This window comes from Hemitrygon akajei, chromosome 22, assembly GCF_048418815.1.
Source record: "Hemitrygon akajei chromosome 22, sHemAka1.3, whole genome shotgun sequence".
Classification (NCBI taxonomy): Eukaryota; Metazoa; Chordata; class Chondrichthyes; order Myliobatiformes; family Dasyatidae; genus Hemitrygon; species Hemitrygon akajei.
Genome location: NC_133145.1, coordinates 6,024,419 through 6,312,776, shown reverse-complemented (window position 1 = coordinate 6,312,776; position 288,358 = coordinate 6,024,419). Strand labels below are relative to the sequence as shown.

Below are 288,358 nucleotides of genomic sequence, written 5' to 3'. Positions count from 1 at the left end.
GATAAAGGCTGTTCTAATGTAAATGCAACGCAGTAGGTTCTTGAATTCAACTTTTCTTTATGTATTTCATGGCTGTGAGTAGTATTTATTGTGTTTCTATTCACTTACACTTCACCCTGTATATTTATGCACATGTACATAACACAAAATACACAGAATAGTAATGCATTCTGCTGAAATGAGAGTAGAATATAATTTCTCTCAATCATCCTATATGCTAACTTGATGCAACCCTTTTTAATATACTTTCCATATCATTTAGAGTAGACTGCAACCATTTTTATGTGTGTGCTACTAATGTTGGTGAAGTTACTCTAAGCAATATCACCAGTTTCAGATAATAGAACTACATTGTTTCAAAGCAATAGAAGGATAAAGGCAGTTCTAATGTAAATGCAATGTAGTAGGTTCTTGAATTCAACTTTTCTTTATGTATTCCGTGGCTGTGAGTAGTATTCATTGTGTTTCTATTCACTTACACTTCATCCTTTATATTTATGCACATGTACATAACACAAAATACACGGAATAGTACGTAATGCATTCACCTGAGAGTACAATATAATTTTACTCAATAGTATGTGCTAAGTTGATGCAACCTTCTTTAATATTCTTTGCATATCATTTAGAGTAGTCCACAACCATTTTTATGTGTGTGCTACTGATGTTGGTAAATTTACATGAAGCAATATAACCAGTTTCACATAATAGTACTTCAGTGTTTCAAAGTAATACAAAGATCGAGGCAGTTCCAATATAAATGCAATGCAGTACGTTCTTGAATTCAACTTTATGTATTCCGTGGCTTTGAGTAGTATTCATTGTGTTTCTATTCACTTACACTTCACCCTGTATAGTTATGCACATGTACAAAACACAAAATACACAGAATAGTAAGTAATGCATTCTGCTGAAATGAGAGTAGAATATAATTTCTCTCAATCGTCCTATGTGCTAACTTGATGCAACCCTTTTTAATATACTTTCCATATCATTTAGAGTAGTCTGCAAACATTTTTATGTGTCTGCTACTGATGTTGCTGAAGTTACTCTAAGCAATATCACCAGTTTCAGATAATAGAACTACATTGTTTCAAAGCAATAGATTGATAAAGGCTGTTCTAATGTAATTGCAACGCAGTAGGTTCTTGAATTCAACTTTTCTTTATGTATTTCATGGCTGTGAGTAGTATTCACTGTGTTTCTATTCACTTACACTTCACCCTGTATAGTTATGCACATGTACATAACACAAAATACACAGAATAGTAAGTAATGCATTCTGTCGAAATGAGAGTAGAATATAATTTCTCTCAAACGTACTAGGTGCTAAGTTGATGCAACCCTTTTTAATATACTTTCCATATCATTTAGAGTAGTCTGCTACCATTTTTATGTGTGTGCTACTGATGTTGGTGAAGTTACTCTAAGCAATATTACCAGTTTCAGATAATAGAACTACATTGTTTCCAAGCAATAGAAGGATAAAGGCAGTTCTAATGTAAATGCAATGTAGTAGGTTCTTGAATTCAACTTTACTTTAAGTATTCTATGGCTGTGAGTAGTAGTCATTGTGTTTCTATTCACTTACCCTTCATCCTGTATAGTTATGCACATGTACATAACACAAAATACACTGAATAGCACGTAATGCATTCACCTGAGAGTACAATATAATTTTACTCAATAGTATGTGCTATGTTAATGCAACCTTTTTAATATACTTTCCATATCATTTAGAGTAGTCCACAACCATTTTTATGTGTGTGCTACTGATGTTGGTGAAGTTACATGAAGCAATATAACCAGTTTCACATAATAGTACTTCAGTGTTTCAATGCAATACAAAGATCAAGGCAGTTCCAATGTAAATGCAATGTAGTTGGTTCTTGAATTCAACTTTATGTATTCCGTGGCTTTGAGTAGTATTCATTGTGTTTCTATTCACTTACACTTCACCCTGTATAGTTATGCACATGTACAAAACACAAAATACACAGAATAGTAAGTAATGCATTCTGCTGAAATGAGAGTAGAATATAATTTCTCTCAATCGTCCTATGTGCTAACCTGATGCAACCCTTTTTAATATACTTTCCATATCATTTAGAGTAGTCTGCAAACATTGTTATGTGTCTGCTACTGATGTTGCTGAAGTTACTCTAAGCAATATCACCAGTTTCATATAATAGAACTACATTGTTTCAAAGCAATAGAAGGATAAAGGCAGTTCTAATGTAAATGCAACGTAGTTGGTTCTTGAATTCAACTTTACTTTATGTATTCCGTGGCTGTGAGTAGTATTCATTGTGTTTCTATTCACTTACACTTCACCCTGTATAGTTATTCACATGTACATAAGACAAAATACACAGAATAGTAAGTAATGCATTCACCTGAAATGAGAGTAGAAAATAATTTCTCTCAAACGTCCTAGGTGCTAACTTGATGCAACCCTTTTTAATATACTTTCCATATCATTTAGAGTAGTCTGCAACCATTTTTATGTGTGTGCTACTGATGTTGGTGAAGTTACTCTAAGCAATATCACCAGTTTCAGATAATAGAACTACATTGTTTCAAAGCAATAGAAGGGTAAAGGCAGTTCTAATGTAAATGCAATGTAGTAGGTTCTTGAATTCAACTTTTCTGTATGTATTCCGTGGCTCTGAGTAGTATTCATTGTGTTTCTATTCACTTACACTTCATCCTTTATATTTATGCACATGTACATAACACAAAATACACGGAATAGTATGTAATGCATTCACCTGAGAAGAGAGCACAATATAATTTTACTCAATAGTATGTGCTAATTAGATGCAACCTTTTTAAATATACTTTCCATATCATTTAGATTAGTCCACAACCATTTTTATGTGTGTGCTACTGATGTTGGTGAAGTTACTCTAAGCAAAATAAACATTTTCACCTAATACTACTTCAGTGTTTCAAAGCAATACAAGGAACAAGGCAGTTCCAATGTAAATGCAATGCAGTAAGTTCTTGAATTCAACTTTATGTATTTCGTGGCTTTGAGTAGTATTCATTGTGTTTCTATTCACTTACACGTCACCCTGTATAGTTATTCACATGTACATAACACAAAATACACTGAATAGTAAGTAATGCATTCACCTGAAATGAGAGTAGAATATAATTTCTCTCAAACGTACTAGGTGCTAAGTTGATGCAACCCTTTTTAATATACTTTCCATATCATTTAGAGTAGTCTGCAACCATTTCTATGTGTGTGCTACTGATGTTGACGAAGTTACTCTAAGCAATATAACCAGTTTCACATAATAGTACTTCAGAGTTTCAAAGCAATACAAAGATCAAGGCAGTTGAAATGTAAATGCAATGTAGTAGGTTCTTGAATTCAACTTTACTTTATGTATTCCGTGGCTGTGAGTAGTATTCATTGTGTATCTATTCACTTACACTTCACCCTGTATAGTTATGCACATGTACATAACACAAAATACACAGAATAGTAACTAATGCATTCACCTGACAAGAGAGTACAATATAATTTTACTCAATAGTATGTGCTATGTTAATGCAACCTTTTTTAATATACTTTCCATATCATTTAGAGTAGTCCACAACCATTTTTATGTGTGTGCTACTGATGTTGGTGAAGTTACATGAAGCAATATAACCAGTTTCACATAATAGTACTTCAGTGTTTCAAAGTAATACAAAGATCAAGGCAGTTCCAATATAAATGCAATGCAGTAGGTTCTTGAATTCAACTTTATGTATTCCGTGGCTTGGAGTAGTGTTCATTGTGTTTCTATTCACTTACACTTCACACTGTATAGTTATGCACATGTACATAACACAAAATACCCAGAATAGTAAGTAATGCATTCACCTGAAATGAGAGTAGAATATAATTTCTCTCAAACGTCCTAGGTGCTAAGTTGAAGCAACACTTTTTAATCTACTTTCCATATCATTTAGAGTAGTCTGCAAACATTTTTATGTGTCTGCTACTGATGTTGCTGAAGTTACTCTAAGCAATATCACCAGTTTCAGATAATAGAACTACATTGTTTCAAAGCAATAGATGGATAAAGGCTGTTCTAATGTAAATGCAACACAGGAGGTTCTTGAATTCAACTTTTCTTTATGTATTTCATGGCTGTGAGTAGTATTCATTGTGTTTCTATTCACTTATACTTCATCCTTTATATTTATGCACATGTACATAACACAAAATACACAGAATAGTAAGTAATGCATTCACCTGAGAAGAGAGTACAATATAATTTTACTCAATAGTATGTGCTAAGTTGATGCAACCTTTTTAAATTTTATTTCCATATCATTTAGAGTAGTCCACAATCATTTTTATGTGTGTGCTACTGATGTTGGTGAAGTTATTCTAAGCAACACAAACAGTTTCACATAATACTACTTCAGTGTTTCAAAGCAATACAAAGATCAAAGCAGTTCCAATGTAAATGCAATGTAGTAGGTTGTTGAATTCAACTTTATGTATTCCGTGGCTTTGAGTGTTACTCATTGTGTTTCTATTCACTTACACTTCACCCTGTATAGTTATGCACATGTACATAACACAAAATACACAGTATAGTAAGTAATGCGTTCTGATGAAATGAGAGTAGAATATAATTTCTCTCAATCATCCTATGTGCTAACTTGATGCAACCCTTTTTAATATACTTTCCATATCATTTAGAGTAGTCTGCAACCATTTTTATGTGTGTGCTACTGATGTTGGTGAAGTTACTCTAAGCAACATAAACAGTTTCACCTAATACCACTTCAGTGTTTCAAAGCAATACAAGGATCAAGGCAGTTCCAATGTAAATGCAATGCAGTAAGTTCTTGAATTCAACTTTATGTATTCCGTGGCTTTGAGTAGTATTCATTGTGTTTCTATTCACTTACACTTCACCCTGTATAGTTATTCACATGTACATAACACAAAATACTCTGAATAGTAAGTAATGCATTCACCTGAAATGAGGGTAGAATATAATTTCTCTCAAACGTACTAGGTGCTAAGTTGATGCAACCCTTTTTAATATACTTTCCATATCATTTAGAGTAGTCTGCTACCATTTTTATCTGTGTGCTACTTATGTTGGTGAAGTTACTCTAAGCAATATCACCAGTTTTATATAATAGAACTACATTGTTTCAAAGCAATAGAAGGATAAAGGCAGTTCTAATGTAAATGCAACGTAGTTGGTTCTTGAATTCAACTTTACTTTATGTATTCCGTGGCTGTGAGTAGTATTCATTGTGTTTCTATTCACTTACACTTCACCCTGTATAGTTATTCACATGTACATAAGACAAAATACACAGAATAGTAAGTAATGCATTCACCTGAAATGAGAGTAGAAAATAATTTCTCTCAAACGTCCTAGGTGCTAACTTGATGCAACCCTTTTTAATATACTTTCCATATCATTTAGAGTAGTCTGCAACCATTTTTATGTGTGTGCTACTGATGTTGGTGAAGTTACTCTAAGCAATATCACCAGTTTCAGATAATAGAACTACATTGTTTCAAAGCAATAGAAGGGTAAAGGCAGTTCTAATGTAAATGCAATGTAGTAGGTTCTTGAATTCAACTTTTCTGTATGTATTCCGTGGCTCTGAGTAGTATTCATTGTGTTTCTATTCACTTACACTTCATCCTTTATATTTATGCACATGTACATAACACAAAATACACGGAATAGTATGTAATGCATTCACCTGAGAAGAGAGCACAATATAATTTTACTCAATAGTATGTGCTAATTAGATGCAACCTTTTTAAATATACTTTCCATATCATTTAGATTAGTCCACAACCATTTTTATGTGTGTGCTACTGATGTTGGTGAAGTTACTCTAAGCAAAATAAACATTTTCACCTAATACTACTTCAGTGTTTCAAAGCAATACAAGGAACAAGGCAGTTCCAATGTAAATGCAATGCAGTAAGTTCTTGAATTCAACTTTATGTATTTCGTGGCTTTGAGTAGTATTCATTGTGTTTCTATTCACTTACACGTCACCCTGTATAGTTATTCACATGTACATAACACAAAATACACTGAATAGTAAGTAATGCATTCACCTGAAATGAGAGTAGAATATAATTTCTCTCAAACGTACTAGGTGCTAAGTTGATGCAACCCTTTTTAATATACTTTCCATATCATTTAGAGTAGTCTGCAACCATTTCTATGTGTGTGCTACTGATGTTGACGAAGTTACTCTAAGCAATATAACCAGTTTCACATAATAGTACTTCAGAGTTTCAAAGCAATACAAAGATCAAGGCAGTTGAAATGTAAATGCAATGTAGTAGGTTCTTGAATTCAACTTTACTTTATGTATTCCGTGGCTGTGAGTAGTATTCATTGTGTATCTATTCACTTACACTTCACCCTGTATAGTTATGCACATGTACATAACACAAAATACACAGAATAGTAACTAATGCATTCACCTGACAAGAGAGTACAATATAATTTTACTCAATAGTATGTGCTATGTTAATGCAACCTTTTTTAATATACTTTCCATATCATTTAGAGTAGTCCACAACCATTTTTATGTGTGTGCTACTGATGTTGGTGAAGTTACATGAAGCAATATAACCAGTTTCACATAATAGTACTTCAGTGTTTCAAAGTAATACAAAGATCAAGGCAGTTCCAATATAAATGCAATGCAGTAGGTTCTTGAATTCAACTTTATGTATTCCGTGGCTTGGAGTAGTATTCATTGTGTTTCTATTCACTTACACTTCACACTGTATAGTTATGCACATGTACATAACACAAAATACCCAGAATAGTAAGTAATGCATTCACCTGAAATGAGAGTAGAATATAATTTCTCTCAAACGTCCTAGGTGCTAAGTTGAAGCAACACTTTTTAATCTACTTTCCATATCATTTAGAGTAGTCTGCAAACATTTTTATGTGTCTGCTACTGATGTTGCTGAAGTTACTCTAAGCAATATCACCAGTTTCAGATAATAGAACTACATTGTTTCAAAGCAATAGATGGATAAAGGCTGTTCTAATGTAAATGCAACACAGGAAGTTCTTGAATTCAACTTTTCTTTATGTATTTCATGGCTGTGAGTAGTATTCATTGTGTTTCTATTCACTTATACTTCATCCTTTATATTTATGCACATGTACATAACACAAAATACACAGAATAGTAAGTAATGCATTCACCTGAGAAGAGAGTACAATATAATTTTACTCAATAGTATGTGCTAAGTTGATGCAACCTTTTTAAATTTTATTTCCATATCATTTAGAGTAGTCCACAATCATTTTTATGTGTGTGCTACTGATGTTGGTGAAGTTATTCTAAGCAACACAAACAGTTTCACATAATACTACTTCAGTGTTTCAAAGCAATACAAAGATCAAAGCAGTTCCAATGTAAATGCAATGTAGTAGGTTGTTGAATTCAACTTTATGTATTCCGTGGCTTTGAGTGTTACTCATTGTGTTTCTATTCACTTACACTTCACCCTGTATAGTTATGCACATGTACATAACACAAAATACACAGTATAGTAAGTAATGCGTTCTGATGAAATGAGAGTAGAATATAATTTCTCTCAATCATCCTATGTGCTAACTTGATGCAACCCTTTTTAATATACTTTCCATATCATTTAGAGTAGTCTGCAACCATTTTTATGTGTGTGCTACTGATGTTGGTGAAGTTACTCTAAGCAACATAAACAGTTTCACCTAATACCACTTCAGTGTTTCAAAGCAATACAAGGATCAAGGCAGTTCCAATGTAAATGCAATGCAGTAAGTTCTTGAATTCAACTTTATGTATTCCGTGGCTTTGAGTAGTATTCATTGTGTTTCTATTCACTTACACTTCACCCTGTATAGTTATTCACATGTACATAACACAAAATACTCTGAATAGTAAGTAATGCATTCACCTGAAATGAGAGTAGAATATAATTTCTCTCAAACGTACTAGGTGCTAAGTTGATGCAACCCTTTTTAATATACTTTCCATATCATTTAGAGTAGTCTGCTACCATTTTTATGTGTGTGCTACTTATGTTGGTGAAGTTACTCTAAGCAATATCACCAGTTTCATATAATAGAACTACATTGTTTCAAAGCAATAGAAGGATAAAGGCAGTTCTAATGTAAATGCAATGTAGTTGGTTCTTGAATTCAACTTTACTTTATGTATTCCGTGGCTGTGAGTAGTATTCATTGTGTTTCTATTCACTTACACTTCACCCTGTATAGTTATTCACATGTACATAAGACAAAATACACAGAATAGTAAGTAATGCATTCACCTGAAATGAGAGTAGAAAATAATTTCTCTCAAACGTCCTAGGTGCTAACTTGATGCAACCCTTTTTAATATACTTTCCATATCATTTAGAGTAGTCTGCAACCATTTTTATGTGTGTGCTACTGATGTTGGTGAAGTTACTCTAAGCAACATAAACAGTTTCACATAATACTACTTCAGTGTTACTAAGCAATACAAAGATCAAAGCAGTTCCAATGTAAATGCAATGCCGTAAGTTCTTGAATTCAACTTTATGTATTCCGTGGCTTTGAGTAGTATTCATTGTGTTTGTATTCACTTACACTTCATCCTGTATAGTTATGCACATGTACATAACACAAAATACACAGAATAGTACGTAATGCATTCACCTGAGAGTACAATATAATTTTACTCAATAGTATGTGCAAAGTTAATGCAACCTTTTTTAATATACTTTCCATATCATTTAGAGTAGTCCACAACCATTTTTATGTGTGTGCTACTGATGTTGGTGAAGTTATAAGCAATATTTCAAAAATCACTTAATAGAACATCAGAGTTTCAAAGCAATAGAAGGATAAAGGCAGTTCTAATGTAAATGCAATGTAGTTGGTTCTTGAATTCATCTTTACTTTATGTATTCCGTGGCTGTGAGTAGTATTCATTGTGTTTCTATTCACTTACACTTCACCCTGTATAGTTATTCACATGTACATAACACAAAATACACAGTATAGTACGTAATGCATTCACCTGAGAGTACAATATAATTTTACTCAATAGTATGTGCTAAGTTAATGCAACCTTTTTAAATATACTTTCCATATCATTTAGAGTAGTCTGCAACCATTTTTATGTGTGTGCTACTGATGTTGGTGAAGTTACTCTAAGCAATATCCCCAGTTTCATATAATAGAACTACATTGTTTTAAAGCAATAGAAGGATAAAGGCAGTTCTAATGTAAATGCAATGTAGTAGGTTCTTGAATTCAACTTTACTTTATGTATTCCCTGGCTGTGAGTAGTAGTCATTGTGTTTCTATTCACTTACACTTCATCCTGTATAGTTATGCACATGTACATAACACAAAATACACAGAATAGTACGTAATGCATTCACCTGAGAGTACAATATAATTTTACTCAATAGTATGTGCTAAGTTAATGCAACCTTTTTTAATATACTTTTCATATCATTTTGAGTAGTCCACAACCATTTTTATGTGTGTGCTACTGATGTTGGTGAAGTTATATGCAATATTTCAAAAATCACTTAATAGAACATCAGAGTTTTAAAGCAATAGAAGGATAAAGGCAGTTCTAATGTAAATGCAATGTAGTAGGTTCTTGAATTCAACTTTTCTTTATGTATTCCGTGGCTGTGAGTAGTATTCATTGTATTCACTGAGCACCTCTGTAAGTAAATGCAAACAGATACTGACACTGGTTGGCTAGAGGAATGGTGAAGAAAGCCGAAGACAAATCAATCACTGAAAAGTAACTTGCTTCTGGTGGAACATTAGTTAAAAGCGTGTGTTGGTTGTGGACTACCGCTGGCCAGTCCTCTACCACATCATTTACCGCTCGCAAATCATGCACCAATGTCCACTTAGATATATCTGCTTTTAAGACCGGCAGCAACGGGGTATTGCATGGAGTGTTTGTTCTTTTAAGCACTCCTATTTCAAGCAACCCCTGCACTGTCAATGCTATTCCCTCTTCTGCTTCTGGTCTTAGAGGGTATTGTGGTCTCCTGGGTGGAATTGCTCCCCTTTTCAGCTTTATTTCCACTGGACTAGCTTTTTTTATTTTCCCTACGTCCATGTCATGCTGTGACCACAGAATAGATGGCAACTCATCTAACCTTCTATCTTTCTGCTGTCCTCTTTCCTTTCCCAGCAATGGCATGTGCGGTTGGGGAGTTATTTCGACCTCTCTCACTGTTCCTACCATATCTACACTTACCATTATTTTAATGCAATTGTTGTCTTCTGATATCCACACTTCTGGCGTGATTTTCCTCCACACTGTTACGGTTTCAGTACAGTTAACTAAGGGTCCTAAGTCTTTAGACTGATATCCCTTGTTTACCAATAACGTTACGTGGGGCGCAGCCTCCGGTATCCTGTACCATTTTTCTAAAAAGGTGTTCCACTTAACTTGTAAAGCTGCCCCTTGCTTTCCAATTATCACAGCCTCCCCTTCCAGGTGCTGTTGGGTACATGCCTGCAGGTGCCATCTCTCCTCTAACTCCCTGTTCTGAGTCTCGTCAAAAATCACTGTACAATGTAGCTCAGATTTGGGCGTGACAGCCCTGGGTAATATAGCCTGCACGCCCTTTTTCCATTTTTCCCAGGTTTCCTGAATCTGATCTGCGATGTCTCCTATCCAAAAGACATTAGCCTTCTTGTCTTCTCGCACTATCAATTGAGCCCCTGCTCTTTCCACACTCAGCCCATTTCTGGTGCATTCTAATTTTAATTCCAGTTTCAATAAGGCATCTCTGCCTAACAAATTAATCGGAGTTCCTTTAAATACTAGCACCGTCAAAACAATTCCTTTATTTCCCATTCTCAACTGCACTGGAGCCGTGCACTGTGTCAACTGCGTTTTCCCCGAGAACCCTACCGTCTTAATAAACTTTCCTGACATGGGAAGGTGAAGGGCATACTGTGGCTGTACACAAGTGTACGTGGCTCCAGTATCTATCATCATTGGTGTCAGTTGCCCTTCTAACATAACCTGAACAATGGGTTCCTCGTCTGCCTCCCTTGTTATCATTGGGTAATGTCCCTTCCCACTCGAGTTCTCGGGGCATCCCTAATACCTCGCATTGGGGTTCACAGGTCCGCTTGGGCCTGTGGGGGCTGGTCCTTGGCTAAACTTTAGTTCCCTTCTTATCGGTTCCTGCTGGTGTGTGACAGGCCATGGTGTAAATGGACAATCTCTTCTCATGTGACCAGGCTGATTACATCCCCAGCACAATCTCTCTACCTCTCTTTCTCCCTGTTTCCTCACTGGTCCCCTCTGCCCATAGCTCCTCTGTCCCCCTCCTTGGGACTTCCAGTCCTGTCTGGGCTGTTTGAATTTAGTCTGTTCCTGATAGGGCATTTGTGGGAATGCTCCTCCAAAGACGTGGGGTCTCCAAATTTTCCACCTCTTGCTCAGTCTCCAGTCTCCACCTTTTCAACTGGTTTTCTACATAGGCTGCTGGGTTTTCAGTGTCTCCCAGTGGATCCCCTTTTAAGGCTTTGGGCTCCACTTTGGGTGGATAAAGCTTTCTGAGGGCCTGCCATACCCTCTGCCTCACTCTGTCAAACCCGTCTCCATCAGTTCTCGGGTTGTTCGAGTTTACTATGCCAGCCATTTCCATTAGTTCATTAAATTTGGAGGTTCCCATCAACCTTATCAATAGTGCCTTCAAATCTCCCATAGCCAATAATCATCCCGCTGTTTCTTCTTCAAAGGCTCTAATCCATTTCCCTGCTCCTTCATGTAGATTGGGCAGAGTGTTTTTCAGCCCTTCTAGGTCCTGGGATCCCCAAGGGATATACTGCACGTCCTGATCCTTTAACTAACAACGGCATCATTCTTCCTCCTTCTTCCCACCTGCCCTGGCTCTCCTCCTCGCCTGACTCCCCATCTGTCTCAGGGTATGTCTTTACTGCCTCCCACACAAATTTCTCCGAGGTCTTCTTCTTCCCTCGGTCTCCCTGTGGAGTCCTTCCTTTCTGTCTTGATTCAATACTTGGTTGGCCCCTGGAGTATTTTTCACATCTCCTCTGGCAATCCCCTCTCAGTAACTTATCTGGTTCTCTCTCTACTTCCGCAAGTCGCTCCCCTACCGCCTCCTTCTGCTCTTCTAGGCTTCTGCCTCCTAATTCTTCCCCACAAATTCTCACATCCTCTCTCTCTCCACTTAACTCTTGATCCTCCAATGAGTCACCTTCTCTTTCTTCCTGTCCGTGTCTGTACACCTGTGGCAGGGACTCCTCATGATCCTTACTCGTGCTTGTTTCCCTACTCTCTTGTGTTTCTCCAAGACTCTCATCTCCTATCTTTTTTTCCACTTCCTCTTGAATGCCTCATCTCTTCCTGCCCTGATGAGCCACTTTCTTTTCTAGTCTGTGTATTTCTATGGTTATTTCTATGGTATAACCATACTCCTTTTCCTCTCTCAAGTATTTCATCCATTCAATCTCTTCTTTCATTTCTCTCTTTGCCTGTTCCACCTTTATCCTTTCTGCCTGTAACTCCTTCCATATCGCCGCTTTTTCCTTCTCGTATTGTCTTTTTTCCTCCTCATTATCCCAGACTTGTACTTCTTCTCGCATGTTTACTGTTCCCGTCAGCAGGGGGCACTGCTTAGGGGTTCCTTCCTCATTATAGGGAGGGGGCTTTTCTGTTTCTTTCGCATCTGGGTACGGAGCTGAAGCCAGCTTCTCACTGTACCTTCCTCTCTCTCTAACAGGCTGTTTCTCCAGCACCTTAGTGTCTTCCTCTCTTGTAATCAATATTCTACCTGTCCTCCTCAGCCTTTCTCCCTCCGTTCTGAAGAGTTTTAGCACTTCCATTTCTCATTCTCTTTTTTGCCCTCTTTTCTTAGATTTATCTTTTGGCTTGTAATTTTTAATTAGTGTCTCCATTTCTTCACACAAGCTTACATCAAACGTTCCTTCTCTTGGCCATTTTGTGACCAGGTTTTGGTTCTCTTTTCCCATTTTTCTGAAGTTTTTGTGATCTCATATTTATTTACCGGGAGTTTTTTGCTCAGAATCTCTACTGCCGTTCCTTTACCTGTCATGTTATTTTCTCTTTTTAAGGTATTTCAGAGATTCACAGTTCGTTTACTGGATATTATTATTTACTCTAATTCTATGCCTAGTCTATCGTCTATCTACCAGCCCTTTCAACTATATATTGGACTGTCTTTGTTTCCTATTCTGTTCTGCCAGTACAGACCTCTATTCAGAGCGGTATCCACAGAACTTTCTCTTTGCACCTCATCTATTCAGACCCTTATCTCTTAAGGCGGTATCCACGAGGATTTTCTCTATTTTCCTTTCCCTGCCCGTTCAGACCTTCGTTTCATATGAAGCGGTATCCACAGGGACTTACCAACACCACGTGGAATTTTTCTTCACTTAACTTCTTATTAGCTTATTTGCACTTACCCTCACTGCAGTGTTCTTGATCAATCCTCTGAGCCTCCTGTTAACCCCCAATTCTGCCAGATTCTTTGGACCGGAGAGACCCTTCGGCAGTGGTTCCACACTTCTGAGACTCCAAGACCTCCCCAAAACCAACAGAATTCTTAGTCCAAATTGTCGCAAAAAGCGCTTACCTTTAGTTTGGGTGCACCCTTAATTCTGTTAGCTTTGTGGGGGTCCCTAGAGGACTGGGAAGCGTCCCCAATCTGCCGTTTCCTTTCCGCGGGTCTCTTTCCGGTCCTGCCGCAGTCGCCAATTTTGTCGTGGTTTCTTGTGCCCCACAAACGACCAGGAGACGCAAAGATTCTTCAAGAAGATGAAATAATTGGTTACTTGGGGACAGAAATAAATATATATACTAAAGTTATTACGAACTCCATGGAGCATGTGGGGATCTTCCAATATCCAGGCATTCCTTTTTTTTCTTTCTTTCTTATTTTTTTAATAGGGATGTTAGGGGGGAGGGGTTAAGGGGAGGGGGGCTGGGTAACACATTTTTTTATACACATTTATTCTGTAACTATTTGAAAACAATAAAAAAAGTTTAAAAAATATATAAAAAAAGAAGGGTTAAACTTTAATTTGCAAATCAAAGCTGAGACAGTCATTGAGCTCGGTGCTGATTGCCCACTGATCTTTGTACATAGCATTTTTTATAGCAATCTCCTGGTTTAGTTGTATTAGCATATCCAATCGGTCTAGAGTTGTGTATCACAAGTACATCCGCCACTATTGTTTCTACCCATTGACTTAATCATGTTCTAATCTACATCTCTTAGCAACCTCTCATTAACACACCATTATCTTCTATATTCTTAAGATTTCATTCTCCTACTAAATTGGATACACACATAGCAAAATAGCAAGCTCAAAGCTGACTACGTGGTTTTGGTTAAACAGCAAACAATACAACTTTTATACTCCAATCGGACCGGCAGCCCATTCCACGCACTCACCACTCTCTGAGTATTAAAACCTACCCCTGACATCTATCTTCTCTGCACCTATTCCCCAGCACCTTAAACCTGTGTCCTCTTGTGGCAACCATTTCAGCCCTGGAAAAGAGCCTCTGACTATCCACACGATCAATGCCTTTCATCTGGCCCATTGAATCTATGCTAGTTCTAATGATAATCTTGTGAAGTTATATATGTACTTCAGCTTTAATCAGTGATCAAGAACAGGGTGATGTGACTGGGCTCTGGCAGATAGGGGAATGAAGACAGTAATGTTGAAGAATCCTCAGCACTTGCAAATCCAAAACAAAAGAAGGCTTTAACAGGAGGAACAGCAACTAATCAAAGTACCATACTACACCTGATGAAAGTGAAAAGATTGTAGTAGTGTCAGGGACGGTGTAATCATGGGAGTGGATACCATCTCCAGTAGCCATGACCTTAATCCCAAAGATTGGATCACCTACCAGGGGATCGAGATTAAGAACATCCATTAAAAACTCAAGATTTGGTGTGTGTGTGTGGGGGGGGGGGGGATGTCCCAGTTGTTATAAGTACCATTTCAGATGAGATCTTTAATAAAAGCTCTATATATTTTTCCTGATGGATATTTTGAGATACTTTCCAAAGGTAATAGAATTTTCAGTGGGAACCTGGCCTAGAGACTGAGAATTAAAATTTCATGGATTATGAAGAATTCCAGCTATTCTGATATCCAAACCCTCACCTCTGCTAAGGCTCCAGTCTCTTCCAGAATCTAACTTTCCATCTTCTGACTTATATTTATCACCAAAATAAGTGGTTTGAAAGTGGCACCTTCCTCTGTACAAGATCCAGCTACGCACTGTACATTACATCAGTGTAATGTAACCTAGGGAACCTAATGTAATTACACCTAGGGAAATCTTTGGTTGTAAACTATCCATGGCTTCCAAGGATGGGAAGAAGCTCTATATAACTTCAATGTCTGAGCATTACAAGTAAATTCTGAACATTTCTCTGCACCCCATCACCATTTTAATTTCCAGAAGCCAATGAAAATATATGTTGAACAAGATGTGACTGGGAGACACTGGTTAGTCACAGAGTACATACTTACATACTCACTCAATTAGAATTAACTCCAGGTAAGCAGATATTGCTCCCAAAATTACCTTCAACCACCTTGATGCTTAAGAACATGAGGTTATTAAAGGGATCAGGGATACACAGATTTTGAAAAGCTTTTGGATGAATGGCCTTTCCTTTTCCACCAAAAACTGCTAGAGGAATTTAGCAGCTCAGGCATCATCTGGTAGGATTGGAGAGGGATAGGGAGTTGACATTCTGGTTTGAGACCCTTCATCTGGTTTGAGACTGACTGGAGATCGGCAAGATAAAGAAGTGAGAGGAAGAGGCAGAGCAAGAGCTGATGGTTGATCAGTGGATGGAAGTAGGAGGGGTGACTGGCAGATGGATCAGTGGAAATAATGGCAGAGGCTGGGAGGTAATAGGTGGAGGTGACAAAGGGCTGCAGATGATGTAATCTCATATAGAAGAGGAACATGGAGAATGGAATCGCATTTAGGAGGGCAACGTGGAGCATGGAATCTGATAGGGGAGGTGGGGAGATCAGGTGGAAATAGGGGTGTGGGATATGACCCAGTGAGAGGAGTGTGTGGTATTGGACAGATGGAGGAAGAGAAATAAACTGAATGATGGGGAGCTGGGGGTGGTTGGCTGTGAACGAGATGAATTTGATAAAGCAGGACGAAGAGAGAAAGGAAGCAGGGAGGTGGGGAGTGGGGCGGGGGAGGGAGGAAGCAGATTCCGGAGATTGCCGGAGGAACTTAATGGGTCCGGCAGCATTGGAACCCCGTTCAGCTTTCTATTTCCCTCTACCAATGCTCCCGGATTCTCTATTATCCCCCCAGTAGATTTTTGCTCTTGGTTTGCTCCAGATTCCAGTCTCTACAGTCCTTATGTCTTACATTTGCATTTTCCCGTGAAAGAGTTAAAACAAAGACTTGCAGAGTTTGGCAGCTCCTCCCCCAGAGGTGTGACAATTCACTGATGTTCTATTGCTTCTGTCAGGGCCTCAGCTCAGAGGGTGGTGGAGGAAGGAGATCACAGGAGGAAGATGGTGGGCTTGCTATGGGACGGCTGGAGGCTGGCGATGGCGAATTGGCTGCGGAAGCTGGACTCAGAGATGGGTCCGCAGCTCTACCAGATGCTCGCGGTGCAGCAGAAGAGGTGAGCGCAGGGCAGCGGGATGTCCCCTGTCAACCTATACCCCACCGAGAAACAGGCACCGATTGGGCTGTCCTCGGCAACCGCACCATCGTGAGGGTGTTGGCTGAGGAAGATGAGGAACCGCAGTGGGACTACGTGGCAGCGCCCCCGACCCTGGCTTCTCGAGACCCGTCTGAGAATGCCAACTTTAAGACTTTTTTTTAGGAGTTTTGGTTTCTCTTCTGATACCCCAATGACCCGGGAGGATCTTCCTTTGCCTTGCTATCCTTACTTGTATTAATATCTATCTTTTATTTAACTTTAAGGCTAATTGATTAAGTTATTAATTAATAGATTGAGTTGATTATAGTTTAACGTAATCAATAACCTGTACGCTGTTAGTCAGCTTGCTTTGGATCCCATCCCAAAGAATAATACAAGCCGTCCATGAGTGACATACAGCTTCCGTTTTTAGAGATGACCTAATTTCGCTTTTGTCCATAAGTCGGAAAATACACAAAAATCATTTGATGTGGTAACCACAGCTCCACGGTATTGCAATGAATAGTATCGAAAACACATGATAATAATAAGAAAGAATAATTACTAAAAGTGGGAAGAGCAACAGAAATAAATTAAGCCGTTCCTAGAAACCAAGGTCTGTAAGTACCCCTGACTTGGGTGTAATAATAATATGTGGGCTGTTCCAATGTAGAAGTGTCTATAAGTTCAGCGTTGGTATCCCAGAGCTGCCTTACCTAGCCAGGTGCACCATTCACATCCATCACTGCAGGTGACTCATTTGCTCTCATCATTTCCTTCAGTGTTTACAAGTGCAATAGAAAATGCTGAAGGAACTCAGCAAGTCAGGCAGCTTCTGCGGATGGAAAAGACAGACAACCAAATGTTGACTGCCCATTTCCCCCCACAGATATTGCCTGACTCACTGAATTCTTCCAACGTCTTGTGGGTTGTTCCAGATTCCAGCATCTGTAATCCCTTGTGCCTGCTTGTCACAGATGAACTTAATCTTGTCATGCTCTATACTGGTTATGTCCTGCCCCAGACTCTAGGGGTGTCGCATTCCCTTTTCTGTCAGTTTAATCCAGCTATCATCCTTTTTTTGATCATTACTATACAAATGAAGCCATTGCTTGCAAAAAAAAGTCAGTAACAATCTGTGGATTGTTTGCCTCTATCGTCCCTTATGCTTCCTCCAAAGAAGGGTTAGGTTATCTCCCCCATTTTTCAAAATGAGAATGCTTCTGTTTACAAAGGCGATGGCTAAACAGAAGTAGTTGATGGAATACTTTGGATTTTATTCTCAAAGGATGAGATCATCCTGGCTGGCTGTGGGTAGTGGGCATCTAAAAAGTGTCAGTGTTTGATCAGTGGTGTCAGAATTGGGGAAGGTTGCCGAATGACTTTCTTCTACCAAACTCTTCCCTCCTCCACTCAGGTTTGGTGATCAACAGGTGTGACTTGGCCAATATGGAATGTGGGGCACTGAACCTGGCCCAGATTGAGGAAGATCTGTTTTACCAGTAGGAAATGATAGAGATGCTCAGCATCTGCAGAGAGAGAAACAGAGGAAATGTTTAAGGTCAGCGGTCTATGGACCCTTGCTTAATGATATTGGTCCATGGCATAAAAAAGGTTGGAAATTCCAAGGTCAAGGTCACTTTTATCGGAACAAAGGAAGAAAAAAGTGTGTGGGTTAAAGAAGGGATGAACTGGAAATGGTTTATTGTTGACACGGGTACCAAAATAGAAGAGTGAAAAACTTGTTTTGCACACCATTCATACTGATCAGATAATTACACAGTGCATTGAAGTAGAACAATAACAATGCAAAATAAAGTATAAACACTGCAGTGCAGGTAAAAAGTGCAAAATCATAATGGGCTAGATCAGGCATGGGCAAACTACGGCCCAGGGGCCATATGCGGCCCCTTAAGCTTTTTAATCCGGCCCGCAGAACTTGATGAAATTATATTAATAAACCTTGTTAACATTTTTTTCCCCGCAATTCTGGCGTTTTCGCCACAACAAAACTAAATCCAGACTTTGATGCGCTGGCTAAAAAGGGAGACCAACAACACTGTTCCCACTGAAATTAAAAATAAGATTCTTCGTTGTGTTATGTAAAAAATGCATTTGAAAATATTTTTTTCAATAAGCCTTACATGTTACACGTCATTTCTGTTAAGTGATGGACATGAGTAGTGCGCAGGTGCACGTACGTTCTCAAAATAAAAAATGTGTTCCAGATCAAATAACGCGCTCCGCATACTGGCGCTGTTCTGTCCTTGTGCTGGTCGTTGTTGAGTTTTGGCACAGGGGACAATTGAATAAGAAGGAGCAGGACAAGTAGACCTGTATCTCCTACCGTTTTTGAAATAAAGACAGTCAGGAGGAGAGTGATGATGATAATATCTTGAAGGATAACAGAATTTTCAGTGCTTTAAAATAATAACTGTTACTATTAAAAAAAGCTGTATTTTATTCATTTAATTTTCAGTGTTTTAAAAGTCATTTCAATAAATAGCTAACTACCATGGGACTTCAAAGACAGATATTTTGTTGTAATGCATTTGTTCATTTTCAATTGAAATTAAAGCACATGTTTTCTACATATCCCATGATATTTTATTTTCTCTTATGAGGTGTATTACCAAAACACTCCATCCATCTGCTCCTGGTCCGGTCCCCCTGACAAATTTTAGAACCCTTTGTGGCCCACAAGTCAAAAAGTTTGCCCACCCCTGGGCTAGATTGTGAGATCAAGCATCCATTTGATCATACTAGTGAATTATTATGCTAGGGGATAGAAGCTGTCCTTGAGCCTGGTGGTACATGCTTTATATCTTTTATATCTTCTGTCTGATTGAAGAAGGGAGAAGAGAAAATGACTGGGTTGGGTAGGGTATTTGATTATGCTGGCTTCTTTAATGAGGCAGCAAGAAGTGTAGACAGAGTCCACAGAGGAGAGGCTGTTGTCTGTGATGTGCAGAGCTGTGGATGAGGGAGATGTGTATATTAGAAACAAAACCTACAGATGCCTCAAATATAAAATAACTACAGGCGATTTAAGCCTAAAACGTTAACAGTGCCATACATCTGGCCTGGGCAGCATTTTCTGTTTTTATCAGAATCAGATTTATTATCATTCACTCATATGGCATGAAATTTGTGGTTTTACTACAGCAGCACAGTGCTAAGATGCAAGATTATTATAAGCTACAAAAATAAATAATGCAAAAAGGAAATAACAAAATACTATTCTTGGCTTCATGGACTATTCAGAAATCTGATGCTGAGGGAAAGACTTTCTAAATTTTTGAGTTGAGTGTGTGTATTTTTGTTATTGTGTGTGGGACCTTTGCCTCTTGTCTATCTGGCATCTCCAGTTGTCAACTGCACTGGATTGTTTGTCTCCAGGTGTCAGCACTGAGCAGTGTATCCTAAGCAATCTCCAACAGTGCAGTAACAGCAAATATGTTTGAAAAGAATTTCAGGAATTACTTGCACTTCAGGGATCATCCATCTGGCTAGTGAAATGCAAGATTGCTCTGATTCCTTATGCGGTATAGGTTTCACATGCTAAATATTTTCAGTCACCTATAATTTTTGGACTTCTGGTTAACTTTTTTTATAAACCGTAAAGGAGATGCCAGAGACTGCAGATGCTGGAATCTGGGGAGCAACAAACAAATCGGCTGGAGGTTGAGCAGCAAATGTCAGTGCTTTTGGTCAAAATCCTGCTGTCGGCCTGATGCAGGGTTTCAACCTGAAACATGAGACCCTAAGCCATAGGAGCAGAATTAGGCCATTCAGCCCATCAAATCTGATCCGCCATTCCATCATGGCTGATTCCAGATCCCACTCAACCCCATACAGCCGCCTTCTCACCATATCTTTTGACACCCTGATCAATATTTCTTTTCTACCCAGACTTTGCCTGGCCCATTGGAGAATGTAATTAGTCTATATAGGTGATCATTGGTCAGAATGGAAAAGGTGGTCAGAAAGATGTGTTTCAGTGATGTATATTCCCAAGAGATAAAATATGGTTTACACACAGATTAAAACTTCTATAGACAAATGCTTCAAACTCTTCCAGTCTGTGAGCTCAGATGGACAGACCATTGTAATGCTCCCAGTATCCCATCAAATACCCAACACATGGGCAGAACTTGTTAAACACGGTAAATTTATTTTCATAAAAACCCATCAAGCAGTGAACAGCAGGAGTGGTATGGGTCAGAAATAAAGTAAAACTAGCTCACCAATAGCCTATTAAATGCTCACTGGCCTGTTTTTCCATTCATCAAGTCCACTGTGATCTGAACAACTCCACTTTCTGATGAATTCTATAAGTTTTTGAATCCTTTTTTTAAAAAAACCTTGACTATACAAGATGGCTTGTGATCTGTAACTCTCTCCGGCAGTGAATGCCAGAATTTGGAGCCCTCTGAGAGAAGGAATTCCTCATCTTCATCTTAGTTCAGGGCTTTTCACCAGAGTAAACAACTTTTCAGCAGTTACCCTACCAAGTCTCCTGAGTATCTTGAACATTTTCTACTTATAAACTCCAGTGAGCCTAGGACCAATCAGCTTGGTCTTCACTGTCTGTAGCCTCATTGTGGGATTCATGTCTGGGAGTGGTCCCTAAAGCAAACATTTCCTTTCTTAATTGATGAACCCAAAACTATACTCAAGATTGCAAATTCTTGCAGTTACAAGACTTCCCAACTTCATTATCTATCCCTCTTGATACAATAAAAAAAATTTCCATTGACCCTCATTGTGTCACAGCCATGAACTCTGCTGCAGGGTCTATGCACTTCCGCAGACAGGCTGTGCTATAGGTTCAGCAATTGTGCTCTTGAGTATGCACTTTCCAGCTAATACCACTATGGTGGTATTTAACTGCCTTCTTTTTGGTGTAGTCTTATCAAGACATGACCAAAAGAACAAGAATATTTATGCTTCCTGCATATCCTTGTCCTTGTGTGGGAGAGATGCAGTATTCAGTTTGTGTTTAGTTATTGCTTCCAGCCATGGTGTTGGCATTTAATTTTCAGTTTGAGAGTTCTTAATGACCCTGTTGGCCTAGTGTTTATTGTTTTTCTTACCTTTAAATTCTGCAACAGTTCTCATTAAACTCAGTGAACTGTTGACCTCCTCTCTTTCCCCTCTCTCCCCTCCCCTCTCCCCTCTCTCTCTCTCTTCCCCCTCCCCTCTCCCCTCCCCTCTCCCCCTCCCCTCTTCCCCCCTCTCCCCCTCTCTCTCCCCCCAACCCCATATCTGAATGTTTTGACACCTTGTGAATATGCCAGAAATATTGTGCTTGTCATTCTCCAGACATCTTCACACCAATACTCTGTATTGTTATTCTCCTATGGAAATTGATAACCTCCAATTTCTCCACATTATACTCTATTGGCTACATTTTTGCCTCACTTGCTTGTCCAGTCCAGGCAGATTTGATGAATTCACTCTTACTTTCCCATCTGTCCTTGCATTGTCAGTAAACAGGGATGCACTACAATCAATCATTTTGTGTTATGAACAGAACATTGCAATCACTGAGATGCAAGTATTGGTCCCTAAGGCACATTAGTTAGTTAAAGCAAGACAACTTGAAAATATCTTTAATCTCAATTTGCTGTCTTTTAACCAAATCTCTAAGACTTTAAAACATCATCTTTAGCCTCCATGTCCTCTTCCTCCAGGGAGCAACCTTGCACATGTACGTTATCAAAGGCTTCGTCAAAACACACAACATCGACTGATTTTCCATTACCTGGCCGGTAAAATATCCTCTTTATACACTCTACTAAACTGATCAAATTCAAATCCCCTAACTGAATATTTACTTTTCTAAGTATTTGATTATTACAGTACATTCAATGAAAATCCTACTTTTTTTCAGGCTGATTGGCCTATTCTTCCCTATTTATTCTCTTTATAGTTTCTAGGAAACTCCTTCATATATTGCTTTCTAGTCTATTGGGACCTACATTTTCTCTGCACTTCCCTCCCCCTTATTTAGATCTCTTTGATATAAGCTATCTGATTCAGGAGCAAAATAACTAACTGATAAATAGAGAATGTAAAGGGGAGATAGCCAGTATGAGGAGGCCAAGGGGAGGAGTGAGGCAGGAGCTGGTAAGCAATAGGTTAGGAGGAGGAGTTGATTGACAGATGGACCTAGGTGGAATTAGATTTGGAAACTGGTTTATTGTCACATGTACTGAGGTATGGGGAAAAGCATGTCTTGCATACTGTTCATACACATCAAATCATTACAGAGTGTGTTGAGGTCGTAGAAGGTAAAACAGGAACAGAATCTAGAATAGGGTGGGACATTTGCAGAGAAAGGCCAGTAGAGTTAGGCAGTAAGGTACAAGATCATAAGGTAGATTGTGAGGACAAGAGTCCATCTTATCATACTGGGGAATTATTCAATAGTCTTTTAACAGCAAGGTAGAAGGCATCCTTGAGCCTAGTGGTATGTACTTACAGATGTTTGTATCTTCTTCCCGATGGGAGAGAAGAGGAGATAATATGGAGATGGAGGGACAAAGATAGCAACAGAGGCTGGATGGTAGTTGATTGCATAAGTATTTACTTCCAAATATGACACACAAAATCATCACTCGTGCAGCCAATTGGTTTCAGAAGTCACATAATTAAATGGAGATCACCTGAATGCAATCAAGGTGTTTCATTTGATTTTATTAAAAATACACCTGCATCTGGAAGATCTAACTGATGGCGAGTCAGTATTCTGGCAAAAACTACACCATGAGGACAAAGAACACTCCAAGCAACTCTGCAAAAAGGTTATTGAAAAGCACAAGTTGGGAGATGGATACAAGAAAATTTCCAAGTCACTGAATATTCCTTGGAGTACAGTTAAGTCAATCGTTGAGAAACGGAAAGAATATGGCACAGCTGTAAATCTGCCTAGAGCAGGCCATCCTCAAAGACTAAGTGTGGAAGGCCACCAAAAAATAAATGACAACTCTGGATGAGTTACAGGCTTCAGTTGCTGAGATGGGAGAGACTGCACATACAACAACTGTTGCCCGGGTGCTTCACCAAATGCAGCTTTATGGGAGAGTGGCAAAGGACCACTGTTTGGAAAAAAATCTTGGCTAGAGTTTTCCATAAGGCATGTGGGAGACACTGAAGTCAACTGGAAGAAGGTTCTTGTCATGGTCCTGACCGTTAATTCCCCATTTTCTCCTAATTTCCTTTGATGGCGGCACACCTGGCTCTCATCAAGACTTGCAGCATTAGAACCCCGGCTTTCAACCCACTAGTTGCCAGATCGTTCGTTTAGCCAGTGTGGTAATTAGCGTTTCCCGGCCGCTTAGGATTGTGTGTTCTAAGTTTTGCTTCAGTACTGAGATTTACCTGTGAAACTCAGTCTCTCCGTGTCAAAATAAGTTTTCTAAGTTCTACTTCAGTTCTGAGGTTTACTTGTGTAACTCCGTCTCTCCGTGTTAAGAAAAGTTTTGTCTGCCGCTTGCCTTTCTATGCTCTGTGTCAAGATAAGCTCTGCCTGCCTTCTGCTTTCCTGTTTACAACACTCACACCATCGTCTGCATCCTAGCTTAATCTCCATGGCAGTGTCCTGCATTTGGGTTCGCCTCATTACTGTATCAGAGTGATCTGGCCACGATGGACCCAGCGGACACCAATACCCTTCAACAAGCCATTGCCAGCCAAAGTTCCCTACTGGGACAGCACGACCAACTCCTCTGGGAGATCATGTAGAACTCCGTTCCCTGTCGGCTCATGTCACGCAGATCGGTGACCAGGTGGACCATGCATCCACTTATTTTACTCAACCCATTCCTGTCTAACCAGCCCAGCCAATCCATAGCGGCAAACCCCCTATGTGTCAGCAACACCCCCGCCAAGAGAGCCTCACGTACCTGAGCCAGAGCACTACGCTGGGGATTTGGGGAAGTGCCCGGCCTTCCTTCTTCAGTGCTACTTGGTGTTCGAACAGCAGTCGTCCACGTACTCCACGGATAACTCAAAGATTGTTTATATCATGGGGTTGTTGCGGGGTAAGATCTTTGACCACCCCGTCCGGGTAAAGATGCCGCCAAGTGTCTACTCACTTTCTGTCAGGGCTCACGCAGTGTTGCCGAATATTCCGTGGAGTTCCGGACATTAGCAGCTGACTCGGTGGAATGATGAGTCACTTCAAGGGGTTTTTCAGAATGGTTTCAGCGACGTAGTGAGAGACGAGTTGGCGGCAAGAGATGACACTGACAGCCTGGATTCCCTGATCTCCTTAGCCACCAGGTTGGACAATCGCCTCCGAGAACACCATAGAGAAAGAACTGGTCGTCCACCACCTCCTTCCAGAACAAGCCTCTCTCCTCCATCTACTCCCAGAGTAGCTCCCAGCCCTGCCATTTCCACCGCCCTGGGAGAGGAACCCATGCAGCTGGGACGGAACCGCCTTTCCCCCACAGAACGACTCCGGAGATTGAGAGCGGGTGAGTGTCCAAATTGCAGCCAGTCTGGTCACTTTGTTGCTACCTGTCCCCTTCAGCCAAAAAGGGAAGGCTCACCAGGAGAAAGGGGGACCCTGGTGAGCCAGACAACATGCCCTTCTGTTGCCCGACCTTGGATGCAGCTTCAAGGTACTTTGTGTTACAACCAACAATCCTTGCCTTTGTTAGCACTAGTGGACTCCGGCGCTGAGGGAAACTTTTTGGATGAAAACTTAGCCTTCCAAACTGGAATTTCTCGTGAGCCAATGTGCACCCCCCTGGAAGCCTGGGCACTGGACGGTAAACTTCTGGCCCGAGTAACACACTGCACAGAACCTCTGCCTCTCCTTCTCTGCGGAAACCATCGGGAACAGGTACAATTCAATTTAATTTCCTCTCCTCAAGCCCCTATGGTTCTTGGTTACCCCTGGTTAAACCATCATAACCCCCACATTGACTGGCCCACCAGGAAGATAGTCAGCTGGAGTTCATTCTGCCATTCCACTTGTCTGCAATCAGCCCTTTACCCAGTGGAGATCACCGCGACCACGTCCGCCTCTGAGACCCCTGACGTCCAAGGTTCCAGTAGAGTATCATGATCTGGGAGAAGTGTTTAGCAAGCAACGGGCTCTTTCCCTGCTTCCACATCGCCCTTATGATTGTGCAATTGACCTTATCCCCGGAGCCTCATTACCCACCAGTCGGCTGTATAACCTATCCCGTCCAGAAAGGGAAGCAATGGAGACTTACATAAGTGACTTCTTCATGGCTGGCATTATCCAATCCTCATGTTCCCCTGTAGGCGTAGGTTTCTTTGTGGGGAAGAAAGATGGCTCACTACATCCCTGCATTGACTACCGTGGTCTGAACAACATCACCATAAAGAATAAGTATCCCCTGCCCCTTATCAACTCTGCATTCGAGCCCCTTCACAGAGCCACAATTTTCTCTAAGTTGGACTTGTGGAATGCCTATCATCTGGTCAGGATAAGGGAGGGAGATGAATGGAAAACAGCTTTTAATACCCCCTTGGACATTTTGAATATCTGGTCATGCCATTCGGACTCACCAATGCCCCCGCTGACTTCCAAGCCCTGGTAAACGACGTCCTTAGGGACTTTATTAACTGTTCAGTTTTTGTTTATTTGGATGACATCCTAATCTTCTCCCATAGTCTTCAGGAACACACCCACCATGTTCATCAGATCCTTCAGAGGCTTTTGGAGAATAAGCTATTTGTTAAGGCAGAGAAGTGGGAGTTCCATGCCCATTCTGTCAGATTCCTGGGGTACAGCATTGATTTCCGGGCAGTGGCAGAGTGGCCAAAACCCACGACGCTCAAACAACTCCAGCAATTTCTGGGGTTCGCAAACTTCTACAGTCACTTCATCAGGGACTACAGCCAGGTGGCAGTGCCCCTTACTCAACTTACCTCTCCTGCAACCCCTTTTCACCAGACCCCTAAAGCGGACTCGGCCTTCTCAGAGTTGAAGCGATGTTCCACCTCCACTCCCATCCTGGTCCAACTTGATCCCCCTCACCAATTCATTATGGAAGTCGACTCCTCTGACTCTGGGGTGGGAGCGGTCCTCTTCCAACGCTCTGGCTCAAACCAAAAGCTCCATCCCTGCGCCACCTTCTCTCACTGTCTATCCCCCGCCGAACAGAGCTACGATGTTGGGAACTGAGAGTTGCTGGCTGTGAAACTCGCCATGGAGGAGCGGAGGCACTGGCTGGAGGGAGCAGAACACCCATTCATCATCTGGATGGACCATAAGAACCTGGCATACATCCAAACCGCTAAACACTTTAATTCATGCCAAACCCGTTGGGCATTTTTTTTTTGACCATTTCAAGTTCACCCTCACCTATCATCCTTGTTCCAAGAACGGGAAGCCAGATGCTCTCTCTTGTCAATATCCACAAATCGAATCCACAGTCAAAGAAGCCCAATGGACTCAACTGGACCCAGGCAATGGACCACCCCCCCCCCCCCATCACCTCTTCGTGCCTGACGCTGTTTGGTCTCAGGTTCTGCAGTGGGGGCATACTTCCCACTTCGCCTGTCATCCTGGAATCGATTGAACTCTGTCCCTTCTGAAGTGACAGTTCTGGTGGCCCTCCATGGATGCTGACACTCGCTCCTTCGTCTCTGCCTGTACTGTGTGTGCCTGCGGAAAAGCCTCCCATCAGCCACCTGCTGGACTGCTTCGTCCCGTACCCGTCCCTAACCGCCCTTGGTCCCACGTTGCTCTGGATTTTGTCACTGGACTACCTCCTTCACATGGTAACACTGCTGTACTCATCGTGGTGGATCGTTTCTCCAAAGCTGTGCACTTCATAGCCCTTCCCAAACCCCCTACAGCCCGTAAAACAGCCAACCTCCTTGTCCATCATGTCTTCCACCTTCTGATATTGTTTCTGACCTCAATTCACCTCTCAAATCTGGAAATCCTTCTGTCAAGCCCTTGGAGCCTCAGTAAGTCTGTCTTCTGGTTTCCATCCACAGACTAACAATCAAACGGATCAAGCAAACCAGAACTGCGCTGCATATCCACCAACAACCCATCATCCTGGAGCACCCTTTTCACTTGGGTAAGTATGCCCACAACCCCCTGGTCAGCACTGCCACCGGAATGTCCCCTTTCGAATGCTCCCTTGGTTACCAACCCCCTCTGTTTCCTGCACATGAAGACGACATTGCTGAGCCTTCAGTTCAGGCCCATCTCCACTGATGCTGTAAGGTCTGGAAGAATGCACGCTCGGCGCACTCCACTCAGCTAACCACAACCGGAGGATTGCCGATAGCCATCGAATTCCTGCATCTAATTATCGGAAGATTTGGCTTTCTTCAAAAGATATTCCCCTCAAGAATGAATCCAACAAACTCGCACCTCGTTACCTCAGACCATTTGAAATTGAGAGCATCAGCAACCCCTCGGTGGTCAAACTCAAACTGCACAGATCCATGCACATTCATCCCACGTTCCACATCTCTGAACTGAAAACTGTATCTGTCAGCCCTTTTTTGTGGCCTCCTGCTGAACCTCCTCCACCCGCCTGGATCATTGACATCTACCCAGCTTACACCATCCGGCAAACACTGGATATGCGCCCCGCCGAGGCAGGGGTCTCCAGTACCTGGTTGATTGGGAGGGTTATGGTCCTGATGACCACTCCTTCATCTTGGATCCTTCCCTTATCCGAGATTTCCATCATGACAATCTAGACAAGCCTGGTGGTTCGCCTGGAGGCTCCTGTTGAAGGGGGAGTCATGTCACGGACCCGACTGTTAATTCCCCATTTTCTCCTAATTTCCTTTGATGGTGGCACACCTGATTCTCATCAAGACCTGCAGCATTAGAACCCTGGCTTTCAACCCACTTGTTGCTAGATCGTTCGTTTAGCCAGTGTGGTAATTAACATTTCCCGGCCGCTTAGGATTGTGCTTCAGTTTTGCTTCAGTACCGAGATTTACCTGTGAAACTGTCTCTCCATGTCAAGGTAAGTACTCTAAGTTTTACTTCTGCACCAAGGTTTATCTGTGTAACTCCGTCTCTCCATGTTAAGAAAGGTTCTGCCTGCCTTCTGCTTTCCTGCACTCCCTTCTGTTTGCTGTTCACCTTTGTCTGCATCCTAGCTTAATCTCCATGCCAGTGTCCTGCATTTGGGTTTACCTCTTACCTTGTAACAGTACTATGTTCTGATGAAAATAAAATTGAACTTTTTATCACATCAGACTAAACGCTATGTTTGGCATAAACACCACACATTTATCAGAAACACACCGACCCTAACATGAAGCATGGTGTGGGATGTTTCATTGCAGCAGACTCTGGAAGGCTTGTGAAGGTAGTAGGCAAAATGAATGCAGCAAAATACAGGAAAATCCTGGAGGAAAATCTGATGCAGACTATAAGAGAACTGCATCTTGGGATATTTGATTTCTAGCAAAACAATGACCCCAAGCATAAAGCCAAAGCTACACAGGCATGCCTTAAAAACAACAAAGTTAATGTCCTGGAGTGGCCAGGTCAGACTCCAGACCTAAATGCAATTGAGAATTTGTGGCTGGACTTGAAAAGGTCTGTTCATTCACGATCATCTTGCACTCTGGCAGAGGTTGAGCAGTTTTGTAAAGAAGAAGTGTACAAGATAATAAGAGGCATTGATCATGTGGATAGTCAGAGGCTATTCCCCAGGGCTGAAATGGCTAGCATGAGAGGGCATAATTTTAAGGTGCTTTGAAGTAGGTACAGAGGAGATGTCGGGGCAAGCTTTTTACACAGTGAGTGGTGAGTGCACTGAATGGGCTGCTGGCGGCTGCAGTGGAATCGGAAACGATAGGGTCTTTTAAGAGACTCCTGGATAGCTACATGGAGCTTAGAAAAATAGAGGGCTATGGGTAAAGCCTAGGTAGTGAAATAAGCCAAATTAATGTTCAAAGTTGTAAAACAATATATTAAAAAAACTTCCAGGGGGAGGAGCTAAATACTTTATATAGGTACTGTAGATAACAAAGATGCCCATAATTATTGTATTACTAACCCTCATAAATTCTTGGATCATACTCCAAGATGGTCTACAATTGCCACAATTAAGGAAACTATATCGCACCAATACCGAAGGTTCATTTATTATCAAAATATACAACTCCGAAATTCTTCAGTATCAATGTTTCTTTCAGCTTTGTGTTTCTTATCACTGCCTAGACTAATGTCGCATCTTGGCCACCTTAACCAAAATCTTGACACAATCCCAAACTCACAGTTTACAGCAGTCGGTGTACAGCAGAGATTTTTGCCTCCTTAATCAGCTTGGTTTGGACCACACTCAGAGATACAAATATGATAATTAGACTAACACATGAATCAAATCCACCACGCATTGGTATCCTTCAGAGTTTCAATCCTGATTCATTTCCTTGCACAGTCCCTGTCAGTCAGTGAGTTATTGTATTCTGTCTGCCTTCTCTGCTGGAGCCTCCAAATCACTCTAACAGAGCAGGGACCAGCATTCCCCTCTGTCATCAAAACTATCTCAGAATCAGGTTTATTATCACTGTTAGAAGTCATGACATTTGTTGTTTTGAGGCAGCAGGACAGTGCAAGCGAGCAAATTGTCATAAGTTAGAATCAAAAGTACATACATAATGCAAAAGAGGCATGGGAAAGAAGCTGTTACTAAAATGTTGAGTATGTGTCTTCAGGTTCCTGTACTTCTTCCCTGACAATAGTAATGAGAAGAGAACATGTCCTGGATGGTGAGAATCCTTCAAAATGGAAGCTGCTATCTTAAGGCACCACCTTTGTAAGATGTCTTCAATGACTCAGAGGTTTGTGGCCATGATGGAGCTTGCTGAGTCTACAACCCTCTGAAGCTTCTTACAATCCTGTGTATTGGCCCCTCCATACCAAATAATGATGCAACCTGTCAGAATGCTTTCCATGGTACATCTGTAGAAGTTTGCTAGTCTTTGGTGAAATATCAGATCTCATCAAACTCCTAACGAAGTATAATTGCTGGACTGCCTTCATCATGATTACATCAATATGGTGGGGTCCAGGATAGATCCTCTGAAATGTTGATGCTCAGGGACTTGAAACTAATCCTCCTTTCCAACACTGACCCCTCAATAAAGATTGGTGTTTCCTCTCCCTAACTTCCCTTCCTGAAGTCCAAAATCAATTTCTTGGTCTTGTTGATATTGAGTGTGGTGTTGTGACACCATTCGACCAGCTCCTGTATGCCTCCTCTTGTTATCTATTTCCATCTATGGTGCTTTATTGGGTGTAAATTGACTGCTGTTATTTTTGCCATGCTACAAGGTTAGCCACTTTACAAAAGTATGCCATGTTCATTAGTTCATTGTCAGCTTGCTGGAAATGCTGGCTTTCCGTGAGGTGGGTCTTCATGAACTACTGCAGTACCCCTGACAAAAATACTCCCTTGGTTTAATTTGAGGGAGAGTTGAGGATTTGTGATCCAACAGCATTGAATAGGTTCTAATATAAATTTATGCTCTCAGCTAGCTGGTGTGTGAGGAGTGCTCAGGGGCATCATTAGATCTGGATGTACTTTATATTAGAATAAGCTTGTTCACATTATTTCTTTCCCACAGAATCAGCAAGTCCCCTTTGCTTTCTGCTGCCAAGGACAATAAAGAGAAGGATATTTATAAACTGGCTCAGTGTCCCTCTGTTGATCTGTTTGAAACAGGTGAGAAGGGCTTATTTCATAATAACTGTACTCTAGATGGATATCCTGACAATATATTTGATGTCACAATTTTGGATCAGGATTTTATTTAACACTGGAACCTGCTGCTGTTGAAGCAATGTGCCCTGGGCACTGTCCAGTATATGGTGCCATGGCGGTATCCCATTCAAATCCAAGTCCAGTTTGTGAACATTTACTTCCCTCATTGGGTCTGAGAGCACTTACTAAAAATTCATCCTGGCTTGCTTCAGTGAAAGTTTATTTTCAGGATCTGAAATGATGCTGGAATTAAACTGTGTGTGATATTGATAGTAGATGTCAACGTGTAAACCCACTGCCTGTCACTCTCCAACAGCTCCCTGGAAATTTTTTTTTAATTCTGGCATTAATGTAAAAAGGCTTCTTGTGTTCTGATGTTTACACCTCCTTATCTCAGGAGATAAGGGAATACCTACACTTCATAGATTGTAGTTGTGTGGTGAACTACATATACCTGTCTGGACACGCCCCCCCCCCCCCCCCCCGGCTGACTGCTCCTGTGGCTCCTCCTACATACCCCGGTATAAAGGCGATTGGAGCCTGGACCCTGTCCTCAGTCTCCAGGATGTAGTATGGTGGTCAATTGCTGCTTGTTCTTTCTTCCAGCCAATAAAAGCCTATATCTCGCCTCACATCTCAGAGAGTTATTGATGGTGCATCAAGTTGTAAACATACAAATTGGTGTGAGGGAGCAGATGTGATGAGAGATGAACAATCTGAGGAAGGGAGGTTGCCAGCTGGCCTCACTGACTTAGTAAGTCTGCTCAGCACTTCCAGCTCTGCCTGGCTCCACCCAGCCTCCAGGTGTTGTGGCTCAGGGCAAGGGAGAGAAGGCATGTAGAAGTGCTCCACTCCTATCTACAGAAGATACCTGTGGCTGCATAGCAGCCAGAAAATCCATCCCCATTCACTCTGCTGGTCTCCCAAACATCCATTCACATGTTTTGGGTTACCTATATTGGGAATTTGTAAATGGTGCTGGACCTGAGGTGGGGAAATCAAATGCAATGCAGGTGACTGCTTTATAGATTTCCTCCATTCAAAGCTTGTCCTTACTACTTCCCTCCTTAATTCTTCATCCCAATCACATCATGACCAGCCCACCACACAGTTCTTCGTGATTTTGTAGAACATCTTATTTTCCTACTGAGCGTGTCACAGTAATGAATTCAACAGTTTCAGGTTGTCAGAGCTCCTGCGTCTCCCTGCTTCGGTGAACAGTTTTCTTACTTCTGCCTAGTTAAATGTTTCCTTTAGTAACACTTCCTACAGATCTTGATCATTAATCCCTTTCATCTGCACTCTCACTCTCTTCAATGCCTGATCTCCACAGCTTTCTCCTGACACAATTTTGATTTTAAGTTTACTGCTCCCTACATCCTACCTCTTCATCTTGGTTCTGACTTTTCCCAGTTCAAGTGAAAGGTCATCAACCTGAAATGTGAAGGGTATTTCTGCCCAAAGATGCTTCCTGACCTGCCCATCATTGTTCTGCTTTTGTATTGTAAATATGCCTACATCTTTCTGTCAGAGGGGAAGTAACAATGACAGGTTAAAGCTAGGAACTACCTTCTACCTTCATAAACCATCCTTGATATGGAATCATCTGAAACATTGGCATTGGAATTGAAGAGGCTGCTCCCACTATGCAGTCCCAGTGTGAAAAACCATGGTCACAAATGATGCCACAGTAATTTTCCTTCAGAACAGTCATTGCGTTAGTTATAGTAGAGCCACCTTTAACCATCAACCTTTCCCAGTGGGGTCAGCAAAGCCCTTGGTTTTTCTCCAAACTCCATCGTTCCTGTTTTCAGATGTCTATTTGTTGCCCAATAAGTTAATGAATCCCTTGGGCTTTTCTTTCATACAGGTGCAATGGGGGAGACAGCACTTCACGTGGCAGCCATGCACGATAGCAACAAGGTGGTGATGGCACTCCTTCAGGTGGCTCCTGAGCTCGTGAACATTTCAGTCACGGGAAAGTTATACAAAGGTACCGGCTTCAGATCCAGGCTCTCAGCATTCTATCGTCTGAGGGACAGTCAGCATAGAGATCTGGGGCTCAAGGTGGAGGATGGGACCCAAGCAGAGTACACACCGATCGAGGGCAGTGCTCTGGGTCCATTGTGAGTGAAGAATATAAGTGTGTATGGAGTGAGATATGGGGAATGAGGGATGGAGTTATGGAGTGAGGTGTGGGGAGGTGGAATGAGGTGTGGGGGGTGAAGTGCAGGGAAATGGTGTGAGTGGTTTTGGAGTGGAGGAGTGAAGTGTGAGGTGTGATTCGAGAGTACCAGGGATAGTATTGAGAGTGTGCGTGGCAGGCAGTGAGTGAGACTAGGCAGTAAAGTCAATGAAAAGGGAATGAGAATTTTGCAACATCATTCTTGTCTGTGTTTGGGTACATAGATAATTAACCAAAGCCCAGTGTGGAAGTGTTGAGATTTTTCCCTTTGCAAACAGGAGTAACAGCCCTTCATATCGCTGTGGCAAATGAGAATGTGAGTCTGGTGAAAGAACTGATCAGGCGAGGAGCAGATGTGGCCACATCTCGGACAACTGGCACCTTCTTCAGCCGCAGCAGAGGAAGTGTCATGTATTATGGTGAGTGCACACTCCATCCAGCCTAGAATCAGTGTCAGAACCCATGGTTACAACCTCCTGGAGCAGGACGGTCAGTAGTTGTCAAAGTGCACCAACACAGAAAAAGTGGAAGTTGTAGATCTTCGATTCAATAGAGCAACTTTCATTTATGTAGCACTTTAAATGTTGGAAAATGTCCCAAGCCACTTTATAGGACATTTTCAGAAGGTTGACACTGTGCCTCTTCAGGTGATATTTGAATCGGTGCCTGAAACTTCAACTGTGGAAGAGAACTGCAAGAAGTGCATTAAAGGAGGTCATCAAACAACCTATGATAATTTTAAAGTAAATGCTTAATCAAAGAGAAAGGAACATCTTAACACCAATGTGTGGAAATGAGCTTGAACACACTGCACAAATTCCTAAATTCCACAAATACAGGCTCCATGTGCTCTGGGTGGCCCAGTAGATACCATGACAACTGACATCTCCCACTAGCACGACTACTGTTCTTATGACTAGGTTGAAATTTTTTAACTCATCTGCTGCTAAAGTTCTCACTGACTATTGTTGGGGGTCTATTAGGGTGATCATCCCTTCTTATTTCTAACTTCTACCCTATTGGCTTTATTAGATGATCTCCAAGAATATATTCTCAAAGCATTGCTGTTATGACCTCTCTTATCAAAAAAGGTTACACCTCATCCACTTCTGATAAGAGGAACAAATTTATTTTTACTTTGTCCATGCCGCTTATAATTTTCATTTCCCATTCCCTTTTCCCTCTTTCACCTCATCTCCTTGTCCACCCATTACCTCCCTCTGGTGCTTCTCCCCTCTTCTCTTTCTTCCATGGCCTTTGTCTCTTCTACCAATTTTCTTCTCGGCTCTCTACTTCATCCCCTCCCCCTCCCATTTTCACCTATCACCTTGTGTTTCTCTCTCCTTTTAAAACTACTGCTCAGCTTTTTCCTCCAGTCCTGCCGAAGGGTTTTGGCTCAAAACATTGACTGTACTCTTTTCCATAGACGCTGCTGAATTCTTCCAGCATTTTGTGTGTGTTGCTCAGATTTCCAGCATTTGCAGATTATCTTTTGTTGGTGAGAAACCTTCTACAAGTGTTTGAAGCAGATTGATTATTAAGGAGAACAGAGAATTGCTCAACAGATCTTTCCATGGTAAATGTTCCCATTAAGAGCCAGTAGTATAAGGAGCTTGGGTTTTAAATTCGATGGATAAAAGAACCAATTGTGGAATGAAGAGAAAATTGCCACACTCATCTCCTTCTACCGTAGGCCACAAATTTACCAATCACCCCTGATGATTTATTAACTAAGGAGTTATTAATTTCAAACTTTCTGCATAATCACTCAGAGTTAAACTGCATGTGCATGTAAAGAGAGCTGTATAACTCATCTCCTTCTACCGTAGGCCACAAACTTATCAATCACTTTTTGGAAGTCCAAGATCCATATGCTCCACGACCGCTGGACTAAGTGTGTAAACATAAGAAGGGACTATGTTGAAAAATAAATGTGCTAGGTTTTCTGAAATTGACTTCTACCTTAGGACACGAACTTATCAATCACCCCTTGTAACATCGCCACCTTGTTGATAATCAACACTGGCGCACCTTAGTGTACTTAGCCCACTGCTCTACTCTCTCTACACCCATGACTGTGTGGCTAGGCACAGCTCAAATGCCATCTATAAATTTGGTGATGACACAACTATTATTGGCAAAACTTCAGGTGGTGACAAGAGCACGTATAGGATCTGTTGGTTGAGTGGGGTCACAGCAACAGTCTTACACTCAACATCAGTAAGACCAAAGAATTGATTGTGGATGAGAAAGGATAAGGAAAAAGCACACACACCAGTTCTCATCAAGGGATCAGAAATGGAAAGTGAACAATTTCAAGTTCTTGGGTGTCAACATTTCTGGGAATCTATCAATGCTGTTACAAAGAAGGCATGGCAGCAGCAATATTCTATCAGGAGTTTGAGAAGATTTGCTATGTCACCAAAGACACTGCAGAGGTATGTGGAGAGCATTCCAACTGTGTACCACTATCTGGTATGGAGGGAGGCACTGCACAGGATCAAAAGTATCTGCAGGAAGTTGTGAATTTCAGCTTCATCATTGGCACTAGCCTTCCAACATCCAGGATATCTGCAAGGAGCGATGCCTTAAAAGGCAGCATCCATCATTAAGGACCCCCATCACCCAGAACGTGCCCTCTTTTCATTGTTTCCATCAGAGAGGAGGTACAGGCCTGAAGGCTCACAATCAATGATTCAGAAACAGCTTGTTCTCATCTGCCGTAAAATTTCTGAGTGGATATGGAACCCATGAATACTACCTCACTACTTTTTTTTGCTGTATTTAATTTAACTTTGTACTAATTTACTGTCTTTGTTATTATGTATTGCAATATATAGCTGTCGCATAACAACAAATTTCACGACATACTCCAGTTATATTCAACCTGATTCTGATTCTGATGGCTTATGAGGAAATGTTGAATAAGCTAGGTGTGCTAACTTCTACTTTACAAAAAGACCACTCGACAACTTGATGGCCAAAAGAGCATCTTTATCTGGGACGGCAAATGATATTTACAATACAGAGGCTTCCCGGTACCTCTTGCGGCATGGGTGGAGGAACTATCTACAATGCATACTGGGAGTAGAAAGAGCGAAAGTAAAGACCCTGCCAACCCCGGATCCCACCACTTGCTACCAACAGCTCCCCGATTAGTACTAACTTACTTTTAATAATACTCACATTACAACTCTTCTCCCCCTTTAAAATCCAACATTCCCCAAATATATAACTGGAAAATAAAAACAGTGGTATTATTAGCAACAGGTTACCAATACAAAAACACCTAAAAAAAAAATGGCAAATTCAACATTCAATCTAACAACAAAAGAAACTATCCAATCAAAGATTCAGTCTGTCAGGAGGTTTATGAGGGCGCTGCGATCTACGCACTACCCCTGGTGACCCAGCAGGCACTGCTGGTGAGGATGTTTTGGGTGGATCTAGCGTTGGGGACACAAGAGGGGTCTGTGTGTCTACGTGAGAATTTCTAGCCTCTTCAGGGGACTCTGCCCCCCTCTGCCAGTGTGTCTCCCTCTAGCAAAGTCACTGGTGGACATGCTTCCCCAGTAGTCTGTCTCACCATTGGAAACTCCATAGAACTGTCTACCTCTGAGCCGGAACCATGATGCAGGCGCACATGGTCCTGATGTCTGCGGAAAACATGCCCATCAGTCAGCTTAACGACATAGGAGACTGGACCACTCTGCTTAAGAATAACACCAGGTAGCCATTGCTGATTGTTTCTCACATAGACATTGTCATCCAGTTCTAACTGTCTGTCTCACGCATATTGATCATGTCCCTCCTTCTGCTTTTCCTACTTTCTCTCCACTTTTGCCTTCATGTCCGGGCACAGCAGGTCCAATCTTGACTTAGGCCTACGCCCCATCATCATCTCTGCTGGAGTGCGTGCAGTCGTAGTCTGTGGAGTGAGGTGGTATTTAAACAGGAAACGTGAAACCCGGGTACTAAGAGAGTCCCCTGTCATCCGCTTCAGGCCTTCCTTCACTGTCTGAACAGCCCGCTCAGCCAAACCATTTGAAGCTGGGTGGAAAGGGGCCGTCCGAATGTGACGAATGCCATTCTGCCGCATGAACTCACTGAACAGCTCACTGGTGAACGTCGGGCCATTATCAGTGACCAGAGTGTCAGGCAACCCATGGACTGCAAACACTTGCCTGAGTTTGTCTATGGTTGAGGGGGCTGTGATGTTGCTCATGATGTGAGCTTCAATCCATTTGGAATGCACATCTACCGTTACAAGAAACATCTGTCCCATAAAGGGGCCAGCAAAGTCCAAATGTAGCCTAGACCAGGGGCAGACTGACCACTCCATGGGTGCAAAGGAGCTGGTGGTGGCGTGTTCTGATTGGTCTGACATTGCGTGCATGACTTTACCTTGTTCTCCAGATCCTGATCCATTCTTGGCCACCAGACGTAGGATCTTGCAAGGCTTTTCATTCGAGACACCCCTGGGTGAGTCTCATGAATTTCCTCCACAATCTGTGAACGGCCAGGGGGAGGCATGATGACCCTCGCCCCCCAGAAAATGCAACCATCCTGAAGACTCAGTTCTGTCTTGCGTTTGGCATAAGGCCTCAGTTCCTCTCCTTCCACAACTCTGGGCCAACTTTGTAAAAGAAAAGTCTTGACTTGAGACAGGACTGGGTCCCTCTCTGTCCATTGCTTGATCTGGGTCGCCTTTACAGGTGTCGTGGACAGCCTGTCCAATGAAAACATAGTCTCTGGAGGCACATATGTAGTAACAGGTGTCTCAGGTAAAGGGAGTCGACTCAGCGCATCGGCGTTTGCATTATCCCCACTTGCTCTGTACACGATAGTATACTGGTAGGCTGACAATGTGAGAGCCCAACGCTGTAGCCTGGCTGAGGCTAGCGGTGGGATGCATCTGGTCTCCCTAAAAAGGCTCATCAGTGGTTTATGGTCTGTATAAATCGTGAATGCACGTCCATAGAGGTACTGATGAAAATGTTTGACTGCAAAAACAATGGCCAGACCTTCTTTGTCTAGCTGTGAATATCCCTTCTCAGCAGCCGTCAGGGTACGTGAAGCAAAACCAATAGGCTTCTCTGAACGGTCCTCCATTACGTGTGAGAGAACTGCCCCGACTCCATAGGGCGAAGTATCGCATGAAAGGGTGATCTCCTTGTTTGGGTCATAGTGAATGAGCAGCTTTGCTGAGTGCAGGAGCTCTTTCACTTTCTTGAAAGCTTCCTCCTGCTCTTCACCCCACTGCCACTTAATGTCATTGTGAAGCAGCTTATACAATGGGGCCAAAACCTTTGAGAGGTCCAGAAGAAACTTGCCATAATAATTCACCATGCCCAAAAATGATCTGAGTTCAGTGACGCTGTTGGGGCTTGGGGCCTCCTTAATAGCTCTCACTTTTTCCTCCACTGGGCAAAGCCCCTCAGCTGTAATCTTGTGTCCCAGGTAGGTCACACTCGGAGCCAGGAACATATATTTTCCATGATTCAACCGCAGCCCTGCATCTGAGAGTCTGTTCAGCACCTGTTCTAAATTAGCAAGATGCTCCCCCTCCGTGGTTCCTGTGATCAAAATACCATCAAGATACACTTCTACATGCAGAATCCCCTGCAGCAAAGAGTCCATTGTCCTTTGGAAAATGGCGGGGCTAGACGCCACTCCAAACACCAGGCGATTTTATTTCAATAATCCCTTGTGCGTATTGATGGTGACATACTCCTTTGAATCCTCGTCGAGCAGGCGCTGTTGGTAGGCGTGGCTCATGTCCAGCTTTGTGAACAGCTTACCCCCTGACAGGGTCGCAAACTGATCATCCACCCGTGGCAATGGGTACTCCTCCAGCTTAGAGACCTGATTCACCGTAAGCTTGTAGTCCCCACATATCCTCACCGTTTTACCTGCCTTCAAAACTGGAACAATAGGAGCCGCCCACCTTGAAAACTGGACGGGCTCAATGATGCCCAGCCCCCGTAAATGTACCAGCTCTGCCTTGACTTTGCCTTTCATGGCATAAAGCACTGACCTGGGCTTGAAAAAATGTGGTGTGGCCTCAGGGTCGACATAGAGTTTCAAGGTCACGCCCTTCAGTGTGCCCAGCTCGTCCCTGAAAATGTCACTATACCGCTGCAGAATGTCCTCCGTTGTGTGTGCATACTTAATTTCATGCCAGTTGAGCCAAATTTCGTGAAGCCAATTGCGGCCCAAAAGACTGGGCCTTAGCTATCACCAGCCTGGCTTCAGCTTTCTGGCCCCCGGCCAAAATATCCACATATAAATGAGGTATGGGCTGCCCCACATAGGTCTGAGTTGGAGCTTAGATGGTCTGATGGGAGGCAGGTTGGATCCCCATGTCCTCCTGTAGGTCTCTTCACTAATGACCGATGCAGTAGGCCCTGAATCAATCTCGAACTTAATGTCCTTTCCCTTGACAGTGACTGTGACATAATATGGTTCAGGTGGTCCCTGATCCATTTCCACCCCAAACATGCTGTAGGCACACGCTGCCTCTTCGTCTGCTTCTCCTAGGTGGTGTGTGGCTGCCTGAGTCTGTTGAGTTTTCCCCTGCCCAGGCTTAATTTTACCCTTCATGCTCTTGCACTTTTTAACTAAATGTCCCTTCTTGCTATATGCATGGCAGACAGTATCTTTGAATTTACAAACATTTGCCAGTCTCCCTCCTGACTTGGAGCACTGCCGCCAACTGTGACCCCCCCATATCCAAGTCAATGGTGGGATCTCCCCCAACAAGCGGCATTGTACGTCAGCATTAATAATGCCACATACTAATCTGTCACGGAGCATGTCATCCAACACGGCTCCAAAATCGCAATGCTCCGACAGCTGCCGAAGCTCGGCCACAAAAGTGCCCACAGACTGACCTGGCTTCCGGACATGGCTGTGAAACTTGAACCGTTGAACTATCACCGAAGGCTTCGGATTGTGGTAGATCCCCACGAGCTTGACCAGTTCGTCATATGGAATTTCTCCCAGTTTCCGCAGTGTAGCTAAGTTCCGTATCAACTAGTATGTCCTGCCCCACACACACTCAGGTGAATAGAGCGCTTCTTAGCCTCCTCAGTAATTCCATTAGCACAGAAAAAGTGGCCCAACCTTTCCTCGTACTCCAGCTACTCCTCGATTTGTTCATTCAACACACCGACCATTCCGAATGTAGCCATCCGAACACAAGGCTCCTCGCCTGCTCACAGTTCCTGATCAAAAACGTCCACAAAACCAGTTTACCTCGTTGCCAAAAATATGTGGTGACTTCTACTTTACAAAAAGACCACTCGACAACTTGATGGCCAAAAGAGCATCTTTATCTGGGACAGCAAATGATATTTACAATACAGAGGCTTCCAGGTACCTCGTGTGGCATGGGTGGAGGAACTATATACAATGCATACTGGGAGTAAAAGAGCGGAAGTAAAGACCCCGCCAACCCCGGATCCCACCTCTTGCTACCAACAGCTCCCTGATTAGTATTAACTTACTTTTAATAATACTCACATTACAACACTAGGGATTTTCACTTTAGAGAAAAGGATGATGAGAGGTAACTTGATAGAAGTGGGTAAGATAATAAGAGGCATTGATAGAGTGGACAGCCAGAGATTTTTTCTGGGGTAGAAATGGTTTAATGCAAGGCAGATACAGTAATTACAAAACACAAACAACACGTACAAAAGCTGGATGAACTGAGCAGGTCGGGCAGCATCCGTTGAAACGAGCAGTCAGCATTTCATTTTTAATTTTTAAAAAAAGGTCTCCGGAGTTGATAAGGGCAGAGATGGTACAGGAGACAATGGTTTGATGTTTTTTGGTGGGGTCCTGTTCCAGGGGTAAGTAAGAGGAGGTGTCAGAGAGCATGTTTGGCCTCAGTGAGGTAGAGGTCCGTCTGCCAGACTACTACAATTAATAATTACAAGGTGCTTGAAGGAAAGTACAAGGGGGATGTCAGAGGTATGCTAGAGAATGGGGTGGTTGGAATGTGTTTGCAGTGGTGGTGGTAAAGGTGGATGCACTAGGAACATTAAGGGATCTCTTAGATTAGCACATGACTAAAGAAAAATGGAGGGCTATGTTGGGAGAAAGGTTTAGATTCATCCTGGAATAAGTTTAAAAAGTTGTTGCAACATAAGACCGTTAGACCTAGGAGCAGAATTAGGCCATTTAGCCCATATACACCACTCTGTCATTCAATCACGGCTGAATCTTTTTTCTCCTCCTCAACCTCATTTCCCAGCCTTCTTTCCATAACCATGTCCAATCAAGAACCTATTAATCTCTGTTTTAAATACACCCAATGACCTGGCCTCCATAGCTGCACATGGCAAAAAATTCACTCTGGCTAAGGAAACCATGCTGACTTTGTCCTATCTTGTCCTGTGTCACCAAGTACTCCATCACCCTGCCTTTAACAATCTTCCCAACCACTGAGATCAGGCTAACTGGTCTACAATTTCCTTTCTGTTGCTTTCCTCCTATCTAAAAGAATGGAGTGGCATTTGCAATTTTTCAATCCTCTGGCACCATGCCAAAGTCCAATGATTTTTGAAAGATCATTGCTAATGCCGCCACAATTTCTAATGCTACCTCTTCAGAACCCTAAGATGCAATTCATCTGGTCTAGGTAAATTATGTACTTTAGGTCTTTCAGCTTTTTGAGCTCCTTCTCCTTTGTAATAGTAACTGTACCCACTTCTCTTCCTTCACACACTACAACATCTGGCACACTGCTGGTGTCTTCCACAGTGAAGACTGATGCAAAATATTTAGTTCATCTGCCATTTTCTTGACCACCATTATTATCTCTTGTCTCATTTTCTAGCGGTCCTATATCCATTCTCATCTCGCTTTTATTTTTTACATACTTGAAAAAGCTTTTACTATCCCCTTTGATATTATTTGCTAGCTTACTTTCATATTTCATCTTTTCCATTCTAATGATTATTTTTTAGTTGCTCTCTGTAGGTTTTTAAAAGCTTCTCAATCCTCTATCTTCCCACTAATTTTTGCTTTGCTGTGTGCCCTCTTCTGTTTTTACATTATCTTTGTCTTCCCTTGTCAGCCATAGTTGTACTATTTTACCATTTGAGTATTTCTTCAGTTTTGGAATACATACATCCTGAACATTCCCCATTTTCCCCAGAAACATACACCATTGCTGCTCTGCTGACATCCCTGACAGCAGCTCCTTCCAACTTACTTTGACCAACTCCTCTCTCATACCATGGTAATTTCCCTTACTCCACTGAAATACTGCTATGCAGACATTAGTTTCTCCCTATCAACTTTCAAGTTGAACTCAATCAACTTGAAGGTTGTGGATGAAGGGCTTGTACTGTGCTGTAATGTTCTATGCTTAATATTCTGAGACCTCAGGACCACAGGGTGTGAACCAGAGCAAACTAAATCTGTTCCAGAAGCAGTCAATCCTAGGTTCCATTGACCAACCAGTCCTCTGTGTGTACCGCTTTATGCTGCAGTAGGTTAGTACAATCTGGATGTAAGTAGGACTTCAAAGATGGGACCTTTATCTACTGACAGGCCACAGGGGTTGTAGAGGTCCCCTCATGGTGAGCAATAGTTTTCACTCTATAGACCATTACCAAGGCTTTAAAATATTTCCAACGTGTTTCAGAGATAAAAAAAACTTAACTGCCCCTCAACAGCTGCATCATTTTACCACACAACAGAAATTCCCTCTGTTCCATCCACTGCCCTTCTCAACTTCTTGGCTTTTAGACTAACTTGTGTTGACTCTTTCTCAGTCCTGATGAAGGGTTATCCACCTGAAACATTTACTCTTCTTCACTCTCCAGAGATGCTGCCAACCTGCTGAGTTTTTCATTTATCTCATCTCGGCTGTCATTCTCCATTTGTCAGAAACACACTCACTAATGGTCTCTATCCAGGAAGGAAGCTAATAACCCTATGCGTCTTTTTCACTATCTGACATACAGTATTCATTTTCACTGTAAGGAAACAGGCCATTCAGCCCATTGAGCAAATGCTGACCGTTGAACACCCATGTCAATTTTATTTCCAGCTTTCTAAAGGTAAGATTTCAGCAAATGGTCTACAGGCATTAGTCCAGTGTCAATTTATAGGTAACCTAAATAGTTTCAAAATAAATATGCAGAAAGTTAGGTCTGGTCCATGGGTTGAGATTCTAAATTAGAGAAAGGCCAATTTTGATGGTATCAGAAATGATCTGGCAAGTGTGAATTGGACCAGACTGTTGTCTGGCAAAGGTATACTTGTTAAGTGGGAGGCCTTTGAAAATGAAATTTTCAGAATACAAAGCTTATATCTGTCTGTCAGAGTAAAAGGTAAAGATAGGGAACCTTGGTTTTCAAAAGATATTGAGGCCCTGGCTTAAGAAAAAGGAGGTGCAAAGTGGATATAGCTGGACAGGAACAAATGAGGTGAGAAAGGCTATAATGGATTTTAGAGTGATCTGCATCAGCTGGAAAAATATGTTGAAAATGGCAGGTGGAATTTAATGCAGGCAAGTGTGAAGTTTTGTACTTTGGTAGGACCAACCAGGATAGGTTTTACACAGTGAACAGTGGGACACTGGGGAGTGTGGCAAAACAAAAGGATCTGGGAAAACAGGTCTATGATTTGTTGAAAGTGGCGTCACAGGTAGATATGTTCATAAAGAAAGCTTTTGAAAGATGGGCCTTCATAAATCAAAGTACTGAGTAGAGGAGATGGGTGAAGTTGTGCAAGATGTTGGTGAGGCCTAATTTGGAGTATTGTGGGCACTTTTGATCATCTGCATACAGGAAAGATGTAAACAAGGTTGAAAGTACAGAGGAAATTTACAAGGATGTTGCTGGACCTTGAGGACTTAAATTATAAGGAAAGATTGAATAGGTTAGGACTGTATTCTTTTGAATATAGTGTAATGGTGAACTCATGAAGGATTGGACATAGGTGTGGAGGAACAGCAGGATCCCCAGGAAGACACAGAAACAAGAGGTTAAATATTGGAATCAGAGCCTCAGAGGAGCAGCACCATGAGAATTCATCCTCTCTGACACAATGACCGTGACCTCCACCCCCTCAACCCACGCACTCTTCCCCCACCCACACCCCATCCCACCACCTCCCCCTCCCCCTACCCCACCTCCCCATCATACCCCTACCCATCTCGCATTCACTCTCTACCCCACCTCTCCCCTAACTCACCTTCCCCCTATTACCTACCCCCTCAACCCCACTACCCCACCTCCCCCTCACCCCCTACTCCACCTCCCATCTCCCCGTCACCCCCTACTCCACCTCCCATCTCCCCCCTCATCCCCTACTCCACCTCCCATCTCCCCCTCACCCCTCCTACCCCACCTCCCCCTCCTCACCCCCTACCCCATCTCCCCCTCACCCCTCCTACCCCACCTCCCCCTCCTCAACCCACCCCATCTTCCCCTCACCCCTCCTACCCCACTTCCCCCTCCTCACCCCCTACCCCACCTCCCCCTCCTCACCCCCTACCTCACCTCCACCCACAAGGCTTAATGACTCTAGTTAAGATATTGGTTAGTAAATACAGGTGCTCAAAAACTTTATAAGCTCAACACTCTATGGTAAGCCACAGGGGTCATGACATGAAGAAGATAGAGAGATTTGATATTCGAATACAAAAGTATGAGGGGTATAGATAGTGCTACGTACCCCGTAACTGGGTGTCTTACCAGCAAAAATAGTATCCGTTGGAGTCTGGTACTATTTTCAAAACAGTGTTTATTAGTAAAATATACAAATCAATATCAACAATGCAAATATACAGATAATACACGTTAGCAATACTAAACCTAAAAGTGTGGGTATAATAATAATCAATAATAAACAAGCTCTATCATTGTCTAGGGGATAATGAATTATCATGGGAAAGTCTAAAGTTCAGTTCAGTTCATGTAGGCTGAGGTAGTTGTTGATTCTTTTGTTGTAACCATTGGAGGGAGGGAGAGAGAGAGAGAGAGAGAGAGCGAGCAAACAGTGACAGCTACAGTCATTCAAACCTTCCTTTATTTTCCTGATCCGTCGATATGTTGTTGTGGCCATTCAGGTATGACCCCTTTGTCCTTTAGCTAGACCGTTCTTCTATGGTGGACTTGTCACCCAGGCAAGGGTGGACACACACACAAGCCCCCACTGGCCTCGCTATAAACACTGTGAGTTAAAATTGACCAATCCTTCGTTCGGTCTCCGATCCCCACACATTTCTCGTGGGTTCCAACACTTAAGCAGTGCTCACTAGTGTGTCTCTTGGTGCGTCTCCTGGTGTGTCTGAGGGGTGTCTCCCCAGACCTCACTTTTATCTCTACTCATGGGGTCTCAGGTGTCAATCAGTTTTGAATGGCTTAGTCCATCAAACCAGCCCACTCCGGCTGTCCACTGAGGAATTTTAATGAACAGAACGGTACCAAGTAAACAGCCCTCTCCGGAGCCGTGAGCCTTACAGGAGTCATAATATGGTCTCTCTCCCCCGGTGTTATCTCGCCCTTGTCTGAAGCAAATGTTACAGTCCCAGTTTGTTTTGTTCCACCTCTTTCTCTCTCATTAGCAGCCTGGCAACAGTAACGGTTTGTAATTCTCCCAGAGGAGGAGGAAACATGGGCAACTCTGTACCCTTCTGCCCATCAGAGTTGTTCATCCTTCATAACAATAGAGTAAGTGCAAACTGGCTTTTTCCACTGATATTGGGTAGGACTACAACCAGAGGTCATGGGCTAAGGGTGAAAGGTGAAAAGTTTAAAGGAAACATGAGGAGAAACTTCTTCACACAGAGGGTTGTGAGAGTGTGGAATGAGCTGCCAGCAATAGTGGTGCATGTGAGCTCAATTTCAACGTTTGAGAAGTTTGGATAGCTACATGGATAGTAGGGCTTTAGAGGGTTATGGTTCCAGTACAGGTTGATGGGAGTAGTCAGTTTAAATAGTTTTGACATGGACTTGATGGGTCAAAGGGCTTGTTTCTATTCTGTACTTCTCTATGTTTTCAGCATTTTGTATGTGTTGACTACTCCCCTCCTGTGGTTGCTACCTGACCTGCTAAGAATTTTCAGCATTCTCAGGGTTTCGATCCGAAACATTGACAATTTCTTTCCCACAACAGATGCTGCTTGACTTTTTGAGTTCCTCCAGCAGATAGTGTGTTTCTCCAGATTCCGGCATCTGTAGACCCCTGTGTCTCCAGCCCCAGATTTTGATTCAGATTACACTCCTTCAAATATCACTTCTGGCTGTGTTTGCTTTCCAGGGGAACATGTGTTGTCCTTCGCTGCCTGTGTTGGGAATGAAGAGCTAGTCCAAATCTTGATTGACAATGGAGCAGACATTACAGCACAAGATTCCTTGGGTAAGAACAAGAAGCAGTCCTTGGGATCAATTCACAGTTCTTACCAGGAATAATCACCAATTAGGAAAGCCACAGATGCCATATTTTTATTGAGATCATTCTAGACTCTCAAACCACTTCACTATAATTTTTTTGGGACATTAATTGGTAACTAGTAGTACCTAGAAAAATTCTTCTGTTGGTGTTGTGTGACATGAGTGTTGATCAGGAAGTATTGGGCTCCTTCACGTACCCCTGGGGTAGCAAATATACCTAGTGCTCAAGAATCAAATGTGAAGTTAAAGAGTGTTCCAGCATGGACATGGTTCATTCAGATCAACTGGTCAAGATACCCATATATGTAAGTTAGTTCCATTTACCAGGCTTGGCTACTTCCCTCTAAATTTTTTCCTATCTATATACCTGCCTAAATGTCTTTTAATATTCTTGTACCTGCCTTAACTACTTCCTCCAGCAGCTTGTTGCAAATACCCGCCACCAAAGAAATTGCCCCCTTTAAAATCTTTCCCCTCTCACCTTAAACCAATGCCTTCCAGTTTTTCATTCCCTTTCCCTGGGGGCTGGGGAAAAGGTCTGTGTGCATTGGTAAACTGAGATCTTTATATCTTTCAACACAAGACATGTGAATGTGTCTGCTGAGTTACTGCTGGCACCTTCCGATTGTTCTGTCAGTAGAAAATAGACAAGGGTAGGACTAGTGTAAAAATGGCTATTTGATGGTTGCTGTGGATTCAGTAGCCTCACAGGCCTATTTCCATACTGTATTTATGTGACAGCTGATGTAGAGATGGTTCTATAGAAGCCTAGCAACCAGTATTTGGTAGGAGTGATGACTAGAGGAGAGATACTGAGTTTAATTGGTAAGAATGAAAGGGTAATCTGTTCCCATTCATTTGAAATCCCTTAATCCTGATGCATTCTTTCGCCAGGTAACACTGTTCTACACAATCTGGTGCTGCAGCCAAGGAGCACCTTTGTCCCACAGATGTATGATTTAATTCTATCCTATGATGAGCCAGAGAGTGAGACTGCAGTTGATACCATTGTCAACAAAGATGGTCTCTCTCCCTTCAAACTCACTGCAGTTGAAGGAAATATTCAGGTCAGAAGCATTGGTTTCTATTTTAACTTCCACTATTATCTTACCAAGTTTTGACTGTATTGTTCCACTAATATCACCATCTCAGATTGCTCTCCCCGTGGCTAATATTCACAGATGAATAGTTTATCATCTGTGTGGGCAATACTTTCCTTACCCAAAATATCTTTATAGACATCTTCCAGGAAGGGGAAATCAGAAGGTAATGGACAGGACTCAGAAATCTACTGAGTTTTTTTGTATGTAACCATTGGATTTTATTGTGGTACATTGCTAAATCATAATGGAACAGAAAATGCTGAAAGCATTTCAGTTGGACAGAGAAGAGAAAGGTAACATTCTGTTCAAACACCCTATGCTGAACAAGGAAGGAGATGAAGCTTGTTAAGATGTAGGAGAGAGGCAGATGTATCTCTTAGGGTAACCAAAGGGATAAGTTGTAGTCAAAGACATCGGTTACAGATAGATGTGGCTTTGGAAGTGGGTTTTGGTTAAATCCTCATCAAAGGCAGGATGGGAAATAGGCATCAATAATTGTAAACAAGGGTGATAGAAAGCGATTGAAATCTCATCAGACAGCAGAATGCTATCAGATTAGACAAGAAAATATGCAGATGCTGGAAATCCAAGCAACGCACACAAGATGCCAATGGAATCCAGGCCAGGACCCTTCGTCAGGACTTTTCAGGTTAGACTCTTCTAAATTAGTAAATTGCTTCATTATTGTCACATGTACCAGGATACAGTTTTAAAAAAAAAATGTTTTGCATGCCATCCATACAGATCATTTCATCACATCAGTGCATTGAGGTAGTACAATGGAAAAGCAATAACAGAATGCAGAATGAAGTGCTCTGTAGGCAGATATTAAGGTGCACAGTTATGACAATGTAGATTGTGAGGTCAGAGGTTCATCTTATTGTTCTAGGAAACATTCAGTAGTTTTATATAAGTGGGACAGAAGCTGTCTTTAAGCCTAGTGGTCTTTGCCTTCTTGCTTTTGCTGCTTGTCAATCTTAGTTTCTTGTGAAATGGACATTTAGTGAACTCTATATTCCTGATTCCATCAAAGTCATCCCGTTCCTGTTCCATATCACCCTTGTTTTTCTTTGCTAGATGTTCCAGCACCTATTGAAGAGGAAGGAGAAAGATGCCCCAATGACCTATAGTCCCATCTGCAGCACGTACTATAACCTCTCTGAGATCGACTCCTGGGGCGATGATCACTCAGTGCTGCAGCTGGTGATCTCCAGTGAAAACAAGGAGGTAACTGTGGGAGTAGAACTGTTTGGGAAAAGGGAGACTGTATAGAACAAGTATAGAGCATTGATATCTTCTGATTTAAAAAAATCCATTATTCAATTCTTAATTCAGATAGAAAGTTTCATAAGGTCTGAGGACTTTCTATTGAGTATTTTCACAATTTTCCTCTTAATTAAGTTGCTTTTTCAGTCCATTGCTTTCAGCTCTTTTTTTTGGTAGTAGGCATTATTATCTTCTGTTTTCAACTGTATTTACAGTTTTGGGGGTTTGAATGTTCTGATTTATATTTTCTACATTTTGTTTTGGTTGGTCTGGAGTTTTTTTCTGTTGTGGGGCTTGGGGAGGACACTAACTTTACATGACTTCAATTTGGGTGCTTTCTCAATTATCTTATTTTGTATTATATTACTATTGTATGTTTATCTTGCACTGTACTAATTTTCTACTTTGTTTTGGGTTTTTTTTATTTGTAGTGTTGTAGAAAATGCATTAAAAATCAATATAAAAAGAGACTCAGGAGGTCAATCAGCACCTATACAGAAAATTTTGGGACTGAGATCTTAGTCAAAACTGGGAAAGTAGGATCAAAAAGGTACAAACATTTGTAAGTTACACAAAATATAATGGGAGGGATGGAGTGGAGAAAGAGTGGTAGGGTAAGACTGGGGAAATGGGGTAATGTTTTTATTTCCCCATGTTGTGAGCTGCTAATCACAAAGTGTTGGAACACAACCCTTTCTCCTTCCCTGTGCTGATGAAGGAACATTGACCTGAAATGTTAACTCTCCACAGATGCTGCCTGACCTGCTGAGTGTTTCTTCCACCCTCTGACTTTATTTCAGATCTCCAGCATTTGCAGATGTTTTAATGTTCATTGTTCCCTTGTGTCTCACTGCACAGGCACTGAAAATTTTACGCCTTTCCCCAATGAAAGAACTCATCCACCTGAAGTGGAATGACTATGCAATATATTATATACGGATCCTGGCTTTCCTCTATCTTATTTACATCGCCATCTTCACATTCTGCTGTGCTTATCGGCCACTGAAACCCAGGCCCAGCAATGCAACTAGTGAGAAAGACTCTGCATTATATGTCGAGAGAACCCTACAGGTGTGTATAATCTGTGTCCTCATCCAGGCACCAACCGGCTGTATTTCAGCACTGTCATTTTCTCTGACTATTTGCAGTCAGTGGCCATGAGTTGATGTTAGGATCAATAGCAGGGAATAATGTTGCAAAGATGGGGGGCACTTGGGTAAAGAGTGGTCAAGAAAAAACAATTGCGGCTGCTGGTGAAGCTCACAGATTTGTTATGCGTGTATGACATGTCCTCCAATCACTCCAATAAAGATTGTTCCAAAAATTGAATTCATTCAATCCTTTATTAGCAATTATCAAACACAGTCTAGATTAAACTTAAGTGTAACTAAGTGGTCAACGAAAGATATGACATCCATCGGTCCCCATCTCCAAACTGACGTGAACAAAGCACGACTACGTAACTTATTCACCTTGCTTTTACCACACCCTCACTCTTGTAACTAGCTAACATGATAAACATGCATTACAGAATACAATGCAGATAGAGAACAGATGCATGGCTCCTACAAGCTCCACAGTGGTAATATCAAGGGAGTTATTGTACTTTAGTTTACAGCATTTTATCTTACCACTAATTGTTATTGACAATCTCTATACTGCCAGACTCTCACAGCTACCTGGACTATTCCCCTTCCCACCCTGTCTCTTGCAAAAACGCTATCCCCTTCTCACAATTCCTTCGTCTCCAGCACATCTGCTCTCAGGATGAAGCTTTTCATTCCAGTACGAAGGAGATGTCTTCCTTTTTTAAACAAAGGGGCTTTCCTTCTTCCACCATCAACTCTGCTCTCAAACTCATCTCTCCCATTTCCCGCACATCTGCCCTCAACCCATCCGCCCACCACCCCACTCGGGATAGGGTTCCCCTTGTCCTCACCTACCATCCCACCAACCTCCAGGTCCAACGTATAATTCTCCGTAACTTCTGCCACTTTCAACGGGATCCCACTACCAAGCACATCTTTCCCTCCCCTACTCTTTCTGTTTTCCGCAGGGATCGCTCCCTACTCGACTCCCTTGTCCACTCGTCCCCCCCATCCCTTCCCACCAATCTCCCTCCTGGCAATTATCCTTGTAAGCAGAGCAAGTGCTACACCTGCCCTTACACTTCCTCCCTCACCACCATTCAGGGCCCCAGACAGTCCTTCCAGGTGAGGCGACACTTCACCTGTGAGTCGGCTGGTGTGGTATACTGCGTCCGGTGCTCCCGGTGTGGCCTTTTATATATTGGTGAGACCCGACGCAGACTGGGAGACCGTTTCGCTGAACACCAATGCTCGGTCCACCAGAGAAAGCAGGATCTCCCAGTGGCCACACATTTTAATTCCATGTCCCATTCCCATTCTGATATGTCTATCCATGGCCTCCTCTACTATCAAGATGAGGCCACACTCAGGTTGGAGGAACAACACCTTATATACCAGCTGGGTAGCCTCCAACCTGATGACATGAACATTGACTTCCCTAACTTCTGTTAATGCCCCTCCTCCACTTCTTACCCCATCCCTGACATATTTAGTTGTTTGTTTTTTTCCTCTCTCTCTGCCCATCACTCTGCCTGTTCTCCATCTCCCTCTGTGCTCCCCCTCCCCCTTTTTTTCTCCCAAGGCCTCCCGTCCCATGATCCTTTCCCTTCTCCAGCTCTGTATCACTTCCGCCAATCACCTTTCCAGCTCTTAGCTTCATCCCACCCCCTCCGGTCTTCTCCTATCATTTTGCATTTAGCCCTCCCCCCACTACTTTCAAATCTCTCAGTATCTCTCCTTTCAGTTAGTACTGACGAAGGGTCTCGGCCCGAAACGTCAACAGTGCTTCTCCTTATAGATGCTGCCTGGCCTGCTGCATTCCACCAGCATTTTGTGTGTGTTGTTTGAATTTCCAGCATCTGCAGATTTCCACGTGACTGCCAAATCTTTATGGCTATGAAGCATCACTGCACCTGTATTACCTTGAGACTGCAGAGTTTGACTCTATTGCTTCTGTTGTTTGGTTGCTATGAGTCTTGAATTGATTTCATTAGGATGGAGACTGTTGATGCAAAAAATAAAAACTGCTGAAGGAAGAGCAGCATCTGTCAGTTTGACATCAGTGGTGGGTAAATTAATGGAAAGTATTCTTAGAGATAGTATTTATAATTATCTGGATAGACAGGATCTGATTAGGAGTAGCCAGCATGGATTTGTGCGTGGAAGGTCAAGGTCATGTTTGACAAACCTTATTGAATTTTTTGAAGTAGTTACGAGGAATGTTGACGAGGGTAAGGCAGTGGATGTAGTCTATATGGACTTCAGCAAGGCCTTTGACAAAGTTCCACATGGAAGGTTAGTTAAGAAGGTTCAGTCATTAGGTATTAATGCTGGAGTAATAAAATGGATTCAACAGTGGCTAGATGGGAGATGCCAGAGAGTAGTGGTGGATAATTGTTTATCGGGATGGAGGCCGGTGACTAGCGGGGTGCCTCAGGGATCTGTTTTGGGCCCAATGTTGTTTGTAATATACATAAATGATCTGGATGATGGGGTGGTAAATTGGATTAGTAAGTATGCTGATGATACTAAGGTAGGAGGTGTTGTGGATAATGAGGTGGGTTTTCAAAGCTTGCAGGGAGATTTATGCCGGTTAGAAGAATGGGCTGAACGTTGGCAGATGGAGTTTAATGCTGAGAAGTGTGAGATTCTACATTTTGGCAGGAATAATCCAAATAGAACATACAGGGTAAATGGTAGGGCATTGAGGAATGCAGTGGAACAGAGAAATCTAGGAATAACAGTGCATAGTTCCCTGAAGGTGGAGTCTCATGTAGATAGGGTGGTGAAGAAGGCTTTTGGAACGCTGGCCTTTATAAATCAGAGCATTGAGTACAGAAGTTGGGATGTAATGTTAAAATTGTACAAGGCATTGGTAAGGCCAAATTTGGAATATTGTGTACAGTTCTGGTCACCGAATTATAGGAAAGATATCAATAAATTAGAGAGAGTGCAGAGACGATTTACTAGGATGTTACCTGGGTTTCAGCACTTAAGTTACAGAGAAAGGTTGAACAAGTTAGGTCTCTATTCATTGGAGCGTAGAAGGTTGAGGGGGGATTTGATCGAGGTATTTAAAATGTTGAGAGGGATAGATAGAGTTGACGTGAATAGGCTGTTTCCATTGAGAGTAGGGGAGATTCAAACGAGAGGACATGATTTGAGAGTTAGGGGGCAAAAGTTTAAGGGAAACACGAGGGGGTATTTCTTTACTCAGAGAGTGATAGCTGTGTGGATTGAGCTTCCTGTAGAAGTAGTAGAGGCCAGTTCAGTTGAGTCATTTAAGGTAAAATTGGATAGGTATATGGACAGGAAAGGAGTAGAGGGTTATGGGCTGAGTGCGGGTAGGTGGGACTAGGTGAGATTAAGAGTTCGGCACGGACTAGGAGGGCCGGAATGGCCTGTTTCCGTGCTGTGATTGTTATATGGTTATATGTAGATGCAAAGAGATAGTTAACATTTTGGGTCAAGACTCCCAGGTCTCCATGCTTGTGAGGGTCAGCAATAATGTCTTCAACTTTGCCTATGAAATTGGTTATGTAATGCAACCCATTTCATTCCAGATGTTGGGATGAAGTTATAGGTGGGGATTTAGATTTCTGGATCATTAGGACCTCTTTTGGGGCAGGTGTGACCTGTACAAAAAGGATGGGAGTCAATTGAATCCCAGAGGGACCAATATCCTGGCAGAGAAGTTTGCTAAGGCTATTGGGGATGGTTTAAACTAGGAGTGCTGGGGGTGGGGGGGGGGTGGGAACCAAACTGAAAAAACAGAGGAAGGGGCTGTCAGCTCACAAATAGAGAAAGCTTGGAGACAGCGCGAGTGGGAGAATAAACAGGTGATAGACAAGGGATGTGCTCAGACTGATGGTTTGAGATGAGTCTATATTAATGCAAGAAAGATCATAAACAAGGCGGATGAGCTTAGTGCGTGGATTAGTACTTGGAGCTATGATGTTATGGACATTACAGAGACTTGGATGACTCAAGGGTAGGAATGGTTACTTCAAGTGCCAGGCTTTAGATGTTTCAAAAAGGACAGGGAGGGAGGCAAAAAAGGTGGGGGCGTGGCACTGTTGATCAGACATAGTGTCATGTCTGCAGAAAAGGAGGAAGTCATGAAGGGATTGTCCACTGAGTCTCTGTGGGTGGAAGTTAGGAACAGGAAGGGGTCAATAACTCTACTGGGTATTTTTTTATAGTCTTCCTAATAGTAACAGGGACATCAAGGAGCAGATAGGGAGACAGATTCTGGAAAGGAGTAATAATAACAGGGTTGTCGTGGTGGGAGATTTTAATTTTCCAATTATTGATTGGCATCTTCCTAGAGCAAGGGGTTTAGATGGGGTGGAGTTTGTCAGGACTGTTCAAGAAGGTTTCTTGACACAATATATAGATAAGCCTTCTTTACCATAGCATTGGAGAGGGAAAGGCAAACTACGGAAGTGTTTAATTAGAGTAAGGGGAAATATGAAGCTATCAGGCAGGAACTTGGATGCAGAAATTGGGAACAGATGTTCTCAGGAAAATGTCTGCAGAAATGTGGCAAATGTTCAGGGGATATTTGCATGACGTTCTGCATAGGTACATTCCAATAAGCTGGGAAAGGGTAAAGGGTGGTAGGGTACTGGAACCATGGTGTATAAAGACTGTTGAACATTTAGTCAAGAAGAAAAGCAAAGCTTACAAAAGGTTCAAAATACTAGGTAATTTTAGAGATCTAGAAAATTATAAGGATAGCAGGAGCTTAAAAATGAAATTAGGAGAGCTGGAAGGGCCCATGAGAAGTTCTTAGCGAGCAAGATTAAAGATAAGCCCAATGAAGAGCAAAAGGATAAGACGTGAGACAATAGGATCAATTAAATGTGACAGAGGAAAAGAGTGCATGGAATCGGAGGAGATAGCGGAGATACTTAATGACTACTTTATTTCAGTGTTCACTATGGAAAAGGACCTTGGCAATTGTAGGGATGACTGACAGCAGACTGAAAAGCTTGAGCATGTAGATATTAACAAAGAGGAAGTGCTGGAGCTTTTGGAAAGCATCAAGTTGGATAAGTCACCAGAACCGGATGAGATGTACCCCAGGCTACTGTGGGAGGCGAGGGAGCAGATTGCTGAACCCCTGACAATGATCTTTGCATCATCAATGGGAATGGGAGAGGTTACAGAGGATTGGAGGGTTCCAAATGTTGTTCCTTTATTCAAGAAAGGGAGCGGAGCTAGCCCAGGAAATTATAGACTAGTGAGTCTTACTTCAGTGCCTGGTAAGTTGATGGAGAAGATCCTGAGAGGCAGAATTTATGAACATTTGGAGAGGTATAATATGATTAGGAATAGTCAGCATGGCTTTGTCAAAGGCAGGTCATGCCTTACGAGCCTGATTGAGGATGTGATTAAACACATTGATGAAGGTAGAGCAGTAGATGTAGTGTATATGGATTTCAGCAATGCATTTGATAAGGTACCCCATGCAAGGCCTATTGAGAAAGTAAGGAGGCATGGGATCTAAGGAGTCATTGCTTTGTGGATCCAGAACTGGCCTGCCCACAGAAAGCAAAGAGTGGTTGTAGATGGGTCATATTCTGCATAGAGGTCCGTGACCAGTGGTGTGCCTCAGGGATCTGTTCTGGAACCTCTTCTCTTCGTGATTTTTATAAATGACCTGGATGAGGAAGTGGAGGTTAGTAAATTTGAAGACAACGCAAAGGTTGGGGGTGTTGTGGATAGTTTGGAAGACTGTCAGAGGTCACAGCGGGACATTGATAGGACACACACTGGGCTGAGAAGTGGCAGATAGAGTTCAACTCAGATAAGTGTGAGGTGGTTCATTTTGGTCGGTCAGATATGACGACAGAATATAATATTAATGGTAAGACTCTTGGCAATGTGGAGGATCAGAAGAATCTTGGGGTCTGAGTCAAGAAGACACTCAAAGCTGCAGTTTGTCTCTATGGTTAAGAAGGCATACGGTGCATTGGCCTTTATCAACCATCGGATTGAGTTTAAGAGTGGTAATGTTACAGATTTATATGACCCTGGTCAGGCCCCACTTGGAGTACTGTGCTCAGTTCTGGTCGCCTCACTACAAGAAGGATGTGGAAGCCATAGAAAAGGTGCAGAGGAGATTTACAAGGATATTGCCTGGATTGGGGAGCATGCCTTATGAGAAGAGGTTGAGTGAACTTGGCTTTTTCTCCTTGGAGCGACGGAGGATGAGAGGTGACCTGATAGATGTGTACAAGATAATGAGAGGCATTGATCATGTGGATAGTCAGGCTTTTTCCCAGGGCTGAAATGGCTAGTACAAGAGGGCACATTTTTAAAGTGATTGGGAGTAGGTACAGAGGAGATGTCAGGGGAAATCTTTTTACTTAGAGAGTGGCGCGTGCGTGGAATGATCTGCTGGCGACGGTGGTGGAGGCGGATATGATAGGGTCTTTTAAGAGACTCCTGGGGAGGTACATGGAGCTTAGAAAAATAGAGGGCTATGGCCCTGATTAATTTCAAAAATAACTACATGTTTGGCATGGCATCATGGGCAAAAGGCCTGTATTGTGCTTTAGGTTTTCTATGTTTCCATGTTTCTATCATCGAGAGACAGTGGCTTTCAACAGCTGTAGGTAAAGGATTGCAAATAGTGCCTGTAAGTGCTTAATGTTCATAGTCTTTGTTCTTCTTCATCTCAGCTCATGAATTTACCATTAATATTTCAATAAAAAGAATTAGTATTTCAACAAAATAAATTCACAGTAAAGTAAAACGCTGATTAGTAAAGCAATTTTTAATACTTTTGACTATTTTGGCAGGAAAGTTACCAGACTAATGAGGACTACTTGCGACTGCTGGGCGAGATTATCAGTGTGTTTGGAGCAATTGTCATCCTGCTGCTGGAAGTAAGGGATGCCTCATATTCACCATCTCCAGCTCACTGAGACAACATCATTGCTGCTTGTGAGCTAGTTTCTCGGAAGCAATCAGCCAGAGCTTCATTGCAAAGTAGCAGTACCACTCCCCATTATTTACATGTTGATGGCTCTCCAACCCCAGCCAGGCAAAACTGAAGATAGATGTCCAAAGTTATGTAGCAGTCGTGGCTCTTAGCTATTTCACAGAATTTCACAGAAGTAGAGCCTCGTTGTTGTGTCCACTTCAGCACAGCAGTAGTGTGGTCACTGTTCGTGTACAGAGATGTTAAACCATAATGACCCGAAGAAAAGTTTCTTCTCCATCCTATTACATATCTCTTTATTAAATTATAATTCTTAAATACAACCAATCAATATATACAAAAAAATCATTTGCATTGATTCCTTCAAATTTAATTGAGATTTTAAAATCATTAGTCTGGATTGATACAAAGGCAAATGCCATGTATCACTTCACATTACAAAAATCTGACCTCCTCCCAATCCTATCTCATATTTGGTATTCAGTGATATCACCTCCTGGGCAATCTTTGTGGCAAATTGAATTTTATTGTTCTGGGAGGGGCCATTGATCTGGGGTAGATAGTTATTTTAGATCAGCTGTGTGCAGGAAGGGACTCTTGTATGAAGACACCTCTTTATCAAAGTCAAAGTTCAAAGTACATTTATTATCTCAGGTATCCAACCCTGAGATTCGTCTTCCCACTGACAGCCATGAAACAAAGAAAGGCTATGGATGCATTCAAAGAAAACATCCAACACCCAAAGCACAAATCGTGCAAACAACAAAAAATGAGAAAATAACACACAAAATATTAAACATCAAAGCACAGAGTCTAAAACAGTCCAGAAATGTTCAGTTTAGTTCAATTCAATTTTGCACTGTCATTTGTAGGCGGCAGAGCCAGTCCATCCTGATCAAAATCACACAAAGTAGTAATAAAAAAGGAGTAACCAGAAATCTGAAACACTTAAAACACAAACTGCAGTTTCTAAACTTGAAACTTGCACGAATATCAACCTCTATCACTTTTCACCACCACCAAATGTTTTTGTTCCCAGATTCTGATCCCCTTTTTTAAGGTGTAACCATTCCCCCAATTCCCAATCACAGCTCAATTCAACCATCATTAACTGCTAAACCTCTCTGCTAGGTCTGCCCATTCTTTCCACAACCTCAAACCCTCACTGCACCAAAAGAAACAACATCACTCATGGCTTGCCAGTAGCTAACTCTGCTTTCTGAGTCAGAGGTTAAGGCTTAGGGACCCAATGCATCATCTGTCATGGAGTCAGAGGTTATGAGAAAGCAATTGAATGAGGAATTGAATGTGCTGCTGGTATGTTGAACTTGCCTCCAGAATTTGGTTCCACTGAATGGATAGAATTAAATCCCAGCAGCAGCACATACAATACACAACTTTAACAGTGCAAGCAACAAGGGTTAAATTTCATTTTTCTGGGCTTCCAGGTGGATGTGACAGAACCCCTGGTATTGGGTCAGTTGTTGGGCATGTTCAAGGCAGAGATTAATGGTTGTTTCTGTGGAAATCAGAGCCTAAATAAATCAGACAAGAAAGAGAGTTTGAGTTAGTTGTATTGATGTGCTATCATTCAATGGTGGAAGACAATGCCCACTCCATTCCTATGGCCCACTATGCTGTTTTTAAAGTTCATATGATTCTTGCATGAACTGGTGATAAATTGTTCATTTTTGATATAAAGTGTTTGTTTGCTATGATTTCTGGGTTTTAGCTTCTCAGATTTGATTCTATTAAGAGGGGTTTCTCCCTCCATCTTGCTTGCTGCTCCCAAGGGAAGGTCCCTCCGTTCACATGGTCTCTCTGTCCCTCAATGCTGTTTGAGGATGGTAGCAAAGTTCTGGGTGGGTCTGCAGTTTGTGGATTGGACTGTAGGTCGATTGGACTTTTAGATTTTGTGTCTTTATATTCTGTGTTGTCGCTTGTTCTTTCTTATTGCCATTTGTGTGATTTGGTTTTCTTTTGTGCATGGTAGAGTGCTGATGTTTTTCTTTGAATGGGTTCCATGGTTTTCTTTGTTCCATGGCTGAATCTCAGAGTTGTATACTGCATACGTACTCTGTTAATAAATGGACTTCAAACTTCGAACTTTCCTTTGGCTCCATCTGTCAAGGTTAGTGCCACTCCTGACACTTCAGTTTCTTGGCTGACACTCTAGTGCACCATTCAATCTTCTGAATTTAGTTCAGACTCCTGAGGCTGCAGACCACAGCTACAACAACAACCATTGATGTAGTGTCTTCATGATGAGGGAAAAGCCAGAGGGTTCCCAGATGTTCAGTGAAGGCTGGCACTTCACCATTCAGTGTGTTGCTGACATTGGAACATGCACACCACTCCCTACAAAAGTTCAGCTCTCTTCAATCCTTTGGGCTATAATCAACCGTATGTAGTAAAATTTACATCTGAGGGTTAATGAAAGAGATATTCTCTTTTATTAAGTATGAGTATATCAGACAAGACTTACCTTTGCATCGAGGTTCCATTAAAGATTATCCATTTTCCAATATTAATACCTTCGTGTAAGACTTCAGCCTGCAATTAAAGTAAGGAAAGATAAAATTTAAGTTTTAAGCAGTAGCTTTATTCTTAAGAAATGCAGATGAGCAACAGGCCCTGCTCTTCCCCTGCCCCACTATGTTGGGCATACGCAGTAGTAGTGCCAGACATACAGTCATCTGAAAGATGATGAAGCACTGTGCATCAGGCCCTTCTTTCCTTGCCCCCTCTCCGAGTCCCATTCCTGCCCCACTGGGATTTGATTTGTGTTGCTATTCGAAATATGTATTTTTTTCATTTTAGTATTTCTTGCTTCATTTGATAAATTGATTGTCCATTCTTAATAGGTTCATGATGTATTGAGATACGGACCAAAGAAATACTTTGGTAGAACTGCGCTGGGTGGGCCATTTCATGTCATCAAGTAAGTTTGAAAGGTTCTACCTACTTGCAGATTCCTCTTGCATTGCTGGAACTCCCAGTGAATGGCAGGGACTTGGAGAACTGTCTGTGTGTTTGTTTGTCTCTTGTACTACATGCAAGATGGCACTGGAGATGGTGACTTGTTGTAAGAGGCTCCCTGCAGATTCACTCATTCCTGCTATTATAATCATTTAATTGTTTTAAATATAAATTCTGTATCTCATTATTATTATTATTTTACCTTTGTTGTACCTCGTTGCAATGTGTAACGATTTGATCTGCAGGACAAGATTTTCACTGTATCTTGGTACATGTAACAACAATAAATAAATTCTAATACAGTGTGGTTGGATAGGACATGTCTTTGTATATGTGGGTGACACTTGAATATTAACATTTACCCACAGAGGGCAAGATCAAGTTAATGAATATATAGAACAGTACAGCACAGGAACAGGCCCTTCAGCCCACAATGTTGTGCCAAATCAAATAAATTAGTAATCAAATGACCAACTAAAGTAATCTCTTCTGCCTACACCATGTCCATAACATTCCAATTTTCTCATATTCATGTGCCTACATGAACATATCTTAAAACTCTTGAATGTTTCTGCCTCTATCACCACCCCAGGCAGTGTATTCCAGGTACCCATAACTCTCTGTCTTAAAAAAAATCGTCCCAGCACCTCCTTTGAAATTACCCCCCCCCCCTCACCTTAAATGCATGCCATCTGGTATTAGATATTTCAACCAAGGGAAAAGTATACTATCTGTCTAGTCTATCTAATGTGAAGTGTGTCATTGAGCAATGTTTCAAACATTTTACCACAGTAGTAATTGTAACTGACAACGTTTGCAGTGTCAAGCCAGTGAATAGCACTGCATTTTGTGTTTCCTGAAGCTGTAGAGCTTGGCTATAAAAGGTCTTGAGTTGGTTTAAATAGGATGGAGACACAAGAAACTGCAGGTGCTGGAATGTGGAGTGAGAAAGAAGCTGCTGGAGGAATTCAACAGGTCTGGCAGCATATGTGGAGGCAGAGGAATGGTCAATATTTTGGATTTCAGGCTCTACATCAGGACCTCAGGACCCACCACACAAATACTGCCTGACCTACAGAGTTACCCTGTTATCCAGCAGCTCACCTCATTATTGAGAGTCTGAAAATTTACACAGCCAGCGCCTGCCACAGGTGGAGAAGAGCCAGGTAATGACATCACTTGGGGTGTCATGCTGATTTGACTGTAAGACCATATGGAGACATAGGAGCAGAATTAGGCCACCTGATTCATCGAGTCTGCTCCGCCATCCAATCATAGCTAATCCTTTATTTTCCTCCTCCTCAACCCCAGACCCTGGCCTTCTCCCCATAACCTTTGATGCCATGTCCAATCAAGAATCTATCAATCTCTGCCTTAAATACACCCAATGACCTGGCTTCCACAGCTGCCAGTGGCAACAAATTCACACCCTTTGGCTAAAGAAATTTCTCCACATCTGTTTTGAAAGTGCGCCTTTCTATCCTGAGGCTTTACACTCTTATCCTAGACTCTCCCACCATGGGAAACATCATTTATTCTGTCTAGGCCTTTCAACATTTGAGATCCCCCCTCATCTTTCTGAGTTCCAGCGAGTACAGACCCAGAGCCATCGAACGTTCCTTATATTCCTGTAATCATCCTTGTGAACCTTGTCTGGACCCTCTCCGCTGCCAGCATATCTTTTCTAAAAAGAGGGGCCCAAAATTGTTCACAATACTCAAGGTGAGGTCTCACCAGTGCCCTATAAAGCTTCAGCATCACATTCTTGCTCTTGTATTCTAGACCTCTTGAAATAAATGCTAACATGGCCTTCCTCACCACTGACTCAATCTGCAAGTTAGCCTTCAGGTTGTTCTGCACAAGAACTCCCAAGTCCCTCTACCTCTCAGATTCCTGGATTTTCTCCCCATTTAGAAAATAGATCGCATATTTATTTCTACTACCGAAGTGCATGACCATGTATTTTCCAACATTGTATTTCATCTGCCTCTTTCTTGCCCATCCTTCTAGTCTGTATAAGCCCTTCTGCATCCTCAATGCTACCCATCCCTCCACCAATCTTCGTATCATCTCCAAACTTGGCATCAAAGTCATCTATTCCATCATCTAAATAATTTATATACAGCATATAAAGAAGTGGTCCCACAACAACCCCTGCAGAACACCACTAGTCATTGGCAGCCGACCAGAAAAGGATGCTTTTATTCCCACTCACTGCCTCCTACCAATCAGCCAATGCTCTAACCAATCCACTAACTTTCCTGTAATACCATGGGCTCTTAACTTGGTAAGCAGCCTCATATGTGGCACCTTGTCAAAGGCCTTCTGAAAGTCCGGGTGACTAATGTACCTTTTGGTCTTTCTGCTTTTTGAGCACCTTCTCTCTTGTCACAGCAACTGCATCCACTTCTCTTCACACATGACAACATCAGATATACTGCTAGTGTCTTCCACAGTGAAGTCTGATGCAGAATACTTATTTAGTTCATCGGCCATCTCCTTTTTCCCCATTATTTCATGCCTCATTTTCTAATGTTCCTATATCCACTCTCATTTCTCTTTTATTTTTGACAAAACTTGAAAAAACTTTTACTATCCACTTTGATATTATTTGCTAGCTTACTTTCATATTTCATCTTTTCCCTTCTAATAATTTTTTAGTTACTCTCTGTAGGTTTTTAAAAACTTCACAATCCTCTAACTTCCCACTAGTTTTTACTTTGCTGTTTGCCCTTTCTTTTGCTTTTGTAATACCTTTGACTTCCTTTGTCAGCCATGGTTGTACTATTTTACCATTTGTGTGTTTCCTCATTTTTGGAATACATGTGTCCAGTACCTTCCTCGTTTTTCCCAGAAATGCATGCCATTTGAAGCTGTCTTTGCCATTTTGGAGCTGGATGACCCTAGTAACTGAATCAAAATCAGGTTTATTATCATTGAGAGTGGTGAACCTGTGGAATTCGTGCCACAGGTGGCTGTGGTGGCCAAGTCAGTTGGTGTATTTAAGGCAGAGATTGATAGATTCTTGATTAGTCAGGGCATGAAGGGATATGGGGAGAAGGCAGGAGATTGGAGTTGATAGGGAAATGGTCCAGCCATAACGACATGCCAGAGCAGAGTCATGGGCTAAATTGCCTAATTCTGCTCCTATAACCTTATGATCTTATATGTAGTGAAGTTTGTTTTGTAGCAACAGTACAGCGCAGGACATAAAAATTACTTTCAGTTACTAAATAAGTAAGTACTGCTAAGGAGGAATAGTGAGATAGTGTTCATGGCCCTGTGGTGAACTACATATACCTGTCTGGACTGCTCCTGTGGCTCCTACCACAGACCCCTGCTGACTGCTCCGGTGGCTCCTCCCACAGACCCCCTGCTGACTGCTCCTGTGGCTCCTCCCACAGACCCCTGTATAAAGGCGATTGAGGCCTGTGCCCGGCCTCATTCTCCAGGATGTAGTGTTGTTCATTCTTCCAGTCAATAAAAGCCGATATCTCGCTTCTTACGTCTCAGAGTGAGTTACTGATGGTGCATCAGGCCCATTCAGAAATCTGATGGCAGAGGTGAAGAAGCTGTTCCTAAGATGTTGAGTGTGCATCTTCAGGCTCCTGTATCTGCATCGTAATGGCTGTAATGAGAAGAGGGTATGTCCCAGATGGCAAGGGTGCATAATGCCACCTTCTTCAGAAACCAATTTTTGAAGAGGTCCTTGATGATTGTGGATTTTGCCCACAATGGAGATAAAATACCTCCCCACCACCAGTTAAGGACTTGACTCAACTAATCTGTTCAAGTGTCAGGTTTCTTCCAGAGGGGCATTGGTCACTTCAGAGGGGGCTCATACAGAGGATATCAAGGGTAGGAGAAGCAACATGGAGAAGAAGAGGAGACAGGAAACTATTCTCAGCAAGACATTATTTTCACCCAGCCTGTTGAGGAGACAGCCCTCCTATTTGAACCTCAGTGTGTGACCTTAGTGAACATGTGTAACCTCAGCAATACCATGACCTTACAAACAACTTCTCACTGCCCCATCAGAACCTCAGAGCAGGATACAGACTTCATTGCCAGTAGCTGTCAAGGCAGTTCTAGTTTGCTTGGAGGTCCCTCTTGGCTCAAGCATGCTCTTGCCTGTATGCTGTACTTCATAATGTCTTTAATATTTTAAATAAATGGTCACAATGAGTTCCAGCTGTGACTTGGTGTTCCTCCTCTTTAACTGGCACTGATTTGAAGCAGAGCAGGCAAGCTTTAACTGGTGTCAGTCATTCTCTATGCAGGCTGTCTTCTCAAGAGTTATTTCTGAGACCATTGGTGGTGGCACTCACTTCCTACAACAATTATGTAGGCAAATAGTCAGCATGACATTGGTGTTTTGAATTGCATAGTAGAAAAGGGCTTTTTTCATGCACCACAATTCTTAACGTTTTAAGGGACCAATCACTCTCTTTATCCACCTTTGTTATTGGGGTGTTGACTTGCTCACCCTTTATTCTTGATTCCCCTTTTCTCTTATGTTTGAACATTCTTATTTCTCACTTTACTTTATTAGTGTTCACTTGTTGTCCCATTTTTCTTTCCATCACTTGTTTACCCCTCTTTGGTTTGTGTTGCCCACATTCACCTTCTGTTCATTTATTGGGATACAGCATAAAATAGCCCCTTCTGACCCTTCAAGTCGCGGTGCTCAGCAACCTCTGATTTAACCCTAACCTAATCATGGGGCATTTTATATTGGCCTATTAACCTACCAACCAGGATGCTTTTGGATTGTGGGAGGAAACCCATGCAGTCACAGAGAGAACATACAAACTCCTTACAGGAATTGAATCCAGGTTGCTGGTACTATAAAGTGTTGTGCTAACCACTACGCTAACAATGCCCCCACTTTTCTCTGCCTCTCACTGGCCAAAGAAGGGCTTTGTATTTTTCTACAGTTGTGTGTCCCCTAACTGTGTAAATCCTAGAAATCTCAAGGACAAAATTTTTGAAGTTATCTAAGCAACATAGTGGGTTTGACTGTGTAATGGTGCACAGTGTGGCATTTTGAATGATTTGTTTCCAGGTTTTGTACTACTCTAAATTGTGCTACCATCTTTGTACCATTCTGTATTATTTCAGTCAACACTGTATTTACAGTTGTGTTTAATATGGCCACATATACTGTTTACTTTGCAAGTTTCACATGAGGGATGTGTATATGACAGAAACTAATCTGAATTCGACAAACAAATGTTTTCAGGGGAAACATGGTGAGTGAAACTTATCTTTTCTGTATGTAAGAAAGAACTTGTGCTTTTAGAGCACTGAGGTTGGAAATGGCATGAGAGATTATGTTTGTTTATTGCATTAATACCGGCTTCATTTTAGAGTGTTTTACATTGGTGAGGGGAGGGTTCAGGGACAAATGAAATACTTAGGAGTTAAATTTCTAAAAAGGTGCTAAGACACCCACAAACAATACATTTTCTGCAGTATAGCTTGGTGTTGTTTTACGTCCTGCAAGGAACTTCTGAGCCACCATCTCACAGTTTCACTCTGCACCCAGTTTCATTGTGCTTCTGATCTCTCTATTTTGCATTGCTGCCACAACTCTCCCTTGTTTCTGTGCACCGCAGTATCTGCTATGGTGTCATGGTCCTGGCTGTGCTAGTGCTGCGGCTGACATCAATGCCTGGTGAGTCTGTTCCTATGTCCTTCGCCCTCATCCTTGCCTGGTGTAACATGATGTACTTTGCTCGAGGCTTCCGTTTGATGGGACATTTCACCATTATGATCCAGAAGGTAACTGCTTCCAGTTAAATAAATTTTATAGCTGTACATTTCAGATCATTTATGCTCCCTGGAAGCTGATTCTAATGAAAAAAAAAGTACAATCAGTACATAATTCAATAATGATATAATTTAATCCAAATTTGCCTTTAGTTAATGAACAAATCAAACAAGCCTGTTACTATCTACATAACTCAATGACTCAAAGATAATTGTGTTTCAGATGCCTGAAGAATATAGTGATAAAATCATAGACATCCAAAACAGAAACAAACCCTTTAAACCAATAAGTCACTGCTGATTATTAAACCATTTTTACACTAGTTCCCTCCTAACCCATTCTCTTCTCCATAAATTCCCATTCTCCACCACCTTCTTAATGTCCATTAGTGATGGTCTTTCTAATTTTAATCAGGCTTTTTATCGTTGCATGGAAGTTCAATGCAAAGACATGAAATTATTGTAAATGACTGTACTGTGCAAATGGCTTATGCACATATATAGCTAGCACCCCAAAGACTCTTGCACAGTACAGTATTTGTCAACTTGGAGCGGAAAGCGAGTTTGTAAAATTGGCAGGAGCAAAGGATGTTAGGAATGGTGAGGGTGTGGGACAGGTGACAGAGACCCCAGGGGCACGGGTTGACGTAGATGCAGATACCCCCAGCCCTGAGTCACCAGGCAAGGTTATTTGATTCCAAACAAATGAAATATTGATCATTACAGAATGTCTCTCTAGTGCTTCCCACTCCCTGCCCTCTCCCTTCCCCTTTTCCCAATCTTGAGTCTCCTCTCCCTGCGCCATTCCCACTCTCAATCCACAATAGAGATCCATCTCAGAATCAGGTTTATCAATCCTCAGGAATGTTATGAAGTTTATTTTTGAGGGAGCAACGCAGTGCAATACATAACATTACTACAATACTATGAAAAATTCTTAGACCCCTTGCTATATATATATGTGCTTAACACTTTTACATGGTACCATGCAAAAATAAATAGAACACAAAAATGGATTACAAGGTAGTGTTTGTGAGTTTGTGGATTGTTCTGAAATCGAATGATGGAGGGGAAGAAGCTTGTCCTGAATCATTAAGTATGGGTTTTCCACACTAATATCCAGATTGTGAAAAATAAATAATGAAAAAAAACTAATTAAATCAAGATCTGAACCAATGCAATCCTATCTTTCTGCCTGTTTAACCTGTACAACTATCATTTGTCAGTTTGTTTATCATAACTCCATCTTTACTGATGAAACAAAGAAAGTAATCAGGCTATGGTAATAGGGTGGCTGACCTCCCAGCCTTTGCTGTTCAGTACCCATTAATAACTCTCCAGCATATCAGCTAAACACAGGCCCACAATTAGTCTAAGAAGATGGGTGTCTAGTCCCAATCGATAAATAGTGCTGTGGGAAACCAATGTTTTTTATAATGCTCTTTTTTCCCTCCAGATAATATTTGAGATTATACTGCCATTCCTTGTATTGATGCTCATTGTGCTCCTGGCTTTCACATTCAGTGAGTACTCACAGATATTTTCTATGTAACAGCAGCTTTGTACTCGCAGAATAATTTACTAAAGGTTAAGAAGTCTGAAGATATTATAAGCATGACGAATCTCTGGATAAGCAATTAGTATGGTTTGTTTTCTGTCCTTTCTTTCATTTTCTTTCTCATCTTTCCTTTGTCTTTTTCTCCTTATTGTTCCAAGTCAAGTAGTAGTACAAGATCTACTCTCAGATTCAGATAATAGGAATGAATTTGTGAAAACATTCTCCCTGGCTGGCAGCAGTAATAAGTGTGTGGAGTCACAGTAATGCATTCTATTCTGCTGAGCCGAATGGGTTTTAGAGACAGAATAATATGATTCATTTAATGAACTTAGTTTTCCACTAGACCAAATGTAGGGATTGGGCAATCCTTGTGGAAATTAATGACATGTCTGGTGCTCTTCACTCCTTTTCATTATGCCCCCCAATTTCTCTTTATCTCATCTTGTTATCTCCCATACTCCATCATTTTTATCTCTTTCTACATCAGACTTTTCTACTGATTTTTACTTTATATTTTCTTTCTGCTGGAATCCCTGAAGTTGTCAGCTTGGATGCAAAGGCCCAATAATGGGAAATCTTCACAAATGTATCCTAACTACATTTCCATTGCATATATCTTTCTTTGCCCAATATTCAGCTTGGGAGTAAATTGGGGTTGTGCATTAGAGCCAGTGTAAAAATCTAAATGTTTTTTAAAAAAAGAAGGTGCATTTCCTCTCCTTTCCTTGATACTTCCTACTGCTTGGTTTTACCCATCCTTTCCAATTTCCTTTGTTTCAGTTCATCCCACTTGCCTTGTTTGGTGCAGTTTCAGTACTACAGTGTCTTTGAGTGTATCCTTTGCCTTTCTCCAGGTACCCATCTGTCATTCCAAGTCTTGGATCCTGCAAAGTGGGAATATTATGTGGATTTTAGCACTGTTCTTTTCACCATGTACCTCCTCTTTTTTGGGCTTGTCAACATGCCACTCAACTGGGAAGTGATTTTGCCTGACATGGCAATGTTCCAATATGCAATGTACACCCTCCTTGCTTTTGCCATCATGGTCTTCCTTGTTACCCACATGATGAATGAACTGATTCGACAGATTGCAAGGGAACGTGAAGACATTTGGAGAGCACAGGTACTTTCTTAAAATGTTTCTGGTATAGCACCTTTGTTTAAGTCAATGTCCTCCTTACTTCAGTGTGGGGACCCCAAGCTGAAGGGGACTGCTGGTTATGCAGAGGTTAAAACTCAGGAACAATGTATTCCCATAACGGCACAAAGTAAACCCAAATCTCTGAAGGACCTGTAAATCAAGGGTTAAACAGAGAAATATACTGTAAATTATAACAGGTTCAGAAAATAAGTGAGTAATATACACAAAATGCTGGAGGAACTCAGCAAGTCAGGCAGCCTCTATGGAGGTGTATAAACAGCTCAAACTTCTTGCTGAGACCTCTTAAGGCCTGAGTCCTGAGTCCTGGTATTGGCCCAAAATGTCAAATATTTATTCTCCTCTGCTGCCTGACTTGTGGAGTTCCTCCAACATTGTGTGTGCATTGCTCAAGATTTCCAGCATCTGCAAGAATCTCTTATGTTTAAAACAAATGGGACAGATGGAGAAGAGAGGCTGTGGGGGAGAGAGGGAAAGTTAATACCTTTAGTGAAATATCAGTAAGATTACACAGCAACAGGCAGGGTTGGTAGCTTTGCTGCGAGGCAGTTCTTCATAGCCAAGCACACACCAGATTATCTTTGTTCTTCTTCGGGCCTGCCAGACCAGAAGAATGTGTACCCTCCTTTCTCTTCACAATGCATGCCCTCTCCAGCGAGTCGGGACTCCTGGAGAGATGCAATGTCCACGTTGTAGTACTTGAGCACACGAGCAACAAGTGTAGTGTGTCTCTCTGGGCAATCAGAGTTAGCATTGTCCAACAGAGGTCATATGTTCCATGAGATAACAATCAGATTCTGCTTGTGATTCTTACTGCTAGAGTTGGACAAACTGCCAGAGTTAAGCGTGGAGCTGAGTGCTCAACTGATCATCAAATGGTGTGGTTGGATCTAATGTCTATCGATCAAACCTCCACACAGACTGAATACTGGCAAACCACTCAAAAAGCTGAACACCACCAAGTTGAAACACCGTGAGATGCTGATGCCCTGAAATCCTCTATGGAAACTGCTCTAAGCAGACTGGTTGAGAATCCACCAGACAATATTACTGAGCACTGGAATGCCTTCAAAGAAACGGTCTACAGCACTGCCCAGGACACCCTGGGGAAAGTTAAGCACAAGCATCAGGACTGGTTTGATAAGAGCAACCAATCTGTACAAGACCTTCTCAGAGCTAAGGCAGCTGCACACCAGGCTCTTCATTGACACCCAAATTCAAGTTCCAATAAACGTGCCTTTTTGAGTGCAAAATCAACTTTGTGGAGGCAGTGAAAGACCAGTGGTGTGCAAAGAAGACCAAGGAGTTACAAGCCTTTGCTGACTGTAATGACTCAAGAAGCTTTTATGAAGCAATCAAGGTTGTGTATGGTCCATCAAAACAAAGCACCTCACAACTCCTGAGCAAGGACAGTACATCCATCTTCACTGAGCAACACCTACACCTCACACCTCCTCACACCTCACAGCTCCTGAGCAAGGACAGTACATCCATCTTCACTGAGCAACACCTACACCTCACACCTCCTCACACCTCACAGCTCCTGAGCAAGGACAGTACATCCATCTTCACTGAGCAACACCTACACCTCACACCTCCTCACACCTGACAACTCCTGAGCAAAGACAGTACATCCATCTTCACTGAGAAGTCAGAGCACATGAAAAGATGGCAAGAACACTTCCACGAGCTATTGAACAGACCAGGAACCATCACAGACCAGGAACCATCACCGATGAAGCACTGGGCAGAGTACACCCTCGACCCATACTGTTCGAGCCAGATGCTCCACCTACTCTTCACGAGGTCATCAAAGCCATCAAACAGCTAAAACCCAAAAAAACACCAGGGCCTGATTGTCTTGCAGCCGAGAGCTACCAGTATGGTGGTAACACACTGACATCATGCCTGCAGCAGCTGTTCACAAAGTTGTGGGGAGCTACAGAACTACCACAGGACTTCAAAGACACATCAATTGTGACCATCTACAAGAACAAGGGAGTCAAGGGAGACTGCAACAATTACCATGGCATCTCTCTTCTGTTAGTTTCAGGAAAATACCTCGCGAAGATCATCCTTAGACGCTTGGTGTCCAACATCAGTGACAACATCCTTCCAGAAAGCCAGTGTGGTTTTTGATCAGGCCGTAGTACAGTGGGCATGATCTTGTCACTGAGGCAACTCCAAGAGAAATGTGTTGAGCAGCCGAGAAGTCTCTATGTCACATTTGTTGATCTAACCAAAGCATTTGACACTGTTGGTAGAGACGGCCTGTGGAAGCTCCTACCAAAATTCAGTTGCCCCCCCATGCCTAACCAACATCATCCGTCAGTCAGTTCCACAAAGGCATTGAAGGCCAATCAGCATGTGTGGTGAGTTGTCAGACTCATTTCCCATGAGCAACAGAGTAAAACAGGGTTGTGTTTTGGCTCCTACTCTGTTTGGACTATTCTTCGCTGCTGTTCTTCAGGATGCCACCTCAGACCTGAAGTCAGGGGTCTTCCTACAAATGAGGGTTGATGGTGGCTCCTCAACCTCGCAAGACTGAGAGGAAAAACAAAAGTCAGGGACATTGTGGCGCTGGAGCTACAGTTTGCTGACTGTGCACTGGTTGCCCATTCTCTCGAAGACTTACAGGAGATCACCAGTCACTTTGCCAGTGCAGCCAAAAGCTTCAGACTGACAATGAACCTGAAAAGACAGAAGTTTTGTTCCAATCAGTTCCTGGCTCAAGCTACAAAGAACCAGCTGTCCTCATTGATGACACTTGTCTCAATGCTGCCAACAAGCTTTGCTATCTGGGCAGCATAGTAACATCCTCAGCTTCTCTGGATGTAGAGATTGAGGCAAGAACCAGAAAGGGTCAGCTGAAAGATCAAGTTTGGTCACAGAGCGTGAGGTGGGCCACCAAGTGTGAGGTATACAGGGCCGTTGTCATATCAGCCTTGCTATACGGATGTGAGACGTGTTGCCCATATCAGGGTCATTTACGCCAGCTTGACCAACTGCAGCAGCATCACCTATGTTCCCTGATGAAGATCACCTGGCGAGACAAGGTCTCCAATACCAAGATCCTCTCTCAAGCTGGAATGCCAGCAGTTTCAACCTTGGTGATGTCAGCCCAACTGCACTGGGCAGGACATGTTGTCAGAATGCCTGACTGAAGACTGCCCAAGGACATCTTGTACGGCTAACGGTCCAGTGATATCCAAAAACAAGGTGGCCAGTGACTACGGTACAAGGATGTTCTGCACAGGAGCCTCAAGAAAGCTGACATTGCCCCATCAGCATGGGAGGATCTGGCTCAAGATCGCTCACAGTGGAGGGACGCCATCAGAAAAGGTGTGGACGCTGCTGAGAACAAACTCATAGAGGCAACAGAGGAAAGGCACAGGAAGTGCCACAACAGAGCTTTTACCCCTGCTGCCCCTCCAGGCCTCACTTGACAAATATGAGGCAAAACTCCGCTGCGAAATCTCTTCGAGGTATGCCTACTCTGTTCAAATCTTCTCTTCGATGGGAGTTCAGTGAGACCCTCGCTCACTGCCCACCCTCCGTTATCTCCGCCTCTTCGACCACATCCTGACCCAGACACGGTACCATAGCCGTGTCTCGTTTTTGGGAACGTGTCTCCGCCGCCATCTCATACCGAAGGGATTCCAGCTTCGGTTCCAGGCTTCCCAGTTCGGGCCCAGCGAGGATCCTAGGTACCGCCATTTTGTTAACCGATGCTCCCTCCGCTTCTCCCGTCGGATTCTCCGAGCCACGCTTACTGCCATGTGGAGATACCTGCGGTTCCTATCACTGTCTCTGCCCCACTCTGAGCCACGCTTTCCACCGTCTGCCATGGTCCACTACTCCACTTCATTCTCCGTCGGATTCACGCCTCCAACCACCGTTTCTTCTCCTTCCTCACGTCCAAGAAGGACTACAAGCTTGCTCGCTTGCATCCCACGAGGACGACTGCCTCCAGCCCAGACTCCTATTTCTCATACCTTCAGCACGTCGAAGAATCATCCGCCTCGGACTCCGACCCCAGCTGGCACCCTAGACATAGGTACCAGCCCCCGGCGGACCATGAACTCTCCCGCTCCGGACTGACCACAGATTTGATGCCCTGCAGGCTATAAGCTCCAGAGGTCCCAGCTCCGGGTCTGGCTCAGACCGGGATCCTATGGCCGGGACCGTCGGTGCTGCCGTGGGGTCCTGCCGCCGGTCCTATTCCCCTGCTACCTCCTATTCTCGTTGTGACTCCCAGCCTTCCCTTCATCCCTTATCCCCTCTCCATCTCCCCGATCCCTTATCCTCCCCTCTGCCCGCTCTCCCTGAACATCCCAACACCCCTCCTCCTCCTGAGACTTCCCACTCCTCACCCCCACTTAACCCCAGTCCCAACTCTTGCCATGTCTTCGCCATCCCCCCTGACCTTCCCCTATCTGAGGCAGAATGCTCTGTCCTCAGTAAGGGCCTCACTTTTATCCCCCTCCGCCCCCACCTCAGTGAGTTCCATGCCCGCCATGATGCTGAGCTCTTCTTCCGCTGCCTACGTTTCCGAGCCTACTACTTCAACAAGGATTCCCCCCCTCCCCCCAGTGATGATCCATTCTCCCGGCTTCTATGATCCTCCTCCTCCTGGACACCCCCATCGGGCCTTCTACTTGTTCTCGACCTTTTCATCTCTAACTGTCGCCGAGACATCAACCGTCTCAACTTCACCACCCCTCTCTCCTATTCTAACCTCACTCCCTCTGAACGCACTGCCCTTTACTCTCTCCGCACTAACCCCAACCTCACCATCAAACCTGCAGACAAAGGTGATGCTGTAGTAGTCTGGCAGACGGACCTCTACCTCACTGAGGCCAAACAGCAGCTCGCTGACACCTCCTCGTACTTACCCCTGCCACAGGACCCCACCAAAAAACATCAATCCACTGTCTCCCGCACCATCTCCACACTCATCAACTCCGGACACCCTCCCTCAGCCAAAAAACTCATAATTCCCACACCCCGCACAGCTCGGTTTTACGTCCTCCCCAAGATCCACAAGCCTGACTCTCCAGACAGACCCATAGTTTCAGCCTGCTCCTGCCCCACCGAACTTGTGTCTGCCTACTTGGACTCCATTTTAACCCCATAGTTCAGACTCTCCCCACCTACATCCAGGATACATCCCATGACCTTCACCTCTTCAATAACTTCCAATTCCCCGGCCCCGACCGCTTCATTTTTACCATGGATGTTCAATCCTTATACACCTCCATCCCACATCAAGAAGGCCTCAAAGCCCTCCGCTACTTTTTTGGATAACAGACCCCACCAGTTCCCCAGCACCACCACACTTCTCCGGTTGGCGGAGCTTGTTCTAACTCTCAATAACTTCTCCTTTGTTTCTTCCCACTTTCTCCAGATCAAGGGTGTAGCCATGGGCACTCGCATGGGCCCCAGCTATGCCTGCCTCTTTGTGGGTTATGTGGAACAGTCTATGCTCCAAATCTATACTGGCACCACTCCCCAACTTTTCCTCCGTTACATCAACGACTACATTGGTGCTGCTTCCTGCACCCATGCTGAGCTCGTCAATTTCATCAACTTTGCCTCTAACTTTCACCCAGCCCTTAAATTCACTTAATTTACCCGATTCCCTTAAATACCCGATTCAGATTGGGGGATCGCTTCATTGAGCACTTCCGCTCTGTCCGTCACAATAGACAGGACCTCCCGGTTGCCACCCACTTCAACTCTGCCTCTCATTCCCATCTAGATATGTCCATACATGGCCTCCTCTACTGCCATGTTGAGGCCAAACTCAGGTTGGAGGAGCAACACCTCATCTACCGTCTGGGTAGCCTCCAGTCTGGCGGTATGAACATTGAATTCTCTAATTTCCAGTAATTCCCTCCCCCTTCCCCCCATCCTAGGTCCCTCTCTGCCCCTCTCCCCTTTCAACTTCCTGCTCCTTTATTTCTACAGTTCTTTCATGCTTATCCCCTCCCCCCTTTATTCTTCCTCTGATTGGTTCTCCACCTGGTGCCTCTAGCCCTTCCCCCTCCCCTATCTCTATTACTGGGCTTCGGCCCTCTCTTCCCCACCCCCCCCATTCCTGATGAAGGGTCTTGGCCCAAAACGTTGGCTACTCTTTTCTCACAGATGCTGCCTGACCTGCTGAGTTCTTCCAGCGTCGTGTACGTAAATATGAGGCAAGCAGTGCCTATCAAGGATTGGCCTGTACAGCCACTCCAGGATGCACATATCAAACCCACTAACTGACTGAAAGGAACCATCATCATCCTATTGGATGGATAGCTAGAGAGAGTAAGATAGACTTTCTGAGACCTCCTGTGTGCAGAGAAGGTAGAGTACTTGCTTGGAGAAGACAGTGATGCATCATCTGGTGCATCCATCCAAGCAACGCAAGAAATCAATTTCATGACATGCCAAGTTCACAACTCGGGATTTGTGTAACTAGAGGTTTTCAGGCTTGATTCCATTCTAGAATTTTCTTACCTATGTGGTTACATTGATCATTTAATTTCAATATTAACTCATCAATTCCCCATTGTTAATTAGTGGTAAAAAAGCTACTTGCAAGTGGTGGCTACAGTTTATGAGTTGATTGGCAAGAACTGATTGCTAGTTAAATATTCTCAGTGGAGGCTGAGTCAGTTTTTTGGAATTTTAGTTGGAAATCTTTGCTAAGGAACATAGTAGATACTATCTCAGCCCAAAATGTTGACTATCCATTTCTCTGAGTAGATGCTGCCAGACCTGCTGAATTCCTCTGGTGTTTTGTGTGTAGTTATAGAGTACCAAGTGGTCACTCTTAGTGTTTTCTGTGTTCCTTTACTTTCTCTCTCTCATCTTTCCTTTGTGTTTTTTTTTCCTCCTTGTTGTTCCAAGTCACGAAGAAGTTTAAGATCTACCCTCAGATTCAGATAACAAGAATGGATTTCAGCAGATATGATATTTGGGATAGTTGTTAGAGGGATTTGCCAGTGAGGGTAGAAACAGGATAACTTGGGAGATAAATACGTGGCTGAGAAGCAAGTGCAGGGTTTCAGGTTCTTGAATCATTGGAATCTTTTCTGGTCAATACGACCTGCTCAAAACTGACAAGTTGCATCTGAATCCGAGGGGGACCAACATTTTTGCGGGCAGGTTTGTTAGAGCTGTTGGGGAGGGTTTAAAAACATTAAGGATGTAGAATCAGAAAGGATAGCAAGTACGGTACTCAAGGTGTTTCATCTAAATGCACATAGTATAAGAAATAAGGTGGATGATCTTGTTGCATTATTACAGATTGCCAGGTATGATGTTGTAGTCATCACTGAATCGTTGCTTTGTAGGAAACCTGTATCATATTATAGAGGTCTGTATAGGACCTGGTTTGAATTATTTTTTCTATCTTTTCGCTTGTCTCAATATTAATATAGCTTTAGGTTTGATATATATATATATATATATATATATATCACATTTTTTTGTACAAATTGTAAATTGTTTTTGAAAGAATGAACTTCAGTTGTAATATTATTTGCTTGGATTTATTCTTTTCTGAATACATGATTAATATACTTTAGATGAATTTAAGCTGGCCGACGACAGTTACGTTTTTATTATTGTTAGACATAACATTGCAGTTTTTGAAATTTGTTTATCTCTTTTATTATGGCTAGATTCGGTGGGATGAATATCTCATTTTTTTTAATATAGCTGCAAAATGGAGGACAGGGTTAAGGGTCATTAACTTAGCATGCGATCATCCTATTGGTCACTTTTTTTTGGGCTTTGTGGGAGGGGGGCTATTAGAATAGGTTTTTTTTCTCAATTGGGCGGTTCTGTTGATGGACATTTTCTCTCAAATATGTCGTCACTTCTGGTCAAATCTGTTCCTTTTGGATTAATGTGCGCTTGCGCAATAGTTTTCTTTATTAAAACTTTAAATTAAATCTTAAACAAGGATGTTAATAAAATTAATATAATCTTTTGGAATCTGAATGACATGAATCATCCTATTAAGTGTAAAAAGATTTTTAAGAAATTAGAAACACTTAATGCAGTTATTATTTTTGTGCAAGAAACATGTACGGAGACAGGATGAAGATCTTTTTTTCAAATTATGGAAAGATCCTTTATATCATTCTTTATCGACTAATAAAGTGTGAGGGGTATCTACTTTTGTTCACTCTAAAATCCCTTTTGTACATTTTAATACTATTACTGATTCGACTGGAAGATATTTAATTGTTACTGGTTTATTATGTGGTCAAAAGGTAGCTTTGGGTCTGCACCTAATTCAGACAGTTCTGAATTTTTTAAGAAGTTTTTTTCTGAGCTACTGAAACTAAATGAATATGATCATAGGTGGTGACTTCAATTGCTGTCTGAATCTGGCGATTGACAGATCATCAACCAATCCGGCACCTCCTAATAAAGTGGCAACCTGTATTAATTCTTTTCTACTAGAATATGACCTGGTCGATATCTGGAGATATAAACACCCTAATGACAAAGATTTTTTCTTTTTTTTCACACGTTCATCATAAATACTCAAGAATTGATTACTTTCTTCAAGACACACGCTTGCTACACTCAGTTGTTGAGTATGCATATGATGTCATTGTGTTGTCAGATCACGCGCCTCTGAAATTAACCCTGAAGCTCTCTGATAGTTATTTTGAAAATGCCACAGTGGAGATTGAATTCCGTATTGTTACAGGATCCAGCCTTTGTTAGTTTTATTAAGGAGCAAATTTCTATATTTTTTGAACTTAATACAATTGAAGGAATGTCAAATTTGATTATATGGGACACAATGAAATCTTTTCTTAGGGGACAGATAATTTCACATTCAGCAGCTTTAAGAAAGAAAACTAAAGTGGAACTGTTAGTGCTTAAAATTAGAGAGATAAAGTGTATTCAGTAAAATCTACTGAAGATCTATATAAGGAACGGGTTGACTTCAAACACAATATGATTTGCTTCTGACCTTTCCCATCGAACAGCAAATTTTTAAATCTAAAAGTTTATTTTATATACATGGAGATATACTTTTGGCTGGTCAGTTAAAGGCAAACATAGTCAGAAGACAGATTTTGAAAATATGTAGACCAGATAGAACATAGAACAAAGAATAGTACAGCACGTTACAGGCCCTTCGGCCCACAATGTTGTGCTGACCTTCAAACCCTGCCTCACATATAACCCCCATCTTAAATTCCTCCATATACCTGTCTAGTAGTCTCTTAAACTTCACTAGTGTGTGTGCCTCCACCACTGACTCAGGCAGTGCATTCCACGCACCAACCACTCTCTGAGTAAAAAACCTTCCTCTATTATCCCCCTTGAACTTCCCTCCCCCTAACTTAAAGCCATGTCCTTTTGTACTGAGCAGCGGTGCCCTGGGGAAGAGGCGCTGGCTGTCCACTCTGTCTATTCCTCTTAATATCTTGTACACCTCTATCATGTCTCCTCTCATCCTCCTTCTCTCCAAAGAGTAAAGCCTTAGCTCCCTTAATCTCTGATCATAATCCATACTCTCTAAACCAGACAGCATCCTGGTAAATCTCCTCTGTACCCTTTCCAATGCTTCCACATCCTTCCTATAGTGAGGCGACCAGAACTGGACACAGTACTCCAGGTGTGGCCTAACTAGAGTTTTATAGAGCTGCATCATTACATCACGTCTCTTAAACTCTATCCCTCAACTTATGAAAGCTAACTTATAAGCTTTCTTAACTACCCTATCTACCTGTGAGGCAACTTTCAGGGATCTGTGGACATGTACCCCCAGATCCCTCTGCTCCTCCACACTACCAAGTATCCTACCATTTACTTTGTACTCTGCCTTGGAGTTTGTCCTTCCAAAGTGTACCACCTCACACTTCTCCAGGTTGAACTCCATCTGCCACTTCTCAGCCCACTTCTGCATCCTATCAATGTCTCTCTGCAATCTTCGACAATCCTCTACACTATCTACAACACCACTAACCTTTGTGTCGTCTGCAAACTTGCCAACCCACCCTTCTACCCCCACATCCAGGTCGTTAATAAAAATCACAAAAAGTAGAGGTCCCACAACAGATCCTTGTGGGACACCACTAGTCACAACCCTCCAATCTGAATGTACTCCCTCCACCACAACCCTCTGCCTTCTGCAGGCAAGCCAATTCTGAATCCACCTGGCCAAACTTCCCTGGATCCCATGCCTTCTGACTTTCTGAATAAGCCTACCATGTGGAACTGAATTGAAACGTTAGACCCTTATGAAATTAATAAGATATTTATGGATTTCTATTCCAATCTTTATAAATCTCAATTCTCTGGCAATACTTTTATTATGAACAGATTCTTGTAAAAATGAAATATACCTCAAAATTTTGACTCAAGATATTAATATACTAGATGCACCTATTAAATAAGAGGAAATAGCTAAAGCTGTATCCTCTATGCAATTAGGGAAAGCTCCGACACCAGATGGATATACAGTGGAATTTTATAAGACCTTCAATGAAATGCTTACACTACATCTTTGTCAAACTTTCACTGATTCTATATCCTCTGGGAATCTTCTAAAAACTTTTTATGAGGCATTAATTTCATTAATTCCTAAAAAAGGAAAAGATTTATCGGAATGTGCATCCTATAGACCTATCTCCTTACTGAATGTGGATTTTAAAATTCTCTCTAAGATTTTAGCCTACTTGAGAATATTTTGCCTACTGTTATCTCAAATGATCAAACTAGATTTATTAAAAATAGGTATTCACATTTTAATATTTGAAGATTGTTAAATATCATCTATTCCCCCTCAGTTAAAGAATCTGAATGTATTGTGTCTCTGGATGCAGAGAAAGCTTTTGACAGGGTGGAATGGCCTTATTTGCTTCAGGTTTTGAAGAGGTTTATTTTCAGTCCGGGATTTATTTCCTGGATCAAACTGATTTATCAAGCCCCAGTGGCAGCAGTTAGAACTAATAATCAAAAGTCTCCTTATTTTAGATTATATAGAGGAACCTGTCAAGGTTGTCCTCTCAGTCCTTTATTATTTAATTTGGTTTTAGAACCACTTGCTCTTAGGGATTCTAATTCTATACAGGGTATTAAGAGAGGAGGATAAACTACATAAGGTTTCATTATATGCAGATGATTTATTAGTTTACATTCCAGACCCTAGGGAATCTATTCCCTTTATGTTATTTATATTTACTGAATTTAGTATTTTTTCTGGATATAAACTAAACTTACATAAACGTGAATTATTTCCTATTAATAATTACTCTGATTATTATGATCAAATACCTTTTAATATTGCTAAAATTATTTTATTTATCTTGGTATTAAAATTACTAAAAATTTTAATGACCTATATAAATATAATTTCTTTCCTCTAATTGAATATGCACAACAAACATTTTCCAAATGGTCGCCTACTTCGATGTCATTAATTGGTCGAATAAATGCTATAAAATGGTAATTTTACTGATATTTTTACATACATTTCAAACAGTTCCATCCTTTGTCCCGAAAATGTTTTTTGATAGAATAGATTCCATGATCCTGTCATACATTTGGAATAATAAAAGCTCCAGAGTGAATAAATCTTTACTGCAAAAATCAAAAAAAGATGGAGGACTGGTGCTACCAAACTTTAGATTTTATTATTGGGCAATTAATATTCGTTATATCACCTTTTGGATTCATGGTATAGATAACCAGGACTGTCCTTCATGGTTACATTTGGAGGAGAATTCGGTAAGGGGGTTTTCTTTGGCTTCTTTACTGGGAGCTCCTCTTCCTTTTTTGTTCTCCAGGATAAGTAGACAAGATTTTAGTTCTATTGTTAAACATACTTTAAAAATTTGGTTTCAGTTTTGCAGATTTTTTGATTTAATTAACTTTGTACTCTCTAGTAATATCCATTTTAAATTTTTCTTTAAACCATCAACTCCAGATAAGGCTTTTTTAATATGGAAAACTAAGAGAATAAAAACTTTTTTAGATTTGTTTTTAGAGGACTGTTTAATGTCTCTTTCGCAGCTAGTGGATAAATATATATCTAATGCACATTTTTTTAGATACTTACAAGTTAGGAATTTTTTATGTGATTTTTTTACCGAATTATCCATTTGTTCATTTACCAAATATGATAGATGCTATTTTTCAGCTTAAACCATCTCAAAAACGATTGATAGCCATTATATATAAACAGTTAATGAATGCATGTATGATGCTTAATGATAAGGTTAAAAGTGCTTGGGAAATAAGTGCTTAATAAAAAAACGTGCTTAAGATAGTGCACAGTGCGCATATGTCAAAAGATAAACCAGCGCATATTTTTTCTAATATAAGCCCCACCAGTGATAAATGTAACGCTGAGGTGGCTACTCTAACTCATATGTTTTGGTCCTGTACAAAGTTAAATAATTTTTGGAGAGATGTTTTTAGAACGTTATCAAAAGTCATAGGTGTGGACTTACAACCTAATTCACTTACAACAATCTTTGGGATTATTCCAAAGGAAGCAGGAAATGTTCCTGCTTCCGATCAACATGCGATAGCCTTTTCAACTTTATTGGCAAGGAGAGCTATTTTGTTATACTGGGAAGATTCTAATCCACCTACTGTTTTTCTTTGGCTCTCTTCCATTATGTCCTGTTCAAGTTTGGAGAAAATTAGAAGTTGGATGTTTGATACATCTTTTAAATTTGAGCAAACCTGGTGACCTTTTATTCAATATTTTCATATGATCTGATTTTTTTCTCTTTCTCTATTTTTTTAGGTAAATTTTTTTTCTTTTTTTTCTCTCTTGTTTTTTTCCCCTTTTTCTCTGTGAAAGTTCAGAGCTGATCAGAAGGATGTTTTCTTTTTTCTTTTGTAATTTTATCCTCAAAGCCCAGTCTCTTTTTTTTGTTTTAGGTTAGTTTAGTGGGGTTTTTTTCTCATTATAAAAAATTTCCAGTCTTTTTTTTGTATGAATTGCCAAGAGGAGGAGTTGTTCTTTGTTTATACACAATAGCCTAATAGTCTATTTACATGACTTTGACAGTATACATCCCTTTCGTTGTTTGTACATTTATTGCATTATGCATTTGATATAACTTCTCCTCTGATTTATATCTATTCTTTTTTTTAAAAAAATCATTAAAAAAAAGATTGAAAATGACTGAATCGTTGCTGAAGGATGGTTGTAGTGGGAGCTGAATGTGCAAGGTTACACGTTATATCAGAGGGAAAGGAAGGTGGGCAGAGGGGGTGGTGTGGCTCTACTGGTGAAGAATGGCATCAAATCAGAAGAAAGATGTGACATAGGATCGGAGGATGTTGAATCCTTATGGGTTGAGTTAAGAAACTGCAAGGGTAAAAGGACGTTGATGGCAGTTATATGCAAGCCTCCCAAAAGTGGCTAGGAGGTGGACCACAGATTACAACAGGAAATAGAAAAGGCATGTGGAAAGGGCAATGTTATGGTAGTCATGGAAGATTTTAACATGCAGATCGATTGGAAAAATCAGGCTGGTAATGGATCTTAAAGTGTAAGTTTGTTGAATGCCTAAGAGATGGCTTTTTAGAACAGTTTATCATTGAGCCTACTAGGGGATCAGCTATACTGGATTGGGTGTTAAGTAGTGAACCAGAGGCAATTAGGGAGCTTGAGGTAAAAGAACCCTTAGGAACCAGTGATCACAATATGACTGAGATCAACTTGAAATATGACAGGGAGAAAGTAAAGTCTGATGTAGCAGTATTTCAGTGGAGTAAGGGAAATTACAATGGTATGAGAGAGGAGTTGGTCAAAGTAAATTGGAAGGAGCTGCTGGCAGGGATGTCAGCAGAGCAGCAATGGTGTGCATTTCTGGGGACAATGAAGAAGGTGCAGGACTAATGTATTCCAAAAATGAAGAAATACTCAAATGGTAAAATAGTACAAAGATGGCTGACAAGGGAAGTCAAAGCTATTGTAAAAGCAAAAGAAAGGGCATACAACAAAGCTAAAATTAGTGGGAAGATAGAGGATTGCAAAGTTTTTTTAAAAAACTACAGAAAGCAACTTAAAAAATCAACTATTTCATTGCATTTCCCTTTTCAATGAGATGGATGGGCTTGGTGCAGTGATATCAGCTTCTCAGCATCAGGCTGAACATTGTGGCCTTTTCCTAAGGTGCAGGAAAGCATTCAGAATTATCCTTCTGCAACCAAAAATCTCAAGATGATTTCTATGAACTTCAGCTTCAGCTCAAAGTCATTTAGTAGCGAGATCAGTTCTTCCTCCTGATCAGTGTTCAGGAATGGATTTATTGCCCAATCTGGAATTTGAATTGAAAGAAGTCCTGAAATCTCTCTGACATTTCTTTATGCATCTCATCCAGTTGGACACAGTATACTTGAGATCATCATCTGGTATTCCTTCTTTCTCTTCCAACTCAGAGCGGCTTGGAAATTGGAAAAGGTCACGATGGCCAATCTTCACTTAAATAGAGTTAACTTGGGCAGAAATGTAGAAATGGCTGATTTGAGTTTGATAAGATTCACAAAAATTCCTTGCAGTTGAAGATTGATTTCATTAAACTTTGTGAATAATTCTAACAAATAAGCAATGGCATTCCTAATATTCTTGATTTGATTACTGAATGAACCATTGGAGTCTTCAGAGAATTTTAACGCGGTTTCAAAAATCACATAAAAGCATCTCAGGCAATTTCCTTTTAAGAGCCATCTGACTTCTGTGTGTAACAGCAAGCAATGAAACTGTTATCATTCTCAATGCAAAGCTCTCAAAATAGTTGAAAACTGAGGCTATGCAACTTGACTTTATTTACTGCTGTTATAACAGTATTTAATTATTTGTGCATAGGTAGGTTTTTATCTGAGAAGATGTTGTATGGCATTACACAGAGAATGATAAATGAGTTAGGTACAGTTTTTTTAAAGAAAGTAAAAACCCTATGGAGGCAATCTGTCATTGATGGTGTCTCATTTTGCACAAGCAAGAATAGAAACATAGAAAACCTACAGCACAATACCTGTGGCCATCAAACTTTACAACTCCTCCCTCAGAGTGTCAGACACCCTGAGCCAATAGGCTGGTCCTGGACTTATTTCCACTTGGCATGATTAACTTATTATTATTTAATTACTTATGGTTTTATATTGCTATATTTCTCCACTATTCTTAGTTGGTGGTGCTGTAATGAAACCAAACTGCCCCTCAGGATCAATAAAGTATGTCTGTCTGTCTTCAGCCCACAAAGTTGTGCCGAACATGTCCCTACCTTAGAAATTACTAGGCTTACCCATAGCCTTCTAATTTTCTAAGCTCCATGTACCTATTCAAAAGTCTCTTAAAAGACTCTATCATATCCGCCTCCACCACCATTGCAGGTAGCCCATTCCATGCACTCGCCACTCTCTGAGTAAAAAGACATACCCCTGACATCTCCTCTGTACCTATTCCCCAGCATCTTAAACCTGTGTCCTCTTGTGGCAATCATTCCAGCCCTCGGAAAAAGCCTCTGACTATCCACACAATCAATGCCTCTCATCATCTTATACATCTCTATTAGGTCACCTCTCACCCTCCATCACTCCAAGGAGAAAAGGCCGAGTTCACTCAACCTATTCTCATAAAGCATGCTCCCCAATCCAGGCGACATCCTTGTAAATCTCCTGTGAACCCTTTCTATGGCTTCCACATCCTTTCTGTAGTGAGGCAACCAGATATGAGCACAGTACTCCAAGTGAGTTCTGAGCAGGGTCCTATATAGCTGCAACATTACTTCTCGGCTCCTAAATTTAATTCCACGATTGATGTAGACCAACACACTGTAGGCCTTCTTAGCCACAGAGTCAATCTGCGCAGCTTCTTTGAGCATCCTATGGACTCGGACCCCAAGATCCCTCTGATCCTTCACACTGCCAAGAGACTTACAATTTATAGTATATTCTGCCATCATATTTGACCTTAAAAAAATGAACCACTTCCCACTTGAACGCCATCTGCCACTTCTCAGCCCAGTTTTGCATCCTATCAATGTCCCGCTGTAACCTCAGACAGCCCTCCACACTATCCACAACACCTCGAACCTTAGTGTCATCAACAAACTTACTAACCTATCCCTCCACTTCCTCATCCAGGTCAATTATAAAAATCACGAAGAGTAAGGGTCCCAGAACAGATCCCTGAGGCCAACCTCCATGCAGAATATGACCCATCTACAACCACTCTTTGCCTTCTGTGGGCAAGCCAGTTAAGGATCCACAAAGCAATGTCCCCTTGAATCCCATGCCTCTTTACCTTCTCAATAAGCCTGGCATGGGGTACCTTATCAAATGCCTTGCTGAAATCCATATACACTACTTCTACTACTCTTCCTTCATCAATGTGTTTAGATGCATCTTTTAAAAATTCAATCAGGCTCGGAAGGCACAACCGGCCCTTGACAAAGCCATGCCATGCCATGCTGACAAAGCCATGCTGACTTTCTAACAATGACAATCTAACTTGTCTGTTCCTATCTCTTCCAATGCTATTGTAAAGGAGGCAGAATTATATCAATATCTCCAAAATGCTCTCCCACTGAGAGATCAAACACCTGACCAGGTTCATTTCCAAGTACCAAATCAAGTACAGCCTCTCCTCTTGTAGGCTTATCTACATATTGTGTCAAGAAACCTTCCTGAACATACCTAACAAACTCTACCCCACCTAAACCCCTTGCTGTAGGGAGATGCCAATTGATATTTGGGAAATTAAAATCTCCCATCACAACAACTCATTATTACACCTTTCCAGGATCTGTTTCCCTATCTACTCCTTGATATCTCTGCTACTGTTCGGTGACCTATAATAAACACCCAGTAAAGTTATTGACCCCTTCCTATTCCTAATCTCCACCCACAGAGACTTTGTACAGACAATCCCTCCATGGCGTCCACCTTTTCTGCACCCGTCACACTATTTCTGATCACGCCCCCACCTCTTTTGCCTCCTTCCTGTCCTTTCTGAAACATCTAAAACCCAGCACTTGAAGTAACCATTTCTGTCCCTGAGCCATCCCAGTCTCTGTAATGGCCACCACATCATACCTTCAAGTGCTGATCCACACTCTAAGCTCATCCACTTTGTTCACAACACTCCTTGCGTTAAAACAGACACATCTCAAACCTTCGGTCTGAGCGCGTCCCTTCTCTATCACCTGCCTATTCTCCCTCACACACTGTCTCCTAGCTTTCTCTATTTGTGAACCAGCTGCCTCTTCCTCAGTCTCTTCAGTTTGGTTCCCACCCCCCAACAATTCTAGTTTAAACTCTCCCCAGTAGCCTTAGAAAATCTCCCCACTGGGATATTGCTCCCCCTGGGATTCAAGTGCAACCCGTCCTTTTTGTACAGGTCACACCTGCCCCAAAGAAGGTCACAATGATCCAGAAATCTGAATCCCTGCCCCCTGCTCCAATCCCTCAGCCACACAATTATCCTCCACCTCATTCTATTCTTATTCTCACTGTCACGTGGCAGAGGCAGTAATTCCGAGATTTACTACCTTTGCGGTCCTGCTTACCAATATGTACCACGGCCTCTGGCTGTTCTCCCTCCCACTGCAGGATATCTTGGACACAATCTAAAACATCCCGGACCCTGGCACCTGGGAGGCAAACTACCATTGGAGTTTCTTTCCTGCATCCAGAGAATCACCTGTCTGACTATAGAGTCCCCTATCACTACTGCCTTCCTCTTCCTTTCCCTACCCTTCTGAGCCACAGAGCCGGACTCTGTGCTAGAGGCACGGCCACTGTCGCTTCCCCCAGATAGGCTGTGCTCCCCCACCAACTGTACTCAAACAGGAATTATATTGTCAAGGGGTAAAGCCACTGGGGTACTCTCTAGTACCTGACTCTTCCCCTTCCCCCTCCTGACTGTGACTCACTTGTTTGTCCCCCATGGCCTCGGTGTGACCACCTGCCCATAATTCCTCTCTATCACCTCCTTACTCTCCCTGAACAGGAGAAGGTCATCAAGCTGCATCTCTAGTTCTTAGTAGTAACTTGGTAGTAACTAGTAACTTGTAGTAACTTGGTCCCTTTGGAGCTGCAGCTCGACACACTGGGTGCACATATGGCTGTCCGGGAGGCTGGGAGACTCCAGGGCATCCCTCATCTGACACTGAGCACAGAACACTGGCCTCACACACATACTTGCTCCTTTCTGCAATTAACACAGGTAAAACCTATCTCGCCTCATCCCGTTACTGCCTAAGCCTGTTGAGCCAAAGCCCTATCACTCTGCTGCCTCTCATTTCGCTGCCTGTTCCAAACGCTGACCACTGGATATGGCGGTCTTCTTTTTAAACATTTCGTGCTCTACTGGCTGATGTTATGCACCTGCGCAGTCTTGCCTCTCTTTTACCCTGTGTAGTAAAAACTGCCTTCTCTCCCGAAATCAGCCATTCACTTGCAGCCTTCTTGCTCCAAATCAAAAACTGTTGAAGATTCCTTATCTTTTTAAACCTTTCACACTCTACTGGCTGATGACACGTGCCTGCGCAATCTTGCGTCTCTTTTAACCCGTGTAGTAAAAACTGCCTTCGCTCCTGAAATCAGCCATTCACTCGCAGCCTTCTTGCTCCAAATCAAAAACCATTGAAGATCCCTTGCCTTTTTAAACTTTTTGTGCTGTACTGGCTGATGACACGCACCTGCGCAGTCTTGCCTCTCTTTTACCCCGTGTAGTAAAAACTGCCTTCGCTCCCAAAATCAGCCATTCACTCGCAGCCTCCTTGCTCCGAAGAATGTACTGATAAGAATGCTGGTGACAGAAATGTCCTCTTTGAAAAAATTGCTCAACAACCCCAAATATTGACTTCACCTTCGTATCTGCTCTAGTCACCTTGCAAATAATAACTCTTGAACCATGCTTTCATCTTTTATAAAATGAAGAAGCAAAGATTTGTTACCCTACAAAGTTGATTGATAAAACTGCAGAGCAAATTCTGTTGTTGCACAATGTGTCTCAGACATTTCATCTATTCATCTTTGAACAGAGCTGTCACTGAACAGAATTGTTTAAATTATTTGGTTTGGTGATTTATGCAAAACCGTACTCAGAATATCCCCTTTTGTTGGAAGAATCTGTTCTTATTCCATTGTATGGAGCTTTCCAGATTTAGCAATGGACAATGAAATGTTGTATTAAGCACGGAAACCATCACTGTTTTGTGTGAAGTGCTGGCAAACACAGTTTGAAATGTTTTCCATTTCTGAAAGTTTTCACGGAGTGACTGAAAATAAGCCAAGTTCTTGTTTGCTTTATCAAAATGTATTCTCAAAATGTTCATGGAATGGATAGTTTCATTGCCTCATTTGAAAAAAGCTTTTTCACGCGATATTGGCTGCTGTTGGTTGCTTGGTGCTGGATTAAATCCATTTTCCAGATACTCCACTCTATACCATTAACACTTATATTTCATTTGGTCTGCTTCTGCCATTTTCATTATGGATTCATGTCCACGGTCAATCTCCTGTTGTTTAAGTTCAACCTCCTGTGCTGCGATCAAAAAAGGGGAAAGTTATGATGTCATCATAGTTCAGGAATAAAATGACTCTCTACCTGAAAGTACATAAAGTGGAGGTAGCAATATCTCAGTTAGGCTGTGGCCTAGAGAAATGCTATCAAGATCATTCAAAAGGACAGATTCTGAACTTAACCCCATTGAATGGCATTCCCTAATTCACATGAATTGCGTCACTGCATGATTAGAGTATAGGAATTGTCCTATCTAAAACTGTACTACAGTAGTGAACGGCAATAATGTGTGGCATGATTTCTTTGGTCCAAATTTCTCACGATATGCCAAATATAGAAGAGTCACATTCCTTTCCAACAGCTGTCACGCTGTTCAAGCAAAGTCAAAGACAACAGTGGGTTAGCAAGAGATCGGGTGATTACGTGATCATTATAATTGATTATGAGTATCAAATACTTATAATAAGTATTTAATTTCTTAAATTAAGTCTGTAATCCCTCAGCTGCTCTCCTAGCTTACCGAGTGCCACTCCACCATCCCCGGAGATGGGGTGGGGCAATATCGCCCACTTTGAGGTGTAGACCACCTTAGAGGCTGCATTTTGTGAATAGCATGTTGTAAAAGATGCACATCCTAGAGTCATAGAAAAGTATAGTACAGAAGCAAGCCATTTGACCCATCTCATCCGTGCCAAACCATTTAAACTGCCTACTCATATTAACTTGCACCAGGCCCACAGCCCTCCATACCCTGACCACCCATGTACCTATCGAAACTTCTCTTAAGCTTTGAAATTGAGCTCACATGCACCACTTGTGCTGGCAGCTTGTTCTACACTCTTACAACCCTCATAGTGAAGAAGTTTCCCCTTGTGTTCCCCTTAAACGTTTAACTTTTCACCTTTCACCCTTAACCCATGACCTCTGGTTGTAGTCCCACCCAACCTTAGTGAAAACAGCCAGCTTGTAATTTACCTTATCTAAACTCCTCATAATTTTGTATACCTTGATCAAATCCCCTCTCAATCTTCTACATTCCAAGGAATAAAGACCTAACCTATTCAATCTTTCTTTATAACTCAGGTCCTACAGACCCAGCAACATCCTTGTAATTTTTCTCTGTACTCTTTCAACCTTATTTACATCTTTCCTGTAGGTAGGTGATCAAAACTGCACACCATGCTTTAAATTAGGCCTTATTGATAATCTTATACAACTTCAACATAACATGCCCTGTATTTTGATTATGAAAGCCAATGTGTCAAAAGCTTTCTTTATAATCATGTCTCCCTGTGATGCCACTTTCAATGGATTATGGACCTTTATTCCCATATCTCCTGTTCAACCGCACTCCACAGAGCTTGAGAATCAGTATCCAGTCTATTATCACAGACAGCCAGACAGACATACTTTATTGATCCCGAGGGAAATTGGGTTTCGTTACAGTCGCACCAACCAAGAATAGTGTAAAAATATAGCAATATAAAACCATAAATAATTAAATAATAATGTAAATAATGTCAAGTGGAAATTAGTCCAGGACCAGCCTATTGGCTCAGGGTGTCTGACACTCCAAGAGAGGAGTTGTAAAGTTTGATGGTCACAGGCAGGAATGACTTCCTATGACGCTCAGTGTTGCATCTCGGTGGAATCTCACTGCATCTCACTGATCTGTATAGTGGTGGTACAGTGCAAGGCGTAAAATTGCCATAAATTACAAATATATGTAAATGGTGCAAAAAAAAAGAATTAATGAGGCAGTGTTCAGAAATATGATGGCAGAGGAGAAGAAGCTGTTCCTGAACTATGGAGTGTTGGTTTTCAGGCTCCTGTACCTCCTCCTTGATGGTAGTAATGAGAAGTGGGCATGTCCTGGGTGGTGAGGGTCCTGATTGATAGATGCCATCCTTCTAAATCTCCATTTCTTAAAGAAGTCCTTGGTGGGGAGAATTGTGCCTGCGATGGAGCTGGTTGAATCTACAACCATCTGCAGTCTCTATGCTTTGGAACCTTCATACCAGGCTGTGATGCAGCCAATCAGGATTCTCTCCTTTATACATCTCTAGAAGTTTGTTTGAGAGGGAGGGAGAGGTGGGGAGGGTGGAACAGGGGACAGAAGGAAAACAAGAGACAAAGATAGAGAAGTTATTTGGATCGAAAGCAGTTTGGTTCTGAATACTGACCAAGAAGGAGTTCCCTGGCATGCGGAGACTGGCCAAAGTTTGTGACATCAGCTGTGTCTCAGCCATACAAAGAGGGAGGAGGAAAGTCAAGATAGGGAACTATAGTTAGGAGGATGGGCAGGGGATTTTGTTGATGCAGAAGTGATAGCAGATGATATATTGCCTCTCTGCTCCTGTGGTCAAGGATGTCACTTCATAGATGTAGAACATCCTGGAAGGTGAGAAATGAACAAGCAGAAGTTATGGTCCACATCAGTACTGATGATACAAATAGAAGAGAGGATAAGGTTCAGCAGAAGAGTTGCAAGAGTTCAGGAAAGTGACAAGACCTCAGTGCTGGTAATCTTGGATTACTGCTGGTGACATATGCCATTGAGTGGTGAGGTCGCACGAGAGTACATAGGTGGATAATTGGCATTGAAAGGGGGTCTTTAGAGTCCTGAGGCATTGTGATTAATTGTGGGGAAGGTGAGACCCATCAGGTCAGACAGGGAGCACTTCAACAGGGAAAATACACCTTATCTTTATAGGCAAGCATGCTGATGCTGATAGAAAAGGTTTAAGCAAGAACTAGGAAGTAGGAAACATAACAAAGATTCAGAATTAGAAAAACAGAATTGGAAATATAAGGAAGAAAATTAATTAGAGAATTTGGACACCATAAAAGAGTCAGACAGATCTTGGGTACTATTAGATGTTAGTTAGAATTAATTAGTACATATCAGCACTACAGATTTAATATAACCATATAACAATTACAGCATGGAAACAGGCCATCTCGGCCCTTCTAGTCCATGCCGAATGCTTACTCTCACCTAGTCCCACCGACCTGCACTCACCCCATAACCCTCCATTCCTTTCCTGTCCATATACCTATCCAATTTTACTTTAATTGACCTGGAGATTTATCTACTTTTATAATTTATATTATGTGCCTAACCATGTGAATTGCCAGGCAAGTTTCAACTTGTACTTTATCCTGGTACTGTGTTTTAATACCTGACCTTTGTTGAATTCCAAGGTTGTTGCCACAGTTCTCCTCCTTGAGCGGCGACTCCCAACCTGGTTGTTTCCTCGCCAGGGAATTTGTGGAACACAGTATGGACTTGGAGATAGTTGGTATATGCGGTGAGTTCAAAGGTCACTATTAGTCTTGAAGGATGTGCTTATAGAATCGAGCAGATTAAGACATATAACAAACATCAAAAGAACTGCATATGTTGGAAAAGTGAAGTGAAAACCTGAGGTTGATGGATGCTTGAAACGCTCAGTAAGTCGGGCAACTTTTGTGGACAGAGTGAAATGGTGTTAATATTTCAGGCCCTGAACGCTCTATCAGTTCTGATAAAGGATCCCAGGCATGAGGTGTTAACTGTTTCTCTTTCCAAGGATTTAGTTCAAGAAATATATTAACCAAACTGATTATACCTTCCATTTAAAGCCATTTACAGGCCCTTCCCAGGTTTACAATAGCTACCGTAGATGTCGGATTATAAGCCGCTACTTTTTTCCCACATTTTGAACAGCTTTGAACTCTGCGGCCTTTACTACAGTGCGGCTAATGCATGGTTTTTTTTACATGCCGCCAAAAACATTTTGCCTCGTAACAGTAGACCAATAAAATTGATGAGTAGTTCACAGAGGTCCAATGAAATTGTACGATAAATCAAGCGCACTTTCACAATTAAATTATTGTAAATCAGTCATTTGTACTCACCCTCATCAACATGGAAAACACTCGAAGAAAAGCATTGTGCTGCCTTTATGGCAGTTATTTAGTTTATAATATTTTCGCTTAGTAATTCATTTGTTAGTATTTTCTAGTTAAAGTTAGAAGTACTACATCCCGGGATACTATGACGTCACATCCGGTTTCGCCGCGTCTTGTGAGAAATACCGGTTTGCGATAAACGGGAAGGTGGGGGGGAGCGGCATTAGACCCGATCGAAAACGCTGCTTTTAAGTTAAAGGCAATCAATAACTTTTCCTGGTAGGCTGCAGTATATATTTTTTTTACCAGTCCTAAGGAGATATTGGAATGTTGTTCGTGCACTGTTCAGTAAAAAAGTATACGCAACGTAATTTGTGTTTTACCGATACGTATGTATATTTAAAAGTAGCCGTGTTAGAGGCACGGTTCGAAAAAAAGCATTTGCAATATGTATTTGTTTATGTTACCATATGGATTTAATTAAAAGTTAAAAAATCCTCACGTGTAGTATCTTTCTGTGTAAATATCTCATATTACAACGTGGGACACCTGCGGCCTAAAATCCGGTGCGGCTTGTACAAGTACAAAATTGATTTTCTTTCTAAAATTAGAGCCAGCGGCTTTTAATCAGGTGCGCTCTGTAGTGCGAAATCTACGGTAATTTTAGTATAACCATACATATGAGCAAGCTCCTGTAAAAAATATTATTAAACTCAAATGAGAACTAGACTTGTAAGAAAAAATGTAACCTCCCCACAGTATTCAAATACTATTGATCTTTAGGACAGGTTGCCAGTTTCACGGTGAGAGGCCACTTAGGATATCAGGGTTCAGAGTTCAATTCTGACATAATCTGTAAAGAGTCTGTACATCCTCCCTGTGAGTTTTCTCCATGTGCTTCCTCCTATGGTCCAAAGACATACTGGTTGGTAAGTTAACTGGTGATTGTAAATTTTCCCGTGATTAGGCCAGCATTGAATTGGGGTTCCTGTGGTTACTGTATCTCTAAATAAATAAAATAAAACTACATTTAAAAATAGCTTCTACTGATACTTCAAACACACTGAAACTAGCCAATTGATGTGGGATAGTTTGTTTCTGTACCATTGCAGCCATGCAGGGAAAGACAATAAATAAACATTGATGTTAATTGGCCTTCATTAATACCATTCATTACAGCACCATTGACATATAATTACCATATCAAGTGATATTATGTATTTTCCAACTTGTGGACACCAGTAAAGATAGAACCCATTTTTAACCCAGTGAAAGACTGTGCAAATCTGAGACTTACTGATTTTAGGGCTTAGACACCAATATCATTGAAGAGGGATCATAAAGTCAAAGACACCACGTTGACCTCAGTGCCCACCCAGCTAGTCCCAATTTCCTGCATTTAGTAGTCCCCTCTCAGCTCCACCCACCATGTACCCACCCAAGTGCTGCTTAAAGAATAATATTGTACCTGGCTTAATCACTCTCTCTAGCATCTCATTCCATATGCACACCACCCTCCATGTGAAAAAGTTGCCATTCAGGTCCCTTTTAAATCTTATCCCTCTCACCCTAAATCTATGCCCCTCTAGTTCTGATCTCCCCTAACCTGGGGAAAAGACTATTACTATCCACCTTATCTATGCCTCTCTTCATTGTAAACATTTCTATAAAGTCACCCCTCATTCTCCTATGTTTAAAGGAATAAATTCCCAGCCTGGCTCATCTCTCCCTATAATTCAGTTCCTCTAGACCTGGCAACATCTCGTAATTTTTTTCTGTACTATTTATAGTTTAGCTACATCTTTCCTACTACTGGGTAACCAAAACAGTACACAATACTCCAAGTGCGGCCTCACCAATGACTTATATAAATGCAACATCATGTCCCAGCTCCTACACTCAGTGCCTGATGGATGAATGCCAATGTAGTAAGTACCTTTTTCATGACCCTGTCTAACTGTGATGCACTTTCAATAAAATATCCACTTGTACTCATAGGTCCCTGTGTTCCATTACACACCCCAGTACCCTACCATTCATAGCATGTCTTCAGGCATTTGACTTTCCAAAGTACCTCTCACATGTGTGTATTAGAATTCACTTGCTACCCCTCCAACCACTTCCCTAACTGATCAGGATCCATTTATAATCTACAATAACCTTCTTCGCTATCATTAGCACCTTTGTCATCTATAAACTTATTGATCCAGCCTTATGCATTTGCATCAAAATCATCTCTATAAATAACAAATAACAAAAGTCCCAACACCATTTTCTACACCACATCACGAGTCACCAGCCTTCATTCCGAGAAACAGCCATCAACGAATATCATCTCCTTCTCAACTCAGAGCCAACTTTGAATCCACCTAACTAGCCCTTTCCATGGACCTTCCAGAACAGCCTACCATGTGAGAACTTTGTTACCCTTCTTAAACAACTGAACAGGACCAGAATATCAAAATAAAGATGTAATGGTGAGACTTCATAAGGCACTGGTGAGGCCTCAATTGGAGTATTGTGAGCAGTTTTGGGCCTCTTATGTAAGAAAGGATGTGCTGACAGTGGAGAAATTCCAAAAGAAAATCACAAAAAATGATTCTGGGAATAAAAGGGTTAACGTATGAAGAGCTTTTGATGTCTCTGGGCCTGTACTCACTGGAATTTAGAAGAATGAGGGGGAATATCATTGAAACCTATCGAATGTTGAAAAAAGGCCTCGGTAGAGTGAATGTAGAGTGAATGTCTGGGCCTCTGTACATCCTTCTGCAAATGGATCCTCAACTTCCTAACCGAAGACCACAATTTGTGTGGATTGGTGATATCTCCTTCTCACTGACAATCAACACTGGTGCACCTCAGGGGTATTGGCTTAGCTCACTGCTCTACTCTCTCCCATACCCATGACTGTGTAACTAGGCATAACTCAAATACCATCTATAAATTTGCTGATGATTCAACTATTGTTGGGAGAACCTCAGATAGAATGAGATATACCAACTAGTGGAGTGGAGTTGCAGCAACAGCCTTGCACTCAATGTCAGTAAGATGAAAGAGCTGATTGTGGAATTCAGGAAGGGTAAGACAAAGCGACACATACCAGTTTTCCTAGAGGCATCAGAAGTGGAGAGAGTGAGCAGTTTCAAGTTCCTGGGTGTCAAGATCTCTGAGGACCTAGGGTCCTTGATGCAGCTATAAAGAAGGCAAGACAGCAACTATACCTTCAATAGGAGTTTGTAGAAATTTTGAATGTCAATGAAAACACTCAAATACTTCTATAGATGTATCGTGGAGAGCATTCTGACAGGCTGCATCACCGTCTGGTATGGGAAGGGGTGGGGGGGGGGCTACTGCACAGGAACGAAAGAATCTGCAGAGGGTCATATATTTAGTCGGTTCCATCTTAGGTACTAGCCTGCATAATACCCAGGACATCTTCAAGGAGTAGTATCTCAGAAAGGCAGCGTCCGTTATTAAGGACCTCCAGCACCCAGGACATCCCCTTATCTCATTGTTACCATCAGGTAGGAGGTACAGAAGCCTGAAGGCACACAGTCAGCGATTCAGGAACAGTTTCTTCCTCCCTGCCATTCGATTCCTAAATGGACATTAAACCCATGAACACTACTTCACTTTTTAATATATATTATTTCTGTTTTGCATGATTTTTAATCTATTTAATATATACAGTATATATTGTAATTGATTTACCAAATTTATTTTTACTTTTTTTCTTCTATATTATGTATTGCATTGAACTGCTGGTGCTAAGTTAACAAATTTCATGACACATGCCGGTGATAATAAACCTGATTATGATTCTGAACGTTTCCTATCGTGGGGGAGCCTAGGACCAGAGGGCACAACCTCAGAATAGAAGGACGTCCATTTAAAATGATGAGGAAGAATTTCTTTAGCCAGAGGGTGGTGAATCTGTGGAATTCATTGGCACAGGTGTCAGTGGAGGCCATGTCATTGGGTGTATTTAAGGTGGAGGTTGATAGGTTCTTGATTAGTCAAAGCATCAGAGGTTACTGGAAGAAGGCAGGAGAATGGGGTTCAGAGGAAGATGGATCAGCCATGATCAAATGGAAGAGCAGACTCAATGTGCCAAATGGCCTAGGTTTTAAGATCTCAATATTAACCACCTTCCAGTCTTTGGGAATTTCACCAGTGGCTAACAATGAAGCAAGGGTCTCTGCAATACTCTCTCTCACTTTCCAAAAAGTCTCACGATACATTCAGTCAGGCCCTGGACCCTGAAATCCCTTTACATCATGTATACAATACACCCCCTCCCAAATGGGAAACATCTGATTGCACTTCCCTAACATTGAAGCTTAAAGACAAAGTTGGTCGTTTATTCCACTCTGACAAGGATAAGGTACACTTACGTATTGAAGATATAAAGCAGTTGGATAAAGCATAAAACTCTTTTTTAGGGCCAGGGCATATTTTACTGTTCCTCACTTCCCTGTGCCTCAGAATAAAAACTGTGGTTGCTGGAAATCGGAACCAAAAACAAAAAATGCTGGAAACACTTATCGGGTCAGGCAGGATCTGTAGAAGCAGAAGCAGTTAATGTTTCAGATGGGACAAATAGCCAGAAGCATTGATTCAATTTTTCATTCTATGGATGAAATAGCCTATAGAGCCATTGCCTCACAGAGCCAGAGACTCAGATTTAATTGTACGTTATCTGTGCTAAGTTTTCACGTACTGCCCATTCCTGGATAGGCTTCCTCCCACTTTCCAAATACATGGTATTGGTATGTTGCTGCTAGTCAGTAAGAGAGGGGTAGAAGAATCTGGTGGGAGTTGATGGGGGTGTGAGGAGAATACAAAATGCCATTAGTGCAGGACTCCTATAAATGTGTGTTTGATGTCAGTATTTTACTCATCTCCGTGTGTCTCAAGAAAGAACCTCATCTTTGATGAATATTATCACCTGGTTGTCCAAGCACCAGCCCCAGCTGTCAGTTGCCCCAATGCTCTCAGATGTTAAGGTCCCTCACAGGGAAACTGCTGCAAATTCCAACCCCCTCCTTCCCTTTTGCATGGCTACTGACAGCCATGTCAGTTAATTATTGTCTGATTTACGCTGCATTTGATCATTTTATAGTTCCACAGAACTTTCATTGATGAACCAAGTTATGAAAGAGTACAATGGATCAGAGGTCAAGGATATTGGCAAGTTTTTAGCCTTGTGGAGAAGTAGCAGAATCTTGGGGTCCACATCTACAGATCACTCAAAGTTGCTGAGCAAATTGATAGGGTGGTTAAGAATGCTTATGGTGTGTTGACCTTCATTAGTTGGGGGACTGAGTTCAAGAGCTGCAAGGTACTGTTGTAGCTCTATCAAATTCCATTGAGACCACTCTTGAAGTATTGTGTTCAGATTCGGTCACTTCAATTTAGAAAGGACGTGGAACCTTTAGAGAGGATGTAGAGAAGATTTACTGGGATTAGACAGCATGTCTTATGAGGAGAGGTTGATTGAGATAGGGCTTTATTCTTTGGAGTGAAGGAGGGTGAGAGGTGACTTGATAGAGATGTTTAAGATAACAGAAAGCATAGACAGAGTGGACAGCCAGCACCTTTTTTCCCTGAGCTGAAATGACTAATACAAGAGGGCATCATTTTAAAGTGATTGGAGAAAAGTATTGGCAGACTGTCAAAGGTAGGATTTTTACACAAGGAGTTGTAAGTGCATGGAACCCACTGTCAGGAATGTGGTAGGGGCAGATATGATAAGAAGATTTAAGAGACCCTTAGATACACACGTATGGATGAAAAATATGGAGGGCTATTTAGGAGGAAAGCATTAGATTGATCTTGCAGTAAGTTAAAATGTCAGCACAACATCATGGGCCAAAGGGCCGGAGTATGCTGTACTGTTCCTTGTTAGACCATAAGAGATAGGAGCAGAATTAGCCATTCTGGCCATCGAGTCTGCTCTGCCATTCAGTCAGGGCTGATCCACTTTCCATCTCAACCCCAATCTCCCGGCTTCTTCCTGTAACCTTTCATGCCCTGACTAATCAATAACCTATCAATATTTACCTTAAATACACCCAATGGCCTAGCCTCCACAGCCACCTGTGGCAACACATTCCATCAGATTCACCACTCTCTGGCTAAAGAAATTCTTCCTCATCTCTATTAGAAAAATAGACACCCCTCTTTTCTGAGGCTGCACCCTCTGATCCTAGACTTCCTCACCATAGGAAACATCCACTCTATCTAGGCCTTTCAAAATTCAGTAGGTTTTAATGAGATTCCCCCCACATTTCTTCTTATCTCCAGTGAGTACTCCTTGTATATTAACCTTTTCATTCCAGTTATCATTTTCATGAACCTCCTCTGAACCCTCTCCAATGTCAATACATCCTTTCTTAAATAAGAGGCAAAAACTGCTCCCAATACTCCAAGTGAAGACTCAGCAGTGTGTCAGCTTACATCCTTGATTTTATATTCTAGTCCGTCAAAATGAATGCTAACATTGCATTTACTTTCCTCACCACTGATTTTTCCTGCATGTTAACTTTTAGAAAATGCTACACAGTGACTCTTAAGTCCCTTTGCACCTCAGATTTTTGAATTTTCTTCCGATTTAGAAAACTTTCATTTCTTCTATCAAAGTGCTAGACCATACTCTTCACAACCCTGTATTCCATCTGTCACTTCTTTGCCCATTCTTCTAACCTGATAAGTCCTTCCGCAGCCTCTCATTGCTTCCTCAACATTTCCTGCCACTCCACTTATTTTCATATCATTCGCAAAATTGGCCTCAAATCCATTAATTCCATCATCTAAGTCATTGACATATAAAATTAAAAAGAAGCACTCCGAACACTAACCCTTCTGGAACACCACTAGTCACTGGCAGCCAATCAGAAAAAGCTCCTTTTATTCCCAAACTATGCCTCCTGCCATTCAGCCAATCCCCTGTCCATGCTAGTCATGTAATACCATTGGTTCTTATCTTGTTAATAAGCCTCATGTAAGGCATCTTATCAAAGGCCTTCTGAAAATCCAAGTACACAGCATCCATTGACTCTCTTTTATCTATCTGGCTTATTATTTCCTCAAAGAATTCCAACAGGCAATTGTAAGGCAATAATTTCCCTTAAAGAAACCATGCCATCTTTGGCCTATTTTATTATATGCCTCCAAGTACTCTGAGACCTCATCCTTAACAACTGACTCCAATATTTTCCTAACCACTGAGTTCAGGCTAACTGGCCTATAATTTCCTTTCCTCTGCTTCCCTCCCTTCTCAAAGAGTGGAGTGACATTTGCAATTTTCCAGTCCTCCAGATCCATACCAGAATCTAGTGATTCTTGAGAAATAAATACTAATACCTCCACGATCACTTCAGCTACCTCTTTCAGAAACCTGGTATCAACACCATCTGGTATAACTTACTTATCTACTTCTGACCTTTCAGTTTCCCAAGCACCTTCTTCTTAATGATAGCAATTGCAGTTACTTCAAGCTCCCTGGTACTCTTGAACTTCTGGCATACTGCCTGTGTCTTCCACAGTGAAGGTGGATGTAAAATACTCATTCAGATTGTCTGCCATTTCTTTGTCCCCATTACTACCTCCCCAGTGTCATTTTCCAGCAGTCTAATATCTACTCTCACCTCTCTTTTTCTCTTTATATATCTGGAAAAAAAAACTTTTGTTATGTTCTATGTTCTAAATCTGTGTTTAAGCTGCATGAAATGAACTAGATTTAGTGTTGTGGAAAGCCAGGCTAACATTGTGGTTGACTTTTGCAGGGTGGATAGCAGGAATGACAACGCTGTCTTGGAGATCCCATCTAATAGCAAGGCTGCGGAAACAAAGAGGCAGGATGAAAGGACAGAGAAAGAAGAAGCATTAGTCAAAAACAAAAACAAACAGAAGACTCGCCAGGGGTGGCACATGGTGAGGCAGAGAAGGATGGGCCAGAACACCAGCGATCTGTACAACGAGAGCTACAATGAGGCCAATCACATTTAACATTCCTGGGATGTTTCATTGGCTTTTCTTTTAGTTGGTGGATTCATTGACAACTAAACATTGGTGGTTGTGTGTCTGCAGAATATTTGGGTCAATCTTACCTCACTGGCTGAAGATAATTCTCATTTGGTTTAATTATAAGTTACTCAACAATTATGCTGTGGCTATGCATATTCCAACACTACCCACACAGTATAATTCATTAAGAGCGTCTGTCTCAATTGTATTATATATCCACCTATATGTTGTCCAATATGATCCTATGATTCTCATGTCCACAACAGTGCACAGGAACATTACTTCATTATGTCGACTGAAAAGGCTGGCAGCATTTTAGAAGTGCAAGCAACAAATGTAGATTTTTCTTCCATCTTCCTGTTAATAAAACTCTAACAATGGAAAAGATTTCTGTGTCCTAAGGTTGTGTTTTTGGAGGGCTGAGCAGGCAGCACATTCTGTCCAAATGTCAAACTGGAGGGACGAGGGAAAAATTGTGTAATTGGCGCATCAGAGGACTCAGGCCAAGGGATCAGAGACGTTGTGCTCTACTGGGGGTGGCATAGCACAGTTGTAATGACTGAAGATTTAAAATGGGCTGAGGGGTTTGGACGATATACACATATATTGATCTGGTTGTGTTTTCACTAATCTAGATGTGCTTGTATATGTGAGGACTGGGCCTCAAAGCTAGAATATGCATAGTTTGCATTGTTGTATTTTTACTGATATTCTATATGGGTTTGTCAACATGTATATGCGAGGACTAGGCATCAAGCCAAGGTGTCGCAGGGAAGGTGGGTGTTGGGACTCCTATTATTTGATTCTGGTCTTGTCTGTGCTTACTGTGTGACTGTTGGTAATGTGTCTTTGCACCTTGACCCCTGTAATAATGCTATGTTGTTTGGCTGTATTCATGCACGGTTAAATGACAATTAAACCTGAATTGAATTGAATCCTTGATTTAAGGAGTTATCATTGTGGTTTACTTTATATAAGAAGCACTAAAAGCCAACTGGAATGGCCATGTATGTAGCATTTGCCTGAAATGAATGCTAACATCTCTTTAAGAGCTGTGTGCTGTAAAGTTGATTATGGTAGCCAAACCGAGTAAGGAACCAAAAGAGAATGGGGAGGGCATGTAACAGAGCAAGAGCAGAGAAGCAGGGTGTTTCAACGTGTATTGATAATGGACCCTCCACTTCATGGAGCAGGTTATAGGTCTAGTGCCACTTCTAATGGGATCCTTCACGATCATCATCAAAGCTGTGGCGCTGAAGATGGCTCAGAGGAGGAGGTGGAGACACGCCAAAACTCACTGCAGTCCATTGCAGATAGCTCTAAGCCCCAGTGGGCAGCAGCAACATCAAGGTCAGAGAGTGAGATCTCTGTAATCAGAAGATATCCTTCCATCATGGCTTCGATTTGTTCTCTGCTATGAGATTTTTGATACATTGGTGGGATTTATAAATCATAAAAAGCATGTCTGTGGGGAAAGATTAGTCCAATAAGATACACAACTTTCAGTCTGATGCAGTCCTCATGGAAACAGGAGATAACAGCGAAAGCTGTGATTATGATCTGGTCTTTGTTGGGAATTAATCAGTAGGTGACAGGCATGTTGATGCCATTTTTTGGAAACATGATGGATGATTCACAATTTACATATAAAAATGAGTACAAAGGTGTCCAGTTTCTAAAGAACTGAATCTTTTTATTTCCATTGCAATACTTTATGGTGTGGCAACTATGCATGTTCCAAGTGTAAGGAGCACTGTGACATTGACTAGAGTCCTATGGAATTCTGGGAACTCATTTCCCCAAGATATAATTTGGACCATTCAGGACTGAGACTGATAGATCAGCATTGGGAACAAGCAATAAGAGACAAGCATCCTTTGTAGGTAGAATGAGCTAAGTCATGATCTAACAAAATGGTGCCAATGAGTCAAAATTATAAATGTCTTGGGAGAGCTTCATATAGTATAGAAACCATAGGCCTTCTGGCCAGTAAAGCAAGTGACAAAGTATTCCCAGAGTGGTCTAACCAGAATTTTATAGAGCTGCAAAGAGCCTCAATGCTCTTGAACACAGTCCCCCAAAAATAACGGCCAATAGACCATGCACCTTGTTAACAACCCTATCCTCTGACCCGCAACTTTGAGGGATCTATGGAACCAGGATCTTTCTGTTCTGCCAAGATTCCCGCCATTAACCCTGTATTCAGCTTTCAAATTCAACCTTCCAAAGGGAATCACTTCACACTTCTCTGGGCTGAACTCCATCTGCCACTTTTCAGTCCATCTCCGCATCCTGTCAATGTTCCATTGCAACCTCATGGTAGGCTAATACAGAAGATTAAGACTGATGGGATCCATGGAGATCCTTGGATTCAAAATTGGCTTGGCCGAAACAGTGTAGGTGGAAATCAGAAACAGGAAGGGAGCAATGACTCTATTGTGAGTATTCTACAACCCACTGCCCCCCACCCCCTCCTCATAGCAAAAGAGGCACTAAGGAACAGAGCAGGAGGCAGACTTTAGAGAAGTACAAAAATAACAGTATTATTGATGGGTGACTTCAACTTCCCTAATATTGATGGGCACCTCCTTAGTGCAAAAGGTTTATGTGGGGCAAATGTGTTGGATGTGTCCAGGAAGGATATGTAGACAAGCCAACTAGTGGAGAGGCCATACTGGATCTGGTACTGGACAATGAACCAGGTCAGGTATCAGATTACTCTGTGAGAGAGCATTTTGGAGATAGTGACCACAATTCCCTGACGCTTTCCATAGCCTTGGAGAGGGATAGGACCATACAATGTGGGAATGTATTTAATTTAGGGGGGGGGTGGAATTATGATTCTCTTAAGTTGAAACTTGGGAGCATAAATTGGGAATGGATGTAATCAAGGAAATGCACAACAATGTGGACATTGTTTAGGGGGCACTTGCTTGGAGTTCTGGATTTGTCCTATTCAGAAAGGGAAAGGATGGTAGGGTGAAGGAAACATGGCTGACTAGAAGAAGAAAGAAGCTTACTTAAGGTTTAGGACACATCTCTAGAGAGTTACAATGTAGTCAGGAAGGAACAGAAGTATGGATTTAGGAGAGCCAGAAGGGAGCATGAATAGACATTGGTGAATAGGATTAAGAAAAACCCCAAGATAATCTACACAATTGTGAAGTACAGGAGGATGACTAGAGTGGAGGGGGGTAGGACTGATCAGGGATAGGAGAAGAAACATGTTCCTGGAGATGGAGGAAGTAGGGGAGGTCCTTAATGAATAATTTGCTTCAGTTTTCACCAGTGAGGGGGACCTTGACATCTGTAAGGAAAGAGTAAAACTGGTTGATATCCCAGAACATGTTGACATTAAAAATGTGCTGGACATTTTATAAAATATTAGTATAGGTAAGTCTCTGAGGCCAGACAGGAAATCTCCCACATTGCTACGGGAAGCAAAGAAAAGAAATTGCTGCTCCTTTGGTGATGATATTTCCATCCATGGCAATGATATTAGGCCACTGGAGTAGTACCAGATGATTAGAGGGTAGAAAATGTTATTCCTTTGTTCAAGAAAGGGAGTAGAGATAATCCTGGGAAATATAGACCAGGGAGTCTTAATTCAGTGGTGGGAAAATTATTGGAGATGATTCTTAGGGACAGGATTTACAAGAATTTGCAGAGCATAATCTGATTAGAGGAGGTCAACATGGCAGTGTGGCAGAAAGGTCATGCCGTGTGAGCCTGAATGAATACTTTGAGGATTTACCAAAGCATATTGATCAAAAGCAGAGCAGTGGGTGTGGTGTATATGGATTGTAGTAAGGCATTCAACAAGGTTCCAGAAAGTCTGGAGGCATGGGACCCAGGGACACTTGGCTGTGTCGATTCAGAACTGGCTTGCCCTTAGGAAGCAGAGGGTGGAGATTATTTGGCTTGTAGGTCGGTGACCAGTGGTGTCCACAGGGATCTGTTCTGGTATCCCTGCTCTTTGTGATTTTTATAAATGACTTGCATAAGAAAGTGGAAGAATGGGTTAGTAAGTTTGCAGATGACACAAAGGTTGAGAGAGTTGTTGAGAGTGCAGAAGGTTGTCGTAGGTTACAACAGAACATTGATAGCTGGAAAAAGGCAGACAAAATTTAACACAGATAAATATAACCATATAACCATATAACAATCACAGCACGGAAACAGGCCATTCCGGCCCTCCTAGTCCGTGCCGAACTCTTAATCTCACCTAGTCCCACCTACCCGCACTCAGCCCATAACCCTCCACTCCTTTCATGTCCATATACCTATCCAATTTTACCTTAAATGACACAACTGAACTGGCCTCTACTACTTCTACAGGAAGCTCATTCCACATAGCTATCACTCTCTGAGTAAAGAAATACCCCCTCGTGTTTCCCTTAAACTTTTGCCCCTTAACTCTCAAATCATGTCCTCTCGTTTGTATCTCCCCTACTCTCAATGGAAACAGCCTATTCACGTCAACTCTATCTATCCCTCTCAAAATTTTAAATACCTCGATCAAATCCCCCCTCAACCTTCTACGCTCCAATGAATAGAGACCTAACTTGTTCAACCTTTCTCTGTAACTTAAGTGCTGAAACCCAGGTAACATCCTAGTAAATCGTCTCTGCACTCTCTCTAATTTATTGATATCTTTCCTATAATTCGGTGACCAGAATTGTACACAATATTCCAAATTTGGCCTTACCAATGCCTTGTACAATTTTAACATTACATCCCAACTTCTGTACTCAATGCTCTGATTTATAAAGGCCAGCATTCCAAAAGCCTTCTTCACCACCCTATCTACATGAGACTCCACCTTCAGGGAACTATGCACCGTTATTCCTAGATCTCTCTGTTCCACTGCATTCTTCAATGCCCTACCATTTACCCTGTATGTTCTATTTGGATTATTCCTACCAAAATGTAGAACCTCACACTTCTCAGCATTAAACTCCATCTGCCAACATTCAGCCCATTCTTCTAACTGGCATAAATCTCCCTGCAAGCTTTGAAAACCCACCTCATTATCCACAACACCTCCTACCTTAGTATCATCGGCATACTTACTAATCCAATTTACCACCCCATCATCCAGATCATTTATGTATATTACAAACAACATTGGGCCCAAAACAGATCCCTGAGGCACCCCGCTAGTTACCGGCCTCCATCCCGATAAACAATTATCCACCACTACTCTCTGGCATCTGCCATCTAGCCACTGTTGAATCCATTTTATTACTCCAGCATTAATACCTAACGACTGAACCTTCTTAACTAACCTTCCATGTGGAACTTTGTCAAAGGCCTTGCTGAAGTCCATATAGACTACATCCACTGCCTTACCCTCGTCAACATTTCTTGTAACTTCTTCAAAAAATTCAATAAGGTTTGTCAAACATGACCTTGACCTTCCACGCACAAATCCATGCTGGCTACTCCTAATCAGATCCTGTCTATCCAGATAATTATAAATACTATCTCTAAGAATACTTTCCATTAATTTACCCACCACTGATGTCAAACTGACAGGTCTATAATTGCCAGGCTTACTTCTAGAACTCTTTTTAAACAATGGAACCACATGAGCAATACGCCAATCCTCCGGCACAATCCCCGTTTCTAATGACATCTGAAAGATCTCCGTCAGAGCTCCTGCTATCTCTACACAAACTTCCCTCAAGGTCCTGGGGAATATCCTGTCAGGATCCGGAGATTTATCCACTTTTAAATTTCTTAAAAGCGCCAGTACTTCCACCTCTTTAATTGTCATAGGTTCCATAACTTCCTTACTTGTTTCCCACACCTTACCCAATTCAATATCCTTCTCCTTAGTGAATACCGAAGAGAAGAAATCATTCAAAATCTCTCCCATCTCCCTCGGCTCCACACATAGCTGACCACCCTGATTCTCTAAGGGACCAATTTTATCCCTCACTATCCTCTTGCTTTTAATATAACTGTAGAAACCTTTCGGATTTACTTCCACCTTATTTGCCAAACCAAACTCGTATCTTCTTTTAGCTTTTCTAACCTCTTTCTTAAGATTCCTTTTACATTCTTTATATTCCTCGAGCCCTAGCAAACCTCCCTGCTAGGATATTGGTACCCCCAGGATTCAAGAGTAACCCGTCCTTCTTGAACAGGTCACACCTGCCCCAGAAGAGGTCCCAATGATCCAGAAACTTGAGTCCCTGCCCCCTGCTCCAATCCCTCAGCCACGCATTCATCCTCCACCTAATTCCATTCCTACTCTCACTGTCGCGTGGCACAGGCAGTAATCCCGAGATTACTACCTTTGCGGTCCTTCTTCTTAACTGCCTTCCTAACTCCCTATACTCTCGTTTCAGGACCTCTTCCCCTTTCCTACCTATGTCATTGGTACCTACATGTACCACGACCTCTGGCTCCTCACCCTCCCACTTCAGGATATCTTGGACGCGATCAGAAACATCCCGGACCCTGGCACCAGGGAGGCAAACTACCATCCGGGACTCCCGATCGCCTCCACAGAACCACCTGTCTGAACCCCTGACTATCGAGTCCCCTATTACTATGGTCCTCTTTCTTCTATCCCTACCCTTCTGAGCTACAGGGCCGTCCTCTGTGCCGGAGGCCCGGCCACTGTCACTTCCTCCAGGTAGGCTGTCCCCCCCCAACAGTACTCAAACATGAGTACTTATTGTCAAGGGGTACAGCCACTGGGGTACTCTCTAGTACCTGCCTCTTCCCCTTCCTGACCGTGACCCACCTATCTGCCTCCCGTGGCCCCAGAGTGACCACCTGCCTGTAACTCCTCTCTATCACCTCCTCACTCTCCCTGACCAGGCGAAGGTCATCGAGCTGCAGCTCCAGTTCCCTAACTCGGTCCCTCAGGAGCTGCAGTTCGGCGCACCCGGCGCAGATGTGGACGTCCGGGAGGCTCGGAGACTCCAGGATCTCCCACATCCGACACCGAGAACAACAAGCTGCCCTCACACTCATACTTCCCGAACAACTGAAAATAACAAGAACTAAAAGATAAGCCTACTGTGCCCTCTTCCGCCTAAGCCCTCTGAGCCCAAGCCCTACACTCTGCTCCCGGCTCACTCCGCTGTCCGCAAACGAAGCTGCCCACTGCTTAAGGTTGCGTTCTTTTTTATATCTTCCCTCCTTCCCAGGCCGCCTTCACGAGCCTGCGCAGTCCCACATCTCAGAACTCCGATCTGAGAAGCAATTTGAAAATGGCCGCCGCCGCACTTCCTCTCAAAGCCTCGCTGTCTCCTTCCAAAAGATGTGAGGTGTTGCACTTTGGGAGGGCAAACCAGTGTAAGATTTACATGGTGAGTGGTAGGGCACTGAGTATTGTGGTAGAACAGAGGAATCTGTGAATACAGATCCATAAGAAGTGACATTAGAGATAGAAAGAGTCATAAAGACAGCTTTGGGCACATTGGTCAATTCGAAATATTGAGTATGGGATTTGGGATGTTATGCAGAGGTAGTTTAAGACTTCACTGAGGTCTAATTTAGATCATAGAACACAAAACAGTATAGCACAGGAACAGGGTCTTCGCCTCAGAATGTTTTGCTGAACAAATTAAAATAGTAATCAAATGGCCACATGAACTAGCTCCTTCTGCCTTCACAATGTCCATGTCCTTCCATTTTTCTCATATTTATGTGCCTAAATAAAATGTCTCTTAAAAGTCCTGAATGTATCTATCTCTACAACATCCCCAGCAGTGCACTCCAGGCACTCACTAGACTGTGTAAAAACAACTTGCCTCTCACATCTCCTTAGAAACTATCCCCTCTCACCTTAAATTCATACCCACTGGCATTAGCCATTTCAACCCTGGGAAAAAGGTACACTCTACTCTATCTATGCCTCTCATAATCTTATAAACCTCTATCAGATCTCCCTTCAACCTCCTTCGCTCCAGGGAAAGCGACACAACTTTGTCCAACTTCTCGATGTAGCATATGCCCTCTAATCCAGGCAACATCCTGGTAAAAGGCTTCTGCACCCTCTCAAAAGCCGCAACATCCTCTGGGGCAACCAGAACTGCATGCAATGCTGCAGTTACAACCTAACTAGAATTTCTGTTACTAGTTCTGTGACTTTTGTATCCAATGCCTCAATTAATAAAGGCAAGCATGCCTTACAGAAAAACATAGAAAACCTACAGCACAATACAGGTCCTTCAGCCCACAATGCTGTGCCGAACATGTACTTACTTTAGAAATTACCTAGTATTAACTATAGCCCTCTATTTTTCTAAGCTCCATGTGCCTATCCAGGAGTCTCTTAAAAGACCCTATCGTCAATAGCGTATCTAAGGTATGGCACGTTCCTATTAAGGGAGCAGTTCCTATTAAAGTCAGACAAGCCATCCTCAGATAGTGAAAAAAAATTTCTTCAGATGTATGATCTATCCTTGATTATCATGGGTGAGAAGCACTAGGATAGCCTTAGTTCAGAGCATTGTGTAAGAAGACCATGAAACGTTTCTTCATGAAGAAGAAGGAAAGTAGAGCTGAAGGATGGAAGAGATGAAAGTTGGAGGTGGAGGAAGCCAAGAAGTCGAACAAGTTCTTCATGCCCTTCTTTGAAAAGCCAAGAACAAGTTGTTCGACACATTCCATGGAGTCGCCTGCACCTGCTACAAGTTTGTTAGAATCCGAAGGTGGATCAAGTACAAATGCGTCACAAGCCAAGGAGGAAGACAAGTCAGATAAATCCGAGTATGCCGAGATTAAGAGTGAGGCTGCCACAGAGACCGTGGACATGACAGGAGGGGAAGACAATGTGGTGGTGGTGATGTTGAGTTTATTGACAAGATTTTACCTGACGAACTGAACCTAGTGAACTGGATGGTGTCAAAAAGCCTGGAACTGTCATACCAGAAGTGATTGAACAGCATAACATTGGACTTCTGAAGTTCCACAAGGATACTGGAAAAGCAATTCTGCATGACGCGTTGAGAACAGAAATAATAAAACTGGGTTCAAAGTATTTCCAGAACAATGAGGGGCCTTTCCTACCAACAAATAACCACTCAATGAACTAAACTTGGTTCAAGAGGAAATTGGGAAATGGTCATGGTGAGGAAGTGACTCGCTCATGGCTGGTCTATTCCCCTTCTAAAAAGTTTGGATTTTGTATCTGTTGTCTTCTCTATTTCCAGTCAGACCATCAATCCTCATTGGAGCAGGAAAGTGGATTCAACCAGTGGAAAGCACCTGAAAGGATTAGTGTTCATGAAAATGCCAAGAATCATTGGGAATGCTTCACACAGTGGAAAGAAATGGAAAGAAATTTAGCTGGAAACAGAGGAGTTATTGACATGGTATTTCAGTCACAGATTGAGAAGGAAAAGCAGAAGTGGCGTGATATCTTGACGAGAATCCTTCACTGCATAAAATTCCTTGTGACTCAGAAGCTGGCTTTGCGAGGACTCAGGGAGTCACTTCAGCTAGACGATGACTCCAATGTGGGGAATTTCCTTGGCTTACTGAAACTACTGGCCATCTTTGACCCTGTCATAAAAGAACACCTCACTCATTTGGAAAGTCATCCTGGATCCACATCTTTCACTGTGTGTCCAGAATGAATTCATCCACATTGATGGCATCCACAATGTTACTGAGAAGCATTTGTAAAGCTAAGTACTATGGTCTCATGTACGACTGGACTCCTGATCAGGCACACTGTGAGCAAATGTCAGAAGTAGTGAGCTATGTGTAAGTTGATTTTGAGAGGAAAACAATCTGTGTTAGAGAGTCCTTCCTTGGTTTTATCCAGATAAGCCAGAAGGATGCTGAGAGCTTGGTTGAAGACATCTTGCAACAGCTAGAGAAGGACGAAATGGAGCTACAAAATTGTCGGTCACAGTGCTATGACATCGCTGCTGTGATGGCTGGACACAGAAATGGTGTTCATCAAAGAATAAGTGAGAAAATCAATCTGGCAGTGTTTGTGTACCATCTAGACTATTCTGATCAGTTGTATCACCATCTGGTATGGAGGGACGTTGCACAGGATCAAAAAAGGTGGCAGAAAGTTGTAAACTCAGCCAGGTCCATCATGGGCACTAACCTCCCCAGCATCCTGGACATTTTCAAACGATGATGCCTTGAAAAGGATGCATCCTTCATTAAGGATCTCCATCACCCAGGACATGCCCCTTTCTCATTGCTACCATCAAGGAGAAGGTACAGGAGCCTCAAGACACACATGCACCATTTCAGAAACATCTTCTCCCCTTCACCATCATATTTCTGAATGGACAAGCCCATGAACACTACCTCACTTTCTCCCCCTCTCTTCTTGCACTTCTTATTTAATTTTATTTTTTATATATACTTATTGTAATTTATAGTTTTTAATTATTATATATTGCAATAGACCGCTGCAGCAAAACAACAAATTTCATGATATATGCATTGAGGCTGATTCCGATTCTGAGGCAATTCTAACACGTTGACAATGATACGAGTCTCTGAGATCCAAACCATCTAACTTCACCACGCTGCTCCAAGCTTTACAATTGCCAATGGGGAAATACTAATGATCAGAATCAGAATCAGAATCTGCTTTAATATCACTGGCATATGTTGTGAAATTTGTTGTCTTTGTGGCAGCAATACAATGAAATATATGATAATAGGGGAAAAAATAGAGGAATAGAACTATTGGGAAGGATCGTTGCTAATAATCCTTACAGATGATGCATTTCTTCCAGTATTAGTCTGAAATAGAGCATAGCTTCAGAACGGATCCATTAATCCAAGTGAATCCATTAATGTTGTGAATAATACTCAGGGAATGTATCTGCCTTATGGTCCACTGGAGAAGTCAGAATCAGCCTAGATGTTCCATTGTTGTTGAAATGTAACTTCATACATTCTCAAGTTCAAGATAATGCACAAAATCCCATGTGGAGCAGGACATACATTCCAGTTTACACGTACAACACATGGCCAGAGCATTGGATAATGTGCATTTAAAAAAACACTACTTTCAGATAAGACTCTGTATGAAACTTCCCACACCTCACGTTGGTGTACTCAGTCACTGGTTAAATACTTGTCCTCAAGGTGTGAGTGTTGCTGGCAGTGGCAGTATTTATTGCTTTGTTGCTTTGTTCTGTTTAAAGTGACAGTGGATTTCTTGGCCATTAAAGTGTTAGTCTGGCATCCAGGTAAAAACAACAGATTTCCTTCTGTGACTGACATCAGTGAATCAGCTTTGTTTTCAATCTAACAGCTTCAAGGCCACATTAGTGATACAGTCTTTCAAGCATAAACTTGAAATTTTTACCTTGGTCCTAAACGTTGACTGTTTATTAAGTTCCATAGATGCTGCCTGACCTGCTAAGCTCCTTGAGCATTTGTGTGTGTTGCTTTGGATTACCAGCATCTGCAGAATCTTTTGTATTTATAATTCAGTCTTTCAGATTTGAACTCAACTTCTGTGGATTGTTTCATTGTATTAACATTCAGGAGGTGTCAGTGAGGAATTTTGGACTGCATTGACTCTGGACATGCTTTCTTTTCTTTTGTGGCTGCCCCGGGGAGAACAGATGAAGGGCGAGAGGGACGTGGAAGGGTGAAATGAAACCTTGTGACCCATTGTAGCCACCCGGGTGTGGACACGCTTGAGGGACCATCTACTTTTTCCCCACTCAACAATTTCCTGTCCCCACATCTCACTGTTATTTTCTCTGTAATAAAATTGATGATGGGAATTAAAGGTTAAAAATGTTGGATATATCTAGCATATCAAGAAAGATCTGTGGAGACAGGAACAAATTAATCCTTCATGTCACTGACCTTCACCTGAATTTACCATGACCTCTATGTTACTCACACAACCCTCCTGATAATTAAATGCTTGTGTACTCCTTTCTTTGATAAGCCTCATTACTCATAGACATCAGCGAACATCATTGCCATTGCCTGTCCCTGATATGACTGTTTATGAAGTATGAGTTATTGTTGATGGCATTTGGAGATTTGTGTAAAGTTTCCAGTTCTACAGAAACAACACGTCCCAGCTGTGGGTATTGTGAGGTTGCAAAGACCCACTCCAGAATCTTCCAATGGAGCAGTAAGGAGACCTTACGCCCCAGATTCTGCATTTTAACTACCAGTTCAGTCCATCGCTTTGGCTATTCCCTCAAGTTGTGTTAGATACTTTGTACGTTGCTGCCAAAGGTCTGACCTTGCATCTTAGAATTAAAGGATGAAGCAGCTCAGCAGGTGACCATTTGAATCACTCTTCTGGCTCTTGCATTGAACCATCTAATTAGATCCACACCACAATCCTCTCCCTGCAATTATTTGCCCTTCCAGCTTTTTGTTTGAATGCTATCGCCTGTATTAAATTTGCTTCCCCTCAGTGTTGTCACTTTGATTCTTTGTGTTTTCACTGCTGAACCCCCAGTACTGGATAATTCTAGGCTTGACCTTGCATGCATTGCATTGAGCCATCTAATTACATCCACACCACAATTCTCTCCCTGCAATTATTTACCCAATTATCTGTGCCAATATAGTGGTTGTTCATCATATCCAACAATGACAGGAAACCTGTGTGGGAAAATTTTTAAAGTGGAAAAGCTTTTGCACTGGGACAGTACCATTTTCTAGACTTAGAAGTCCAAGTCCAGTGCTACACACAATGTCACAAACTGGGGTCTTCCTTGGTTGCAGTGGATGACCATGACATCTTCTATACCTTGTCATGCCTTTTGCACTCCATGCGGTTTTGCAGAAACACCTTCTTGGCCATTGGATCTCACTGTGGATCTTATCCGCTCAGAGCTGACATTGCATGCTAGGACAAGCATCTCCCTATCTCACTGGAGTATGAGGCCAACAGCTACCCTCACCTGGTTTAGTCTGCCTGTCGAAGCTGTGTACCGCAACTGTATGGAGCCACAGGTGAGAGTTGAGAGTTGAGTGTCCAGTGGGGACCAAAGCTGAGTTAGCTGCCCGGAATGGACACAACAAACCCCTTTACCAGAGGTGCCAACCCTCCCTGGATACCCCATACAGTATATTCTGTATGTACTGTATATCTCATATCCTATCACCACAAATCACCATATATGACACTGCTCAGTTCCAGCTCCTTTGTACTAATCATTGAGACACAGATGATTTTATGGCACCATTTTCAAGAACAAGAGTTGATCCTGGAGGTCTTTGTCTCCCTCAAATCCACTAAAACAGATAGTTATTTGCACCTGCTAATTGCAAGACCATGGACTATACAAATTCTCTGCCATATTTTTTACTATATTCTAGCTCTCTTAGATTTCTAAAGGCACTTAATTGATAGTAGACAGTGCAGGACATCCAGTGTAGGATATACAGATGTGCAGAAAGCTTTGAACTTCCTGAACTCTAAAGGAAAGTTCCTGTGTGCCAACAGTATGATATTTGAGACAGATCTGACTGGACTTATTTGATCCCACTTTGTCTATTGTAAGCCATTGTTCAGTACAGGTGGTTAGGATGCAGAGGCTGCAATGTGGTAGTTGGAGTTTAACAATGACTTCTGCCCAGTTACTGCTCAGATGGAAAGGCCTGGAATGTGTCCTTAAAATATCACTGAGATACTGAGATGGGTTGTTTCTACCCCAAACACCAGAAAACAAGATTCTGATGTGTCTGATCAAACTGAAGACCAACATGTGACCAAATCACCAGCAAATTCTCTATTTGAGTCAGAGATCATAACTGGCTGGATGAACTGTCAGGAGTTATTCCTATAACAGATGTATTTTTTTATTTTTTGTGTTCTCACTGTTGAAGCCCCAGTACTGGTTAGTTCTGGCCTTGATCCCACATTTTTACTGAGTTCATGGATCTCTGCATGCTTAAGGAAAGTTTGTTACAATTTAGCATCTGCATCTCAGGGTTTGGGAGGAAGAAGATTAGCCTGTGTCACCACACTTCTCTCAGGATGTGAGAAATACTGGCAAGACTAGTGTTTCCACCCAATCCTAACCGAGGTCTCGGGTTTGTAATCCAGTCCTATAACCATTGCAGCTCCACTGTGTCTGCATGTGCAGATACTTTTTGTAGATAAGTAGCCAGTTAATACTTTCTGTCAACATAACATCCCAAGTGTCCCAGCTTTCTGAGATTCAGTATCTTCCAGAAGGACAGGAGAACAGGAAGATGCCTGGAGCTGCTGCCTCTCAGCTGTGGTGACTTGGGTTCAATCTTGACCCCAATGACACTCTGCATGAAGTTTGCATGTGTCAATAAGTTTGCCATGGGACAGTCCATTTTCTACCCACTTTCCAAAGATGAGTGGATTGGTATGTTAACTTGCCATTGTAAACTATCTGTAATATGTACGGGTGTGGTGGAACCCAGGGGAGTTGATGGGAAAATGGAGAGAATAAAATGGGATTAGTAAGGGATTAATGTAAATAGATGGTAGGTGGTTAGGATAGACTCAGTGGGTTAAAGGACCAGCTTTCACATTGTACGATTCTGTAAGAATGAAATATTTCCCACTCACTCCACTGATGACCTCTGGATCAATTTGGGTTGCAGAAATAAAAAACACTGGAAAACTCTTTCTTTGATGTAAATCTATTAAAAGCCATAATGCACGATGACTATTTTAACAGAACCTTCTGTTTTATGATACATTTCGGTTTGGTTCTGCACAGACCCCTCTGATTGCACAGGTGATAGCAATCACATTTTGTGATCAAATAAAGCCAATGAAATGTTTCCCAAAAAGCTTCACATTGCCGACAAGAACCACTAACTTATTTAATGATAATATCTCAGTAAGTACAGTTTGTACTGACACATTATGGGGGAGATGGCAACCAATTCACTCAGATCTCAGTTCAATGCACAGCTCTTTAAAATTTAAAAAAAACCTGAATGATCTGGAAAGGGAACGGTTTAAAGTCAAGCACAATTATCAACTGGGAAAGGGTCATTGCTTACATATTTACGGATCAGTGGGGTTGGGAGGAAGTCCTGCTCTTGTTTTTCTGGTGGGAGAAATACCACTTCAAACTGAGAGAAATGCCTTGCTTGAGGAGGTGAGGGAACTCTTGAGGAGACCACTACCATTTAGACCATAAGAACATAAGACATAGGAGCAGAATTAGGTCATCTGGCCCATCGAGTCTGCTCCGCCATTCAATCATGCCTGATCTGTTTTACTACCTCTTCACCCCCAGTTTCCGGCCTTCTCCCATTAACCTATGATGCCATGTCTAATCAAGAACCTATCAATCTCAGCCTTAAATACACTCAACAACCTGGCCTCCACAGGAAGATGTTGGAGTCAATTGTTAAAGAGGATGTTATGGAGTACTTGGTGATACAGGCCAAAATAGGACAAAGTCAGAATGGTTTCCTTAAGGGAAAATCTTGCCTCATGAACCTATTGGAATTCTTTGAAGAGTTTACAAGTAGGACAGATAAAGGGGATGCAGCGGACATTGTATATTTGGACTTTCAGAAGGCCTTGGACAAAGTGTTTACAGGTTTAAAGTCCATGGTATTACAGGAAAGTTTCTGGCATGATTAGAATGTTGGCTGATTGGCATGAGGCAGTGAGTAGGAGTAAAAGGATTCTTTTCTGGTTGGCTGCCAATGACTACTGGTGCTCCGAAGAGGTCGATGTTGGGACCGCTTCTTTTTATACTGTATATAAATAATTTAGATGATGGAATAGATGGCTTTGTTGCCATTTGCAGATGGTAAGACAATTGGTGAGGGAAACGTAGTGTTGAGGACACAAGTAGGCTGCAAAAGGATTAAGACAGATTAGAAGAATGGGCAAGTAAGTGGCAAATGAAATACAATGTTGGAAAGTGCATGGTAGTAGAAGTAAATTTACAGATTATTTTCTGAACAGAGAGAAAATCCAAAAATCTAAGATGCAAAGGAACTTGAGAGTCCTTGTGCAGAACATCCTAAAGGTTAACTTGCAGACAGAGTTGGTGTTGAGAAAGGCAGATGTAATGTTATCATTCATTTCAAGAGGTCTGGATTACAAGAGCAGGGATATGATACTGAGCCTTTAAAAGCAATGGTGGGGCCTCACCTTAAGTTTTGTGAACAGTTTTTGTCTCCTCTAAGAAAATATATGCTGACATTGTAGAGTGTTTAGAGGAGGTTCACAAGGATGATTCAGGGAATCAAAGGGTTTGTAGCTCATGTTGTTCTGTTGTTTAAAAAATGCTCTAAAAGTAATCCAGGAAATTATAGGCCAGTAAGTTTGACGTTGGTAGTAGGTAAATTATTGGAAGGAGTACTAAAAGATAGGATCTACAAGTATTTAGATAGATAGGGGCATATTAGGGAAAGTCAACACGGCTTTGTGCGTGGTAGGTCATGTTTAACAAATCTATTAGAGTTTTTTGAGGAGGTTACAAGGAAAGTAGGTGAAGGGAAGGCATGGATGTTGTCTACATGGACTTCAGTAAGGCCTTTGACAAGGTCCTGCATGGGAGGTTAGTTAGGAAGATTCAGTCACTAGGTATACATGGTGAGGTAGTAAATTGGATTAGACATCGGCTCAATGGGAGAAGTCAGAGAGTGGTAGTGGAGGATTGCTTCTCTGAGTGGAAGGAAAAACCAAGTTAGAACATACAAGTTAATAATGTAAGGTAAAATGGTAGGGCACTGAGGAGTGCAGTAGAACAGAGGGATTTGGGAATACAGATACAAAATTCCCTAAAAGTGGCGTCACAGGTAGATAGGGTACTAAAGAGAGCTTTTGGTACATTGGCTAAATTGGCTATGATTTTGGTAAATCATAGTATTGAGTATGAGTTGGAATGTTATGGTGAGGTTGCATAAGGCATTGATGAGGCCTAATTTGGAGTATTGTGTGAAGTTTTGGTCACCGAATTACAGGAAGGGTATTAATAAGGTTGAAAGAGCGCAGAGAAGGTTTATAAGGATGTTGCCAGGACTTGAGAAATGGAATTACAGAGAAAGGTTGAATAGGTTAGGACTTTATTCCCTGGAGCATAGAAGAAAGAGAGGAGATTTGATAGAGGTATATAAAATTATGATGGGTATAGATAGAGTGAATGCAAGCAGGCTTTGTACACTGAGGCCAGGGGAGAAAAAAACCAGAGGACATGGGTTAAGGGTGAAGGGGGAAAAGTTTAAAGGGAACATTAGGGGGGGCATTCATCACACAGAGAGTGGTGGGAGTGTGGAATGAGGTGTCAGAAGAAGTGGTAAATGCGGGCTCACTTTTAACACTTAAGAAAAACTTAGACAGGTACATGGATGCGAGGTGTATGGAGGGATATGGGCCAGGTGCAGGTCAGTGGGACTAGGCAGAAAAATGGTTTGGCACAGCCAAGAAGGGCCAAAAGGCCTGTTTCTGTACTGTAATGTTCTATGGTTCTATAATGTTTTGCATGGTCAGGGAGTCTAGGACAAGAGGTCACTCCTAAACAGACCCTTAACAGTGTTGATGAGCAGAGGAATCTTGAATTCCTAGTTCATAACTCCCTGAAAGTGGCTACACAAGTTGATAGGTTGGTTAAGAAGACAAAAGGCAGAAAGTGGTGAGTGTGTGATATGTGCTGCTGGTGACAGTGGTGGAGGCGGATTCAATTGGCAGGGGCGTATCTACAGAAAATAGCGCCTATGGCAAGCACTGAAATTATGCCCCTGTTCAAATATCTGACACCCATCTTTTAGATAACTTTACCATAATATCAGCTCAAAAATACAAGTCAAGCTCATTAATCATTTAATTATAGCACTACATGAAAATTATAACTGCACCTTCCTTGCTTTCACTGATGCAAATTGGTCTATGATGAGATCAAAGTCCGTTTTTTCAGTTTCTTCTCTTTCTACACTCAGCAGAGCAAGATCACAGAGTCTGCCTTGACCCATGGAGGCTCTCAAATACGAAAGTATTAGTTTTAACTTGCTGAATGATCTCTCACAGCTGGTGATGGAAACTGCGATGGTTGGCATTATCTGAATAGCAATGCGAAGATTGGGGAAGACGCTCTCATCTCCATACTGAGTAATAAATTCAAGAAGCTATTCAGGTCTTGATATTTTCATGTTGACCCGCCTTGATAGCAACATACTGCAAACCAAAATTTCTTCATATAGATGCTGTCCATCAACATTAGAGCTGTACAAATCGCCCAAATTTTCACACTTCTTCTTTAGGTTATTACTGTCTGCGCCGTAACACAGTCCCTCGACATCGAGAAGGGTCCCAAACTTGGCGTCAGTGTGTGCAAATGAGAGAACCTTTCATCCATTGCTCTGTGAAGACAGTCGAGTGTTCCCTTCATGATGCTTTCCATTTCCTCCTTAGCTGTTAACCCAGCGTCTCTCGAGTTCTCATCAGCCATTCATTTCTTTCGTCCCTGACATCTTTCAACTTCAGTATTCCATTCTTGACAGAGACCAACTCCTTCTTCGAGTGACTTACTGACTAAAACTTCGCTTTCATCATAAAAATGATCTTGGAGTGCTTTCAAATTCAGGGCAGCATCGTGGAAGTTCATGCTAGGATCCTCCAGCCTCTGTTGAATACGGTCAATGCGAATGAGTACTTTGTTCCAAAATCCTAGCAAAATCAGAAAATCATAACTCAACATGCAGTTGTACAGCTGCCTTGTGTCACTTCTTGTTTCACTGGTCTCCTTTTCATTATCTATCATGTCCTGGAGAACTTGAAGTATCTCCTCAAGGTACTTGCTGACAGGCTTCACTGCTTCTGTCCTTACACTCCACCTGGTTTCGGACTCCAACTTAACAACCACAGTTGAGTTTTTCCCAGCACTGTTTTGAACAAGAGAAAAACACGTAGAGAGCTTCAATGGTTCCAAAAAAACGTGACCATCATTGTATCCTGCTTGGCTGCATGTACACCCACCAAGTTGAGTGAGTGATCGTTGCAATTCACAAACACTGCCAGATTGTTTTTCTCACTTATTCTTTGATGAACACCATTTCTGTGTCCAGCAATTACAGCAGTGATGTCATAGCACTTTTTGTAGCTCCATTTGTAGCTCCAATTGTACAAAATTGTACAATTTTGTAGCTCCATTTCGTCCTTCTCTAGCTGTTGCAAGATGTCTTCAACCAAGCTCTCAGCATCCTTCTGGCTTATCCGGATAAAACCAAGGAAGGACTCTCTAACACAGATTGTTTTCCTCTCAAAATCAACTTACACATAGCTCACTACTTCTGACATTTGCTCACGGTGTGCCTGATCAGGAGTCCAGTCGTACATGAGACCATAGTACTTAGCTTTACAAATGCTTCTCAGTAACATTGTGGATGCCATCAATGTGGATGAATTCATTCTGGACACACAGTGAAAGATGTGGATCCAGGATGACTTTCCAAATGAGTGAGGCGTTCTTTTATGACAGGGTCAAAGATGGCCAGTAGTTTCAGTAAGCCAAGGAAATTCCCCACATTGGAGTTATCGTCTAGCTGAAGTGATTCCCTGAGTCCTCGCAAAGCCAGCTTCTGAGTCGCAAGGAATTTTATGCAGTGAAGGATTCTCGTCAAGATATCACGCCACTTCTGCTTTTCCTTCTCAATCTGTGACTGAAATACCATGTCAATAACTCCTCTGTTTCCAGCTAAATTTCTTTCCATTTCTTTCCACTGTGTGAAGCATTCCCGATGATCCTTGGCATTTTCATGAACACTAATCCTTTCAGGTGCTTTCCACTGGTTGAATCCACTTTCCTGCTCCAATGAGGATTGATGGTCTGACTGGAAATAGAGAAGACAACAGATACAAAATGCAGACTTTTTAGAAGGGGAATAGACCAGCCATGAGCGAGTCACTTCCTCACCATGACCATTTCCCAATTTCCTCTTGAACCAAGTTTAGTTCATTGAGTGGTTATTTGTTGGTAGGAAAGGCCTCTCACTGTTCTGGAAATACTTTGAACCCAGCTTTATTATTTCTGTTCTCAACGTGTCAGGGAGAATTGCTTTTCCAGTATCCTTGTCAAACTTCAGAAGTCCAATGTCATGCTGTTTAATCACTTCTGGTATTACAGTTCGAGGCTCTTTTGACACCATCCAGTTTACTAGGTTCAGTTCGTCAGGTAAAATCTCGTCAATAAACTCAACATCACCACCACCACATTGTCTTCCCCTCCAGTCATGTCCACGTTCTCTGTGGCAGCCTCACTCTTAATCTCGTCATACTCAGATTTATCTGACTTGACTTCCTCCTTGGCTTGTGACGCATTTGTGCTTGATCCACCTTCGGATTCTAACAAACTTGTAGCAGGTGCAGGCGACTCCATGGAACGTGTCGAACTACTTGTCCCAGGCTTTTCAAAGAAGGGCATGAAGAACTTGCTCGATTTCTTGGCTTCCTCCACCTCAAACTTTCATCTCTTACCATCCTTCAGCTCCACTTTCCTTCTTCTTTGTGAAGAAATGTTTCATGGTCTTCTTACACAATGCTCTGAACTAAGGCCATCCTAGTGCTTCTCACCCATGATAATCAAGGATAGATCATACATCTATAGAAAGTTCTTTTTTCACTATCCAAGGATGGCTTGTCTGACTTTAATAGAAACTGCTCAGTGGCACCCCCTTTGAAGTGGCGCCCAGGGCACGGGCCATACCTGCCATACCTTAGATACGCTATTGACGATAGGGTCTTTTAAGAGACTCCTGGATAGGCACATGGAGCTTAGAAAAATAGAGGGCTATAGTTAACCCTAGGTAATTTCTAAAATAAGTACATGTTCGGCACAGCATTGTGGGTGGAAGGGCCTGTATTGTGCTGTAGATTTTCTATGTTTTTCTATAAGGCATGCTTGCCTTTATTAATTGAGGCATTGGGTTCAAAAGTCACAGAACTAGTAACAGAAATTCTAGTTAGGCTGTACCTGCATCATTGCATGTAGTTCTAGTTGCCCCAGAGGATGTTGTGGCTTTTGAGAGGGTGCAGAAGCCTTTTACCAGGATGTTGTCTGGATTAGAGAGCATATGCTATGTCAAGAAGTTGGACAAAGTTGGGTTGTTTTCCCTGGAGCGAAGGAGGTTGAAGGGAGATCTGATAGAGGTTTATAAGATTATGAGAGGCATAGATAGAGTAGAGTGTACCTTTTTCCCAGGGTTGAAATGGCTAATGCCAGTGGGTATGAATTTAAGGTGAGAGGGGATAGTTTCTAAGGAGATGTGAGAGGCAAGTTGTTTTTACACAGTCTAGTGAGTGCCTGGAGTGCACTGCTGGGGATGTTGTAGAGATAGATACATTCAGGACTTTTAAGAGACATTTTATTTAGGCACATAAATATGAGAAAAATGGAAGGACATGGACATTGTGAAGGCAGAAGGAGCTAGTTCATGTGGCCATTTGATTACTATTTTAATTTGTTCAGCAAAACATTCTGAGGCGAAGACCCTGTTCCTGTGCTATACTGTTTTGTGTTCTATGATCTAAATTAGACCTCAGTGAAGTCTTAAACTACCTCTGCATAACATCCCAACTTCTATACTCAATATTTCAAATTTACCAATGTGCTCAAAGCTGCCTTTCTATCTCTAATGTCACTTCTTATGGATCTGTATTCACAGATTCCTATGTTCTACCACAATACTCAGTGCCCTACCACTCACCATGTAAGTCTTACACTGGTTTGCCCTCCCAAAGTGCAACACCTCACATTTATCTGTGTTAAATTTCATCTGCCTTTTTCCAGCTATCAATGTTCTGTTGTCACCCACGACAACCTTCTGCACTCTCAACAACTCTCTCAACCTTTGTGTCATCTGCAAACTTAATAACCCATTCTTCCACTTTTTTATGCAAGTCATTTATAAAAATCACAAAGAGCAAGGATCCCAGAACAGATCCTTGTGGTCACTGACCTGCAAGCCAAATACTCTCCATCTACTACCACCCTCTGCTTCCTAAGGGCAAGCCAGTTCTGAATCGACACAGCCAAGTGTCCCTGGGTCCCATGCCTCCAGACTTTCTGGAACCTTGTTGAATGCCTTACTACAATCCATATACACCACACCCACTGCTCTGCTTTTGATCAATATGCTTTGGTACATCCTCAAAGTATTCATTCAGGCTCACACGGCATGACCTTTCTGCCACACTGCCATGTTGACCTCCTCTAATCAGATTATGCTCTGCAAATTCTTGTAAATCCTGTCCCTAAGAATCATCTCCAATAATTTTCCCACCACCAAATTAAGACTCCCTGGTCTATAATTCCCAGGATTATCCCTACTCCCTTTCTTGAACAAAGGAATAACATTTGCTACCCTCTAATCATCTGGTACTACTCCTGTGGCCTATAAGGATAGAAATATCATCGCCAAAGGAGCAGCAATTTCTTTCTTTGCTTCCCATAGCAATGTGGGAGATTTCCTGTCTGGCCTCAGTGACTTACCTATACTAATATTTTATAAAAGGTCCAGCACATTCTTAATGTCAACATGTTCTGGGATATTAACCAGTTTTATGCTTTGCTTACAAATGTCAAGGTAAAACTGGTTGACATTTACACAATGCTCTGAAATAAGGCCATCCTAGTGCTTCTCATCCATGATAATCAAAGACAGATCATACATCTGAAGAAAATTCTTTTTTCAGTATCTGAGGATGGCTTGTCTGACTTTAATAGAAACTGCTCAGTGGTGCCTTCAAGTGTCTCTTCAAGTGGCGCCCAGGGCACGTGCCATACCTGCCATACCTTAGATACGCCACTGGGGATGAGGCCACAGATGGACTTAAAATCAAGAACAACATTAAGAGGCCATTGGCAGACTGTGCATGGTGCATGTCATTGGGTGAATTATGAGTTATCACAGGTAATCAATTTGACCAGTTAATCAGTTGTTCATGGACTGGATGGAGTTGGTTTCTCAGTTCTCCCACTATCTAAACTATAACACCACACCCCTTTCCAATCTAGCTCAGTGCAATCATAATATGGCAATCTACCAGCTAGTTGGAAAATTGCCCAAATGCATCCCAGCTACAAATAAAAACAGGACAATCAACCTCATTAATTAACACACCATCAGATTCTTCTCCATTATCAACACAGTGATGGATAGAGTCATCAACATTGCCATTAGAAGTCATCTAACATCATTAAGATTCAGACCTTATTACAGATTAATAAGATAGGGATATGAGTTGGATTCCATGGTCAACGATAAGGTCAATCTTAGACTTTAGCATCAGGCTGTAAGCTTTACCTCACCCATGAGGGAATCAGAATCCAATTTAATATCAATAGCATATATTGTGAAATTTTTTGTTTGGTGGCAGCAGTACGTTGCAATACATAGTTATTTCTAAAAAACTATTTCTAAAACTATTTCTAAAACTAATACAAAATATATATTAAAAAATTATGTAAAAAGAGAGGAGAAAAACTAATGTGGAGGTGTTCAAGGATTCACTGTCCATTCAAAACTCTGATGGTGGAGGTGAAGAAGCTGCTCCTGAAACACTGAATGTGTGTCTTAGACCATAAGACCATAAGATATAGTATCAGAATCAGGCTATTTGGCCCATCGAGCCTGCTCTGCCATTTCATCATGGCTGATCCATTTCCCTCTCAATCTCCTGCCTTCTCTCCATATCCCTGCACACCCTGACTAATAAAGAATTTACCAACATCTACCTTAAATATACCCAATGGTTTTGACACCCAGGAGCTGGAAACTGCTTAACCTTTCTACTGATGCTGTCAATAATCAGCAGCCTGACATAGGTATTACTATTGTCCAGGTGCTCCAAGGCCAAGTGGAGAGCCAATAAGATTGCATCTGTTTAGACCTATTGTGGCAATAGGGAAATTCAGGTAAATAGGCAGTTTCAGGTCCTTGCTTCGGCTGGAGTTGATTCTGGCCATGACCAACCTCTCAAAACAATAGATATGAGTGCTACTCTGCGATAATTGTTGAGGCAGCTCACCCTGCTCTTCTTGAGCGCTGGTATGATTGTCACCATTTAAAAGCAGGTGGGAACCTAAGACTGCAGCAATGAGAGATTGAAGATGCCCTTGAACACTCTCACCTGTTGGGTGAGCCAGGTTTTCAGTGTCCAACCAATCAGGTACACTATCAGGGTCTGACATCTTGTGATGATTCAACCTCTTGAAAGATGTTCTGATTTTGGCCTCCGAGATAGAGATTACTGTTCAGATGCTGCAGGGATTCACACAGGTGAAATTTTATTCTCCTTTTCAAATCATGCATAAAAGGCATTGAGCTCATCTGAGACTGAAGCATCACAGCTATTCAAGTTAAGTTTTGCTTTGTAGGAAGTAAAAGCCTACAAACCCTGCCAGGTCTGATGTGAAACCAATTCCTTTTCTAAACTCAATCAGATTTTAAATTTTTTTTTAAATATCTTCTAAAGGTTGTACCTGGACTTCTTGTATAGCTCTGAATCACCGGTCTTGAATGCCACAGATCTAGCCCTCAGCTAGCTACTAATGGCAGAGTATAGTATTAATGGTAAGACTCTTGGCAGTGTGGAGAATCAGAGGAATCTTGGGGTCTGAGTCCATAGGATGCTCAAAGCAGCTGCGCAGGTTGACTCTGTGGTTAAGAAGGCCTTCATCAATTGCAGAATTGAATTTAAGAGCTGAGAGGTAATGTTACAGCTATATAGGACCCTGGTCAGACCCCACTTGGAGTACTGTGCTCAGTTCTGGTCGCCTCACTACAGGAAAGATGTGGAAGCCATAGAAAAGGTGCAGAGGAGATTTACAAGGATGTTGCCTGGATTTCTATGCCTTATGAGAATAGGTTGAGTGAACTCAGCCTTTTCTCTTTGGAGCGAAGGAGGATGGGAGGTGACCTGATAGAGGTGTACCAGATGATGAGAGGCATTGATCATGTAGATAGGCAGAGCCTTTTTCCCAAGGCTGAAATGGTTGCCACAAGAGGATATAGGTTTAAGGTGCAGAGGAGATGTCAAGGGTACGTTTGTTACTCACCGAGTGGTGAGTGCGTGGAATGGGCTGCTGGCAACAATGGTGGAGGCGGATACAATAGGGTCTTTTAAGAGGCTTTTAGTACATGGAGCTTAGTAAAATAAAGGGCTATAGGTAAGCCTAGTAATTTCTAAGGTAGGGACATGTTCAGCACAACTTTGTGGGCCAAAGGGCCTGTATTGTGCTGTAGGTTTTCTATGTTTCTATAATCTCCTGGTTCATGCATGGCTTTTGTTTGGGTATGTCTAGTACATTTTCAAAGGCACACACTCATCCACACAGGTCATGATGAATTTAGTGACAACTGTGGTGTATTCACTGATTCAAAGCAGTCCTGTAAGTGCTCCTCTGATTCTCTTAATGATAACTTCTTGGTCCTCACCACTGGTGCTGTAGTCTTTACTCCTATATGATGGGAGTAGAAGTACAACCAGGTGATCGGACTTTCCAAAGTGTGGATGTGGGAAAGCACTGTAAGGGTACTTGATGGTAGTATAACAATGGTCAACTGTGTTGGCTCCTCTGGTTCCACAGGTGATATGTTGGTGGTAGTTGTTCAGAGTCATCTTTAAGCTGGCATGATTGAAATCTCCCTGCAATGATAGGGAAGCCATCAGGTACGCTGCTTTGTGCCTGTTGATTATGGTGAACAGCTCCTCTAATGCCTACCTGATGTTGGCTTGAGGTGGAATGCACATCACTACCTGCCAATCTCCCTTGATAGATAAAATGGATGACATTTGATTGCTCAAAATTCCAGGTTGGGTGAGCAGGACTGAGACAGGTATGTGCACCATGATGAGTTAATCATAAAGCAACTCCCCCTCCTCTGCCTTTAAAAGACTGAGCTGTCCTGTCTTTGCAAAGAATGGTATAAAATGAAAATATTTTAAAATTTGTTCCTTGATCTTCTCTGATTCAGCAGCAAGAGATACCCACAAAGTAAAAGGTTGTAAAAAATTACTTTCTATAAATAGACATATAACAAATAAAATAGAAAAAGAAAAATGTTTCATAAAGTAGTAAAGAAGACAAAATAATATTTATAAACCAATTACTAAGCTACTCCATACAATATACTTCTAGAGGGAACAGCCGATGCCTAACAGCTTTTCCAGTCTCTCTCTCTCCCTCTCAATGTTACCCAGCCTAAGAGAAGATTCCCAATTGCACAAAGAAATTGCCCCTTTTTATATCTTTTAAGATCCCTTCAAAATCTAACATCAATTTTACTGAGTACTTTTATAGACAAACATGCTTTCTACCATTAGATACTTTCAAAAGCTATAGACTCTCAAAAGCATGGACTGGTTTTCTTGAACTTTCTTAAAATATTCTTACATCCTAGACTAATACCACTTTGTCTTCAAACTTCCAACTTGTGTTACATATTTCAGCTTATACCAAAGAGGAATCAAATTTGACTCTTTCCATACAGTGTGTCACAGCGTCATATGTGTAACTTGTGCAGTGTAACTATCTTAATCTATTCAGTGTTAAAAAGGCAGTGCAGCTGGCATCGAGCAAGGCTGTGTCATCATTCTAAGTGTCTTTGCCAATCATTTTTTACCACAACAGAGTACCTAACTAAAAAGGTTCCCACTGGAGAAGAGCTAAGCTACTGGATGAATAGAAAACTGCTTAATCCATGTAACCTCTACTTCGGACCCAAGTTCAGCACACTTTCTGTTATCAAACTAGCACAGACATCCATCACTGGAAAAGGCACTCACTTAGAAGGCTGAGCTCCAAGCCACCATCAACTGTGAAGTTGATGTGATGTTGACTGTGAAAGTGAAGCTTAGGTGAAAATTATTCTTGCATTTAGTACCTGTGGAACAAAGGTCCACTCGCAACCTGTACAGCGCTGATAGCATGTCATTAGTGTCATCAACAAAAAGCAGACTGTAGACTCCACTCATTTGTGTGAAGTCAAGATGTAGATCAGCTGCTGGTGGGACAGGTTAAAGAAGTTGGATAGACTTGTCCTTATCCAACAGGTCATCCTCCCCTCCCCTGAAAGTCATGCACTATCTTAGGCTTGATTCATCACTCTACATCCCAGCAATCTTGGCATTCCATGAAAGCAGCAGAATCCAAATGAGGAAGTGTAAATGTAGATGCTGCGTGAGACAGGAATCCTGAACATAAACGTTTCGAATTTGTAATCTTCAATAATAGGTTACTTTTTGAGAAGCAACTTTTAAGTTTTCCATTTGAGAGTCCCATGTAGGTATGATGATCCTAGTCAAAGAGAGGTACAACATGAAAACAGACCCTTTGGCCAACCAAGTCCACTATGCTAATCCTACGTTAATCTCATTTTATTTTTAATGCCCTCCATATTATCATCAACTCCCCCGAGATTCTACCACTTACCTTCAACTAGGAGTAACTCACAGTGATTAATTAACCTAACAAAGTTTGAAATGTGAGAGGGAATCAGAGCATACATAGGAAACCCTCAGGAAGACCACAAAAAGTCAAAGCACACAGTACTGAAGGTCGGAATCAAATTCAGGTCTCTGGTAACGTGAGGTTATGATAACACCATGTAAATCATCTGAGCCCCAAAACAGATCATGTGCTTTGCCCCACGAATCCTTATGTCTCACCTTTGAATTAAATCTCATTTTGCTGTTGAAAAGATTTAAATCACGAATGTTACTTGGTACTGGCCTTCTCTTCCATTATATTGATTTTTTTTAAAGTGAGGAAGAGCTCAACTCCAGTACAGGCATATTCAGTACAGTACAATACAACATATTCTGCAGATGCTATAAATCCAGAGCAGCACACACAAGATGCTGGAGGAATTCAGCAGATCAGGCAGCATCTATGGAGGGAAATAAACGCTTGATGTTCCAGGTCCAATACAGGCACTGTTAACCTTTCATTCCTATCATTAGTGTGCCTACTTATTGTCTCCAGGTTCAATCTCTCTAAGGGTTAAGAGCAGTAAAATATTACACCACGTTCAGCATGAATGAATGAGAGCCAGCCTTATCTGTGGATTAGTCTTATTAGCTTGCAATACCTTCATACCTATTCAGAATTTTAACCATCTGCATGTGATAGCTAATCAAGATCAAAACTCTGCCAGAACAGCTCAGGGCAATTAGAGTTCTTGCAGATGTACTATTACTCACGATCCATCACACTGAGATAGATGCCAAATATTCAGAGAAAATGGAACACAGGAGGGATTAATGTGTGGTATAATCTACTAGAATTACCAGAGAACTGACTTCCATCAGCTTTGAGCAATATCTGTTTTGGAAATGTTTTTGACAATTAGTTCCTCAAATTGGAAAGAGGGGCTAGTTTTGCTGGAACAGAGGTTTTTACAATCTGAGGCAAAGTCTCATCATTGACCCCAAACAATAACTCTCTCAGGTGCGCAGTACATTTCACAGATTTGTTCTTTTCTCCAATAATCATAGAAATCATAGAAATAATCTAGATAGCAGTGATAAGATTGGGACGAGCCAGCATGGATTTACCAAGGGCAAATCATGCTTGACTAATCTATTGGAGTTTTTTGAGGATGTAACCAGGAAGTTAGACAAGGGAGATCCAGTGGATGTAGTGTACCTTGATTTTCAGAAGGCATTTGATAAGGTCCCACATAGGAGATTGTTGGGTAAAATCAGAGCTCATGGCATTGGGGGGAAGATATTGACATGGATAGAAAACTGGTTGGCAGATAGAAAGCAAAGGATAACGGTGAATGGGTGTTTCTCGGAATGGCAGGTGGTGACTAGTGGGGTGCCACAGGGCTCGGTATTGGGACCACAGCTGTTTACGATTGACATCAACGATTTAGATGAAGGCATTGAGAATAACACAGCAAGTTTGCTGATGATACTAAACTGGATGGTAGTGTGACATGTGATGAGGATGTTAGGAGAATTCAGGGTGACTTGGATAGGCTGGGTGAGTGGGCAGATACTTGGCAGATGACGTTTAATGTGAATAAGTGTGAGGTTATCCACTTTGGGAGTAAGAACAGGAAGGCAGATTATTATCTGAACGGTAAGGGAGAAATACAAAGAGATCTAGGAGTCCTTGTTCATCAGTCACTGAAGGTGAATGAGCAAGTGCAGCAGGCAGTGAAGAAGGCTAATGCAATGTTGGCCTTTATTACAAAGGGAATTGAGTACAGGAGCAAGGAAATCCTCTTGCATTTGTACAGAGCCCTGGTGAGACCACACCTGGAGTATTGTGTACAGTTTTGGTCTCCAGGGTTAAGGAAGGATATCCTGGCTGTAGAGGAAGTGCAGCGTAGATTCACGAGGTTAATTCCTGGGATGTCTGGACTGTCTCACGCAGAGAGGTTAGAGAGACTGGGCTTGTACACGTTGGAATTAAGGAGATTGAGAGGGGTTCTGATTGAAACATATAAGATTATTAAGGGATTGGACAAGATAGAGGCAGGAAATATGTTCCAGATGCTGGGAGAGTCCAGTACGAGAGGGCATGGTTTGAGAATAAGGGGTAGGTCATTTAGGACAGAGTTAAGGAAAAACTTCTTCTCCCAGAGAGTTGTGGGGGTCTGGAATGCACTGCCTCGGAAGGCAGTGGAGGCCAATTCTCTGGATGCTTTCAAGAAGGAGCTAGATAGGTATCTTATGGATAGGGGAATCAAGGGATATGGGGACAAGGCAGGAACCGGGTATTGATAGTAGATGATCAGCCATGATCTCAGAATGGCAGTGCAGGCTCGAAGGGCCGAATGGTCTACTTCTGCACCTATTGTCTATTGTCTAAATATGCTAAATTTATTTTTTTTGTAATTTTTTTTATTGAAGTTCATCAAGCAAACATTTCCATAAGATGTATTTCAGACATTGTACATATATATCATATAATCATATATATCACAAAACCTCCACAAAGTATTTATCTGGGGTATACACTTATAGAAAAGAGTGGAAAGAAAAAACAAGCAAAAGGAAAGAACTATGTACAAGTAGGGAGTGATTTTTTTTACAACAGATTCATTGATTTGTGAGAATAAAATCAGGCCTATGAGGCATTATGTAGTTAAACCATTTTTCCCAGTATGAAATTACTCATTACTCATTAGTAAATGAGCTAAACATTTCCTCTAGTTCAACGCAGGGTCATTTACTAGAGACCTCAGCCTTGGAATCACATGTTCGTTGCCATTTTTGTTATTATTCGAGTTACTTGGTTCTTATTTGTTCAGGGAGTAGATTGTTTAAGTTTTATTCTAATTTCAATGATACATTGACAGATAAATACAGATGGCTAAGGACAAGGTAAAATTCATTTCTTTTAATGTAAATGGGCTATTAAATCCAATCAAGCATAAGAGAATTTTATCCAAAATGAAAAAAGAACAAGCCCATGTACTATATTTACAGGAAACTCATTTAAGTGATAATGAGCATAAAAAACTAAAGAGAATGGGCTTCGCTAATCTGTTTTTCTCCTCATATAAATCAGGACATAGGAAAGGAGTTGCTATTCAAAATATTCAAAATGGGAGATAAAGAAGGCAGATATATTCTGGTAAGGAGGAATATAGACGGCAATTCAGTTACTCTATTGAAAATATACTGGGAAGTGATATTGGTTTCTTTCAGAAAATTACTGATATTATGGTAACGGAAACAGAAGGTCTCCTGATATGTGGGGGAGACTTAAATTTACAATTATGACCAAACTTAGACTCTTCCAATAGAAAAACCTATGAAACAAAATCTTTACATAAGAAAGTTAATACACTTTTTGCGAATGTTGGTTTAATTGATATATGGAGAGACCTTTTCCCTGACAGAAGGGATTACACTCATTACTCTGCTCCACATTCTGTATATACAAGAATAGACTATTTCATAACATTTGGAAAAGACAAAGACAAAATAAACACCTGTGGAATTGGGACAGTAGATGTAAGTGACCATGCACCTACATATTTATCTGTTGATTTTGACCTACAACCAAAGAATACTATTTGGAAACTAAATTTAAGTCTACTCAATGATCCGTACTTTAAGGAACAAATTAAAAAAGAAATTGGTCTCTACTTAGAATTTAATGATAATGGAGGGGTCTCACCTCCCATTTTATGGGATACTCTGAAGGCAGTCTTAAGAGGGAAAATTATAGTGATATCTTCATATAAGAAAAAAATAAGGAATAAAACATTAGAGGAATTACAAGATAAGCTGAAGGAACTAGAGAAAAAACACAAACTGAATTTGGCACAGGATACATTAGAGGAAATTAAAAGAATTAGGAATGAAATAAATAATTTGGCTACGCAAGAAATCAGGAAAAACTTAATGTTTCTGAAACAGAGACATTATGAAAGTGGATCGAAATCTATGAAAATACTGGCGTGGAAACTGAAAAAAAAGATAGCAGAAAATACAATTCATAGAATTAGGGACCCAAGAACGAAAATGATAAAAAATAAGTTAAGTGAAATTCAAAGGCACATTTTTTGGTTGCGGAGACACGCTAAACCTGTACATAGCTGAGGCATGACGACAAATCGCTGACACCTCCTCTTATCTACCCCTGGACAATGACCCCACTAGGGAGCACCAGTCCATTGTCTCCCAAACCATTTCTGATCTCAACAGCTCGGGAGATCTCCCATCCACGGCCACCAAACTTATAGTTCCCACACCCCGCACTTCCCGTTTCTACCTCCTACCTAAGATTCACAAACCTGCCTGTCCAGGCAGACCCTTTGTCTCTGCTTGCTCCTGCCCCACTGAACTCATTTCTGCCTATCTCGACTCTGTTTTATCTCCCCTTGTTCAATCCCTTCCCACCTATGTCCGTGATACTTCCCATGCTTTACATCTCTTCAAAGATTTCAAGTTCCCTGGCCCCCACCACCTCATTTTCACCATGGGCGTCCAGTCCCTATATACCTCTATCCCCCACCGGGAAGGTCTCCAAGCTCTCCATTTCTTCCTGGATTCCAGACCCAGCCAGTCACCTTCTACCACCACTCTTCTCCGCCTCGCGGAATTAGTCCTCACCCTTAACAATTTCTCCTTTGGCTCCTCCCACTTCCTCCAAACTAAAGGTGTAGCCATGGGCACCCGCATGGGTCCTAGCTATGCCTGCCTTTTTGTCGGCCATGTGGAGCAATCTATGTTCCAAGCCTACGCCGGTATCTGTCCTCCTCTTTTCTTACATTATATCGATGACTGCATCGGCGCTGCTTCCTGCACACATGCTGAGCTCGTCGACTTCATTAACTTCGCCTCCAACTTTCACCCCGCCCTCAAATTCACCTGGTCTATTTCCGACACCTCCCTCCCCTTTCTAGATCTCTCTGTTTCTATCTCTGGAGACAGCCTATCCACTGACATCTACTACAAACCTACTAACTCCCACAGCTACCTAGACTATTCCTCCTCCCACCCTGTCTCCTGCAAAAATGCTATCCCTTTCTCTCAATTCCTCCACCTCCGCCGCATCTGCTCTCAGGATGAGGCCTTTCATTCTAGGACAAAGGAGATGTCTTCCTTTTTGAAAGAAAGGGGCTTCCCTTCGTCCACTATCAACTCTGCCCTCCATCGTGTCTCCCGTATTTCACGCACCTCTGCCCTCACCCCATCCCCCTGCTAGCCCACCAGGGATAGAGTCCCCCGTTCCTCACCTATCACCCTACAGATCCAACGTATAATCCTCCATAACTTCCGCCACCTCCTACGTGATCCCACCACCAGCCACATCTTCCCCTCCCCCCCACCCCCACTCTCGGCTTTCTGCAGGGATTGCTCCCTACGCGACTCCCTTGTCCATTCATACCCCCCATCCCTCCCCACTGACCTCCCTCTGGGCACTCATCCCTGAAAACGGAAGAAGTGCTACACCTGCCCTCACACTTCTTCCCTCACCACCATCCCAGGCCCCAGACAGTCCTTTCAGATGAGGCACCACTTCACCAACGAGTCAACTGGGGTGATATACTGTATCCAGTGCTCCCGATGTGGCCATTTATACATTGGGGAGACCCGCCACAGACTGGGAGACCGTTTCGCCGAATACCGGCGCTCAGTCCTCCAGCAGTGGCGGGATCTCCCTGTGGCCACACACTTCAATTCCACAGACCACTCCCACTCCGACATGTCTGTCCATGGCCGCCTCTACCGTCAAGATGAGGCCACACGTAGGTCGATGGAGCAATACCTTATCTCCCGCCTAGGTATCCTGCCTGCCGGCATGAACATCCAACTCACAGACCTCCGTTGATACCCCTGCCCCCCCCCTTACCCCCATCCCTATCTATTATTTCAGTCTGGTTCTCTTTCTCTCTCTTTTTTCCCCCCTCACTATTATCTCCCCCCAGCCCTACCTTTCTTTCTCTTTTATTTCCCATAATTCTCCACCTTCCCCCTAGCCCATTTCCCTCTAGCCTATCACTTCCCAGCTCTCTACTTCATCCCTCCCCCCCACTTCTTATCCCCTCTCCACCATCCCATGTTACTTCACTCCTGATGAAGGGTTTCGGCCCAAAACGTCGTCACTACCTCCTCCCATAGATGCTGTCTGGCCTGCTGAGTTCTGCTAGCATTTTGTGTTTTTAAGTGAAATTCAAGAAGCTTTTGAAGTGTTTTACAAAACACTATATTCCAAAGTTCCAGGGAGAAGCATAACCCAAATTGACACCTTCTTGAATTCTCTAGCGTTACCCACTCTAAGCGAAGAACAAAATAGAAGGATGACTGCTGACATAATTGAAGTTGAATTAAAAGCTGCAATTAGTAGGCTTAAATTAAGCAAGTCACCAGGATCAGATGGGTATACGGCAGAGTGGTACAAAGAATTTAAAAATGAGTTAATTCCTGTTTTACTCCCCACACTGAACTGGGCTCTAAAAAAGGCACAAATGCCACCCAGTTGGAAGGAAGCGATAATCTCAGCTATACCGAAAGAAGGCAAGGATAAAATGGAATGCGGGTCATTTAGACCAATATCTGTTCTTAACGTAGATTATAGGTTATTTACCTCCATCATGGCCAAACGATTAGAGGAGTTTCTACCCATACTGATGCGTAATGATCAGACAGGTTTTATACGACAACGCCAGACTCAAGACAATATATGAAGGACACTTCACATTATGGATCATATGCAAAAAAATAAAATCGAAGCAATAGTGATAAGTGTGGATGCTGAAAAAGCATTTGATTTGGTTAATTTGAATTTTCTTTACAGAATTTTACATAGATTTGGTTTCCAAGACACAATTATTAAAACTATACAGACACTATATGACAATCCTACTGCTAGGATTAAAATCAATGGATATTTATCAAACAGTCTTACCCTAGAAAGGGGCATGAGACAGGGTTGTGCATGGTCACCACTACTCTTTGCATTATATCTGGAACCATTAGCACAATACATCAGACAAAATGAAGATGTCAGGGGAATTACTATTAAAGGGACAGAGCATAAATTGGCTTGTTATGCGGATGACATTTTGATCTATCTAGGGCAACCAATATACTCTTTACCTAAATTGATGCAATCCTTTGAACAATATGGTCAATTATCAGGATACAAGATCAACATAGATAAAACCCAATTACTTTCATATTACTATAGCCCACCAAGAGAAGTTGAAAGTCGATACCCCTGGGCATGGCACACAGAGTCTTTCAAATATTTCGGCATCATTATGCCATAAGATTTGGCAAAATTATCAAAATGTAATTATCAGCCTTTATATAAAAAAATTAAGGAAGATGTGGCAAGTTGGAGCCTGATTCCTTTTTTCAGTCTCAGTTCAAGGATTGAGTCTATTAAAATGAATATACTGCCCAGACTGTTATATCCCTTTCAGACCCTACCAATAGAGATTAATCAAAATCAATTCAATGAATGGAACAAGATGCTATCAAGGTATATTTGGCAGGGTAAAAGGCCTAGAGTTCATCTCAAAACTTTGCAATTAGCAAAGGAAAAGGGGGGATGGGGCTTGCCTTCTCTTAGAGATTATTATTTTGCAGCACAGTTGAGAGCTGTGATATGCTGGTGCAACCCATGATATTGAAAAACATTGAGGAGCGGGTACTTCCCATCCCCATACAAGCAATTTTGGCTGATAACAACTTGCAAAGGTACATAAATACTATTGATAACCCATGGGTGAAATTGACTCTTAAAATATGGAAAACTACTAAAAAAGAATATAATCTGGAGGGAGATATTGCAATTCTTAAATGGTGTGCATATGACTCTGATTTTACACCAAATAAATTGGATGCTAGATTTAAGGACTGGACAGCTAAAGGAATAACAGTTCTTTGCAACATAATGAAAGAAGGAACACTGTTCAATTTTGAAATGCTTAAAGAGAAGCACTTATTAGAAAAACAAGATTTTTATTGGTATTTACAGATGTGACAATATGTTAATAAGACGCTTAAAAATGTAACCAAGCCAAATACATGCTTGATAGAGCTCTTTAGAAAAGCATATAATTCAGATAATGGTAGTAGAATCATTTCAAGCATGTATAAGGGGTTGTCAAATCTTAAAACAGGTTCGACTTCATACATTAAAACAAAATGGGAGAAGGAAGGAGGGATAATTATATCTGAGGAAGAATGGACAACAATATGGAGATATCAATGGAAGTGTACCAATTCACAGAAATGGAGGGAGTTTGGATGGAAAAACTTGATAAGATATTTTATTACACCCTCTCAGAAATCCCATTATGATGGTAACCTCCCTGTTTGCTGGAGAAATTGTGGAAATCAAAATGCAAATCATTATCATATTTTTTGGGACTGCCCTGTTATCAAAAACTATTGGAGGGGGATACACAATGCCCTACAAGACATCGTTAAATGTGAAATACCCTTGGAGAGTAAGACCATATATTTTGGATATATACCTCAAGAATGGTTGAAAAGAGATAAATATTTAATGAATATACTGTTGGTGGCTGGTAAAAAGACTCTTTCTAGGAAATGGTTATCACAGGAGAGCCCAACTTTAAATACATGGATGGAAATTACAATGGACATTTACAAAATGGAGAAGATAACAGCAGCTGTTAATTAAAAACTGGAACAATTTGATTCATACTGGGAAAAATGGTTTAACTACATAATGCCTCATAGGCCTGATTTTATTCTCACAGATCAATGAATCTGTTGTATCACTCCCTACTTGTACATAGTTCTTTCCTTTTGCTTGTTTTTTCTTTCCACTCTTTTCTATAAGTGTATACCCCAGATAAATACTTTGTGGAGGTTTTGTGATATATATGATTATATGATATATATGTACAATGTCTGAAATACATCTTATGGAAATGTTTGCTTGATGAACTTCAATAAAAAAAATTACAAAAAAAATTAAATTTAGCATATTTAGACAATAGACAATAGGTGCAGAAGTAGACCATTCGGCCCTTCGAGCCTGCACTGCCATTCTGAGATCATGGCTGATCATCTACTATCAATACCCGGTTCCTGCCTTGTCCCCATATCCCTTGATTCCCCTATCCATAAGATACCTATCTAGCTCCTTCTTGAAAGCATCCAGAGAATTGGACTCCACTGCCTTCTGAGGCAGTGCATTCCAGACCCCCACAACTCTCTGGGAGAAGAAGTTTTTCCTTAACTCTGTCCTAAATGACCTACCCCTTATTCTCAAACCATGCCCTCTCGTACTGGACTCTCCCAGCATCTGGAACATATTTCCTGCCTCTATCTTGTCCAATCCCTTAATAATCTTATATGTTTCAATCAGAACCCCTCTCAATCTCCTTAATTCCAACGTGTACAAGCCCAGTCTCTCTAACCTCTCTGCGTGAGACAGTCCAGACATCCCAGGAATTAACCTCGTGAATCTACGCTGCACTTCCTCTACAGCCAGGATATCCTTCCTTAACCCTGGAGACCAAAACTGTACACAATACTCCAGGTGTGGTCTCACCAGGGCTCTGTACAAATGCAAGAGGATTTCCTTGCTCCTGTACTCAATTCCCTTTGTAATAAAGACCAACATTCTATTAGCCTTCTTCACTGCCTGCTGCACTTGCTCATTCACCTTCAGTGACTGATGAACAAGGACTCCTAGATCTCTTTGTATTTCTCCCTTACCGTTCAGATAATAATCTGCCTTCCTGTTCTTACTCCCAAAGTGGATAACCTCACACTTATTCACATTAAACGTCATCTGCCAAGTATCTGCCCACTCACCCAGCCTATCCAAGTCACCCTGAATTCTCCTAACATCCTCATCACATGTCACACTACCACCCAGTTTAGTATCATCAGCAAATTTGCTGATGTTATTCTCAATGCTTTCATCTAAAATGGAGAAGATAACAGCATCTGTTAATCATAAGCTGGAACAATTTGAATTATACTGGGAAAAATGGTTTAACTACATAATGCCTCATAGGCCTGATTTTATTCCCACAAATCAATGAATATGTTGTAAAAAAAGAACACTCCCTACTTGTACATAGTTTTTTCCTTTTGCTTGATTTTTCTTTCCGCTCTTTTCTATAAGTGTATAGCTCAGAAAAATACTTTGTGGAGATTTGTGATATATATGATTATATGATATATATGTACAATGTCTGAAATACATCTTATGGAAATGTTTGTTTGATGATGAACTTCAATAAAAAAATAAATTACAAAAAAAAAGGAGAGCCAGAAGGGGCCATGAGAAGGCCTTGGCAAGCAGGATTGAAGAAAACCCTTGACGTTCTACAAGTATGTGAAGACCAAGAGGATAGGATGTGAGAGAATAGGACTGATCAAGTGTGTATGTAATTGGTGGAAATAATTGAAGTACTTAATGAATACTTTGCTTCAGTGTTCACTACGAAAAAGTATTTTGGTGACTGTAGGGATGACTTACCGCAGATTGAAAAGCTTGAGCATATAGACATTAAGAAAGGGGATGTGCTGGAGCTTTTGGAAAGCATCAAGTTGGATAAGTCTCCGGGACCAGACGAGATGTACCCCAGGCTACTGTGGGAGGCAAGGGAGGAGATTGCTGAGCCACTGGCAATTATCTTTGCATCATCAATGGGTATGGGAGAGGTTCCGGAGGATTGGAAGGTTGTGGATGTTGTTCCCTTATTTAAGAAAGGGAGTAGAGATAGCCCAGGAAATTATGGACCAGTGAGTCTTCCTTCAGTGGTTGGTAAGTTGATGGAGAAGATCCTGAGAGACAGGTTTTATGAACATATGGAAAGTCATATGATTAGGAATAGTCAGCATGGCTTTGTCAAAAGCAGGTCATGCTTTATGAGCTTGATTGAATTATCTGAGGATGTGACTAATCATGTTGATGAAGGTAGAGCAGTACATGTAGTGTATATAGATTTCAGCAAGGCATTTGATAAGGTACCCATGCAACGTTTATTGAGAAAGTAAAGAGGCATGGGAATCCAAGGGGACCTTGCTTTGTGGATCCAGAATTGGCTTACCCAGAGAAGGCAAATAGTGTTTGTAGATGGGTCATATTCTGCATGGAGGTCGGAGACCAGTAGTGCGCCTCTGGGATCTGTTCTGGTGCCCCTTCTCTTCGTGATTTTTATAAATGACCTGGATGAGGAAGTGGAGGGATTTTTTTAGTACATTTGCTGATGACACAAAGGTTGGGGGTGTGGTGGATAGTTTTGAGGGCTGTCAGAGGTTACAGCAGGACATCGATAGGATGCAAAACTGGGCTGAGAAGTGACAGATGGAGTTCAACCCAGATAAGTGTGATGCAGTTCAGTTTGTTCGGTCAAATAAGATGGCAGATTAATGGTAAGACTCTTGGCAGTTTGGAGGATCAGAGGAATCTTGGGATCCAAGTCCATAGGACATTCAAAACTGCTGCACATGTTGACTCTGTGGTTAAGAAGGTAAGAAGGTATTGTGCACTGGCCTTCATCAACCATGGGATTGAGTTTAAGAGCTGAGAAGTAATGTTACAGCTATTTAAGATCCTGGTCAGACCTTACTTGGAGTTCTGTGCTCAGTTCTGGTTGCCTCAGTACAGGAAGGACATGGAAACCATAGAAAGGGTGCAGAGGAGATTTACAAGGATGTTGCCTGGATTGAGGAGCATGCCTTATGAGAACAGGTTGAGTGAACCTGGGCTTTTCTCCTTGGAGCGACGGAGGTGACCTGAGAGGTGACCTGATAGAGGTGTATAAGATGATGAGAGGCATTGATCGTGTGGATAACATAGAACATAGAATAGTACAGCGCATTACAGGCCCTTCAGTCCACAATGTTGTGCCGATCCTCGATTCCTGCCTCCCATATAACCCCCCACCTTAAATTCTTCCATATACCTGTCTAGTAGTCTCTTAAACTTCACTAGTGTATCTACCTCCACCACTGACTCAGGCAGTTCATTCCACGCACCAACCACTCTCTGAGTGAGAAACTTTCCTCTAATATCCCCCTTGAACTTCCCTCCCTTTACCTTAAAGTCATGTCCTCTTGTACTGAGCAGTGGTGCCCTGGGGAAGAGGCGCTGGCTATCCACTCCGTCTATTCCTCTTAATATCTTGTACACCTCTATCATATCTCCTCTCCTCTCATCCTCCTTTTCTCCAAAGAGTAAAGCCCTAGCTCCCTTAATCTCTGGTCATAATCCATACTCTCTAAACCAAGCAGCATCCTGGTAAATCTCCTCTGTACCCTTTCCAATGCTTCCACATCCTTCCCATAGTGAGGCGACCAGAACTGGACACAGTACTCCAAGTGTGGCCTAACTAGAGTTTTATAGAGCTGCATCATTACATCGCGACTGTTAAACTCTGTCCCTCGACTTATGAAAGCTAACACCCCATAAGCTTTCTTAACTACCCTATCTACCTGTGAGGCAACTTTCAGGGATCTGTGGACATGTACCCCCAGATCGCTCTGCTCCTCCACACTATCAAGTATCCTGCCATTTACTTTGTACTCTGCCTTGGAGTTTGTCCTTCCAAAGTGTACCACCTCACACTTCTCCAGGTTGAACTCCATCTGCCACTTTTCAGCCCACTTCTGCATCCCATCAATGTCTTTCTGCAATCTTCGACAATCCTCTACACTATCTACAACACCACCAACCTTTGTGTTGTCTGCAAACTTGCCAACCCACGTTTCTACCCCCACATTCAGGTCGTTAATAAAAATCACGAAAAGTAGAGGTCCCGGAACAGATCCTTGTGGGACACCACTAGTCACAACCCTCCAATCTGAATGTACTCCCTCCACCACGACCCTCTGCCTTCTGCAGGCAAGCCAATTCTGAATCCACCTGGCCAAACCTCCCTGGATCCCATGCCTTCTGGCTTTCTGAATAAGCCTACCGTGTGGAACCTTGTCTAATGCCATACTAAAATCCATGTAGATTACATCCACTACACCACCCTCATCTATATGCCTGGTCACCTCCTCAAAGAACTCTATCAGGCTTGTTAGGCACGATCTGCCCTTCACAAAGCCATGCTGACTGTCCCTGATCAGACCATGATTCTCTAAATGCCCATAGATCCTATCTCTAAGAATCTTTTCCAACAGCTTTCCCACCACAGATGTAAGGCTCACTGGTCTATAAGTTAAAGTTAAAGTCTGTCCTGAGCCTTATAGGCTAATCAGGCCGGTGCATGTGCCAGTTTCCATGGCGTGAAGCAACTGAGAGTACGAGACTCCCCCCCCCCCCCCCCCCGATAGGAGGCCAGTCTATTGTGAGGTTAACGCCCAGCATTTTGCCAGTACCCATTTTCAGCTGGGTGGACTGGAGCAATGTGTGGTCAAGTATTTTGCTCAAGAACACAACACGTTGCCTCGTCTGGGGCTTTAACTCACGACCTTCAGATCGCTAGTCCAATGCCTTAACTACTTGGCCATGTGCCACACGATCATGTGGATAGTCAGAGACTTTTTCCCAAGGCTGAAATGGCTATCACAAGAAGGCACAGTCTAAGGTGCTTGGAAGTAGTACAGAGAAGATGTCAGGGTATGTTTCTTACTCAGAGAGTGGTGAGTGCGTGGAATGAGCTGCTGGCGATGGTGGTGGATGTGGATATGGTAGGGTCTTTTAAAAGACTCCTGAATAGGTACATGGAGCTTAGAAAAATAGAAGGCTATGGGTAACCTTACATAATTTCTAAAGTAAGTACTTGTTTGGCACAGCATTGTGGGCTGAAGGGCCTATATTGTGCTGTAGTTTTTCTATGTTTCTATGGATCAAGGGTATTTATGCTCGAGCTGTACTTGACACAGGGTCACAAGTTACTTTGCTATGCTGTTCTTTTACAACCAGTATTTGATGTATTTATCATTGACGGCACTCAGTGCACTAGAGATCCCGGGTCTTCGTGGGTGATTATCCCCACATAATGGTTATTTGTCAGTGAAGCTGGCGTTTTCGGAGGCATATGTGGGAGTGGCTGAGGTCCTTGATGCATTAATGCTGGTTTGTCCGAACCCCATTGAGAGGGGTGGAATTTCAATTCTTGTGGGGACAAATATTCCCATTGTGAGAAGGCAAATGGGAGCCTGCAAGGAGAGTGCTGGAGAGAGCTTTCTGAGGACATTGTCCGTTCACCTGGTGTTTCGAGCTGCTTTTGAGGAAATTCATGGCTGCATTGGGCTGGATAATGAGCTTAGGCAAGGGACTGTGTGGTTCACCCAGTTAAAGCCAATCATGTTACGGTCTGGAGAAGTAGCAAGAGTGATGGGAAACCCCAAATTTCCCGGAATGCCTGAGGCCGAGGCCTTTTAGTGGATGCTCCTAAGACCATGAGGGGAGTTAGGTGTCCCTGCTGGGGTACTAGTGAGGCCTGAACTGCAGAAGCCCTCAGTTGTACAGGCTAACAGGTTGGCAGTGAATTGTCAGGAACAGTATGAAGAGTGAGGTCACCTTCAAGCAGGGAATGCCTCTGGCACATCTCTTCCTGGTGATGGTAATGTCTATCATCCCTGTTAGACAAGCTGGGGGGAAACTATTTGCAATGGGGGGAAAGTTGACAACTGAGTCATTCAATTTTGGGAACTCCCTGGCACCTGCAGGTAAGAAGAGAAGGTTCATAGAGAAGATGTTGAAACTGGAAGGTGTCTTGTCTACTGATGGGTTTGATGTGGGTTGTTCCAAGAGCACTCACCAGACCATTCAGGTGACCGAGGACACTCCATTAAGAGAAAGGTCGCAGTGATTGGCCACTGCAGAGGAGGAAGACATTCAGTAGCATTTCTGTAAATTGAAGGAAGCTGTAATCATCAGTGAGTCCAGGGAAGCCCCTATGCCTCCCCAATAGTAGTGGCCAGGAAGAAGAATGGGAAAGTATGGATGTGTGTGGACTATAGGACTCTGAACAGGGTTACAGTCTCCGACCAGTCTGCAACCCAAGGACCGAAGATGTGTTGGCCTGTCTGAGTGGTGCAAAATGGTTCAGTGTGCTGGACTTGAGGAGTAGATATCACCAGATCTCTATGAGTGAGGCTGAAAAAGAGAAGACGGCATTTATATGTCCACTGGGATTCTTTCAGTTCGAAAGGATGCCCCTGGGCATACCAGGAACCCCTGCGATCTTCCAGCATGTCATGGAGAAAATGGTGGGGGATATGAATTTTCTTGAGGTATTTGTGCATCTGGATGACCTCACAGTGTTTGGGTCCACTTTGGAGGAGCATGAAGCAACTGAAGGTGCTGAGCTACCTGAAATCTGAAGGGTTAAAACTTTCCCTGGACAAGTACCAGTTCTGCCAGATGTCTGTCAGCTATGTTGGGCACATAGTCTCATGGGATGGAGTAACTACAGATTCGTCTAAGATAGAGGTGGTGACCACATGGCAAAGGCCCCAGACTGTGAGCACTCTGCACTCATTCCTTGGTTTTTCTGTGGGTACTATCTCCCTTTATATCAGCTTATGTGTGGTTACCCTCCCTTGGGGAAGAAAGGGAGGGGGTTGAAAAGGACAGGAGAGTGGGGAGTATCTTTGCCCTTCAGAGCCTTTTGGACTGAGGTGGGATGCTAAATGTGAAGAGGCCTTTCAGTCACTGAAGGAGCTGCTGACACAGGCACCTGTGCTGGCTTTTACAGACCCCCGGTTGCCATATGTACAGTATATGGCAGCAGAGAGGGCTTAGGGAGTATCCAGTATCAAGATCAGGGCACCGGGTTGAGACCTGTTGTGTTTGTCAGCCGGCATCTGTTGCCCTCTGAGAAAAACTATCCCATGCACAAGTTGGAGTTCCTGACATTGAAATGGGCTGTGGTGGATAAACCACAGATAACTACTCTAAACCAGAGTGACTTATGGTGCCAAGTTTGAGGTGGGGATAGGCAGCAATCCCCTAACTTATAGAAACATAGAAACATAGAAAATAAGTGCAGGAGTAGGCCATTCAGCCCTTTGAGCCTGCACCACCATTCAGTATAACCATGGCTGATCATCCAACTCAGAACCCTGTACCTGCTTTCTCTCCATACCCCCTGATCCCTTTAGCCACAAGGGCCATATCTAACTTCCTCTTAAATATAGCCAATGAACCGGCCTCAACTGTTTCCTGTGGCAGAGAATTCCACAGATTCAGCACTCTCTGTGTGAAGAAGTTTTTCCTCATCTCAGTCCTAAAAGGCTTCCCCTTTATCCTTAAACTGTGACCCCTCGTTCTGGACTTCCCCAACATCGGAAATAATCTTCCTGCATCTAGCCTGTCCAATCCCTTTAGAATTTTATATGTTTCAATAAGATCCCCCCTCAATCTTCTAAATTCCAGTGAGTATAAGCCTAGTCGATCCAGGACTTCATATGAAAGCCCTGCCATCCCAGGAATCAATCTGATGAACCTTCTTTGTACTCCCTCTATGGCAAGAATGTCTTTCCTCAGATTAGTGGACCAAAACTGCACACAATACTCCAGCTGTGGTCTCACCAAGGCCTTGTACAACTGCAGTAGAACCTCCCTGCTCCTGTACTCAAATCCTTTTGCTATGAATGCCAACATACCATTTGCCTTTTTCACTGCCTGCTGTACCTGCATGCCCACCTTCAATGCCTGGTGTACAATGACTCCCAGGTCTCATTGCATCTCCCCTTTTCCTAATCAGCCACCGTTCAGTTAATAATCTGTTTTCCTGTTCTTGCAACCAAAGTGGATAACCTCACATTTATCCACATTAAATTGCATCTGCCATGAATTTGCCCACTCACCTAACCTATCCAAGTCACCCTGCATCCTCTTCGCATCCTCCTCACAGTTAACACCGCCGCCCAGCTTCGTGTCATCCGCAAACTTGGAGATGCTGAATTTAATTCCCTCGTCTAAATCATTAATATATATTGTAAACACCTGGGGTCCCAGCACTGAGCCTTGCGGTACCCCACTAATCACTGCCTGCCATTCTGAAAAGGTCCCGTTTACTCCCACTCTTTGCTTCCTGTCTGCCAACCAATTCTCTATCCACATCAATACCATACACCCAATACCGTGTGCTTAAGTTTGCACACTAATCTCCTGTGTGGGACCTTGTCAAAAGCCTTTTGAAAATCCAAATATACCACATCCACTGGTTCTCCCCTATTCACTCTACTAGTTACATCCTCAAAAAATTCTATAAGATTCGTCAGACATGATTTTCCTTTCACAAATCCATGCTGACTTTGTCTGATGATTTCACCTCTTTCTAAATGTGCTATTATCACATCTTTGATAACCGACTCTAGCATTTTCCCCACCACCGATGTCAGACTAACTGGTCTATAATTCCCTGGTTTCTCCCTCCCTCCTTTTTTAAAAAGTGGGGTTACATTAGCCACCCTCCAATCCTTAGGAACTAATCCAGAATCTAAGGAGATTTATATATTTTATATTATATTATAATTATATTTTGACTTCGGCAAAATTGGATGCCACAGGCCATTGGTGGCTGGCCACGTTGTCTTCCTATGATTTCAGCCTGAAGTACCGATCAGGAAGTAGGAACATCGATGCTGATGCTTTGTCTCAACATGCGCCTGAAAGGCTGGACAGGGACGAAGAGTGAGAGAGCATTCCTGCCCTGAGGGGTGAAGGTCATGTGTCAGTTTGCCATCACAGTTAAAGCTGACAGATAGCAGGGACAGGATCAATTGGGAACTTCTGATAATGCCATTCCAGAAGCTTACTGTAACCTGACTGCTCTGAAGACAAACCAATTAACAGAATTGAGTCCTGGGGAAGTGGCAGCTGCTCAGCAAGATAACCTGGGCATCAGTACCATTCGTTCAGTGGTTGAAAAGAGAGACATGGCCCAAGCGGAGAAGATGAAACACGTTGCGGTGCATCCATTACTGAGAGAGTGGCCCAGATTGGAGTTGAGGAACCAGATCCTATATCAGGTCACATCACGGCTGGACTGGCCTTGGTGATCTCAGCTGATTCGGCCAGAGAAGTGTCGAAGGATTGCGTTGAAGTCACTTCTTGATGATTCTGGATCTGAGATCGGTTCTACTGGCCTTGAATGAAGCCAGAGGTCGAAGAGTACTACAAGTTATGCATTCAATGTATACGGAGGAAGACGCTACCTATGAGGGCCGCTCAGTTGCCCCACTTGAAGGGTGCGGAGTCCTTTGATGTGGTGAATATGGATTTATTGTCAATAGAGCCAAATACCAGTGTAACACGCTTATGCTAATGTAATGGCTTCTATGTAATGTTTCATTGCTAATGTAATGGTTTCTCTGTAGCAGTAATGTTTGGGTTATGACTAGAGATAACAGGGCTTTGGAATGTATGTTATCCAATGGGAAAAATATTGTTCTTTCTTCTGAGTCTGGAAGAGAGATTTTCGCAGTCTTTTGTCGGGAAGCGATGAAGAGAGGGGATATGATTGGAGAGAGTTGGAAGACCACCAGACGGAGTGGAATGAGGAGTGAGGGTCCGAGGGTCGGCTACGGTAGGAGGCTGACGGGAACAAATGAACGAATAGTGAGCTCTAATGATGCGCAATGGACTTTTTCCTTAAAATGGGCCCTTTTACTTTTTATTTTCTTTACTAACCCTCTATCCAGATTAAGATTTATAAAGTTCAATCACTTAATTGTATATGGTGTACTGTCTGATATTTTGCGGTGCACACAAATGAGATTTCTCAGTTTAATCAGATGTTGCTAGACATGTTTAGAACCCTGGAAATCAGCAAGAACAAGTGGAGTCAACATATCGGGCATCTGATCCACTGCTACAACTGTACATGAAATGAAATTGGCCATATTACCTGATGTTTGGGTACAAGGCGAGGTTGCCCATCGACCTTTGTTTTGAGACTGGCAAGAAAGACCTACCACTGAAGACATCTAGAGTATGTGTCTGATATGAGAAGGGAGCTGAAAAAAACTAAAGTATTAGCTGAGGTCGCAGTTGCCAAGCAGGATCATGGAAATAAGAGGAGGTATGATCAAAAGGTTAGGTTCTCCCTGTTCATGCTGTGAGACCGAGTCCTCATAAGGAATTTGGGGCTACCTGGGAAGAAAAAGTTGACTGACCACAGGATAGCTATGCCCTATGTAGTGGAGAGTCAGATGCCAAATGTACCAGTTTTCCGGGTGAAACCAAAGGATGGGAATGAGTCTGTCAATATTCTCCTTCAGAACCACCTTCTGCCTCTGGAGCAAGAGGTGCGGGTTGACCCAGAGCCCAACCTGGAGCTTACACCTCGTAAGAGGACTCTGCAGCGATGCGGAGTGACTGAAGGGCCAACAGCAGGAGAGATTAGACTAGCTCCCACCCCTGAGAATGAGGAAACGGGGATGTGGTAAATACTGTCTTTTGCTAACTCCCCACTGATTGAGGAAGAGACTTCCAGCCTTTCTCATGCTGAGTCTGGTGAAATTAGGGGGTTATGTGTGTTTCAGCAGGACCATGAAAAGGATGAAGCGGGGTTCAGCCAAGTGACAGAGAGGTCCAAGTTACAGGAGGGCACGAGTGATAGACCGGGGGAGGCTTTGCCATGTAGACCAGAAGTATCCCAAGAAATGTCTGAACCTGTAGAATTAGATGATGTGGTAAGGAGGTCTCAAAGAATCAGGAGACCACTAGATAGGCTGGCCTATGTAGCACCAGGGGAACAGAGTGTGGCACCTATCACCTTGGTAAGCTATGTCACTGCCATTTACACCTAGGTTGGACTTTGTAATTTGTATGAAGGGGTGGCAAATTATCTCAATGTCATGAGGACATGACTAATTTTGCTCAGGGGAGAGTGTAACATCCTGGGAAAGATTTCACTGCTAACATAATAGTCTTTCTGTAGAAGCAGCATTTGAGTTATGGTTAGAGATAATGGGTACTTTGGAATAGGAGCGTGTTTTGGTGTTGTGTGCCTGACACCATGTGAGCTGGGTCTTTTGTTCAGTGGGAGATGAAGGGAGAAGACGCCAGAGAGAAGAGGTTGTAGAACTCAACCACGAGCCAGACCATGATCAATCCGAAGGAGGATCATTGAAGGGGAAACCATGAGCTCCAACTTGTGCACGTTAGACTGTTTCATTAAATGGGCACTTTTTTTTTAGTTTTTCTTTACTAACGCTTTAGTCAAATTAAGAATTATAAAGCTAAATCATTTAATTATATGTGGTGTCTGTTATTTTGTGGTACTTATTTGTGACAGGGTAACGAATCACGCAGCATCCACACAAACAGGGGGTGTCTGGGTTTTGCACTTCAATCTCACACATTTGTCTTCCCTAGACTTACGCAGCCGACAGAACCTGAGTGTTTCATAAATTATGTTTAATTTAAGATTTTTTTGTGAATGTTGTGTATCAAATGTTATGTGCTGGTGATGCTGTTTTCATTGCATGTGTACACACAGGTATTTCTGCATATGATAATACACTGGACTTTGACATCTGGGCGGATATTAATACCATTGCTGAATGCATGCACTCAGCTGTTTCTTAATATTCATTGCAAACTGGGTGACGATTTCAGGCTGAGAGCATCTAGCTGAAGATGCTTTGTCTGGCCTTCTTCACTCATGTGCTAGGCTCACAGTCAGAGGAGTGTAATCTCCCTCACAGTTATATTCAATATTTGGGACATGGTATTTCTCAGCACAGCTCTCCCTGAGAAGTGAGCCACCTTCTGGATCCTCTGAACCAGGGTGTCAGACGTGATAGAGGCAGAGGGATGAAGGGTGGCATTGCTAGTCAGGGAAAATATTACAGCAGTGCTCAGGCAGGACAGATTAGAAGGCTTGTCTACCGAGGCCATGTGGGTGGAGCTGAGAAACAGGAAAGGGATGACCACATTAATGGGGTTGTATTATAGACCAGCCAATAGTCAGCAAGGATTGGAGGAGCAAATCTGCACAGTGATAGCAGATAACTGCAGGAAACATAAAGTTGTGATAGTAGGCAATTTTAATTTTCCACATATTGATTGGGACTCCCATACTGTTAAAGGTCTAGATGGGTTAGAGCTTGTAAAATGTGTTCAGGAAAACTTTCTAAATCAATATATAGAGGTACCGACTAGAGAGGATGCAATATTAGATCTCCTATTAGCAAACAAGTTAGGACAGGTGATGGAAGTGTGTGGAGGGGAACACTTTGGTTCCAGTGATCATAACACCATTAGTTTCAACTTGATCATGGATAAAGATAGATCTGGTCCTTGGGTTGAGGTTCTAAACTGGAAAAAGGCCGAAATTTGATTAAATGAGAAAGGATCTAAAAAGTGTGGATTGGGACAGGTTGTTCTCTGGCAAGGATGTGATTGGTAAGTGGGAGGCCTTCAAAGGAGAAATTTTGAGAGTGCAGAGTTTGTATGTCAGGATTAAAGGCAAAGTGAATAAGAATAAGGTACCTTGGTACTCAAGGGATATTGGAACTCTGATAAAGAAGAGAGAGGTGTATGACATGGAACAGGGAACAAATAAGGTGCTTGAGGAGTATAAAAAGCACAAAAAATACTTAAGAAAGAAATCAGAAGGGCTAAAAGAAGACATAAGGTTGTTTTGGCAGTCAAGGTGAAGGATAATCCGAAGTGTTTCTACAGGTATATTAAGAGCAAAAGGACAGTAAGGGATAAAATTGGTCCTCTTGAAGATCAGAGTGGTCCGCTATGTATGGAACCAAAAGAAATAGGGGAGATCTTAATGGGTTTTTTGCGTCTGTATTTACTAAGGAAACTGGCATGGAATCAATGGAAATAAGGCAAACAAGTTGTAAGGTCATAGAACCTATACAGATTAAAGAAGAGGAGGTGCTTGCTATCTTGAGGCAAATCAGAGTAGATAAATCCCAGGACTTGACAGGGTATTCCCTCGGACCTTGAAGGAGACTAGTGTTGAAAATGCAGGAGCCCTGGCAGATATATTTAAAATGTCAGTATCTACGGATGAGGTGCCGGAGGATTGGAGGATAGTTCATGTTGTTCTGTTGTTTAAAAAAGGCTCCAAAAGTAATCTGGGAAATTATAGGCTGGTAAGTTTGACATAGGTAGTAGGTAGATTTTTGGAAGGAGTACTAAGAGATAGGATCTACAAGTATTTGGATAGACAGGGACTTATTAGGGAGAGTTAACATGGATTTGTGTGTGGTAGGTCGAGTTTAACAAATCTATCAGAGTTTTTTGAGGATGTTACCAGGAAAGTGGACGAAGGGAAGGCATGGATGTTGTCTACATGGACTTCAGTAAGGCCTTTGACAAGGTCCTGCATGGGAGGTTATTTAAGAAGATTCAGTCGCTAGGTATACATGGCGAAGTAGTTAATTAGATTAGACATTGGCTCAATGGGAGAAGTCAGAGAGTGGTAGTGGAGGATTGCTTCTCTGAGTGGAGGCCTGTGACTAGTGGTGTGCCACATGGATCAGTGTTGGGTCCACTGCTATTTGTTATCTATATCAATGATCTGGATGATAATGTGGTAAATTGGATCAGCAAATTTGCTGATGATACAAAGATTGGAGGTGTAGTGGACAGTGAGGAAGGTTTTCAAAGCTTGCAGAGGGATTTGGACCAGCTGGAAAAATGAGCTAAAAAATGGCAGATGGAGTTTAATACAGACAAGTGTGAGGTATTGCACTTTGGAAGGACAAACCAAGGTAGAACATACAAAGTAAATGGTAGGGCACTGAGGAGTGCAGTAGAACAGAGGGATCTGGGAATACAGATACAAAATTCCCTAAAAGGTCATAGGTAGATAGGGTCGTAAAGAGAGCTTTTGGTACATTGGCCTTTATACATCAAAGTATTGAGTATAAGAGTTGGAATGTAATGGTGAGGTTGTATAAGACATTGGTGAGACGGAATTTGGAGTAATGTGTGCAGTTTAGGTCACCAAGTTACAAGAAGGATATTAATAAGGTTGAAAGAGTGCAGAAAGGTTTACAAGGATGTTGCCAGGACTTGAGAAACTGAGTTACAGAGAAAGGTTGAATGGGTTAGGTCTTTATTCCCTGGAGCGTAGAAGAATGAGGGGAGATTTGATACAGATATATAAAATTATGATGGGTACAGATAGAGTGAATGCAAGCAGGCTTTATCCACTGAGGCTAGGGGAGAAAAAACCCAGAGGATGTGGGTTAAGGGTGAAGGGGGAAAAGTTAAATATGAAGGGAACATTAGGGGGCGCTTCTTCACATAGAGAGTGGTGGGAGTGTGGAATGAGCTGCCAGATGAAGTGGTAAATGCGGGCTCACTTTTAACATTTAAGAAAAACTTAAATAGATACAAGGATGAGAGGGTGCTGTTGGAGAGGGAGTTCTCATGATGTATTGGGAAATGTGCAGCTTCGTCCATATTAATTAAGCCTATTCATCTTGTGCTCCATTTTGTTTCATCTTGCCTTGATTTTAATTAGCAGATTGAGTACAGTGTTAAGCCATTTTAGAGGGCAATCAATTATATTGCAGTGCGTTAGGAGTCACACATAGGGTTGAGGAGATTAGGGCATCATATTGCCTCCCACCAGGATGTCCGTGAACTGAAATGGTACTTCAGTTATCTATTTAAATTCAGTCTATTAATTATATTAAAATTCCATGGAATTTGAGCTACACTGGATTTTCAGTCTAGGCTCTGGGCTACCACAACTTTGGGACCATGCCCTTTAACTTCCATTCATCCAGAAGTATCAATGTAAAAGGAACGATATCTTTCGAACTTTTAAATAAGTAATAAATAATAAGAAATATAAAAAAAAGAACTTTCATGACTTTTGTGTTCCAGAGTGTTTTATTGCCAATGCTTCTACTGTGTGCTGCAGTGTAGAAAACCTAGAATTTTTTTCATGAAAACCCCAGGAGAAAAGGTCATGATTATTTTTGTCTTGTATTTTTCTTACTATTTATTAGTCATTTAAAGGCTCAAAAGACATAGGTTATTTTGCATCGCTAGGATCACTCAAGTCTGTTTTCAACGATTGTCAAATACATGAGATGTGTGCACAGCAGGATCCCAAAAAGATAACAGCAATATAAATGCCCAGGTTATATTTTTCCTGTGTTTACTAAAGGGATTGGGCAAGGGATCTCCTGTACTTCTTTGAAGTGACACTGAGAATTTGCTTTAAGATGGTAGAAAATAAATTGTTTGTGAATACCTTCTGAAAATTATGTTCCTAATTACTGTAACAAATATAATAACAATGGCTAGAAACATTCAGCTCTGGTGATGCTGTGTTTTCTTACCTGCTGCATACAAAAAACCCAGGGTTTGGACTAAGGCAAGACACAGCATGGCCACACCTGACAGATAGAGATGGGCATTATATGTGTCTGTCATCCTGGCTGTCAGAAAGTAGATATGGGAGATGATTTGTTCTCACCTCTCTTTTCATAACTGTTGACACAACGTGGGAAATCATGAGTGAAGATCACAAATATCCCTGAATATACGGGCCAGCACATGAGAGTGTGGGAAATGGACTACTTGATGTCTTACACATGAACCTTTTTTTCCTATTCTGGCTAGGGATGTCAGCCTGCATAATTAGAATGTTGTCATTCCCACTTCATCAATATTGATCGGAGTAGTACACAAGGATCACAGTGCAAAGCTGTCTGCTCTGTAGGAAGCGATCACTCCTCTGACTTCAGGAGGACTCAGGGTCAGGCTTTACTCTGGAGTTTTAAGCATAGAATCTAAAATGGCATTGGAGCTGTACCATAAGAGCATAGACAGGTCACAGCAAAGACACACACATCAGGATGCTGTTTATCAACTACAGCTTGGCATTCAATGCCATCTTCCCCTCAAAACTAATCAATAAGCTTCATGACCTAGGCCTCAATATGTCCTTGTGAAATTGGATCCTTCATTTAACTCACTTGCAGACCCCCACTGATTCAGATTGGCAAAAACATCTCCACCACAATCTCCATCTGCACAGGTGCTCAACAAGACTGTGTGCTTAGCCCCCTGCTCTACCTGCTTTACACTTATGACTATGAGGCTAAGCACAGCTTCAATGCCATATTTAAGTTTGCTGATGACACCACTGTGCAGACCAAAGGTGGTGACGAATCAGCTTATAGGAGGGAGATTGCAAATCTGACTGAGAGATGCCACAACAAAAACTTCTCACTCGATGTATAGGCTTTTTCCACTGAGAGTTGGGGAGATTTAAACAAGAGGACATGAGTTGAGAGTTAGGGGGCAAAAGTTTAAAGGTAAGACGAGGGGGAATTTCTTTACTCAGAGAGTGGTAGTTGTGTGGAACGAGCTTCCAGTAGAAGTGGTAGAGACAGGTTCGATATTGTCATTTAAAGTAAAATTGGATAGGTATATGGACAGGCAAGGAATGGAGGGTTATGGGCTGAGTGCGGGTCAGTGGGACTAGGTGAGAGTAAGCGTCAGTGGGACTAGAAGGGCCGAGATGGCCTGTTTCCGTGCTGTAATTATTATATGGTTATAATGTCAGAAAGGCCTGATTATTGACTTCAGGAGGGAGACCAAAGGTCTATGAGCCAGTTCTCATGGAGGGATTGGTACTTTAAATTCCACAGTGTTATCATTTCAGAGGATCTGTCCTGGGTCCAGCACATAAATGCCATCATGAAGAAATCACGGCAGCACCTCTACGTCCTTAGAAGTTTGTGAAGATTTGACATGACATCTAAAACTTTGATAAACTAGAGTACTAGTTGCATCATGGCTTGGTGTGGAAACACCAACGCCCTCGAATGGAAAAGCCTCCTAAAAGTAGTGGATGTAGCCCAGCCCATCATGGGTAAAACCCTCCCCACCATTGAGTACATCTGTAGTGAGATTTCTCACAGGAAAGCAGCATCCATCATCAAGGACGTGCTTTATCCATAGAAACATAGAAAACTAACAGCACAATACAGGCCCTTCAGCCCACAATGCTGTGCTGAACATGTCCTTACCTGAGAAATTACCAAGAGTTACCCATAGCCCTCTATTTTTCTGAGCTCCCTGTACCTGTCCAGGAGTCACTTAAAAGACCCTATTGTATCCGCCTCCACCACCGTCACCGGCAGCCCATTCCACGCATCCAGGTCATGCTCTCACTGCTGTCATCAGGAAGAAGGTACAGGAGCCTCAGGACCCACATCAGCAGGTCATCAGGTTCACAAACAGTTATTACCCCTTAACCATCAGGCTCTTGAACCAGTGGGAATAACCTCACTCGACCATATTTACTCCATAACTGAACCGTTCCCACAAACGATGGACTCACTTTCAAGGACTCTTCATCTCAATATTTATGACTTAATTATTATTATTTTATTTGTTTTTGTATTTACACAGATTGCTTGTCTTTTGTATGCTGGTTGATTGTCCTGTTGGGTGCATTGATTCATTGATTCTTCTGTGTTTCTTGAATTTACTGTGTATGGCCACAAGAAAATGAATCTCAGGGATGTATGAATGTGTGTTTATATATATACACATACATTCATACATCCCTTACATATACATTATATTTATATATATATATATGTGTGTGTGTGTGTGTGTGTGTGTGTGTGTGTGTGTGTGTGTGTGTGTGTGTGTGTGTGTGTGTGTGTGTGTGTGTGTGTGTGTGTGTGTGTGTGTGTGTGTGTGCTTTGATAATAAATTTACTTTGAACTTTGACAGGTTTCTTTCCTTAGGTACTGCCTAACCTTCTGAATGTCTCCAAGATTTTGTTTTATTCCCGATTTCACAACCTTTTCTTCCCAGTGTAGAAATGTGAAATATTAGAAGACGAGCAATTAAGTGAGAGGAGAAAAGTTTAAGAGTGACAAGCAGACGAACAGGACAAAGAGTGATAGGTACTCTGAATAGATTGTCAGGCTCTGCTACAATAGAGGTGTTTAAAAGACCCTTGTAGATACCATAGATACATGAATATACTGGGAATGGAGGGATATGGATCATGTACAGACAGAAGATATTTAGTTTAATTCAGCATCGTATCTGGCACAGATGTTGTGGGCTGAAGGGCACGCTTCTATTTCTTGTATTGCTACTCTTCTATTTCTAGGTCTGTGACTTTCATTAAAATAAGCACCTTTAAGCGAAAAGCCTGTTGTCACTGGTGCCCACCCTGATGTTTAAATCTCAACCCACATTGCCAAAGATTATCTGATCATTATCATCCTGCCGCTGTGGGATCCTGCTCTGTGAAACCTTGCATTTAAAGTGGCTGTGGTTCAAAAATATTTTGTTGCTTTCAACTGGGAGTTAGGAAAGGTGCAGGTCTTTGTTTTATTTTCACACTGACTCTCATTGATCAATTTGCCTCATGGGTCATTTGGGGAACATATTATTGACCGCAACCAACAGCACTGTCACAATAGCAGAGTATCGTCAGACAGCACTGATTACCGTCTGGCAGAGGCTGTGGTCAGGAACAAGTCCTGAGGCTCACATAGCAGAAGATGCCAGACTGCTTATCCAGTTTGTACTGGATTAACCCATTAATGTAATGCCTAATCTGAGTTTTACTGATGATGATCAATGCCTTAATCCATATGTAGAATTGAAGAGGTGTCACAGAAGCATAGTGGTTAACACAACGCTTTACTGTATAGACGACTCAGGTCCAATACATGCCGCTGCCTGTAAGGAATTCATAAGTTCTCCCTATGACTGCATGGGTTTCCAACAGGTGCTCCTGTTTCCTTCCAGAGTCCAAAGACGTTCCGGTTAGTAGGTTAATTGGTTACTGTAATTTGTCCCATGATTAGGCTCAGATTAAATCAGGGGATTGCTGAGCAGCACGGCTTGAAGGACCAGAAGGGCCCATTCACGCTGCATCTCAATATTCTAATTAATTAATTAATTAATAAAATAGGACCACAAGCAGCAGAGGCTCTCAAGGAGGAGCTTTGGCCCACAGTATCCAGCTAACCCTCTAACACCCACTCACACTAATCCAATACCAGTCACTGTCCCTTCTATACACAGTCTGTGGATGGTGTGTGGATATATTACTTGCACCTTGCCCTCACTGATACCCTACTTCTCTGCCTTTCTTCTTTAAGGTTAGCAAGAATTGCAGATTCCAGCTGCTGAGAGTCAATATTCATTACTGCATCTTTCTCACCACAGCCACAGTCACCAGGTAGCTGCTGGAATTCTACAAAATCCAAGTAAACAGTTTCAAACTGGAGCCAGCTCATTCAACTTTGCCACTTGCTTCTCCTGTATGGTATTAGTATTCGCTTAATATTGTCACATGTAAAAGCTTGCCTTGCATACTGTTCATACAAATCAAATCATTACACAGTGCATTCACATAGGACAAGGTAAAACATTGTTCTATCTGAGGTCACAAGGTCAGGAGTACATCTTGGGAGGTCAAAGGTACATCATATTGTACAAAAGATCTATTCAAGAATCTGATAAAAGTGGGATAGAAGCTGTCCTTCAGTCTGGTGGTATGTGCTTTCAGGCTTTTATATCTATGGAAGCGAGAACGTTTGGGGTTTGATTATCCTGACTGCTTTACTGAGGTAGTGAGAAGTGTGGATACAGTCCACAGAGGGGAACCAGTTTCCACAATGTTCTGAGTTGTATCTACATTCCTCTGCATTTTCTTGTGGTCATGGGCAGAATCCTTAAGGAACCCTTAGGTGATCACAATATGATCAAGTTCACTTTGAAATTTCAGAAGGAGAAAATAAATACCAATATGTTGGTATTTCAGTGGAATAAAGGAAACTACAATTGCATGAGAGGGGAACAGGCCAAGGTTGACTAGCAGGAAGGACAGCAGAGCAGAAATAGCTGGAGTTTCTGCAAAAAGTGAGGGAAGTGCAAGACAGACATATTCCAAATAAGAATTTCCGAATGGAAGAAGGACACTACCGTGGCTGACAAGTAAAGTCAGAGCCAAAGTAAAAGCAAAAGAGAGGGCATACAAGGAAGCCAAAGTTGATAGAGGATTGGGAGGCTTCTAAAAATTTGCAGAAGGAAACTTAGAAGGTCATTAGGAAAGAAAAGTTGGCTTATGGAAGGAAGCTTGTGACTAATATCAAAGAAAATATTAAAAGCTTTTTTAAGTATATAAAGGGTAAAAGAGAGTTGAGGGTAGATATAGCACCAATGGAAAATGACCTGGAGATATTGTAATGAATGATAAAGAGATGGCAGATGAACTGAATGCGTCTGCAGTATACCAGAGATTCAAGAATGTCAGGGAAGTGAAATATGTGCAGTGAAAATTATGACCGAGAAGGTGCTCAGGAAGCTTAATAGTCTGAGGGTGGATAAATCTCCTGGACCTGATGGAATGCACCCTCAGGTTCTGAAGGAAATAACTGAAGAGATTGTGGAGGCATTAACAATGATCTTTCAAGAATCAATAGATTCTGGCATCGTATTGGATGATTGGAAAATTGTAAATGTTACTCCGCTACATAAGAAGGCAGCAGAAAGGAAACTATAGACCTGTTAGCCTGACATCAGTGGTTGGAAAGTTGTTGGAATTGATGGTTAAGGATGAGATTACGGAGTTCAGTACCTGGAGGCACATGACAAGATAGGCCAAAGCCAGCATGGTTTCCTGAAAGGAAAATCCAACCTGACTAACCTACTGCAATTTTTTGAGGAAATTACAAGCAGGGTAGACAAAGGAGATGCAGTGGATATGGTGCACTTGGATTTTCAGAAAGCCTTTGACAAGGTGCTGCACAGGAGGTTGGAATTACAGCAAAGTTACTAACACGAGTGGAGCATTGGTTGATCGGCAAAAAGCAAAAAATAAAGGGATCCTATTCTGGCTGGCTGCCGGTTACCGCTGCTTTTTACAATGTATGTCAATGATTTGGACTATGGGATTAATGGATTTGTAGCAAAATTTGCCAATGATACAAAGATAGTTGGAGGAGCGGGTTGTGTTGAGGAAACAGAGAGTCTGCAGAGAGACTTAGATGGTTTAGGAGAATGGGCAAAGAAGTGGCAAATTAAATACAATGTTGAAAAGTGTATGGTCATGCAATTTGGTGGAAGAAATAAACAGGCAGACTATTATTTAGATGGAGAGAAAATTCAAAATGCAGAGATGCAAAGGGACGTGGGAGTTCTTGTGCAGGATACACTTAAAGGTTAACCTCCAGGCTGAGTTGGTGATGAAGAAGGCAAATGCAATGTTGGCATTCATTTCTAGAGGTATAGAATATAAGAGCGTGGATCTGATGTTGAGGCTCTATAAGGCACTCGTGAAACCACACGGAGTATTTTGTGCAGTTTTGGGCTCTTAGGATATACTGACATTGGAGAGGTTTCAGAGGAGGTTCATGAGAATGATTCCAGGAATGAAAGGGTTACCATGTGAGGACCATCTGGCAGCTCTTGGGTTGTATTCCCTGGAGTTCAGGAGATTGAGGGGGGATCTCATTGAAACATTTCAAATGTTAAAAGGTCTGAACAGATTAGACATGGCAAAGTTATTTCCAATGGTAGGGGATTTTAGGACAAGAGGGCACAACTTCAGGATTGAAGGATATCCATTTAGAACAGAGATGCAGAGAAATTACTTTAGTCAGAGTGTGGTAAATCTGTGGAATTTGTTGCCATGAGTGGCTGTGGAAGCCAAGTCACTGGGTGTATTTAAGGCAGAGATAGATAGGTTCTTGATTAGCCAGGGCATCAAAGAGAATGGGGAGAAGGCAGGGGAGTGGCGATGACTGGAAGAATTGGATCAGCCATGATTGAATGGTGGAGCAGACTCGATGGGAAGAATAGCATACTTCTGCTCCTATATCTTATGATCTTATGGTCTAACAGCTGCCAAACTAAGTTGTGTTGCATCTAGATAGAATGCTTCTAAGGTGCAATAAAAATTGGAAAGGTCGACGGGTTCATGCCGGATTTCTTTAGCCTTCTGAGGAAAGTGAAGTGTTGGTGAGCTTTGTTAGCCATGACATTAACGTGGCTGGACCAGAGCAAGATACTGGTGAAGTTCACACCTAGGAACTTGAAGCTCTAAATCCTCTTGACCGCAACACTGTGATGTAGAGAGGAGTATGTGCACTGTCCCCTTCCTGAAGTCAATGAGCTCTTTTGTTTGGTAGCCATTGAGGAAAGGTTGTAGTCATGACACCATCACACCAAGCAGATTTTCCCACTGAAGGATTTATGATAAGCTATGTTGCCATATCTGTGGACATTCTGTGTGCTGGGTCAAACTTTTCCTCTGACCTGTCCTTACTTTGGAGGGAAGAGATCATGGACAACATAATGACAGGAAAAATTCCAGGAATGGATGAGTCAAATTGGAGAACATATGGGAGGGGATAAAGTCATAATATTGTAATCCCACCTTAGACCTATATCCATTTATTTTTAATGCCTCTATTATGGGAAAAATAGATTCTGGCTATTCACCCTGTCTATGCTTCTTATCTTATATACTTCATATCAAGTCACCCTCTTTCACTCCAGGAAAACAGCCCAGCCTAGCCAATATCTCCCATAGCTACAATCCTCCAATCTCTCCCTACCACTAAAGTCCTCCAATCCAGGGATCTCCTCTGCAGGCCATCCAACACAACCACATTCTTTCTATCCTGTGATTACCAGAACTTCACACAATACTCCGTCTAATCAGTGCTTTAAAAAATCACCATAGAATATCCCAACTTCTATCCCTGATCTGACAAGGTAAGCATGCCATGTGCTTTCATCACCCTGTTCACCTGTGTTGCCACTTTCAGGAAGCAATGGACTTAAGCCCCAAGGCTCATCTGTTCATCAATATTCCTTACTGCCCTAATAGTTACTATATACAGTGCATCCTGTGTGTGAAGTATGTGAAAATGCCATAACTAGAGAGAAAGTTCTTGGGAAACTGAAAGGTTGGAAGGTAGATAAGACACCTGGACAAGATGGTATACACCCCAGAGGACTGAAAGAGGTGGCTGATGATATCATAAAGACATTAGTAATGGTCTTTCCAGAATCACTAGATTCTAGAATGGCTCCAGAAGAATGGAAAATTGTAAATGTCACTTCACTCTTCAAGAAGGGAAAAAAGCAGAAGAAAGAATATTATAGGCCAGTTAATCTGACCTCAGTGGTTGGGAAGATGTTGGACTTGATTATTAAGGATGGGGTCTCAGAGTACTTGAAGGCACATGATTAAAATAGGCCGTAGTCAGCATGGTTTTCTCAAGGGAAAATCCTGCCTGACAAACCTATTGAGATTCTTTGAAGAAATAACAAGTAGGATAGACAAAGGAGAATCGGTTGATATTGTGAAATTGGATTTTCAGAAGACCTTTGACAAGGTGTTACACTTGAGGCTGCTTAATAGGCTATGAGCCCATGGTATTACAGGAAAGATTTTGCCATGGATAAAGCAGTGGCAGATGGGCAGAAGGCAAAGTCTGGAAATAAAGGGAGCCTTTTCTGGCTGTCTACAGGTGACTAATGGTGCTTCACAGGGGTTTGTGCTGGGACCAATTCTTTTTATGGTATATGTCAATAATTTGGATCATGGAATTGATAGCTTTGTTGAAAAGTTGGCAGATGATATAAAGATAGACAGAGGGTCAAGTAGTTTTGAGGAAGTATAGAGGCCATAGATTAAGAGAATGGACAAAGAAATGGCAGATGGAATATAATGTCAGGAAGTGTATGGTCATGCATTTTGGTAGAAAAAATGAAAGGGTTGACTATTTTCTAAATCGTAAGAAAATACAAAAAAATGGGGTGCAAAGGGATTTGGCAGCGCTTGTGCAGGTTTCCCTAAAGGTTAATTTGCAGATTTCATATCAGAGGATGTTATATGATAGGCAGCCTGAATTTTCTTCATTAAATTCCATACCACAAACCTAAAAGCTCACTGGTCTCCAATCACTCGGCTTCTCCCTGCAGCTCTTAAGTAAAGCTATCCTTCAATATTCTATCACCACACCAACCAAAATGCAAAATTCTCTGCCTTTGCCCCAGCTATCTCTTCCTTTCCTCCCATTGTACAAATTGCATTGAAACCTCAACTGTGCATTTCCCTTTAGAGATGCTGTTTGATCCATCTCAGTTCCTTCAACACCTTAACTTTTGCTCCAGGTTTCTGCACCTTCTATCTCTTATGTCTTCCTATTCCAATATTCAATTTTATTGTTTTTGTGTCTTCAGGATAGATCTTATCTGGGGACAGGGTTCAGAGAGGAAGGATCAGAAAAGGGATCACAGAGAGGGCACTGCACAGGGAGGGGTCAGGAGGAGATGACTCAGGGAAAGTCAGGGAGTCAGACTTGGAATCACAAAGAAAGTGGTTGGAGAATCAAGGTCCTGGGAGAGGACCAGAGAGTGAGGTTGGACAAAGGATTGATCGGTATGGAGGGGAAGGGGTGTCAGGGCCCGACGCATGCCAACGGTGTGAGATATGGGTTACAAATGACAATTGAGTTGAAAGATGGTCGGGAAGATAACAGTGTTCTGTGTAGTCAAATGCTGTAATTTTTTGGGCTGATCATGAGGCTCCTATCAGATAGGCAATGGGATATAGTGATTGGATGTAATTAATGGGGGAACTCACAAGTAGATGATGGGAGAATCAGGAAGACAGGTGATGAGATTGTTCTGGTTGTCAGATGGAGAATGGATGATATCAGAGCCAAACACATTGACAATTGGTCAGAGAAGGCTGAGGATAATCAGAGCCAGTTTCTGAAGGTATCTTCCTAGTGGAAGCTGATGCCTTAAACTCTTTCACTACAGCTCAGATAGCAAAGTGACATTGTATTTATACAGTGGTATGCAAAAGTTTGGGCACTCCTGATCAAAATTTCTGTTACTGTGAATAGCTAAGCGAGTAAAAGATGACTTGATTTCCAAAAGGCATAAAGTTAAAGATGACACATTTCTTTAATATTTTAAGCAAGATTACTTTTTTATTTCCATCCTTTACAGTTTCAAAATAACAAAAAAGGAAAAGGGCCGGAAGCAAAAGTTTGGGTACACTGCATGGTCAGTACATAGAAACACCCCCTTTGGCAAGTATCACAGCTTGTAAATGCTTTCTGTAGCCAGCTAAGAGTCTTTCAATTCTTGTTTGGGGGATTTTCGCCCATTCTTCCTTGCAAAAGGCTTCTAGTTCTGTGAGATTTTGGGGCTCTGCACTGCTCTTTTGAGGTCTATCCACAGATTTTCGATGATGGGGGGCGGGGGGACTGTGAGGGCCAAGGCAAAACCTTCAGCTTGCGCCTCTTGAGGTAGTCCATTGTGGATTTTGAGGTGTGTTTAGGATCATTATCCTGTTGTAGAAGCCATCCTCTTTTCATCTTCAGCTTTTTTACAGATGGTGTGATGTTTGATTCAAGAATTTGCTGGTATTTAATTGAATTCATTCTTCCCTCTACCAGTGAAATGTTCTCCATGCCACTGGCTGCAACACAAGCCCAAAGCATGATCAATCCACTGCCACGCATACCAGTTGGAAAAGTATTCTTTTCATGAAACTCTGCACCCTTTTTTCTGCAAACATACCTTTGCTCATTGCGGCCAAAAAGTTCTATTTTAACTTCATCAGTCCACAGGACTGGTTTCCAAAATGCATTAGGCTTGTTTAGATGTTCCTTTGCAAACTTCCGATGCTGAATTTTCTGGTGAGGATGCAGGAAAGGTTTTCTTCTGATGACTCTTCAATGAAGGTCATATTTGTGCAGGTGTCGCTGCACAGTAGAACAGTGCACCACCACTCCAGGGTCTGCTAAATCTTCCTGAAGGTCTTTTGGCAGTCAAACGGGAAGGAGGTGGGGAACAGGAGGGAGGTAATGGGCATATTGTGAGGTTGAGGAAGAGTAAGAAAGTGGGAAAGGGCCACCAGAATGAGAGAAAACAAAGGGGAGGGAGAGAACTGAGGAAAGTGGCTACTGGTAGTCAAGAAATGGATGTTCATGCATTGATAGAACATAAAATGTTGCTCCTCTAACTACATTTGGCCTCATCATGGCAGTAGAGGATACCAGGACAGACATGATGTTGTGAGAATGGGAAGTGGAATTGAAATGGGTGGCCACTGTGAGATTCTAGCTGTTCTGGCCAATGGAGCAAAGATTATTAACACAGTAATCCCCCAATTTGCATCTCACTGATGTAGAGGAGGTTGTACCAGATGCAATAAATGACCCTGACCACTGTCTGACCTTCTGAGTTTCTCCAGTTTGTTGTGTGTGTTGTTCAAGATTTCCAGCATTTGCAGAATCTCTTGTGTATCAGTACTCCATGGTCCCAGTGACTTGACTTTTATGCATGGTCACAAGATTTTCAGGTTTATCAATTGTAATAGCATACCATGTACTGTATATGCCTGATGCCAAGTATTTATGTAACTGGTCCAGATATTATTTTGGTTAATGGTGACCACCAAACAGGATGCTGATGGTGATGGCAATGCTATTGAATGCCAAGGATAAATAGTTAAACTTTCTCTTGTGGATGATGTGAAGGTATGTGTAAGAATTCAAAAGGGGAGAGGAGAGGAAAGGAGTGGGGGGGAGAGAAAGAGAGAGAGAGAGAGAGAGAGAGAGAGAGAGAGAGAGAGAGAGAGAGAGAGAGAGAGAGAGAGAGAGAGAGAGAGAGAGAGAAGTGGGTCAACAGTTCATTGACCTTAGATTAGATTAGATTATGAGGACACTCAGTCCTCGTTTATTGTCATTTAGTAATTCATGCATTAAGAAATGATACAATGAGAACTGATGCAGAATTTAAAGTAAAAGAAAAACAATAAACAGGGGAAGGATGGTAGGAAACGTGGTGCACAAAGGCTGTTGTAAATCTAGTCAAGAAGAAAAGAAAAGCTTTGAAAGGTTCAAAAAACTAGGTAATGATAGAGATCTAGAAGAATATAGGGCTAGCAGGAAGGAGTTTAAGAATGAAATTAGGAGAGCCAAAAGGCAGACAGGATTCAGGAAAACCCCAAGACATTCTACAAGTATGTAAAGAGTAAGCGAAAAAGACGTGAGAGAATAGGACCAATCAAATGTGACAATGGAAAAATGTGTATGGAAGTAGAGGAGATAGCAGAGGTACCTAATGAATACTTTGCTTCAGTATTCACTACAGGAAAGTATCTTAGCAATTGTAGAACCATAGAACCATAGAACATTATACCACAGAAACAGGCCTTTTGGCCCTTCTTGGCTGTGCCGAACCATTTTTCTGCCTAGTCCCACTGACCTGCACCTGGGCAATATCCCTCCAAACCCCTCTCATCCATATACCTTTCCAAGTTTTTCTTAAATGTCAAAAGTGAGCCCGCATTCACCACTTCATCTGGCAGCTCATTCCACACTCCCACCACTCACTGCGTGAAGAAGCCCCCCCCCCATGTTCCCTTTAAACTTTCCCCCCTTCACCCTTAACCCATGACCTCTGTTTTTTTTCTCCCCTAGCCTCATTGGAAAAAGCCTGTATGGATGTCTTACAGTGAACTGAAAAGCTTGAGCAAGTAGATATTAAGAAGAGGATGTGCTGAAGCTTTTGAAAAGCATCAAGTTGGATAAGTCACTGGGACCGGACAAAATGTACTCCAGGCTACTGTGGGAGGCGAGGGAGGAGACTGCTGAACCTCTGGTGATGATCTTTGCATCATCAATGGGGATGGGAGAGGTTCTAGAGGATTGGAGGGTTGCGGATGTTGTTCCCTTATTCAAGAAAGGAAGTAGAGATAGCCCAGGAAATTATAGACCAGTGAATCTTACTTCTGTGCTTGGTAAGTTGATGGAGAAGATCCTGAGAGGCAGAATTTATGAACATTTGGAGAGGCATAATATGATTAGGAATAGTCAGCTTGGCTTTGTCGAAGGCAGGTTGTGCCTCACGAGCCTGACTGAATTTTTTGAGGATGTGACTAAACGCATTGATGAAGGTAGAGCTGTAGATGTAGCGTATATGGATTTCAGCAAAGCATTTGATAAGGTACCCCATGCAAGGCTTATTGAGAAGTAAGGAGGCATGGGATCCAAGGGGACATTGATTTGTGGATCCAGAACTGGCTTGCCCACAGAAGGCAAAGAGTGGTTGTAGATGGGTCATTTTCTGCATGGAGGTTGGTGAACAGTGGTGTGCCTCAGGGATCTGTTCTGATTTTTATAAATGGCTTGGATGAGGAAGTTGAGGGATGGGATAGTAAATTTGCTGATGACACAAAGGTTGGGGGTGTTGTGGACAGTGTGGAGGGCTGTCAGATGTTATAGCAGGACATTAATAGGATGCAAAACTGGGCTGAGAAGTGGTAGATGGAGTTCAACCAAGGTAAGTGTGAAGTGGTTCATTTTGGTAGGTCAAATATGATGGCAGAATACAGAATTAATGGTAAGACTCTTGGCAGTTTGGAATATCAGAGGAATCTTGGACACAAGTCCATAGGACATTCAAAGCTGCTGTGCAGATTAACTCTGTGGTTAAGAAGGTATACGGTGCATTGGCCTTCATCAATCGTGGGATTAAGTCTAGAAGCCGAGAGGTATTGTTGCAGCTATATAGGACACTGGACAGACCCCACTTAGAGTACTGTTCTCAGTTCTGGTTGTCTCACTACAGGAAGGATGTGGAAATCATAGAAAAGATGCATAGGAGATTTACAAGGATGTTGCCTGGATTGGGGAGCCTTTTCTCCTTGGAGTGACGGAGGATGAGAGGTGAACTGATAGAGGTGTATAAGATTATGAGAGGCATTGATCGTGTTGATAGTCAAAGGCTTTATCCCAGGGCTGAAATGGCTAGCATGAGAGGGCACAGTTTTAAGGTGCTTGGAAGTAGGTATAGAGGAGATGTCAGGTGTAAGTTTTTTTATGCAAAGGTGGTGAGTGTGTGGAATGGGCTGCCAGCAACGGTGGTGGAGGTGAATACGATAGGGTCTTTTAAGAGACTCCTGGATAGGTACATAGAATTAGAAAAATAGAGGGCTATGGGTAATCCTAGGTAATTTCTAAGGTAAGGACATGTTCAGCACTGCTTTTGTGGGCTGTAGGGCCAAAATTGGGCAATAGGTTTTCCATGTTTCTAACTTGGAGTCTGTCCTTCCCGAATCTAAACATCATACTGGTTTTTAGCCTCTGTCTGAGTGTTGCAGAGGAAACCTTGCCTGTTTTCATCAATGCTCTGGACTCTAGTGCTCAAAGGGACGTTGTGAATGGGAATCCAACACTTTGATTATCAATGTTGTTGAAGTGTCACCCACAATAGAACATAGAACATAGAATAATACAGCTCAGTACAGACTCTTGGCCCACAATTACAGACCCTTTATTCTGTATTGTTATTGACTTACCTTGTTCAACTTCAATGCACTGTGTAATGATTGGATCTGTATGAGCAAGCTTCTCAATGTATCTTGGTACATGTGACAATAGTAGAATAATACCAATACTGCACCAAGACAAAGGCATTCATGATCCCATCTGTGCCCCTCCACCTTGTTGATAAAGCTCATCCAAAGTTGAGCCGCTATTGATGAGAGCAAAATGGTAGTGTTGTGCTTACACAATACTTTACAGTACAGGTGACCTGCATTCATTTCCCTCCGCTGGCTATAAGGAGTTTGTACAGTATGTTCTCTCTGTGACCACATGGGTTTCCTCCAGGTGCTCCAGTTTCCTCCCACATTCCAAGACCTACCATTTGGTGGGTTAATTAGTGTTCACAAGTTGTCCCATGATTAGGCTTGGGTTAAATCGAGGGATTGCTGGGCGCCACAGCTTGTAGGGCGAGAAGGGCCTGTTCCACACTGTATCTCAATCAGTCAATAAAACCAGGCACTTTTGTCCCAAATCTATTCCAGATCAGCTTACAGAGTCACATGCAACCTCACTTCTTTCCAGAGGTCATTTTCCTTTTGTTTAACTGATCGGGGAAAAGAGGCTAGACTGCACAGGCATGTGACATAGCGTGCCAAGGTTTAAAGGGGAGAGGAAAAACTTTCAAGGGTCTTTTCAATCAAAGCAAGAGGCTGAGAGTGGAAGACTGAAACATCGCTGAGGACAGGTCGTTTTCTTTTGTTTAACTGATCTGGGAAAAGAGGCTAGACTGCACAGGCGTGTGACGTAGCGCGCCAAGGTTTAAAAGAAAGACCACCATATACAACGGCCATCGTCATAGCGGCCATCGTTGCAGTGGTCTGAGTCGGAGTGGGATGGCTTTGGTTCAATCAGGCTTCGGCGAGAAACAGGCAGAGGCGAGGGTAGGTTCCGGTAAGTTTCTGTTTTTCTTCTTTTATTTGTTCAGACTAGAGAATATGCCAGGCAGGATGTTGGAATGCTCCTCTTGCAGGATGTGGGAAGTCAGGGAGACGGAGGTCTCCCTGACAATGACACCTGCAAGAAGTGCATCCAGCTGCAGCTCCTAACAGACCGCGTTAGGGAACTGGAGCAGGAGCTGGATTACCTCCAGATCATTCGGGAGACCAAGCAGTTTATAGATAGTAACTTCCAGGAGGTAGTTACATCTAAGGAACAGGGCACAGGTAATTGGGTTACCGTCAGGTGAAGGAAGGGGAAAGGGCAGTAGTGCAGGGTTCCCCTGTGGCCATTCACCTTCAAAACAGGTATACCGATTTGGATACTGTTGGGGGGGATGGCTTACCTGGGATAAGCTGCGGCAGCCGGATCTCTAGCACTGAGTCTGGTTCTGCAGTGCAGAAGGGAGGGAGGAAGAAGAGGAGAGCGGTAGTGATTGGGGACTCAATAGTCAGGGGTACAGACAGGAGATTCTGTGGTTGTGACTGGGACTCCCGGATGGTTTGTTGCCTCCCAGGTGCCAGGGTCAGGGATGTCTCTGATCGTGTGCACAGCATTCTGAAGTGGGAGGGTGATCAGCCAGATGTTGTGGTACACATCGGTACCAATGACATAGGTAGAAAGAGTCAGGAGGTCCTGAAGAGTGAGTACAGAGAGCTTGGTAGGAAGTTGAAAATCAGGACCTCGAGGGTAGTAATCTCTGGATTGCTGCCTGTGTCACGTGCCAGTGAGGGTAAGAGTAGGATGCTCTGGCAGATGAACACGTGGCTGAGAAACTGGTGAAGGGGGGCAGTGTTTCAGATTTCTAGATCATTGGGACCCCTTCTGGGACAGGTGGGACCTGTACAAGAGAGACGGGTTACAGCTGAACTATAAGAGGACCAATATACTTGCAGGGAGGTTTGCTAGTGTTATTGGGGAGGGTTTAAACTAGATATGCAGGGGGATGGGAACCAGAGTGCTAGAGTAGATAGTGGAACGGGGGTAAAAATAAATTATGTTAGTAGTTAGCCTGTGGAAAGTGGCCAGTGAGTCAGTGGGCCAGTGAAAGAGTGGAGATTTGAGGCTTTGACTCGAGAGATTCTGGCAGTTTTGGCATTTGGACTGTGCAATCAAGTCAATCAAGATTTGAATACCTCAGCAGAAAGCCGTTGATTAGACAATCAAGATTTAAATAGCTCAGATTCAGCAGAAAGCAGCTGATTGGGCAATCGAGGTCAGGTGACCAAGCAGTTTGAAAAGCTCAAACAAATAAACAGAGGGTTACCTCAAGCGGAGTGGCCAGTGAGTGAGTGGGCCAGTGAAGGAGTGCTTCGACGGGAAGAGGCAGAGGACGAGTTTGTTCCCAATTAGTCTTTGCAATGCCTCAAGAGACGGTGATGTGCCTCTCCTGTGAGATGTGGCAGTCTTGGGGGAACTCCCTCTCCCACAGAGTCACATCTGCCAGGTGCTTGCGGATGGGCGATCTGGAAGACTGTGTGAGGAATCTGGAACAGCAGCTGGATGACCTTCAACTCATAAGGGAGAATGAGGCCGTCATAGATGAGAGCTACTGGGAGGTAGTCACACCTAGGCTGCAGGAAGTAGGTCGTTGGGTGACAGTCCGAAGGGGGAAAGCGAAGGAGAGTAGACAGGTAGTGCAGAGCACCCCTGTAGCCATTCCCCTGAATAATTAGTTTACCATCCTGGATGCTGTTGGCGAGGATGACCGACCAGGTGTGAACCATGATAGCAGGGCCTCTGGCACTGAGTCTGACCCTGTGGTGCAGAAGGATGGGATGGAGAAGAGGAGAGCTGTCGTCATTGGAGACTCTATAGTCAGGGGAGCAGACAGGAGATTTTGTGGACGTGAGAAGGAAACCCGTATGGTTTGTTGCCTCCTGGGTGTCAGGATCCGGGATGTCTCTGACCAGGTGCATGATATCCTGGTACGAGAGGGAAAGCAACCAGAAGTGGTGATACATGTTGGGACCAACGACATAGGCAGGAAGAGGGATGAGGTCCTGAAGTGTGAGCTTTGGGAACTAGGCAGAAGGCTGAAGAACAGGACCTCAAGGGTGGCGTTCTCAGGATTGCTGCCAGTGCTACGTGATAGTGATGGTAAGAATTGGAGGAGATGGCAGTTGAATGTGTGGCTGAGGAGTTGGTGCAGGGGGCAGGGTTTTAGATTTTTGGACCATTGGAATCTCTTCTGGGGAAGGTGGGACCTGTACAGATTGGATGGGTTGCACCTGAACTCGAGGGGGAGCAATATCCTTGCAGGTAGGTTTGCTAGCATGGTTCAGGAGGGTTTAAACTAATTTGCAAGGTTGATGGGACCCGGAGCGATAGAGCAGTGAAAGAAGTGCATGGAGTAAAGCCAGATCTAACATATAGAGAGGCTTTGAGGAAAGAGCAGCAGAATAAAGGGTATAAAGGTAGTAAGGTAGAAGGGCTAAAGTGTGTGTACTTCAATGCAAGAAGCATCAGGAACAAAGGTGATGAACTGAGAGCTTGGATACATACATGGAATTATAATGTAGTGGCCATTACAGAGACTTGGCTGGCACCAGGGCAGGAATGGATTCTCAATATTCCTGGATTTCAGTGCTTTAAAAGGGATAGAGAGGGGGGGAAAGGGGAGGAGGGGTGGCATTACTGGTCAGGGATACTATTAGAGCTGCAGAAAGAGTGGGTAATGTAGCAGGATCCTCTTTTGAGTCAGTATGGGTGGAAGTCAGGAACAGGAAGGGAGCAGTTTCTCTACTGGGGGTATTTTATAGGCCCCCTGGTAGCAGCAGAGATACCAAGGAGCAGATTGGGAGGCAGATTTTGGAAAGGTGCAAAAATAACAGGGTTGTTATCATGGGTGACTTTAACTTCCTTAATATTGATTGGCACTTGATTAGTTCCAAGGGTTTAGATGGGGCAGAATTTGTTAAGTGTGTCCAGGATGGATTCCTGTCACAGTATGTTGACAGGCTGACTAGAGGGAATGCCATACTAGATCTAATATTAGGTAATGAACCGGGTCAGGTCACAGATATGTTGATGCCAATGGTTGTGGACTTCAGGGCAGAACAGGCACTGTGGAGACTCCATGGTTTCTACAGCGTGGATATCATCAGTTGTTCTAGAAGGTGTATATAAAGTGGCCACTGTGTATATTAAATCAAGTTTTTGCATCAGTCTTTACCGTGTAGGTATCCCTAAGATAACAGACAACCTGATTTCAAATAACATAGTGAAACTTGTGACAACCTCAACAGTTCTAACAATCCCAAGCAGAGTCAGAACCCGGACTCCACCACCACCAACGACCTCAGACACTTTCAAATGTCGATTGCGCAGCCTCCAGCCTTGACCATGCAGCCTCTGGAACCCTTCCCCCCGTCTCCCCTTCTCCCACCACCAACTCTTGGGTCCTTGGGGACTCCATCTTCCTCTCACCTCACATTCCTGAACACCCTAACTTTCCCCTCTTCTCAGACACTACCAACCCTCTTCCCCCTCTCTGATCCCAGCTCTCATCTGTGCTGCATCTTCACCATCCCTTCTGATCTTCCACTCGTTCTGTCCTCAGTAAGGGCCTCAGTCTTGTTCCCCTGTATCCACACCTCCATGAGTTCTGCACCTGCCATGATGCTGAGTTCTTCTTCCCTCTGTCTCCATGCCTACTTCTTTGGCAAGGACTCTCCACTCCACACCAATGACTCTTTCTTCCATCTTCAACCCTCCTCCTCTTCCTAGACATACTCCAGTCTGGTCTTCTGCCTGCTCTGGATCTTTTCACTGCCAACTGCCGACGAGACAACAACCACCTCACCTCACCGCTCCTCTCTCCAATTCCAACCTCCCTCCTTCCAAATGCTCTGCTCTCCACTTCCTCTGCACTAACCCTAACCTCACCATCAAACTCACAGATAAGGGGTGCTGTAGTAGTCTGGCGTACTGACCTATACCTTGCTGAAACCCAGCAACAACTCTCAGGAACCTCCTCTTACTTGCTCCTTGAACAGGACCCCACTAAGGAACACCAGGCCATCATCTCCCACACCATCACCAACCTTACTGATTCTGTGGATCTCCCATCCACCGCCATGAATGTCATAGTTCCTGCACCCCGCACCTCCTACCCAAGATCCACAAACCCGTTTCTCCAGGTAAACCCACTGTTTTAGCTTCTTCCTGCCTCACTGAACTCATATCTGCAGACCTCAACTCTGTTTTACTCTGGTTCAATCTTTCCTACCTACATCCATGGCACTTCAAGCACTCTTGATCTTTTCAATGATTTCAGGCTCCCTGGCCCCAGTCATCTTATTTTCACTCTGGATGTCCAGTCCCTTTATACCTCCATCTCCCACCAGGAAGGCATCAAAACTCTGTTTCTTTCAGGACTCCAGACCCAACCAGTTCCCTTCCACCACCACTCTCCTCTACTTGCCCTCACTCTCAATAATTTCTCCTTAGGCTCCTCCCACTTCCTTCAAACAAAAGATGTAGCCATGGCACTCGCATGAATCTGAACTATACCTGGACGTAGAACGTGGACCCCTACACTGGGGTCACTCCCCAACTTTTCCTACGTTACATTGACGACTGCATTGGTGCTGCCTCCTGCACTCATACGGAGCTCGTCAACTTCACCAACTTTGCGTCCAACTTCCACCCTGCCTCAAATTTACCTACTCCATTGCCGACAGCTCCCTCCACTTTCTCAGTCTCTCTGCCTCTGAAGCTGGAGACAGCTTATCCACTGATATGAAGACCTGGGTGTCAAGATCTCTGAGGATCTAACCTGGTCCCAACATGTCGATGCATTTATAAAGAAGGCAAGACAGCAACCATGTTTCATTAGGAGTTTGAAGAGATTTGGCATGTCAACAAATATACTCAAAAACTTCTATATGTGGAGAGAGCATTCTGACAGGCTACATCACTGTCTGGTATGGGGAAGGTGGGCTACTGCACATGACCGAAAGAAGCTGCAGAGAGTTGTAAATCTAGTCAGCTCCATCTTGGATACTAACCTACAAAATATCCAGGTTATCTTCAGGGAGCGGTATCTCAGAAAGGTGGCGTCCATTACTAAGGACATCCAGCACCCAGGACACGCCCTTTTCTCACTGGTACCATCCAGTAGGAAGTATAGAAATCTGAAGGCACACAGTTAGTGATTCAGGAACAGCTTCTTCCTCTTTGCCATCCAATTCCTAAATGGACATTGAATCCTTGGATGCTACCTCACTTTTTTAACATACAGTATTTCTGTTTTTGGCACGATTTTTTAATCTATTCAATATACATATATGGTACTGTAATTTATTTATTATTTTTATTTTTTATTTTTTCTTCTATATTATGTATTGCATTGAAATGCTGCTGCCAAGTTGACAAATTTCACGTCACATGCCAGTGATAATAAATCTGATTCAGATTCAGATTTTGATTCTGATATCTATTATAAACCCACTGATTCTCACAGCTACCTGGACTACTCTTCCCACACTGTTACTTGTAAACATGCCATCCCCTTTTCCTAATTCCTCCATCTCTGCCACATCTACTCTCAGGATGACATTTTTCATTCCAAAAGTAAGGAGATGTCTTCCTTCTTCAAAGAAAGGGGATTCTCTTCCTCCACCATCAACGATGCCCTCAACTGCATCTCTTCTATTTCGCACACATCTGCCCTCACCCTATCCTCCCACCACCCCACCAGGGATAGGATTCCTCTTCTCCTCACCTACCATCCCACCAGCCTCCGTGTCCAGCACATAATTCTCTGGAACTTCCACCACGTTCAACAGGATCCCACCACCAAGCACATTTCCTTCCACCACACTTTCCGCAGGGATCGCTCCCTTACTTGACTCCCTTGTCCATTCGTCCCTCCCCACTGATCTCCCTCCTGGCACTTATCCTTGCAAGTGGAACAAGTACTACACCTGTCCCTACACCTCCTCCCTCACTACCATTCAGGGCCCCAAACAGTCTTTCCAGGTGAGGCAACACTTCACCTGTGAGTCTGTTGGGATCATTTCCTGTGTTCGGTGCTCCCGGTGTGGCCTCCTGTACATTGTTGAGAGCCGACACAGATTGGGAAACCACTTCACTGAACACCTACCAGAAAAAGCAGGATCTCCCACTGACCACCCATTTTAATTCTACTTCCCATTCCCTTTCGCGATGAGGCCACATTCAGTTTGTAGGAACAACAACTTATATTCTGACTGGGTAGTCTCCAACCTGATGGCATGAAGATTGATTTCTCGAACTTCCAGCAATGCCCCCCACACCAACATTCCCCATTCCGAGTTCCCTCTTTTAAATCTCCTTACCTGTCAATCACCTTCCTCTGGTGCCCCTCTCCCTTTTCTTTCTTCCTTGGCCTTCTGTCCTCATCTATCAGATTCCCCCTTCTCCAGCCCTTTACCTACTTCACCAATCAACTCTTTACTTCACCCATCCCTCAGCCCCAGTTTCACCTATCACCTTGTGGTTCTTCCTCCCCACCCCCACTTTCTTACTCTGACTCCTCATCTTTTTTTCCAGTCCAGATGAAAGGTTTCAGCCTGAAAAGTTTACTGTACTCTTTTCAATATAGGTGCTGCACGTGTTGCTTGGATTTCCAGCATCTGCACATTTTCTCTTGTTTGGGATTACATCACCCATCCCCTCAAATATCTGACCTAAGTTTATTCTCAGTATCGTCCGTATGGATTCCTTGGGATCTGTCATTACCTTCATCCACCATTCCGGAATGTTCTTAAATTTCAGCCAAATTTTCCCTTCCTAGCCAAACTTCCTTTCTCTGGGAAGTCTATGGTCTGGATTGCTATCAAAGCCATCATTACAAGATGAATGGCTGAGAAATTGCTGAATAGAATATCCACCATAAAAAAGTCACATTTTAGGCAAATAAGCAAATACATATTTTAAAATATCACTCTATTAAACAGAAGTTTCATTAATTGTGTAGGTCAATACGAATCATGAATTCCAGTAGATATCTTTTGGCATTAATGCAGTCAATATGTTATTTTTCTAAGGGACGTTATATTCCAAGTATCCATGACACAAATCCACATTTACATTACACAGTAAATCACTTACTGATGTATATTTCTCTATATATAATTCACTTAAAGTAGATTAAATTCCTGCCATAAGTCATGCTAGGTAAACTATTTTATAATGTCAGATATCTGAAGCTCCCAATTAATTCCCAACATTTAATTTACTCGAGGCTATATATTACAAATCATTGGAGCCATTAATCAAACACAAGATTTTATGGATTTATATGATGAGTAATGAGCTTCATTAACTTTCAAGAGGTTCAAACAAGTTGGCCAATAAAGGATAGAAGGCTATGTCACTGCTCACCAACTTATGCTTGACCTGAGCAACTGATAACAGTGTCAAAGGACCAGAACCTATTATACTATATGTCTTTGTCCATACAAAGTAAAGTTCTCCTGTAACAGACAGGAGAATGGGAAGGTAATGCACTATTGTTGAAGTTAATATGGTACTTCGTATACAGTATCCCAGGGAGTTTACAGAGAGTGCTCAGCCTCTTTAACCTCAGTGTGAGCACCACCAGAGAGGTGAGCCTTTGACTTGCTGTGGAGAAAGTGAAGCTCCATGCCAGGGTTGAACCCATCTTTATCTGCAACAGCAGGTGAATGGTCCAGCTCTTTCTCCACACTGTTCCCAGATTGTGGGAATTCTTCCTTTGCATGCTTAGAATTGCAGGAGCTCTTCAGAGCACTGTGGCTATTGCTGTCATCCACCCTGTGAAACCGAAAGAGAGAGAGGTCATTCAATTACAATCTGCACCTCTGCAACACCTCCAATATTTCAAGCTCACAAGACAAACAAGAAGCAGCAGATGAACATTTGTGGGAAGTTGGAAAGGAGAGATGTGGGTACTGAAACTTAATCAAAGTGATGTGACTGAGATTAAGTTTCCCTTTATTGCTGTTTCTCAGAGTGTATCATGAGTAGTGAAACGTCACTGTATTCCATGTAACACACTGCCTATCCACTGTATCTACTCTTCCCATCATTTTATACACCTCTATCAATATGCCTCCAATCCTCATTCTCTCCAAAGGGAAAAGTCCTCTCATTCAACCTGTCCTCATTATAAGTCCTACCACATCTGCATTGCTCCCAATAATTGCTCACACCATTCACCCTTGAGAGCCCACTTTTTGATCCTATTAACCTGACTACTGCCATCAAAAGATATTGTCCAATAGTGACCACATTGTACACAACACTCTGATCACCAATGACACCTAAGCCCTGGAGAAGAGACCCCAGGTAGGTGCTGAGCCTTTGATAGACAATCGCAAAGCAATGCAGGCTTATTCTGTGCACTTTTCCAACAGGGAGGTTGCATACTTCTAACTAACAATGAGCTTCTATGTCCTGGCCACATGGCTTAGAAGGCCAGTGAGGGCTCAAACATGAGATTTGCTCTGCTAAGTTTCATACCCCAGTGGTTTAACTTACAGATGAACAAGTGAATGAACAGGCTGAAGGGGTGTGTTTCAATGTGCAAAATGCATCAGAAGTAAACAGCAAGTTAAGCATGGCATCTTTTACATTCACGTACTTTCCTACTTCAAATTCTGTGGCAGCCAATATAAAACAGAGATGGGGCTATTTCCCAGCACCACAGTACTGAGCATCAGCTTCTAAACACTATTGTTTGAATATTAGGGAGAACTCACATTTGGATTAAGTACTGATAGATCAATGATGTGAAATATTAACTCTATGTTTCCCTCTACATATGCTGCCTGACTTGCTGAGAATCTCCAAGTGATTATTACTTCAGATTTCCCACATTTCATTCTTTTGCTTATTGATGATTGTTTGCTAGTGGCTGTACCTATTCCGACTTAATCACTTCTGTTCACTTGTGATCATCTTCAACCTGAAGTATTAATGGTTTCTCCCTCCACTGTTTCCAGCACTTTCTACCTCTGTTCCAGATTTTTAGCATCTACAGTTTTGTTTTAAATTTTCAATTACGTATTGGTTCAGGTTTTGAGATCTAGACATCACTCACATGGCCAGGATTAATTGCCAACTCTAAATGTTTTTGTGAAGGTTGCAATGAGTCATCTTCTTTAACTACTGCAGTCCTTCCAGTGGAAATGCTCCGACAGAACTGTTGGCTGGAATTCTAGAACTTAAACCAAGGAAGCACCAGTGATATCTTTCCAAAACGTGACTTAGAGGGGAACCAGGTGTCCCCCTGCACCCAATGCATTGTCCTTTCTCATGGTAGTGATCATGTTTGGGAGGTACCATAATACTGGTGTAGGTGAGTAATAGTAGTGCATTTGTAGATGGTTCACACTTCTGGCACATCTGTCAGAGCATTGACTACAGAAGCAGAGATGTTTTTAAGTTACAGTTAAAAGATATTGTGAGGCCACATTTGGTATATTATATTTGGCTTTCATCACCCTGCTACAGGAGAGATGCCATTAAACTGGACAGAGTGTAAAGGAAATTTACAAAAGATTTTGCAAGGACTGAATTACATAGAAAGATTGAACAGGTTGGGACACTTTACACTGAAGTCTAGGAGAATAAGGGGGTGGTCTTATAGAGGTGTATAAAATCCTGGCAGTGGTAGATGGTGTGAATGCATGCAGTTTTTTTCCTAGGGATAGAGAATCAAGAACTAGATGATATAGACAACAAGTGGAGGGAGATTTAATGGGAATCTGAGGCAACTTTGTCACTCAGTGGGTGGTCAAAATATGGAATGAGCTGCCAGAGGAAATGGGTGAGGCAGGTACATTAACAGCATTTAAAAGGTACTTGGACAGGTACATGGATAGGAAAGGTTTAAAGGGACATGGGCCAAATGCGGACAAATGGGATTAGCTTCGATTGAGATCTTGGTTGTCATGGACCAGTTAGGTCAAAGGGCTTGTTTTCATGTCTGCATGACTGTACGACTAGCGATATATACTGTATGACTAACTATTACATGATTGTATGACAAGCTATACATGACTGTATGACTATCTATACATGACTGGATGACTAGCTATACATGACTGGATGACTAACTATTATGTGCCAGTGGTGAGGAGAGTCAGCATGGAGGGTAGTGGAAGGGGTGACAACCAAATGAAGAGGCTGTGGAAGTTGCAGCAAGGGTTAAGATGATGTTGTGACAGAGACTGTGTGCAGACATTGTACAGCTACACAAGCTGAACACAGCCTTGAGAACCTAGCTCCTCTTTACACAGTCTCATTGTTCAGCCTGGGACCCAAGGTCACCAGGATATACCAAGACAAGACAAGAATGTTTATGAAAAATTGTAGGGCACACACTAGCTATTGAACAGTTATTTTACTAAATCTAAGGTATTAGTGTCCATTAATGCATCAATTTTATTGCTTATTAACACCTGAACAGTATATTCTGATTAGTACCGTTAATGGTAAGACTCTTGGCAGTGTGCAGGATCGGGGGATCTTGGATACAAGTCCATAGGACACTCAAAGCTGCTGTGCTGCAGGCGACGGTGGTAGGGCCGGATACGATAGGGTATTTTAAGAGACTCCTGGATAGGTACATGGGGCTTAGAAAAATAGAGGGCTCTGGGTAACCCTGGGTAATTTCTAAAGTAAGTCAGTACATGTTTGGCACAGCATTGTGGGCTGAAGGGCCTGTATTTTGCTGTAGGTTTTCTATGTTTCTAGTTACCTATATGACAATAATATGACTAGGAAGAGCACAAACTTTTGATTGGATCAATATCTGTATAAAAATTGACAATTCTGAGCTGGAGTTTCGGAGCAGTTTGGTGACAAAGGTTGAGCTGTTCCTGTGTACAAGTAAATGATGTATGACTGGGAAATGAGCACATGTTGTCTAAGTCCAGTTAATTGGTGCTGATGTGGTCCTTTGGAATTGCTGCTAAGCTCTCACCAGATATACCAGTTGTTATCAAGTCCAAGGTTCACACCACAGGTACCAGCACGAGACCAGAAGTGTTTTGGAAGCCATCTCTCCATATGAATTGTTGATGCTGTAATCTATTGTAAGAGAGAAACACACTTTATGGTTCTGTTGAAAGTTCTTTGAACTGAAATGTTAATTCTATTTCTCCTTCAACAGGTGCTGCTTGACATGCTTACTAGCAGTCTCATTTTGATTTTCAAATGTCACACATGGAAAACAGTTGGAAGAAAACTTTATTCAAGAAAAACCCTGAATAAATGGAACTTTTTTTTAATTTAATGAATCAAGCCAGGACTACCTCACAGCATACTCACCTGCCACTCAGTTAGAGCATGCTTAAATTGCTAAGAAGTCTGCTCAGTCACAAAACTGAGAAGAACAAGGAACAGCAAAGAAGGGCCAAAGAGGACTGAACAAATGAGAAACTTGTAAAGGATATCAGCTTAGCACAGAAAGGTTTTATAATTTAGTGTAAATCCTTTGAAACTAGGTGCTGGTAATATTACATAAGAATAAATAAGTACCAGTATCATAGAATAATTACTTTTTATCCATTTTCAACTGGATGAAGATTTGTTGGATTATTTACCATTCAAAGAAATCAGTGGTGAATCCAGGGTGGATAAATACATGCAAAAAAATAGAATTCAGAAAATAATGGTACTAAAAATTGATATTTCCCCCAGTAACACACACAAAATGCTGGAGGAAATCAGCAGATCAGGCAGCATATTTAAAGATGAATAAAGAGTTGATGTTTTGGGCAGAGACCCTTCATCCCTTCATCAAAGTCCTGATGAAGGGTTACAGCCTAATATATCAACAGTTTATTCCTCTCCATAGACGTTAGCTGACCTGCTGACTTCCTCTAGCATTTTGTGTGTGTTTCTCTGGATTTCCAGCATCTGCAGAATCTCTTAAGTTGACATTTCCCCAGGAGTTGATTGTTTCTACCCTAGGGGTTGTAATGAAAATACATGAATAAACAGTAGATTCAGCAGCCACAGTCTATCAAAGTGCCCTTCATTCATGTTCTGGCCACTAGAGGTACAATTCATTGTTTTGTATGCAGTTTATTTTGTACAAACATCACTTCCTGGACATAACCTGATTGTTACAGTATTTCGTGTGCAGGTTAATTTATACTTAGGTTGAAGCACACTGTAGAAAGGCATCCATCGCTATCTCTTTATTTGTCCTTGAAACTAATAGTCTTAAGTTTTGTTAATCTTGGTAAACATTTACTAGATATATTTTGAAGGATTTTTATGTTTATCACCTATCATTATTAAGATATCATTACGTCATGAGTTTACTTTTGTTTACATAGCAAGTTATGAAGTGTTGCATGAGTGTGTTACCTTGGTTAGCACCAATTGCGAGAGTAATCAACAGTATTAGTATATTCAGGTATGTGGCAATTCTGTATTGAGTTTAATACCTACAGTATTTTACATAACTTTCTGCAGTTTCACAAGTAAGATCTCATTAAATATCCACAAGGAAGGTTCTGTCTCAAGTGAATTCTGACAAGGTATTTAACTCACTGCATAGCTTTGTATATGCACACTGCAAGAGCAGTAGAATTAAGCATTGTCCCTTCAGACTAGAAAGTAGTAACATAATTTGTTATTTAAGAAAACCCAAGGAGAAAAAGACCCATATTAAGATATGATTGCAATCTATAATTAAGGGAAGAGAAACTGAATATTTACAAAATGTTGAGTTGATCAAGAGAGCAAACATGACTTATACAGGACTGACCATATACCAGGTACAGGTATATTAAGAGCAAAAGGATAGTAAGGAATAAAATTGGACCTCTTGAAGATCAGAGTGGTCGGCTATGTATGGAACCAAAAGAAATGGGGGAGATCTTAAATGGGTTTTTTGCATCTGTATTTACTAAGGAAACTGGCATGGAGTCAATGGAAATAAGGCAAACAAGTAGTGAGGTCATGGAATCTATACAGATTGAAGAGGAGGAGATGTTTGTTATCTTGAGGCAAATCAGAGTAGATAAATTCCCAGGACCTGACAGAGTATTCCCTCGGACGTTGAAGGAGACTAGTGTTGAAATTGAAGGGGCCCTGGCAGATATATTTAAAATGTTGGTATCTACGGGTGAGGTGCCAGAGGATCGGAGGATAGCTCATGTTGTTCCGTTGTTTAAAAAAGGCTCAGAAAGTAATCCAGGAAATTATAGGCTGGTAAGTTTGACGTCTGTAGTAGGTAAATTATTGGAAGGAGTACTAAAAGATAGGATCTACAAGTATTTGGATGGACAGGGACTTATTAGGGAGAATCAACACGACTTAGTGTGTGGTAGGTCATGTTTAACAAATCTATTAGAGTTTTTCGAGGAGGTTACCAGGAAAGTGGATGAAGGGAAGGCAGTGGATGTTTTCTACATGGACTTCAGTAAAGCCTTTGACAAGGTCCAACACGGGAGGTTAGTTAGGAAGATTCAGTCGCTAGGTTTACATGGAGAGGTAGTAAATTGGATTAGACATTGGCTCAATGGGAGAAGTCAGAGAGTGGTAGTGGAGGATTGCTTCTCTGAGTGGAGGACTGTGATTAGTGGTGTGCCACAGGGATCAGTGCTGGGTCCATTGTTATTTGTCATCTATATTAAATGATTTGGATGATAATGTGGTAAATTGGATCAGCAAATTTGCTGATGATACAAAGATTGGAGGTGTAGTGGACAGTGAGGAAGGTTTTCAAAGCTTGCAGAGGGATCTGGACCAGTTGGAAAAATGGGTTAAAAAATAGTAGATGGAGTTTAATACAGACAAGTGTAAGGTATTGCACTTTGGAAGGACAAACCAAGGTAGAACATACAAGGTAAATGGTAGGACACTGAGGAGTGCAGTAGAACAGAGGGATCTAGGAATACAGATACAAAATTCCCTAAAAGTGGCGTCACAGGTAGATAGGGTAGTAAAGGGAGCTTTTGGTACATTGGCCTTTATAAATCAAAGTATTGAGTATAAGAGTTGGAATGTTATGGTGAGGTTGTATAAGACGTTGGTGAGGCCAAATTTGGAGTATTGCATATAGCTTTGGTCACCGAATTACAGGAAGGATATTAATAAGGTTGAAAGAGTGCAGAGAAGGTTTACAAGGATGTTGCCGGGACTTGAGAAACTGAGTTGCAGAGAAAGGTTGAATAGGTTAGGACTTTATTCCCTGGAGCGTAGAAAAATGAGGGGAGACTTGATAGAGGTATATAAAATTATGATAGGTATAGATAGAGTGAATGCAAGCAGGCTTTTTCCACTGAGGCCAGGGGAGAAAAAAACCAGGGGACATGGGTTTAGGGTGAAAGTTTAAAGGGAACATGGGGGGTTCTTCTTCACACAGAGAGTGGTGGGAGTGTGGAATGAGCTGCCACATGAAGTGGTAAATGCGGGCTGACTTTTAACATTTAAGAAACACTTGTCAGGTACATGGATGAGAGGTGTATGGAGGGATATGGGCCAGGTGCAGGTCAATGGGACTAGGGAGAAAAATGGTTTGGCACAGCCAAGAAGGGCCAAAAGGCCTGCTTCTGTGCTGTAATGTTCTATGGTTCTATGGTTCTGTATCTGACAAATGTGCTGTAAACTTTTGAGGAAGTATCTGAAACCATTGACAGATGAATGACAATGTGTTTTATAGGAAACGGAGAGCATTAAATGTAAAAGACCAATATTAAAACAAAATGTTCACTATTTATGTCATAGATTTGGGTGAGGAGGTGAGAGGTAAGAATGTTGATCATATATCACTGGGTGGTGGTGAAAATTGCAAGAAACATGCAGAGTAGCTAGCTGTAGGGGATAAGTGAAGACTTGGCTAAGGTAGGCTTAGTAGGCTATGTGAAGACATGGTAAATGAAGTAGAATAAGGAAACATGAAATGGTTTCTACTTTGGTAAGGAAAATGGTGGGAAATTAAAAGATATTGGTGTTCAGAGCAATTTGGTGTGCTGAAAGTTAACAGAAGATACAGACAATTAGGGAAACTAACCACTTTGCAATAGCATTTGAGTACAAGATTACAGATAACCTACTACCATTATAAAGGTCCCTGCTGATACTGAGTTAAGTGCAGGGGCAGTGGAACCATGAAGCTGGATAAACATTGTATCTGGACCCAGTAACAGTTGATTCATCTCGAGCAGCCTGAGTCACCTGAATGAGATCATCCACCCTGATTTGAAGGCATGTATAGGAACATACATGTTTAATTTTCTTTATCTAACTGCATTATATGTCCTTAATTACTTAATAACAACCAAATGTGTATTTTAAGTTAAGTTTTAATTTTTTTATGACTTAATTTGTATTCAACATTCAAATACCCCTGATCATCAGAGGTATCTGGAACAAGTGAACTGGCTGTCTGACAGTTTTGCCTATTGAATGAGGTATCAACAGCAGTCAGATTTTCAGAACTAGGCAGCTACCAAAGGTTAGTGTGGCCACAGGTCCAGCTACCATGGGTGATGGACCAGATACCATGTAATCCTGCCCAATGCCTTTTGCATAATCAAAACATCCCGAGGCATTAGATGGGAACATGAGCAACCAAAAGACATGGTGGAATCAAAACATTTCTTTCCTATACTCCAGACACAAACAGATATTATAATGTATATGAACCTAGCACCTGGGCTTGCCAGAATACATCATAATTCTTCATCACCCGTCGGAGTGTGTGGGCCATCAAGAAGATAAAGAGAATGACCATCATCTGGAAGGTCATCATAATGTAGGACACATATAAAATCTTGACCATGAAAGGAGTATACTTGTCATAGTTCAGTGGGATATCAAGGAGCCCAAAAAAGAGCATGAAGACCAGGAATATCAGATTCTTAAAGCCATGAAAATGCAGCCACTCAGAAGGATCAAGCTCTTCGAATGACAAATGTAGCGCTGGAATGAAAAGAAACAAATATCAGCATCAATCTCCAAACCTAACAATAATGTATGTGTTTTATAGGATTAAAACAGCATTTGACAACAAGCCACAAAAGATATGGCTAAAATAATTAAGGAATATTTAGTCATGAGGATAGTGAGAGGGTGACAGAGAAGAAAGAAACTGTGTGCCCAATGGATTTGCTTTTAGGATGGATAGATAGTTCAAGTGAAGTTCTTTATAGTTTGTTCTTGTTGCACGGAGCGAATGAGGAGAACCCAAGTGCAGGACACAGGCACAGAGATTGAGTTGGGGATGCTGGCGTAGGCGTGAACGTTTAACAACAAACAGGAAGAATCTTGACACGGAGCTCTGATACGGAGTTTTGACATGGAGACGGGCTTTTCATGGAATATCTTGAAACTGGAGCTGAACTTGGAACAAACAGTTATAAGCAGTCGAGAAATGAAGTTATCACATGGGAATGGACCAACAAACTGGCAACCTGTGATAGTGACGCCATCGTATTTATTTCATAGTCTCTGATGAAAACCAGGTGTACTGTAATTGAGTAACTAGAGCAAATGGAGATCTAACGACTGAAATTAGGGCATAATCAGGGAAAAAGAAGACTTAAAAGGGAACAGCCAACCAGAGCCATGACAGTTCTAAACTAGGTATAGGCAGAATAATACAGAATTTCTAATAAGGCTAAATTGAAGAGGACTGTAGATCACAACATACACTGGTGATATCAAAACTGAAACTAATAAATATAAAGCCAACAATGTTTACAGTAGAGGAGAAGGTCCATTCAGGATTGTGAGGAGTTAGAGAAAGGCAAAGAAGTTCTAGACAGTTCAATGCTATAACAGTAATACATTTGGGGAAAAAAGTCATAGAATCAGCGCAGAAGGAAGCTATCCAGTCCATCCATACTGGCATTCAAAGAGGAATCCAGTTCACTATATTCACATATTCCTACAATTCCCCCTCCATTACAGTCATTATGCAACTCTCTTTTGAATGCCACAATCAAATCTATATTCACCATCCTATTATATAGTGAATCCCAATCCTAAATACTCACAGAATATACAATGATGGTTATAGTCTTAAATGGAGTAAAGGAAAAAGACAGCCATGGATTAATAATGTGAACACCACAAGGAATGTGGCTTTGTAGGATAACGTACTGAAGTGAATTTAGTGGGGTCAGCTTTTATGTTGTTACTCTGATTCAAATGTAAGTTTTATAATGTAAGAACTAGAACAAAAGAAGAAAACAGTCTATTTTCTTTTTAACAAAATTATAATCAATATCAGGGTGGTACATCGCCATGGGAAAATTCTACATACATCAATAGAACATTATTGGAGAGAAGTTTACTTATACTTACCTGTGGTAAATCCTATTAGTACCATTGTCATTAATACCACAAATGTCAAAAATTTCTCCAAAATAATCTGAAGGGGAAATAAAGAAAACTGGTAATTAATATTTGCTGTCAATAACCAATCATTCAGGTAACTGTGCAACACACTCAAAATGCCAGAGGAACTCAGTGTGTCTCGAACCAAATCACTGACTGATTATTACCCCCCCCCCCCCATAGATGCTACCTGACCTGCTGACTTCCTTCAGCACTTTCTGTGTTTGTTCAAGATTTCGTGAATCTGCAGAAGCTCTTGAGGTTCAGATAATTGTTCCTGTCTACACTACAAACAAGTATAAACCCTTACAGCAGCAAATATAGGAAAATGCTTATTGATTACCTGACAATAATAACTTCCCAGGCACACAGCAGTACCTCCCTAAAACATCAGAGAAATTAATGTTATTTGACTGATTACCAATTAATATGGGGTCTACAATGCTTGAACTTCTTAGGGAGACTTATTTCATGAGACCTAAACATTATTATGCTGCTGAATCATAAAAAAGCATACACAATAAAGGGAATGCACGTTGCAGCAGAGATGAATTTTTCTACCTTCAGCTTTACCCGTTTGCCTTCATTATGCGGCTCAATCTTTTGAACTAAGTAATGGCCAATCAGGCCATCAAGCCTCTTCCTCCATGACACTCTCAAGTAATAAAAGTCGAACTATCTTAGTCCTAAGAGTCACAGTATCCACAGTTTTAAATCCAGCACAAGGGACCATTCATCTGTACAGTAGCTAAAGTTTTGTAAAATTTCTCCATTATTCCTTTAGAGGAACCAAACAACATGGGATGAAAATAGTAATTGATTCATTGTTTCTGATAGTTCCAGGAACTTGAAACCATCCACCTGACCTATTTGATTACACAAGGATCCTTATTCCAATAAATGAAAACTATGTTGAGCTGGTGAACCATTACTCCATAAGACCATAAGAGGTAGATGCAGAATTAGGCCATTTCATCCATCAAGTCTACTCTGCCATTTCATTATGGCTGAACTATTTTCCCTCAGCCCCAGTCTCCTGCCTTCTCCCTATATCCCTTCTGGCCCTGATTAATCAAGAATCTATCAACCTCTGCCTTAAATATACATAAAGACTTCACTCCACAGCTGCCTGTAGCAAAGAATTCCACAGATACACCACTCTCTGACTAAAGAAATTCCTTTTCATCTCCATTCCAAAAGAATGCTGTCTATTTTGAGGTCATGTCCTCTGGTCCTAGACTCTCCCACCTTAGGAAACTTCCTCTTCACATCTCACTCTATTAATGTCTTTACACATTTGATAGTTTTCAATTAGGTCACTGCTCATTATTCCGAATTCCAGTGAATACAGGCCCAGAGCCATCAAACGCTCTTCATATGACAAGCCATTCAATCCTGGAATTACTTTTATGAACTCTTTTGAACCCTCTCCAGTTTCAGCATATCCTTTCAAAGATAAGGGGCCCAAAACTGCTCACAATACTCCAAACGAGGCCTCACCAGTGCTTTAATTTGCTTCAACATTACATCATGCTTTTATATTCTAGTCCTCTTGAAATGAATGCTAACGTCACTTTTGCCTTCCTCACCACAGACTCAACCTGCAAATTAACCTGTAGGGAATCCTGCACAAGGATTCCCAAGTCGCTTTGCACCTCAGATTTTTGAATTTTCTCTCCATTTAGAATTTTCTCTCCCTTTCATTTCTTCTACCAAAGAACATGACCACACATTTCCTGACACTGTATTCCATCTGTCATTTCTTTTCCAATTCTCCTAATCCATCTAAGTCCTTCTGTAGCTACTTCCTCGAAATTACCTGCCCCTCTTCCTGTCTTCGTATTATCCACAAACTTTGCAACAAAGCCATCGATTCCATCATCCAAATTACTGATATGTAACGTAAAAAGAATCGGTCCCAACACAAACCCCTGTGGAACACCACTTGTCACCCCATGTCAAGTCAAGTCAAGTCAAGTCATTTTTATTGTCATTTCGACCATAACTGTGAGATGTGGCAGTCTTGGGGGAACTCCCCTCTCCCACAGAGTCACATCTGCCAGAAGTGCTTACGGCTGGGTGATCTGGAAGACCGTGTGAGGAATCTGGAGCAGCAGCTGGATGACCTTCGACTCATAAGGGAGAATGAGGCCATCATAGATGAGAGCTACAGGGAGGTAGTCACACCTAGGCTGCAGGAAGCAGGTCGTTGGGTGACAGTCCGAAGGGGGAAAGCGAAGGAGAGTAGACAGGTAGTGCAGAGCACCCCTGTAGCCATTCCCCTGAATAATTAATTTACCATCCTGGATGCTGTTGGCGAGGATGACCGACCAGGTGTGAACCATGGTAGCAGGGCCTCTGGCATTGAGTCTGACCCTGTGGTGCAGAAGGATGGGATGGAGAAGAGGAGAGCTGTCGTCATTGGAGACTCTATAGTCAGGGGAGCAGACAGGAGATTTTGTGGACGTGAGAAGGATACCCGCATGGTTTGCTGCCTCCCAGGTGCCAGAGTCTGGGATGTCTCTGACTGGGTGCATGACATCCTGGTACGAGAAGGAAAGCAACCAGAAGTTGTGATACATGTTGGTACCAACGATATAAGCAGGAAGAGGGATGAGGTCCTGAAGTGTGAGTTTCGTGAACTAGGCAGAAGGCTGAAGAACGGGACCTCAAGGGTGGCGTTCTCAGGATTGCTGCCATTGCTACGTGATAGTAATGGTAAGAATTGGAAGAGATGGCAGTTCAATGCGTGGCTGAGGAGTTGGTGCAGGGAGCAGGGTTTTAGATTTTTCAATCATTGGGATCTCTTCTGGGGAAGGTGGGACCTGTGCAAATTGGATAGGTTGCACCTGAACTCGAGGGGGAGCAATATCTTTACAGGTAGGTTTGCTAGCATGGTTTGGGAGGGTTTAAACTAATTTGCAAGGGGGATGGGACCTGGAGCGATAGAGCAGTCAAAGAAGTGCATGGAGTAAAGCCAGATCTAACATATAGAGAGGCTTTGAGGAAAGAGAAGCAGAATAAAGGGTGTAAAGGTAGTAAGATAGAAGGGCTAAAGTGTGTGTACTTCAATGCAAGAAGCATCAGGAAAAAAGGTGATGAATTGAGAGCTTAGATACATACATGGATTATGATGTAGTGGCCATTATGGAGACTTGGCTGGCACCAGGGCAGGAATGGATTCTCAATATTCCTGGATTTCAGTGCTTTAAAAGAGATAGAGAAGGGGGAAAAGGGAAGGAGGGGTGGCATTACTGGTCAGGGATACTATTACAGCTGCAGAAAGGGTGGGTAATGTAGCAAGATCCTCTTTTGAGTCAGTATGGGTGGAAGTCAGGAACAGGAAGGGAGCAGTTACTCTACTGGGGGTATTCTATAGGCCCCCTGGTAGCAGCAGAGATACCGAGGAGCAGATTGAGAGGCAGATTTTGGAAAGGTGCAAAAATAACAGGGTTGTTATCATGGGTGACTTTAACTTCCCTAGTATTGATTGGCACTTGATTAGTTCCAAGGGTTTAGATGGGGCAGAGTTTATTAAGTGTGTCCAGGATGGATTCCTGTCACAGTATGTTGACAGGCCGACTAGGGGGAATGCCATACTAGATCTACTATTAGGTAATGAACTGGGTCGTCTGGGGGACAGTGATCACTGCTCCCTGGCATTTAGCATTATCATGGGAAAGGATAGAATCAGAGAGGACAGGAAAATTTTTAATTGGGGAAGGGCAAATTATGAGGCTATAAGGCTAGAACTTGACGGGTGTGAATTGGGATGATGTATTTGCAGGGAAATGTACTATGGACATGTGGTCAATGTTTAGGGATATCTTGCAGGATGTTAGGGATAAATTTGTCCCGGTGAGAAAGATAAAGAATGGTAGGGTGAAGGAACAATGGGTGACAAGTGAAGTGGAAAATCTAATCAGGTGAAAGAAGGCAGCATACATGATGTTTAGGAAGCAAGGATCAGATGGGTCTATTGAGGAATATAGGGTAGCAAGAAAGGAGCTTAAGAAAGGGCTGAGAAGAGCAAGAAGGGGTCATGAGAAGGCCTTGGCGAGTAGGGTAAAGGAAAACCCCAAGGCATTCTTCAATTATGTGAAGAACAAAAGGATGACAGGAGTAAAGATAGGACCAATTAGAGATAAAAGTGGGAAGATGTGCCTGGAGGCTGTGGAAGTGAGCGAGGTCCTCAATGAATACTTCTCTTTGGTATTCACCACTGAGAGGGAACTTGATGACAGTGAGGACAATATGAGTGAGGTTGATGTTCTGGAACATGTTGATATTAAGGGAGAAGAGATGTTGGAGTTGTTAAAATACAATAGGATGGATAAGTCCCCAGGCTGCTCCATGAGGCAAGGGAAGAGATTGCTGAACCTCTGACTAGGATCTTTATGTCCTCGTCGTCCACAGGAATGGTACCGGAGGATTGGAGGGAGGCGAATGTTGCCCCCTTGTTCAAAAAAGGTAGTAGGGATAGTCCAGGTAATTATAAACCAGTCAGCCTTACGTCTGTGGTGGGAAAGCCGGTGGAAAAGATTCTTAGAGATAGGATCTGTGGGCATTTAGAGAATCATGGTCTGATCAGGGACAGTCAGCATGGCTTTGTGAAGGGCAGATTGTGCCTAACAAGCCTGATAGAGTTCTTTGAGGAGGTGACCAGGCATATAGATGAGGGTAGTGCAGTGGATGTTATCTACATGGATTTTAGTAAGGCATTTGACAAGGTTCCACACAGTAGGCTTATTCAGAAAGTCAGAAGGCAAGGGATCCAGGGAAGTTTGGCCAGGTGGATTCAGAATTGGCTTGCCTGCAGAAGGCAGAGGGTTGTGGTGGAGGGAGCACATTCAGATTGGAGGGTTGTGACTAGTGGTGTCCCACAAGGATCTGTTCTGGGACCTCTACTTTTCATGATTTTTATTAACAACCTGGATGTGGGGGTAGAATGGTGGGTTGGCAAGTTTACAGATGACACAAAGGTTGGTGGTGTTGTAGATAGCACAGAGGATTGTCGAAGATTGCAGAGAGACATTGATAGGACGCAAAAGTGGGCTGAGAAGTGGCAGATGGAGTTCAACCCGGAGAAGTGTGAGGTGGTACACTTTGGAAGGACAAACTCCAAGGCAGAGTACAAAGTAAATGGCAGGATACTTGGTAGTGAGGAGGAGCAGAGGGATCTGGGGGTACATGTCCACAGATCCCTGCAAGTTGCCTCACAGGTAGATAGGGTAGTTAAGAAAGCTTATGGGGTGTTAGCTTTCATAAGTCAAGGGATAGAGTTTAAGAACGTGATGCAGCTCTATAAAACTCTAGTTAGGCCATACTTGAAATATTGTGTCCAGTTCTGGTCGCCTCACTATAGGAAGGATGTGGAAGCATTGGAAAGGGTACAGTGGAGATTTACCAGGATGCTGCCTGGTTTAGAGAGTATGGATTATGATCAGAGATTAAGGGAGCTAGGGCTTTACTCTTTGGAGAGAAGGATGATGAGAGGAGACATGATAGAGGTGTACGAGATATTAAGAGGAATAGACAGAGTGGACAGCCAGTGCCTCTTCCCCAGGGCACCACTGCTCAGTACAAGAGGACATGGCTTTAAGGTAAGGGGAGGGAAGTTCAAGGGAGATATTAGAGGAAGGTTTTTCACTCAGAGAGTAGTTGGTGCATGGAATGAACTGCCTGAGTCAGTGGTGGAGGCAGATACATTAGTGAAGTTTAAAAGACTACTAGACAGGTATATGGAGGAATTTAAGGTGGGGAGTTATATGGGAGGCAGGGTTTGAGGGTCGGCACAACATTGTGAGCCGACGGGCCTGTAGTGTGCTGTACTATTCCATGTTCTATGTTCTATGTACAGTACATAGTAAAAATGAGACAACGTTTTTCAGGACCATGGTGTTACATGACACAGTACAAAAACTAGACTGAACTACATAAAAAAAAACAACACGGAGAAAGCTACACTAGACTACAGACCTGCACAGGACTACATAAAGCGCACAAAAACAGTGCAGGCATTACAATGAATAATAAACAGGACAATAGGGCAAGGTGTCAGTCCAGGCTTCGGGTATTGAGGAGTCTGATAGCTTGGGGGAAGAAACTGTTACATAGTCTGGTCGTGAGATCCCGAATGCTTTTGAAACTTTTCCCAGACGGCAGGAGGGAGAAGAGATTGTATGAGGGGTGCATGGGGTCCTTCATAATGCTGTTTCCTTTGCGGATGCAGCAGGTAGTGTAAATGTCCGTGATGGCAGGAAGAGAGACCCCGATGATCTTCTCAGCTGACCTCACTATCCGCTGCAGGTCTTACAATCCGAGATGGTGCAATTTCCAAACCAGGCAGTGATGCAGCTGCCAAGGATGCTCTCAATACAACCCCTGTAGAATGTGATGAGGATGGGGGGTGGGAGATGGACTTTCCTCAGCCTTCGCAGAAAGTAGAGACACTGCTGAGCTTTCTTTGCTATGGAGCTGGTGTTGAGGGACCAGGTGAGATTCTCCATCAGGTGAACACCAAGAAGTTTGGTGCTCTTTACGATCTCTACCGAGGAGCCATCGATGTTCAACGGGCAGTGGTTGCTCCATGCCCTCCTGAAGTTAACAACCTCTTTCTAATGATTTGTTTTTACTTTTTAACAACTGATCTACACCTTCCCCTTTGCCTTCTGCCTGCCCTTTCAAAACAGTGTGTATCCTCAGACATTAAACTCCCAGCTATAAACTTCTTTCAGCCATGCTTCAGTGAAGCCTACAGCATCATACATGCCAGCCAATCTGTAACTGTGCTACAAATTCATCCACCTTTTTCTGTATACTGTGTACATTCAAATATAACACCTTCAATCCTGTATTCACCCTTTTCGATTTTGTCCACCTTTTACATTGAAACTCATCCTGCTGACTGCAGTTATGCCCTATCAACAGTCTCTCCTTGCTAGGAGTCTCACTACACATTGCCTTTGTTTGTAAACCAATTATCTCATCCTCAGCACTATCTTTTCCAGTTCCCAACACCCTGCCAAATTAGTTTAAACCCTCCCGAACAAATCTAGCAAAGCTGTCCGCAAAGATTTTGGTCCCTTTCTGGCTCAGGTATAACCCATCCCTTTTGTAGTCATACCTTCTCCAGAAGAGATCCCAATGATCCATAAGTGTAAATCCCTGCCCCCTGCACCAGTTCCTCAGCCACGTATTCACCTGCCGCATCTTCCTATTTTTACCATCACTGGTGCATGGCACATGAAGCAATCCAAAGATTTCTACCCTGGAGGTCCTGTTTTTCAGCTTTCTACCTAGCTCCCTAAAATTTCACTTCAGGACCTCCTCACCTTGTCTACCTATGTCATTGATGCCAATATGTACCAAGACTTTTGGCTGCTCACCTTCCCCTTGAGAATGCCATGGACTGGATCTGAGCCATCCCTGACCCTGACATCTGGGAAGTAATGTACCATCCAGATATCTCTATCACACCCACAGAAACCATTTCTGTTCCTCTGACTATAGAATCTCCTATCACCGCTCTTCACCCTTCTTCACCCTCTTCACCCCTCTGCTCTTCTTTTTTTTAATATTATATATTTATTGAATTTTAGAAATTACAAGAATAAATGTAAAAATGAAATGGTAAGAAAAGTGATTTTAACCCTCCCCCCTCCCCTTAACCCTCCCCCCTTAACCCTTATCTAAAGAAAAAGGAAAAAAAAGAAAGAAAAGAGAAGAAAGATTGCCTGGATATCGGAGGATCCCCACATGTTCCATGGAGTTCAAAATAATTTTGATATTTATTTTCACTTTCCCCAATTACTATAATTTTATCTTCAAAGGACCTATGTATCTAATCCTATCTTTCGTAAGTATGGTGACCAAATTTTCAAAAATATCTCATATTCATTTCTTAAATTATACGTAATTTTTTCAAATGGAATACAACTATGTATTTCATTATTCCAACGATCCATAGTTAAATTTAAATCAGATTTCCAAGTAACTGCAATAACTTTTTTGGCTACTGCCAAAGCAATTTTTATAAATTTTTTCTGATACTTATTCAATTTAAATTTTGTTATTTTCCCTTCAATGTCTCCTAATAAAAATAGCAATGGAGTATGTGGAATTTGTACTCCAATAATTTGTTCCAATAAAAATCTTAAATTAATCCAAAATGGTTGAATTTTAGAACAAGACCAAGTAGAATGTAAAAAAGTACCAATTTCTTGTTTACATCGAAAACATTAGTCAGACATATTTGAATTTAATCTATTTATTTTCTGTGGTGTTATATATAATTGATGTAAAAAATTATATTGTATTAATCTAAGTCGAACATTTATTGTATTTCTCATACTATCAGAACATAATCTTGACCAATTTTTTCCATCAATTTTAACATTCAGATCAGATCAGAAAAGCTTATTTACGAGAAAAGCTGGGACAAACAATGTTGATACCAAAACCTAGTGAAATAGAAATATTAATTCAGATAGGAAAAATTAAAAAATTTACACCTTGTATGTATAATTTGATTCAAAAGCAGACAATTAAATTAGGAATTCATAAATCAAGACAAAAATGGGAATCTGATCTGAATGTTAAAATTGACCCCTCTGCTCTTCTGAGTCACAGCACCAGATTCAGTGCCAGAAACCTGGTCACTGTGACTCACATTCAAAAGTCACATATAGTCACTTTCCAAATTGTTCCCTTTCCTCTATATGGGACAATACCATAACGATTGATGTACAAACGTTTGTATATCAGATGGACTACAGAGGCTTTTGATGGACAAAAAGATTTTACCATTGAGATGCGCCAGGTTTTCTACCATTCAGGAAGTGTACAGGATTCAGTGAATCCCGTACACTTGTGCATGCTTCAAGGCTCACGGTTCATGTTGGAATTCAAGACCCTCGTGGCAGAGTGTAGCTGGAATGCAGAAGCACTGCTGGCCCATTACAATCACAGGGTGTTTGAAAGAGAAGCTACCTACCAGCAAGATGCCCACTGGTCCTCCAAACTGACTAGCATCTTATGGAACAACCCTCCATATCATCAGCCAGAGTCCTAGTTCTATTCCCAGAACCATTTCTGACCTTCTTCATCAACACTTCCAGAACACATGCAGTTAAGGAGAGCTCCTTTAACCCCAAGAGCGTGAGTATCAGTGGAGAAACAATTTGCGCACTTACTGCAGAGCTGCCAATCACCCACACATCTAATACCAACTGCTCCTGTGAAAATGAGGGGCCTTCTATTTGTTAAGCTCCCCCCAGCCCCTCATTCCAGCACTATAGCCCAGCTCATTCTCTCTGTCCTTCACAGCCCAATGGTTCCAAGCACACAGGAGATTCTGGTGGATACCAGCACAACAGGCAACTTTCTGGACTAAACTCTACAGATTGGACTCCCTATAGAACCTATCTCTCACCCCTTCTGCATCACACTCATTGATGGACGTCCCTTGGGGTCTGGGATGGTCACTGCATGCACGCAGCTGATGCATATGAGCATCTGGGAGCACTGTGAGTCCATCCAATTCCTCCTTACAGACTCACACAAAACTCCCTTCATCTTATATATTTACTTATTTAGAGATACCGTGTGGAATAGACCCTTCCGGCCCTTTGAATGGTACTGTCCTACAATCCCGGAAACTTCAATTTAACCCTAACCTAATCACAGGATAATTTACAATGACCAATTAACCTACATGGTTAACAGTTTTTGGGCCATGGAAGGAAACAGGTGGACCTGAAGAGAACCCACACATTTCACAGAGAGGATGTACAGGCTCACAGTGAATGCTGGGAATTGAACTCCGAACTCCATCGCTTCAAACATTGCGCTAACTGCTACGCTACCATGGCACCCAGACCTTGTGTTACACCAGGCTCTTTTCTCTCTTATTTTGTGTCCTCTCATGACTTGTTATTTTGCAGTTTATTAGTAAAATATAATTTACTGCTAAATTATCTCCCCTGCTCTGCTTTTGGATCAAGCCTCCTTTACATTTCATGATGAAGTGTTGAGTACAATTAAGTATCTGGCTTAGTTACCTTTTGGAGTAGGATGGTGAAATTCCCAAGTATCCGGAACCCTCGAGCAAAGTACATGGAATTGCACCAGGCCAAGGCAATGGCAATGGCCATGAAGAACTCTTCAATGCCTGCACTTGTAAGTCGAAGGATGAAAATCAATAGCACTAGGAATGCATAGCAGCTGCTGTTGAGGGAAAAGGGAGGAGAACAATGGGTACAGTGCAGTGAAGCTCACTATTGGAAAAATCATTTACTTAGGAGCAAAGAGAGATAGATCACAGTATCCTCTAAATGGTGAGAAACTGTGAAACAGCAGCTAGGTTTAATCAAAGACAAAACAAAAGTTGAATTCATTGTCATGTGAATAGTGAAAAGTATGCACAGTGAAAAACTTACTTGTGGCAGAATCACTCAAGAAGCATTTGCAAACAAAATATTAATTGAACATACATAAAACACATTTTTTACAAGAGCTAACATGTTTGGAACAAAGAAAAAGTTCCACTTTAGTACAGAGTGATCAAAGGATTATGGTCCAGTCTGTATCAGAGTCAGATTTAACATCACTGGCATACTGTATGTTGTGAAATGTGTTGCTTTAAAGACAACAATGTAGTGCAATACATTAAAAAGACATATATTACAAGAAGAATATATACATTGTGTATGTGTGTGTGTGGTGGATTCCAGTTAATTGGGACATTTTGGTGCAATTGAGCGCCTGCCCCATTAACAAAACTTTCCTGGAAATAGTTAAAAAGGTATAAAAAAGACAAAGTACCATTTAACTGAGTAACAAAATATGTACAGTACTTAAATAAAATATAGAACAAATTAGAACACTATCAATACTGCTCTAGTACTAAATAAGTGTGTGTTAGTTCCTATTGGGTAGATATAGCCAGAGGTAGTAATGGGGATAAGCTCCCACTACCTACTCTATGCTCCTAATGGTGTACATCTCAAATAGTCTCTAACAACTAAGTCCAGCTCCTGGCCATGTGGCCAAAAGCGAAGGCTCTTTAAAACCAGTAGAGGATTGGCTTGTCAGCTGTGGTTGGCAGCTCAGGAGAAGGAAAGCTCTAATCTCAAACCTCCACTGCCTTGCAGCTGTACCCACTCATGGGGAAGGCTTCAGGAGTAAACTTTTAGAAAAAAATCCGGAGCTGTTGCTCCTAAAACAGTCCTGTGTTGAACTTAACACTGATTGGCAACTCCTGCGATGCCACTGGTGCCTAATTGTGTCGGTCCCTGCTGTCATTTGGATTCATCAGCTGCATGGAGACGATAAGCCTGCTGCATGAGCAACTGTTTGCTCTCCATATCCTACTGATCTGGCTTGTGTACTGGCTGCTGTATCACATAGACAAGAGGGACACAGTCAACCTGACCAACAGAGGGTCCCTATTTCCTATTAGTAGTTGAAAGGAAGAATTCATCTAGTGTACACTGCGATATATAGGTTGTCCAGGAAATGGTAGCACCTCTGGTGAAGGTGTTTGTTGTGTCATGTTTGGACACACTTCCTGTGCTCCTTGATGCTGGTTTCCACTGTGTCTGGCCAATAAATGCTGCTCTGCGTTCACAGGGAATCTTGTAAATGCCATCCAACCCGAGTCTCAGGTCATCTTTGTCCCACATAAGCTGTGACCTGAGCTTCCTTATGGGCTTGTGGATGGTATTAATCCCCTATTTCTTCAGGATCCTGGTGATCCTTCCAGAAACCATGGAAATATAGGTAAGACAAGCTGTAGCAATGGTTCCTCCTCATTGTTGGTTTTTCCTGGCTTTTCTGTCAGCCTTTTTTATTGATTTCCTTTACCTTGTATCCATTCTTTAGGAATGTTGTGCGTAATTGTCTTATTTCCTTATGGAGACTCTCCAGGTCTGAAATAGCTTTTACAAAGGATGCATGCCGGAAGAGCAGCACAAGAGGTGTATTTGTTTGGGTTACCCAGAAAAATTGGTGGTAGCAGAATACTGCCAGAGGATTGACTTCTATGTCACACCAATGGCTTTTGGAACCGCCAGGTAAAAGAAGCTAGAGGAAAAGAATTTTAACAAAGACGAAGGCCTCGCTCTAAGTAAGAACTGGAATTCGATCGTAAACAGGGTGGGGCAGTGGAAACCTGATTGGTTGAGGACTAACCAATCAGGAGGGTCAGACGATGGGGATATAGATACCACTGGACTAGACACATTCAGGTATCATCCATGATGAAGATGGCAGTTTGTCATCGAAACGTCAGCTAAAATTGATATTTGTACCCGACTGAAAGCCCAAGAAAATTTTATTCATCATATACACCAGGAAAGTATAAGATCCTTTATCTTACAGTTTACTTCTCACCAACCGTTAGTGGCAAAAATCACTGCTTTTGAACACAAACATACGCAAATGAGGCATACAAGAGCAAGATAGGTCAGCTGGTTGAGTACTGTCATAGCAACAACCTTGCACTCAATGTCGTTCTAAGAATTGTCTAGTGTCTAACAGGCACACAAGTTCACATGACTGATGATAGTTAGAAACAGCTGGGCAAAAGTCTCCTGTCCCAGTTAAGCAGCATAATGTCTCAAATAAATGAAGGGTATCTCAGCTATGTTCTTGAATATTTTTTGTTCTTTAAGAGTTGTCTCAATAAGCTGCTGTCCCAATAAGTGATGGACCAATTAACTGGAATCCAATGGGGGGGGGGTGGTGGGGTGTGTGTGTGTGTGTGTGTGTGTGTGTGTGTGTGTGTGTGTGTGTGTGTGTGTGTGTGTGTGTGTGTGTGTGTGTGTGTGTGTGTGTGTGTGTGTGTGTGTGTGTGTGTGTGTGTGTGTACACAATTAAGGATTTCAACCAGGCCAGCTTGAAGAAGTTTCTGAACAACGACCACCAGCATATCATCTGTGGAACCTGAGGAGCCACCACACTCCTAAAATCAGACTTTCACACTTTGGTGTGATCACCTGACTGTACTTCTACTCCCATCAGAGACTAAAAACCGCAGCACCAGTATTAAGGACCAAGAAGAAATGGTCAAGGGAGGCAGAGAAGTGCTTACAGGACGGCTTTGAGTTGGTGGACTGGACAATATTCAGAGACTCATCTTTGAATCTGAATGAATATGTCACAGTTATCATCACCCTCTGCAAGGTCTACACCTTGCCCAAGGGTTACCTGCAGGCTAGCAGATGGAAGAAGTGCCTTACACCTCCTTTGGTAAAAATGTTCCTCCACCCTGCCGCTCTATACTAGACATACTCAAACCAAAAGCCATGGATGAACCAGGATATTCATAGTGTGCTGAGGTACTGTGGCATTAAAAACTGGTGATCCAGAACTATAGAGGTAGTCCAGGTATGACCTACAAAAGGCTATTTTAAAAACAAAAAAATAATTTTGATTGAGGTTAGAAACGGAATCGGATGCACATCAGCTCTGGCAGGGTTTGCAGGCCTTTATATCCTACAAGGTGAAACATAACATAATGAATGGCTATGATGCTTCACCCCCAGATGAACTCAATGCTCTTTATGCATGGTTTGAAAGGAAGAATAAAACTACATCTGTGTGAATCCCAGCAGCATGTAGCAACCCTGTGATCTCTATCTCGGAGGTCAACTTCAGAACATCCTTCAAGAGGGTGAACCTTCACAGGATGTCAGGCTCTGATGGTGTACCTGATAGGATACTGAAAACCTGTGCCAACTAACTGGTGGAAGTGTTCAAGCACATCTTCAATCTCACACTACTACGGTCAGAGGTTCCCACCTGCTTCAAAAAGGCAACAATTATACCAGAGTCCAAGACAGCAGGGTGAGCTGCCTCAATGATTATTGCCAATGGCACTCACATCTACGGTGATGAAATGCTTTGAGAGGTTGGTCATGGCCAGTCTCAACTCCTGGCTAAGCAAGGAACAGGACCCACTGCAATTTGCATATCAACACAATAGGTCTGCAGTGGATACAATCTCACTGGCTCTCCATTCGGGTATCAGATGACTTGGACAATTGTAATACCCATGTCAGGCTGCAGTTTATTGAATACAGATCAGTGTTCAAAACAATCATCCCCTCAGTTCTAATCAACAAGTTTCAAAACCTGGGCCCCTGTACCTTCCTCTGCAAGACCCAGTAATTGATTTCAGGAAGGGGAAGCTGGGGAAACACAGACCAGTCCTCACTGAGGGATCAGCAGTGGAAAGGGTGAGTAGTTTCTTTTTCTCTAATTTATTTTTTTATTGAAATTCATCATCAAACTAACATTTCCATAAAATATATTTCAGACATTGTACATATATATCATATAATCATATATATCACAAACCTCCACAAAGTATTTATCTGAGGTATACATTTATAGAAAAGAGTGGAAAGAAAAAACAAGCAAAAGGAAAGAACTATGTGCAAGTAGGGAGTGATTTTTTTTTTACAACAGATTCATTGATTTGTGAGAATAAAATCAGGCCTATGAGGCATTATGTAGTTAAACCATTTTTCCCAGTATGAATCAAATTGTTCCAGCTTATGGTTAACAGATGCTGTTATCTTCTCCATTTTGTAAATGTCCATTGTAATTTCCATCCATGCAATTAAAGTTGGGCTCTCCTGTGATAACCATTTCCTAGTAAGAGTCTTTTTACCAGCCACCAACAGTATACCATTAAATATTTATCTCTTTTCAACCATTCTTGAGGTATATATCCAAAATATATGGTCTTACTCTCTAAGGGTATTTCACATTTAAAGATGTTTTGTAGGGCATTGTGTATCCCCCTCCAATATTTTTTGATAACAGGGCAGTCCCAAAAAATATGATAATGATTTGCATTTTGATTTCCACAATTTCGCCAGCAAACAGGGAGGTTACTATCATAATCGGATTTCTGAGAGGGTGTAATAAAATATCTTATCAAATTTTTCCATCCAAACTCCCTCCATTTCTGTGAACTGGTACACTTCCATTGATATCTCCATATTGTCCATTCTTCCTCAGATATAATTATCCCTCCTTCCTTCTCCCATTTTGTTTTAATGTATGAAGTCGAATGTGTTTTAAGATTTGACAACCTCTTATACATGCTTGAAATGATTCTACTACCATTATCTGAATTATATGCTTTTCTAAAGAGCTCTATCAAGCATGTATTTGCCTTGGTTACATTTTTAAGCATCTTATTAACATATTGTCGCATCTGTAAATAACGATAAAAATATTGTTTTTCTAATAAGTGTTTCTCTTTAAGCATTTCAAAACTGAAGAGTGTACCTTCTTTCATTATGTTGCAAAGAACTGTTATTCCTTTAGCTGTCCAGTCCTTAAATCTAGCATCCAATTTATTTGGTGTAAAATCCGAGTCATGTGCACACCATTTAAGAATTGCAATATCTCCTTCTAGCTTATATTTGTTTATAGTAGTTTTCCATATTTTAAGAGTCAATTTCACCCATGGGTTATCAATAGTATTTATGTACCTTTGCAGGTTGGTATCAGCCAAAATAGCTTGTATGGGAATGGGAAGTACCCGCTCCTCAATGTTTTTCCATTGAGTGTCGTATGATGGGTTACACCAACATATCACAGCTCTCAACTATGCTGCAAGATAATAATCTCTAAGAGAAGGTAGGCCCCATCCCCACTTTTCCTTTGCTAATTGCAAAGTTTTGAGATGAACTCTAGGCCTTTTCCCCTGCCAAATATAGCTTGATAGCATCTTGTTCCATTAATTGAATTGATTTTGATTAATCTCCATTGGTAAGGTCTGAAAGAGATATAACAGTCTGGGCAGTATATTCATTTTAATAGACTCAATCCTTGAACTGAGACTGAAAAAAGGAATCAGGTTCCATCTTGCCACATCTTCCTTAATTTTTTTATATAAAGGCTGATAATTATATTCTGATAATTTTGCCAAATTTTTTGGCATAATGATGCTGAAATATTTGAAAGACTCTGTGTGCCATGCCCAGGGGTATCGACTTTCAATTTCTCTTGGTGGGCTATAGTAATATGAAAGTAATTGGGTTTTATCTATGTTGATCTTGTATCCTAATAATTGACCATATTGTTCAAAGGATTACATCAATTTAGGTAAAGAGTATGTTGGTTGCCCTAGATAGATCAAAATGTCATTCGCATAACAAGCCAATTTATGCTCTGTCCCTTTAATAGTAATTCCCCTGACATCTTCGTTTTGTCTGATGTATTGAGCTAATGGTTCCAGATATAATGCGAAGAGTAGTGGTGACCATGCACAACCCTATCTCTTGCCCCTTTCTAGGGTAAGACTATTTGATAAATATCCATTGATTTTAATCCTAGCAATAGGATTGTCATATAGTGTCTGTATAGCTTTAATAATTGTGTCTTGGAAACCAAATCTATGTAAAACTCCGTATAGAAAATTCCAATTAACTGAATCAAATGCTTTTACAGCATCCACACTTATCACTATTGCTTCAATTTTATTTTTTTGTATATGATCCATAATGTGAAGTGTCCTTCGTATATTATCTTGTGTCTGGCGTTGTCGTATAAAACCTGTCTGATCGTTATGTATCAGTATGGGTAGAAACTCCTCTAATTGTTTGGCCATGATGGAGGTAAATAACCTATAATCTACATTAGGAACAGATATTGGTCTAAATGACCCACATTCCATTTTATCCTTGCCTTCTTTCGGTATAGTTGAGATTATCGCTTCCTTCCAACTGGGTGGCATTTGTGCCTTTTTTAGAGCCCAGTTCAGTGTGGGGAGTAAAACAGGAATTAACTCATTTTTAAATTCTTTGTACCACTCTGCCGTATACCCATCTGATCCTGGTGATTTGCTTAATTTAAGCCTACTAATTGCAGCTTTTAATTCAACTTCAGTCATCCTTCTATTTTGTTCTTCGCTTAAAGTGGGTAACTCTAGAGAATTCAGAAAGGTGTCAATTTGGGTTATGCTTCCCCCTGGAACTTTGGAATATAGAGTTTTGTAAAACACTTCAAACGCTTCTTGAATTTCACTTAGCTTATTTTTTATCATTTTCGTTCTTGGGTCCCTAATTCTATGAATTGTATTTTCTGCTATTTTTTTTTCAGTTTCCATGCCAGTATTTTCATAGATTTCGATCCACTTTCATAATGTCTCTGTTTCAGAAACATTAAGTTTTTCCTGATTTCTTGCGTAGCCAAATTATTTATTTCATTCCTAATTCTTTTAATTTCCTCTAATGTATCCTGTGCCAAATTCAATTTGTATTTTTTCTCTAGTTCCTTCAGCCTATTTTGTAATTCCTCTAATGTTTTATTTCTTTTTTTTTCTTATATGAAGATATCGCTATAATTTTCCCTCTTAAGACTGCCTTCAGAGTATCCCATAAAATGGGAGGTGAAACCTCTCCATTATCATTAAATTCTAAGTAGAGACCAATTTCTTTTTTAATTTGTTCCTTAAAGTACGGATCATTGAGTAGACTTGAATTTAGTTTCCAAATAGTATTCTTTGGTTGTAGGTCAAAATCAACAGATAAATATATAGGTGCATGATCACTTACATTTATTGTCCCAATTCCACAGGTGTTTATTTTGTCTTTGTCTTTTCCAAATGTTATGAAATAGTCTATTCTTGTATATACAGAATGGGGAGCAGAATAATGAGTGTAATCCCTTCTGTCAGGGAAAAGGTCCCTCCATATATCAATTAAACCAACATCCACAAAAAGTGTATTGACTTTCTTATGTAAAGATTTTGTTTCATAGGTTTTTCTATTGGAAGAGTCTTCCAATATCACTTCCCGGGGGTGCGTATATATTCAATAGAGTAACTGAATTGCCGTCTATATTCCCCCTTACCAGAATATATCTGCCCTCTTTATCTCCCATTTCGAATACTTTTTCAAAATTTAGCTTACTTGAGATAAGAATAGCAACTCCTCTCCTATGTCCTGATTTATATGAGGAGAAAAACAGATTAGTGAAGCCCATTCGCTTTACTATTTTATGCTCATTATCACTTAAATGAGCTTCCTGTAAATATATTACATGGGCTTGTTCTTTTTTCATTTTGGATAAAATTCTCTTACGTTTGATTGGATTTAATAGCCCATTTACATTAAAAGAAATTAATTTTACCTTGTCCTTAGCCATCTGTATTTATCTGTCAATGTATCACTGAAATTAGAATAAAACTGAATCGATCTACTCCCTGAACAAATAAGAACCAAGAAACGCAAATAATAACAAAAATGGCAACGAACGTGTGATTCCAAGGCTGAGGTCTCTAGTAGATGACTCTGCGTTGAGCTAGAGGAAATGTCTAGCTGTGGGGGATAACCCCTCCTATTTGTGAGTTGAGGGCCCCCATTGCAGTATTCATAAAAGTTAGTGAACAAATCCATTACACAGAAAAGATTTCCCTGTGTACTCCTATATATATATATACACACACACACACACATATTACACACATACACACATATTCTCATTTTGGTGGGGAAAAAGAAGTAAGTGAGCGATTAAAGAACAACAACTAAGTAATATAAAATCCACATTATAATAAGTATTTCTCGAGATAGGTACCTATCACCGTGTACTTTTGCTTCCGTTTAGCTTCTCAACATTTTTAAAGTTAGCCAAACCTGATGGCTCCTCTGAAGGGGGTGAGGACTGTCTTTGGGAAACTCCTGGTCTCTTCCTGATATATTTCTCTCAGCCTCCTCCCGTCTCCTGCCTTCTCGATTCTCGCACTATTTCCAAGCAGAGCAGGATAATTCCTCAGCCGGGCTTTCCCTTGTTTTGGTCACGCTGACGGGCAACCCTCTGGCCTTCATGTCTGTAGTCGCCTCTTCCACTGTCTGGTACAACCGCGTCCCATTGTCATAAAACACTCGAAGTTTAGCAGGGTACGGAGTTTGAGATCTAATCTTATTTTGCTTTAGTACTCACTTTACTTCAGAGTATTCTTTGCATTTCTGGAGGATCGCAGGGTCGAAATATATTGGTCGAAATATATTAATTTATCCTCTAAAAACACTCTCTTCTTACCCCATGCCCTTTGTAGAATCTCCGCCTTGGTGCTGTACCGAAGGAATTTAATTATTATTGAGCGTGGCTTTCTATCCCGGGTAAAAATGTGCATTATTTCAAGACTAATGCACAGTGGGCTCTTTTGACTTCCAGCTCCATAGCCGGGGGAAGATCGAGCGTGTCCCACAGTAACTTTCCGACAAACTCCATCATAGACGAACCCTCTGCTCCTTCGGGAACGTTGTAGATTCTGATATTTTTCCGCCGTAATCTTCCCTCCAGGTCAAGCAGTTTACCTTCTTGGTGATGTAATATTTTTATTGTCTTACTCAATATCCGTTACATGTTTTGAACGTGATCTTTGATTGACGCTGGTGAGCTCTGACTTAATATCATGGAGCTGCTGCTCTATTTCTTTCCGGAACTCCCTTATCTCTTTCAGGATTTCGAACATATTTGCCGCTTCGCCTGAACGAGGCCCGGCGTCCGCCTTGCTAGCACATGGTCAGGTAGGAGAGACGCTCGCTGCAGTCCTCTCGGACACAGGCTCCGCAGTGTCGCTTTTTTTATTTCCATTCCTTTTCCTCATTCTTGCCCCTCTTTTCAGTTCAAATATTTTTCAAAAAATATTATATTTGATGGGTTAACGGGGCTTAATACACGTTTTTCCGGAGGAGCTAGTGACTTAAGCTGCCATTCTCGACAATGACGTCACTGGAAACGGAAAGGGTGAGTAGTTTCAAGTTCCTAGATGGCAACATCTCTAAAGATCTATCCGCATATTGATCCAATTACAAAACAGGCACAAAAGTGGCCACATTTCATTAAGAGTTGAGGAGACTTGGTATATCGCCAAAGATTCTTGCAAATTTCTACAGATATACCATGGAGAGCATTCTAAGTGATTGCCTCATCATCAAGCATGGAGGAGCCACTTCACAGAATTGGGAAAAGCTGCAGAAAGTTGCAAACTCAGCCAGCTCCATCATGGGCCTCCGTGGCATCAAAGGCACCTTCAATAGACAATGCCTCAAAAAAGCAGCATCCATTATTAAAGACCCCATCACCCAGGGCATGCCCTTCTCATTGCACCATCTGGGAGAAGCTACAGGAGCCTAAAAACACACACTCAACATTTCAGGAGCAGCTTCTTCCAGATTTCGACGTACAAACAAGCTGGATGAACTCAGCAGGTCAGGCAACATCCGTTGAAAGGAGCAGTCAACGGATGTTGCTCGACTTGCTGAGTTCATCCAGCTTGTTTGTACGTCTTGATTTGACCACAGCATCTGCAGTATACTTTGTGTCTTCCAGATTTCTAACTGGACAATGAGCCCAGGAACAGACCTCACTTTGTTTTTTGCTCTCTTTTTGCACTACTTAATTGTTTATACATTATTTTATTGTAATTTATAGTTTTTAAAAAAATTATTAATATTACTGTCCGGTCCGGAGCCCGCATTCCGGATCCTGATCCGGTCCACGGACTCCAGACTCCGGGTCTTGTAGCCATCCCTCCTTTCTCCCTTCAGCCCAATTAGTCACACCTGTGGTTCATCATGGCTTGTTGGGGCTCAAGGAGGCGCACCTGATGCCCATCGGCTGGCGGTGTATATAGGGGGCTCTGGGACTGTGTGGAATTAGGGTGTAATCCTGCTTACCCTGTTCCTCTGGTTGCCCTGGCTTGGAGTTCCCCTCATTAAAGATGAGTTCTTCGAGTAAGTCTGGCAGTCACCCTGGTCCTAGTTCCCTTCCTATCCCTTGCCTCCGTCGGGCAAGCTTGGCTGGACTGCCGTTGCCCGGTGGGGGACTCTGCCCCTTTCCATCCCTCGCTGCCGATGGGATGTGCCCCGCAACCTACCCAGGTGCCCTACAACCTGCTCAGGCCCCCGTGTTCCTGCCTGGGAGGTCTGGACCCTGCCTAGGAGTTATGCGGCCTGCTCAGTGAACTCCTAGACCCTGCCTGAACTCCGGGATCCTGCCTTGCCTGAACTCTGGGATCCTCCTTGCCCAAACTCTAAGACTCTCCCAGAACCCCAGAATAACCTTGAACATCACGTCACTCATGCACACCACAGTCACCACATCTTGTCTATCGTTTAGTTGTTCCCGTCCTGCCCCTAGTACTTCAGTGCCTGCATCCTGCATTTGGGTCCAGCCTCCTGTCCCCTTATGACAATTATGTCTTTCAATGCCATAAAGCAACAAATTTCATGAGATATGCCAGTAATATTAAAACTGATACTTACGGTAAATACACAATTAAATATGTAGAGCAAAAGGAGAGCAACATAAAAGTGAAGTAGTGTTCATGGTGAGGGAGTCTTCTTATGATGAGGGTAATGTCATGGAAATCTATTTACAAGTATGAAAATGCTAATAGAAAATTGTACTTCATTTCAAAGGAGCTGAAATGAAAATGGTGATAGTTAACCAATACTCATCTAAAAGTCTAGCTGGACCTATTGAAGTTATTGCACTGTTTCTTCATTGTGACTCTAGGAGGATTGAGCAGGTGAAATGCAGACTCACCAAAGTATGACAAGAGCTAAAATTGCTTAAACTATGATTGTATGATCACAGACTTGGCTTGAACTCTGTTGAGTACAGACTTTAGGAGAAATCCAACTGATAAATTTATAATGATTTCAGAATCTGGTAACGCAAATTCAGTTAGAGTAACTTTTCTGTTATTGCACAAAAATTAAAAACTAGAGTGAGATTATTTGGGCAGATACCTAGAAGCCATGTCCACACATAGGGATTGAAAATCTGGATCGATGTGCTTCAAAACATTGGCCACATCATTGAGTGTGATTGGAAGGAGGGGAGTCTAAGCTGGCAATATCAAAATGGATGTTAATAATTAACAGTATATGTGCCATCTCACAAGCAAAGTGGCAATTCTGGACCAAAACTGAATTACAGAAGAATGCTTGGCAGCTGCGGCAGGGCTTGAATGCTGTCACCTCCAACAAAGCAAAAACAAGCGACATAAATGACAACAATTTATGTCACCCCCAGATGAGCTCAAAACCTTTTATGCTCACTTTGACCAACAAAACATGGAGACAACTTCATGAACTCCCACAGCCCCTGATGACCCTGCAACTTTTGTCTCTGAGGCAGACAGGAGAGAATCCTCTAAATACTAAAGACCACTGCTAATCAACTGGCTGGATGTTTACTGACATCTTTAACTTCTCACTTTGCAGCCTATGGTAACCACCTGCTTCAAGCGGGCTTCACGAAGAACATGGTAACCTGCCTCAATGACTATACACCCAGTAGCATTTACACATACTGTGAAGAGGTGCTTTGAGAGGTTGGTCATGAAGCATATCATCTCCTCCTTCAGGAATGACTTGGACCCGTTTCAATTTGCTTACTGTCTCTAAAGGTCAACAGCAGGTGCCATTTCACTCACTCTTAATGCAACTCTGCAACATCTGGATAATGAAGATGCATAGATCCATATGTTCTTCATTATCTACAGTTCAGCATTCAACACTATTATCCCCTCAACACTAAGCTCCAAGACCTAGACTTGATACCTCCCTGTTCCCTCTATTTGCTCACTTACAGATCCCAGTCAGTACAGATTGACAACATCTCCACAATCACCATCAGCAAAGTACACTCCAATGTCATATTTAAATTTGCTGATGACACCAGTGTTGTTGGATGATTCAAAGGTGGTATGAATTGGCATATAGGAGGGAGACTGAAAATGTGGTTGAATGGTGCCATAACAACTTCTCACTCAATATCGACAAAACCAAAGGGTTGATTATTGTCCACAGAAGGAAGAAAAAGGAGGTCTATAAGCCAGTACTCATCAGGAAAATGGAGGTGGAGAGGGTCAGTAACTATAAATTCCTTGGTGTTATCACTTCAGAGGATCTGTCCTGGACCTAGCACATAAATGCCACCCCAAAGAAGGCATGACAGCGACTCTACTTTCTAGGATTTAGCATGTCATCTAAAACTTTGACAAACCTCTATAGATGAATGGTGGAGAGTATCCTGACTGGTTGTATCACAGCTAGTATGAAAACACCAATGCCCAAAGAGTGGAGGATACAGTCCAGTCCATCACAGGAAAAGCCTTCCCCACCACTGAGCTTATCTACAAGGAGAACCGCCACAAGAAATTAGCATCCATTATCAAGGACCTCCATGATCCAGTTGCCATCAGGAAGGAGGTACAAAAGCCTTAGGTCCCACAGGAACAGTTCAAGAACAGTTATTATCATTCCAATATCATGCTCCTGAACCAGCACGGATAACTTCACTCACTTCAGCTCTGAACAGATACACAACTTATTATAACTTAACAAGTTATACACAACTTTCAAGGACTCGATGATACGTGTTCTCAGTATTATTTATTTACTTAATTATTTATTGTATTTTTTGAACAGTTTGTCTTTTGCACATTGGTTGTTTGTCAGTCTTTGCTTGTGTGTATTTTTTCATTGATTATATTGAATCAATGAAATCTCAAGGTGGTATACATTCTTTGTTTAAAAAAATACATTGAACTTTGAACACCACCACATTCAGGGACAGTTCATACCCTTCAACTACCAGGCTCATGAACCAACATGGAAAATATCACTCTCTTCGTCTCTGAACTGATTCCCCAACCTATGGACTAACTTTCAAGGACTCTACAATGTTTTCAGTTTTGTTTTATTATATCTATTTCTTTATCTATCTATCTGTTTGCTTATCTATCTATTTATTATACTTGCATAATTTGTCTTCTTTTGTACATTGGATGTTTGTTGGTCTTTGCATGTGGTTTTTCATTGACTATTATATTTTTTGTTCTACTATGAATGCCTAGAAGAAAAGTAATCTCAAGGTACTATATGGTGACATACTTTGATAATTAATTTACTCTGAGTTTGACTATTATGTAGGTTTATAAGGGTTATGAAACTAACCTTGTACAGTCATGGTCTAATGGAATAGTATACCAAGATACCAAGCACTGTTTTTGTATGTTTCCAATGGGAAATATTTAATGAGTGAAGGGGTACATGAAGCAAGAGTCAAAGAAAGAGCAGAAGGTAGTATAAAGCAGGATAAAGTAAAAGAATGGGGAGAGTCAAAAACGTGTAAGGGAAGGAAAGACAGGTGGAATTAGAAAAATTGAGACAGATGGAAGAAAAACTGGTAATGAGAGAGAGAAATAAGTCTCATGTCTTAAAATGGATAAATTGGGAACAATGCACTGTGGAATGCACAAAAAGAGAAGAAGAGAAAATCGGGAAGGAGATGAAAGCAGAAACTTGAAGAAAGCTTTTAAAGGTGGGGAAAGACAGGACATTTTAGGAACAGAGAATCAAAAGATGGATAGGCAAGGCAGCTTCAGGCTTTTCCTATAAAATAGATAAATGAAAGAGTGGTTACACAGAGAGGAAGAATCAGAGAACAGTTCTTGAAATTTACAGAATTCTGTTTTGCTGTTATGGTTTGATCAAAATTTAAGGACCAATCCAGTGCATCATACTTTCAATAAGTACACATTTTTATTCAAATATACAACGTTTGTATATCCAATTTTCTTTTTTGGGAAGTTATTATTGAATTTATCTCCATCACCCTTATGGTCTTTACATTCCAGAACAAAGCAACTTAACACATCCTACAAGAAGAACAACCAGCTGAGATGACTATGAAACCTGACATGGCTATCTATGGAGGATGGCTTGAAGGACAAAATGTTAAAAAAAGAATTGTAAAAAAAAACTACAATTAACAACACACTAACACCAGCATAATTAAAATGGTATTGTTATCATACTTACATTATAACATGAAATGGGCCTCCAAGAGTAGTTTTCCCAAAATACCCTGATGTTTTATATCGTAAAAAATCAACAATCTGTGGAGAGATAATTAAAATAAGCATCTAACAAATGTTATTTCTTGATATCTCAGAGTCATAGAAAAGTACATCAAAGAAACAGGTCTTTTGACCTATCTGGTCTATGCTGAGCCATTTAAACTGTCTACTCCCATCAACCTGCATCCAGATCATATCCCTCCATACCTCTACCATCCATTTGCCCATCCAAACTTCTCTTAAGCATTGAAATTGAATGTTCATGCACCACTTGTGCTGGCAGCTCATTCTACACTCTAACGATCCTCTGAGTGAAGAAGTTTCCCTTCATGTTCCCCTTAAACTTTTCACCTTTCACCTTTAACCCATGACCTCTGATTTAGATCCTCTATGGAAAAAGTCTGCTTGCATTTACCCTATCTTTACCACTCATAATTCTGTGTACCTCTATCAAATCTGCTCTCAATCTGTTACATTTCAAGGAATAAAGTTCTATACTATTCAGTCTTTCCTTATAACTCATGTCCTCCAGATCCAGCACCATCTTTATAAATTATCTTGGTATTCCTTCAACCTTATTTACATCTTTCCTGTAGATAGGTGACCAAATCTGTACACAATATTCCAAATTGGGCCTCACCAATGTGTTATACAACTTCAACATAACATCACATTTCCAGTACTCAGTACCTAAATTTATGAAGACCAATGTCTCAAAAGCTTTCTTTACAAACCTATCTCACTGTAATGCCACTTTCAATGAATGATGGACCTGTATTACCAGATCCCTTTGTTCTACAGCGCTCCTCAGTGCTCTACCATTCAATGTATAAGATCTACCCTGGTTGGTCCTCCCAAAGTGCAACACTTCACATTTGTAAGCATTAAATTCCATCCGCCATTTTTCTGCCCATTTTTCCAGCTGGTTCAAATCCTGTGCAAGCCATGATAGCCTTTCTTGCTGTCAACTACACCCCCAATCTTCGTGTCATCCACAAGTTTGTTGATCCAGTTAACCACATTATCATCAAGATCATTGATAGAGATGACAAAAAACAATGGTACCAGCACCTCTACACCCTGTCACACTACACTTGTCATAAGCCTCCAGTCAGAGAGATAACCATCTACTTCCACTCTCTGGCTTCTCCCACAAAGCCAATGTCTAAATCCAATTTACTGCTTCATCTTGAATGCCAAACACCTGAACCTTCTTAACCATCCTCCAATGCAGGACCTTGTCAAGTGCCATGTAGACATCAATTCTGTTGCCTTCATCATCTTTCCTGGTAACTTCCTTGAAAAGCTCTATAAGTTAGATATGAACTACCATGCACAAAGCCATAATCAGCCCATGTCTATCCAAATACTTATATATCCAGTCCCTTAGAATTATTGCCAATAACCTTCCCACTACTAATGTCAGGCTCACCAGCCTATAATTTCCTGGTTTACGTTTACAGCCTTTCTTAAACAGGAATCTACATTGGCTATCCTCTGGTATCTCAGGGCAAGTTTTCATTTTCAGCTCGTTTGGAATCAGGAAAAAGGAAGTATCTGCCACTGCTCAGCAACTTGGCTAATAAGAATCCCTCAGCCAACACCAGAAAAGAAACAATAGACTTTATAGGAGCTTATTTGCATGATTAGTTGTGCTGGGGTGTTGGGGCAATGGTATCAATGCAGATGAAGCCAACTGGCTCAATAAATTGATTAGAAAGGCTGGTTCTGTAATAAGACTCACACTGGAGGCTGTGGTGGGACAAAAGACCCTATGGAAAATCCTCACAATTCTGATCAATGTCTCTCTGCGTGGCACCTTGACTGAACAGAGGAGCACTTTTAGTAAGACAACTAAGACAACAGCGCTGCTCCAAAGAGTGCTATAAGAAATCATTCTTACCCTCGGCCATTAGGGTCTGTAATGAGTCAACCTATAGCCAGGGAAGTGATTACCCCCTTCTGTTAGACCATTTGAGGTAACTTATTTTTTATTCTTTCTTACTTCTCTTCTAATATTTGTATATCTTTGCACTTGTACTGCTACTGTGACACTGTAATTTCCTTTGGGATCAATAATTTATCCATCCATCTATTAGATTCAGATTTATTCAGACTTATTTATCTCACATAGATCAAAACATATAGTGCAATGAATCATTTGCATTAACAACCAGCACACACAAGGATGTACTGGGTCAGCCCATTAGAGTTGCTACACATTCCAACGCTAACATCGTACACCCACAGTGTTCTGCAGAACAACAAAAGCAGCAACAACAACAAAACAAAACAAGACAACAACAAAACAAGCCCTTTTCACATCCCTCTCAACCCGCCCACCAATTTACACACATAAGCAGGCCTCCAACCCCAAGACAGATTGACTCTGGGCCTACAGTCATTTGCCCCAGATTCTCAGACTTATAGACATAATGCCTTGGACTTTGTCCCAGAACTAGCCAATCAAAGGTTTGACCTTCAGACTTAGACCCAGAACTTGACATTATGGGACTGACCTTCGAGTCTCAACTTCTGGGCTGGTACAGACCTTTGACGGCAATGACCCAGGTCATCATGAATCCTTTGGGCCTCTACCTTTCGCTAGGGATCACTGGTCTCCTCAACACCTGCAACGCAACTTCCAGGAACACTGATGGAGCGCTTTGACCTGGACTTGAAGTCCAGGCTTTTCATTTACTACCCTGACCTCTAACTCTCCCTCATCCCTGTCCCTAAACACTAAACTGACTTCTTTTTTTTCAAATTTAATCCAGTTTTATTTACTTCAAAACACATTTTAGCATGCTAAACATACAAAAAAGAAAATATACCTTAGTTACAAGATCATTTGAAGTACAGAATGTTCAGGGTTGTCACTAGGATTTCAATGAAGCAACACTGGGAGCCACCACTAAGCCCGAGAAGTATTTAGGCAGGGTCATGTAGCACCACAAGCAACATTTAATGTTGATTTTTTAAATATATAAAAAGGAAAGTTTTAAAGCATCATGCTCAATTGTTCCCAAATTGCACCAACTGTAAAGTTGCAAACATTTTAAGAGGATGCATATTACCTAGCCACAGTAGGTCTATTAGTCTCAAAACAAATCTTTTTATTTTAATGGAGCAATTCTATTCTTAATACACAAATGAAAATCAATTTGCAGAAATAGGAAGATTCATTTGCCCTTTCACAGCCATTTGGATTTGGCTTTTGCTTTCTATAAACCCCTTGGAAGTGCAGCAGAAATCATCTATGTGTAGGCACAGGAGGCCAATGTTAAATTATTACCTCCTTTTCCTATCCAACAGGTCTTGTTAATTGTAGTTACTACCAGAGTGTGGCTGCCATCTTGCTATTTTGCTTCAATAAACATAGCTTAAATCCTGAATGAAGTCAAAAGCGCATTGTATGATAGGTCTAGTATAGTAGACACAGTGATGTTGTTACAAGCATGGCAGGCTTCAAATACCTACTGACAACTCTGATTTTTTTTAAAACTTTGATTGCTTCATTTCTCCTCATACTTACAGCAATCTCAAATTGAATTGGCTACAACGGCACTTTAAACTATACTGCACTTAAACACAAAACACCACATAAATACATTTTAATCTGGTTAAATCTCCCTTCTGTACAAGAAATTGCGAGTTTATAGAAAGATGAGTTAATAGCTCAATGTTCACCGCTGTAGTGTGAATATTACAAAAAGGCCTGTACAGTTTAAAACTCAAGCTACTTTTTGCCTTAGACCATATACACACCAAATAACAAAATTAAAAGGTTGCAACACTTGTAACAGGGTTTAAATGCTTTCAGTTACATAGCAAGTAATTATGCAGAGGCAAATATACATTTTAATCATCATCTTCATCATCATCATCACAATATGCCTCCTTCTTGGCAGGGGGTTTCTTTGCACCATCCACTTTGCCTTTGGCACGATAATCAGCAACGTCCTTATCATATTTCTCTTTCAGCTTATAAGCCTTGCTATTGAATGGCTTCTTCTCCTCCTCACTGCATGCATTCCACAGTTCACCAAGCTTCTTTGCGACATCACCAATAGACAAACCGGGACTTGATTTTTGGTCGATGTTCCGAACAAAACAAAAAGAATCCAGATGGAGGCCTTTTTGGTGCATTGGGGTCTTTCTTCTTCTTACTACTTTTGGTTGGCACATAATTTTTCATTTCCCAGTCATAGCGTGCCTTATCTACTTTAGCCAGTTCTTCAGATTTGGCCTTCTCTTTGCTGGACATGGTCTTCCATCTTTCAGAGCATCTTTTAGAAAATTCTGAGAAGTTAACCGGTATATCAGGACTCTTCTTCTTGTGTTCTTCACAGCAGGTCTGAACGAAATAAGCATAGGAGGACATCTTGCCTCTTGGCTTCTTAGGATCACGTTTTGCCATCTTGCTATTTTCCGGTGGACACTCGGTCGGATGGCGGATGCTCACTCTCCACTAAACTGACTTCTAACTCTCCCGCATCACTGTACTCTAAACATTACCCTGACCGCTAACTCTCCCTCATCCTTGCCCCTAAATACTACCCTGACCTCTAACTCTACCTCATCCCTGCCCCTAAACACTAACCTGACCTCTAACTCTCTATGCTGTCCCCCAAACCATCCCGACAAACCTAAAAAAAGCAACTAAGTCTGAGGCACAATATTGATAGACATTGCAGCTCAGCAGCATCTTGACTGGATGACTTACACTGATATTTGAAAGTTGGGCAGAATGTACAACAGGATGCTGGCTCACTACTGCCATTTCCCACAGCCATCCCCCAACTTCATCACCAGCTAAGACCAAAAATCCCTCATGAACACAGGAATGTGCAGGCAATTGATGCAGAAGTCTCTGACTTGGTTCCCCATGTTGAATTGGATGGGAAGAATAATCTGGTTTTATTTAAGAGGTGTCAAGCTGTAGTCGCCATCAAGGTTGCAGTTTAGATTTTATTTTGGGTTTATAGGGATGGTCTTAAGGGATAGAGAGTGGAGTTAGGGAATCAGGTTAAGATTTAGGGACAGGAATATAGGGAAATTAGAGATCAGATCTAAGCCTCAGCTCCATGTTTGAAGGCCAGAGGCATGTACATGGGACATCCGTGGTCAGATGACTAATGTCGCATGTTGGGCAGGCAGACAGCATAAATGAGGACTGGTGTGCCCCTCCCCCCAGGGTCAGCAAGTTGTCAGCAGGTTCCAGAGGCCAATAACCTCCTGAGTATGTGAATCAGTTTGACTGGAGTTTGAGGGTTAATGTCCAGGTGAGTCCATGGTTTGAGGCCTAGGGTTTGGGGAAAATACCAAGGACTGAGGTCCAAAAGTTGAATTGGAAGTCTGGAAGTCAAGGCCCATTGGCTAGAATCAGTGTTCGTGAATCTCTGCTAGTCAGCTGGGGAAATCGAAGCTCAACATCTGCAAGCTCAAGACTAAAGCCGCTGAAGGCTGAAGGCCAACAACGGGGGGGGGGTGTGTGTGTGTGTGTGTGTGTGTGTGTGTGTGTGTGTGTGTGTGTGTGTGTGTGTGTGTGTGTGTGTGTGTGTGTGTGTGTGTGTGTGTGTGTGTGTGTGTGTGTGTGTGTGTGTGTGTGTGTGTGTGTGTGGGGGGGGGGGAAACAGGGCTTGTTTTGTCATTTCTTGTGTTCTGTGTTGTTCTGCTAAGCATTGTGGGCATGCTATGGTGGCACCAGAACTCAATTTGTTGGATTGTCATTTATCCATACATGAATACTTATCAATACAGACAAATGGGACAGTGTTACTATAGGGTCAAGGTGCAAAAGATAGTACCAACTCTTGTAGCAAAACTTGTGGGTGCTCTAGTATATTCCTGGGTGTGTTGGTTGTTAATGCAAATGATGCATTTCACATATGTTTTGATGTACATGTGATAAATAAATTTGAATATTGAATCGAAGGCTGATACCTCTAACAAGAATCAAATAAAATTCACATTGTCAGTTATAGAAAATGATCTATTCTGCCTTACGTGTGAATCATCTTCCATGAGAATTCCCAGTTCTATCCATTCTCAGTTCACATTGCTAATATATTTTGAATACTCCCTTCTGATAATGGCCGTTTCTTCGCTTGCAAAGATCAGGAGGGAATATCTCCATTGCTGTAGGACTTTTCTTCCTGCCTGTGCTGTACAGGTTTATAATGAGGATTGGTGCACGTGGACTGAGTCCACTCTTTAGGCCAGGGATGTTCCACAATGGCACAGCGAGCTGCGATAACTGCGGTGACCACAAGGCTGTAGGTTAAGTATCAGAGTTTTCCTTCTCCTAAACAGACTGCCAGGCAAGGCTAATGAGTCCCATCTACCTGGGTTTGGAATTGGAGTTGTCCTTCTCCTAGGCTGGCTGCCAACCAAGGCTGATGAGCCCAGCCTGCCTGCCCAGTTATACCGGTGGACACTTGACATAACAAACTCAGTAAGAACAGGGACACCATGTGAAGGTGTTGCTATGGGTACAGTAGTGTAGGTGAGGCCATACGTGAGTCACCTCCTGAATAGCAAGCCAAATAGTGGTCCTACAGCGATCACTACACCTGGAAAGGAGAAGCTATAGGAAACATTTCAGCTTCCTTAAGTGAGCAGGACTCACCTGGACCCATACTCCCTCCTCTAGTCCAGTATTTAACATATGCATTATCAATTTATTACAGAGGTGAAAGGCTCTCCTTCCCTCTGCTAGTCTGCAGCTCTCCACTGGGCAAGGTGTAGTACATGCTTAGTCTTCCCCCACCCAGATCGAGGTCACGTGAAGCCATGGCAGTAGGAGGTGGATGGTCATATGAGCAGCTGGTGAGCATCACATGTCCTGGTTATGTGACCACTGACACCAAGCAGCCAATCTCTGAAGAGTATTGATAATGTCTGGGGTCACCAATCTTGTAAAGATACTGCCCAGAAAAAGGCAATGGCAAACCACTTCTGTAGAAAAAAATTAGCAGGAACAATCATGGTGTGGATAGACCATGATCGCCCTCATCATACGACATGGCACATAATGATGATGTCGTATGACATGGCACATAATCGACCCATAGAACCATAGAACATTACAGCTCAGAAACAGGCCTTTTGGCCCTTCTTGGCTGTGCCGAACCATTTTTCTTCCTAAACCACTGACCTGCACCTGGCTCAGTGGGAGGAAAGGGGTTGGAATATTTCCTCAGATCACTTCTATAAGTAGTTCACTAATGATCATAGTGACATAAAGAGATATGGCACAATATCAAGCCTTTTGGCCCATCAAGTCTATGCTGACCATCAACAACCTACTTATATTAGTCCTACATTAATCCCGCTTTTTATTCTCCCCCAATCTTCAACCACCTATAGATTCCACTACCTGTCTTCACTCAAAGAACATCTCAGAGTTGCCATTTAACCCATCAATCTGCCCATCTTTAGGATGCAGGAAGGAACTGGAACAATTGGAAGAATCATGCATGGTTGCAGGAAAAATGTGCAAACTCCACAAAGCTAGAACCTGAGGTTAAGATTGAACCCGGTTCTCTCAGTGACTCCAGTAGCTGTACCACTGTACCACATAGGCTGGTACAACTGAACAATTTTAATTCAGAGTAATTTCTGATTGTATATCACTAGCAGAAGTTTTACATTCTATAGATAGTAGTAAAGGGTTGGGCAGTTAACACCAACCCTAGACAAATTATCTGTGTTGGTTAATGGAATCCTTTTCCACAGTTCTGGATCTCAAAGTTTTTGCTCTCTTCAAGGATAAATTAATTTAATATAGAACTTTACATGTATGGTTTCCATTTATCTGCCATTGATGACACTTTGACAGGGATATTTTTTAAAGACAATGACTGCTTCTATTTCTTACAAACATCCTACAAATGAAAAAAAAATGCTCTTACTTCTACAAGAAGAATGGCAACGGCTCCAAAGACAGAAATTAATTCCCCCACCAAGCGGATATAATCTTCTGTTGATATATAGCACAGCTGGAAACAAGAGTAAATGGTTGAAAGAATGAGTGCAGGTAATTACCTTTATTTTATCACTGATAGCAAATTGTATGGCAATACCTCACTGAGACACAGCTGGCTTCTGATTGGATTACAAAAGCCAGCAATGTTATATTTTCCACCCCATTGTGAAATGGACCTCTTTGGTATGTTTATAATAATTTATTAAATAGTTTTAAAGAACAGAAAATCCACATAAATGCTTCTATGAGCCACTGGGATAGAGATTCTTCCCTATGATGTATAATAAAGATGAATTCCTAATCTCTCAGTTTATGTCCTTGTGGCCCTTGCATCTTCTTTGTCTACATGCATTGCACTTTCTCTATAGGTGTAACTTGTGGATTATATTCTGCATTCTTCTGCTCTTGCCTTTTCCCTGGTAGGTCCCTAGTAGACTCTGTGGAAGGCAATCAAATGTAAGCTTCAGGAGTATTTTGGTACGTGGACAATAATAAAACATGTACCAATTTGTAGGTATCATGCTGGTGAAATTTAAAGATTCTTTGCGTGATTCCAAAGTAAAAGTGCCTTTCTATCAAAGATGCACTTTGGAATTCATTGCATGATGCATGCTGCTGATAAGCAGAGTATTTATATGAATGACGTTGTTCCTCATGTGATGCCTCTGTTGAGGATACCACACTGAAACTGCAACTTGTTTGTTCAAGAAACACTGTGAATCACTTGCATGGAAGCAGTTTTCTATGTTGTATCCCATTTATGGAAGCTGCAGAACATAAAGGAATAAATTGGTCACAACCACAGACTCTGCCGTGGGGTCTACAAGCCTGCATAGGCAGGCTGCACATCAGGTTTGGAAGGCTCGCTTGTAAGTATGCACGTTCCAGCTAATTACAGTTTCATTATGGTGGTACTCAATGCTCTTCTTTTCATTCTGGTCTTGTCAAGACTTCACTAAAAGCACAGCAACATTTACACTTCCTGCATACCTTTGTGTTTTTCTGGGAAACAGTATTACCATTTTGACCGATGCTGTAAAGGAGCAGTATTCATTTAGTATTTAGTTATTGCTGCCAGCCATAGTGTTGGCATTTAATTTTCAGTTTGAGAGTTTTAGTTAACAGCCCTGTTGGCCTAGTGTTTATTGTTTTTCTTTTCTTTAAATTCTGCAACAGTTCTCATTAAAGTCAGTGAACTATTGACCCACCTCAGTGTGTCTTTCTCCGCACTTGGGTGGTGAAGAAGGCTTTTGGAACGCTGGCCTTTATAAATCAGAGCATTGAGTACAGAAGTTGGGATGTAATGTTAAAATTGTACAAGGCATTGGTAAGGCCAAATTTGGAATATTGTGTACAGTTCTGGTCACCGAATTATAGGAAAGATATCAATAAATTAGAGAGAGTGCAGAGACGATTTACTAGGATGTTACCTGGGTTTCAGCACTTAAGTTACAGAGAAAGGTTGAACAAGTTAGGTCTCTATTCATTGGAGCGTAGAAGGTTGAGGGGGGATTTGATCGAGGTATTTAAAATGTTGAGAGGGATAGATAGGGTTGACGTGAATAGGCTGTTTCCATTGAGAGTAGGGGAGATTCAAACGAGAGGACATGATTTGAGAGTTAGGGGGCAAAAGTTTAAGGGAAACACGAGGGGGTATTTCTTTACTCAGAGAGTGATAGCTGTGTGGAATGAGCTTCCTGTAGAAGTAGTAGAGGCCAGTTCAGTTGTGTCATTTAAGGTAAAATTGGATAGGTATATGGACAGGAAAGGAGTGGAGGGTTATGGGCTGAGTGCGGGTAGGTGGGACTAGGTGAGATTAAGAGTTCGGCACGGACTAGGAGGGCCGGAATGGCCTGTTTCCGTGCTGTGATTGTTATATGGTTATGTCCAAAAGTATAAAACTCAACCACTTATCAGGAGTATAACATTCTATATAGGAATTTAGAGGCATCCAGGAGTGACACTGGTGGTAGACAAGCTTCAACTGTTCTTAAAGTGAGCTACACAAAAGAGGTGGGAACAATTGAAAAACATATATAGAGGTACTTGGATTAAAAAAAATTGTTTTAGAGATTATGGGTTATTTGCAGGAAAATGGGATTAGCTTGGGTACTCATCTTGGCGTGGATGAGTTGGACCAAAGGACATGTCTTCCATGCTGTACAGCTCTATGATTCTATGACTGCTATTTCCTCTCTGCCATGGTTAGTGATGGTTATGCAGTAGTCAGAATAAATGTTTCCATTGACAAGCCATGACAAGCATGTTCAGGAGCCCCAAAAGAGTATGGTAAGTTGACTTATGATCCAATTTTGTTAGAATGCAAGGACTCAAGCTCCTAACTTCAGCTTTCTATGGAGCAAAATGTCCAGAGGCTGAGGTTATGTCAGAAACACGGCCGGATGGACCCAAACGCAGGCCGCAGACACTGAAGTACTAGGGGAAGGACAGGATGGGGATGCCATGGCACTAAAGGGTAGAGCTGGGGTTCAGGTAGATAGAGTTCAGGCAGGCAGAGTGAAGCGGGCTCCCGAAGTTCAGGCAGGCAGGGCGGAGCAGGCTCCTGAATTTCGAGTTCGGGTAGACAGGTCCCCGGGGTTCAGGCAGGCAGGTAGACAGGTCCTCGGGGTTCAGGCAGGCAGGTAGACAGTCCCCGGGGTTCAGGCAGGCAGGTAGACAGGTCCCCAGGGTTCAGGCAGGCTGGCAGGCAGATAAGCTGGCGGAGAGCCCTCCCTGGGCGGGCCGCATATATCCCGGGTTGGGACGCCCCCTCAGGCGGAAACATCAGAGGCCCTAAGCGGGTGCGGGGCACAATGCCAGAGTTCGAGCAGAAGAGGAGAACGGGGCAGAAAAGAGCCTTCCCTGGGCTCTATGTTGATTGGCTCCTGCTTAGTCAGGGTGTCAAAGGTTATGGGGAGAAGGCAGGAGAATAAGGTTGAGAGGTATAATAAATCTGATATGATGGAATGGCAGAATCAGAATCAGTTTAATATCATTGGCATATGTCATGAAATTTGTTGCTTTGTGGCAGCAGTACATAATAATTAAAAAGAACTATAAATTAAAATAAGATATATATGTAGTATATAAGGTGTGTGTCTATATATACCTTTGTATATACATACATACACATATACACACACATATTTATATATACACACAAGAAATGATTGATAAGTTTGTGGCCTAAGGTAGAAGGAGATGAGTTATTAACTTCAAACTTTAGTTAGTCTTATGTTGTACATGTGTAGGACACATGAAATAGATTCAATCCAGAATCAGAATCAGGTTTTTTTCATCTCCGGCATGTGATGTGAAATTTATTAACTTGGCAGCAGCAGTTCAATACAATTCAATGCAATCCGGAACCTCCTTGTCACTGTTGAAGGCCACAGGATGTGTGTAGGATTTCAATGGGTGTACGATATTTGATTTGCATTCTCAGCCAGCAGTGTTTCTAACTTTCAGAAAGTTTGGGTTATGGGCAATTTTCAGAATCATATTCAGAATCTTGAGAGTGTCTGTACTTAGAAAGAGCAGTTCTTCTACTCCAAGGGTTCTGGACCCCAAGAAGTGCCTCCGAGATGGATTCTTAGAACAGCTTGTACTGGAGCCTACCAGGGAGAAGGCAATTCTAGATTTAGTGTTGTGCAATGAACCAGATTTGATCAGGGACCTCGAGGTAAAGGAACCATTAGGAGGTTGTGACCATAATATGATATGTTTTAAACTATAACTTGAGAAGGAGAAGGGAAAATCGGATGTGTCAGTATTTTGTGATCCTTTGCACTGGAGGCTCCATACCAGGCTGTGATGTAACCAGTCAGAATGCTCCCAACTGTACATACAGCATAAAACAATAGAGCACAGTACAAGCCTTTTGGCCCAAAATGTTGTGCCGACCTTTAAAACTAGAGAAATTTGTAAGAGTCATTAATGGCTTTCTGAACATCCTCAAATTCCTAATGAAGTATAGCCTCTGGCGTTCCTTCTCCATGACTGTAACGAAGTGTTGGGCCCAGTTTAGGTACTCTGAGTTCAGCCCCACTGGTCCTCACCAACCACAGCATCCTTCTTGCTAGTCTCAGTCGCCAGTGTTCAGCCCATAACCCTCCAAGTTCTTCCACTTCTTAATGACTGCAAATACATCCTGCCTCATAATATGCACAAGACCTGAGAATTCACTACTTATTACCCACATTTATTTCCCGGGTAGGGCATATGTGCATATGTCCCGGGTAGGGCCGTCTCCCAGGCGGAAACATCGGAGGCCTGGGCACTAACGGACCCCTAGGCGAGTGCGGGGCACTATCCCAGGGTTCGGGCAGAAGAGAAGGACAGGGCAGAACCTCTGCCGGGCAGCGGCAGGTTGGCCGGACCTGCCCGATGGAGGCAAGGGATGGGAACAGGCAGAACCCCTGCCGGGCAGCAGCAGACCGGCTGGGCCTGCCCGACAGAGGCAAGGGATAGGAACAGGCAGAACCACCGTCGGGCAGCGGCAGGTCAGCCGGACCTGCCCGACGGAGGCAAGGGGTAAGAACGGGCATAGGTCCAGGGTGACCAACACAACAGTCATGATAACGGGAAAATCGGAAACGGCAGGCAGACAGCGCGACCGCGCAAACAGAACAAACAAGCGGAGAAGCGGAACCAGCGCATGGGAAGAAAGGTGGGGGAGCGGACCAACCTGGTAGTACTGGCACGGGGCAGAGAAGCATGATGAAGAGAAGATCAGAGCCCGGGCAGAATCACAGAATGCAAAGCAGAGTTCGGAACCAGCGGAGAAACGGGGAACAGAACAAAACGACCACCCGCCTGGTCCCAGTCCCAAGGCCCCTTATAAACACCTGCAGCTCAATGAGTTACAGGTGTGCCTCCTTGAACCAGGAGGGTCCTAACTAGATCACGGGTGACGGGAGGGACAACTGCAGGACCCGGAGTCTGGAGTCCCCGGACCGGATCAAAACCTGGAACGCGGTTCTGGACCGGACCCTGACAGGTTATCAAAGGCTGAGATGACTTTTCTGCAGCAATGCTCCTGTGCCTGGACTACTCTAACTGTAGAGAGACATGTTGTTAACACAGTAGATCATGAGTCACAAAGCAATCCATGAACAACCATGAAACAACTTTGCCAAGCCTCCAGGAATCTTGCATAATTAGTTTATCCTTAACCTGACTATGGTGTCCACTAGTCATTCAGACCACAACCCATGGAGGCCAACACTTCAGCTGGATTTAAGGCAGAGATTGATAGGTTTTTAATTGGAAAAGGGGTTAGCAGCTTGAAGAGAAGGTGGGAGAATAAGGTTTTTTAAAAAATCAGCCATGATTGATTTGAAGCAACAATGTGCTTCTTTCCACCTAAGACCTTGCAACTTGTTGAGTTACAGCCTAGGTTTCCTGCTAGATATTGCCAGCAATGAATGACTTACTTATTTATTACTTTTTCATAGTAGTTCAGTGCATAGAGACCTTTAGCCCATAGCATCTGCACTGACCATCAAGCATTTACTTAGATTAATCCTACAATAATCCTTTTTTTATTGTCCACATTCTCACATCCACACAAGAGCAATTAACTGTGGCCAATTAATCTTCTGACCCAAATGGCTTTGGAATGCGTGAAAAAATCCTACGTGTTCACAAGGAGAACATGTAACCCCATATAGTCAGCACTGGAGCTCAAGACTGATGTTGGGTAACTAGAGCAGTATGGAGGTTACATCAGTGTGTCCCTTAGGTTCTCTGCCATTAATAAGTTCAGGATACATTGAGGGTAACACCACAGGAACCACCCTCCCCAGTTCAAAGAGCCACAGTAGCTGGAACCAGTCCATTGGAACAATGTCAAAGTACTAACATCTAATGGTGCCTCTTCCAAAATCTGAGTATCTCTTGGGTCTGTGACATTATTCTGCCGTGGTACAAGAGGACGAAAGATGCAGCACGCTGTGAATATGCTGATGTAAATAAAGTAGATGGAAGCAAGAATTCGGAAATAATACTTTCCATATTTGTTCCACTTGAAGTGAATCAGTGTTTTGATTGCAGGGATGTTGAGAATCCTCAAGGCCTGTAAGAAACAAGGCAAAGTAGAAACATATATCCATAAATGACTTGGGCAAAAATGTAGGTGGACTGACTAGTAATTTTTCAGACAACACAAAAACTGCTGGAGTTATGGATACTGAGGAAGGTTGGCCCTTCCAACCTGAGATATGGCCCTTGTGGCTAAAGGGATCAGGGGGTATGGAGAGAAAGCAGGTACGGGGTTCTGAGTTGATGATCAGCCATGATCATACTGAATGGCGGTGCAGGCTCGAAGGGCCGAATGGCCTACTCCTGCACCTATTTTCTATGTTTCTATGTTTCTGTATTTGTTAAAGGATTCAGCATGATATGGAGCAGTTGGAAATGTGGCAAGGGAAATAGCAGTTGTAGTTTAAGCTGGAGATATGTGAGGTGTTGTACTTTGGGGAGGTCAAATGTAGGAAGAAAGTATGTAGTAAATGGCAGCACCCTTAAGCGCAATGATATGCAGTAAAAAAAAAGATTCCTGACATTGCAAGTTTTTGCTCAATGAAAGTGGCAACATAAGTAGGGAGCAAGATGAGAAAGGCATATGGCCTGCTTGCCTTCATTGGTCATGGTGCTGAATATATAAGTCAGGAAATCATGTTGCCACTGTATAAAACTTCTGATAGGTCACAATCAGAATATTGTGTCCAATTCAGGTCACTGCATTATAGAATGGGTTTGCAGAGGGTACAAAAGTGATTCATCAGGATGTAGCCTGGATTAGAAAATGTTAGCTATAAGGAGGTCCAATCAGCATTAGGAGCAGAGCACTTCAAAGAGTTTACTCGCAGGCCGGCAAAGCTAATATAAAAGGAGAGCATCACGGGCATGTGTATGTTCCAGAGGTCCAATCAGCATCGGGAGCAGAGCACTGCAAATTAAGTAAGAGTACAGAAGGGGCAAGCAGGGCGGACATTGTTGTGAGTAGGCTGGCAGTGAGTGTAGGACCATCAGGTTTGACTCAAGTGGCTTTGACAAGAAGAGGCTGAGGCCAAATAAACAGGTTAGAAGGGTTAGTTTTTCCTTTCGTTATTGCTGATTTGGTCTTGGTTGCCCATTGTACAGTGCAGGCAGGATGGCAGATATGGCAGCATAATGCTCCTCCGTAGGATGTGGGAATTCATGGAACCTGATTGTCTCCCTGATGACTACATCTGCGTGATGCAGCCAACGCCAGCTCATGAAAGACTGCGTTAAGGAGCTGGAGCTAGAGTTGGATGAACTTAGGATCATCCAGGAGGCAGAGCAATTGATAGATATGACTTTTGAGCAGGTGGTTACACCCAGAGTGCAGAATTGGAGGAGTAGATGAATGAACACCGAGAGAGGTATAGGGAGAAGGAAGTCGGTGCAGGGTCCCCTTGTGGCCATTCCCCTCAGCAACAGGTAGAGCCCTTTGGATACTGCTGAGGAGGATGACCTATCTGGGCATGGCAGCAGCAGCCAGACTAATAGCACTGTGGTCAGTTCTGAGCCACAGAAGGGTAGGGTGAAGTCACGCTTAGCAATAGACCTAGGGGGCTCAGTAGTCAGGGGGACAGATAGGAGATTCTACGGCAGCAAAAGAGATATCAGGATAGTGTGTTGCCTCCCAGGTGCTAGGGTCCAGGATGTCTCTGAGTAATCGCAGAATATTCTTGAAGGGGAGGGTGAGTAGCCGGAGGTTGTGATACATTTTGGTACCAAAGACATAGGCAGGAGAGGGATAGGGGTCCTGCACAGTAAGTATAGGGAGTTAGGAAAGAGGCTGAAGACCAGGACCTCCAAGGTGGCAATCTTTGGATTACTCCCAGTGCCATGAGCTAGAACAGAACAGGAAGACAGCGCAGATGAATGAGTGGCTGAGGAGAGGGCAGGGGGCAGGGTTTCAAGTTCTTGAATTATTGAAACCTTTTCTGAGGAAGGGGTGACCTATACAAATGGAACAGGTTGCAACTGAACTGGAGGGGAACCAATATCCTAGGTGGGAGGTTTGCTATTGCAGTTTGGGAGGGTTGAAACTAGATTTGCAGGAAGGTGGGAACCAAAGTGAAGAGGCAGAGGATGGGGTAGTTGGCACACAAGTAGTGTCAGTTTATGAGGAAGGATAGGCAGATGATAAAACAAAGTGGCACTCAGCCAGATGGTTTGAGATATGACTATTTTAATGCAAGAAGTATCATGAGCAAGGTGGATGAACTTAGAGCATAGATCACTACGTAAAACTATGATGTTGTGGCCATTACAGAAGACTTGGATGGCTCAGGGGCAGGAATAGCTGCTGAATGTGCCGGGTTTTAGATGTTTCAAAAAGGAGGGATGGTACTGCTGATCAGGGATAGTTTCATAGCTGCAGAAAAGCAGGAAGTCACTGAGGGATTGTCTACGGAATCATTGTGGGTGGAGGTCAGAAACAGGAAGGGGGCAATAACTCTACTAGATGTTTTTATAGACTCCCCAGTACTAACAGAGACATTGAGGAGTAGATAGGGAGGCAGATGCTGGAACGGTGCAATAATAATAGGGTTATTGCGATGGGAAATTTTAATTTTCCTAATATTGACTGGCATCTCCTTAGAGGGGTTTTTTAGATGGGGTGGTTTGTTAGATGTATTCAGGAAGGTTTCCTGATGCAATATGTAGTTAAGTCAACTAGGGGAGAGGCTGTACCTGATTTGGTATTGGGAAATGAACCTGGTCAGGTGTCAGATCTCTCAGTGGGAGAGCATTTTGGAGGTAGTGATCACAACTCTATCTTCTTTACCATAGCACTGGAGAGGTATGGAAGCAGACAATTTGGGAAAACATTTAATTGGGGTAGGGAGAAATATGACACCATCAGGCAGGAGCTTGGGAATGTAAATTGAGAGCAGATGTTCTCAGGGAAATGCAAGGCAGAAATGTGGTAAATGTTCAGAGAACATTTCCATGGAGTTTGACAACGGTATGTTCCATTGAGGCAGAAAAAGGATGGTAGAGTTAAAGAACCATGGTGTACAATGTATGTAGAAAATCTAGTTAAGAAGAAGAGAAAAGCTTATGAAAGGTTCAAGAAACCTGGTACTTTTGGAAGTCTTGAAAATTATTAAGTTGCTAGGAAGGAGCTTAAGAATGAAGTTTGGAGAGCTAGAAGGGGCCATGAGAAGGCCTTGGTAAGCAGGATTAAGAAAAACCCTAAGGAATTCTACAAGTATGTGACGAGCAAGAGGATGAGTATTGTGAGAACAGGACCAATCAGGTGCAATAGTGGAAACGTGTGTCTGGGTGAAGCTTAGGAGGACGACGGCACCTAATTGCGACTCCTTTGCTTGCATCTTCGGAAACAGCTCTATTTCCATCTTTAGTATCTCTATTTTTCCCTTTCAGAGTTCTTTTGAAGACCCTGACCAGGAGCTACATGCTGACTTCGGTTCATTGAGGGAATGGGACCACTCTCGGGGTCTCACGACTGGCTGCTATTTGAGATGCCAAGGACGTGGACTAGAAGACTACCACACCTTCAGAGTTCTAGGATTTCATGGTTCTGGAGGCGGACGGACTCTAGGTCAGTGCCACCGCAGGAAATTGGTGTGTCATGGAGACAGAGACTGAAATGGATACAGCTGCTGGCTGTATGCTCAGAGACCCGAGTTCTTTCGGCACAGAGCTCAGAAAAAATGACACAACAGACTTTTAACATCGTAAATCAGTGAGTTGTTTGTTATGTCTTCCCTCTCACTGTGAAATGGGGACACCTCTTTTTCCCTTATGAGGGAGAGAGAGAGCCTGTGGTATGCCGAATAACCAGGTGAACAAGTAGTCTTTGGGGTACTGCAAGTCTGCGTCGTTACTGATGCTTGAGTACTCAGTGGGGGACACCAATGCTTTTTTTTTGCTGGTGGGGGAGGGGGAGCATTGCTTTGCTGCTGCTTATGTGTGGGAGGGGGGAGCTGGGGTGCTTTGGGGTTCTAACATTTAACTGTCATTCGTTCTTTGGGACATTCTGTTTTCATGGATGGTTGTGAAGAAAAAGAATTTCAGGATGTATATTATATACATTTCTCTGACATTAAATGTACCTTTGAAACCTTTGGAGTCAGAGGAGGTAATGGAGGTACTTAATGAATACTTTGCTTCAGTATTCACCAGGGTGAAGGATCTTGGCAGTTGTGGGGATGACTTACAGCAGACTGAAATACTTGAGTGTATAGACATTAAGTAAGAGGATGTGCTGAGGCTTTTAAAAGCGATTGTTAGATAAGTTGCCAGGACCGGATGAGGTATATATACCCCAGGCTACTGTGGGAAGTGAAGGAAGAGATTGCTGAGCCTCTGGCAATGATCTTTGCATCATCAGTAAGGACGGAAGAAGTACCAGAGGATTGGATTGTTGTAAAAGTTGTTCCCTTGTTCAAGAAAGGGAGTAAACATAACCCAGGAAATTATAAACCAGTGAACCTTACTTCAGTGAGATCTTGGGGTTTGTGTTCATAGGACACTCAAAGCTGCTGCGCAGGTTGACAGTGCTGTTAAGAAGGCGTATGGAATGGGGACCTTCATCAACCATGGGATTGAGTTCAAGAGCCGTGAGGTAATGTTACAGCTATATAAGACCTTAGTTAGACCTCACTTGAAGTACTGTGTTCAGTTATGGTCAGCTCATTACAGGAGGGATGTGGATACTGTAGAGAGAGTGCAGAGGAAATTTACAAGGATGTTGCCTTGAATGGAGGGCGTATCTTATGAGAATAGGTTGAGTGAACTTGGCCTTTTCTCCTTGGAGCAACAGACGACAAAAGGTGACCTGATAGAGGTGTATAAGATGATGAGAGGTATTGATCATGTGGATAGTCAGAGGCTTTTTCCCAGGGCTGAAATGGCTAGCATGAGAGGGCATAGTTTTAAGGTGCTTGGAAATAGGTACAAGGGGATGTCAGAGGTAAGTTTTTCACACAGAGAGTGGTGGGTGTGTGGAGTGTACCACCAGCGATGGTGGTAGAGGTGGATACAATACGGTCTTTTAAGAGACTCTTGGATAGGTATATGGAGCTTAGAAAAATAGAGGGCTATGAGGTAAGGAAATTCTAGGCAGTTTTTAGAGTAGGTTACATGGTTGGCACAATATTGTGGGCCGAAGGGCCTGTAATTGCTGTAAGTTTCTATGTTTCTTTGTTTCTCAGGAGAGGTTGGACAAAAGTAAGTTCTCTGCAGTGTAGAAGGCTGAGGGACAACCTGATAGAAGTACTGTATATAAAATTATGAGAGAAATTTGATACATTGTCAAATTCTTTACCCCAGGATGAAAATGTCAAATACTAAAGAGCATAGTTTTAAGGCAGGATGGGAATTTTCTAAAAGAAATCTGAGTGGTAAGTTTTTTTTTTACACACAGACAACAGTAGGTGCCCAGAACATACTGTTGGGAAAGGGGCATTTAGACACATGAATGGCAGTGGGGGCGGGGGGGGGGGGGGCCTAAGGAATGGAGGAATATACACCACATACAGGCAGATGTGCAGTTTACATTGGCATCATGACAAATATCATGGTCCAATTGGGCCTTTTTCTGTTGTACTACATTTCAAAGACTCAGTAATTAACACTTATTCAGCCACCTTCAATGTTTGGTTCTGTCCAGAACTCAATATCTCACCTCATCTTCTCTATTGCACAGGATCAGTTCGAGGACTGAGTGGTCATCGTCCCAGGAGTCAATGCCAGAGAGGTTACAGAAAGTGCCAGAGATCGACTTGAAAAAGCATTGAACATGACACTCTCTCTTTTTCATTAAATATTGAAACAGCTGCAAAACATAAAATAAATCCCGCATTAGATCTGGTTTTGAGAATGGCTGTATGGTTTTCTGCTCTACGTGATGTGGCTCTGGTGTGGCTCATGTCTATTGTACTCCAGACATGAAGAGTGGAGATAACAAGGTGGTTCAGATTATGAGATGTTCTCTCAGTAGTTTCCCTTGAAGAGAGGAAGAGCAGTTGAAAGAGCCAGGTAGAAACCATGATAGACAGTTAAATAAAGAAACAGGCAAACTAAATAGATATTTCACAGAGTAATGATCACTGAAGCTTTGCTTCTCACATACACTCGGAAATACAGCATGACAAACAACTCGTCCACAGCTCAGTCCTGTAAACAGCTCTGAACTGAAAATCAAAAATCTGCAGACACCCATTCAAACAGCCACTGAGCATGGGACATCCCGATTCTGTACCTTTGTAGCCCAGCATCAGAGGGCAATAAATGAAAATCCATGTAAATTGGTTCTCATTATCACTACTCATTACAATACTGTGGAAGTCTGATTACCATACTGAAGGATTTTGTGTATCTTCTAACTTAGTCAGCTTGTGGACATCAGTAAAAGTGGAACATATTAGTAACCCAGCAACAACCTGTACATCATTAGTTTCTTCAATGATCCCACTCAATGGGACTGTCTTTGCTTGGTTTCAGCCTTATGCATCCAGTTCTTCCACTTACACTGCTCTCCTATAACCTAATCCTGATCCCTCTCAATCAGCTTTGGGATGCTGCTTGACAATATCATCTAAAGAAAAGAAGCATTGATGAGACAAACTCTAATGCTTTATTGCTTCTTCCAATCTCTCCACTTTCACTGCAATGCCAGGCTGTACAGTTGATATCTAATCTGTGAATGGACATCTATTTAAATATTGGAGCCAACCTCACCAATCATAATCATTGATCCTATTCCTGTTCAATTTCAAACCCTCCTTAAATATCATCTGAACCTAAACCAGACCTTCACAATTTTGGCATCCCTTATGACCTCAAAACTGAACTTTTAACTCATAATCTTCTCCAGTACAAGAATGACCGACCTTCTCCTCCACAATCCCTGTTCCTACTGTATTCTACTTACTGGTAAATCTTCATTCTTGACTCTGAACCTCTGAACTTCATCATTCCAGTCCTCTCTTTGACCAGTCTCCCAACTGCCCCAAACTTCAAATCATTCAAAACTCAGCTGCCACCATCCAAGTTCACTCAGCAAGTCTCCCATCTCGGCTGACAATCGCTTTGTTGCCCAATGCATACATGCAAATTACTCAAACTCACTTAAATCTCTTCAATGAAGACTCCCTGTTGATATACATTCTCTTGTCCTACGGCAACCGTGTCTCACACTTGGCAAGAAGCCTTCACACCACACCGCATTTTAAACATCTTCATTATGAAGCACATGTAGAGACAGCTTGTAGGGAGTTTGTGAGGAAGGATAGGCAGATGTTAGAGCAAAGATGCATTCAGCCTGATGATTTGAGATGTGCCATTTTCAATGCAAGGAGTATCATAAACAAGGCAGATGAACTTACAGCATGAATCAATACATGAAACTGTGATGTTGTGGCCATTACAGAGACTTGGGTGTCTCAGGATCAGGAATGGCTGCTGAGTGTGCCAGGCTTTAGATGTTTCAAAAAGAACAGAGAAGGAGGCAAAAGAGATGGGGGCACGGCATTGCTAATTAGGGATAATGTCACGACTGCAGCAAAGGAGGAAGACATGGAGGGATGGTCTACTGAGTCAGTGTGGGTGGAGGTCAGAAACAGGAAAAGGACAATAACTTGACTGGGTGTTCTTTATAGACCCCCCAATAGACCCCCCCAATAGTAAGTAACAGGGATATTGAGGAGCAGATGGGGAGGTAGATTCTGGAACAGTGAATAGGGTTGTTGTGATGAGAGATTTTAACCTTCCTGATATTGATTGGCATCTCCTTAGAGCAAAGGGTTTAGATGGGATCAGGATGCTGCCCAACCTGCTGAGTTCCTCCAGCTTATTGTACATGTTGCTTTGACCCCAGCATCTGCAGTGTACCTTGTGTTTAATATCCTGAAGGTTTGCTAAGGCTATTGGGGAGAGTTTAAACTAGAATTGCTGGGGATGGGATCTGAACTGAAGTGACAGAGGAAAAGGAGGTTGGCTCACAAATAGAAAAAGCTTGGAGACCGTGAGAAAGGGAGGATAGGCAGATGATAGAGAAGGGATGCAGTCAGACCAATGGTTTGAGATGTGTCTATTTTAATGCGAGGAGTATTATGAATAAAGCGGATGTGCTTAGACCATGCATCAGCACTTGGAGCTATGATGTTGTGGCCATTACAAAAACTTGGATGGTGCAGGGGCTGGAATGGGTACTTCATGTGCCAGGCTTTAGATGCTTCAGAAAGGATAGGGAGGCAGGCAAAAGAGGTGGGGGTGTGGCACTGTTGATCAGAGATAGTTTCACAGCTGCAGAAAAGGAGGAAGTCATGGAGGGTTTGTCTACGGAGTCTCTGTGGTGGAAGTTAGGAATAGGAAGGGGTCAATAACTCTACTGTTTTTTTTTATAGACCACCCAATAGTAACAGGAACATCAAGGAGCAGATAGGGAGACAGATTCTGGAAAGGAGTAATATTAACAGGGTTTTTGTGGTGGGAGATTTTAATTTCCCAAATATCAATTGGCATCTCCCTAGAGTGAAGGGTTTAGATGGGGTAGAGTTTGTTAGGTGTGTTCAGGAAGGTTTCTTGACACAATACATAGATAAGCCTACAAGAGGAGAGGTTGTACTTGATCTGGTATTGGAAAATGAACCTGGTCAGGTGTCAAATCTCTCAGTAGGAGAGCATTTTGGAGATAGTGATCACAATTCTATCTCCTTTACCATAGCATTGGAGAGGGATAGGAACAGACAAGTTACAAAAACGTTTAATTGGAGTAAGGGGAAATATGAGGCTACCAGGCAGGAACTTGGAAGCATAAATTGGAAACAAATGTCCTCAGGGAAACATACGGAAGAAATGTGGCAAATGTTCAGGGGATATTTGTGTGGGGTTCTGAGTAGGTACGTTCCAATGAAACATGGAAGGGATGGTAGGGTACAGGAACCGTGGTGTACAAAGGCTGTTGTAAATCTAGTCAAGAACAAAAGAAGAGCTTACGAAAGGTTCAGAAAAATTAGGTAATGATAGGACTCTAGAAGATTATAAGGCTAGCTGGAAGGAGCTTAAGAATGAAATTAGGAGAGCCAGAAGGGACCATAAGAAGGCCTTGGCAGACAGGATGAAGGAAAACCACAAGACATTCTACAAGTATGTGAAGAGCAAGAGGATAAGACATGAGAGAATAGGACCAATCAAGTGTGACAGTGGAAAAGTGTGTATGGAACCGAAAGAAAGAGCAGAGGTACTAAACCCACCTCAGTTACTCAGACCACATCTCTGTTATGCTAATCCCAGCATACAGACTGCTCGTCACGTGCTCCAGACCAGTTCAAAAGCAGGTGAAAAGCTGGCCAGCAGGAGCCATCTCTGCTGTTCAAGACTGCTTTGAGCACACTGACTGGCACATGTTCAGGGAGGCTGCAAACGATGGCGACTCTACCAACTTAGAGGAGTACATGGCATCAGTGTCTAGCTACATTAGCAAGTGCATCGATGATGCCACTGTGTCCAAGACCATCACTACACGTGCTAACCAGAAGCCATGGATGACCGTGGAGGTGCGTGCGCTGATGAGGAACCATGACTCCACCTTCTGAGTAGGTGACAATGCAACCCTAACAACAGTGAGGGCCAAACTGTCCCGGGCCATCAGAGAGGTAAAGCATGCACACACCCAGTGAAACCACAGTCACTTCCAGGACAGCAGCAACACGCAGCGCATGTGGAAGGGCATCCAGGACATCACCAATTACAGGACAACATCACCTGACTGTGCAGGTGATGCCACCCTCCCAGGTGCACTGAATAACTTCTACATTCATTTTGAGGTGGAAAATGACGTGGCAGCGAGGAAGTCCACCCCTCCTCCAAATGACCAGATGCTGTGTCTCACCGTGGCTGATGTGAGAAGAACCCTGTGCAGGGTCAACCTACGGAAGGCTACTGGACCAGACAATATTTCTGACAGAGTGATAGAGGATGTGCAGACCAGTTAGCAGATGTTCTCACTGACATCTTCAACATCTCCCTGAGCAGCGCCATCGTTCCAACGTGCTTCAAGGCCACCACCATTGTCCCCATGCTGAAGAAGTCTTCAGTGTCCTGCCTTAATGACTACCATCCTGTTGCACTCACATCCATCATCATGAAGTGTTTCGAGAGGCTTGTCATGAGGCACATCAAGACCCTGCTGCCCCCCTCACTGGAACCCCTGCAGTTCACGTATCATTCCAACCGTTCAACAGATGACGCCATTGCCATCACCCTCTACTTGGCCCTAATCCACCTGGACAAAAAAGACGCGTACGTTTGAATGCTGTTCATAGATTTCAGTTCAGCATTCAACACAATCATTCCTCAGAAACTGATTGGAAAGCTGAGCCTACTGGGCTTGAATACCTCCCTCTGCAACTGGATCCTAGACTTCCTGACTGGGAGACTTTGGTCGGTCTGGATCGGAAGCAGCATCTCCAACATCATCACACTGAGCATGGGGCCCCCCCAGAGCTGTGTGCTCAGTCCACTGCTGTTCACTCTGCTGACCCACGACTGTGCTGCAACACACAGCTCGAACCATATCATCAAGTTCACCGATGACACGACCATGGTGGGTCTCATCAGCAAGAACGACAAGTCAGCATACAGAGATGAGGTGCAATGGCTAATGGACTGGTGCAGAGCCAACAACCTGTCTCTGAATGTGAACAAGACAAAAGAGATGGTTGTTGACTTCAGGAGGGCATGGAGCGACCACTCTCTGCTCAACATCAACAGCTCCCTGGTAGAGATTGTTAAAAGCACCAAATTTCTTTGTGTTCACCTGGCAGAGAATCCCACCTGCTCCCTCAACACCAGCTCCATACTAAAGAAAGCCCAGCAGCGTCTCTACTTTCTGTGAATGCTGAGGAAAGTCCATCTCCCACCACCCCTCATCCTCACCACATTCTACAGAGGTTGTATTGAGAGCATCCTGAGCAGCTGCATCACTGCCTGGTTCGGAAATTCCACCATCTCAGATCGCAAGACCCTGCAGCGGATAATGAGGTCAGCTAAGATCATTGGGGTCTCTCTTCCCGCCATTACAGACATTTACACCACATGCTGCATCAGCAAAGCAAAGAGCATTATGAAGGACCCCGCACACCCATCATACAAACTCTTCTCCCTCCTGCCATCTGGGAAAAGGCACTGAAGCATTCAGGCTCTCACGACCAGACTATGTAACAGTTTCTTCCCCCAAGCCATCAGACTCCTCAATACCCAGAGTCTGGACTGACACCAACTTACTGCCTTTTACAGTGCCTATTGTCTCGTTTATTATTTATTACAATGCCTGCACTGTTTTGTGAACAATGCAGTCCTAGGTAGGTCTGTAGTGTAGTGTAGTTTTTTGTATTGTTTTATGTAGTTCAGTGTAGTTTTTGTATTGTTTCATGTAGCAGCGTGGTCCTGAAGAACATTGTCTCGTTTTTACTGTGTACTGTGCCAGCAGGTATGGTTGAAATGACAATAAAAAGTGACTTGAACTTGAACTTAAAATTAATACTTTGCTTCAGTATTCACTACAGAAAAGGATATTGGCAATTGTAGGGATGACTTGAAGCAGACTGAAAAGCTTGAGCATATTGATATTAAGGAAGAGAATGTGCTGGAGCTGGAGCTGAAGTTTTACAAGGATGTTGCCTGGATTGGGGAGCATGCCTTATGAGAATGGGTTGAGTGAACTCGGCCTTTTCTCCTTGGAGCAACGGAGGACGAGAGGTGACTTGATATAGATATGTACAAAATAATGAGAGGCAGTGATCATGTGTATAGTCAGAGGCTTTTCCCCAGGGCTGAAATGGCTAGCACAAGAGGGAAGAGTTTTAAGGTGCTTGGAAGTAGGTACAGAAGAGATGTCAGGGGTACGTCTTTTATGCAGAGAGTGGTTAGTGCATGGAATGGGCTTCCAGCGGTGGCGGTGGAGGCAGTAACAATAGGGTCTTTTAAGAGACTCCTAGATGGCTACATGGAGCTTAGAAAAATAGAGGGCTATGGGTAAAGCCTAGGTAGTTTTAAGGTAGGGTCATGTTCAGCATAGCTTTGTGGGCCGAAGGGCCTGAATTGTGCTGTAGGTTTTCTATGTTTCTGTGTTTCTATGAAAACTTTGCAGAAAATGTAACAAAGTAGGACATATACAAAGAGCATATTGGACTGAGTAGCCTTAAGTTTTACAAAGCAAAAACTAATAATAGACAAGCAAAATGGCTTATAACAGAAGTGAATGGCAAATTGATAAAAATAGAATTGGATACTGACTTGGCAATTTCAGTCATACCTCAAAATAAGTTTGAATGGCATTTCAAAGATACTGAACTGAACCCTGCAGATATCCAACTAAGAACTTACATAGGAAAAAATATAACTCCAGTAGGATGCAACAACCAGCAACCCAAATTGGTTTTGTATGCAGTAAAAACAGGAGGGCTAGCATTGTGGTGATGTGATTGGCTGAGACAACTACAACTTGATTGGAAATCTATCCACCATTGCTCGCCACATCCTCTGCAATAAAGCCAACTGAAAGCGAATCATGAAAGGTACTGGATGGTGCCACATCTGTCTCCAAGCTGTATACCACGAACTACTGCCCAACAGAAGGAACTCAGGTGTTAGTGCCAAGCTCTGTGTCTCTGGTTGGAAAGCAAATTGGACCAAGGAAAAACCATACTGCTCAGAGGAAGTGACAAATGCAGTAGTCCGACTCCAACAGATTTTGTCAGTGACATATCTGAGAAAAGCTTCTGATATGTTAATCAGTCAGTTATTTGTGAAATGTGGCTTGGCTGGAAGAGAGTTCAAGGAGCTTCAGGAAAGTTGCAAGTACAGTATACGGGCTTTTGTGAGTATAAAGAACTAGAATTTACTCTGTGTGCATTAAGTTTATTGCATGAACTTCAAATGGGAGACAAAAAGCTGCTTGTAAAAGTAGATCCAAAGACTAAAGCCCAGTTAGATGAATGGAAGGCCAAAAAGAAAGGAGGCAATGGAAGTATGAAAACTGGATTTGTATCTTCATGGACTCCTTTCATTTAGGCTATTTGACCAATGTGAGTGAGAAAGAGAAATGTGTGAAAGAGAGAAGGAACATGATAAAGAAAAAGTGGGTTGAATAGAGAGAAAAAAGCCAGGACTGGGAGAGAAGCAAGGAATGAAATAGATCCAGAGAGAAAATACAAGAAAAGGGGAACAAAGATGCCCAGAGTTGTCAGAACCACTTCCTGCAGTCCCATAGATAACTCGTACAACCACCATGGAGAAGGCCCCAGAACCTGAGACAGTTTCACAACCACAAGACTCACCTGCCGAGCAGGCATGTCAGGAAAGACCTAATTACACAAGAGCAAGAAAGCCTCCACCTTTAAGCCTGAATAGAACATTTTTAAAATTTGCAATGCTGTGGATATCTGTATTGTGTAGTATATTGTGTATATTGTTGAGATGCATTCTATATTGAGTTGTTTATAGCTAAGCAGGGAAGAGTGTTGTGTATTTAATATATCAGTAATATTTGAGTAATATTGTAGATATATTAGCAACGCACAAAATGCTGGAAGAACTCAGCAGGCCAGGCAGCATCTTTGGAAAAGAGTACAGTTAACATTTTGGGCTGAGACCCTTCAGCGGGACTGGAGAAAAAAGGATGAGGAGTAGATTTAAAAGGTTGGGGGAGGGGATGGAAAAACACAAAGTGATAGATGAAATCAGGAGATGGGGTTATTGAAGTGGAGAGCTGGGAAGTTGATTGGTGAAAGAGATACAGGGCTGGAGAAGGCAGAAACTAATAGGAGAGGACAGAAGGCCATGGAAGAAAGAACAGAGGGGAGGAGCACCAGAGAAAGGCGATAGGCAGGCAAGAGAAAAGATGAGAGAGGTAAAAGGGGATGGAGAATGGTGAAGGGATGTGGCATTACCAGAAGTTTGAGAAATCGATGCTCATGCTATCTAGTTGGAGGCTGCCCAGATGGAATATAAGGTGTTGTTTCTCCAACCTGAGTGTGGCCTCATCATGACAATAGAGGAAGTCATGGATTGACATATCAGAATGGGAATGGGAAGTGGAATTAAAATGGATAGCCACTGGGAGATCCCACTTCTTCTGGCGGACGAAGTGCAGGTGCTCAGTGAAGCGGTCTCTCAATCTACGTTGGGTCACACTGATATATAAGAGACCACACTGGGAGCACCGGACGCAGTATGTGACCCCAACAGACTCACAGGTGAAATGTCACCTCACCTGGAAAGACAGTTTGGGGCCCTGAATGGTAGTGAGGGAGGAGGTGTAGGCAGGTGTAGCACTTGTTCTGCTTGCATGGATATGTGCCAGAGGGGAGATCAGTGGGGAAGGATGAATGGACAAGGGAGTCACGTAGAGAGTGATCCCTGCAGAAAGCAGAAAGTGGAGGGGAGAGAAAGATGTGCTTGGTGGAGGAATTGAGAGAAGGGGACGGTATTTTCACAAGTAACATCATGGGAAGAGGTATAGTCCAGGTAGCTGTGAGAGTCCGTGGGTTTATAATAGACATCGGTGGATAAGCTGTCTCCAAAGACAGAGACATTGTAGATAATATTGTTTGATTAAGCATTGACATAATGCATTGGGGATTATACGTACAAGTATGTAAATGGCATATGTCATCACTCCACCACACAGTATTTGCGCACCTCACTTAAATTAAAAAATCCGAGTTAAACTCACATTCCTAGCTCTGTGGTTTTTGCTTTTAATTAGTTTTATATTTTGGAGTCACAAAACATAAAGATGAGGAGGAATTTTTTAACCAGAGGGTAGTTAATCTGTGGAATTCATTGGGTATATTTAAAGCAGAGGTTGATAGGCTCTTAGTTAGTAAGGGCATTAAAGTTTATGGGGAGAAGGCAGAAGAATCAGGTTAAGAGAGATAATAAATCTGCTATGATGGAAAGGTAGAGCAGACTCGATTGGCCAAATTATCTAACTCTGCTCCTATGTCTTATGATCTTATGATCTAAGAGTGATATAGTTCCTGAAAGTGGTGATTATAATTATATAGTTCCTGAAAGTGGTGACACTGTCAGACTGGGTGGTAAATGAAGCATTTGCATGCTTCCCTTCATGGTCTGGACATTGAGTACAGGAACTGGGACATCATGTTACAACTGTACAAGATGTTAGCGAGACTACACTTGGAGTATTGTATGCCAGTCCAGATGAAGGATCTTGACCTGAAATGTTGACTGTCCATTTTCCTCTTCAGATGCTGCTTGACTTTCTGAGTTTCTCCAGAAGTTTGTTTTTTTCTGGCTTCTCTTCTTTTGAGTTGTTTCTTAGATAGCAAAGTTTATGCATTGCAGAGTTAAAGTAATTTCCAGACACTTTGAAAGCATTCCATAACAATAATCAATATATTGCTCTATAGCAACAAGATTTTTATGACCATGGTTGGAGCTTGTCCTATACCTTATCTGTTACCGTGTAAAGCAGATTATATGTTAGTTGAGGCATTGCGTTGAGTCTGAGAGTGACATGCAGTTTCACACTGGCTAACACACTAACATAGTAGAATGGAATATCTATGAAATGGTGTTGATACCACATATTGCCTGTATAGCACCGCATAGCTGTGTAAAAGTTTGTATTTAGCCACACTATCTGCAGCAGGAAGACTTTGCATGTACACCCTCTATATTCCTTGGATAGTGGACAGTAGCTGGTTGTTGTTCTTGTTTGACCACCTGAGTTCAAAATAAATTGAACTCTGCCTGGTTATGAATTAGATTCTGGATAATATTAAGCACTACGTAGGTGTAACAATTCTTCCTAATTTCTTGCATACCTGGCAAATTTTCATTTTTCTGTATGTGTTGTGAGAATGGATGTATATTAAGTATTTCCTCACCTCTACATTTCCTTCCAGCGCAGCCAGTTTGAAGGGAGTCAGTCCATTATTGTTTGTAATTGCTTCTGTGGTATTTCCATTCTCTGGATCTAGGGACACGATAAAATCATACATCTCTGCCGCATAACTTTGAGGCTGTAATGCCAGGTGATGCAGAACAGTATTACCTGAAATAAACATGTTGGGAGAAAGAAACAAAGGTTTGCACTTACATTGTGCCCTTCACAGCCCTAAAGTATCCTAAAGCATGGATGAAGGAAAATGGCAGCAAATTTGACTGCAGACAGCACCCACAGACAGCCATGTGATTTCTTACTCCAGAAAGCAGATACAATTTTTGAGCTGGTCATATGGGTTGTGTTCTAGGCAATTAAGAAGAGGATCTTGGAGTGTTAATGCACAGGGTCACTCAAATGATTCAGGGTTAAATAGAGACATTGGTTCAGGACTAAACACTGGCTATAAATAACAGGAGAACTCCCCCTTTAAAAATGCTATAAGATCATACAACAATCTGAGAGAGCAGCTGCACAGTTTATTGCTTCATCCAACATTAGGAATCTTTGATAGTGCCTTACTTATGGAATGCACCGGGAATATCAATATGACTATGCAATCAGAATCAGAATGAGGTTTATCAGTGCCTTATATGGCATAATATTTGGTGTTCTGCAGCAGCAGAATAATACAAGGATAAAATTACAGTAGGTTACAAAATAAATAAATAGTACAAAAAAGGAAAAAAAACAATCTAATATCCATTCAGAAATCTGTTGGTGGAAAGGAAGAAGACATCTCTGAATTGTTGAGTGTAGGTCTTCAGGTTGCTGCAGCTGCCTGATGGAAGTAATGAGGAGAGGCATGCCCCAAATCGTGAGGGTCCTTCTTCATGGATTCCATCTTCTTGAGGCATTGCCTCGTGAAGATGTCCTTGATGATGGGGAGGGCTGTTCCAGTGATGGAGTTAGCTACGTCTACAGCCCTCGGCACCCTCTTGCAATCTCTTGAGTATCAAAGATACTTTAGGGTTACTATCACCAGTCAGTGCTTTCTGATCCAATCCTTGAATTATAAGTCAATAACATTTCACACTTTCCATTATTGACCTTTACTGTAATGTATGAACACCCCACCTCTATGTGCACGGTTGTCTACACATGCATATCTCTCTCTCTCTCTCTCTCTCTCTCTCTCTCTCTCTCTCTCTCTCTCTCTCTCTCTCTCTCTCTCTCTCTCTCTCTCTCTCTCTCTCTCTTTCTCCCTCCCTCTGCCCTCCCTCTTTCTCCCTCTGTCTCTCCCTCCCTCTCTCTCTCTGTCCAAAACAGCACAAGAAGGCCGAAGGAATACCTGAGTAACAGTGAAATACACACTGAATTTAAAGTGAAAAAAACTTGCCAAGGACTTCAAGCTAGAAAGTTAACAAATTTGATAGCGCTAATGAAAGCTAGGAGTCATATATTGAGAGGTTGAACTATTGTAATGCGAACAACATGGAAGAACTATAGAAAGCCCCTGTATTTCTAAGCTTAATGGGTGCAAGAGCATGCAGTATCTTACTGAATTTAGCAACCCCTGCAAAGCCAGCAAGAGTGACATTTGAAGAAATACCGGTAGTTACAATTTTACAAAATCACTTGAGCCCTAATCCACTGGTAATAGATGAGAGATTTAAATTTTACAAATTGAACCAGTCAGAAGATGAAAGCCTTTCTGAATGCATTGCAGAACTTCGCAAAATTTCCCAGTATCGTGACTGTAGAGATAGACTTTCTAATGCATGAAGGGACAAGCTTATATGTGGCATACTCAGCCAAAGCACTCAAACAAGGCTACTGGGAGAAAGAGACCTAACTTTAGAACGGGCAGTGACCATTGCAATATCATTAGAGAACGTAGCAACGAATGCAGCAGAACTTCAGAAAAGGAGGTTAAATTGTGAAATGCACAAAATGTCCATGAATGGTGCAAAAAGCCATATAACCATATAACAATTACAGCACGGACACAGGCCATCTCAGCCCTTCTAGTCCGTGCCGAACGCTTACTCTCACCTAGTCCCACCGACCTGCACCCAGCCCATAACCCTCCATTCCTTTCCTGTCCATATACCTATCCAATTTTTTTAAATGACAATATCAAACCTGCCTCTACCATTTCTACTGGAAGCTCGTTCCACACAGCTACCGCTCTCTGAGTAAAGAAGTTCCCCCTCATGTTACCCCTAAATTTTTGCCCCTTAACTCTCAATTCATGTCCTCTTGTTTGAAGCTCCCCTACTCTCAATGGAAAAAGCCTATCCACGTCAACCCCCTCATAATTTTAAATATCTCTATCAAGTCCCCCCTCAATCTTCTACGCTCCAAAGAATAAAGACCTAACTTGTTCAATCTTTCCCTGTAACTTAGGTGCTGAAACCCAGGTAACATTCTAGTAAATCTCCTGTGTACTCTCTCTATTTTGTTGACATCTTTCCTATAATTCGATGACAGAACTATACACAATACTCTAAATTTGGCAAATTTGCTGTGTATAATTTTAACATTACATCCCAACTCCTATACTCAATGCTCTGATTTATAAAGGCCAGCATACCAAAAGCTTTCTTCACCACCCTATCCACATGAGATTCCACCTTCAGGGAACTATGCACCATTATTCCTAGATCACTCTGTTCTACTGCATTCCTCAATGACCTACCATTTACCATGTATGTCCTATTTTGATTAATCCTACCAAAATGTAGCACCTCTCACTTATCAGTATTAAACGCCATCTGCCATCTTTCAGCCCACTCTTCTAACTGGCCTATATCTCTCTGCAAGTTTTGAAAACCTACTTCATTATCCACAATACCACCTACCTTAGTATCATCTGCATATTTACTAATCCAATTTACCACCCCATCACCCAGATAATTAATGTATATGACAAACAACATTGGACCCAGTACAGATCCCTGAGGCACACCACTAGTCATCGGCCTCCAATCTGACAAACAGTTATCCACCACTACTCTCTGGCATCTCCCATCCAGCCACTGGTGAATCTATTTTACTACTTCAATATTAATACCTAATGATTGAATACCTAACTAACCTTCTGTGTGGAACCTTGTCAAAGGCCTTACTGAAGTCCATATAGACAACATCCACTGCTTTACCCTCAAATTCAGTAAGATTTGTCAAACATGACCTTCCATGAACAAATCCGTGTTGACTGTTCCTAATCAGACCCTGTCTATCCAGATATTTATATATACCATTCCCTAAGAATACTTTCCATTAATTTACTCACCACTGACGTCAAATTTACAGGCCGATAATAGCTAGGTTTACTCTTAGAACCCTTATTAAACAATGGAACCACATGAGCAATATCCAGCACCATCCCCATTTCTAATGACATTTGAAATATTTCTGTCAGAGCCCCTGCTATTTCTACACTAACTTCCCTCAAGGTCCTAGGAATTTTAAGAAGTTTAAGAGAATTATATTTATATTAATATTTATATTTAAATTAATATTTGGATGCCAATCACACCCCTCCTGCAACCATGTTTCACTAATAGCTACAATATCATATTTGAAGTTTAAGAGACTACTAGACAGGTATATGGAGGAATTTAAGGTGGTGGGTTATATGGGAGGCAGGGTTTGAGGGTCGGCACAACATTGTGGGCCGAAGGGCCTGTAATGTGCTGTACTCTTCTATGTTCTATGTTCTATGTTCTATGAATATCCTGTCAGGACCCAGAGACTTATCCACTTTTATATTCTTTAAAAGTGTTAGTTCTTCCTCTTCTTTAATCATCATAGTTTCCATAACTACCCTACTTGTTTCCCTTACCTTACACAATTCAATATCCTTCTCCTTTCTGAATACTGAAGAAAAGAAATTGTTCAAAATCTCTTTTGGCTCCACACATAGCTGTCCACTCTGATTCTCTAAGGGACCAATTTTATCCCTCACTATCCTTTTGCTATTAATATAACTGTAGAAACCCTTTGGAATTATTTTCACCTTACTTGCCAAAGCAAGCTCGCATCTTCTTTTAGCTTTTCTAATTTCTTTCTTAAGATTCTTCTTACTATATTCCTCGATCACCTCATTCACTCCATGCTGCCTATATTTATTGTAGATCTCTCTCTTTTTCCGAATCAAGATTCCAATATCCATTGAAAACCATTGCTCTCTCAAACTTTTAACCTTTAAATAACCTCCATTTCTTTATTACATCTTTCCCATAAAACAAATTGTCCCAATCCACTCCTTCTAAATCCTTTTGCATCTCCTTAAAGTTAGCCTTTCTCCAATCAAAAATCTCAACCCTGTGTCCAGACCTATCCTTCTCCATAATTATATTGAATCTAATGGCATTGTGATCACTGGACCCGAAGTGCTCCCCAACACATACCTCCGTCATCTGACCGATCTCATTCTCTAACAGGAGATCCAACAATGCCCCTTCTCTAGTTGGTACCTCTATGTATTGCTGCAAAAAACTATCCTACACACATTTTACAAACTCCAAACCATCCAGCTCTTTTACAGAATGGGCTTCCCAGTCTATGTGTGAAAAATTAAAATCTCCCACAATCACAACCCTCTGCTTACCACAAATATCTGCTATCTCCTTACAAATTTGCTCCTCCAATTCTTGCTCCCCATTAGGTGGTCTATAATACACCCCTATAAATGTTACTACACCTTTCCCATTCCTCAATTCCACCCAAATAGCCTAGACGAGCCCTCTAATCTATCCTGCCAAAACAGCACAGTAATATTTTCTCTGACAAGCAATGCAACACCTCCCCCTCTTGCCCCTCCAATTCTATCACACCTGAAGCAAAGAAATCCAGGAATATTTAGATGCCAATCACACCCCTCCTGCAACCATGTTTCACTAATAGCTACAACATCATATTTCCAGGTATCAATTCATGCTCTAAGCTCATCCACTTTTCTTACAATGCTCCTAGCATTAAAATAAATGCATTTAAGAAATTCTCCACCTCTTACTCTCTGTTTATTCCTAACAGTGCAAACAACTTTACTATCTTCTTTTTCTTCCTTCTCCCCAACATCTTCGGTCTGAGCGCTCCCCTTCTCTATCACCTGCCTATCCTCCCTTACACACTGTGTACAAGCTTTCTCTATTTGTGAACTAACCTCCTCTCTCCTAGTCTCTTCAATCTGATTCCCACCCCTCAACCATTCTAGTTTGAAGTCTCCCCAGTAGCCTTCGCAAATCTCCCCACCGGGATATTGGTCCCCCCAGGATTCAAGTGTAACCCGTCCTTTTTGTACAGGTCACAGCTGCCCCAAAAGAGGTCCTAACGATCCAGCAACTTGAATCCTTGCCCCTTGCTCCAATCCCTCAGCCATGCATTTATCCTCCACCTCATTCCATTCCTACTCTCACTGACGCGTGGCACAGGCAGCAATTCTGAGATTACTACCTTTGCAGTCATTCTTTTCAACTCCCTTCCTAACTCCCTGTATTCTCCTTTCAGGACCTCTTCCCTTTTCCTGCCTATGTACCTATATGTACCACGACCTCTGGCTCCTCGTCCTCCCACTTCAGGATATCTTGGACACGATCAGAAACATCCCGAACCCTGGCACCAGGGAGGCAAACTACCATTCGAGACTCCTGACTACATCCACAGAATCGCCTATCTGACCCCCTAACTATCGAATCCCCTATTACTACTGCCTTCCTCTTCCTTTCCCTACCCTTCCGAGCCACAGGGCCGGACTCTGTGCCAGAGGCACGGCCACTGTTGCTTCCCCCAAGTAGGCTGTCCCCCTCCAACAGTACTCAAACAGGAGTACTTATTGTCAAGGGGTACAGTCACTGGGGTACTCTCTAGTACCTGACTCTTCTCCTTCCCTCTCCTAACTGTGACCCACTTGTCTGCCTCCTGTTGCCCTGGTGTGACCACCTGCCTGTAACTCCTCTCTATCAGCTCCTCACTCTCCCTGACCAGACGAAGGTCATCGAGCTGCAGCTCCTGTTCGCTAACACGGTCCCTTAGGAATTGCAGCTCGCGCACCTGGCGCAGATGTGGACCTCCGGGAGGCTCGGAGACTCTAGGACCTCCCACATCCGACACTGAGAACAACAAGCTGCCATCACACTCATAATTCCCCCTTTCCTCAAATAACAGGAAAAATTGAAAACTAAACCTACCTTGCCTCGCCCGTTTCGACCTAAGCCCATTGAGCCAAAGCCCTTAAGCCTTCACTCTGCTCCCGGCTCACGCCTGCGCAGTCCCGCCTCTCTTAACCCCGATGAGAAGAAAAAATCAAAATGGTTCCCACAGCACTCCAGTTCTGATTCTCAGACTTCCTTCTCCAAATTAAATCTGAATCAGGATTTCCGTCCTTTTAAATCTTCTGTGCTTCATCCAAAGATGCTTTCAATGTGGCAAATCTTCCCATGATGCTAATGACTTTTGGTTCAAATAAGAAGTCTGCAGAAGGTGTCACAGACAAGGTCGCATAGAGAGAATGTGCAAGGCAGACAAAGAGCACAACCGAGTGAAAAGTCTCAAATGCAAAACTAAGCAAATGCATTAAGTTACCGAAGGTAAAACAGAATCAGACAACATATAGTCTGACAAAGCTGAACTGTCATGCCTGGAACTGCATAGTATTACTGAAGCAGATCGCAATATAATATCTCAGTGATGGTGTCACAGACAGCAACATGACACCGGAAACTGAAAATGTTGTCTTAGTCAAGACACCTACCAAACCAGATGCCACTCCACAGGTCCAGAAGCACTATCCTGAAAAAAAAGGTGCACCACCCAAAAGACTGTGACGTTAGTTATGGACTGGTATTGTGAAAGCATGTTTATTAGGAATACGGGTTTATGAAAGGGAAATTGAATGTTTTGTATATATACAGTTTTATGGTGCATTAATCTAAAGGAGGGGAGAAAATGTAATGTAAGTATTTAATACTTTTGGAACAATAACCCCCCCCCCACCTTAGCAATACATATCGATCTGTTATCTGTGCATGTGCATTGTTCTTGCTCTCTCGATGCAACATGAACATACCAGTTAAAGCATCTCCTGTGTTTGTGCTTTTGTTTAATTGATATGTAGCTGTGCACAGACACGACACTTACCCAGATAATCCTGTGCTTTAATATCTGCTCCGTTTTCAATCAAGAACTGCACAATCTCTTTATTTCCAACACAAGCAGCGAACGACAGTGCATGCTCCCCTGAAACAAAATGATAGCAGCTCAGAGGAACTAGCTCAAGACAACATAAACTGAGTCAAATCAAAGGAAGCAGAAGGTAGCCAACTAGATCATATCCTTGAAAGCAATCAAGACAAGAACAATTAAGAGATGAGAAAAGGCCACTCTCAGTCTGCTATTGTTCTCCGTTTCAACCTAGTCATTTGGAACAGCACAAATCTGTTTTAACCCAACTTAGAATGATGGAAGTAACTCCAAATAGTTGACCTATTTGCAAATGAACCCTCCTCACCCCGTGTTATGACTAGATAGATAGATAGATACTTTATTCATCCCCATGGGGAAATTCAACATTTTTTCCAATGTCCCATACACTTGTTGTAGCAAAACTAATTACATACAATACTTAACTCAGTAAAAATATGATATGCATCTAAATCACTCTCAAAAAGCATTAATAATAGCTTTTAAAAAGTTCTTAAGTAGTTTACTTAAATACATTAAATACAATCAACCCCGGCACTTTAACATATCTTACTCCTGGCGGTTGAATTGTAAAGCCTAATGGCATTGGGGAGTATTGACCTCTTCATCCTGTCTGAGGAGCATTGCATCGATAGCAACCTGTCGCTGAAACTGCTTCTCTGTCTCTGGATGGTGCTATGTAGAGGATGTTCAGGGTTTTCCATAATTGACCGTAGCCTACTCAGCGCCCTTCGCTCAGCTACCGATGTTATACTCTCCAGTACTTTGCCCACGACAGAGCCCGCCTTCCTTACCAGCTTATTAAGACGTGAGGCGTCCCTCTTCTTAATGCTGCCTCCCCAACACGCCACCACAAAGAAGAGGGCGCTCTCCACAACTGACCTATAGAACATCTTCAGCATCTCACTACAGACATTGAATGACGCCAACCTTCTAAGGAAGTACAGTCGACTCTGTGCCTTCCTGCACAAGGCATCTGTGTTGGCAGTCCAGTCTAGCTTCTCATCTAACTGTACTCCCAGATACTTGTAGGTCTTAACCTGCTCCACACATTCTCCATTAATGATCACTGGCTCCATATGAGGCCTAGGTCTCCTAAAGTCCACCACCATCTCCTTGGTCTTGGTGATATTGAAACGCAGGTAGTTTGAGTTGCACCATATCACAAAGTCCTGTATCAGTTTCCTATACTCCTCCTCCTGTCCATTCCTGACACACCCCACTATGGCCGTGTCGTCAGCGAACTTCTGCACATGGCAGGACTCCGAGTTATATTGGAAGTCTGATGTGTACAGGGTGAACAGGACCGGAGAGAGCACGGTCCCCTGCGGCGCTCCTGTGCTGCTGTCCACCGTGTCAGACCTACAATCTCCCAACCGCACATACTGAGGTCTATCTGTCAAGTAGTCCACTATCCAATCCACCATGTGAGAGTCTACTCCCATCTCCGTTAGTTTGTGCCTTAAGATCTTGGGCTGGATGGTGTTAAAGGCACTAGAGAAGTCCAGGAATGTAATCCTCACAGCACCACTGACCCCATCTAGGTGAGAGAGGGATTTGTGCAGCAAATACGTGATAGCATCCTCCACTCCCACCTTCTCCTTATACGCAAACTGAAGAGGATCCCGGGCGTGCCTGGTTTGTGGCCTCAGATTCTGTATTATCAGCCGCTCCATGGTCTTCATCACGTGCGACGTCAAGGCAACAGGTCTGAAGTCATTCAACTCCTTTGGTTGTGTAACTATATGGGTTACAGAAATTCACCCTTACATCAATCACAAATCACTACCCAAAATTTTGAGATATGGAATAAAATTCACTCACAGAATTTATGTGAAAGGAGTAAATAGATAAAGACAAAATGTGTTCCATTTCAACGTGGTTTCATTCTACAGAAAATTAAGGTACAGGCTGTTTTCTAGGAACGTATCCCAATGCTGGGATGCTCCCTTAACACAAGCATCACCTACATAGATAAGCTGACATGAAGAAAAAAAATCTCAATAAGAATGTTTGGAATGAAAAACAATGAGCCAGAAAAAAGAAGCAAAATAGGCTGGGAAAGTTTTGATTCAGATCACTGGATAGAGTAAGGATACTGAGGGGATGATTTCACATCCCAGATATGTGGATCTGATTTTATGTGGACCTAATAGATGGGCCTGATTTTATGCAAGATATCTTTTCTCATCATAACTGTCCTCTTCAACAGGAATGTCTTTTTAGGAAATAAAAAGGATCAAACAGGGATCATATATTAGATTTTTGCTCATGTTAAAAGTTGCTTGTAATGTACTTTCTTCTGCATATTTCATCTTCCTTGAATTACAATTGTAACAGCATGCCAATATTTGGCAAAACACTCTTCACAGTCCATAGGTATTTCTTAACTCTAGAAACTATGTTTTTAATTCTTGTACTTTCAATGTCTCTATTCAGTGATGTAAGTTAGGTTAACAAGGGATGGCACTTTTTCCCCACAGTGTAGGACCCAAAAGATATTAGTGGCGAAATGTTGTAGGTACAATGAAATTCTAATGTGCAATCAAAGCAGTTTCTGCTCCATATTCTTATATTGATATGGAAGGGTCTGTTCTGTTTTAACACAGTATTCCACCTCAAATTGATATTTTAGACCATAAGATATAGGAGCAGAATTAGGCCATTTGGCCAATTGAGTCTGCTCCGCTATTTCATCATGGCTGATGCATTTTCCCTACTTTATCATGTATCTCCAAGTATATTCTTGTGCTCTGCTCAGGAAAGTATTTATTTCACTCCAGATCTAGTTGCAATCTTTAGATTTCTTGTCACTTAACCTTTCAATAGTGAAAGTGATCATAGTCATAGAATTATATTACATGGAAACAAGCCCTTCAGTCAAACTCACCAATTTGTTCCATTTGCCTATGTTAGGCCCATATCCCTCTAAACCTTTCTTATCTACTGTAGAAATGTCTTTTAGATATTGTAATTGTACCTTCCTCCACCACTTCCTCTGGCAGCTCCTTCTGTACATCCTCTAACTTCTATGTAAAAAAATTTGCCCGAGAAGAAAGATTCCTTTTAAATCTTTTTCTTCTCACCCTATGCCCTCTAGTTTTAGATTCCCCTACCCCAGGTAAAAATAGCTGAGAGCATTTACGTTATCAATGACCCTCATAATTCTATGGTTTTATAAGGTCACTCCCCTTAGCCTCCTTCGCTCCAGGGAAAGTAGTCCCAGCCTATCCAACTCTCCTTTTTACTTAAACACTCCAGTCCCAGTGACATGACATTGTTACAATTCTACATCCTTTCCAATTCATGATGTCCATTCTATGTGGGCTGACCAGAACTGTGCACAGGTGCACTTGCATCAATAGCTTGTATAGTTGTAACAGGACATTCCAACACCTGTAATCAGTGTGTTGAACATGAAGGCTAGACTACCAAGCACCTTTTTCACCAACCTGTCTATCTGTGTCACCACTTGAGAACGATGTCCCACTAGGTCTTACTGGTCTACAATACTCTCTAGCTACTGTGTGCAACTGATATTATCTCTGAAGTGGCTCTTTTATGTTTAAGAAATTTCAGAAATTTTAGCAATTTCTCACTTTTCCTACTTCAGATAAAGTTATAGAGATTCACCACGGTTGTGTATTTAATATTTCAATAATATTTTTAGTGAACTTGTATATATACATATTGTTTGATTACACATTCTTGTTCATTTAAATAACTCATTACAGGTTATACATAAAAATACGTGAATTGCATACAACATCATGCTACCATATGATACGTGTACGCCTTGCTTGAAGTAAACTAGAAGTTAGACTCACATTTCCCGATTCCTTTGAATTATTTTAATGTTTTGAAGTTACAAAACATGACAATGGAGTTCAGTAAGTTTTAAATTTGGAATGCACTGATCGGACAATCATCAAAGCCAAATGACAGAAAAATGGTATTTAAAGCAAGCCACTCTTTTAAATGGAGTGACTGAAAGCAAGGCAACAAATACACAAAACTAATATCTCCATAAAAAATAAATTCAGCAGAAGAATAAGATTTGGAAATTAGAGTGCTGGGGAATGGAGAAAAATGGGAGAATTCCTCAATTCCTTTGAAGAATCCTGCACAAATGTTTTGATCATGGTGAAGGGATCAAAATTCATGTAAAAGTCCAGCTGGGTTTCAGAAAGGAAAAGGTTATGCATTCATAAACAGTCTGAAGTAAATTATGATACTCTTACCATAATAAACTAAATTCTTTTCACTTCTTTTGAAGAAGATCCCAGTTGCACGTGATGATGCTACATTGGCTCCTCGGTTTATCAGTTCTTTAACCAAATGAAAATTCCCATTTGCCACGGCAATATGTAGAGCTGTATTCCCTACTCAGGAAAATTACATGCTGTCAATTTCCATCAGTAAGTACTACTCTCTACCCAACCCCCAACCCACCCCCTCAATTCTATTCATGACAATCTTTAACCCTCACAAATTTTAATCATGCATCATAGAGCACATCGTATGCATAAAGAATGCATAATGGCTTGATATGGCAGCTCTCTGTATGACTACAAGAAACTACAGAGAGTTAGGAACACAGCTCAGCACATCACAGAAGTCAGCCTCCCCTCCACAGACTCTGTCAATACCTCTTGCTGCGTCAGCAAAGCAGCCAGCATCATCAAAGAACCCACCCAGTCCGGATGTTCTCTCTACTCCCCCTCCCATCGGACAGAGGACATAAAAGCCTGAAAGTGCATACCACCAGGCTCCAGGACAGTTGTTGAAAGTATGTTAAGTGATCCCCTAGTATAAGATAGATTCTTGACCTAACAATCAATTTTGTTATGTCCCTGTAACTTACTGTCTGCCTGCATTGTAATTTCTCTGTGATGTAACACTTTACTCTGTGTTCTGTTATTGTTTTCCCTCATACTACCACAATGCACTATTCTAATGAAATAATCTGCTTGGATGGCAGACAAAATGAAGTTTTACACTGTACCTCATATATATGAGAACCAATTTAAACATCTTCCAATTCCTTAATCTAACACAAACACCACAACTCACATATTCTCTATCCCCACTAGCTGCCCACCAAAAATTAGCCCTTCTTCAGCTACCATCACATGATTCCAAACCTCAGTCAATAACCATCTGAAATCTAAAGTCTTTTGTCAACACAGTATTAATTACATCAAACTACATTGTATTTTCAATTTTAGCTATTTAAAAAACATTAACATTAACATCTAGTTCCACCAGCATACTACGAAAGGCTACAAGAAGTGAATGGAACTGTAAATTCTACCTTCATACAGCTCGGAGGTGGCTGGTACATTGATGAGATCCGGCACTTCTTCAAGGAGCGCTTTTGCATATTCATTATTATTGTACAATGCAGCAATGTGCAATGCTGTCTCGCCCATCACACCTACCAGGAGGTAATCAATAATGTCTTGTTAATTATAGAAGGCATTGTTTCAACTCATTCACTGGTTTACATTAAGTGGTTGACTCTCTAAGCTTGTATTGGGATCTCCAAGGATCAACAGATATTGTTGAAAACCTGATAAAAAGTTCAGGCAGGGTCAACATTTGGGGGTGAGACAAGAAATTGCAGGTGTTGGTATCTGGAGCAAGAAAGGAGCTGCTATAGGAAGGGTACCTTCCTCTCCCACTTCTTCTTGGTCTGAAATATTGATTGTCCTTTTCACTCCACAGATGCTGCCTGACCCACTGAGTTCCTCCAGCATTTTGATTTTTTTGACTGCTGGAAAAGATGTACCAAAACGAGTGACTCTCCCAGTTTATGTACTTAAGCACCACTATTGGTGCTGTTTTGCACTTCAATGCATGACAGTGAGGAATAAATTCAGGAGTCCCATGCACTGCCTGAATAAACCTGCAAAGCTTAAAGGGAGCATGATGATCAATTACAACCAAGGCTGGAGTACTCTGTACAGCTTGGGAAGCACATAAAGGCACACTGTGTGCTGGGTACAGAGGTGGTTACCCGCTTTTCAAGCACACTCTCAAAATCCTCGTGGAAGAGGTGACATGGAAAGACACTCAGAGGGCCCTGGAAACCCTCCAGATACGAGGAAGCAGCAGTAAGAGTCAGCCCAGCCCGTTAAGTTAAAAAAATGTAATAACATTGTACATTTAGTCAATGCTGCCCTGAGAAAAAGCGTTGGCTGTACATTCTATGTATGTCTTTTATCATCTTATTAAAGATAATAATTACCTTTATTTATTACATGTACATCAAAACAAGGAGTGAAATGCGTTGTTTGCGTCGATGACTAATATAATCCAAGTATCTGCTGGGGGCACCCCACAGGTATCGTCATGTTTCCAGTGCCAACATAGCATGCCAACAACTAACCTTTACTAATCTGTATATCTTTGGAATGTGGGGGTAAAGTGCCCCATTGGCATCCTTCTACACTATCCACAACACCACCAATCTTTCAGTCATTTGCATACTTACTAACCCACCCTTTCACTTCCTCATCTAAGTAATTTCCAAAAATCACAGTTGTCAGCAAAATTCACTAGTAACTAAGTACTTAGAAAATGATAAACATTACAGGAGTCATTTAAATTTTATAAATTTTATAAAGGGGAAACTAATGTTTGAAATACTAACCACGAGAAAATCTGCAGATGCTGTAAATTCAAGCAACACACACAAAATGCTGGTGGAACGCCAGACTAACTTCCTGACAAAGGGTCTTGGCCCGAAACGTCGACTGTGCTTCTTCCTATAGATGCTGTCTGGCCTGCTGCGTTCCACCAGCATTTTGTGTGTGTTGCTTGAAATACCACATTTGTTTTAAGGAAGGAACTAGCAGGAAAATGAGTGGGAATTGTTGGTATGTTCAGGAGAAACTGCAAGAAATAAGAGCTGTTAGATTTGTTTTTGTTCAAACCAGTGAGATTAAAAAATTACACTGGCAATAATTTTACATGTTGAAATAATGGTGTTTTTTATGGGAATCTTTTAGCTGGAAAATAAAATAGCTGGAACAAAAGAACATCTGTCAATAAAAGATGAAACAAGCCTCCCAAAGGATCTTAAGTTCAAAGTAAATTTATTATCGAAGTACAGTATACATATGTCACCATATGTATTCATTTATGTATTCACCCTGAGATTCATTTTCCTGTGGGCATACTCAGCAAATCGATAGAATAGTAACTATAACAGGATCAATAAAAGATCAACTAGAGTGCAGATGACAACTAATTTCAATAAATAAATAAATAAATAAATAAATAGTAATGAATAATGAGAACATGCGATAACAAGATAAGGAGTCCTTAAAGTGAGATCATTGGTTGTGAGAACATCTCAATGAATGAGTATAGTTATATCCTTTGTTCAAGAGCCTGACAGTTGTGAGATAGTAATTGTCCTTAAACCTGGTGGTATGAGTCCTGAGGCTCTTGTATCTTCTTCCTGATGGCAGCAGCAAGAAAAGAGCATGGCCTGGATGCTGCTACCCTACGACAGCGTTTCATGCAGATCTACTCAATAGCCGGAAGGCCCACCCATGACACACTGGGCCGAACCCACCATCCTTGTCAGATCTTCCTTTCAAATACACTGGTGCCTCCACAACAGGCCACAACACAGCCAGTCAATACACTCTCCACTAAGCACCTACAGAAGCCTGTCAAAATTTTAGATGCATTGCTGAACCCCGCAGACCCCCAAGCAAGTAGAGACACCGCCATGCCTTCTTTGCAATTGCACTTATATGCTGGGTCTAGGACAGATCCTCTGAAATAACAACACCCAGGAACTTAAAGCTGCTAACCTTCTGAACCTCTGATCCTCTGATCCTCTGATGAGGACTGACTCGTGAACCTCTGGTTTCCCTCCCCTGAAGTCTATAATCAGTTCTTTGGTTTTATTGATACTGAGCAAGAGATTGTTGCTATGTCACCACCCAGCACATTGTCAAACGTACTGTATGGTTTATTTTCCCAAATAACTGCATTGAAGAATTTCTGTTACTTTCTGTTTATTGAACCTGCAAATGTGCCCTCTGTATCTCATAACTGGGCACACCAAGGGTCCCATACACTGGCATACACTAGTTTCTCAACATTTGAAAGAGCACTTATCTAGAAAATGGATTTATTTTCAGACTATTTCCATGTGGAAATTGCATTTAAGAGCTGCTTTGTATTTGTTAGGTTGATAAGTTACCAATGGAACAGAACTGTTTGGGAACATTCAGGAATGATTCATCTAAGTGCGTCAGAGATATAGCTAATGATGTCGTCCTGTTCACAGCAGCCTCTCCTGAAATTACCAATAGAAATTGGAATTTTAGGAAGTGACTTACGACTTGTGTTTCTCAGCCACAAATAAACAAGCAGCAAATCCTGCTGTAGATTGGCAATGGAATATGAATTAAAGGGTCACAATCTTTCATTGATATGATACTCACTTTATCCACCAATTACAAGTTATTATTGCTCAGAATATTTCAAACAGAATTGCTGAGTGTCCCATTAATTATTGCTGTCTTTCTACATTAACACTCAGCAAATATGTAAACTGCAATGTTAACCAGACAAAAGAATCCAGTGGTGTCGGTCCAGTGGTGGGGATTAGGCACAGTAAAGAATAATTACAAGAAAGTTTGCGGATGCTGGAATTCCAAAGCAACAATCAAAATGTTGGAAGAAATCAGCAGGTCAAGGAAGCATCTATGAAAAAGAATAAACAGGTGACATTTCGGGCTGAGACTGCTCCACGTCTGCATGAAGAGGGATTATTTAAGTTTTCCAGTTCTTCATTATGGAAATGACATGGCTGCAGTGGTCACCACAGGCAACTGCCATTATGAATTGTCCATGTAAAATTTTTAACACAAAAATTGGGATGAAAACCACCGAAATGTTATTCTGTTCTTTTTCCAAATGCCACAATGTTTTGTTCGTCATTGAAATAAGCATTAGCATTAAATGAAACATATTGAGAACATCAATGGCCCAGCTCCAACTCTTTTTTCTACTTTTCCTACCAAATCTTGAACCACATGGTCCTTCATATTTCTCTTTCTGGCAAATTATGATATACAGTAATTTACCCTGTGACATTTTTTGATGTTGCTTCCTATTTATGGTTTTCTTTCCCAAAGAGCTTGATAACATCATCAAGTATTGATACGTTAGACTATCTTTTCATTTAAATTGTTAATATAACAGATGACTAGCTCAGGCCCAAACCTGGTGGCGCTCTACTGGCAACAGTTTACCAATCTGGAAGCAGATCATTCTATCCTTTAACCAGTCCTTTTTCCATGCTATTAGGTTACCTGCAACACGATGAGCTCTTATTTCATGTAACATTCTTGTGCTAACTTATCAAATATCCAAGGGGACATTGCTTTGTAGATCCAGAACTGGCTATTCGCAGGGTAAATACATAAATGAATACATATGGTGACATATGTATACTGTACTTCAATAATAAATTTACTTTGAATTTAATATCCTTTGGGAGGCTTGTTTCATCTTTTATTGACAGATGTTCTTTTGTTCCAGCTATTTTATTTTCCAGCTGAAAGATTCCCATAAAAAACACCATTATTTCAACATGTAAAATTATTGCCAGTGTAATTTTTTAATCTCACTGGTTTGAACAAAAACAAATCTAACAGCTCTTATTTCTTGCAGTTTCTCCTGAACATACCAACAATTCCCACTCATTTTCCTGCTAGTTCCTTCCTTAAAACAAATGTGGTATTTCAAGCAACACACACAAAATGCTGGTGGAACGCAGCAGGCCAGGCAGCATCTATAGGAAGAAGCACAGTCGACATTTCGGGCCAAGACCCTTTGTCAGGAAGTTAGTCTTGATGAAGGGTCTCAACAGAGAATGGTGTGAAAAAAAACAAAAACAAAAACATTCAGTGAGTGGGTGAAAATGTCTTGTTAAAGAGAGAGTTCAGAGGAGAATGGCCAGACTGGTTCAAACTGATAGAAGGCATCAGTAACTCAGGTTGTATCCACACTAGACCGGATAATTTTGAAAACGCCGGTTTCACGTAAAAACGATAGGCGTCCACACTATGCGTTTTTGAAAATATCTCTATCCACACTGAAACGGAGATTTCGGCGAATCTCCTCCTCCTGCGCATGCGCAGGACACATCTACTGAAAACAAACGACATGTTTGGTGTCGAATCTCGCCGTAAAAGTGCGTGTTTGTTCAGTTACAGACTAGAAAAACTTGAAACAATGGACAGCTGTTGGCTCTCACACAGGAGAACTTAAAACTAAAAAAACAAATACTGGAGCGTATGTTGGCAACCGACAGGGAGTTCACGGACAGATTGACCTGGCTGACGAAGAACATTGAAAAACTGACTAACTCTGTTGCATTAATAAAGCACCTTGTTAAACGTATAAAAAAAAGCCTGCATCAGTGTTATCTTGTATTTCCATACAATGTTACATTAGGCTGTTACACATCTATTGTCAGAGAAGTACTTGCATAAATAGGTAAACCACCTTCATAGGAGCAAGGACAGAAAACAGGGCAAAGTGAGTATACTTATTTATTCAGTAAGTTATGGGTCAAAGTATTTGGTGGGTACATTTCTAACTCTTCTGGCTTCAGTCTCGTTGCTGTCTGTTCTGAAATTGTTAGGTTGCGTTCAAGAAAACAATGAAATAGCACGCTGCCATCTGATAGCATTTTCAGATTTCTCCGGTTACCCCGTCCACGCTGATCTGCCTGAGCAGCGTTTTCAAAAATACCCATCCTGGAAAGCGTTTCTGTAAAGCTCCGGTTTCAGGGGACAAAAATGCCATTTTAGTGTGGACAGAGGGTGAAAACGAAGAGAAAAAGCTTCAGTTATGGATTTATCCAGTGTAGTGTGGACGTAGCCTCAGTTAACCAACTTTACAACAGTGGTGTGCAGAAAAGCATCTCTGAATGCACAACACACCATTGGATGGGCCACAGCAGCAAAGGCCACAAACATGCACTCAGTGACCACTTAATTAGGTACAGGAGCTACCTAATACAGTGTATATTAGGCTTACCACTTGTCTTGGCAACATTATAAATGTCATTTTAATCATTAACCATCTTTAATTTCCATAGTTACCATGGAGAAGTCATTTTTATCCTGGAGAATTTGATTTCTCTATGGAATAATTATTAATCAAAAATTTTGAAAAAGTTTTTAAAATAATAGCCATTATTTACAGTATCTTCCTGGCAAACATTTGAAGCTGATTTCCCAATCGACTTTAACCACGCAACCTCATAACTTAGCAACCAAGAGGAAATCTACAGATGCTGGAAATTCAAGCAACACACACAAAATGCAGGTGGAATGCAGCAGGCCAGGCAGCATCTATAGGAAGAAGCACTGCTGACGTTTTGGGCCGAGACCCTTCATCAGGACTAACTGAAAGGAAAGATAGTAAGAGATTTGAAAGTAGGAGGGGGAGGGGGAAATGTGAAATGATAGGAGAAGACAGGAGTTGGTTTTAGTTCAGAAATCCAATAGATCAGTGATTCCTTAAGAAGGAGAAAAAATTCCAGTCTATTCCTCCTCCCCCCACTTCCACTCCCCAAAATTTGTTATTAATTATTATGAATTATTAATTTGAACTGACTCAATACATAAAATAATGTCAAAGGTAATCTGTTCTCTGACTAGTTCCATGATGCATTATTCCAGAAAACTTTCTTCATAGTACACTGTAAATAAATCATTTAAATTCATTTGCTCGATCCATTACAGATGAAAGGTCTCACATGATTATTACATTCACTTTGCCATAAGCTTATTCTTTGTTCAGTTCACTCCTCAATTACACTGTATATCAAACAACTTTCTTACCAATCTTTTTTTTACCTCATCTCTTGTTTTTCTGGGACAAGACCATTCTTCACTTCATGCCATTCCTTGCCATGAGAACTAATACTCATATTCTATGCTCTATCACTGCCTCAGTCCTTTTCAGTTTTGTTGTCCTTTCACAATATCAACTGCTCTGTGATTACCCTGTAAGAAACACATCTGTCTGCAGTTCATTTATTTGTTTGTTTGTATTATAAGATCATAAGGCATAGGAGTAGAATAGGCCATTTGGTCTATCCAGTCGGCTACGCCATTCAATCATGGCTGATCCTTTTTTTCCTTCCTCCTCCACCACTCCCCAGCCTTCTCCCCATAACCTTTGATGTCGTGTCCAGTCAAGAACATATCAAGCTCTGCCTGTGGTAACAAATTCCACCAATTCACCATCCTCTGGCTGAAGAAATTTCTCTGCATCTCTATTTTAAATGAATGCCCCTCTATCTTAAGGCTCTGCCTTCTTGTCCCAGCCTCATCCACCACAGGAAACATGCTTTCCGCATCTACTCTGTCTAGGCCTTTTAACCTTCAAAAAGTTTCAATGACATCTCCCTCATCTTTCTAAATTCCAGTGAGTACAGACCTAGGACCATGAAACACTCCTCATATGATAACCCTTTAATTCCCAGAATCATCCTTGTAAACCACCTCAGAACCCTCTCCAATGCCAGCAGATCTTTTCTTAGATGATGAGCCCAAAACTGTTCACAATACTCAAAGTGAAGCCTCCCCAGTGCCTTATAAAGCCTCAGCATCACATCCTTGCTCTTGTATTCTAGACCTCTTGAAATGAATGCTAACATTACATTTTCTCACCACTGAATCCACCTGCAAGTTAATCTCTAGAGGGTTCTGCACAAGGACTTCCAAGTCCCTTTGCATCTCAGATTTTTGAATTTTATCCCCATTTAGAAAATAGTTTGCACATTTACTTCTACTACCAAAGTGCATGACCATGCATTTTCCAACATTGTATTTCATTTGCCACTTTCTTGCCCATTCTCCTAATCTGTCTAAGTCCTTCTGCATCCTACCTGTTTCCACAACACTACCTGTCCCTCCACCAACCTCTGTATCATCTGAAAAATTACCAACAAAGCCATCTATTCCATCATCTTAATCATTGATATAGAGTACAGCATAAAAAGAAGCAGTCCCAACACCAATGCCTGCGGAACACCACTGGGCACTGGCAGATAACCAGAAAAGGATCCTTTTATTCCCATTCGCTGCCTCCTACCAATCACCCAATGCTCTAACCAAACCAGTAACTTTCCTGTAATACCATGGACTCTTAACTTGGTAAGCAGCTTCATGTATGACACCTTCTCAAAGGCCTTCTGAAAGTCCAAATATGCAACATCCACTAGATTTCCTTTATCTATCCAACTTGTCATCTTCTCAAAGAATTCCAACAGGTTCATCAGGCAAGATTTTCCCTTAAGGAAACCATGCTGACTTTGCCCTGTCTTGTCCTGCGTCACCAAGTACTCCATAACTCCATGCTTAACAATTGACTCTAACATCTTCCCAACCACTGAGGTCAGGCTAACTGGTCTATGATTTCTTTTCTACTGCCTTCCTCTTTTCTTAAAGAATGGAGTGACATTTGCAATTTTTCAGTCCTCTGGCACCACGCCAGAGTCTATGGTTTTTGAAAGATCATTACTAATGCTTCCCCAGTATCCACTGACTCCTCTTTCAGAACCCTAGGGTGCAGTTCATCTGGTCCAGGTGACTTATGTACCCTGAGGTCTTTCAGCTTTTTGAACACCTTCTCCCTTATAATAGTAACTGCACTCAATTTTCTTCCCTCATATACATTCAACATCTAGCACACTGCTAGTGTCTTCCACAGTAAAGACTGATGTAAAATACACATTTAGTTCATTTGCCATCTCCTTGTCTCCCATTATTACTTCTCCAGCCTCATTTTCTAGCATTTACATAGCCACTCTCATCTCTCTTTTATTTTTTACATACTTGAAAAAGCTTTTACTACCCACTTCAATATTATTTACTAGCTTTCTTTCATATTTCATCTTTTCCCTCCCAATAATCCTTTTAGTTGCTGTCTGTAGATTTTTAAAAGCTTTCTAATCCTATATCTTCTCGTCTTCTCGCTGATTTTTGTTTTGTTGTATGCCCTCTCATTTGCTTTTACATTAACTTTGACTTCCCTTGTCACCCATGGTTATACTATTTTGCCATCTGAGTATTTATTTGTTTTCAGAATATATTTATCCTGCACTTTCTTCATTTTTTCCCAGAAACTCAAGCCATTGCTGCTCTGATGCCATCCCTGTCAGCATCTCTTTCCAATTTACTTTGGCCAACTCCGCTCTCATACCACTTTACTTTCTCCCTATCAAATTGCAAGTTGAACTCAATCATATTGTGATCACAGCCTCCTAAAGGTTCTTCTACCTTAAGCTCCCTAATCACCTCCAGTTCATTACATAACATCTAATCCAGTATAGCTGATCTTCTAGTAGGCTCAATAACAAACTGTTCTAAAAAGCCATTTTGTGGGGATTCAACAAACTCACTCTCTTGACATCCATTACCAATCGATTTTACCAATCGACTAGTCTGTTGAAATCTCCCATGACTATCATAACATTGCCCTTTTGGTACGACTTTTCTATTTCTCATTGTAATCTCTGCTCCACATCCCAGTTAAAACTGCATTTTAACCTTGCAGTTTCTTAACTCAACTCACAAGGATTCAACATCTTCCGATCTTATGTCACATCTTTCTACTGGTTTGATTCAATTATTTACCAGCAGAGTCATACCACCCCCTTTGCCTACCTTCCTATTCCTCCGATACAATGTGTAACCTTGGACATTTAGAAACATAGAAACATAGAAAACCTACAGCACAATACAGGCCCTTCTGCCCACAAAGCTGTGCCTAACATGTGCCTAACCTTAGAACTACCTAGGCTAACACATAGCCCTCTATTTTTCTAAGCTCCATGTATTCATCCAGGAGTTTCTTAAAAGACCCTATCATTTCCACCTTCACCACCACCGCAGGCAGCCCATTTCATGCACTCACCACTCTCTGCATAAAAAACTTACCCCTGACATCTCCTCTATACCATCTTTCAAGCACCTTAAAAATATGCCCTCTCGTGCTAGCCATTTCAGCCCTGGGAAAAAGCCTCTGACTATCCACACGATCAATGTCTCTCATTATCTTGTATACCTCTATCAGGTCACCTCTCATCCTCTATCGCTCCAAGGAGAAAAGGCCGAGTTCACTCAACCTATTCTCATAAGGTGTGCTCCCCAATCCATGCAACATCCTTGTAAATCTCCTCTACACCCTTTCTATGGTTTCCACGTACTTCCTGTAGTGAGGTGACCAGAACTGAGCACAGTACTTCAAGTGGGGTCTGACCAGGGTCCTATATAGCTGCAACATTACTCCTCAGCTCTTAAACTCAGTCCCATGATTGATGAAGGCCAATGCACTGTATGTCTTATTAACCACAGTCAAGCTGTGCAGCAGCTTTAGTGTCCTATGGACTCGGACCCCAAAATCCCTCTGATCCTCCACACTGCCAAGAGTCTTACTATTAATGCTATATTCTGCCATCATATTTGACCGACCAAAATGAACCACCTCACACTTATCTGGGTTGAACTCCATCTGCCACTTCTCAGCCCAGTTTTGCATCCTATCAATGTCCCACTGTAATCTCTGACAGCCCTCCACAATATCCACAACACCCCCAACCTTTGTGTCATCGGCAAATTTACTAACCCATCCCTCCACTTCCTCATCCAAGTCATTTATAAAAATCACAAAGAGAAGGGGTCCCAGAACAAATCCCTGAGGCACACCACTGGTCACCGGCTCCATGCAAATATGACCTGTCTACAACCACTCTTTGACTTCTGTGGGCAAGCCAGTTCTGGATCCACAAAGCAATGTCCTCTTGGATCCCATGCGTCCTTACTTTCTCAATAAGCCTTGCATGGGGTACCTTATCAAATGCCTTGCTAAAATCCATATACACTACATCTACAGCTCTACCTTTATCAATGTGTTTAGTCACATCCTCAAAAAATTCAATCAGGCTCGTAAGGCATGACCTACCTTTGACAAAGCCATGCTGACTATTTCTAATCATATTATGCCTCTCCAAATGTTCATAAATCCTGCCTCTCGGGATCTTCTCCATCAACTTACCAAACACTGAAGTAAGACTCACTGGTCTATAATTTCCTGGGCTATCCCTACTCCCTTTCTTGAATAAGGGAACAACATCCACAACCCTCCAATCCTTTGGAACCTCTCCTGTCCTCTTTGATGATGCAAAGTTCATCGCCAGACGCTCAGCAATCACTTCCCTCGCTTCTCACAGTAGCCTGGGGTACATCCAGTACGGTCCCAGTGACTTATCCAACTTGATGCTTTCGAAAAGCTCCAGCACATCCCCTTCTTTAATATCTACATGCTCAAGCTTTTCATTCTGCTGCAAGTCATCCCTACAATCGCCAAGATCCTTTTCCGTAGTGAATACTGAAGCAAAGTATTCATTAAGTTCCCCGCCATCTCCTCCAGTTCCATACACACTTTATTCTGTTTAGCTCTCAGCTACAACCATGTTTCAACCATGACCACAACATCATACCTGACAATTTTTAATAGTGCAACAAGATTATCCACCTCATTTGTTATACTCCATGCATTGAGATATAACACCTTGAGTGCTGTATATGCTACCCTTTTTGATTCTGCAGCACTAGTGCACTGATCATGACCATTATTGTTCTTGGCAAGTTTTTCTACAAAAGTGGTTTTCCATTGCCTTTTTCTGGATAGTATCTTTACAAGACAGGTGACCCCAGCCATTATCAATACTCTTCAGAGATTGTCTGCCTGGCGTCAGTGGTCACATAACCAGGACTTGTGAAATGCACCAGCTGCTCATAAGACCATCCACCACCTGCTCTCAAGGCTTCACATGACCCAGACTGAGGGGGCTAAGCAGGTGCTACACCTTGTCCAAGGGTGACCTGCAGACTAGCAGAGGGAAGTAACACCTTACACCTCCTTTGATAGAGACATCTCTCCACACGCTACCCACTGCAGTTCATTACAGACCGCAATAGGGAACTGGAGCTGGAACTGGATGATCATTCTGGAGTTGAGGGGTTGATTGACAAGAATTATAGGGAAGCAGTTATTTCTCAGTTGCAGGACATGGGTAACTGGGTGACCACCAGGAGAGGGAAAGGGTTCCTCTACCACTGTTCACCTCAATAACAAGTACATTGTTTTGGGTACTTCGGGGGGTAAGAGACACCTAGCAGAGGAAACCCAGAGTAGTCAGGTCTCTGGCACTGAATATGGTTCTGTGGCTCAAAAGGAAAGGGGATAGAAGAGATGAGCAGTGGTGATAGGGGATTCACCGGTTAAAGGGAAGAACAGGAGATTCTATGGCAACAATGAGACTCCCAGATGATACATTGCTTCACAGGTGCCAGGGTGAAATGTGTCTCGGATCAAGTCCATAGAATCCTTAAGGGGGAGAGTGAGCAGCCAGAGATTGTTTACATTAGTAACAATGACATAGGCAGGAAGGATGACGAGGTCCTGCAAAGTGATTTCAGGGAATTAGCTGCCAAGTTAAAGGACAGAACTTACAGGGTAGTGATCTGAGGACTTCTACCAGTGCCACATGTTTGTAAGACCAGAGATAGGAAGGTATTGAAGTTACATGTCTAAGGAGATGGTGGAGTAAAGGGGGATTCAGCGCTTTGGGCCTCTGGGCTCTCTTCCAGGAAAGGTGGGACTTGCACAAACTTAATGGCTTGCACCTGGACTGGAACCAGACCACTATCCTTGGGAAAAGTTTTACTAATGCTGCTCTGTGGGTTTAAGCTAGATTTGCAGGTAGATAGGAACCAGAGTGATACATCAGAAAGTGGAGTGGCCATGGGGAAAGTAGAAACTGAAATGCTGAGTATGGTGTTTATCGTTTGCATGATTTGTTTTATTTTTGTTCACTCTCTGCATCTTGGGTGTTTGTTGATCTTTTTTTAATGGGTTATATGACCATAATACCATAAGACATAGGAGCAGAATTTGGCCATTTGACCATCGAGTCTGCTCCAATCATGGCTGATCCTTTTTTTTTCTCCTCCTCAACCCCATTACCCAGCCTTCTCCCCATAATCTTTGGTGCCATGTTCAAACAAGAACCTATCAAGCTCTGCTTTAAATACACTCAACGACCTGGCCTCCACAGCTGCACATGGCAACAAATTCCACAAATTTACCATCCCTGGCTAAAGAAATTTCTCCACATCTCTGTTTTGAATGGATGCCCCTCTATCCTGAGACTGTGCTGTCTTGTACTAGACTCTCTCACTGTGGGAAACATCCTTTCCCACATCTAGTCTGTCTAGGCCTTTCAACATTCAAAAGGCCTTCAAAGGCTTTCAATGAGATCCCCCCCCCCATCCTTCTTAATTCCAGCGAGTACAGACCCAGAGCCATCAAACGTTGCTCATATGATAACCCCCTCATTCCTGGAATCATCCTTGTGAACCTCCTCTGGACCCTCTCCAATGCTATGACATCTCTTCTAAGATGAGGAGCCCAAAACTGTACACAATACTCAAGGTGAGGCCTCATCAATGTCTTATAAAACCTCACATCACATCCCTGCTTTTGGATTTCTTTGTTTTGTGGCTGTCTGTAAGGAGATGAATCTGAAGGTTGTACTTTGGTAATAATTGTACTTTGAACTTTGGCTAATGTTCTGAGTTGCTTATATTTTAATGCAAGCCATATTGTGGGTACAGTAATGAACTCAGAGCATGGATGAACACATGGAATTACATGTTTTAGCCATTAGTGAGACTTAGTGCAAGGGGAGGGGCAGAATTGGCAGCTCAGTGTTTTGGGGTTCCATTGTTTTAGACATAATAAAAGAGCAGGGGTGACATTACTAACTGGGGAAAATGTCACAGCAGCACTCAGGGAGGAAATACTAGTGGACTCATCTACAGAAGTAATGTGGGTGGAACTTAGGAATATGAAAAGATGACCAATTAATGGGAATATATTACAAACATCCCAATATCAGGATTTAGAGGAGCAAATTTGTAGAGAGATAGCAGACAATTACAAGAAAAACAAGGTTGTGATAATAGGAGATTTCAACTTTCCACATATTGACTAGGTCGCTCATATTGTACTGTATAAGGATTGGATGGGATAGCGTTTGTCAAGTGTAATCAGGAAAGTTTCCTTAATCAATATGTAGAGTTCCTAACTAGAGAGGGTGCAATACTGGATCTCCTCTTAGTGAATGAGACAGTACAGGGGACAGATGTATGTTTAGGGAACACTTTGATTCAAGTGATATTAATTCCATCTGTTTCAATATAATAATGAAGAAGGATAGAATTGGTCTGCAAGTTGAGATTCTCAATTGGAGAACGGCCAATTTTGATGGCTTTAGAAGAGATCTGGTAGGTGTGGATTGGGATAGGTTCTGTTCTGGCAAAATGATGCTTGAGAAGTGGCAGGCTTGCAAAAGTCTAATTCTGAGAGTACAGAGTGTATCAGAAATAAAGTCAGAATAAAAGGCAAGGCTAATAGGTTTGGGAACCTTGGTTTTTGACAGATATTAAGGCCCTGGTTAAGAAGAAGAAGGAAGTGCATAGCAAGTATAGGCATCATGAGGTAGCAGACAAGGTGAAAAATAATCTCAAGGACATAATATAGACATATTAAGAGCAAATGGTTAGCAAGCGTCAAAATTGGTACTCTTGAAGAAGTTGTCCAGACAGATCAGTTACAAATAACAAGAAAAAAAAATAATGTGTGATTAATGTAGGATAGTGGAATAGTACAAGTTGATGGTCTGCACAGACGTAGTGGGCTGAAAGGCCGATCCATGCCATATCTTTCAATGACCAATAAGACTTGTCTCTCTCAGGCAACTCTAACACCATCTATATCTTTGGTCTCTACCCAACCAAAGATGTTCCCTTTGTTCTCCAAAGTCCTCTTCATCTTTTTCACACTGAAATATTGACTTTCTGACTTTTCTTACTTCTGCTGAAAGGCTACTGATCTGAAATGTTGACTCTATTTCTGTCTTTACAGACACTACTTAGCCTTCTAAGGATTTCCAGCATTTTCTATTTTCATTCCAGGCAACATTAGAGGTCTCAACAGTCATCCGTCAGACTGGTATGACAGCTGAAAAAGGTGAGCACAGGGGATAGTGTGGAATGAAAGTCATACAATCTTCCAATGTGCATAGAATCAACTGACCAAGAGGATAATCACACACATTTCGGAATGTGAGAGCCTTTTCTGTTTTTCTATTATTCTTGGGGCGGTTCATGTGAAGACCACACTGAACTGTACCTGCGCAAACTATTACTCCTTGAAATTTCAGAAGATCCTCAAGTCTGATAAACATATATGCCCATATTGCTTGCTGCCCCTACTCAAGCACAATGATCAGTTTTTTTTTCATAAAATGAAAAACTGATCATTTTGATAACGCTGCAATCTGGAGATGTGGCATAGATCAATGACCACTACTTGCTTGATCTCAAATCTCCCACTGGCTTGGGAAATCCCTGGCACTGAAATTTCACCCTCCCCCCAGGTGAAGGCATGGTCCAAGTTCAAAACCCAATTGCTGCACTTCAATATCCTTTGATTATCAGATAATATAGTTTAATGTTGCTAGAATGTTAGGAGAATTTTATAGAGACTGTTCAAGCCAAAGAACAAAACAAATATTGCAGCTTAAGGCATCAGGAAGGGAAGTAGAAAGGCAAAGCTCAAGGAAGCATTTCCAGAGCTCCAGCCTTAACAACTAATAGTTGCTGGTGGGGCTGATCCTGCAACTTGTAATCCTGTCTAATAATTCAGTAAAATGGAAGTGGAACTTGGTAGAATGACTCTTCAAACCATCAAAGACTTGCATTTCCACTCCTTTAGTCAGTCCATGGTGTAGATTTGCTAAGCCTTCTGAATGCTCAGTTATTCAAATGCTAATGGAGTAATATAAAGTCAACACTTAGAACAGTGTAGAAAATGCTTAGGAATTCTCTTTCTACATAATAAATTACAGGCTCTCACCTTTCTCAAAAGGATCCACAGTTGGTGACTCCAAGAGTTTTTTAATGGCGCTCACATCATTTACTCTTGCAGCTGAAAACAGAGGTGTCTCAGTGATCCTAAGGGGAGAAAATGGCACAGTGAAGACTTTGGAACATGAGAAACAGAGGCAGGAACACGCCATTTGGTTCCCTCATACCTACTCCACCATTCAGCACCGCTTTTCTGCACTAACTACCTGTCCTTCAGTCCTCTTTATGTCTAGCAAGCTATCAATCTTCATCTTGAATACATTCAGCAACGAAGCTCCTATAGCCCTCTAGAGCAGAAAGTTCAAAAGGCTTACTACCCACTGTGCTAAGAACTTTCTTCACAACTCACAATTCAAAATGGCAAAGGAGGTCTGGTCAAGATGGCGCCAGTGAACAATTCCAGGCGACATCTTCCAGCTACTGTCTTCAATTGTTTCACTTTTTCTCCACCATCTGCTTGTTCTTTTGGTCTTGATCGCATTTTGGAAACTGTTGGAGTCTGTGATGTGCAGTTTGGAGTTTGATTGAATGATCTAACACTCTGCTGGCCCTGGAGAGGACCGAGAGCTCCTCATTGAGAAGACCAGAGACAGGGTGGGGGCCATGATTAACTCCATTTTGAGGCGCTGAGAAAGATTGAAGCATTGAGGCAATTATGAAGGAGGTCAGCAGTTGCTCACCACAGAGGCCACGGGTTGACAGGTTGATAGCTTGGTCAGTGGCGTTCAGAAGGCTGCAGGTCAGCTTGTTCTTCACAGAAGGACTGAGTTCAATTCTGACAGGAGGATATTTTTGAAATTCTAAGATTTATGTAATTATTGGACTGTAGTTTATATTGCTCTCCTGCTGTTTTCTGTGATTTCTTTCTTGTTGTCAATTGGTGGGCTGGGGTCTGAGTGGGCAATATGTTAGTTTTTTGAGAGGGAGGGGTTGAGGATTTGGGTTATGCTTGGGCAATCTTTTTTGTGTGTATGTGTTGGGGGTTTCATATTGTTGTTGCTGTTCTTTTCTGTGAGAAAGGAGACTTGGGGTTTGGTGCTGTTGTCACTGTTCATTTCTGTGAGAGAGGGTTAGGAGTTTGATGTTATTGTCTGTTTTTTTGCAAGGGAGGGGATTGGGGTTTAGGGTTTGATGTTCTAGCCACCATTTTCCATGTGATCTATTAGCTTTTGTGCATGGGAGGGGAAATTGAGGCTTGCAAATTTTGTTTCTTTTTCCTTTTTGTGTGGGGAGTGGTCTGTCCTTTCTCTTTTCTGTATTTCATGGCTATCTAGAGAATATAAATATCAGAGTTGCATTGTATATGCAGACTTTAGCAATAAAATGAACCTTTGAACCTTTTGAACTTTTGAATGGATGACCCCTTGTTATAAGATTATGACCCCAGGTAGACAGCCCTGCTAGTGAAATACCAGAGACCCAATTTACTTACTGTCTTCATAAAACAAATTTGCCTTCTTAAGAATAAAACTATCAACCCTTTGCTGCAGATCTGTCCTTCCTTGGCTAGCAAGAGTAGGAGTGTATACAATATACTAGGTATGGCCTCACGAAAGCCACCTATAATTGCAGCAAGGCATCTGTACTCTTATGCTCTTGCTTCTTAATTACCTCCTGTATGTGTGTGTTAACTTTTAGTGATTCTACTTCAAGGCCCAAGGTTTCAAAGGTACATTTAATATCAGAGGAATGTATACAATATACATCCGCTCATTCACCCGGTATTCAACATACCACAGGCACTCTCTCTCCCTAATAAGGGAGAAAGAAGTGTCTCCGTTTCAATGAGAGAGGACACATAACAAGGTCCAATGTGCTGTGCACTCAGAGATGCTCTTCTGCACACCACTGTTGTAAGATAGATAGATAGATAGATAGATACTTTATTCATCCCCATGGGGAAATTCAACTTTTTTCCAATGTCCCATACACTTGTTGTAGCAAAACTAATTACATACAATACTTAACTCAGTAAAAAAATAAGTAATGCATGGTTACTTGAGTTACTGTCACCTTCCTATCAGCTTAAACCAGTCCACCCATTCTTCTCTGATGTGTTTTTGTCCTCGGAACTACTGTTCATTGGATGTTTTATCTTTTTTTGCACCATTCTCTATAAACTCTAGAGACAGTTGTGTGTGAAAATCCCAGGAGATCAGCAGTTTGAGATATTCAAATCTAACCCATCTGGCACCAACAGTCAAAGTTACTTAGATCACATTTCTTCCACATTCTGATGTTTGATCTGGACAACAACTGAACTTCTTGACCACGTCTGTATGCTTTCATGCATTGAGTTGCTGCCACCTGATTGGCTGATTAAATATTAAGTACACCTGCATTAACAAGCAGGTGTACTTAACAAAGTGACCACTGAATGTAAATGTTCATACCATCAGGTTGGAGGCTACCCAGATGGAATATAGGGTGTTGCTCCTCCAATCTGACTTTGGCCTCATTACGACAGTAGAGGAAGCCATGAACTGACATGTCAATATCATATTCAGCACATCATTGTCCACAAAAGGAACCTACCCCTAGGTACATATTTCCTTCTCCTACCCACTCCACTTTCATAGAAGTCATTCTCTACATGATTCGCTTGCTCACTATTCCCTCCTTGCTGATTCCCCTCCTGGCATTTATCCCTGCATTCAGAGCCCTAAACATTCTTCCAAGTGACACTTCACCTGCAAGTCTGTTGGAATCATCCATATCTGGTGCTCACACTGCAGCCTCCCCTATATCAGCATGACCCGATGCAGATTGGGAAACATCTTTGTCGAGCTCCTTCACTCTGACCATCGCAAAAGACAGGATCTTCCAGTGACTATCCATTTCGATTTGATTTCCCATTCCCATTGTGAAATGCCTGTCAAACTTTGCTCTCAGTGTCAGTAAGACAAAAAAGCTGATTGTGGACTTCAGGAAAGGTAATCCCTCACAGAGGGATCAGAAATAGAGAGAGTGATCAGTTTCAAGCTCCTGGGAGTCAAGATCTCTGAGGACCTAACCTAGTCCCAACACATCAATGCAGTTATAAAGAAGGTAAGACAGCGACTTTACTTCATTAGGAGTTTGAAAAGATTTGGCATGTCAACAAATACACTCAAAAACTTCTATAGGTGTACTGTGGAGAGCATTCTGACAGGCTGCATCACTGGTATGGGGGGTGGTGGGGTCTACTGCATAAGACCGAAAGAAGCAGCATAGAGTTGTAAATTTAGTCAGCTCCATTTTGGGTACCAGCCTACAAAGTACCCAGGACATCTTCAAGGAACAGTGTCTCAGAAAGGCAGCGTCCATTATTAAGGACCTACAGCACCCAGAACATGCCCTTTTCTCACTGTTACCATCAGGTAGGAGGTACAGCAGCCTGAAGGCACACACTCAGCGATTCAGGAACAGCTTCTTCCCCTCTGCCATCCGATTCCTAAATGGACGTTGAACTTGTGAACACTACCTCATTTTTTTAATATGTATTATTTCTGGGGATTGTTGCACTATTTTTAATCTATTCAATATACGTACAATGTAATTGATTTACTTATTTTCTTTCCTCTTCTTTGATATTATGTATTGCATTGAACTGCTGCTGCTAAATTAATCACAACACATGCCAGTAATAATAAACCTGATTCTGATACTCATTCTGAAAGGCCACCTGTAATGGCATGTTGAGGCCAAACTCAGATTGGAAGAGAAACATCTCATATTCCATTTGAGTAGCCTCCAAAATGATGGCACGAATATTGATTTCTCTAACTTCCAGTAATAGGAATTGTCGATATCTGAGGTCAAAACCTTGCATTAGGACTCAACACAACACTGACAATTCCCTTCTCCCACAGATGCTGCTCGATCCACTGAAGTTTCTCTCTATTTTCTCTCTATTTTGAGTACCGTCCTGTTTTGTGAAAACAAATAGAGTTTATGGAATGCCCTTTTAACTGCAAGTCTTTCTTTTAAATTTTGAGTAAAATGACTAAGCAGCAGGTAGCTGCTGCCTCAGGGTTCAATCTTGACCTCTGGTGCTTTCTTTGTGGAGTTTGCATGATCCCACTGTTCCTGTGTCGGTTTACTCTGTGTGCTCAAGTTTCCTCCACCAGCACAAAGACATGCTGGTAGGTTAATTTTCCACTGTAAATTATCCCTCAGTGCAAATAAGAGGCAAAAGAATCCAAGGAGTGTTGATGGGTGTTGGGTCAGAAAATGTTGCAAAGATGTAGGGAAATGTTACGAGGGAGAATGGCATTGGTGGATTTGCTCTGCTGGAAACTGGCATGGCTACTGTTATGTTTTATAACTCCAAAGTATAAACCTAATTTAAAGGAAAAGACAGAGAGTCCGAAATGTGAGTCTAAATTAGGTTTTTACTTTAAGTGAGGTGTGCATATATCACGTGGTGGTGTGATGATGTATGCCATTTATGAACTTCTACAGATAACCTGCAATCAATTACGTAAATGAACAATGCTTAATCAAACAATATACTTACAATATTACTCAACAATTACCAAAATATTAAACATAAAACACTCCTCCCTGCTTAGCTATAAACTCCATGTCAATAGAGAATGTAACCCAACTACTTACATAATATACTAAATAATACGACTATTATACAGACATCTACTGCATAGTAGGTTTTAAATTGTCCCATTCAGACCTAAAGATTTTAATTGTTGTGGAAGCTTTATTACTCTTCTGGGATAATATCTTTCCCGACAAGGGGGTTCCCTCTGCTTGGCAGGTGAGATTTGTGGCTGTGAAACAATATCAAGTTCTGGGGCCTCCTCCATGGTGGTTGTTGGAGTTGTCTCTGGGGCAGGACAATGCAGGCCATTCCCAGGGATGAAAAGGCACTGCTCTTGACATCATCTCCACATGTTGACATCCCGAACAGTGCATGGCAAGCTGCTCTATCTGCTGATCTATCCCAGGCCACCAGGCAAAGCTTCAAGCCAATGCCTTCATTTTGACCATGCCTAAATGGCCAGCATGTTGCTCCTCTAACACTTTAGCTCTCAACTTGGATGATACAACTCTCAATTCCCACATAAGACGACCTTCATCAAGGACAAGTTCATCCCAATGTGATAAAAATGGGGGAAATGGTATTTTTGCTGCACATTTCAGTCATTATGGGTGACCATGTAGGCCTGAAACAGATAGGGTCTTTGCTAGTTTCCATTTGGATCATCTCTGGTGTAATAGGGAGAAATTCAATTTGTGTTAGGGAGAAAACGTCAAGAAGAGTGCCCTCTTTTGTAAATTTTTCAGGTATTTTGTTTTCCAAGGGTTAACTGGACATCCTCCAGCATTTCCATGATTAATTGTCCTCCTGAATTTGTTCTTTTAATTGTGTCCTTCAAGAAACAGAGCCCATCTCTGTATTCATGCTGCTACTGTTAATGAAGCATCCTTCTGTGGAATGAAAATAAACACTAGTGGTTGATGATCAGTAATGAGGGTAAACTCTCTCTCATACAAGTACTGGTTGAAACGTTTTACACCCCAAACCAGACTCAAGGCCTTCCTGTCAATATGCGTAATGTTTCTCTGCAGTGGTAAGGCAACATGATGCAAAGACTATGGGGCAGTCATTGCCATTATTCATAACATGTGACCTAATTGTATCTGTGCCATAAGGCAAGGCGTCACAGGCAAGCTTCTCCAGATTATGCGGATCATAATGTGTGAGTACAGTGTCTAACATCGCCTTTTTGAAGCTAGATGCCTCACACTGCTTTGTCCATTGCCATTTCTTCCTGAACTGAGTTCAAGTGCTGAAGCACAGTAGCCAGGTTTAACAGGAACCTGCCGTAGTAATTGACAAATCCTTAAAAGGACTGCAACTGTGACACGTCCTTTGGTCTTGTGGTATCCACCATTGCTTGAAATTTCTCAGCACACTTGTGTAATTCTTGTGCATCAATGGTGTGACCACAATATGTGATGCTTGGTTTAAAACATTCACACTTGTTGTGTGAACATGCTCTGAGCCCATAATCTTCTAACTTTTTTCACAGTCTTTTGAGATTTTGGAAATGCTCCTTGTCTTCCTTACCAGTAACAATGTTGTTATCCAGGTAACACTGAGTGCCTGGGCAGCCTTACAGCACCTGGTCCTTAGCTTTTTGCCAGAATGAGAGTTTAGATGATACTCCGAAAATAAGCCTTACTATAATGATAGAGCCCATTGTGAATGTTTATGGTGAGAAATTCTTTGGACTCTTCTTCCACCTCCATCTGTAGGCCTCCACTTTACTGAAGATGTCCTCTATCCTGGGCAGAAAATATTGATCTACTTTCAGTACTGGGTTAATAGTGAGCTTAAAGTCACCATAGATCCTGACAGACCCATTCTTCTTGGTTATTGGGACACTGGCATTTCCATGGGTTCCACTCAACCTTTAGAGTACTTGAATTAATCAGTTCATGTGCTCTAGAAACTTTGGAGCCCAGTCCTCCCCAGCTCCCTGTACAAGCCAGAAGGGCTCATTGCAGTTATGGATGTTATTCCCACAGGAGTTATCTTTTCTACAGTATAGGTTCTTAGTAGAATATTCACCATCCTCTGGCTAAAGTGGTTTCTCCACAGCTCTGTTTTAAGTGGACACCCCTCTATCATGAGGCTGTGCCCTCTTGTCCTCAACTCTCCCACCATGGTAAACACCCTTTCCATATCTACTCTGTCTAGGTATTTCAACATTCAAATGATTTCAATGAGTTCCCCCCTCAATCTTCTAAATTCCAGTGAGTACAGACCCAGAGCTATCAAACATTCCTCGTACTATAACCCTTTCAGTCCCAGAACCATCCTTCTGAACCTCCTCTGAACCCTCTCCAATGGCAGCAAAGCTTTTCTTAGATGAGGAGACCAAAACTGTTCACAATACTCAAGGTGAGACCTCAGCAATGCTTTATAAAGCCTCAGCATCACATCCCTGTTCTTGTATTCTAGACCTTTTGAAATGAATGCTAACATTGCATTTGCCTTCCTCACCACAGACTCTACCTGCAGATTAACCTTTAGGGGATTCTCAGAGTTTTGGATTTCTCCCCATTTAGAAATTAGTTTGCACATTTATTTCTTCTACCAAAATGTATGAACATGCATTTTTCAACATTGTATTTCATTTGCCACTTCTTGCCCATTCTCCTAATCTTTCTAAGTCCTTCTGCAGCCTACCTATTTCCTCAACATGACCTAGCCCTCCACCAATCTTCATATCATCTGCAAACTTGCCAATAAAGCCATCTATTCCATCAACTAAATCATTGATATACAGCATAAAAAGCAGTCCCAACACTGAATCCTACGGAACACCACTATTCACTGGCAGCCAACCAGAAAAGGAATCTTTTATTCCCATTCGCTGCCTCCTACTGATCAGCCAATGCTCTGACCATGCCAGCAACTTTCCTGTAATACCATGGGCTCTAAACTTAGTAAGCAGACTCATTTGTGGCACCTAGTCAAAGGCTTTCTGAAAGTCTAAATGTACAACTCACTTCTTTCCCTTTATCTGGAGGAATTTAAGGTGGGGGTTATATGGAAGGCAGGGTTTAAGGGTTGGCACAACATTGTGGGCTGAAGGGCCTGTACTGTGCTGTACTATTCTATGTCCTATGTTCTATCTATCCTACTCGTAATCGCCTCAAAGAATTCCAACAGGTTCGTCAGGCAAGATTTTCCCTTAAAGAAACCATGCTGACTTTTTCTTATCTTGTCCTGTGTTACCAAGTATTCCATAACCTCATCCTTAACAATTGACTCCAATATCTTCCCAACCACTGAGGTCACGCTAACTGGTCTATACTTTCCTTTCTGCTGCCTTCCTCCTTTCTTAAAAAATGGAGTGACATTTGCAATTTTTCAGTCCTCTGGCACAATGCCAGTGTCCAATGATTTTTGAAAGATTATTACTATTACCTCCACAATCTCTACTGCTACCTCTTTCAGAACCCTAGGGTGAAGTTCTTCTGGTCCAGGTGACTTATGTACCCTTAGGTCTTTCAGCTTTTTGAGCACCTTCTCCCTTGTAATAGTAACTGCACTCACTTCTCTTCCCTCACACCCTTCAACATCTGGCACACTGCTAATGTCTTCCACTGTAAAGAAGGATGCAAAATACTCAGTTAGTTCATCTGCCATCTCCTTGTCCCCCATTATTACTTCTCCAGCCTCATTTTCTAGCAGTCCTTTATCCACTCTCATCTCTTTTTTTTTTACATATTTGAAAAAGCTTTTACTATCCACTTCAATATTGTTTGCTAGCTTGCTTTTCATATTTCATCTTTTCCCTCCTAATGAATTTTAGTTGCTTTCTGTAGGTTTTTAAAAGCTTCCCAGTCCTAAATCTTCTCACTGATTTTTGCTTTGCTGTATGCCCTATCTTTTGCTTTTACATTAGCTTTGACTTCCCTTGTTAGCCACAGTTGTACTATTTTGCCATTTCACTATTTCTTCATTCTTGGAATACATCTATTCTGCACCTTTCTCATTTTTGCCAGAAACTCATGCCATTGCTATTCTGATGTCACCCCTGCCAACATCTCCTTCCAATTTATTTTGGCCTTTATTTTTATTTTTTATAATTTCTTTTACTCAACTGAAATACTGCTACATCAAACTTTACTTTCTCCCTATCAAATTTCAAGTTGAACTCCATCATATTGTGATCACTGCCTCCTAAGGTTTCTTTTACATTAAGCTCCCTAATCACCCAGTCCAATATAACTACTCCCCTAGAAGGATCAATGACAAACTGCTCTAAAAAGCCATCTCTTAGGCATTCAAAAAACTCACTCTCTTGGGATCTATTTCCAGTCTGATTTTCCCAATCGATCTGCATATTGAAATCTCCCATGACGATCATAACATTGCCCTTTTGACATGCCTTTCCATTTCCTGTTGTAATCAGTGGTCCACATCCCAACTTCTGTTGCGAGCCCTGTATATAACTGCCATCAGAGTCCTTCTACTCTTGCAGTTTCTTAACTCAACCCACAAGGATTCAATATCTTCTGATCTTATGTCACATCTTTCTACTGATTTAATTCCATTCTTTACCAGCGGAGCCAGAACACCCCTTCTGCTTACCCTCCTATCCCTCAGATACATGTAACCATGAACATTTAGCTCCACTACAACCATCCTTCAGCCAGGATTCAGTGATAGCCACAACTACAAACATGACAATTTGTAATAGTGCAGCAATTTGTTATTTGTTATACTCCGTGCAGTGAGATACAACACTTTGAATACTGTATTTGCTAGCTTTTTGATTCTGCATGCCGAATGCACTGATATTCATCATGCTGGCTGCAATTATCTCCTATCATCTGCCTGCCCTTCCTGACAGTCTGACTGCTTGCTATCTTTGCTTTGTTACCATCTATCCTATCCAGGTCCTTACATTCTGGTTCCCACCCCCCAGCCAGATTAGTTTAAACCCTCCCAACAGGTCAAACAAACCTGCCCACAAGAATATTGGTCCCCCTTGGATTCAGGTACAACCCATCACTTTTGAACAGGTCATACCTCCCACAGAAGAGATCCCAATGATCCAAGAACCTGAAGCCCTGCCCCCTGCACCAGCTTCTAGGCCACTCATTAATCTGCTAAACCATCCTGCTTCTACCCTTACTGGCACATAGCACAGGCAGCAATCCAGAAATTACTATGCGGAAGATCCTGCTTCTCAGCTTTCTGCCTTTCAGAAATCTTTCAGGATTTCTTTGCTTTTCCTTCCTATGTCAGTGATACCAAGACATTTGGCTGCTCACCCTCCCTCCTCAAAATATTGAGGACACAATCCAAGACACCCCTGACCCTGACACCTTGGAGGCAGCATACCACCCAGGTGTCCTCTTCACATCCACAGAATCTCCTGTCTGCTCCTTGAATGTTGGGTCTCCTATCACTATCACTTCCCTCTTCTCCCTCTTTCCCTTTTGCACCACGGACTTATGCCAGTAATTTGGTCTCCATGGCAGTTCCTGGAATGTCATCTCCCACAACAGTATCCAAAACGATACACTTATTATTGAAAGGAATGGCCACGGGTTGCTCTGTGCTAACTGCCTAGTTATATTACTCTTTCTCCTAACAGTCACCCAGCCTCCTGCAACTTCGGGGTGACTTCCCTGTAACTCTGATTGATTATCTCTCACTCTCCCGTACAGGCTGAAGGTCATCCCACTCCTGCTCCAGATCCCTAACACGGTCTTCAAGGAGCTGCAGCTAGATGCACTTCACACAGATGTAGTTCCCTGGGAGACTCTAACATATGGCATGAAGAACACACAACAGCCATTTAGAACCATAGAATCATAGAACATTACAGCACAGAAACAGGCCTTTTGGCCCTTCTTGGCTGTGCCAAACCATTTTTCTGCCTAGTCCCACTGACCTGCACCTTGGCCCATATCCCTCCATACACCTCTTATCCAGGTACCTGTCCAAGTTTTTCTTAAATGTTAAAAGTGAGCCCGCACTTACAACTTCATCTGGCAGCTCATTCCACACTCCCACCACTTTCTGTGTGAAGAAGCACCCCCTCCCCCAATGTTCCCTTTAAACTTTTCCCCCTTCACCCTTAACCCATGTCCTCTGGTTTTTTTCTCCCCAGCCTCAGTGGAAAGAGCCTGCTTTCATTCACTCTATCTATACCCATCATAATTTTATATATCTCTATCAAGTCTCTCCTCATTCTTCTACACTCCAGAGAATAAAGATCTAACCTATTCAACCTTTCTCTGTAACTCAGTTTCTCAAGACCTGGCAACATCCTTGTAAACCTTCTCTGCACTTTTTCAACCTCATTAATATCCTTCCTGTAATTCGGTGACCAAAACTGCACACAATACTCCAAATTCAGCCTCACCAATGCCTTATACAACCTCACCATAACATTCCAACTCTTATACTCAATACTTTGATTTATAGAAGCCAATGTAGCAAAAGCTCTATTTACTACCCTATCTACCTGTGACACCACTTTTAGGGAATTTTGTATCTGTATTCCTAGATCCCTCTATTCTACTGCACTCCTCAGTGCCCTACCATTTACCTTGTATGTTCTACCTTGGTTTTTCCTTCCTAAGTGCAATACCTCACACTTGTCTGTATTAAACTCCATCTGCCATTTTTCAGCCCATTTTTCCAGCTGGTCCAAATCCCTCTGCAAGCTTTGAAAACCTTCCTCACTGTCCACTACACCTCCAATCTTTGTATCATCAGCAAATTTGCTGATTCAATTTACCACATTATCATCCAGATCATTTAATATAGATGACAAATAACAATGGACCCAGCACTGATCCCTGTGGCACACCACTAGTAACAGGCCTCCACTCAGTGAAGCAATCCTCCACTACCATTCTCTGACTTCTCCCACTGACCCACTGCCTAATCCAATTTACTACCTCACCATGTATACCTAGCGGCTGAATCTTCCTAACTAACCTCGCATGCAGGACCTTGTCAAAGGCCTTACTGAAATCCATGTAGACAACATCCACTGCCTTCCCTTCATCCACTTTCCTTGTAACCTCCTCGAAAAACTCTAATCGATTTGTTAAACATGACCTACCATGCACAAAGCTGTGTTGACTCTCCCTGATAAGTCCCTGTCCATCCAAATACTTGTAGATCCTATCTCTTAGTACTCCTTCCAATAATTTACCTACTACGGACGTCAAACTTACCAGCCTATAATTTCCCGGATTACATTTTGAGCCTTTTTTAAACAACGGAACAACATGAGCTCTCCTCCAATCCTCCGGCACCTCACCCGTAGATACCGACATTTTAAATATATCTGCCAGGGCCCTTGCAATTTCAACACTAGTCTCCTTCAAGGTCCAAGGGAATACCCTGTCAGGTCCTGGGGATTTATCTGCTCTGACTTGCCTCAAGATAGCAAGCATCTCCTCCTCTTCAATCTGTATAGGTTCCATGACCTCACTGCTTGCTTGCCTTATTTCCATTGACTCCATGCCATTTTCCTTAGTAAATACAGACGCAAAAATCCCACGTAAGATCTCCCCCATTTCTTTTGGTTCCATACATAGCCGACCACTCTGATCTTCAAGAGGACTAATTTTATCCCTTACTATCCTTTTGGTCTTAATATACCTGTAGAAGCTCTTTGGATTATCCTTCACCTTAACTGCCAAAGCTACCTGATGTCTTCTTTAAGCCCTCCTGATTTCTTTTTTAAGTATTTTTTGCACTTTTTATACCCTCAAGTACCTTATTTGCTCCGTTTCCTATACATGTCATACATTTCTCTCTTCTTCTTTATCAGTGTTCCAACATCCCTAGAGAACCAAGGTTCCTTATTCTTATTCACTTTGCCTTTAATCCTGACAGGAACATACAAACTCTGCACTCTCAAAATTTCTCCTTTGAAGGCCTTCCACTTACCAACGACATCCTTGCCAGAGAACAACCTGTCCCAATCCATGCTTTTTAGATCCTTTCTCATTTCTTCAAATTTGACCTTTTTCCAGTTTAGATCCTCAACCCGAGGACCAGATCTATCTTTATCCATGATCAAGTTGAAACTAATGGTTTTATGATCACTGGAACCAAAGTGTTCCCCTACACACACTTCCATCACCAGTCCTAACTTGTTTCCTAATTGGAGATCTAATATCGTATCCTCTCTAGTCGGTACCTCTATATATTGATTTAGAAAGCTTTCCTGAACACATTTTACAAGCTCTAACTCATCTAGACCTTTAACAGTATGGGAGTCACAATCAATATGTGGAAAATTAAAATCCCCTACTATCACAACTTTCTGTCTCCTGCAGTTGTCTGTTATCTCTCTGCAGATTTGCTCCTCCAATTCTCACTGACTATTGGGTGGTCTATAATACAACTCCATTAATGTGGTCATACCTTTCCTGTGTTATGACCCCAGCCCCCTCCTTTGTGAGATTCGCAAGAGCCCTAGTCAAGGGGGGGTCAAATGACCCAAGAGAGAGAGGGAGACGTGCTGAAGACCACGTACCCCCGGGAAGCAGAATAAAGCGACTCTGGCTATTGTCTCATGAAGACCACGTGTAAAGCCCTCGGGCAAAGTGGGCTGGTTGCTCAACAAGACAAAAGCCTCGGACATAGCCATTGTCTTGGGAGACACCTTTGTGGGATAAGGAACTGGCCTACGTGCAAAATCTCAGGGCAATGTGTGATGGGGGAAGGATTGCCTCGCCCCCCCCCCCCACCCTGATGGACATCTACAACCCTGGCAGTCCAGATAAAAGGTGGGCTGCCGAGGCGGGGCGCCAGACGCACCAGAAGATACGCGAGAATTCTTGCGACAGCGTTTTGAGAGCGACAGCCGGTGGTGGGGTTCGTGTGCGTCTTTTCCTTGCCTGGGATTGGCAACCTCACCACGGAAGAACAGCCTAGCTACAGGGGAAGCCATAGATGAGAGTCCATTCCCCAACGAGACTTCCGACTACCTCCTACAAGTTGGAAAACCTGTCGGGTAAATGTTTCATTCTCTCTCTCTCTTTCTAAGAAAAGTGCACCAACGCGACACCACGACAACGGCAGCTGGTGGAACTGCAGTGACCGCAAAGACTTTTAGATATCCAGCAAACAATATATATCTACATTACCCCTAGACAACTGTAGAGCTTATTTCTGATTGATTATTACTATACCTGTGCTTTAGATTGAGTTGTGACGACGTACATGATCTGAATGTTTTGTATTAACCATGCGTTTGTGCCCCTTTATAAATAAAAACGTTTGAAAATAGTAGTATCAGACTTCAGTGGACCCATCTATCTTTACTGATAAGTCACCCGGTTACTGGGGAACGTAACACCTGTTTCTCAGCTCCACCCATATGGCCTTGATAGACAAGCCCTCTAATTTGTCCTGCCTGTAACATTTTCCCTGACTAGCAATGCTAGTCCTTTCATCCCTCAGCCTCTATCACGTCTGAAACATCGGAACCTTGGAACATTAAGCTGCTAAATGGTTTACTATACTATTTACTATACTAGGTACAGTAAGAGAAAAAAAAGGGAATCTTAACATAAACTTACCCAGAGGTAATGCCTCTTTCGAGCTGAAGCCTCCTTAGGGCCAAAGCCTGACACCTACTCTCACCACTGGCCTACTCCCAACAATGGCCACCCCACTTATCCCTTCTGTACTTTTAAACAAGCGCCGCCAACCCGCAAGAAACCTCATTGATGTGGCCTGCTCCTGCCATTGCTTGGGCTGTCAGAATGAGCCTGAATGCCCATGGATTCACCACTGTGGCCTGTTCCCTCCACTGATTGGGCCATCAGTTCTTGTAACATGGGTGGCTGCTAAATATCAGCTATGTGCTTGGCAGAGTGAGGCCATGGGCCAGCAGCAAAAGGGAAACAAGACAACTGAAGAACAAACACTGCCCTAAAGCAAATGTACAGTATCCTCAAGTGTGGACCTCCTTCTTCCCCCCCCCCACCCCCATCATGCACACAATTATGTTACAGAGTACATTGAAAGCAGAGGTTCTTGTTTAGTAAGGACATCAAAGGTTACCAGGAGATGAAGGGAGGGATAATAAACCAGAAAATCAGCAAATCAGCCATAATCAAATGGCATGAGCAAATAGATTCAATGGTCTTATGCTCTTATGTCACCTAACACAAGCTTCAACCATACACTATCCTATTAGGACCCCTCAATGCATCCTGCCATATCAGGTAGCCATCCTATTACATACAGTACCTATATAATGACACATACTCATGCTTCACTGTTATCCTGTTATCCCATTATAGAACACCATCCCATTATAGAACATCTATGACAAAACCTTCCATTATGCATCCCCTAATTACACATATCCCTGTTGCAAGGCTTCCACTAACATACTCACATTGCGAACAGCTCTTGCTAGATATATGTTGAAAGTCTCCTAGGGCAGTCATTCAGTTTGATAATGCCCTTCAAACAAAGCAGTGCCCCAAATTTGGTACAAACTCACCGTTGGACCATCACTACTCACCACCTCAGGATGTCGGTCATCAGTTCACCTAGGATTTTTCAATTTAGAAATAGAGCAATGTACTGTGTAAGGACTTTTGCTGGGAACTCAGGGAGACAAACTGCTGGTTGGACTCCAAAGGTGTCACTATTTACCAAATGTGAGCTTGGCCACCATCCATTGAGCTATCACAGATAGTTGTCTGCATTTGGTGTCTAGCTTTGCCCCATTTCCAGCAGCAATTGAAACTATAGACACTGTAAGATTTCAGACCCTCTCTCATGCACAGGGAAAGAATCAGTGTTTAGCTCTCACCTCTTCTGCTGTCGCCCATGAAGTTTGCTGATTCGCTCCTCCCATGCAATCTCCGGTTGGAGTTTCAACATGAGCTTGTTGACCCAGCAGGAGACGGACCACTTTCCGCTTTCTGAGAGAAATCCCAACATCTTTGCTGGTTACCACCAACTCTTCTGTTATAACCCAGAATGAATGATTGTTGGGAGACACTAAAGGAAAAGGGTCCTCGATTCCCAAAGAATCCCTTTAAGTCATCAATGTCCTTGAAGTTGGCAAGAATTTCCTGTGAACCTTCTCCTGTGCAGGACCCACATACACTCTGGTCGAGACTCGTACTGCATTCACTTCATGATTTAACCCTTTGTTATCCACTGGACAATGAAAAAAACAGAGAAAGGTGATACTTGCCACATGCAGAAAATGAGGCTTCATGCAAAGTGAAGGTCAAGAGGGGCTATACAGTTTGAGATGAGGGAGTACCTCTCTCTGTCCTGTGCTTATTCGAAGACAGGTTTGCAAAGCCCCTTTAAGAAAACACTGAAGAAGTTTGTAAGACAGCAGCTGACTTGTGATGGCCACTCCTACTGAAAATGTAGTCACAACAGCCAGGAGATTTTTTTTTGCTTTTGGCAAACTATGATGTTGCAGAGTGATTAGTTGGCAAGGGAATGAGGGTCAAGTGTAGATCTCACAGTTTTCACTGGGCTACAGTATATCACAAGATGACAAGACTCCCAATGACAAATACAAACAATCAGTTAGATAGATAGATAGATACTTTATTCATCCCCATGGGGAAATTCAACATTTTTTCCAATGTCCCATACACTTGTTGTAGCAAAACTAATTACATACAATACTTAACTCAGTAAAAATATGATATGCATCTAAATCACTCTCTCAAAAAGCATTAATAATAGCTTTTAAAAAGTTCTTAAGTAGTTTACTTAAATACATTAAATACAATCAACCCCGGCACTTTAACATATCTTACTCCTGGCGGTTGAATTGTAAAGCCTAATGGCATTGGGGAGTATTGACCTCTTCATCCTGTCTGAGGAGCATTGCATCGATAGCAACCTGTCGCTGAAACTGCTTCTCTGTCTCTGGATGGTGCTATGTAGAGGATGTTCAGGGTTTTCCATAATTGACCGTAGCCTACTCAGCGCCCTTCGCTCAGCTACCGATGTTATACTCTCCAGTACTTTGCCCACGACAGAGCCCGCCTTCCTTACCAGCTTATTAAGACGTGAGGCGTCCCTCTTCTTAATGCTGCCTCTCCAACACGCCACCACAAAGAAGAGGGCGCTCTCCACAACTGACCTATAGAACATCTTCAGCATCTCACTACAGACATTGAATGACGCCAACCTTCTAAGGAAGTACAGTCGACTCTGTGCCTTCCTGCACAAGGCATCTGTGTTGGCAGTCCAGTCTAGCTTCTCGTCTAACTGTACTCCCAGATACTTGTAGGTCTTAACCTGCTCCACACATTCTCCATTAATGATCACTGGCTCCATATGAGGCCTAGATCTCCTAAAGTCCACCACCATCTCCTTGGTCTTGGTGATATTGAGACGCAGGTAGTTTGAGTTGCACCATATCACAAAGTCCTGTATCAGTTTCCTATACTCCTCCTCCTGTCCATTCCTGACACACCCCACTATGGCTGTGTCATCAGCGAACTTCTGCACATGGCAGGACTCCGAGTTATATTGGAAGTCTGATGTGTACAGGGTGAACAGGACTGGAGAGAGCACGGTCCCCTGCGGCGCTCCTGTGCTGCTGACCACCGTGTCAGACCTACAGTCCCCCAACCGCACATACTGAGGTCTATCTGTCAAGTAGTCCACTATCCAATCCACCATGTGAGAGTCTACTCCCATCTCCGTTAGTTTGTGCCTTAAGATCTTGGGCTGGATGGTGTTAAAGGCACTAGAGAAGTCCAGAAATGTAATCCTCACAGCACCACTGACCCCATCTAGGTGAGAGAGGGATTTGTGCAGCAAATACGTGATAGCATCCTCCACTCCCACCTTCTCCTTATACGCAAACTGAAGAGGATCCCAGGTATGCCTGGTTTGTGGCCTCAGATTCTGTATTATCAGCCGCTCCATGGTCTTCATCACGTGCGACGTCAAGGCAACAGGTCTGAAGTCATTCAACTCCTTTGGTTGTGGTTTCTTCGGTACCGGGACAATACAGGATGTTTTCCAATGTCTGGGTACTCTTCTCTGCTCCAGGCTCATGTTGAAGATGCGCTGTAGTGGTTCTCCCAGCTCAGTCGCACAGGCCCTCAGTAATCGTGGGGAAACTCCATCCGGTCCCGCCGCCTTTCTGGTACAGATCTTCCTCAGTTGACCTTCCACCTGTGCAGCCGTAATCCTGGGCGTGGGCAAGGTCTCCTGTGAGTGGCTATTTTCCTGTGAGGGAAGTAAGGCTGGTGTGGAGTTCTGCGGTGAGGATGAGATTGTGCTGTCGAACCTATTGAAGAAGTTGTTCAGCTGGTTCGCTTTCTCCACATCTCCACTTATGTTTGCCCCCCGCTTTGCACCGCATCCGGTGATGATCTTCATCCCATCCCACACCTCCTTCATGCTTTTTTTCTGCAGCTTTTGTTCTAGCTTCCTCCTATACTGCTCCTTTGCCCCCCTTATCTGTACTCTGAGTTCCTTCTGAACTCTTTTAAGCTCCAACCGATCACCATCTTTAAAGGCCCTCTTCTTCTGGTTTAGGAGGCCTTTGATGTGACTAGTGATCCAGGGCTTATTATTGGGATAGCAGCGAACAGTTCTAACAGGGACAACGGCATCCACACAAAAGTTAATATAGTCCGTTGTGCATTCAGTGACCTCCTCAACGCCCCCACAGAGCCCCCCTTGCAGTACATCCCAGTTAGTAGTACCGAAGCAGTCTCTCAGGGCCTGTTCAGCTTCAGGAGTCCACTTTCTAAAAGAGCGTGTGGTAGTGGGATGCCTCATCACAATTGATTTATATCTGGGCTGTAACAAAACCAGGTTGTGATCAGATTTCCCCAGTGAAGGCAGCGGGGATGCACTATATGCATCCTCTACGTTTGCATACAGTAGGTCAATAGTCCTATTACCCCTGGTGTAACAATCCACGTACTGGGAGAAAGCAGGTAGTGTCTTGTCCAAAGTCACATGGTTGAAGTCCCCTGTAATTAACACCAGTGCCTCAGGGTGCTGTGTCTGAAGCCTAGCAACAGCGGAGCTGATGACGTCACACGCTACCGTTGCGTCGGCACGCGGCGGGACATACACATTCACCACAATGATGTTTGCGAATTCTCGCGGCAGGTAATATGGCCTCATACTCACGGCGATCAGCTCAATATCTCTTTCACAAACGGAGATATTTGTACTCACATGCCCGGGGTTACACCATCTTACGTTAATGTAGACAGCGAGTCCCCCTCCTTTCTTCTTCCCACACTTTTTGGCATCTCTGTCAAATCTACTGAATATTTCATTTTGTACAGTGTCTCCACAACACTGCAACTTGTTACCACCTGAAACAGCTGTGGCAAATAGCACTGATGGTTTTAAGGTGAAGGCAGGTAATAACCATAAGATCGTAAGACCATAAGACCCAATTCTTGGGCATTGGGCCCAATGCACTGCCATTCCATCATAGTTAATTTATTATCCCTCTCAACCCCATTCTTCAGCTTTCTCCCCGTAGCCTTTGAAGTCCTGACTGAAACCAAGAACCTATCGATCTCCACTTTAAATATACACAATGACTTAACCTCCACAGCCATTAGTGGCAATGAATTCCACAGATTCTCCACCTTCTGGTTTAAAAATTTTTCTAAAGAGGCGTCCTTTTATTCTGAGGCTATGCATTTTGGTACTAGACTCTCCCACAATAGGAAACATTCTTTTTTTTAATCCACTATATCTCAGCCTTTCAATATTCAAATTGAGTGAGATCCCCCGTCTTTCTTCTAAATTTCAGCAAACACTGCCCAGAGCCATCAAATGCTCTTCATCCATTAGCCCTTTCATTCCTAGAATCATTCTTATGAACCTCCTCTGGCCCCTCTCCAATGCCAGCCTTGCTATTATATTCTAGTCCTCTCAAAGTTAATGCTAACAAAGCATTTTCCTTCCTAACTACCAACTCAACCTGTAAGTTAACCTTTAGGGAGTCCTGGATGAAGACTCCCAAGTCCCTTTGCACCTCTTTTTCTTGGACACAAGGAAGGAGGGTGAGTAATATAACATTAAAAAAACTCAGCTGAGAAGTGACAGATGGCGTTCAACCCAGATAAGTGTGAGGTGCTTCATTTTGGTAGGTCAAATATGATGGAAGAATATAGTATTAATGGTAGGACTTTTGGCAGTGTGGAGGATCAAAGGGATCTTGGGATCCGAGTCCATAGGACACTCAAAGCAGCTGTGCAGGTTGACTCTGTGGTTAAGAAGGCATACGGTGCATTGGCCTTCATCAATCATGGGATTGAGTTTAAAAGCTGAGAGGTAATGTTGCAGCTATATAGGACCCTGGTCAGACTCCACTTGGAGTACTGTGCTCAGTTCTGGTCGCCTCACTACAGGAAGGATGTGGAAACCATAGAGAGAGAGCAAAGGAGATTTACAAGGATGTTGCCTGGATTGGAGAGCATGCCTTATGAAAACAGGTTGAATGAACTTGGGCTTTTCTCCTTGGAGCGTGGAGGATGAGAGGTGACCTGATAGAGGTGTATAAGATGATGAGTGGCATTGATCGTGTGGATAGCCAGAGGCTTTTTCCCAGGGCTGAAATGGTTGCCACAAAAGGACACAGGTTTAAGGTGCTGGGGAGTAGGTACAGAGGAGATGACAGGGGTAAGTTTTTCACACAGAGAGTGGTGAGTGCGTGGAATGGGCTGCCGGCAACAGTGGTGGAGGCAGATATGATAGGGTCTTTTAAGTGACTTTTGGATAGGTACATGGAGCTTAGAAAAATAGAGGGCTATCGGTAAGCCTAGTAATTTCTAAGGTATGGACATTGTTACATTCCCCAGTAACCGGGTGGCTTACCAGCAAAGATAGAGAGGTCCGCTGAAGTCTGATGGTACTATTTTCAAACGTTTTTATTTATAAAGGGGCACAAACGTATGGTTAATACAAAACATTCAGATCATATACGTCGTCACAACTCAATCTAAAGCACAGGTATAGTAATAATCAATCAGAAATAAGCTCTATCGTTGTCTAGGGGTAATGTATATATTGTTCGCTGTATATCTGAAAGTCTCTTGCGGCCACTGCAGTTCCACCAGCTGCCGTCTGTTGTGGTGTCGCGTTGGTGCACTTTTGTTAGAAAGAGAGAGAGAGAGATTGAATGAAACAGTTACCCGACAGGTTTTCCAACCTGTAGGAGTTCGGTTTGTCGAAGTCTCGTTGGGGAATGGACTCTCATCTGTGGCCTCCCCTGAAGCTAAGCCGTTCTTCCGTGGTGAGGTCGCCAATCCCAGGCAAGGAAAAGACGCACACGAACCCCACCACCGGCTGTCGCAATCAAAACGCTGTCGCAGGATTTCTAGCGTGTCTTCTGGTGCGTCTGAAGGGGTCGTCCCCCCCAGACCCTCCTTTATAC

General features: G+C 42.1%; 3 protein-coding genes and 1 pseudogene across 4 annotated transcripts; 2 read left to right on the top strand and 2 right to left on the bottom strand.

Annotated features, from left to right (window-relative positions):
* Positions 1 to 16,585: 16,585 nt before the first annotated feature.
* Positions 16,586 to 60,622, top strand: LOC140714866 (transient receptor potential cation channel subfamily V member 6-like). The gene is made up of 10 exons (XM_073026548.1): positions 16,586 to 16,717; positions 31,343 to 31,440; positions 33,350 to 33,472; positions 33,943 to 34,083; positions 46,949 to 47,047; positions 47,977 to 48,149; positions 49,263 to 49,412; positions 50,310 to 50,522; positions 57,349 to 57,435; positions 60,356 to 60,622. The coding sequence occupies exons 1-10, from the start codon at positions 16,605 to 16,607 to the stop codon at positions 60,434 to 60,436; spliced, it is 1,278 nt and encodes a 425-aa protein (XP_072882649.1). The 5' UTR covers positions 16,586 to 16,604; the 3' UTR covers positions 60,437 to 60,622.
* A 5,482-nt stretch (positions 60,623 to 66,104) lies between these two features.
* On the top strand, positions 66,105 to 101,253 carry LOC140714919 (transient receptor potential cation channel subfamily V member 5-like). The gene is made up of 5 exons (XM_073026588.1): positions 66,105 to 66,254; positions 67,699 to 67,765; positions 68,655 to 68,923; positions 91,680 to 91,786; positions 100,157 to 101,253. Exons 1-5 carry the CDS (start codon positions 66,105 to 66,107, stop codon positions 100,377 to 100,379), a joined length of 816 nt encoding a protein of 271 aa, XP_072882689.1. The 3' UTR covers positions 100,380 to 101,253.
* Positions 101,254 to 174,320: 73,067 nt separating this feature from the next.
* LOC140714946 (transient receptor potential cation channel subfamily V member 6-like) lies at positions 174,321 to 282,970 on the bottom strand. Of its 2 annotated transcripts, XM_073026636.1 has the most exons (15): positions 282,770 to 282,970; positions 267,430 to 267,527; positions 251,708 to 251,830; positions 250,635 to 250,775; positions 246,331 to 246,429; positions 239,189 to 239,355; positions 228,955 to 229,104; positions 223,126 to 223,338; positions 217,189 to 217,275; positions 209,235 to 209,311; positions 194,430 to 194,595; positions 184,336 to 184,402; positions 182,681 to 182,949; positions 177,992 to 178,098; positions 174,321 to 174,816 (listed from the first exon to the last, which is right to left on the bottom strand). In XM_073026636.1, exons 1-15 carry the CDS (start codon positions 282,898 to 282,900, stop codon positions 174,579 to 174,581), a joined length of 2,133 nt encoding a protein of 710 aa, XP_072882737.1. In that variant the 5' UTR covers positions 282,901 to 282,970; the 3' UTR covers positions 174,321 to 174,578. The 2 variants fall into 2 exon arrangements, with proteins under 2 accessions (XP_072882737.1, XP_072882738.1); XM_073026637.1 differs by lacking the exon at positions 223,126 to 223,338.
* Positions 212,025 to 213,735, bottom strand: LOC140714947 (high mobility group protein B3-like; annotated as a pseudogene).
* Positions 282,971 to 288,358: the final 5,388 nt, after the last annotated feature.

Bases quoted from the DNA above. Each gene is read 5' to 3' on its own strand.
- LOC140714866 (XM_073026548.1), top strand. From the start codon at position 16,605: ATGGTGGGCTTGCTATGGGACGGCTGGAGGCTGGCGATGGCGAATTGG. The intron at 31,441-33,349 runs GTGAGAAGGGCT...TCTTTCATACAG, and splicing joins TGTTGATCTGTTTGAAACAG to GTGCAATGGGGGAGACAGCA. The intron at 48,150-49,262 runs GTCAGAAGCATT...TTTCTTTGCTAG, and splicing joins CAGTTGAAGGAAATATTCAG to ATGTTCCAGCACCTATTGAA.
- LOC140714919 (XM_073026588.1), top strand. From the start codon at position 66,105: ATGGTCCTGGCTGTGCTAGTGCTGCGGCTGACATCAATGCCTGGTGAG. The intron at 68,924-91,679 runs GTACTTTCTTAA...TTGAATTCCAAG, and splicing joins AAGACATTTGGAGAGCACAG to GTTGTTGCCACAGTTCTCCT. The intron at 91,787-100,156 runs GTGAGTTCAAAG...TGACTTTTGCAG, and splicing joins GGAGATAGTTGGTATATGCG to GGTGGATAGCAGGAATGACA.
- LOC140714946 (XM_073026636.1), bottom strand. From the start codon at position 282,900: ATGTTGGGATTTCTCTCAGAAAGCGGAAAGTGGTCCGTCTCCTGCTGG. The intron at 267,528-282,769 runs GTGAGAGCTAAA...TTCTCCCCTTAG, and splicing joins CATGGGCGACAGCAGAAGAG to GATCACTGAGACACCTCTGT. The intron at 217,276-223,125 runs GTTAGTACTTTG...TCTTGTTTCCAG, and splicing joins TGGAAGAGGCACCATTAGAT to CTGTGCTATATATCAACAGA.